This window comes from Cryptomeria japonica, chromosome 10 (assembly GCF_030272615.1).
Source record: "Cryptomeria japonica chromosome 10, Sugi_1.0, whole genome shotgun sequence".
NCBI classification, from domain to species: Eukaryota; Viridiplantae; Streptophyta; class Pinopsida; order Cupressales; family Cupressaceae; genus Cryptomeria; species Cryptomeria japonica.
The window spans coordinates 244940871-245229228 of NC_081414.1; the positions used below are offsets into that span (position 1 = coordinate 244940871).

General features: G+C 36.8%; 2 protein-coding genes across 5 annotated transcripts; one reads left to right on the plus strand and one right to left on the minus strand.

The window, feature by feature from the left end:
- Positions 1 to 7725: 7725 nt before the first annotated feature.
- LOC131066583 (pterocarpan synthase 1) lies at positions 7726 to 8765 on the plus strand. The gene has a single exon (XM_058001387.2). The coding sequence runs from the start codon at positions 7733 to 7735 to the stop codon at positions 8249 to 8251; it is 519 nt and encodes a 172-aa protein (XP_057857370.2). The 5' UTR covers positions 7726 to 7732; the 3' UTR covers positions 8252 to 8765.
- Positions 8766 to 23685: 14920 nt separating this feature from the next.
- LOC131066584 (protein translocase subunit SECA2, chloroplastic) lies at positions 23686 to 219192 on the minus strand. Of its 4 annotated transcripts, none has more exons than XM_058001389.2 (34): positions 218838 to 219191; positions 218562 to 218753; positions 213513 to 213647; positions 213254 to 213323; positions 213108 to 213172; positions 212873 to 212957; positions 212541 to 212576; positions 208363 to 208454; positions 208183 to 208248; positions 207969 to 208033; positions 207789 to 207876; positions 207534 to 207599; positions 207302 to 207417; positions 194539 to 194629; positions 190733 to 190816; positions 190533 to 190625; positions 190304 to 190399; positions 190109 to 190194; positions 184551 to 184629; positions 184301 to 184414; positions 169320 to 169415; positions 169070 to 169133; positions 168641 to 168930; positions 167202 to 167257; positions 147703 to 147820; positions 147466 to 147546; positions 119585 to 119664; positions 77910 to 77964; positions 77729 to 77798; positions 77374 to 77563; positions 77131 to 77254; positions 24935 to 25009; positions 24598 to 24790; positions 23686 to 24301 (listed from the first exon to the last, which is right to left on the minus strand). In XM_058001389.2, the coding sequence occupies exons 1-33, from the start codon at positions 218904 to 218906 to the stop codon at positions 24623 to 24625; spliced, it is 3255 nt and encodes a 1084-aa protein (XP_057857372.1). In that variant the 5' UTR covers positions 218907 to 219191; the 3' UTR covers positions 23686 to 24301; positions 24598 to 24622. The 4 variants fall into 4 exon arrangements, with proteins under 4 accessions (XP_057857372.1, XP_057857371.1, XP_057857374.1 ...); XM_058001388.2 differs by having other exon boundaries at positions 23686 to 24335; XM_058001390.2 differs by lacking the exons at positions 23686 to 24301; positions 24598 to 24790; positions 24935 to 25009 and adding an exon at positions 26882 to 26944 and having other exon boundaries at positions 218838 to 219192.
- Positions 219193 to 288358: the final 69166 nt, after the last annotated feature.

A 288358-nucleotide genomic window follows, 5' to 3' on the forward strand; every position in this document is an offset into this window, starting at 1 on the left:
AAAACATCCATAATCAATTTGCATTACATACATCCATACTAAAAGATATGCATACATATAGAATAAAGCATATAGAACAACATCTCATAATTAATCAACACAAGTACAATGAAATCAAATCAAGAGCTCGTAAATCAGCTGTCCTAAGTCCATTTTCGGGATCGAAATCGAAATCTGATGTCAATTCTCTAATCAAAATTTCATGATGTTGACCACTTAGCGTTTTCATCAGATACTCATTCTCGCTTCAGCTTTGCGCTCAATTTCTCATCAATCAATGCTAAATCTTAATTTTTATTCTACACAACAACTTTGCACTCAATTTCTTATCAATCAACGCCAAATTTTCAAAAATTCCTCTGAATCAATTTGTGCTCAAATAACTTATTATCGCTCAAAATTGCCTATAATCATGTACCCTCGCTATCTTTCGATTTCAATCCCGAGGGGGCATACTCATGACCTTATGACCTCACATCTTCAAAGTTGAGAGACAATTTTCAAATCTTCATAAAAAATCAAGCAAAACTCTTTTTCAACTAAAGAAAATCAATCAAATCTTATTGCTAAGGAGCATCTCACTTTCATCGCTTCACATCAAGTTGAGATCTCTCGATCATCAAAATCGAATCAATTGCTAGGGGAATATCAGTTTCATCGTTCAAATCAAGCTGATATTTGTCTTCATCTGAATCAATCTCTTAACATTACTCAGTTTCATCGCTTTTCATCAAGCTGATTATTCGTTTAAACTCAATCAAAACTTTAAAGAGTATCTTCGATCACAGGCTCAATCTAAGCAAGTGTTCAGTTTCATTGCATCGAATCAAGCTGGACAGTTTATTTTTCGCTCATCGTATCTTGATCCATCAAGTTCAAGATCGATTTTATCTTCGCTCACTGTGTCTAGTTTAATCAAGTTCTAGATCAGTAAGATCCGCTTCTTGATCAATCAAGTTCAAGTTCAATATCTTTGTTCTCTATCGTTCCTAAGTTCAATCAAGTTCGGGATCGGTATCGCTTTAATTAGACTTTTATTCAGCTTCATCGTTTCAAATCAAGTTAAACACCTTGCTCTTTATCTAGTTCGTGATCAATCAAGTTCAGAACTAGTATCTCCTAGACATCAACTATGCTTTGAACCAACGCATTGCTCGCACATTAATTCAAAGAGGGACAAATGTAATACCCTAAAAATGGTCATCTAAACCATGGGCCCCTTATCTCGACAACATCACCAACGTCCTAACCAAAGGCAATTAAATCAATCTTGAGCACATTATTAATTCTTCAATCATCAAATGTCACATGGCAAGTCAATTACTCAATATTAATTAAATATTTATTTAATTAATTGAATCATTTCAAGAATATCATTTTGATCAATTATCCTGTTTAATTTATTAAATATCCTAGCATATTTAATTAATTAATAAATTTGCCATTTAATCATGCAAAAAGAATTAATTTATTACAAAAGAGGAGTTAATTACAAAGCAAGAGTTGAATTGAAAATAAAATAAAAGAATTGAATTGAGAGAGAAATCAAACTTGAGATATTATTTCTTTTTCTAAATTTAGAACTTGAAATTAGAAAAGCAATTAATTGAATTATTCTCTAAAATTGGAACTCAAAGTTTTTCAGAAAAAGAAGTTCAGTTGCATTGAAAAGACTCTTTTCTTGAATAAATCAAAGAATTATCTATTTTTATCACAAATGCATGGAATTAATTTAATATTATTTTCCAATGCAACTTGAACTTCTTATTTAAATGCATTTCAATTAAACTATAATTGGAATCTATCTTGAAGTTAACTGAACATGATTTCTCAATTATTTCAATTAATCCTAAATTGAGCTTTTTCATCATCTCTCTTGTAATTCCCTATAAATTTAGCCTTCATCTCTCATTCAATTCACCCTAGATATTTTTGAGAACACGCTTGGAGATTATTATTACGCTGATTTTTGCTCTGGAGTCATTGAATACATTGTGCTTTTTTGAGATTATTGCATCTTAGTTTAGTTTTTTCCATATTTAGTTTACCCATATTGCTTGAATCCATTATTGCTTGAATTATTCATCCATCTTGCATCCATTTTAGCTTAATATCATGCTCATATAGATTAAATCTTTCGTCTTGGTGTAGTCTAGTCATTGGTATTTCTTATTAAAATATGAGAGCAATCTTATACTCGCATCTTTTAGAAGTAAATTAGTTGATTTGTTATGGTTTATTATTTATTGATTATTGATTTACTAACCATATATGTAATGACTTAATTAAAGTGTTGTGCTTGAAGCTTCAAACCCTTTTGCACACACACATAATGTACCCACATTTGATGTTGCAATCCCACTTTCTCTTGATATTGTTAGAGTTGTCCCTCTGAAACATATTGAAGTCCCTCAATTGGAACTCTATAATGGAAAAGGTGATCCTTTAACACATGTTGAAACATTCCAAATCGTGTGCAGTGACTTTGCTTATGATCAAAGATTGCTTGCCAAATTGTTTACTAGAACACTAGGAGATAAGGCTTTATAATGGTATTTCTCTTTACCTTCCTATTCCATTACTTCTTTTCAACAATTAGCAAATGATTTTATTCAACAATTTCAAAACAACACAGGTCCTAAAATCACTTTTACTGATTTAATGTATTGTAAACAAGGTGTTAAAGAAAAAGTGATTGATTTCATTGGTAGATATAAGCATTTGTGTTCTCAAATTTCTTTTCTAGTGCCTGATAATGATATTCAAAGAATTTTCATTTCTAATTTGCAAAAAGACATTAGGGACAAACTTCTCATTTTTGAATTTACTTTCTTTCCCCAGTTGTGTGCAACACTTCACAATTATCAACTAACTATGAGTCAATTGGAGCAATCTACTCCTATGGATTTGATTGATAAGGGTAAGAATCCTCAACAACCATTTGTGAAGTTCAAACCGAATAAAGGCTTCATCCAATTCAATGACACCATGAACAAAAACAATGTGAATGCTACAACAGGTGTGCCTCCTATTTCTAAATTTTTCAAAAGAGAAAGACAATTTACTCCTTTGAATAAATCTTAGCATAGCATCATGTCTCAGTTGTTACAAAGAAATTTTATCAAACTCCCTTCAATAAAACCAATTGACCCTTCTAAGGTAGCCTCACCTTACTTTGATAATAATTCCTTTTGTCAGTTTCATCGTCAACCTCATCATGATACTAAGAAATGTTATGCATTAAAAAGTAAGATTCAAGACCTAATTGATAATAATACTATATCTATCACAGGTGTGAATGATAAGGGAAACAAATCAGTAACTCCCCCTAATCAAAATCTTAATATTTTCACTAATCCTTTACCCTCTCATACCTCTAACGTGATTGAAATTGAACATACCTCTTTCTCTCCTTCTGATCTCACTACAACAGCTCCAAATTTAGTGAATATGGAAGAGAAAAAAGAAATACCTAAGGATCAATGCATCACATTTAACCCTAGTGAGACCATTAGAGCACCCGATGGCCTGTTATACATAGTTGCGAAAATCCAAGACAAACCTTGTCGTGGTGTCCTTATTGATCCCTCTCGCATGGTTAATGTCATCACTGAATAATATCTTTATACTTTACATTTTCATAAAGCAATCTATGATGATACTAGTGTGGTCGTTAAATTATTTGATGGATTTTATTGTCCTACTATTGGTTCTATCACACTCCCTATTGAGGCTCACACTAAATCTATAGATGTCAACTTTATTATCATTCCTTAATCTGAACAATTATGTGTGAAGTTAGGTTACCCTTGACTATCTTCCATGAAGGCTATTGCCTCTCCAATCCATAAGTGTTTGAAATTTCCCCACAATGGAGAAATCATAACTATTAACCATAGCCTATTTCGACCAACCGAAATAATCCCAGGTGTTCCTAATGATTACTTTTGGCCTCAACAATTTCAATCTCTTCCAACAAGAAGTGATTCTCTCTTTCAATCTTATCATAAATGGAAGAAAGATATGATCTTATCCTTAAGCCAACCTAGAACTCCAACACTTGATATCCCCACTATTCTTGAAGATGAAGTTCTTCCTCTAATGGATAGAACTAATCTTCCTCCTAAGAAAGTTTCCCAACCTATTCCTATGGATGAAACTATGCCTTCTCCTAAGAAGAACAATAATATCCCTCCTAAGGTTAGACCTATACCTCCTCCTCATGATGGACTTGGTCTCCTTCCTACACCGAACATTCCTCCTTTATATGGTGCAGTTCTACCACCTTTCTTTTATAGAGAGAAGAGACTTGCCTCTCCTCTTGTCCAACCTAAACCTTCAACTACCAAAGATGAGAATATTCCTCTTTCAACAAACCTCCTTCAACAAATATTCCTCCTTCTTCTCATCCTTTTGCTAAGACTCAATGGAATCATTGTGTGAGAGATCGCCAATGAAAACGTCGTGCTAGAGCTCGTGAAGTTGTTTCTCAAACTATTCAATCTCCTAAAACACCCACAATTGACATGATTCCCTTTTCTCCTAAGCAAGATCTTGAACCTAAATCTCCAAATCATAAGTTTCAAAAAACATGTGATGGTTTTACTTCTATTCATGTTAGAGCTCCTCTTTCTATAAATCTTGATGAAGAAATAGGTGAAAATTTTATTCATGATGGGAATACAACTCCTAATGCTTCTAATAGTGACTATGAATATGTTGATGTTGACAAACATTTATCTGTAGAATTTTCAAAAGCCTTAATCCTAGCTCCTCGAAACGAACAAAGTGACTTAGCACATGAGCATAGTCCTTGTTTGGATCTTGTGCTAGCTCCATTTGTTGTGCTCAATGTTGCTTCTTTCGTGTGTTTCCTGCCTTCCCGAAATAGTGATCAGCAAGATCAAGAGGTGGATGTCATGCTAGACTAGCTGTATTAGCACCGTAGATCCTCCACCTCTATCTTTTCTCGCTCTTTTGTGTCCATTCTTCTATGCGTATCCCTATTCTTCTATTTGTTGTCCCTAGTGATGTCTACTTGACGACGATGCAAAGCATTGAGATCTATTTTGGTCTCTTTCATGTTGACTCAAAAGACACATGTGTTCCCTTTCTTCCAAGGTGGTTTTCTTTCTTTGGGGAATGAGGACTATTCTATGCATATATATATTATATACATGAGTTATCATATATCATACTAACCCTGAGAAAGCGAAGCCACCTCGTGCTTTGTGTTTTGTGTTCATTATCCTTGGGTTTATTCCTCGATTGGGGGTTAAATCCTTGCGATAATGTGCTCCCTCTTTTTCTCTCTCTTTGGTGTATCCTTCCTTAAAGCAATCGCTCCTAATAAGGCGTGCATGATTGCTTTAACGTGGGGGCATACACTCCGTTCATATTTTCCTTCTTGATACTTTAAGTTACTTAGTGAGCTTGGCCTTGCTTTGTAATTTTTTATATCCTTACTTTTCATGACTCATAGTGAGGGGAACCTTACTACTAGCACTCATGGTTCTCTCCCTCTTGATCTTCCCTTTTACTTAGTCAATCAAAGTTGTAAGATCCTTAGTCCATTGGGGGCTTGGCGTATCTTACCTCCTTGACGTGGTGAAAGTCTTTCAATCTTGATTCCTTCTACTTTACCGGTAGTATTGGCATATGCTTATACTCCCGCTAAAGTCGGGGCTAAATGTAGCGTCATAAAATTGCGACCTTGCAATTTTTTACTGCAATTGGGTCTTTGCATTGGCGGATGAATCCCTAAGCCTGATTAGAGACACGAGACATGCTCAAACATCAGAAACTTTCATTTTCAACCACCCTGCACTGTCTTTTTGTCACTGTCTCTCCTAAATTAGGGTAGGAAAGGGGAGTGGCGCCCCTGTCCCTATCCTATTTTGGGCCTCCCTTGACTTAGCCCTACATTGGGCTTGTCAATTGTGAGCAGGAAAAAGCTTTCCTATGTCGGCCTAAGAAGGAAAATCAGTTAAATACACCTAACTGGAAAGTATATAAGGAGCATTTCCCCTCCTATTTGCACAAGTTGGAAATCGAAGTCCAATAAGGGAAAATTAAGTTCATGAGCAAAGCGACGATAAGTGACAACAAGTTGATCATAAAGCGCATTCAAGCATTGAGCATTCCAAGTCCCCTTTCAAGGCTTGGTGTTGCATTCAAGTCAAGGATTAAACCATTGAAGAGGAGATCTCTACCAACATTCAAGACATTCTATTCTACATATCCTTTCAATCAATTCTATCAACATTTCAATTGCACCCTCTCTTGAGGAGAACTTTACTTCAAACATTTCCTTTCATTTACTTGCAAGTATTTTCAATCACTTGGTTAATTCCAAAACGAGGTTTGACCTAAAGGCAACCCCCCAATCCCAATAATATTTCCTCTCTTTTATGTGTGTAGGTTGGAGGTGCGCAACTGTAATTGCAAGTTTAGACTCCATTTTCAAAGACAAAAAAACCCTTTTCGACGCACGGATTATCAGAGGACCAAGTACACTTTCAACCCGGTCCCAACAAATTTTGCTCAAATTTGAAGGGGAGCTTCATCTTGATATCAAAATGCTAATTCCAAGTGCACAGCTACATCCTGCATCTCTATCTCAAGATATAATCGTTTCTTTGTCATCTTTACACTTAGTCTCAATTCGCCTTATTCAACTTTTCTATTTTAAAAAAGTGTTACTTTACTTTCCAAATTTATTTCAAATTCCCTACAATTCACTTAGCATTTAGTCTCTTTCCATTGAGATTGGATCTAGTGAATTCAACCCCCTCTTTTAAATGTAATGTGTATGAGAATTTGAAGGGAATCCTTTGTGAAACTTTCACTCCTCTTTTGAGGGGAGTAAAGCTTTCCACTTAATCTCCTCTCATCACTTTTCACCGCATTACATTTTGGTTAACCTGACGTCTTACATGCTTTACATTGAAAATTATTGCATATTTTTCATTTACAAGTTTAATTTCCTTACAAAACTTGGTGGTCAATTCATTCAAAAACCTAGTTGTCAAAATTGAACTTGTGTTTTGCAAAAATTGATATTTATTGTCTTAGATCTGAAAATTATTTTCCTTGTCACATTCAATTCTTTCATTGTCTTGTTCAATTTGCAAATCAAATTTACAAAATTAAGTGGTTAATTGTCAAAACCCTAATTTTCAAAAATCAACTTGAATTTGTGCAAAAACTGGATTCACATTTGAGCGTGTTAGTTATTTATTCCTTTTAATTTTCTTCCATGTATATAGTGTGTTTTTTATGGGATTTATCCATCATCACACTAGGGCTTGGTTTATACCATTTATGATAATTTTATTGGAGAATACCTCTACTATCAACCCCACTTCGCCCCGCAATTCTCCTAGGATCATGACTAGAACCCTCATCCTAGCAGCTCCAAGAGGAAATTTGCCTTTAAATATGAAACCCCATCTCCCTCCCATGCCATTTTTTTATGCAATGCTCTTCTTTGTTCTCCAAAGAGGCAAAAACTTACCCTAGTGTGTACTACACCCCTTCTTGTGGTTGACATTGGCCCTAAATAAATATCAAATAGTGGAAAAAAACCTATCAATACCCCTAGTAGCTCAATCCCCTTGCAAGTGGTAAAGGCAAAGCTATGATTAGGCCTCTAGAAACAACCCTATTGCTTCCCCCTGCTCCACTATTGATATATCTAACAACGAGATCACAAAAGAGGATAGAAACTAGAATGTCTTCCTACAAGATTTTTACTTTGTTGCTTTTATTTGTGATGAGCAGCATTGCAAATGGAGTTAGAATTAGGGAGACCAACATGGTTTTCTACGTGCATGGAAAGAACGCCGCAGAAATAGTAGTGGCAGGAGCGAATGGTTCTTCTTCAGAGTTTGGAAAGTTTGGCACCGGAGTGGTGATGGATGTTTTGGTCACTTGGGAACCTCAAAATGACTCCAAAGTGATTGGTAAAGCTAAAGGAATATATTTATTTGCAGATGCAAGCGGAAATCGAGCTTCTAGCCCAATGCTAATTACCATTGTCTTTGAGAATGATAAGAACCAGAGTGACAGCTATAACAGTTTGCAGTTGCAGGGAGTTGACGACCTTTATGGATCCAAACGCGAAGTTTCAGTAGTTGGAGGAACTGGGAAATTTAGATTTGCTCGTGGGTATGCAATCATTACAACAGAAACTGTTGATAATGGTCTACTTCCTGTTCTCAAATTTGACGTCACAATTCGGCCATTATAGGAATCCTGACGGCTTTTAAAACCAGGAATTAGTTTAAAGTTGCAAATATATGTTTAGTTTGTCCACCATTGAACAGATGGGACTTTTAGTCATAGGTCGAAGTTGTTTGTGACAAGTTTATCAGTATTACTATTAATTTGGGTTATTTTATATATTATTAAATATATATATTAGGAATATGAGATATGGAATAAAGTTTCCTTCAAACTCTATTGAAGGTAAGGCATTCATGTCTCGTTTGTAGTATAGTTAGATGACTCCCAAAAGGTATAGGGGTAGTCCCATATTGCTATAAGCCGTCTATAGACCTATATACAGACCACATGACATCGTGGACTATTTTTAAAGACTATTTTTAAAGACTCTTTCTTTTGTTTGTTATTTCAAATTCATAACTTCTTGTGTGAGGAAAATTATTAGGATACTTTTGACATCTGTAAGTGATCTTGTGCCTTCACATTTCAAATATGTGTTGATGGGATTTCATATAAAATGGTAACAATTTATTATATTCTGTATTGTATTGTCATTTTACTTTTACCAATATTACTATTAATCTCGGCTTATTTTATATATTATTAAATATATGTATGCTAGTACTATTAATAATGGCAATAAGTTTGTTTATTTCAGATTTATAGCTTCTCATGTGAGGAAAAATTTGAAGATATCTGATAAAATTAAAAATTGTAATATTAATATAGTTTCTAGATTACTATGACTTTTTAAATAGTTGAGATTGAGAAGGTCAAATGCTAAGTACACACAAATATGCTCATGTTTTTATTAAAATATAACATAGCATCTCATGTTTGCCCCTATTTTTTGTGTTGCATTAAGCATTTTCAAAACCAATTAAATAAGTAGCATCAAATATTGTACTTTACAATTTTATATTGTTATTGGCCAAAAAAAATTATATGTTTTATTCATAATGATTTATAATGCATATGTATTTCACTTATATTTGTATGTTTTATTCAAAGTGATTTATAGTAATGTTGTAGTACTTTATTTGTATATTAAATTTATTAATAAATTTGTATCCAAAATTGTACATTATAAAAGGATTTAACTACATGTAGCATATAAGTGATTGACTATCATATTAATGATCTATTAGATTAGAGATAGCATTAATAAGGTGTCACATTTCACAAGTATTAATTCAATAGAATATTACTTTCTTACATGTTTTAAACATTGGCTTTGTAGATATTCAATCAGATTGATTGACATTGGATATAAAAAATATATCAAATAGACACATTCCTTTACATATCTTTGATAAATAGGATTTAGTTTGATTGATTGACATTGGGTATAAGTTTTTTTGTCACATGGATGTAATGTTTTACATATTGTTAATCTAAATAACATTTAATTTGGTCGATTGAAATTAGATATATTTAGCATCCTAAATATAAGTGTAATTTTGAAAGGACAAAATAAAAAATGAATTTGGGTTAGTAATTCTTATGGTTCTTTATGGATGTGAATTTGGGGGTAGCAATAATTCTAACACCAAATGGTTTTAGATAGAAAGAATTCAAAAATGCATGATCGCATGAAAATTGAAGTTAGAAGTGTCAAGGTCCCCTACAAGATTCTTATAGTTGAAATAGGTGCAATTCTTGCGAAAGCTATCATTATGGGACCATGTATTTTAAAATACCTAATATAATTGAACAAATAAAAAAAATTATAATCCCAATATTGTCTTTATAGATATCTTGAGTGAAGGTGAGAAATAATGGATGAAGATAAATTATAAGGGTGAAAAAATGGAACATTCACTTGAATTATTATCCTAATAATGGTAATAAGATAAAGACTTTTATTGTAGATAAGTTTCACAAGACTATGCAGGAACAAAAAATTGAGAGAAAGAAGAAATATTATCTTGAATAATTTAATCCCACTTCGTATCATTAATGCAAGGCTATTTAGAAGTCAATATCTCTTAGAGGTCAAAGATTCTCATTAGCCAATTCAAGACTAACTTGCACAAACTTTAGTGTGAAACACATAGGTGGAAAAGGCCAAAAAAAATGGGAAGAGAAGTTGTGTGTACAAAGATATGCAATCAAGTAAATAAGCAATTTCACACTTTTTCAAAAATTGTTTAGCAAGGACAAAGTTGAAATGGGAGATTTCATTATCAAAATAATTAGCAAAGATTGGCAATTCACAAAAAAAATATAATACAATGTTAAAAGTCTTCTATTTTTAACTCAAAACAACAATCTAAACTTCTCTTCTAGAAAGGAGTGTTGGTTTCTCCAATTGATTGCCTAAGGATTTCCTATGAAATAGCCAATTTCAATCTTCAAACCCTTGGATCAGTGGCCAACAAATGAGATTTCAATCAAAGGATCAAAAGATCACCTTCTCTTTAGGCTCTACTAAACCTAGGCAGTTGTACCTTGCAATATTCAAAGTTTCAACACATATTTGCCAATATTGCATATATAGTAGATATCGCCCAACAAAAATATACAAAGGAAATGATTAATATTTCACAATGTGACTGCATTTTTGGTTCATCATCATCAACTCAACAATTGGGTGTGAAATTTAAACTAAACCTAATCCTACAATAGAGATCTTTTATCATTGAGATGTTTTTGAAATAAACTTGAAGCAAGGATAGATCATAACCTAATTCCTAGGGAAATAGAGTCAAATAGAAAATGTATGTGTGTCCAGAATTGATTTAAATCTAATTATTTAATTCCAACACTTATGCACTACAAAAATATTGATTTGTTATGCATCCACGATTGTATTGAATGATCACAACATATATCTTCATATTCACTACAATATGATCACAGAGTTTAATTTTCTCCTTGAAAGAAACCCATGGAACACATCACACATTCACACGAAAAGTGCAAGGACAAACCAATACATCCTTAACATACAAGTTCATATGAATATGATGACACAAATTGGAGACAATCCTAAAACGTATTCTCATTTACTTGCTTCAAACATTCCTAATTCTTTATCAAAGGTAGTTGATCTACCTTCATTAAAGACTTCCATCATTCCTGATCAACAAGATTATCAGTGTCTTATTGATTGTGATTCATGTTGGCCTTACATCAGTTCATTATTTGTAAAGTCACACATTTTAGATTTGGATTACACATTTGAGGGTTTATCTCTCCTATTTGATGATAGTTGTGGCACCGGTATTATCACTTCATCTTTGTCTTTGCAACTTGTTCAAAATCAATTTTCATTAGTTCCTTTCTTATCGCCTTCTATTGTGATTGCGTGTGCACCTAACTGGTTTCTAGCATCTTCATCATCCAAGGACTTGGCAACATTGAGTAGATTTCAAACACATCACCATCTTACACTTCTATTCCACTTCCTAATTCCTATCTAGAATGGGAAGCATTCCTACATTTGTACTTGCTTTATCTTCTTCCCAAGGAGAGAAATGTTGTTTGTAGACATTGGATTATGTTTTATCTTTGAGCACTCACTATTTCTGCAGTACATTGTTCATTATGGGGGGGCATGAAGTATCCATATTTTCTTCCTATGGGGGGATATTTAATTGTATATACATGGTGTATTTATTTCTTAGGGGATATGATTGATTCCTCCATCCATGCATCTTGCTTCTTTTCTCTTTTGGAGAGGAGTTTTCTCTCATATGACTTTCTCCTTTGGTTTGTTTGTTAGATATTGCATCTCTTTGCATTACATTTGCATTTGTACATTGGTACCTAACATGGCCTAGTTGTTGGGACCTATCTTACATCTTGCTCATATTGCATAATAATCTTCTCCCTAAGTGACACTTGAGGGGGGGTAAATTAATATTCACTAACATGCTTAAGTTTAATTTAGGCTAATTAATATTTAGGTTGTATTAATATTTGTGTCGAGTGGTTAAATTCTACCTACTTTGTACCTACCTTCGCATCTCATTAGTGTTGTCATCCTTACTCATGCCTTTATAAAAAGAGCTCCTTATACATTTTATTCATCTCAATCTCAAATACATTCATCTAATCAATAAATGCTATTACCTCACTTGTTCACATAGTGCACTATATTTGATCATGTATATTAACAACATATTGTTAAATCTTTTATGATTGGTTGAGCTTTTCCAATGGAGTACCATGAAGAAGTTTAATATAAAACAATTTGAATCTTATGGTCATGATTAAATAATGAAAATAGACTTGTCATAATTGTAATAATTATAGAATCATTTATATAAATTACGAAAAAAATACTAAATGTTTAACTTGACACTAGATAACCATTAAGTTCCTTTTAGTCATTATTTTTTATATTTTATTAATGATGAATGGAGTGCAGTATAACACAGAATTTGTAAGTTATACAAGGAATCCATAGAGTTTCATCATGTCTCCAATAATAGTATGTGTGGATGAATGATATAAGACTTACACCCGACAAGCTAATTTTTCACTCTAACTTGAACTCATTACTCATACCTAGCCAAGGCTCAACAAAGAATAAACAAATTTAGGAAAACATGAAATATAAATAATTTTAATGAAATAGAGATTTTATCATTACACACACACACACACACATATATAAGCAACTTTGATCCAATACACAAGCATACATCAATCACGAGTATAAATGTGAATTTTGACCAAAAGAAACAATTCCATGGCATCAAAATCAAATGGAATACATTGTTAGGGTCATGTAGAGGAACAAGAAGTATGTTAAACCAACAAGGAGATAAATCAACTACGTGGGTCATGATAGCAACATACAAGCTTGGCGAGTTATTTTTTTAGCCCACAACAAAGTAGGACATGCTTGCAAAGTAGCACAATGCAACACTTATACGATTATAACATGTCCCCAATAAGTGAACATGCATTTGAAGGGCCTCCTAATCCATCTCACAAAACATTTTTTGAAATATTAACTCATGATTCCAAATTCCATCCATTTTCACACAAAACTCTTATCTTTTGTCAATATTGTAGTAATAGTTTATCACAAATGTGAAGATGAACTTACAAAACAATATCTTTACTGAATGCTTATAAATATCCTAGAAACAATGTAACTGGTTATGCTTATATTAATCTTCATATGCCACTTCCAATACTAGGGGATAATTCAGCATGGTTTGTTCTTTATCCTAGGACAAAATCCTTTGTAACAAGTAAAACTCTAGAGATGTACTCCTTGTTTTCAATATAATATATATTATTTAACTTATTTCATGCATATAGATAGGTAGATGGATAGATATTCAAGAGATCAATAGGGATTGATAGTACATCCCTTGCAATAAAAACAAAAGTAGAAATAAAGCATTTCATTTCTAACCTTATAATAATTTTGGAATCACAAAAGAAACTAGATTTAATTTCTTCAATATGTGCCAAGTAATTCATTATCGTCAAAAATTTGAGAATGGCTAACATATGATGCATTATTTCATGTACTTGAAATTTCTTCTACAATGTCGCAATACTACAAAATTGTTCAACTTCTTCCTAAATTTCCTTCAATTTTTGTCATCATGCTAGAAAGTGTCACATTTGGCACTCGTTTCAACATGTAGAACTAATTTAACTAGCATTAAAATTGTAATTTTATGAAAACTCCAAGGCTATCTACTAATTGTTTTGCTTATCTAACAATAAATACAATGAAGGAACCACCTTTGCCTGAGGCATTTGTCAAATAACTAATGTCTATTGCATCATAACACCTTAGCCACAAGACTAACAACAGCTAGTAAAAGATGAACTTGGCAACATAGAATTATATGGATTTTCTTAAAATATCCTCATCTCAATGAGCAAGTTAGATTATTGCATATCTATCCATGACTTCAAGCCATAAAACACAAATTTTCCTTGTTTGTTAAGTGCAAAGACTATTGCAATCCACACAAAAATGAAGGTTCTTGCCAACATCTAGAAGAGCCTAAAGTTCTTACAAGTGGTCACTCTCTTTGACTAAAAAATTATCAAAGATCAGAGGAATACATACAGATTAAATACTATTCAAATACAAATTATGTATTTATAAGACATTCCATATATATAGGAAGGTTATTCTACCTCCTATAACCACTCTCCTAAATATGAGAGTTCTTTTAACAACTCACAAACAAACATTCACTATAACATATTATTAAGTTGTTTCTCAACAACTTAATATTAATGTACATAACTCTATGATATTAATCAACTAATAATACTAACTTAAACACCCATGTATTTATGTGGGATCCTTTTTTAAGGTTTACATTGTCATCTGTCGATGCCCTACTGCAGGCTACCGATTTCGTCATGCCTCTCACTCGTTCTCCTGGTGTTGCGGTCGTCCCGCCTGTGGCTCCCACTCGCTCCCCTGTCCCTGCCAATGTCATCCTGCCTCCCACTCGTTCTCCTGGTGTTGCGACCATCCCGCCCGTGGCTCCCGCTTGTTCCCCTGCTGCGATAGGGGGATCTGCAGGGGTTTTGTTCGTGCCAAGGCAGGTGGTCCAGGGGGTTCTGGTTCTTCCGCTTTGGACGCTTGATTGTCGCCTTCTTCACGGGCTCTTTCCTCTTCGAGGGAGGGTGTTGTGTCTGCTCCGCTTCCAGGGTGAACCAATGCTGGGATGAAGAAGAAGTTTGCCCCTATGGCTAAACCTTTTTACGTCTGCAGGTCCATTACCATTTCCCTGGAGGATGATACTAAGGCTGAGATTGATCATGTTGCCTCTGTTTTTGCTGCTCATGGTATTATTCACAAATTTAGGGGTTTTTTGGCCCAATCTCCTTGATCTTCATGTATGGATATCCAAGCACTGGGAGCCCACTCTGTCTACTACAGTTCATATTTTCCCTTTAGCTAAAGGGTTTTTTATAGAAAAATTTGAGAATGAGGTGGACAGAAACTGTATTCTGTGTTATCACTTCTTCAATTGGGATGATCGTTTTATGTTAATGGTTAAGCCTTGGCAAAAATATTTCAATCCCTCTTATGAAACTTTCAACAAGATGCCTATTTGGGTTAGGCTCCCTAACCTTCCTCTTCATCTTTGGGTGGATTCTCTTCTGGAGGAAGTGGGCGAGGCTCTTGGGGACTTTCTGATGTTCGACACTGATTCTTTTAATATTCGTCATTCTACCTATGCTCGCATTTTGGTGGACACTGATGTGTCTTAAGGAATTGCCTGCAGAGACCAAGCTTAAGTCTTCTAAGGACCATTGGATTCAACCTTTGGACTATGAAGGGATTCCCTTCAGATGGAGAAAGTGCTTTAAAACGGGTCATGTGGCTGCTAAATCTGACCTTGGTGTTACAAAGAAACGTTCTCTGTCTTGGTGGAACGATGCTTCAAATCAACATTATGTTGTTGTGAAGAACTCTTCACAGCGAATTTTTTTCCAGGTGGTTGCTTAGGCTAGCTTGGCTGCTACTATGGCTCCTCTGGCGGACGGGGTGGCTTCCTCTAGGGAGGGTGGCTCTAATTCTTCACGGCCTTTGGTGGTTGCTGGGGATTGTGGATCGCAGGCTAGTGCTTCTTCTGAAGAGGTTGTCCTTCCTATTGTTGACAGGGAGGAAGTTGATACTGCTGGCTCTTTGGATGTTGGTTCTTTGGGCTTGGATGACTCTTTCTCGGGTCCTTTGCACCCGACTTCTTGGATGGATTCCATTGGGAAGGTGGAAGAAGGGTGGATTTTGGTGAAAAGGAGAAAATCTAAATCTGCAACTGCTTTTGATGTGACCCTTCATTCCCATAAAGGGAAGAAGTAATGTGTTGTTTGTTCTTTTTTGGTTGAGGGAGCCAGCTAAAACCCTCGTCCCCCCTGGTTCAAGGTGCTTGTATTTGGGATAGTATTTTGCTATCCTTTATCTTGTGTTGGTCAAGGTTGCTAGTGTTTTATGTCTATCTATTTGGGCAGCCTTATCTGTTGGGTTCCAGTCCCTGGTTCTCTTTTGTAAGGGGTTTCGGGTCCCTTAAAACCTGTTTTTTTCCTTAATCAAAAAATTAAACACCCATGTGAACACTACTTCCTAAGGCCTCTCCTTAGTGTGATTATAGAGACAAGGTACATCACATTATTTGGAAACAAAATGTTATCCCTATGCATACTTTTAGGTCTAGATAATACTCTCTAGATTTTGCTGCACATGGTCACCAACATACAAGAATCCATGTTGCTTTCACTTCTCGTGAACTTATAAATGACTCACCATTACTTCCAAGAATTGTAGCAGTCAAAGGATCTCCATAGCTAGTTGCTCTCCTATACAACTACTTAGAACATCCAAGATGTCTCTATTATTATTCTTTCAAACTCAACAAGGGAACATTTACATTGTTCTCAATTGTAGCCATTGTTGTTGATTGTTGCCACAATCTCTACCAACATCGGAAACTCCCACTAGCACTGTTAGCTACCCTTGACATTAGTTCTTTTGGCACAAATAATTGTCACTAATACAATTTTGTGGTCTTGTTGCTACTGACTAACGAGAGGATGCTACTTGTCCTCCAACCTCTTGTGCATCTATCCTCCAATAGGATTGCTACTTAATTAGCAAACTTGGCTTATAGTCCCAGTGTTATAATACTCCCCCACAAGATAGACATCACATGCACGAGATAGTGTGTCCAATTACAATTGAGACTATCTTTTACAATTTTTGACATTTTTGCATCTCGACATACCTAATGACATGTAAAATGGCCCTTATTCTAACCATATTTTGAACAAAGTAATACTTCACTATTATGAAACTATTAAAAAATTATCTACAATAAATAAGTTATCAACAGACACTCAACAACTTCCTTAAGATCATTCACACTATACACTAGTTGCATCTAAGATCAAAGATGTTGAAGTTCAACAACACATTGATGATAAGATTTTTCTCCTTCCATTCTAATAAGTAAAGCCTCAAATTCTCGATATGTTGTCCACAACTTTTCACATTCTAACATATGTAAACCTACTACTATGAGTGTGTTGTGTTATAAACACACACCCCATTGCAAATGAATTTCTCCTTTCTACTTGTTTTGTTTATTAAGAAAGCAACAAGAACAACAATGTTGACCTTTAATACAACAAGCCAAAGGCAGTAAGAAAGACAACAAAACAAGGGAGCAATCCTCAAAAAAACATTATTAGACAAGCTAAAGGGATACTTGTCAAACCAACAAACACCCAAAACTCCACTCAAGGAAGGGGAGAGACACCCAAACTGTGACGAGGGGTTTTGGGGAGGGGAGAAGACTTCTCCTTTCACCTACGACAAACCACAATCCAAGCAATACTATCATTAGGACCATCAGAGGAGATATAAAGCAGCGAGGACCCCTCTAGAACACAATCAAAGGCACCAATAGAGTGTTATTGCAAAACTGCAGCAGACTACTTGGTGCAAAGCACCTAGCTGAAAGTTGTCTTTTCTTGCATTTTAGAGTTTTTGTGTGATTTCAAGTAATTTAATGTTGTAATAAGGTGGAAGAAATCCTATGATGCTTTTTGAAGGCATAGTTTGGTTGTCCACACTTTTGTTGTACTCGGGATCCAAAATTGTCATTATCCTAAAATGTTGTCAAAATGTCAATTTTTGGTTTGTACTAGGTGGATGCCTGGAAACTTGCTAGAATGTTTGGGCAAAAGTTGTCCATGAAGGAAATGGCGTTGGAAGTTCGTTGGAACCAACGTAAAACGGTGTATAAAACCTTCTAAGCATCTCCAATAACAGGTTAATCGACTTTTGGTTTGCATTCAATTCATTTGCCAAGGGCTTCCTATGTTTTTGCTCACGTTTGGACTATATTTGCTTTGATTTTCTACTTTTGTACAGCCTGTATGGTCTTGTACAGTGCTCATAATAGCAGAGGAAGTTAGGAATTTGTTTTACCTTTCCAGCAAGTATGATATGAAGGCTTGAAGTGCCTTGGATCAAAAGTTATCATTGTTTTTGTAAAAGTTGCTCACAAACCCTTGAAACTCGGGGTTTTGATTGTAAAGATGCATTTTACCTGAGCATCCATGAATGGCACAAGTTGCAATCTAGTGGATGGCTTGGGTAGGCCAAAAGGACTTAAACCATTTCCAAACATGTAAATAGTTTTAGAGCAGGTGTTTTATGTTTTTGCAGGCCACAAGGAGGAGAATGGACGAGATGAATAACACACAAGCTTGTAGTTAGTGTGTGGGGGCAACAGAGATTGCTCATTTTCAGTGTCATGGAGAAGTTACACCCCAGCAACCCATAGTGTTTTGGAAAGGTCTATGAGTGTACTAAAAGAATCCATGTTTGTTTGGGTTGGTGATTGTGACTGGTGAAGAGTTTGGAGCACATCTTCCAAAACTACTTCGAAGCCCTAAACCCCTTTAAAATAGCTTTTTTTCAGTAACCCTCATTGTACGGCAAACCCAGATGGGAAACTAAGTAATCTTGTTTAACTTCCAAATGGGTATCTGAATATGTAAAAATATCTGGGCGCTGTTAGGAAAGTTTGGGGAAGAAGACCAAAAAACAGTCCAAGAAAGGCTAGTCAATTAGGCCTAATAGCAACCAGTAGAAGCAAGTTGAAAGCCTAGGGCTTGGGAGGAAGGTGCAGACCTTGTCAATGCATAAAATAACCTTGAACGTACCTGCACAACATAACCACAACCTTTAAACATGCTGTTAGAGTGAACATCCTTGGTGGAAGTCTTTGGAGCCTAGTTGGATCTTTGGGAATACTTGGGATAGAGTTTCTCTTAAAAATTTCATGCAAAACCCCCCACAAGATCTAAAATCCGCTAAAACAAATCCTTGGATAAAATACAAATGCATTCAAGAATCCACATCAAGGTCACATTTTTCTTGGATTTCCACTTCGTAGTCCCTCTTCACCTTCAAATTGTGCTCACTAGTCCTTGAGTGACCTTGGTTTGAGCTTGTAGGTCCCTCTCAAACCTCATTTCGCACCCAATAGTCCTAGAATACCTTCATTTCACGCCCAATAGTCCTAGAATATTGTCATTTTACCCAAAATGCACTTGGGGCACCTTGTATAAGTATGCATCCTGCAAATATGAATGCAATAGGTGAGATACAAGGCAGGCTTAATTGGGAAATAGTAAACTCCCCTCCAAAATTCGCTCAAAAATGCAAAAAAAAACCATCACTGAGGAAGCTAACTTGGGTTGAGGAATAATATTTTCCCCAAAATTCAATTTTTTAATGCAAAAATCTCTAAGGAAGAGGGCGACTTGATATGAAGTGTAGGGAATTTTGAAATTTAAAAAGAAACAATGAATTAAATCTGGTTGACCTCCTTTTGTTGAAGGTTAAGTTTTTACTTCAGCACTTATTTATGCGTCAAAGCAAAACAATCATTTTTACAATAATTCAAAACAATTCCCAACTGAGCAGATGTAAATTCTAACGACAAATTATGCAATTTTTCAGATTGAAAATCAAGATTCAAGGTCGAGCAACTGAGGAAAAAAGGTGTTGTGAACAAAAGCATGTCATTATTGAGAAGTGAATGAGTGATTCACATGCATATCAAACCATTTTTTGCACAATTTTATGCACTTCCAAATCTATAACTTTATTATTTCCATATTAAGGATGATTTGTGTAATGATTTTGAGTGAATTATGGAGGTTATTTGAAGATGAATTTGTTTTGCAACTTTTCCATTTAAGTGTAACTACGATGAAAATTCTTTATAAATACAAACTTGTGAATTTTCACTTTCTTAATCAATTCCTTACACTTCACTAACCTAAGATTTCAATTAAAATTTTGATCCAAGGTTTGGTAGGAATGATTGCAAGCAAGCATATGGAGTCCAAGATTGATAAGGACAAAGAAGAAAATTACTTTATGATGAAAGATTCTACAACCACCTTGGATTTCCCTAGGATATCCAAGATCAAGGGCGGGGACATCACAACTTCAGCAATACAATTACATGAAGGATACAACTATAACACAAAGAAGACAAGATGAACACATTAAGGATGATGAAAGACTCAACAAGATCATTGCGAAGGAAAACAAGGTCAACATGTTCAAGGAAGATAACAAGGAAAGATTGCTTTGCATGATGGAGATCAAGACAAGATGACATCCAAGATATCAAGACATTATGAAGAATCATAAAAATGAAGATGAAGTGCAAAGAGGTGAAGCCTAAGGAAGATAGTTTTAAAAGAGTTCATCAAAGAACTTAGAAGTTCATTCGATGGTGAATGAAGGATGCAACTACAACACAAGGTCGAGATCCACAACCTTCAAGAAGAAAAGAATGATAAAGATGATGCAATTTGTGAATATGAATCATCATAATCAATCAAAGGACTAGATAATGTTGAGTATCAAGAGCTAAAAATGCAAGGAGATGAAAGTTTACAAGATATGAGAGTTGATGTGGCTCCCACTCATCTCCACAATCAAATAACAAATCAATGTGTCCAAATTCATTGAACCTAACTCATTAACAAGTGGACATGTTGATGCATTGGATGAAGTGTCATCATTTACTCCTTGCAAATTATGCCACTAAAGCTATGTTAATTTTCATTGGTCCTTATCCTCAAGAGCTATGTTGATGCTTTGGATGAAGTGTCATCATTTACTCCTTGCAAATTATGCCACTAAAGCTATGTTAATTTTCATTGGTCCTTATCCTCAAGAGGATGTCCATTTAAGGACTTCTAATTTCTTCATTGGTTGATATTAAATATATGAAGTGTTAGTTGTAACTACCTCAATTTAGAGTTTCATTGAATTATCTTGGTCATTGATTCAGAATCAATATGGGCCCTTCATTTGTAATTGAGAAGACTATAAAGGGCTTGGCCTTTCATTTGAAAAGGTTAATAGAGAATAGTTCTTTAATTAGTAGCACTAGGAGGAGGAAGAGGAGATTAGAAATTGTTGCCAAGACTATGTTGAAATCAATACATAATTTTCATTGAAGGTATGGTGGATCTTTATGTGTTGTTTCAACATTTTGCATGGTTTCTACAAATTGCAGTATTTAGTTGAAGTTCATTGTTTTTAATGAAGAAATGTGAGATGTTTGATGAATTCCTTGGTTCATACCATTTGTAATTTATTGATTGCAAATTGTAGTATATAGTTAGTTTGAACATCATTTGGCTATAGTTTGATTGTTGATGTTCATTTGGATTGCATCGACATTAGCTATTTCAGAGAATGTTTACAATATGAAAATCTTTCAATACCTTAGAAGATTGCACTCCTTCTATGTTGTTGTAGGTTGTCTCTATAAGTAGAAAGTAATTCCATAAGCAATTTGTCTAAGCACTATCCATTATCTTCATTGTTCATAGGTTTATATTAGATTTTGTAACCTTATCCCTTTTGTCTCTTATTTTCAAGTTAGTTTAATATTCCTGTTCCAATTAAAAGTGTGAGTCCCTTAGTGCAAACAACAAATCTTATATTTCACTAAGTCTATCCATTGCAAAATGACACTATAAACCTTGGGATTGCCTTAATTGATCACAATGTTTAGCATTTGAGGTTTACTTGTTCAAGAGAGATAGAATACTTGGGATTTTATTCTATGTTGTCGAGTGTCACAAAACACACATCAACAATGTGTTTGTTCAAACAAAGCCATTATCTTGTAATACCTTTCGATGTGCATTGTAACACAAACTCATCATGCTCTTGTATGAAATTTAGATAATTGGACCATAATGGAATGTACATACGGTTACATGCCTAAATAGTTTCCAAACTATTGTTCAAGCAAGCTTCATCCTACCACATTGTAGGACTTGGAGGAAACGAAGAGCTCATTACTTCTCCACATGGCCATATTTTTGTAGAGTTGAGATATATCGAACAAGTCATAGTTGTGAGGGTTTTGTGCCACTATGTGTTGGACAGCCTACAAGTGACCTTCCTATGTGTCTTCATCTTCTAATGTTGATGATGCCTTCATTGTGTCTTTTATCATCCACTCCCACAATACAAGTTCAACACTCACCTTCTTCTAACAAGTGTCTTTTTAAACCAATACTATTTCTCCATACCAATTATAAAATTTTGCCAAGTGAATAAATTATCAATGCAACATCCCCACTATACAACATGCAATCTACCTCCTTAAGATTACTCGTGGTCTAAGAGATGTGAAAACTTCCTATATTCTTTCAACAATTATATATCTAACAAATTTAAATCACTTAGCCATCTACCTTCTTTCGATTGGTATCCATAGTGGTTGAGAAAGAAATCATGTTCGTGATATCAAAAATACCTTTAGGTGCAACTACACTTGCTTCTGGTCTTATAAACCCTCCACTCGTAGGTCTTTACAAATAGTATTCCACATAAGAGTCAAAAGTAAAACTCAACAGATCTGATTATTCTAAATGAGATTATTAAAATTCCAAAAATTTATCCAAATGCATTCCTCTTCGTCCTACTCTAATCTCATATCAGAGATTAGGTGAATCCAGAAATATTAAAGACTACAAATGATATGCTTCACTTCTCTATTTTCATTCAATACAGATTACATATTTATACAACTTTCCATATCATATATTATAGGAAGGTTGTTCTACCTCCTATAACCACTCTTCTAAATATGTGAGTTGTTTACGAACACTCACTATAATAAAGTTGTTTCTCAAACAACTTATTATTAACGTACATAACTCTCTTTTATTAATTATACAACAATGCTAACCTAAATACCCATGTAAACACTAATTCCTTATAAAGACAACGTAATCCCTCCTCTTTACTTACACCATTTGATAGGAAAGAATTATATTGTAACACCAGCGAATTTGCCACAAATCTGGGATGATATGGGAGAAACGACAAGAATCATATACGTGGCTGCTGAGTATGCCTTTTAACTTCCAGCTAGGGCTCAAGCCTTTGGTCAACTAGGATAGCCAATCGTTACAACTCGGGCAACTGCTTAAGCCTCACATTGGATTCCATGAAGGGTAGTTGTAAATAATAGATGTGAATTTAATTAGAGACCCCAGCAATCCTGGATAATTCTCCCACCACCTGAACTATCTAAGGTTACCCTAGACGCATTGTCAAAGTTGAGTTTGACGAGGTTCAAGGGTGGGGAGGTTTCAAATTAACATGATTATGGTTGGCTTGACTGGATTTGTTACTCCATCCCTTTAGCATGGTTAGGCTTAATAAGGGACCATATAGAGGCTACTGATCCGTGGTTAATAATACTAAATAGACTTCTTAATTTTCAGCATGAGATGACACCAACCCTTTTAGAAGCCCTCGACTGTTTTGCACACCCTTTCCCATGGATCTGAAACCGCCTTCACAATTCTTTATGAATGTATTGACTCAGTTTGCTTATTCTAACCCTTTAGCAACATTAGTTTCAATAAGGGGCCATTTAGACAGAGGTTACTCATCCGTGATTAATAGATTCTTATTAAATTTCAACACACAATGACAACTCCCTCTATCGGTGGTCCTCAAATCATTTACAAAACCTTTCCCATGGATGTGAAACCTCCTTAAAGGTTCCTTCTTCTAATTTTTCCAGGCAGATGTTCCACAAGGCTACAAACAGGGCTTCCAGCCAAAGACATGGGATTGGGATTCTCTATGCAAACAGACCAGGATGCCACTGGGTACTCGCTGCTTCCTCAGAATATCCAATGTAAATCTGATTTTTATGGCATCCAATGCCAAATCTTTGGGGAATTGGAACAATGCAGCAGCGTATATTATGTATAAATTATAACTTAGTATTTTTACATTTTGAAGCATCATTTAAATAACAAATATTTTTTAAAACAATTTCAATATTACAACAATTAACATTAAATACATGTTCTATGGCAAACACTATTACAACAGGTAACGTGTCAAAAAATGCTATATAACAATGACAAGCCACAGCTCTGACTGAGAAAATAACCACTGCAGCTAAGACTTCACGCAAATGTTGACGACCTTGACATCTTGCTGGTTGAAGCGTCTTCATGGATTGGATCAAGTTCAAGTCCTAGTTGGACTTTGATTAACCTGCAATTATGACATTGAAGCTGAAGCCAACTCCCTGATATAATCAATTCCAATCAAAGAAGTTAACGACATGTTCAAGATGTTAGACAATACAATTTAGAGAAGCATATTGAGTTATTGCAACTCTCTCATGCACAAGCACAAGCACAATTATGTACACTTTTTCATGTTTTCTCATGAATGCATGAATATTAAGTTGCCAAGAAACTCATAGAACAAGGGAAACGATGGATGCTGATATATGACAAATTACTGTCATTTAGTTAAGCACAAAGCATTGGTCTACACGTACTTACAAGTTTGCAAAACATAGATTATGGATCAATTGGCAAAGGCTAATTCTAGTGAGCCATTAGGTGACAACCAATAACGCAATAGAGAAGTGACCGTCTGGTGACGAGCGGCACCAAGCATTGTAATAAAGAACCGACAACCATCTATCTTGTATTCCTCAAGTGGATTTCTAGATCCAAAGCCTCGTACACTCACCTGAATAAACAAGTAAGAAATGTTAAAGTTTACATAAAAATTTTGTGTCACCCTTACAATATGAAAATCAGCTAGAAATTCCAAGATGAAAACAACTTCAACAATAACATTGTGGTTCAAGATCAGAGGTCATGTTTAGAATACCGCTGTATTAAGACGGTTCATGTTCAGTAGATGATCACGCCAAAATGAATCCAGAGCCTTTAAAGCAATAGCTCTCTGCATCCAAATGTATGAATTAATGTGTATTAGTAGCATGCACATGTATGTAGGAATGTGGAGTTCACATAACCACATCAAACTTTTCATATGCACTTATGTGCAGATTTAGATTCGATGTTGTACATTATTAAGATATTAGCTATAAGAAATTTACACTATACTAGGTATAATAAAACTAATTACAACTAATTTAAAGAAGATATCATGTTCCAAAATGTATACTCAATATAGTGTTAGGACAAGGAAAACATCATCCAGTTTTCCAAATCTTCAGTAAAATTTCAACCACTTAAATGTACTGTTCATTTCACATGGCGATGAGAAATACACTACTTTATCAGGCTTTCATGGCCTCCAGCATTCAATATCTATCTTATTCAGATTTTGGCGCATTTTTGACACCTATAGAAAACGGATGCATATAATAGGGGATATGGGCATGCCTTTCTCTGAATTAGATTCCTTCAACATCAGATGAAAATTGGTCAACTTTGATAAATAATCAGAAAAGTTTCTGCATTTGAAAAGATATTTTCGGTTGAAACTTTGCTTCCAAGGGAAGAAATATTCTCGCAAGAAGAGTTGCAGATCAATGGTTATTTAGTATCCAAAAGAGTTGTTTTGCAAACATCTCTTTCATAGATCCAAAAGCATATTGTCAGGTGTATATGCAGATCAATGGTTATTTAGTATTTGAGAGAGACATGCACAGGATGCAAAAGTTTATCTCCAGCATAAGGCCAAGCAAGACATCATCAAATATTCTGACTCTTCAGTATGTTTTAATGAATTATAAATATTGTTGACTTTCATAGAAACGAGAAACATGATATCAGCAGGATCATCATGACCTCAGATCTTCTGTCTCTTACTGAGGCTTTGCTGTATTTTTGTCATGACCATAGGAAATGCATACAAATTACTTTATGGGGTGATGTTTTTCTTTGAAATCAGTTTTCCTTCAAGATCACAAGAAAATAGGAAAGGGGCAAGATGTGGGAGGATAGAATGAAGGAATGAAATCCACCAAAATGAGAGAGAAATGAGAGAGAGAGAGAGAGAGAGAGAGAGAGAGTGCCATGGTAAAAGGCTTGCAAGGGTGTGCCATTATACTAAGAAACATAGATGCACTACTTGCCAAGTTTTTTTGCCTGGCAAGTATATATGACTTTTACTCGCCGAGTTTTTGGCGAGTTTTTCACAAAAACTCAGCAAGTTTCAATAAAAAACTCGGCAACTCTAAAAAAAAGAGGCCCAAACATGTCAAAAAATTGGCAAAATCTTGAAATCCACCAAAATGCATGGAGAGAGAGAGAGAGAGAGAGTCATGGTAAAAGGTTTGCAAGGATGTGCCAAGGAATAAGAAATAAATACAAATCTTAATTCATGGGATTAGCATATAAAAAGTACCAAAATGCCAATGTACTAGATTAGCAAAATCAGTGTCAAAATTATTGATGCCCAAAAAATTTACATTTATTCTCAATCTCCATGAAATATTTTATAAATTATAATTATCTTTTTAAGGGTAGCTTTCTATTTCCTTCCATTGCCAGAGTTTTTCCTTGGCTATGGAGATATGTGCAAACATTTTTCTACTTAAACTCATTAATCGTAGAGATGTCTGATACATTCTAGGAGGTGCTACTTGCTGGGGTGGTGGGGTGGATCAGTCTTGAACAAATCTTTGAACTCTGTAGCACAATTCAAATTCAAAACCTTAACCTAAATGGCAGCAATGAAAGATAAAGAAATGAACACCAATGCACAAGAGAACACCATATTTACGTGGAAAATCCAAGAAGAGAAAAACCATGGTGAGAGCTATCCCACAATACATATAAACAAGATTACAAATTAGTTGACACTGCTACCTGAATGGACTTGCTGCTGAAGTTCACAACCTCAAGGCAAGATACAAAAGTGGAGGACCTGCTGAAGAGATTCACTTTCTCAGAGCAGTGTACATGAATATATGAAATACAATGAATAAGCCTTCAACATCACAACCTCTAGCAATCTCCTTAGAAAGTAGGTTCTCTTGACATGCTGCCTCAAACAACCATTGAACTATTCAACTCCAAAACATTCACCCATAGATCACATACTTGGACTCAAAGAGTACTCGGCAAGCCCAAATTTTTTGACTCCAAAATTTAAAAAGTACTTAAATTTCTTATAAAAACACTTTTTTTGGCAAAATTCAATTACAGAATGTATCCAATGAGTTTAAAAACTACAAGGAAGTGCTTTCTATTAAATTTGGCAGTTCAATACATAAATATAATTATGATTATGAACAATTTATAAATATAATAAACAAATTTAACTTTCTATTTAATATAATTTAAGAAAAACTATATTTAATTTCTCAATATATAGAATTAATAATAATTAATATATAAAAATATTTTAATTAATATATGAATATATTTGAAGTTAAAACTTCAAAATTTAAAACTACAAAACTAAAAAATTAAAAGTAAACTAGAAAACAATTACTATATGGAAATTATTGTAAAGTTGAAAATAAAAAATAAAAATTAATAATTTTTATTTTTTTTTGATAGGTAATTGGCCGAAGCCTGAATAGCTTTTGACTGGAGCTATGAACCAGTGGGGACACAGTAGGGGCCCCATCCCCATTACATATCTTTGAATTATTATTATTATTATTATGTTTGATTAGATTGACCCCAAGACCTTCCCCATCCTATGGAAGGCCAAGAGTCACAGCTTAGAATTCCACTTTAGATGTCCCTATTGGGAATTGAACTTGGGTCTCCACAATGAGAACCCAATGTTTTAACTAGTTAAGCTCAACCCCATGGACAAAAATTAATAAATATTAACTTTATATATGCAAGAACTTTAAAATTTGAGTTTTTTTTTTTTAATTTTAAAATTTTAAAAATTTATCAACTATACATGAGGAAGTGTTGACGTTTTGTTTAAACACAGAATAAAGTTACCAACGGTCACCTTACTCTCTCTTGATCAAAGTGCGATTGTAGGCTAAGATTGCGGAAAGAATCAAACAATTGACTCCAAGGTTCCTTTATGCAACGAACGTGACATGTTTGATGTGATATACTGGTGTAATCCAAGGGGCTAAACGTACACTCAAAGAAGATTAGACAATTTCGCAATTTCAAGGAATTTAATTCGCGAATTATTTATCGCTCGGAGCTCTTTTTTTAGGATTTTTGGGTTTAAGATATGCAGAAAGTAAATGGGAAGGGTTTAGAAACGCCATTCTAATCTAATTTAAACCTAAGAACAAGGAGACGAGGATTGCTCAAGTGAAACCAAACCACGCTCTGTTTCACCACTAGGAGACAACTACACAGAGGCAGTGCAATCTTCAAAGGCTGTGGGAAATGTTTCCAGAACATCAATGAACACCATCAACAAACTGTAGTGCTCCTCCCCGATTTATCTTTGCTTTTGTGCATCGATAGACCATATTGATATAGCGTAGACTACTTTGTGATGCTTTTGATTAGATATTTATGGATTTACTTATGATTTGGATACTTCATTATTGATGATAGACATATCACATTGCATTTGACATTATGGCTTCATGTAGATGATGATATTCATAGATTATTATGATGATGGATTCTTATTTGATGATCTATATGTACTCATTTTATATGTATGGTTTATGTTTGCCTATGGTGATTTGATAGAATCATAGTATGTACTAACCCTATTTCATGACTATATTGGATATGATGATTATGATAGTGCTTGGTTGTCATGACAGTCTTCTATTGTGTTTGTGAAAGGGACGATGTCATACCACTCATTCATAAGCACGATATAACATTGTGATTCCCCTTCACTTGTTTGTTCATTTCATGATATATGTTATGGTATATGTTGTACGTGCGTTGGTGGTGATAGGTTTGCAGGTACTAGACATCGACTCCACCTGACTTAACAAGTTTGAGCATGTCTTCATCCCAATGGCAAGTTGATCGGAGGTGACATGAAATCTCATTCTACACTCTAGGTTTAAGTTGGTACCCTGTTAGTATTAGTTTTGTGGTTAGAGTCGTCTTGTGGTATTGTGTCACCCTATGTGTGTGGTCTTGAGATATTGCGATTGTGGGTTATTTAATTATTAATTAATTAGTTGGCTTATATAGTTTATAATAATAAAATAAATTAATAGTTAATAATATTTAATATTAATTTAATGTGAGATTATTATTATTGGGATTATTATTTATTAATGATTTCATATTATTATTATTTATTTATTAAGTTGTGGCATTAATATTTATTTGAGCTCCATGGTTTAATTATTTAATTGGGCCTTTATATTTTATCGTGCCTTGGATTATTTAATTAATTGGTTGATTATATTATTATTATTTCTCTTTTACCCCTTGGGTTATTAGATAATTGTTTATCCTACCTACCCTATTTTACTATTGGCTGTGAGTTTGGGGTAAGTTAATTAAATATTATTTTATTATTCTTACCTTGGTTTTTGGAGAGGGTTGGTATGAAATATTATATTTCATAATTATTTTCCATTGGCTGACATACTCTATGGTTTTGGCTTGATTTTCTATATATTGGTTTTCCTGTGTATCTGTCGAGTTAGCCAACACAAGAATCTTTCTGTGAATTGAGGAATTTGGATTGTGTTGCTTGGAGCTTTGTTTGGCTTGGCTAGAGAATTGTTGGATTGCTCTTCATCAATTTTCTTAGACCTCTCCATTTTCAGGTTGGAGGTACTTCTCTTTTGCATTTGATTTTGAAAAGCCTGCCTACATCCTATCTGTGTAAAGATTGTTTGCACCAGTCTGCCATCATACCACCTAGTACGTCTGACATCGTACCACCTAGTGCATCTGCCATCGTATTAGTCAGCCATCATACCACCTAGTACGTCTGCCATTGTACCACCTAGTATGCCTACCATCGTACTAGTATGCCATTGTACCACCTAGTACGTCTACCATCGTATCAATCTACCATCATACCAGCCTACCATCATATCATCTCGTACGTCTACCATCTAATATGTTTGCCGTTGGGTATTTGTCGTCGAGTATTTTGTCATTGGGTTTTCTGAGTTGACTTTTCTCGGGTCAATAACTTCTAGAGGCTATTTTATGTTGGTTTATGTGTTACTGAAGCGGTCCTAGGATCAATTTACTGATTGTAATGGATTATATGTATGTTTTGGTTTCAAGCAAGATGTTGATACCTTGTTGTTACTTCTTGGGCTCATGTTGTATATGTAGTCATTAAGATTCTTGAATGTTTTATGATTCTTGGCTACCTGTGTGAGGCTATGATCAGGCATATGTTATTCATGTCTCTTGATTATCAATGTTGATTTACCTTGGTTATCCGGTTATGATGTATTGAGAGCCCTTGCTTTTGTGTTTGCATGTTGTTACCCTAAGGTCTAGGTGCATGCTAGGGGAAGTGGGCTTCCATATGAGTGACTGGGGTCGTGAGGATTAGATTGTCAAGTTACCCAAGGTCTAGAACGCCAAAATAGCTCATTGGGAGTTTTCCTTGTAATCAATTGATAACATAAATAATTAATCATGGCTGGGTTGGGTAGTAGTTATTCATCTTAATAAGATAACAAATGGATGTGTGGCCTCAACTCATGTCCTTGGGGTGATTATATAGATCCGAGAATGGTTGGGTAGACCTTGGTGATCCAGGAAAGTCGAAGTCCCTTGATATCCTCAAATGTTGAGACGGCTCTGCATGGGTATCACAGATGCCGGAACAAGTTCCTAAGTTCCCATGGTGGCTGCATGCAATGACACTCTTTCCCTACTTGTAGGTCATTGCACCTTGAGTCTTGTTTTGTGAATTGCCTCTAGAGTGTTTAAGTTCATGTATAGAGCTTTGACTTAGTTGTATGATATGATTGTAGTGTTGTTAGGTGGTTTTGGTTGTATCCATTGGTTGTTAGGTGTCAGCCTAGATCTAGAGTGTGTGTGGGATCTTGTGTCATCTCCTAGCACAGGGGGTGGTTCCTTTGGTTTCACATGGTTGGGTGGTTTGATGTCTTCTTCCATTGGGATGTTCTTCAGTGGATGTTCTTGTGCATGGATGTGGATTCTTCTCTCTTCAACTACGGATGGATGCCTGTAGCGGATTGATGTATATGATTCAAAATATGGCATATGTATATGTAGAATTCATGATGTAATTATATTTGTAGTTGAGATCTATGCTCCTTGATGTAAAATGGATAATGTATTCATATGTAATGATAGTTGATGTATTTTGGATATCGATTCAACAATGGCAATAATGTAATTGAATCTATCGATATGCATTTAGTGTTATGTGAATGTCTAGTAATGTGGTAATTAGCATTAGAAATAGAATAATGATGCTAGGATGTTGAATAAGTAATTGGGACTGGGAACATTTGGATTGGTGCTCTTAAAATGAATCTTAGGGGTTTAATGGGATTTGCATTAATAATGGTTGTATTCATGATAGATAGACTAGTGAGGGATCTTACGTATGCAAAAAGAGAAATGTTAGTTAAGTTAGAATGCATTGGATCATGGTAGTAAATATGATGTTATGCTTATATGGATACGATCTTGGTGAGATTGTAAGTAATGACATTGAGGTACCCTAGGGAAAGATTAATTATGGAGTTGTGTATATTTCTGCTTGCATAAAGTGCTTCTTATGTTTATATCTATGATAAAAACATGTACATCTTGTTAATGGATGTTAAATGCATTTGAGTAGTTAGTTAGTTGTACATGTTGGATTAAAAAGATTTTTAAAAAAAGTTATTATCTAGATGCATATTAGATGGATAGTTCTCTAGGGTATTTCACGGGCATTACACGAATGATGTCCACCCGATGATTGAAGTTAAGTTTCCACATATAAAAGGCCAAAACTAACCTTCCAAAGTTAGTAACAGTTAGCTACCAACCAAACGTATGAGCGAGGATTTGCACTATAAACAATCCTATCAAATCTCGTTCATCTAACAACTTGAAAGCAAATCTTATCTAAGTGAAGAGAGCAAGACCATGCAAGTTGCCAAAACAAAACAAGTAATATACCATCAAATTGAACAATGTATTCAGTTACTGCTTCAACATATTATCGCAACAAACTCAAAATCAATCTCTTTTGTCTAGCGCCCATCACTCTTCTTGGGTGCTAAATTGGCCTGGGTGAGGAAATTTTGTGATGTCCCCAACGAAACTAGTTCAGTGTATCACCATGCGCCAGACTAGATCAGGACTGTTATTAAGTTATAGGCAGAAATATCCTTGTACTAGATGGTATGCAGGAGGAAGAATGTTAACTACGATACAGGCGGAGGGTGCAACATTGATCTAGCAATATGTGCAGTTCATAATATTGATGCCATGTTGAAGGAGAACTCTTTTATATATGAAGACAAATCCTTTCAATACCATCATAACCGACTATGCAGAGACCAGTAGGAGCAGCAAATCGACGATTATCTAATCATTAAGCAAGTTCGATCTTGACTAAGACATTTGCAAAGGGGAGTGACTAACCAAAGGATGTATGATGTCAATTAATGATTAAGCAAGTTCCATCTTGACTAAGACATTTACAGTAGTTATGAAAGGACCAGACATGACTCTTCAGGGACTATCTATTCCAAAGGGGCATGACCTTAAGGAAAGGAAGATATTTAAGGGGAACCGATAGCCATTACCAAGGAGGAGGGGAATAATCTTTATTCTTCTTCCTATCGGAGATTTGAAAGACTCTACCACCAATGAAAGGGAAACATATGGCGATAGCCATCGTAATCCGAATTTAATCAAAGATCTATTAATCGAGGTTGTAAGCATCAATATCAGTTACAGTCATCACTCCCGATCAACACTTAAGCCTAGCCTTGGATAATGTTGAGATGACTACATCGGTAATAGAATGCCAAATGGTGGCTACGTGGAACAACAGCCATCAGTGAGAAGTCAACGTAATGAAAATGATCGACAGCTGATGAAGGATTGGCGTTAGTCAGACAACACGCGAAATACAGATTAATATCATCATGATGAACATGGTAAGGCAAATACGATCCAAGAAGCCATCAATCTTATGGCAATGATTAAGTCTAAAACGAGTTTATTCCAAAGGAGTGATATGGAGATCAGAATAATTTAATTAATGAAGAGATGCAATCGTTAATAGTCGCAACCTTTACAAAACGGCACAGGGTGAGTATAAGGGCATTGAAAATCATTTTTGGAAAGGTGGGGAAGGGAGAGCGAGAATATCGTGGAGTTTATATCTTATTTCTATTCAGTTTGGATCACTCTTATTGAGCAAATGCCTTAGGCACATTATCAGGCATATAAGCAAGTCGAATTCACATCTGAGACAACCCCATTCAAGTTGCATGTAGATAAGCTACCCAAAGAAAAGTGAACATATAACCATCAAGCGAAATAGTGATCATCAATCTGCTTGTGTTACCGACTTATCAGACATAGCAGTGGATACTGTTATTGCATGAATAGAAAGCATAAACAGAAATAGCATCAATCTTGGAGTTGCAAGCACATAAATCTGAATCTGAAATAGCAACAGATTGTCATAAATGATATCGCCATATTTTGCATAAGTACATTGTCATATTAGATATAGAACTTGCCATCGGTCCGGCATATCTTGTTGATGATATCAGATATAGCAGAAACAACAAAGTTCATTGCATAGTTCTATCATCTTTATTGGGAGAGCAGTTGAATCAAATCGCAGATTGGGAGATTACATATAGCATATTCTTCAAAGATCAGACTAGAGACAGCTTCTATTCAATCAACCATCTCTCATTAACATTAGTGAAAGACATATTATTCACAGGGCATTGGATATAATAGAAAGAGCAAGTGACATTGAAAGTTCAAATATCTCTATATATTCAGACTATCGATTATATAATCTAATATCTAAATCTGATATTATAATCTTTAGTAAGTTAAGGATTTGAAATAATTGTCTCTTACTAGTCAATAATCTTGAAGGGACATTACAAATTTGGAGTTTGTCGACTTTCCAGGATGCCTTGAATTTGGTGCCCAACCTCTACCTTGGGCACCATTTCACCTTGATGAAGGAATTTGACTCACTTCTCTCCAGACTTAGTCACTTTTGAACGTTTCTAGATTAAAATGCCATTCTGGGGAATTGAAGCGATTTCCATGTGCCACACTTAGAAGATTTTCACGCTGCTTTCCACTTCTAGAATGGATGTCCATACTTAACCATTTTTTTATCCATTCAGCCTGCCTTTTGACTTTTCAAGATTTAGAAATGTTCACTAATACTCAATCTTCAATGTCTGCTTGTGAAAAACCTGTGAAAATAGACTTTCCAAAAATAGAAAGTGTTTCAAAATGTTAGGATTAGTGTAAAACGGAACGCAAGGACACTTACTAAAAATAGTTTGTTCTTTTGGCAAAATTAGACCAATCCGAGAGGCAGATAAATCCCTAAAAATAGGAAGTTTCTACAAATAGAAAGTTGTTCAGAATTCCCTCAAATTTCACGATTAGGTTCCTTGAAGAGTCCTGATTCCAATGCAACGCTCAGTTTTTCCAAAAAGCTAAAGGAAAGACCTCAAATTCAAGTCTGAAGGTCAAAACCCTAAAACAGTCAAAACATGCTCTAGACATAGCCAAAATTGCTCAAACGATCTGCCAACTTGATCAAACTGACCCCCAAACACCTATAAACTGAGAGGACCGACAAGACCGTCGCAAAAAAGACCCAAAAGACTGAGAGGGCCTAAAAAGTAGTTGGTCCCCATTTGGAATAGCGTGATATGTGAGTAGGTCACAACAGGAAGGAAAGTGAGAAAGGGAAACAAGGAAAATGTAGAAGGAAAATAGAAATTTTTAAAAACCTACCTAAATCTCTCAACTTGTTTCGTTTAAAATTTACCTGAATCGGTCAAAATCGTTGTGCATCATGCAAGGGTTTTATTGGAAAAACTGGGTCCAAAGCGTGAGTTTACTAAGTGAAAATCGCGACAGAAATTGCCTTTGCCCCATCTAGGATTTTCGGCGAGTTTTCTGTGATTTTTCAGCTAGTTGCAAAGAATTTTTAGCGAGTCTTTGTCCTAAATGCAGTCGCGAATTAACTCACAAGCTGCTTGTTAAGGCTTCTAAGTGGCAAGTTTTCACAGACTCGGTGACTACTCACCGAGTTTGTGAACTATGCTTTCACCACAATTATACTACCTCAAGCTCGCTTCAACATCAATCTACACATTGCAATTGATTTGATCTTCTATATATACCATCCACAACATCTCAAAACTCCAATTAGGTTGGCTAGAACAATGAACAAAGAATGATCCCACTAAGTTGGCCTTAAAACATCTTTATGGTGAAAGCAATCTTATCTAGTAGATAGAGATGACTTGAAACATCTTAATACATCTTTCAATGCAGCCCCAAACATCACACTCTTGTGCACATCCTCCCAAGTCAGCAACAAGGTAACGTGTAGATTAAAGATGTAGCACATAACCAGTCAACCCAAAAACACATCTTCTAGATGAATTTACTCAATGTGGATCACCACAAGGCATAGTAGGACCCAAATACAACTCGCTGCAATCTCCAATGTTTGCACAAATCCCCAAATGCATAGCACAAGCAAGAGAATAGGCCCCAATAGGCCAAAAGACCACAAATCACCCTAAAAACTAACTCCAAACAATATGTGGCGCCAAAAATATAAACCATTATCATGCGGATCACATAGAGACAATCCATGAACATCCAACTACATTCCCAAATACTTCTTTCACATTGTCAAGCCAAAACAAGCTAGTGCAACCAAACTAATACAAACATAAGGCAACTCCTACTTATTAATTGATGAGCTAAATGGGCTCTATAATGAATGGTTCATAAGGCACAACACTTGCTGAAGGTTTTGAAAATGGGGTTTGCAAGCTAAGAAAGTTTAAACTTGGAGGAAACTTTGTGGTTAAGTGTGCTTGAGTTGGAGTTGTATTGGGATGGGTGGCCTCCCGAGAAAGTCCAATGCTTCACCTCTATGAGCATCACCTAGATGCAATGAGTGCTAAGTGGACTGTTCATTTTCATGAGAGATGGGTTCTTGTGAACCACTACTCATGAAACATGGGTAATTTACAATACAAAGATTTGTACAAGAAGCGCCTATCACATTGGTGCACTTACCTAACATTTGATTGTACATTTATTTGTTGGCCACCTAAGCAATTGTCAATTTAGGAACAACCATTGAACCAGCTATACATATCCAAAAAGAAGTAATCCAATACCTAAGGTAACAATATAAATAGTAATCAACCACATAATTAAGTCAAATACAAAACACGTATTTTATTAACAACTAAGAAAATAATGGTCTACATACTACACTCAATCTTGGAGTCCCTTGATTCAATGACTAGCATACTTGGTGCCACAAAGTTTCAAGAATCCTAAAATTATTAGTTCAAGAAACATGATTAGCTTCTAAAACATAAAATGCCTCACAAATTCATGTTTTAAATGACATTGCCACGCATCGTACCATCATCACCAAGAATCTCAAATTTCTGGAAAACTCATGACAAATAATTTTTTCACATTAAATAAAACCTTATCTAGATATTGGAACTTCCAAGAAACAATCCAACATTGCAGGATAATGCATTGATGTCCCCAAGGTTCTTGAATTGATCACTATTCTCAAAGCTCATTAATTTTCTCATGAATTTGTTTTTTAGGTCTTAAGATTTCAACTTTGTAAAACCATGAATTGCAATGTTTACACTAATGTCATTTGAGGTCCCAAGTCAACACACTTAGCAAAGAGCACATGATTATAGTGTGGAGTGGGGGGGGGAGTAGGTGAATCAATATACTACAATCTTTTACTTTATCGGCTTAACTATCACAATATCACCAATCGCACAATATCAGTCACATTAGATCAAACAAATTATGCAACACAAGTAGAACACATGATTGACATGGAAACCCTTATAGGAGAAAACCACAGCAAAATATTGCTTGTATATATAAATTTTTATTACAATCTTCGTAGGTACAAACCCATGGGAGACGCAAATACCCTCCTATACAACTTGTGAACACCAACCCCCACAACTAAGCACCAACTCAATAAGAGAGACCAATCTCTTCTTATGGTAAGCACCAAACTCTTATGTGCAAATTCACCTTCTTGATCATAGCTTCTTCAATGAATGATAATTATTTGACTAGATCTCTTTCATAAAATTCTGCCCAAATTTCCTTCTAACTTTTGCTCGCAAATCCTCCTTAAATCTGTTCATAAACTTTCATAAACCCATTCACTATTTCCTCAAAAATTTGCTTATGAAATCTTCACACATCTGCTCATAAAGATTTCACAAGTCTAATCATCAAGTCTTCACAAATCCGCATATATTATTGTCATATCCCCCCCTTGATCGTTATATATATATTAATTATTATTAATTATCAACAAATGATTATTTAAAATTTATTTATTTATTAAATATTATTATTTAGTTAATATTTATTACTCATAATATTCTTGAAATATTCAAATAAAAATAAATAAATGAATTAATATTATATTATAAACATCAACTCGTTACTAAGACAACGGTGCTCCATGAAAGAGTGCTATTTGTAAGGAAATCGATGAAGGGTAGAAACATCAATTGATGTTAAGGGGGAAGAATGAAGATCGATCAACTAAGGCAAGTATCGAGTTGAGGGAAAGGATTAGTTACCGGCGATAATATTAAGTTATGAATAGATAAAGAGACACGAATTGGTAACTAATGACAGGTGCCCACAAGTTATTACCAATCGATATTCTAAGGGACATTACATTAAGATGCAGCAATCTTATACATTCTTTAAGAGCAGCGACTTAATATGTCATAAGGGCATAAAATATAATGGGCAGCGATAGTGATTTAAGATAGCGACAAGTGTTCTTGATGTTGCTGATTTCATACCTGATGACTTCCTTATTAACGACGGTGGTTCTACATCAAAGTGGTAGAATAACTATGGTTCAAGAGATGCATTAGGCAGCGATTATATAGTTATTATATGTGTTGGGAGACGTGACTATGACAGATTAATAACAGGAACTTCATTGACATCGATTTGTATTTACACTATGATTTAAAGCATAGTCGACATCCTTAAAGACAAGTCTGATTTAAAGCATAGTTGACTTCCTTGCCCATTGAAAAACGATTGCAAAAATAGAATAAAGAAGTCAGCAATTGAATATGAGATGCAATTTCCAACACTTCATAATCAAGTACAAGCAGTGACCAGTATTAATGAAGAAGACAGCGATCCCTTTGAGAAGAATGATCATGGTTAAGAGAAACGGGTTTATTAGAAATCATAAAATCGTATTCATTAAGAAAAGACAAACAGCGAATCAATTCTGAAGGGATGTGATTGAAAAAGAAGAGCAATTGTATTGAAGAGGTGCAAGTTAATTAAACATCATGTAAACAATGATTTCAATGTAATATGTTTATTATAAAGGTAGCGATCCTTATAAAGGGGAGCACCTACAATTAGTAGATTACTAGTGCAATTAACAAAGGGATGCAATTAACTATTAGAAAGATATGACTCCTTGATGAAACATCTTTTCAGAAAAGGTATGACCGCTTGATGTAAAAATATATATACAGAAATCAGAATTTGGATAGACGGGGTGGAGTAGGAAATAAAAGAATATATTTAAGTGCGTGCAGGTTATGTGGAGAATAAGGAAGATAAAATGCATACACCAAAAGAGTGAGAGAAGATAATGAAGAAGAGAACAGATCTCTTTTGAGCAGATTTGTGATCAGAGTAGTAATAGATTGAAGGAGGAGAATTTACTTGGTAGATTGTATTTGATTTGCTCTGCTCATTGGGGTACTATCGGCCTTGGGTAATGATTGCATATTTCAAGTCTACACCAGGTGTAGCACCAATACATGACGTTGGGCTATATGCTTGGATTTTAGTAGACGATTATATTCAAAACGATTTAGAAGTAGTTATCATTATGGAAGAAGCAATCATCAAGCATTCGATCAGAGAACAATCTGCAGAACTCAGAAAACATATATTAACCAGCAGCACTAATAAATATGTAACAGTGTGGCTCTACATTAGAATACTGAGATAAAATTTCCATTTCCAAGCATTATTCAAATCTTAATTGAAAATTTGGGCAGATTTGGTTAAGTCCCAGTAGGGGGCATTACAATTATACTTTTAGATCTGCAATAATTTGCTCCAACTTTCTGCAATACTCTTCATATCTTCTTTACAAATCTCTTCTTACTCTTTTACATACATTTCTGCTTTACATCTGCTGAATCCTTCTTGCAATTTTGCTTGTAAATCTGCTTCTTAATTGCTCTAGATTGAATGATTTATAATTGTTTTTTCTTACTCTTTTAACTCCACTTTATGTTCTTTTATACCACTCAAAAGAGGCGACTTCATAGAGAGGTGGCATCTCTTCCAAGAAGGGTCCAGCTCATTTAATTCCAGCCCATCCATCATGAGGTCAGACACATTTAATACTATATTTATTTTGCAATTGACAATACCAAAAGAGCGCCAAACATGAGTTGAGCCTAACAGATAATAGAATTTATTTTATTTACAACTTTAATATGGGTGACAATATAATAAAGCAGGTTAGCCTCCTTAACAGCAAATAAATGTAACTTCAAAATTTATCCTTTGTTAAGATAAAATCTGTCCTTGGGTACAAATAGTGGCCTTTGGCCATTGCAAACTCATACAGCTTCCTTCTTGACATCAACATACATGGATGGCAACTAATGGTGACCTCCATGCTTTGAATATGATTTGACAATGAGTTTCTTTGATAGAAATTTCCTTTGATATCAATGACAATAATCTTGGACAGCTAATTCCTTTTTTACATCATTCTTGGAGTGTGAAACTTTTGACATCAATGACAAATAATGTAACATAATTTCTTGACATCAATGACAACTATAATATTTCCAACACTCCGTATAAAAAATTTACAAATAAATATATTGTTATCAAGTGTAATGTTCCCTTCTTAGCTAGTTCTATTTTTAGCAGGGTTGGCCTACCATCAGGGTTCCCGTAAGTCAACACAATGGATAGGTGACCCAACCAGGGTTTGTGGTTCCTTATGGGGGGATTTACGAGCCATTTCAAATGATTAAAGACAGTCTCCTATTTTTTATGAGGGGTCCCTATTTTGAGGAGACTAGGATTTCGCCTGTTATTTTTAGACATCACCAGAAGACCAAGTACACCATCGGTTTTCAGTTGAAGAGGTCAAGTTGATGGTTTCGAAATATAAAATAAAATATTAAAGTATTAACTTTAATATTTTAATTAAATTAAATAAAGTGCTTTATTATAAAGTCAGTCTAATATTTTAATAAAGTAAATGAAAAACAAAAAGGAGACTACCAAGGGGTACGGCAACGTAGTAAGGCTAAGTTGTTTTTACAAAAGAAAAAATAATATTAAATTAAGGGGGCCATGAAGGTGAATGCAGCCTAGAGGAGATATAATCTTTATTTTATTAAATCATGGAAAACCCTAAAAGGTGCGTTAGGGTCTGAGAGTCAATAAAAAGACTTTTGGCCCTCCATTTTGTAATCTTTGGCATCATATTTATGGTGGAGAGTGTTGCTTTTTTGTGTAACTAGGATAGGAAAATAAAAAAGATTTGGATTGCCTTAAGGCATCATCCGAATCCTTATAGGGCTGGGCCCTTCTTCATTAAGGAGGCGTGTTAATAGGGTTGGGCCCTATCTTCATCTAATGTATTTATGTAAAAGGGCACATAGGACTTGGCCCTATCTACGTGCACAAATTAGGATAGGGCTGGGCCCTTTCTCTTCCACACGCCAAGCAAGGTCAAACGTGTGAGATTGTAGCATCTACCTTAGCGCCCAGAATAGGGCTGAACCTAAATAAATCGTGGAGTGAGATATAGGGCCGACCCTATCTTGCACATATAACGTTGGAAAAGTGCAAAGACTTTAGCGCCAAAAAGTGCCTTATTGGGCCGACCCAATAAGGCACCAATCCTCATATATAAAAGCTACATAGAATGCATCTTGATACAATTACTATATATGCGAATCAGATCTGCAATAACAGTGCGAAATATATCTGCTCTCCTTTGGTGTGAAGATACCTGATCTATGGATGCGACTCTGCTCTAATTGATGCGAACTTAAGTCTATTGTTCATGCTAAACAAGGCACGGTTATGCTGATTACAAAAAGGTTATTTGAAGCTGAAGATATCTGCAAATGTATTCAGCCTGAGATAAGTGTTCTAAGACTGCAATTTTATTCATAATGAATAATCAGATCTGAGGATCTGTTGTTGCTGGATTTTTCCTCCAAGAGGGAGGTTTTCCCAGGGTAGACTTGTGTTGTGTGACCTTTCTATTTGTGTGCTTTGATTCTTGTGACTCTGCATTATTATTTCTTGCTCATTATTGTTAATCTGATCACGAAAACTAACAGAGAGTTAGATTTTAGAGATCTGGCATACAGGGTGAGATTTACAAGTTGCAAGGATGAAAACCATTGCAATTCATAAGGCCTGCAGGAGTGGAAGACCTCCCAAGGGACTGAATTATTACGTTCATTCAGAGAAAATTGTAGAAGGAATTCATTTTCAGGTTGCAGCAGTGAAAAGGATAGCGAATCATTGAAGTTTCAAACCAAGGAGCACATCTGAACCATTTGAGATACCATTTATCAGCATTCCAAACACCTACAGCCAGTCATACACCTCTTGTAGCCAAACACAGCATTCCAAGTGGGACGTGAAGATCTTGAGGGCTACAAAGAGGCAGATCAGATCTGGTACCAATCTGAAAAAATAGATCAGACCAAAAAGAATTCATTTGCTGGTAAAAATCAGGCTCAACGTGACAATTTCAGCATGTGACAAACACAATCAGACCTGTACATAATTTGTATGGTATGTAACTGTCAAGATAATCCAAATAAAGTTCAAAAAAAATTGTCCATTTTGCATGTATTTGTTGTACTGTTATTTCCAACATACATTTATTGCTATTTCCATCTAAATTCCAAACCAAGCATAAAAACCAAAAAATCAGAAAACTGACCCGTTCATGGGTTCCCCAGGGTTAATCATTTGAATGTTCCTTTGGATGGGGATATGGTGAAATGGTCAAACCAGAGAAGGGGTGGGTGAAAATAAATTTTGATGGGACGTCAAAAGGTAATCCAGGGATTTCAGGCGCGGGATGTGTGGCTTGTGACGATGAAGGGAAGATCCTCTTTACAGATGCAAGAAGGCTACGAGATGGCACTAATAATGAGGCGGAGGCTTAGGCGGCCTTACTAGCAGCTGAACTGGCAGCAAATATGAAGGTGATGAAGGTACACTTGGAGGGTGACTCCCAAATTGTAGTCCAGGCTTTGATGAAAAGCAATACACCATGCTGGAAATTGAATAAATATGTACACAATATAAGTGAAAAGTTGAAATCTTTCCAAAATTATTGCATCTCACATGTGAAAAGAGGAGGAAATGTCATTGCGGATGGGTTGTCGAATGAAGTGTGTGAGCTCGCGCTAGGGGAAGTGAGGTGGCGTGACTGCAAAAAAGAAATAGTGAGATGGAGTTAAGGCTACTTGCCAACTTGGTACGTCAAAAAATTCAAATTTCATGTCAGACAGCTAGCTTTTCTTTTGAGTAAGGTCGAGTTAATGAGCATTTATTGTGGAATGCTTTCTGAAATGGCGGCAATGGTGGAGTGTTTTGCATTGAATACTAATTTAGGAGTCCCGCGCATTTAATGAGAAGAGTCAATAAGTTGGTGAAGACAGTTTTTGACATATTACATCGGAATTCTCTGCAATTCTTCAGTGAATACCAAAATGGAAGCCAATTTCACTCTGCAGTCTTCCAAGCTAATGCCAGCTTTTCGAGGACCCGTCCCCCTAAAGAAGCTTGAGAAGATGTTTCTTGCAAAAGATCCATTGTTTTTGAAGCCAATTCAATTGGTCTTGGGCGAAGTGATGGCAGTTATCGACCACAGATACAAATGCAGAGCAGATGTTTACTCTCTTATCATGGCTTGGGGACTGGAGCTAGGTTACACCTGTGAGGATGTGAGAAAATTTGAGGAAAATCATTCCACAAGAGTACTTGTTAAATTTGGAGTCCCTGTTGGAATGGGTTGTGCCAGGGTGGGGTTTCAATCTTGTTGAAGGCATCCCACCGGAGAATGGGGAGTTGCGGGTGAGGCACTCGTGAATTCAATTCCTTCGCCGTCGTGAGGAAGCTCGAGTCTGCTTTAAAGAAGACACAAAGCGAGGATGGGAAGGGTTGACAATCTTCATCCAAATTATGGATATTGAAGATGTAATTCGGCAGAGGGTGGGGAGGTGAGATTGGCGAAGGAGATGAGATAAAGGAGGCCGACTGCGAAAAATATCAGCGGGAATTGGCAAGACAGGGTGTAGTGGGTGGTGCAACGGTTGGGAGCGGTGGTGAGATAGAAAGACCAGCTTCACGAGGCTTAGTGGTCGAAGTTGCAGAAGGAAGAACTGGAGATTCACACGCCTCTGTGGGAAGATGAGGACTCCACTGAATCAAGGTACCTCTAGGCACATCTTTTGTTTAGATGTTTAATTTTTAGTTGATGGACTTAAAACTTTATTTTTTGTTAAACGATAAACTCTTCGGCCAGCTTTTAGCATGATGTATTTTGAATTACTGTTTCAGATGATGTGGGGGTGGGGTAGGGTCTGAGCAGTAAACATTTTGGAAAACTATGGTTTTAGACAGTAGGACTGGATGGTGGTTGGGGGTGGTTTGGGAGAGTGGTTTCTTTTTTGGAATTTTGATGCAAATGTAATTTTTAGTTTAAATAAATAAAATATAGCTATTACCGATCAAAAAAAAAAAAACTAAAAAAAACAAATAACCAAACTACCAAAAAAGTCATACCGGGGTGGAGCACTATAGTGGTATTTGTAGACACTTAAAATTGTCCTAGCCTAATTAAATAAATATTTTATTTATCTAATTATTTTATTCTAAGCCTTCTATTAATTAAATTAGATTCTTTATTTATTTAATTAATTCATTAATCCTTTTCTAACCTTTCCCCATTTAAATAAATATTTCTATTTATTTAAACTATCCTTTCCCTAAATTAAATAAATATTTTATTTATTTAATTGGTCTCACTTCTTCTATTAATTAAATAGATCTTTATTTATTTTATTAATTCATTAATCATTAGCTTTTTCCCTCCATGACACTTATCATTCATCTCTTAATTTACCTTTAACCACCTCTCTAATATTTTCCTATTTTCAATACCTACCCTATAATCCTAGCTGACCATGTATCCCTCCACTTCTTAATCTTATTCCTTCATTTCTAGGGTACTCTCCATATAAGAGGATCCTTTCATCCCTAAGATCCCTAATCCTAACCCTAATCACTCAATCAATCAATGCTCGTGAGAATGTGATCAAGCAATCAAGCATCTACACAACCACAATTCGTTCTTTGTTGAGCTCTTGTGCACACAAAATCTGAGAGCAACCATATCAAGCAAGATCAATGGAGATGGGAAACAATGGAAATCAAACCCTACTAAGCATGTGAATGGTATAAATTTTCAATATTTTGCATTTTGCATGTTTTAGGTTCTTCATTGGTGTATGGTGGATTTAATTGTAGAACTTGGGTTTTATGTGATTGTATTTTTGTTTGGTTTTACAATATTTGAATTCATAATTTCACCGTATACAGTATTAGAGCCTAGTTTTCCTCCTGTAAAAAGGGGTTTTGATGTGTGACAATGAGTTTCAAACATGCCATAGGGAAGAACATCACGTCCAATGGCAATCACTTCAGGGATTCTAGGTTTACATAGATTCATCTAGTGATAGTGACAATTTTTTAGGCCAGATGGCAAAAAAGGGCAAACGATGAGCTGGATCTGAAAGTCCAAACACTAGAGCAGAGAAGAAATTTGATAATATGATGGACATGATGTCGCAGTTGTTATCCAAGCTTAATGATAACAGGATTCCGCTTCATTCAACAGAGTCCAGTGAGTTCAATAGGATGAAAGACCAATATGCTATGGAGAGCAAGAGACCCACTTCTATCTCAGCGCCTAGGTCCCTACAGCCAACCTTTGTGCATAGAAAAACTCCACAGTTTCAGAAGCAGGAATCGCCAGTCTCTATGGCTGAGGAGATAAGTTCACATTATACAGAGCATTTGACTATACCACTTGAGATTCGTGAGATGTTAGACTCTAGAACAATTCATGAACTCAAAGAGGCATAGGATAGGTGCACCTAGCAAACAAAGACCAGGATGACTCAGGGTCAGAGAGATTCCCAGTAGATAGTGAGTAAAATAATGTTGGAAAACTTTGATGGTAGTGATAGATGTTCAACACGTGCTTGGGTACAAAAATTAGACAATTACCTCTCCTTGAGACATATGACTGAGGAGGAGGTGATTAGATTTGCCACCTTACACCTTGACAATATGGCTCATGGGTGGTGGTATCACTATCACGGGTTAGTCACTCTAGGGCACAATTTGATCACTACCTATGATGAGTTCACAAATAGACTCATCGAACGGTTTGATAGGAAAGATCTAGATATGTACTTGAAGGAACTTGCCCAACTTAGACAGCATGATTCTTTGGACTCCTACATTTTAGAGTTTCAAAGGCTATCTATGATGGTTCTTGGTATCACAGAGAGGAGACTTCTGATCCTATTTAGTGGGGGATTGATGGAGCCCTTATGCAGATGGATCAAAGCATTTGACCCACCCAACTTGCAGGAGACCATGAGGAAGGCATTAAACATGGAGCTTGCTGCCCAAAAGAAAAAATTTCAGTCCAAGACATTTACCTCCTCCAAAGATAAGTTTAAGCATAAAACTTCAGATCAGCAGAAGCAAGCAGCGCCAAAACTCAATGATGAGACCCTAAATGACATGAAGAGAAGGAAATTATGCTTCAAATGCAAGGGTCCTTGGGAAATGGATCGTAAGTGCCCTATGAAGGGCAGAGCAAATCAGATGGAATATTACTATGAGGATGAAACTACTTCTGAAATTTCAGAACAGCTATCTGACCCTGAGGAAAATGAGGTGGAAAATGTACTTAGAGAGTCAGAAAAGGAACCTAAGGAGGAGGTACCCATGGTGCATCTCTCTAGCATCTAGAAAGAGAGATCTTTTGGGATAAGAGGATTCTTGGGAGGACAGAAAGTGATCACTTTGCTTGTTACAGGTACCACTTACAACTTCATTGATGAGGGGCTTGTGGCTAGGCATGGGCTCAAGACAGAGGAGTTTGAGGGGTTTAGAGTGAGAGTTGCTAATAGCTTCACTCTCACGTGCACTAGAAGGATTCTCAATCTCACCATACAGCTAAATGATTTATGAGTTCTAGGCTGATTATTATGTTGTTGGTTTGGGTGAGATGGATTGAGCATGAAGTGGCTTCATGTGACTGAGGTGTTTACCCTCAACTTGCGGACAATGGAAATGAAGTTTGAGGTAAATGGTAGGAAACATGTGTTGAGGGGGATATCAGATGAGAATCTTTGTGTGCTTTCTTTGAGGAGGATGGAGAGATTGATCAGACATGACCAGGTAGAGTGGGATGCAGAGTGTATTGCGATGCCTACAGCAGAGGAGCAACAGAAGCAGGATTATCCACCAAATATATTCAGGAACTCTTAACTAAACACAGTAAGGTGTTTAGTGTGATACCACCTAGGAGACCACCAGACATGGGCATACAGCACATTATTGAGTTGGAAGAGGTGTTGTTGTGCTCTGCACACACACCCCGTCCTCGACAAGGACCCTCGTTGCCCTTTTGGTTGTTGTCAATTTTCTAAGTTAAAGCTCTCCATCATGGTCTTAGTGAAAGAGTGGAAAGCTTAGGTTGTGCCTGCCCATGTAAGGGCTAGTACTAAGTAAGGAGAAAGATGAAATAAGGAACCAGCAGCATGTAATGTGAATCATGAAATCCAAATGGGAATCGGAATAACAAAATCTATCATAGGCAAGTTTTAAGTAAAACTCAGCAAATTTGAGTCAAAAGTATTCCAAACCTAGACAAGAGCCTTCTATTTGTTGGCCAAAGTTGACTAAGTATGGTTTGCCTCCTTCGAAACTCAGCATTTGCACTAAACGGGGGAATAACTCTTTATTCACAAAAAGTTTCCCAGTCCCGAAGTTTTCACCAAAAATTTCATGGAGGCTTGAAAAGTTAAGTTTTTGGCAAAGCTAGCACCAAATTCGGTGTTGGCAACTAGGATAGGATTAAGCTTATTCCAAAAATCGGTGGTTGCAACCTAAATAAGAATAGCCTTATTCCTAAAACTTTTCCAAACGCCAAGCTAAACAACAAATTTCGTAACGAGTTTGGAAAGTTAGGTTAAAATAAAGCTCTTACGGCAAAAACGTAAACTTCGGTATTTGCAGTGAAAGTGGCAATAAGACTAGTTTCACCTTATTCCAAGAGCTATTTCTAATACCAGATTAAACCCCATGTTTTAAAGAGTCTAGACCTAGAGTAAAGAAAGAGGCACATGGCAGAAGGAAAGATCACACCTGGAAAGGGGGCTACCTGCAAAGAAAGAAGCACAACATGGGGAGCAAGTGAAAATATCAAAATCGTTGAGACAAGCTCATCAAAAGAAAATCGCGCAGGAAAAGGAGAACCTTTGAAGATCAAGCCTAAGAAGGAAGGTCGCACTAGGTTAAAACAAGTCGCACAAGAAAATTAGGAAAGCATCGTGCCAAGTTTGTTCCTACCCTTGTCATTTTGGCAGAGCAATCATAGTCTTGTGTTTGATATTGATGAAAGTCGCTTTGACAAAACCCTAAGCTGAAAACATGGTCATTTTCCCTCCAAATATCCTTTTTGAACATTGCCCAAACTAAAATCAAACCAGGGAATCATAGTGCCATCTTAAAACTCAGTATTTGAGTTAAAGGTAGGATTAATGCTTAATCCAAAAAGTATTATTTGGTCCGAATTTTGCCCCAGGATTCTGCAAAGTTCGGTATTTGCACCATAAAACAGATTAAGCCCTATTCCTAAAAAAGTTTCCTAACATTGAACTTTCCTCCATCACAGTCCAAAATTCAGTACTTGCATTAAAACAAGAGTTTGCCTCAGTCCTCAAAATGCTCCTAATCCCGAACTAGGCACTGAGGGTTATCTTCTGCACAAAATTGTTGATCAGTGTAATGTCCCCACTTTGAAATAGAATTTAATGGTAAATAATAATAATAATAAAATTAAAATTCAAAAGAATAAAAAATATATTAAATTAAATTAAAAATATAAAAGAATATAATTAAATATAATTAGAATTTCATTAAATTAATGAATGGTCAAAAGACATGAAATGAAAAGTTGTGACTCCCTCAAACATGCAAAATAAAAGGGAGAAGAGAACCTCACTTGAGAGGGGATAATTTGTCAATCAGAAGTGCAGATCTGATTTAAATAAGAAGTGCAGTTCTCATCATGAGAGGTTGTGTCCCTTTCAAAGGGCAGATATAATGAAGAGTTGCACTCTTTCAAAGGGTGCTATTGTGAAAGGCTTTGTCTCTTGCCAAAGGGCATGTATGATGAAGAGGTGTGACCCCTCCCTCAAACTGAGAGATATAAAGGAAAGAAATCAAAAAGCAAATAGGGACATCACCATCAATCAGATCAGATCAGAACTGTTATGAAGTTACAGGCTGTCTCCATACTCAAACAAAGGCACGAATGAGATCGAAGGAGGAAAACAAAAAAGAAAGCAGATTTAACTCACAGCAAATCAACTCGAGAGTTCTACTCGAGAAAAGGATCAAGACACTGCTGAAAATCAACCTCCTTCCACAGATAAGGAAGAGAATGTAAACACTAGACTAGTTGCGGTTTTTGAGGCACAAGGAAAAGAGGTTATGGCCACCACCAGTCAATTAGCACCTGCCAAATGGCTGCAACCCAGAATTGAGGAGAAGGCAGTGGCAAGAGAATCATCTTTTAGTCTTGATGGCTTATTTGCAAGAGTAGGACAGCCCAAGACAAAGGAAGAAGCCCAAAACCTACTCACGGATAACTAGAGATGCAAAGCAAAATCTGGTTGTGCACAATGTTGTTCCGCCTTCAAGCAAATTAGTTGAAGAAGTCACCCCCACAGATTACAAGATCTTATCATTAGAAATGGGGAAGGCAGGCAACAAGAGAGCAAGAGGTTGAGGAGTTTCAGGATTCTTCCGATGCAATACTCAGAATGTTGAAGAAAGAAACGGAAGAGAAGTAAACATATAAGGCCCGGGTTGAACAGGCTGAGAGGTATATTGATCACTTGCTCGGGCCATTTCAGCGGGCAGAAGAATCTTATGTCCCTCCTACAGCATTTGCACAAGGCACGACAATTGAATTCGATGAGATGAGAAACTACGCCAAAATAACAAAGGCATGCTTCGAAAAGTTAATTGCAAAAAGGGACAATGTGCTTAAAGAGTTGATGACACTGCAACAGGGAATGGACCAGAATCTCCAGTTGATAGAGAACCTCAGGACCATTATGACATTATCAGCAAATCAATCGGTGTTGCGCTTCCTCTTTTGACTACTTTAGTCAAAACCTTTACAAAGATTCCTATCAACAAGCATATCATAGAACCGCATGAATTCAGCACCATCAAAGAATGGTATCAGGCATTGACATTCAAAAGAAACATTATTGTCACTATTAACAGCGAATGGGAACGATGCGAGGACGCCATAGAATATGTCAAAGAAATTTGTTCCTTACTCCTGGAGAAAATGATTGGCGATAGGAACCCGCAGATGAACATTGATACGTTGAGGATTGTTTGGAATAATCAACTATTGCACAAAAGAGCCCCATTTTTCGAAGGTGATATGGCAACTGCTAGCAGACTATGTGTTGTAATGCGCGCCTATGACACCAATAAAATAGATTGGAACAAGGAGATGATGAAGGTGGATAACAAAATAGAGGCCAATAGATATAGGTTCCCGTTCAATAGTAATCTCGTGCACTTTGACCAAGAACTGAAAACAATCCTGATAAAGTTCCAAGAATTTGTGCCAGCAGTAAGCTGAGACATGGAAAATTTATTTAAAAGATGAAAAGGAATTTTTATTGTAAAAAGGAAATATCTGTTTTGGGCTAAAATAGAGATAAAAATACGAAGCCCAAAGTCAATTATTTCCTCAACTAAAAAGTTTGTCTTTTTGTATCTTGAGCCCTATGCACTTTTGCTTTTTGGTGAGATTAACTGCAGGTAGTATGGTGTAGTCTCTATGGGGATGAATCTAGGCCATTGAATGGATTAAATCCTGGGCATTCATCCAGGACCTAAAATCTATAAAACAGGCAAGCCCTCTTTCATTTTTGTACAAAGTTTTTAGAATTGTTGCAGAAGCTCTATCGAAATCAATACAGAAATTATTGGCAAAGTGATCAATGTGTTGTTTCTTCCAAATGTATGGTTCTCCCTTCTTCAATTTATTTGTTTTCATTAAACATATTAGTATGGAATGATTTATGAATTAGTATTGGATGAAACCCTATTCATACCATTTGGATTTAGATAAATGTTGATTTTTGTGTATGGTTAGTCTAAACTTTTTAGAGCTTTAGTTCAATTGCTGAATGTATGTATTGGATTGCTTGTTGTTTTGAGTTCGATATATATTTTGCTAATCTGAAAATCTGTTTAATCCTTTGAAGATTGCACCACCTGCAGTTAGTTGTGTTATATTGGTAAGGCTGGGTTTGATTTTTCAAGGGTTTTGTCTATTGTTTTGGAAATTGTTTCATTTAGGCTAGATTAGCTCTCTAAACCCTTACCTTTTGTTATTTCTTTTAAAATCGGTTTTGGAAGTAAATCACAAAGCATCATATATATTGAAAATCTGATGCTTAGAAGGCCTTGGATGCAGAAGGTTGTATATAGCAGTCATCCTGAAAATCCATCTAGAAAGCAGGCACATAAGTCCCTTAGTGATTACCAGCAAATCACATTAGCCCTGAGTTATCCTAAGCTTAGTCATGACCTGACATTAGAAACCTTGAGGTTACTTTGTTTCAACAGTTAAAAGGCATACAAGGTTCCCTCACCCAAGAAAGAATAGGATAGACTCTATACATTCTATTATGTGTTGACGAAAGTGTTGAATTTCCCCATCAACAGGTGCCAAACCCGTTATTATCACTCCATATAAGTATCCTAAGCGGCTTAAGGATGAGATAGAGAAAACCATTATGGAACTGCTTGAGATGGGACACATTCAACCGAGTAAGAGTCCTATTGCATCCGTTGTCGTGTTGGTCAAGAAGAAGGATGGGACACTCCATGTGTATTGAATACTACGCCCTAAATAAGAAGACTATTAAGAATTGGTATCACATCCCACGCATTGATGAGCTGATTGACAGGTTACATTGGGCATGCTACTTCTCCAAGATTGATTTGAGATCTGGATATCACCAGATTTGAATGAGTGAGGAGGATGTGGAGAAGACAGATTTCTGGTGTCATTGCAAACACTTTGAGTTTCTGGTTATGCCATTTGGCCTAACTAATGCACCAACTACTTTCTTGTCCTATATGAACAGGTTTTTCCAGCATCAACTGAGGAAGTTTGTCCTCATCTTCTTTGATGATATACTGGTCTTCAGTTATTCTTAGGACGAGCATTTGAGACACCATGAAAAGGTGTTGAGCATACTAGAGAGGGAGTCCTTGTACGCCAAGGAGTCCAAATGTGAGTTTGGCATGACAGAATTGCTTTACTTGGGACACATCATCAGTTCAGGGGGACTTACAGTTAATCCAGACAAGATCCACGCTATTGTAGATTAGCCTCCACCCAAGAACCTTACTCAGCTTTAGGGATTCTTTGGGCTTTGTGGTTTTTACCGACAATTCGTTAAGGGGTTTTCACAGTAAGTTGCACCACTTACTAACTTAACGAAGGGGGCATTCCTTTGGACAAATCAGACATAGCAGTGTTTTGACAGGTTTAAGTAGTTGATAAGTTCATGTCCAGTTCTCACCATCCCGGATTTCACTAGACCATTTGAGCTAGAGTGTGATGCCTCTGGAGAGGGCATCGGTGCAATGTTAATGCAAGATAAGCATCTGATAGCATTTGAGAGCAAGAAATTGAGGGGTGTAGAGCGAAGCTACAGTATATATGATAAGAAGATGGTAGCCATTATGCATGCTTTGGCTAAATTCAAGCAGTATTTACTGGGCAGCAAGTTCATAGTTAAAACAGATCACAACAGCCTGAAGCATTTCCTTAATCAGCGGGACCTCAATGACTGACAACACAAGTGGCTGAATAAGCTAAAGGCTTGCGACTTTGATATTGTTTATGTCAAAAGGAAGAAACATATAGTTGTTGACACGTTATCGAGAAGACCACATTTATGCTCCCTTGGAGAGATTACAGCTGATTGGAGAGAGTAGATTTCAGCTGAGTGTGCCAAGGACCAGTGGGCCTCAAGCATCATTGATGGTACAGTGCATGACGACAGGTACTCCATTGTGAATGAGCTTATCATTTACAAGGGGAGAATTTTCCTAGTACCAGGATCAATGATGAAGAGGAGGATTTAAAGAGCTTTCCATCATGCTCCCACGGCAGAGCACCGAGGGTATTTCAAAACTTACTAGCAAATTAAGGAGTGTTTCAATTGAAAGGGTCTCAAATCCGAGGTCCTTCAATATGTGAGGGAGTGTCCTATTTGTCAATAGAACAAGCAGGATCATTCTTTCCCTGCAGGTCTACTATAGCCCCTACCCATTCCTAATCAGAAGTGGAAGTATATTTCCATGGATTTTATCACGGACTTACCCAAAGCTCGGAGCAGGGACTGTATTTATGTTGTGGTTGATAGGCTCACGAAGTTTGCACGCTTATTTGTGATCACAACCATATTTACAGCAGCAAAAGTTGCTGCTTTGTTTTTCAGAGAGGTATGCAGACTACACGGATTGCCACAGTATAGTTAGCGATCGAGACACCAAGTTTATGAGTCACTTCTGGCAGGATATATTCAGACTTAGTGGGGTAGAGCATACTATGAGTACCAATTACCACTCGTAGACTAATGGGCAGACAGAGATTGTGTCATGTCCACTCCATAGACACTAGACCAAAACAGTGAACCAATGTTATATCCCCATCAAATTCCAATCCACACAATCATTTTAAGATTAGTTCCTATAAGCATTACTTGTTGAGATTGAATAATAGTATGGACAGATCAACTAAGTATGAGAAGACAACCTCAATAGTGTCTAGATCATAATCGACATTAAGGAACATTAATAATTACAGCCGACTTAGAACAATTCAAGCAATTGGATAGTTTGTCAAAATACAAGTGAGTGACCAAGCAACAAGCAAACCAAATAGTGATGTGATTGATGAAATGATCTATTTTAAAGAAAGCTAAAGGCAAGCAATCAAGATAGACAATGTAGCCAGCAGCAAATCAGTTTGTGAAGTTTTAAAACGACGTTGGAGAAAGCATGGTGCGATTAAGAAAAGCATCGATAAAGCAATTAAAGCAAGCTCGATTCATTGGGTAATTAATCAATAAACAAAGCAGTACTTATACTTGTGTTTATTAATAACAAACTAAGACAAAATTCAAGAATGTGTTTGAAAGATAAATTACTGAAGCCAGCGATAATATAGAAGGCAGCGACTATGTTATTCCAAAAGTCAACGACTTATGTAAATAAGCAAAAACAGTTTGAAGGCAACGAATGTCGTTAAAATATAGCGATATATGGATTAATGGCAGCAATTTGAAAGTATCAATTAATGCTAGCAGACTCCCATCGGGGCACTGATCATCATTACGTATAGCAAATGATTAAAAATAAAGCAATAATAATTCAAGATGGAAATAATTCTTATCAACAAATAGCAGTGATCAATAAGAAACAATTAGCATTGAACGAATGATGACTTCAATTTGTTTTATGAAGCGCTTGGATTTGTTAAGTTATATAACAATTAAGTTAATAATAATCAGCAGTAGTCAAAGATACGGGTCACCTAGTGGGAGACGCCACTCTAGAGGGAAGAGACGTCGACTATAGCTCTTCCATCTCAAGAAGAGATTTATAGAGAAATTCAGCAATCAGGAATAAATATAAGAATACCTATGCAGAATATGGGATCACTCAGCAATAAATATAGAAAAAAGGCAGAGTGAATCATCAAGGAATCAGCACTCAATCGGAGAACACAACATCAGTCCTCTTCAGTAAATCACCATCCATTAGATCAGATCAGAACTGTTATTAAGTTACAGGAAGTAACATCCTTGTTCTTGGTGGTGCGCATGGGAATGTGTTTAATCTGTATGCCTAATATATGAAGTCTGATAATGTTCTTATGCAGAATATAATAGTAATATTAATATAAACTGCAATATGTATGGCAGTCATACTTAATATACATTAACCAGACAAATTATATATATATAATGCTTGACCAGACAAATTATAATATTGGAATGTAAATCAGAAAGAACTCTTAAGTTAATACAGTAAGAAGTAATCGGAAGGAATATAGGAGAAGGGACTATTGCCAATAACAGAAAACAATCAGCAATCACCATTAAAGGTTGGCCATCCATTATTATCGATTGCTAAGTCAACATATCTCTTGTATTGCATATGTCATGATTATAGAGGGTTTCCTATCAATATTTGATGATGTCTAATTACATTAGAGGCTGCACAAATAATATGCCAGAAAATATGTATTGTCAGTTTATATCAAAGTCACTGCTGTACTGAAAATTCATTAATTCTTACAGCAGGCATGATACAATCAGTATAAAGTAATTCATTAGAAACTGTGTTTGTTAAGACCATCATGTGTGAGAAGAATGGGAAGTATTCCAGTGGTGACGAGGGGCTCACGTGTGGACATAAGGACCCATGGAGTCAAGGAACTAGTTACTCCTCCCACACCAATCAGACCAAGATGGAGATGTGTGTAAGGGTATAAAAGCTTGAAGGGCAGCAATATGGGGCACCAAGTCTAGCAAGGAGGTTAGAAGCAACCATTCCTTGGGCTTTAGACAACAGACCCAAGCAATCCTTTCATGCATCATATACTCTCTCCCTCTCTGTTGTGACAGCAAAATAGATTATAACTAATTAAGAATGAATATGTTTGTAGGTGTGTGCCTTTCTTGGTTGGTGCAGGTTATCTTAATTCAATCTCCACTCTCCAAATATAAGACTTATATCCAATAGGGGACATTACAAATCGTTAATAAGTGGGTGGAGGGATACCTCAAAAAAATTACATAACAAGGCAGCAGAAGGCATAGGTCAGGTGGCTATGCTAATGTGAGTATTGCTATAATACCACTTACCACATGTCTATTTAGATGTCACCATTCATGGCACGATATGGGTATGAAGCACCCAACTTCTTGGATTTTCTATTTGAAGATAGCAAGGTGCCTAGCACCAAGGACCTTCTTCAGGAGAGTCAAGACATCATGCGATCTCTGAAGTAGAATATTCATAAGGAACAAAACCAGTAGATGCGGTATGCAGATCACAAGGGCGTTGAGCGGTCATTTGAAGTTTGTGACATGGTGTATTTGATGTTGCAGCCTGTAAGCTGGTAAATTAGTAAATAAGACTTTTTGGAAATGTATTAAAAGAAAACAATAGTTTAAGTCATAACTAAGGGATAGTTGTATGACGGTTGATGGCCTAACCAACCGCAAACTCTTTATATGCAGACTTGTAGCACATTTGAAGGGGCCAGATTGTGGAAATTAATATGATAGATCTCTGTGTTGCATATAGTACATTATTGCATACTGTTCTGTGATCAATTCATGTTCCATGCCAGTGTCGTCCTATGCCATGATTGTTGTAATTCAGATCAGTGTTTTGTATGCTTATAATTCAATCCACTTAGGCTACTAACATTTTAGTGCCGTTGCCTAAGTCGAATCCGGAGGTCTCAGGGGGAAGGCTGGCGGGATGGAAGCATAATGGGTCGTTCGTTCGACCAAAGCGTTCTTGTAACAGATAGTGACGTAGAGGATAATACCGAAGTAACCAGGGAGGATTAGTTGACACAAGAACTGATTCACGCGTGGGACGTTTCCGTGGATCGGTACGTACAGCGAGAAGTGGAACTGAGTGCTGTCTCGGCTGGTATGGTACGGGCGGAACTCAATGTTAACCAGGCGGTACATGAACTCCTGGGTAGTCTTCCACAGTTGTTGGCACGTGTACTCCTAGAACTTGAAGAGGAACGAGAAAACGTGCGAAGGGAGCAACATAGACAGCAAGTGTTCCAATAGTACAAAGAAAGGAATCAAAGGGAAGAAGAGAATAGGGACACAACACGGCAGCGCAACCCCCATAGTTCCAATAATTAATGCCAAACATACTCAACAAAGATAGAAGACGACAACCCCGAGAGGAGCAAGAAGGGGACCAAGAAGACATAGTGAGGAGATCCCTGCGCATTCAGGAGCAACTGGAGAGACGCCTGAAACTCTATTGGATAATTGAAGGAGGGATCCCGACACAAGGTCCTGAGCAACATACACAAGAGTGGGATAGGAGTCACAACAGCCCGCAGGCAATAGCAGGTAGTGATAATTGGGAGCAAACGACCGCACCAACCGAGTCCTTCAACAATCCCCAGAGTAACCCTAGGAGTATGAGAAAGATGGCACATATCCCTGAAAAGCAGAAACTTCATAGATTCAATGGAGTAGGATCAAAGGATCCCACCTGTCACGGTAAAACTTGCGTCACCATATGGAAGGCCAATGGCGAGGATGATGAGGACTACTGGCTGAAAGCATTCCCAGCCACCCTCCGTGGAATTGCCATTGACTAGTACACGGACCTGCCCACCACTTCAAAGGATTCCCAGCCACCCTCCGTGGAATTGCCATTGACTATTGGCTGGAAGCATTCCCAACCACCCTCCGTGGAATTGCCATTGACCGGTACACGAACCTGCCCACCACTTCAAAGGATACTTGGAAAAATCTTACTAAGGCATTCCAGGAGGAGTTTCGGTTACTTCAGGACGATGACGATATTGTAGCAGAAATATACAACACCAAACAGGGCAAAAGTGAGACGGTAAGGTTCTACTACCGCGGGCTGAAAGAATTGATTGGAAAAATGGACAATACCCCAGCCGATGGTCTGAAGAAGCAATGGTTCATCGAGGGATTGAATCCATCCCTGCGGAGAAAGATGAAGGTAGTACCTCCATCTACTTTCATGGACGTGTACAATAGAGCCATGGACATTGAAAGCGAGAACAAGACGTCGAAGGGTAAGAAGCGTACAAGTGACGAAGATAGTAGTGATGGAGAAAGCGAGGAGTCTCGAACGATACAAGCACTCTAGAGGGATATGAGGCGGATGATGCGGGAAATGCGGACTCAGAAGGAAGAAAGTAGGGAGGGCATGGAACTCTAGTGCATAGAGTGCAAACTAGAAGGGCACACAAAAACCAATTGCCTGAAGAAAGCCTTCTGCGATATCTGCCAAGTGTTGGGACATTCCATTAAGGAATGCCCCTACAACATGAAGGGAGGGACTGCCCAGGTACTCTACACGGAAGAGCAGGCAACACCACAAACTACACCCCCAAAGAACACAAACTCAGATGCCTCACCAAGTGGCTATAGGAATAGTAGGAGGGGGAGTAACAACAATAGCAATAATAATACCCCGCGCGGTCGCATCCAATATGATACAAAAGGCAGACCAATGATACAATGCCGAAGGTGCAACGAATGGGGCCATTTTGCACGCGACTGTCAGAGTGGTGTTGGACAAGGAGGAGGGCAACTCTGCAAATGGTGTGGGCCAGGCAACCACGAGGATGCATAGTGCCCAAGACAAAAGGGCGTGAAATATGCTAAAGGTAGCTCGGCCAGAACCAGAAGTACTGGCCATTACCCGATCTCATGCAAAGAAACTAACGTACCTTGACCCGGGTACAGAAAAGGAAAGGCCGAAGGAGGCACAGAAGGAAGTAGAATGGGAAATGAGTGAGGAACGATGGAAGATAGTATCCAACAAGCCCACCAACACCATACGAGCCGCCTCTGAAGCAACCATAATGAAGCAGCTGCTACAAACCACCGTGTCGGTCTGAGTAGCGGACTTGTTGCAGACACTGCCACAGCTACAGATAGCCATAACCCAGGTGAATAATCAGATCACATCAGAGGAGACCAAGGAGGAGGAAAAGACGCCAGGCGACAAGGAGGACGTGGAAGAAAGGAACCACTCGAAAGAGGCTGTTGACCCTATGTTGATGACAATAGGTGTGGGCAGAACACCAGCTGTAGTAGAAATGGAAATCATGGGCTACAAACTCACCAATACGATTGTGGATGGAGGATCAGCAGTAAACGTATTACCCGAGGAGACATGGAAGGCCTTGGGGAAACCAACACTATGGCCACCCGCACTCCACCTGGTAGGAGCAGACCAGCATGGAATAAAACCAATCGGCACACTCATGGGACAAAAGGTAACCATTGGAACCCAACAGTTATTTCTAGATTTTATGGTTATATCTTTAGAAAGGAAGGGATATGATGCACTCTTGGGAAGAGGATGGCTCATCATGGCCAAAGCAGATCACAATTGGAAGAAAAACACTCTCACAATCGAAAGTGAAGGAACAAAATATATCATTGATCTACGGAACCACGTAGTGAGTCAAGAAGTGCCTTCAAACTCTGGGTCCGAGAAAGATACACTGAGGGACGATGGTGAGATGGAACCTGACGAAGAGGGAGTACTTTTCTTAGGGAATTGCTCAGAGGACAAGACAAGTTCTATCAATGGGCTATTCCACTGGCAGATGGAGGATTATGAAATCTTCCACCCAGAGTGCAATGTGTTGGAGATCCTTGAGATCGAGGAAGACAATACCCGCCCCAATTTACCGAGTACCAGGAAGGGGAGGCATGGGTAGATGGGGCCTCGGCTCATCAATTTGGAGAAAATGAGGTCGTACAATATGTGGAACCGAAGGTACGACAAACCAACCTTGGGGAAGAAAAGAACCCAAAAGTAATACTAGTGGGGGATGATTGGGACCTGTTGTGACATATTCACACATCTCCCCATTGCAAATGGGGACCCCTACTTTTTTGCTTTATGGGGTTTGTTTCTAGGTCTTTTAGGGTTTTGTCTATTAGCCTTTGCATGTTGAGTGTTGCCAAGGGGATCACTAAGATGGCAGGCTCTGCTTGAGCCAGGGGGAGTCAGCATGTGCTCCAGGTTAGGGTTTCTTTGAAAGTTTCCCTTAGGCCTAGTCTTGCTCTTGTTGCTAATAGTGTCTTGTTTGAGTTTCAGGAGGTCAATGAAGCTTGGTGAGTGAATATCATCTTTGAAGATCTGAGTTAGGTCAAATGGGTGAGTGATGAAGTCTGGAATGTCATCCTGATCTTCAAATGTCCTGAAATTTGGCTATCTGGAATGTCATCCTAATCCTGAAATTTGACTAAGTCTGGAAAATTGAAGAATCCTCCAAAAACTAGATTTTTCATTATAACTCCTAGAGGTCCGAAACCACTCTCAAATATCCTAACAGTATATATGGAATATAACTTAATGTATAAGAAAGAAGAAAGATATAACTTCTTTCTTGTACTTAAATGTTATATTCCATATATGAATCCTGACGGAGAGACCAAATAGTCAAATTCCACTCCTGACCCTTCCAAAGGGTCTAGAGCGAAATTCTCCATAAGACATTCTACTTTGACCCAAACTTAGAACTAACTCATTCCCAGGCATTATTGAGGGCAAAACACTTGTTTGGATGAAGAAATGTGAGAAATGAAGTCAAGATTTGAGACTAAATATGAATTTCGCACCTAACGCTTCCAAAGGGTCCAGAGCGAAATTCTTGAATGACCTTATTTTCTCACTTAGACCTTGAAATAAATGCCACTTTGAGAGCAATTTTACTTGATGATGGTAGGAGGAGGCCTAAGAAGTCATATTCGAGCCAAGAAAGGGAGGAAAAAGGTGAGAAATGAGTCCAAGTAGGAATTTTGCTCCTGACCCTTCCAAAGGGTCCAGAGCGAAATTCACATAACCTTCATTATCTTCCTTGATATGGCCAAGTTTTGGACTTCTAAGGCACGGTTGGAGTGACCTTGAGGTGTTCTAGCCTTTGAAAGAAGGTGAATTGAGGCAATGGAGTGTGAAATCAACCTAATTTATAAATTTCGCTCTTGACCCTTCCAAAGGGTCCAGAGCGAAATTCTTAGAAGACACTTTCCTTCCTGGATTAGACCAAGGTCTTAGTTTCCAAGGCATGTTGTGAAGGTTTTGATATGTTCTTGCCTAAGGAAGTGATTGGAAGTATTGAAAAGTGAGGGTTTTCTCCAAGAATGGAAATTTCGCTCCTGACCCTTCCAAAGGGTCCAGAGCGAAATTCCCCATAAACCTCATTTTCTTCCTTGTTTAGACCAACATTCTAGTTCCTTGGACATATTTGGAAGTGGATTAGCATGTCTTTGCCTTTTGAAGTGATGGGATGTAAAAATGTGAAAGATTTTGTCCTAAAACTAGAATTTTGCTCCTGACCCTTCCAAAGGGTCCAGAGCAAAATTCTTGGAGACTCATATTTTCTTCTTGGAGATGGTCAAATTCTTGAATTTTGTGGCATGGTTGGAAAGACTTTGATATGTTCTTGCCTAGAACAAGAATTTTGCTCCTGACACTTCCAAAGGGGCCAAATCGAAATTCTTGATAAACCTCTTTTGCTTCCATGTTTAGGCCCCAAACCTTGTTCCTTGGGCGAAGAGTGGTGTATTTTTACCTTGCAAAGAAGATTGGAGTTGAAAAGATGAAGAGTCAAGCCTAGAGTTGAAATTTCGCTCCTGACCCTTCCAAAGGGTCCAAAGCGAAATTCCCCAAAACCTCCCTTTTTTCTCAATTTTGTGCCAAGCCAAGTGTGGGTTAGGGTGAATTAGGATTGGAAGTATCCTTAGGTGTGACTTTGACTTGCTAGTGATTATCAAATTTGAAGGAATTGAGCCAAATCATGAATTTCGCTTCTGACCCTTCCAAAGGGTTCAGAGCGAAATTCTTAAAATCACCTGTTTTCCTTTCAAAGCAAGTCAAGTCTTTGGTTTTTATGGCTTGGATGGGTGTGAAGTAGCGTGACCTTGCCTTCGAAGATGAATTGAAGTGAGAGGAATGAGGAAATAAGCTCAAAATAAGAAATTTGCTCCTGACCCTTCCGAAGGGTCCAGAGCGAAATCCCTTAAAACACCCTTTTCCTTTCATTTTTATGCCAAGCTAAGCCTAGACCAAGGTGGGAGAAGTTGGGGGATGCCCCTACGATTGCCCTTGAATGGATTGTTGCCTCCAAAATTGAAGATTTTAGGCTAGGACAAGGATTTCGCTCTTGACCCTTCCAAAGGGCACAAGGCGAAATCCTAAATATGTCCTCTGTCCCTGGCCATGGTTTTTAGCGAAATTCTCCTTTTTAGCCATTTTGAGGTAAAGCAAGTGTTGTTATGTTGAGAGATAGATCCAAAGGTGAGAATCAAGTAAGAACAAAGTGAGAGGAAGCGAGTTGAATGAGGGAAAACAAGCAAAACTTGAATTTCGCTCCTGTCCCTTCCAAAGGGTCCAGAGCGAAATTCTCAAAATGTCATTTTTCCTTAAGTTTTTGCTAGGCCAGGATAGTGATCAAGGTGAATTGGACTTAAAGATGGCCATAGGCATGTGTTTGAGTAGGTTATGAGTCCAAGAGGTAAGGATTTTGAGCTAAAGAATGAATTTCACCCCTGACCCTTCCAAAGGGTCCAGAGCGAAATTCTCAATTTCACCTAACTTGCCCATAACCAAGGTCAAGACATAGATCCCTAGGCTTTGGAGAAAAGAAAACTAAGCATATGCTTGCCTTGGGAGGAATTTTGGAGTAAAGGAGTGATAGAATTGTCCTGGAATGTAAATTTCGCTCCTGACCATTCCAAAGGGTCCAGGGCGAAATCCCTTATAGGTCTTGTCCTTGGCTTGAAATCATTTCTCACCCATTGTGATTTCGCTCAAGAAAGAAGGGAATCAGATACGTATCTGTGTAGACTTCAGATGTTAAAATGCTGCAACTATCAAGGATCCGTTCCCGATACCTTTCACTGATAGTATACTAGAAGAAGTGGCAGGGCACGAAATTTATTCCTTCATTGATGGCTTTTCGGGCTACAACCAGATCAGCATAGTAGAAGAAGACAAGCTGAAAACCACATTTATTGTGGAGGATGGAGTTTACGCGTACAACCAGATGCCATTTGGATTGTGCAACACCCAGGCCACATTCCAGAGGATCATACTGCATATCTTCGACAAGATGGCAACTGGAAATTTTAAACCATTCCTTGATGATTGGTCAGTATACAACAAGAAGAAGGATCATTTGAAAATATTGGGGGAATGCATGGAAAGGTGTCGTCGAGCACGACTTGCCCTCAATCCGAAGAAATGACGAATTCTCGTTCCACAAGGAAGGTTACTTGGCCACATAGTCTGCAAAGCAGGGTTGAAGACTGACCAAGATAAGGTAAGAGTCATCATTGAAATGGAAAGCCCGATGGATGTTACAAGAATAAAATCCTTCCTTGGCCATGTGGGGTACTATCGGTGGTTCATTAAGGGATTTGCTGAGGTCTCTCGTCCGCTGGAAAAACTCACGAGGAAGGGGGAGCCATTTGTATGGCACAGAGAGCAAGAAGAAACCTTCAGGGAACTCAAATCCAAACTTGTAAGTGCACCTATCCTAAAATACCCGAATTGGGACAATAAATTTCATGTGCATGTAGATGCCTCCAACTTTGCCATTGGCACCACTTTGGCACAGGCAGGAGCCACGGGCTTGAATCACCCTATATACTTTGTCAGCCGCCTATTGTCAAAAGCAGAAAGAAACTATAGCACCACAGAATGAGAGGCCTTAGGGATGGTGTACGCAGTGCAGAAATTTCGTCACTACCTCCTAGCCACACCCTTTACCTTCTTCATGGATCACCAAGCACTCATGTACCTGGTTAATAAACCGGTCATCCAAGGGAGAGTAAGTCGATGGCTGATCTTAATTCAGGAATTTACCTTCAACATTGTGGTACGACCAGGAAAAAGCCATGTAATGGTTGACCACCTCTCAAGAATAAAATCAAAACAGGCAGAAGGGGGAGTGAATGAGGATTTTCTAGATGGCCACTTGTTCCAAATAGCAGTCTTGCCATCTTGGTAAGAGAAGCTTGGACAATATCTCTCCACAGCAACGTTCCCAAAGGAGATGCCCCCAAGCGAAAGAAGGAAGCTAGCACTGAAAAGCACGACGTTCCAATTGATTCATGGGCTTTTATACAAAATGGGCCCTAATGGGATACTACGAAGGTGTGTCTTGGAGGAAGAAATTCCCGGGGTTCTTAGGGAATCACATGAAGGACTAGTGGGAGGGAATATGGGCCCAGATGCTACGGCAAGAAAAATATTGCTAGCAGGGTTGTGGTGGCCTACACTCTATACAGATGCACGGGAATGGGTGTCAAGTTGTGACACTTGCCAAAGGGCAGGTAAGACACTCAAACGAGATTTTATGCCTCTTTTTCCATCACAACCTCATGAGTTGTTTGAGAGGTGGGGGCTAGATAGATTTTGTACGGCCACTCAACACAAGCAATGTGCACAGATGTCAATACATAGTCGTAGCTACAGAATACCTTACAAAGTGGGCCGAGGCCAGAGCTCTCCCGAATAACACAACACTCAGTACTGCCAAGTTTCTATATGAACATATCATAACTCGGTTCGGAATACCCATACAAATCAGCAGTGATAGGGGTGTACATTTTGTGAACCAAGTGATATGCACCATGACAGTGGAATTCAGAATTTTTCACATGCTGTCAAGTCCGTACTACCCAAGGGCAAATGGGCAAGCAGAGCCAACAAACAAAGTATTGGTATCTATTCTATACAAGACTTGCGGAGTAGAACAAGGGGACTGGGAGGAAAGGTTAGGTGTTGTGTTGTGGGCCTATCGTACTACTTACAAAGCCACTACTAGGCATACTCCATTTCAACTCATGTATGGGCAGGAGACTATGATGCCAGTAGAGTATACTATACCTAGCTTGAGGATAGCAGTCCATAACCGATTAGGAGACAAGAGTCTAAAGGAGAGACTGGCTGCATTACTTAAAATGGATGAACGTCATACAATGGCACAATGGGCCACGGAAGTAGCACAAAGAAGAAGAAAATGTTGGCATGACAAACATCTATGACGGGTGAAGTTCCCGCCGAGACAGCTAGTACTCAAGTATAACGCTTGGAATGAACTACAGCCTGGGAAGTTTCGAATCAGATGGCTAGGAGCCTATAAAATAAGGGAGGTAGGGACAAATGGAGCTATAAAATTGTCAACCCTGGACGACAATCCTATCAGGGACCCGGTGAATGGATCAAAACTCAAAATCTACAAGGAAAGAAGGCACATTGCTATCAATATGTTGGGGTACGACTTGACAATAGGTCGGAGCAATGAAGACGAAAGTGATCCTAAATTACAAAAGCTAGGTACGTGGGCCCAAAAATTTTCTAGAAATAAGGAAAAAATTAAAAAGAGAATGGAAGTCAAAAAAATACGAATGAAAAGAGAACGGAAAAAGAAAATAGAAAAAATAAAAAGTCTAGTCGAAGCAATATGGCCTAAGTATTTTTCAAAAGAAGGCAATTAGGAGGAAAAAATCAAAAAGGGAAAACTAGAAGACAAAAATCAAAGAAAAAAGGGTTGGACGCATTTTGAAAAGAAAAGTAAAGGCGTGAAGATAGCCCATGAAGGGGACAGGTGTAATTTTATACCCTAGGTACGTTAATCAGATTTATATGTTTGATTATGCCCTAGATTGTAATCAGATTTGTAGTATTTAAATAAGCCAACATTCAGTAAAATCAGAAATAAAAAAACAGGAGACAAACACGCATACCCTGGGAAAACCTCCAAGGAGGAAAAACCCAGCATGAAAGACCCACAAGTCAGATTATATATTCTCCTCTAAATCATAAGTACAATACTTAGCTTGAATCTGATCTTCACATATCAGATCTGTCCCTTTGCATGCTTCAAAGCTGCATCAAAATACACTATGTCCTCTTGGACAATTTCGCACAAGTCTGGATAAGTTCGCACCCTTCCTTGAGAATTCACACCTTGGCAGCAGAGCTCACTCGCTTTTACTTGAGATTGAATTGATACATTTGACTTGTAAAATGTCCTTTATTTATATGCGCTTTTAACCTTTATTTCCAAGTCGGCCTCCTTTAGGTTTTGGCACCAATATTATTATGGTGTGAGTATTTAGGATAGCATGAGAGATAGGGTTGGGCCTAGACTTGGGGTCACGTTACCCTTTAGGGCCCAGACCTAAAAGGGTTCGGATGTTGCCTTAAGGCAATCCGAACCCTATATATCCCTAGTTACAAACAACACTCCCTCTTAACTAGGGAAGAGGAGAATACATAATCTGAACCTTTAGAGTTCCATCTAGCACACAAGCATAGAATGGATCTAGCAAACAAGCATAGAATTACATCTTCCACCTAGCACACAAGCATAGGATGATTCTAGCACACAAGCATAGAAAGTGTAATACACAAGTGGGTCTTTACATAATCACAATCATCCATCTAGCACACAAGCATAGATTGGACATAATTCATTCTTGCACACAAGCAAAGAGTGATTCAAAGTGCTGCAGATAGAGTCACTGAGATTGCAGCTCCCTCTCAATCAGGGTCCCGTTTTCCACAACACCAAGTCTATCTCTGAAGTATTCGAACTTCACTCTGGATAAAGGTTTGGTAAGGATGTCCGCAATCTGTTCATCTATGCTAATGTACTTTAGATGAATGGCACCTCTTTGCGCCATGTCCCGAATGAAATGATAGTGTGTTTCCACATGTTTGGACCGATCATGGAATATAGGATTTACTGACATCTTTATACAGCTTTGATTATCACAATGAATGGTGGTAGGATCACTAACTTGACCAAATAATCCAACAAGGAGCTTACGAAGCCACACTGCTTCTCTGGATGCAACACATGCGGCGATGTACTCAGCTTCTGCAGTGCTTAATGCTACCGAAGATTGCTTTCTACATGCCCAAGAGATCATTGCAGAGCCCAAGTTGAAGCAGATACCTGAAGTACTTTTCCTGTCCTTGACACTTCCTGCCCAATCTGAATCTGAGTAGCCTACCAAGAGGATTGGGGTATTAAGTGAATACTTCAGCCATAACCAATTGTGCCACGCAGGTATCTTAGAATGTGCTTGGCAGCAACCAGGTGAACAAGTTTAGGTAAGCTCATGAACTGACTAAGAGCATTCACAGCATAGTAGATATCTGGCCTAGTATTGACTAGGTACATCAGGGAGCCAATCAACTGCCTGTACTCAAAGGGATCTGCAAAATCAAAGTTAGCTGCAGAAACACTTAACTTCTTTAAGTTAGATTCCATAGGGGTATACATAGGTTTACAATCTAACATTCTAAATCTTTTCAAAATATCAATAGTATATTTTCCTTGACTTAGAAAAATTTCATTAGCTCTTTGCCATACTTCTAACCCTAGGAAGTAATGCATTAGACCTAAGTCCTTTATTTCAAATTCTGAGGCTAATTCCTTTTTACATCTTATGATTAATTTACTTTCACCAGTGAGAAATAAACCATCCACATACAAAACTAAAATAAGCATCTCATCATTATAAACTTTCAAGTAAATGTTAGCATCAGCATCATTCTTGGAAATCCTAAACTTGGTAAGTACTTCTCAATTCTTTCATACCAAGCACGAGGAGCCTGTTTGAGCCCATATAAGTCTTTCTTCAACCTGCAAACATGAGAATCTCTTTTATGGATTACATAACCTTCTGGTTGCTCAATATAGACTTCCTCCTCAACGACACCATTGAGGAAGGTTGTCTTAACGTCCATTTGATGCAGCTCCCAACCTTTGGCTACAGAGATAGCTATTATAGACCTAATAGAAGTATATCTAGCAACAGGGGCAAAAGTTTCTTCATAATCTATTCCTTCTTTTTGAGAAAAACCACATGTTACAAACCTAGCTTTATATTTTTCAATACTACCATCAGCATTATGTTTAATTTTAAACAACGATTTAGAGGAAACAACAGACTTACCTTTGGGTCTGGGTACAATGTCCCAGACATCATTCTTGATGATAGACCCATACTCTTCATCCATGGCTAATTTCCAAGCATAATGGGACATGGCTTCTTCGATATTGTGAGGTTCAGACTCAATGATATTGCACATCACAGAAATGTAGTTGGCGTGATTTTGGAATCTCTTGCTATTTCTAAAGGTTCCTCTGGGAGCAGCAAACCCTTCAGCATCTTGAATCGTGTTTTTAACCCAAAGTGGTCTCTTCTTGCAGACCACAATATCCTGAGGTATATCGGTAGAGTGCATAGGTTCTGATGGGTCATTATGAACTTCCTGATCTGGAAGGTCAGTAAACTCCTCCAGTATCTCAGGGTTAGCATCAACTATTGAATCTTGATTTTCAATCTCCATATCATTATTGTTGGTTAATGAACCTTTAGATCTTTTGAAAGCAATATCTTCTTCAAAAGTTACATCTCTACTTACCTCAACATACCTTTGTCCTGGAATGTAGATCCTGAAGGCTTTGGAAGATTCGTTGTAGACTACTAAGATGCCTTTCTTTCCAGATGGATCCAACTTGGTTCGTTTTTCTTTAGGCGCATGAACATACACAAGGCTTCCGAATATCCTTAGGTGACTGATGTCAGGTTTGATTCCTAAAAAGGCTTCTTCAGGCGTCACATCCTTTAGGGCGCAATGAGGACATCTATTCTAAATATAAACTGCGGTTTTGGATGCTTCCACACATAGAAAAGGTTGCAAGTCTTGATCATGGATCATGGCTCTTGCAGCTTCAACAATGGTTTTGTTCTTTCTTTCAGCAACTCCATTTTGCTGAGGATTGTAGGGAACACAGAACTCCCTCTTAATTCCTACGTTAACACAAAAGTCATAGAAACTACCTAAGGTGTATTCACCTCAATTGTTAGACCTCAAACATTTAATTCGATTTCCTGTAGTATTTTCAACTAAGGCTTTGAATTCTTTAAATCTGTTTAGGACTCCTTCAGACTTTTTAGATTTAAGAAAATAGATCCATGTTTTCCTAGAGAAATCATATATGAAGATAACATAATATAGGAAACCGCTAGGAGATGCTACAGACATAGGACCACATAAAACTGAATGAATAAACTCTAACCTTTCTTTAGCCCTACTATCGTTTTTATGAAAAGGATTCTTTACATTCTTACCCATTGCACAACCTTTACAAGCATCATCATGAGATAAACTGAGTTTAGGCATACCTTTAACCATTTTACCGAGAGTGGGAAGAGCTTGAAAGTGAAGGTGACCCAATCTTCTATGCCATAGCTCGCATGATTCAGGGGTCTCATGGATGAGAGCTTGAATTGGATTAGCTGCAAGCTTATATAAACTATCACATCTATTTCCAATAATACGAGCAGATTTGAAATTAGATTTCTTAGGCCAAGCGAGTAATTTCCCTTCAGAAAATGCTATTTGCAAACCCTTATCTTCTAAGGTAGAAATGGAAATAAGATTTCTTTTAATACCAGGTACAAAGAGAATATCACAGAGTTGCAAGGAAATACCAGAATCTAGATTTAAAGAGGTAGTCCCAGAATTTTTTACCGAGTATCGAGCATCATCACCGATTACTACATGAAGATTGGTGTCTTTTTCAATCAGATCTGAGAGATGCTCACTAAATCCTGAGATGTGTCTGGAGGCACCAATGTCAAGTATCCACGTATTGCTGTCCGTAGGAACATTGCTGGATAGAGCAAAGATAAGAAGGTAATCTTCACTTTGTTCGGCAACTTCATTTAAATTGGCTTCCCTTTCCTTTGGGTCATTCTGACAATCTCTGGCATAGTGACCATACTTATCACATCTGAAGCAACGAATGTGAGAGGAATCTCTTGACTTTTTCCTTGGATCATAGGAGGAGGATCTAAAATCTTTGCTTCTCTTCTCTTTCTTTTAATGACCACCTTTCCTAGATTTAGTTAAGAGAACATGATTATCTTTGAGAGAGTTCTTGAGTTTTCCTCTTACCTCAATTCGAGATTCCTCTTCGATGCAATCAGATTGAAGACGCTCAAAGTTGGGACGATCGGCTCTTCCACCAATGCTACGAATGAATGGCTCCCATTCATCAGGTAGACCATTTAATGCAATCATAAGAAGATCTTTATCTGAGATTTGGCAATCAAGAGTGCTTAGCTTGTCCTTTAGTTCATTGATCTTCATGAAGTAGGCTATGATTGAGTCTTCTTCTTTCATTTTCATGTGAAGAAGTTGTTCTCTTAGAGCAAGGGCCCTGCTGAGATTGTTGACTTCATACATCCCTTCCCAGTGTTTGATCATTTCTCTGGCAGATACAAACTTTGATATGACAGTGACAAGATGATTCTTGACGGACTCAATTATGATCCTTCTAGCCAGGGAATCTTTCTTGAACAGTTTCAGCTCTTCAGCATCTTCTAGAGGAGACAACCTTTCTTCTTCTACAAATTTCAGTAGATCATTCTCTTCAAGGATCAATAGGATACGAACTTTCCAAGCAGCAAAATCAATGGCTCCCTCAAGTCTATCTTCAGCCTTCAAACCTGACATTTTTAATCTGAAAACAAACAACAGCTATATGCAACAATTGATTTGCTAAAATCAGAAGTTAGTGACACCTTAGCTCTGATACCATGTAATTTTATACCCTAGGTACATTAATCAGATTTATATGTTTGATTATGCCCTAGATTATAATCAGATTTGTAGTATTTAAATAAGCCAACATTCAGTAAAATCAGAAATAAAAAAACAGGAGACAAACACGCATACCCTAGGAAAACCTCCAAGGAGGAAAAACCCAGCATAAAAGACCCACAGGTCAGATTATATATTCTCCTCTAAATCATAAGTACAATACTTAGCTTGAATCTGATCTTCACATATCAGATCTATCTCTTTGCATGCTTCAAAACTGCATCAAAATACACTATGTCCTCTTGGACAATTTCGCACAAGTCTGGATAAGTTCGCACCCTTCCTTGAGAATTCGCACCTTAGCAGCAGAGCTCATTCGCTTTTACTTGAGATTGAATTGATGCATTTGACTTGTAAAATGTCCTTTATTTATATGCGCTTTTAACCTTTATTTCCAAGTCCGCCTCCTTTAGGTTTTGGCGCCAATATTATTATGGCGTGAGTATTTAGGATAGCATGAGAGATAGGGCTGGGCCTAGACTTGGGGTCACATTACCCTTTAGGGCCCATACCTAAAAGGGTTCGGATGTTGCCTTAAGGCAATCCAAACCCTATATATCCCTAGTTACAAACAACAAAAGGCGTGCGAGGGGAAGTGTGCGGGGGAGTGAAGGCATTGGAAGGGAGGTGTACGCCGAAATTATAACCGCCACGAAGAGGGACTTCGAACGCGTAAGGGAAGCAAGTCGAAGGGAGTGTAGGGAGGTGTACGCGGTGGAAGGTGGTGTACGCGCAAGGTCCGCAAATAGAAGAAGCCAGGCGGAGGTGCACGTCATGGAGGTGTACGCCCAGGCGGTGTACGCCCAGGCAGAGGTGTACACAATGGAGGTGGTGTACGCGGAAGGAGGCCAGGGAGAGGTGTACGCGGCGAAAGGCATACACAGAGGGGAAACCAAAGGAGGGGGTCGTGTCGAGGCATACAAGGAAGTGGCAGACGGAGGAAGCCCTGCGAAGGTGTATGCAGGAGGAAGCCAGGCGGAGGTGTACGCAGTGGAGAGCATACGCATAGAAGACAAAGAGAGCAGTGTGAAGGTGGAAGCAGTGTACGCAAGGGGAGGCGTGCGTAGAAACAACGCAATTTTGCAAGGAGGGTGGATGGCGAGGCATAACTCCGCAAACAAGGAGAGTGCATACGAATAAGGAAGCGGAGGTGGTAGCAAGCGCAAGGAAAACACAAGCAGAGTGTTCACACAAAAGAAGGTGTGTACGCCTAAAGGAGGGTATGCCAGAGAGTTGAAGGCGGAAGAGCGAGGAGACATGGTGAGAGGCAGCCTTGGAGACCCTAAAAAGGGTAGTTACAAGATAAGTTACAAAGCCGATACTTCCAACAACAAACAAAGAGGTACAACGAAATTGGCCACTCCCAAGACCAGCAAGAAAAGCCAAGAGAAAATGCAAGAACTAGTGACTGTAGAGAACCTGACATTTGAAGGAGTTACTGGAGCCAAATGTAGAAGGTGGTGGGGAAGCAATGAGGACGAGCACCCCCTGAAAATTGCATTACGAAGAGCGGAGGTGGACAAAATCATTTTCATGCCTATCTTCAATCTAAAAGAATTTGAGCCCATATTGCGAGCCATGGTCCATGGATATGAGCAGCACAAGCATACATCAGTGATTGACTATTTGGGATAGACGGTGATCATTTCTTATGCGCCCAAGGAGTTCAAAAAGGTTTTTGTCGTCCCAAGTAATGGGGATTCAGCGAAGAAACCATCTGCCAAAATGCCTACTGAAGAAAAGAAGAGGTTGTTGGAGCACATATGTGGCAATACACTAACAGAAGAACAATGGGGCAGTTTGTGGCAGAACAATAATAGAAGATGCCTGAAAAAGTCATACTTCACTTCACCAGAATGGAGATGCATGATGGACATCCTGAAGAGCAAGCTGACCGCGACAAGCCGAGCATCAGATGTTGCCATATGGATGCTATGCCTTATGTACGGACTAAGCAACGACAAAATATACAACTAGGGTCGGGTTCTATCCAATCGAGTAAAAGAGGCTATGCTCCTGAAGCATAAAACGTTGTATATGCCACACCATATCATTGCCCTCTTCTTGGGAGCATTGAAAACGCAGGTGGCGTCGGAACATAGAGGGGATTTTGTGGCCGCGAATCGGTTGGAGCCCTACAAACCAGCCATGTACCACTAGCTACACCTGAAAACTCTTGCAGTAGTACACATGGAAGCACTCGAGAAGAGGACAAGACAAGAACCATTAGGCACAGCTGGTGCCAAGGCTGCCACAGGTTTCGTCCACGACACACTTGGTGCTAGGATTCCAGGGAGCCTCATGCCAATCCAGACTAGTGGGTTTACGGCGACATAATGCAGGGGCCCACACCCTCCATATAAACACACCAAGGGGTGTGGAAGCGGCGAGAGCCATAGCATTGGTGGTTACACCACTAACTGACCCAGTTAGCAATCCAACCATGGGCGGAGGGGACACAGGAGAAACACATCAGGAAAAGGATATGGAGGATGAAGCAGAAACACGTCAAACACATCCAGGAGACTCACATCCCAGAGAGGAAAAAGATATGGAGGCGGAAGCCAACAGCCTACTGGCTAAGTTCCAAATGGATATAGAGGTGCTACCACCCTCACCATCATTGGGGTTTGGCCAACTGGAGGAGAGCCCGAGGACTGGAGAAACTGGGAAAGGGCACAGCACATCTTCACCAGAAGAGGTTGCCAGAGGGTTTGAAGCGTAACGTTACGCAGCAATTTTTTTCAGAGTTGGAAGTAATGAGGACAGCTACATAGAGGATGATAGATCATTCTCGAGGATCCGATGTGGGTGCTATAGTGAAGGCAGCAGAAGCCCTAATGGCATTTATGATAGAGGGTTGTGAAAGGGAGTTCTCTGAGAAGATGAGAAACCAAGGTTGGCCTGACAAGGAGACTTTGGAGATGATAGCAAACAAGGGGGTGCCACAGATTCTTAGAGGGCATATAAGAGATCAGGAAGTGATGGGGACCCTCACTACCATGGAGCAGACCATTCGTACTACATTTTTACAGCTCTAAGGGGTGACATGGAAAGCTAGCAAAATGGAAGGAGAACACGCCTTATCCCTGCAACGAGAGAGTGAGCTAAAGGAAAGAATCAAAGCTCTGGAACGAGAAGTGGCACAAGAAAGAACCACCCGGCTGGGAAAGGAACAGGAGTTGGTTGCCTCTGAGAAGGACCGAATGGATGCCCTCAGGCTTCTTAAAGCAACTCGGGGAAAACAACTCGCTGCTGAAAGAGATCTGAGGACCATACCAGAGCGTGCCACGTCAGAAACAGGGACGCCCTCTTGTCCCTCTTAGTAGATAGTTTTTGTTTTGTTGTTTTGTGTCGTCTAGAAGACGACAAGTTTTGGGGGGGATGATGTAAGCCAGTTAATTAGTAAATAAGACTTTTTGGAAATGTATTAAAGAAAACAATAGTTTAAGTCATAACTAAGGGTTAGTTGTATGACAGTTGATGGCCTAACCAACCGCAAACTCTTTATATGCAGACTTGTAGCACATTTGAAGGGGCCAGATTGTGGAAATTAATATGATATATCTTTGTGTTGCATATAGCACATTATTGCATATGCCGGTGTCGTACTATGCCATGATTGTTGTAATTCAGATCAGTGTTTTGTATGCTTATAATTCAATCCACTTAGGCTACTAACACAACCCTACCATCAGTCTACCCTCAGGAAGAGTGGAGCAAAGAAACTCAAGCCATGAAATTATTCTCCTTTCAAGATTATTAGACACATTGGAGAGGTGGATTATGAGTCAGAGCTGCCAGCAAACAGCAAGGTGCACAATGTCTTCCATGTATCTCACCTCAAGAAGGTGATTGGGCACAATGTGGTTCCTTCTAAAGCACTACCACTCCTGGATGACAATGGGAAGTTGATTCTCATCCTTGAGGCCATTATTGATACTAGAGAGCAAAGATTGAAGAGGAGGGTCATTAGGGAGTATTTGGTGAAGTGAAAGGATCTGCCATTGGAGGATGATGCATGGGAGAGCGAGCAGATTCTACAGCATCCAGAGTTGAGGTTGCTTGAGCACAAGCAATCTCAGGGAGGGCGGATTGTAATGTTCCCTTCTTAGGTAGTTCTATTTTTAGTAGGGTTGCCCACTTATCAAGATTCCCGTAGGTCAGCACAGTGAATAGAGGAACCAAACAGGGTTTGCAAAGCTTTCCAAAGGGATTTGTGAACCATTTCAAATGTCCAAATACAGACTCCTATTTTTTTAGGAGGGATTCAATTTTCAGTTGCAGCGGTTAGGTGGATGGTTTCAGAATAAAAATAAATTATTAAATTATTAACTTTAATGTTTTAATTAAATAAAATAAAGTGCTTTATTATAAAGTCACTTTATAATATTTTAATAAAGTAACTTAATGAAAAATAAAAAGGGGACAGCCAAGGGGTACGGCCACCTAGTAAGAGCCAAGTTGTTTTAAAAAAGACAATAAATTAAATTAAGGGGGCCATGAAGGTGAACGCAGCCTGGAGAAGATATAATTTTTATTTTATTAAAATAAATAGACTTTTGGGTCTCCATTTGGTAACCTTATTAACATCATTTTTACAGTGGAGAGTTTGATTTCAGAGCTCTGGCACATAGGGTGAAATTTACAGGTTGCAAGGACGAAAACCCTTGAAATTCAAAAGGCCTGCAAGAGTGGAAGACCTCCCAAGGGACTGAATTATTACAATCATTCAGAGAAAATTATGGAACGAATTCATTTTCAGGTTGCAGCAGTGAAAAGTACAGGGAATGATTGAAGTTTCAGACCAAGGAGCACATCTGAACCATTTGAGATACCACTTATCAATATTCAAAACACCTACACCCATTCGTACACCCCCTTTAGCCAAACAGAGCATTCCAAGTGGGATGTGAGGGTTTTGAGGGCTACAAAGAGGCAGATCAGATCTTGTACCAATCTGAAAATATAGATCAGACCAAGAGGAATCCATTTGCTGGTCAAAATCAGGCTCAACTTGGCAATTTCAGCATGTGACAAACACAATCAGACCTGTACCTGATTTGTATGGTATGTAACTATCTAGTTAATCCAAATAAAGTACAAAAACAAATATCAATTTTGCGTGTATTTGCTGTACTGTTATTTCCAGCATACATTTATTGTTATTTCCATTTAAATTGCAAACTAAGCATAAAAACAAAAAAAATCAGAAAACTGAAAAAAACAAAAAAACACAAAAAACCAAACTACCAAAAAAGTCATACCGGGGTGGAGCACTACATCAAGCTTTCAATCTTCTACGATGAATAAAAACATTGCAACATCATCTTACATTATTAGTGTTTCAAAACTCGCCAAGACTTGCCCAAACTTCACAAGTATAAAGGCAACTAGAGTAAATCAATGCCCAAGGACTTGTGACTTGTGACCTAGGACCCAAGTACTCAACAAGACCTATCGTTAAGACTCAACCAAGTCGAGTTTGAAATTGGATAAAACAGAAAAGAATAAAAGATTGAAAACACTCAAACATAAAACTGAAAAAAACAAAAAAACACAAAAAACCAAACTACCAAAAAAGTCATACTGGGGTGGAGCACTACATCAAGCTTTCAATCTTCTACGATGAATAAAAACATTGCAACATCATCTTACATTATAAGTGTTTCAAGACTAAATGCCCAAGGACTTGTGACTTGTGACCTAGGACCCAAGTACTCAACAAGACCTATCGTTAAGACTCAACCAAGTCGAGTTTGAAATTGGATAAAACAGAAAAGAAAAAAAGATTGAAAACACTCAAACATAAAAGTGTAAAAGACAAGTGTTTATTGAAGGGTTTAGAGGACCATTGGTGGTTGGTTAAAAGCAATAAAACTATTATAAATGGCATGCACCACAGAGATTTTTATGGTCTCAATGGCTTTGATTTTGGATTGTTGCCCCTATACATTTGCTCTAGTTTTCAAAAATAAAACATGAAATCATTTTGAGCCATGCTACATGGAAAAGCAACAAATTTTTATTTTTTTCAACTTTTTCCCAATTACATCCCACATAATTAAGTTAAATTTATACTTCTAGTTTGCTGAGTCAATTCCTATCCTAAGTAAGCTCCTATGATTGTAGCAGCATTTGCAGACTTGTCCAAGATACAAGCACATGACTCCACGTATTGCTAGCAATACTGAGTTGAGCAATACAATCTCCTTTCTACCATTCTTCATGACTCCATATTGTGGTTTTTGTTTTTGATGCCATGGATATCATAGTCCATGTATCATAATTCATGAGTTTTGTACACCTTACACATTTTACATCATTTATATATTTAAAAATGTTGTATCCTTCAACTAAAATTCACTTTTGTAATCATGTAATCAAATGTATAATTGTGAATGTGATCAAAGTAGCTTACATTTGATTAGTTTATTGTGTCTTTAAATTTCCTATATAGAAGGCTGCAGGATAAAAGCTTTAAATCCTTGAAAATCTCTATCTTTATTTTTTTTTTTAATTTGCAAAGTCTTAGCCAAGTTTGAGCTCTAAGCCCAAGCTCAAGCCAAAAACAGTTTGCTGAGTCTGAGCCAAGTCTAAAAATTGCAAGACATCTTTAGCTCACATGTTCCTCCTCTAAGCTTTCCCTCAAGCCTATTCTTTGCTTATGGTTGTTAGAGTTGCATCTAACATTAAAGCCAAAGTTAATCATGTCGAATTCTAACCATATGCTCGTTCCAGAATTTTAGACTTATAGAATTTTGGCTTAAGACTTAGATGTTTTAATTGAATTTAACCCATAGGACTAGGATATAATTTAGTTATAGTGTACGCTTGTAAAGCTGTGCATAACATGCGTTTGAGGTATTTAGGACAAAAACATACAAGCACCAGGATTAAAAACATATTTTTTTATATAGTTTAAAAAAAAAGAACGATAACTATGACAATAGTATGTTGTACCTCAACTTCTTGCGCATATGTATTATCATAGCCAGAGTCTCTGACTGCTTCTATGTAAGAAGCAATCAAAAAATCTCCAAAGTATTTACGAAGAAGATTGACATTGTCCTGGTACTTTCCAGACCTGAATTTAAAGAGATCATCCAATGAGACAGTATAAACGAATTGATTGGAAGAAAATCCAAAGTAAATGAAAACAGTATGCAAGAAACCCCATACAAAGATTAAGATCTAAAGACTTACATGACTGATCCATCTGATGTAAGCAGAAGCCAGCGCTTGAAAGAAAAGGCCTTAGCATGGATTCCTTTGAACATATCTGGAGGCACAGGAAGGTTTTGAATCTGGAAGGTATCAAGTTCTTGAATGTGCATTCGGCAAAAGTGCTCTAGAGATACTGCAAATGTTTCTTCAGAAACACCAGCAAACGTATCTGCAAATGGAATAAAACTCTTAACAGAAAGAATTAAAATGTAAACAACCCAATCTCTCAATGCAAGGTGGCAAGCTTGGACGTGGCCTACTAAAGATATTAAAATGATGGATCATGAATGAAACACTATATATAAATTATAGTTTTAGTAGAGTTGAAACTCACCAACAAATGCTCTCTCTGTAATAGCATGAAAGTCATCCAAAAGATTTCGTAAATTCCAGTACCTAGGAGCCTGAATAAATAAAAAAGTTAGATATCTAAAGGTACCAAATTATGTAATCTAGGTTCAAAAACAACAAATTAGAAATGACATGGTTTTCTTCCAGATTAAATATCAACGGACCTTATGTGAATTTACATTTCTGAGAACAATTTCGTCCATAACAGCTTGCATATATCTGTAATTTAGATATTCAGATTAGTGCAGCCTTGCATTTAATGCATTTCATTCTCATCGATTGATAAAAAGAAAGCATATGCAACATTTATTTTATCTTAACTGAAGATTGTGGGAAAAATATTCTTACTGGCTAAAACACAAAGTCAATAACACCACAAGTTCTGAATGAACCAATGAGGAAATTGTATAGGTATTTAATCGCTAGCGTTACTACCAAAATCTACATTCTCAAGGTGGACATCAAATGCGGTTTGATAAGAGGAACAAATACACTCAATAGAAAAGAGTAACTGATAAAGTTGATATATGTTAGAGGTTTCGGGTCCCCTCAAAACCTGTTTGATCCTTAATCAAAAACTGATAAAGTTGATATACAAAAAATTAATACTGTTCGAAAATAGCAGGGGTAAGCTAGATATAAAATATTATGTATCAGTCTCAGATGATGCAGATAGTAGTGAAAGTTATCAGCTCTAACTCCTCGAACCAATATTTATTACTCTAAAGAATCATCTTATGGGATGATACAGAACATTTTTTGCAAATTCAAATACAAGGAAAGCCATAACAGAAAAAAGCAGAGCTTCAGTGCACTATTGGCCAAAAGTCATAGTTGAAAAAGTATTTGCAATGTGATTTAAAACAAATGCGAATGAAACCAAAGATGATTTATTGACAAGGAGAAAAGATTAAAAAAGACATGCTGCATATATCTGGCATGAAGTTAGAAATCAGCAGACCATACACATGATTCGGAGTTTTGATTTTGATGCTAAAGTTCTGTAAATCTACTTCATTATCAGTCCACAAATATAACATACGCTTCCTTTTCACTTATTCTCAGGCATAAATGTTCCACAAGTACACTGTCAAAATTGTCAGTGATGAAAGCACAGCTCACTGTTGAAACAATATCCATCATTCAAAAGTCCAGAAGTGTTAAAGTGGTCTGTAATTATTTTAACACTGATAAGAAAACTAAACTTTAGAGAAGATACCAAAAATTCAGAATAATGAGCAAAACTGCGCATGATGCATACATGTGCCACATATCTATAGTCTACAGATATTGACAACCCAAAACTTACACTATTAGCCAACATGATAGATGAGATTTTTGTTTTATTATGTTTTGTTGATCTTGTCTGCATGTTCTACTTATAAACAAAGGCAATTTTTATAAAGATGAAATGGTAAAATGTTTTTGATTCTATAAGAAGGGAAAAGGGCCCCAATCCCAAAAGTCAGAACAGCATAGAAACGAGACCAAAAGAGGCAAGAAGGGCAGGCAGGCCCAGACCTAACTCAAAAGTGGCTCGCAGGGCAGAGATCACCACTTAAAAACTTTAATGCTAGTAGGTGGCAGACAGGCCATAAAGAAGCTTAAGATAGGCATGCAGGCATGAGAAAATAAAAAGACAGAAAACATCATCCATCGAAGAAACAGAAAAAAAGAACAGCAACACCTGCAAAACAGAACAGCAGCACCTGTGTAGCAAGAAGATCATTTGATTAAGTTCCAGTTCTCCATTAGGGAATCATGCTTTGCTGAGATTGCTAATTGAAGTTTATGACAGTGTGAGGTATTTGCAGATTTATATTCAGTTTGCACTCAATTTACAGAAATGATTTTTCAGATCACCACTATATTAGAATATTGTAATGTTTCTTTAATGGTCATCTTAGTCATCTTAGTCATCTTTAGTTAGTTTCTATTTTCAGATTCAGTTTACGATTGTTTCTTTTAGAAACATTGTCTCTTGTAAAATCTTTATATAGAGCTCTCACTCTATTGTTTAATATCATCGAATATTTGAACATGGTATCAGAGCAGGTCTAAGCCTGTCTCCCTCATGGGAGGGTTTGGGTTTTTTGGGAAGGCTTTTCCGGCTCTCTATTTTGGTACAGATTTGCAAAGGCGGGTTTCTGTGTTCAAACCAGAGATTGGAAAATCGACCAGGACTCGCCAAACTCAGCGAGTCTGAGTACGATTTATGCTCCCCGAGTTTGGCGAGCTTGGACTCGGACTCGTCCGAGTCCAAGGGGCGAACTCGCCAGACTCGCCGAGTTGGCGAGTTTGGCATAAACTTGCCAAACTTGGCGAGTCCCGTGCCTAGGACTCAGTCGGCGGCAAGGCCCAAAGAAGGCCTTAAAAAATGCATATTTTAAATATTTTTTAAAATGAATAATCTCGTCTTTGTTCACTACAACCTCCACTTGAGAATGAAAAAAATTAGGGTTACAACATGTCAACCAATAGAAAAATAACACCTAATGCCTTTACTAAATAATAAGAGTCTGCAAGGGGCGATGCCCCTTGACCCCACCTTGGGGGCACTGCCCCCAAGCCCCCATTGAAAAATATGGGGGGAAACTACGTCGATAGAAGTAGGGAAAATTTAACCTCAGAGTCTGACACTGATTGGATCGACCAGGTAGATATAGAGGCTGAGACTGTAGCCATGGCAGAGGAGTGGAGAGCACGAGCAGAGACAGGAGATTCAGAGGTAGATAGTAACACAAATGTTCCTGATGTTGGTGAGCATGGCATTGTGTCACGAGGAGTGGCTATGGTTGTTGAATCATCCAGGACCTACCTTAGATGCCTTCCCAGGGGGTCGGGGCCGAAGGGTGCAGGCTCCTCTGAGCCATAGGCTTGTAGTTGTATTTACCTATGGTATTTGTATCGAAAATTTGATGATGATCATATGATAACATGGATTTTTTATTCCATGAGTTTTGTAATATTGTATACATTTGACAATATTTATAAATCTATGTTTGTTATTTCCTTCACCTACAATTTGCGTTTATGCTTATGTGATTGATGTATACTTGTGTATGTAATCAAATGAGCCGAGTTTGATGATGTTATTGTGTCTTTAAGGTGTATTCAATAAAGGGTGCATGAAACAAATTTTAAATCTTTAAAAATCTCTAAATTTCTTGAGTTTTTCACTTTCCCGAGTCCAGCCGAGTCTGACTCCGAGTCCTAAGTCTAGGTCATCCTTGCCAAGTCCTTGCCGAGTCCGAGTCCCGTTTCTTTGGTTCAAACCCATGAAGGGTTTTGACCCGTCTTCAGGGCAAAGATCATATAGGATTTTAGAGTACAGAATCGAAGGTTTTCCTATCTGCAGGTTCGCGAGCTTTGTGTGAAGAGTTTGCGATTTTTGTTTTCAAGGGTTTTTCATGGCCACGTGTTTGTCTTTGTTTCTTCTTGGCACCAGCTCACGCGTCTGTGATTTCCATTGTTGTGTTCGCCATCAAGAATTTTTGCTTGTGCCAGACGACGAGAGTTTCCTGCGTTTTTGTGACTGGAAATTGTCTTTTACGACATCTATATATTTTGCGATGGAAAGTTTATTTTCTTTTTGTGTTCATGAGTGTTTGTGTTTTCCCGTGTTCGCGTTTTTCTTGTGGGTTTCAATGTAGGCTTCTCTGTGGCTTCTCCAAAAATCCCTACAAACGGTCGTCCCAGTCTTCTTGCGACAGGAGTTAATTCTCTGCGATGGGAGTTTATCCCTTTCTACCTGCGAACGGTCATCTTGTTCTTGTTTTTTCTTCTACGTGTTTGGTTTTCCCCTAGTTAGATTTTCTGCTGTTCGGGAGGGCTCTCTAATTTGTGGATGGAATTTTTTAATTTTTGTCCCTTAAAAAAAATTAATCAGTGGGTTTATATTTTTTATCCTTAAAAAATATCTGTGGGTTTTATAAATTTTATCCTAAAAAACTTATTCCATTGCGTTTTATAAGTTTTATCCTAAAAAATTATTTTGTTTGGTTTATAATTTTTTACCTTAAAAATTATTTTGTAAGGTTTATAATTTTCTCAATAATTATTGGAAGGGTTTTTCGATTTTTGCCTCAAAAATCATGTTGGGTTTTGCCTGATTTTATCCTCAAAAATCATGGGTAAAGGTGTTATTGTCTTAGGGTTTTACCATTTTTCCCGAAAAAACGATGCTTTGAGAACTTCAGTTTCTGGGTTTAGCAATTTTTTCCTCAAAAATTGTGGCTTCTTGCAGTCTGTTTTGGGCCGTCATGCTCATCTCATCTGCAAAAGTTTGTGGACGATTTGTGTTATCCAGAAGTTCTCAAGATTCTGGGAGGGTCAGTGGCAAGCTCATCTTAGTGATAGGGTCAGTGACAGGCTCATGTCACAGAACGTCTTGAGAAGAAGGGGGCAGCCTTCTTTGTTTTTCTTTGGGTAATTACAACAATGACCATTAAGGGAGGGTATTAGAATATTGTAATGTTTCTTTAACGGTCATCTTAGTTATCTTAGTTGTGTTTAGTTAGTTTCTATTTTCAGCTTCAGTTTATGATTGTTTCAATGTTTATATAGAGCTCTCGCTCTATTGTTTAAACTCATCAAATATTTGAACACATTATACAAGATATCTATTTGGAGTATGTTCATGTTCAAAGTGTAATTGCTTACTTATATGTTTCAAATGTTATAAAAAGAAATCTCAGAGACTGTAATCAGTTGTAACTTGTAATTGTGACATTTTTAGAGTTGGTGATTTAAGAATTTCTAAGTTGCTACTTAGATCATTGAATTGTGATTTTGGAAGAGTTGGTGCTCTTATAAAGAATTTGTTGATTCCTTGGAAGTTAGTGCCCTAAAAAGCTTTGTAAACATTCCAACTATGAGGTTGGATTGGTACAGTAGATCCTAGCAGCGTTTCCAACCGTGGTTTTTCCCATCCTGGGTTTCCATATAACTCTTGTGCATTAGCTTAATTGTGTGGTTGCATCTCTTTCTAAGTTCAGTTTCAATTCCTTTCACTTTTCAAATTGGAGTTTGACAAGTTCCATTAAAAGTTCAAATCAATTAAGGATCAAAAGTTTATATCGACTAATGATTCAACCTCCCACCCTATCAATAGTAGAATTGTGTTCTACACCCAAATCAGAAGAGTACCCTTTTTAATTTTATTCTTTTGCCCACTAGACTGCCTTTTACAATAGTGTAAGTGTTTTGTGAAGAGATCTCAATTAATTTTATCTTAACCAAGCTCTTTTTGGGAGCAGGGTTAGAAATAGGAATAATGGCAATAGTGAACTTACATAAAACCAGCATTCCACGGGGACGCATCCCCCCCCCTTTTTGGGCGCGTCCCCCCATCAGGGACGTCTTGGGGACGAGGGACGGGGACGCGACATCCCCCGCCATCCCGCCACCGCCACCCAATCGCCGCCGGGACGTGGAGACGTATCCTCAGAGACATCTGGGCATCTCCTTGGGAGACGCCCAGACGTCTCCCGCGTCCCCACACCTAAACAAACTAAAAAAGCCACATTTTAAAAAACATGTGCCATTTAGGGGGATTAAGGGGTAACCCTAATTGGACGTGGGCCCCACCCAACCCCCCAAAACAACACAAAAGCATGTTTTTTTTTTTTAGATTTAATTCTCATTTTGGTAAACTGATTTTTTTTTCCAGCAAGCTAAAGAGGAAGAAAAACTTGAAGAAGACTGATTGAAGGGGTGAGAAAAGCTGATTGCAAGTGTGATGGGAGCTAGAAGAAGCAAGAAGAGGAAGAAGAAGATTCTTCTACATTTTTGAGAGATTTTTCAAGCACAAGGTAGGGTTTTTCAACTTTTTCTTGTTTTTTTTGTTTTTTTTTTTTAATATTTTCTGATTTTCATTGTTCTATGTCATTTTTGGATTTTTTTTCCCTATTCATCTCAAGACTCAAAATGAGATTTGATGTTGAATCTTGAGGGCATCAAGATTCAACATCAAATCTCATTTTGAGATGAATAGGAAAAAAATTTAAAAATATATTGTTAAACTAGGCTGATTTTATTTTTATTTTGTGAAATGCAGTGTCAATTTCACAATGAGTTCCCAAGGCATGAGTGAAGATGACATGGAAATCCATTCTCATAGTGAGAATGATTTAAAATATGAACCTGAAAATGAGGGGGGTGACGATGGGGCTGATCCTGAAGCCCAATCTAGCTCTATGGCAAGTGCACCAGCTAGTACAGGTTGCCCTTCAGAGTTGTTGGCACCATATGCTAGGGGTCATTTTGATCCTAAGTCTCCTCTAAAACAGTTTGCTTCACGAATATCAGTACAAGGTACTGCATCACATTCAAGTGGGGGAACAAGGAAGTGGAAGTACAATATTTGTGACACAGAATGGTTCGGTAGCATTAGTAGGGTGAATGCACACTTTCTGCTTTGGAGAGGAAAAGGCGTGAAACATTGTAAGTTTTTGGAGGAAGCCAAAAATATACAGTACAAAATTGAGTTTAACAGGATTTGGGGGGTTCCAGATGACACAAATATTTCAATGCCTACTACTTTGTCTGCTAGGGCAGCACTTCATACTTCTCATGCTTCGCAGACAGGAGGAATGATGTTTGGATCTCCATCCACTTCCACTTCTACTGCCGCCAGGGCTGGGAAACGTAAGTTGTAGACAGCACAAAGCAACCCCATTACTGATATGTTTAATGTGCAGCTGAGAGATGAGATAGATGAATCCATTGGCAAGTTATTCTTTGTCAATGGCATTCCATTTCATGTTACACGGTCTCCTTATTATAGGGAGATGATGGCTATGGTGGCCAAGGGAGGACCATCTTATCTGCCACCAGGGGAGACAAAAATGAGGACCTCGATCTTGGATAAAAGCTATTCCAAGATCAATATTTTGATGGAGAAGATGAAGGCATGTTGGGTGGCATCGGGGTGCAGCATAGTTATGGATGGGTGGACGAACATTAGCCATCATCCACTCATCAACGTCATGGTCACATGTGCAGAGGGCCCATACTTCCTTAGAGCAGTTAATTGTACAGGGCATTGTAAAGATGCTGATTTCCAGTTTCAGGTCCTCAGGGAGGCTATTGAGGAGGTTGGGCCACAAAATGTGGTCCAAGTAGTGACAGATGCAGCCCATGTGTGTAGAGCAGCAGGGAGACTCATTGAGGCAGCCTATAGACACATTTGGTGGACCCCATGTTGTGTGCATGCCATGAACAATGCACTCAAGGACATGGGGAAGATAGACTAGATTAGAGGAGTGGTCACCGATGCGAGAGATGTGCAGATGTTTATCTGCAACCACCACACTTCACATGCACTCTTCAAGACCTTCGCGAAGAAGGAGTTCTTGAAACCAGTTGAGACTAGATATGCATCCTATTTCATTCTCTTGGAGAGAATGATTGAGTTGCAAGAGGCATTGCAACTCATGGTTATGACTAATGAGTGGAATAGGTGGGCTGAGGCCAAGAAAGAGCAAGGGAGAAGGGTGAAGGAGATAGTGAAGAGTGATGTGTTTTGGACTGATGCGAAATACATTGTCTCTATCATTACTCCAATATTCCAGGTGATCAGATATGGGGATGGGGATGCACCTAACCTTGGAGAGGTGTATGAGTGCATTGACTCTATGCTTGACCAGATGAGGGTTGTTGTGCGAGTGAAGTACCCCTCTTTAGCATTCTACAATGAACAAATCCAACCTATCATTCAGCGTAGATGGGACAAGTTGAACACTCCTTTGCATATGGCTGCCTTTGCCTTGAATCCTAAGTGGTACAAGGCTAGACCGGGTAGACTGACACCGATTCAGGATGATGAGGTGAAGGCGGGTTTCTTTAGGTGCATAGAGAAGATGTTTGATTCCAGAGATGCCGGCACAATGCACACTGAGTGGGGAAGATTTGCCACTCTTAGAGGTTATTCAGATGCGGCAAAGATGGATATAGACAACATGGCACAGAAGGACCCACTTTTATGGTGGAATTGTCATGGCCCGAAATCTTTGACCACCACTCTAGCCATCCGTCTGCTATCCCAGATTTCCAGTTCTTCAGCTGCTGAGAGGAACTGGTCTACATATAGCTTCATCCACTCTCTTAAGAGGAACAGACTTACCTCTAAGAGAGCAGAGAAGCTTGTGGCTGTACACAGTGCTTTGCGTCTCATTGACCGCAAGACACTCATGTACAAGGAGAGTCCAACGGCACGATGGGATGTAGAGCCAAAGGAGCCTTCACAGATTGATGAGGATGATCCTACCACTTCAGATGCAGGGCTAGTTGGTGTGAGCTTGAGGGACCTTGATCCTCAGGAGTCCAGCAGTTCCAGTGAGGAGGAGTTCGCAGATGATTAGAGGCCTCCATTAGCTATAGTTTGAGTTTTCAGTTTTGTCATTTTGTATTTCACTCTAGTCTCTTTTGTAATGCTATTGCTACACGTATTTGTATTTGGCTACTCATTGTAATGATGAATCATGTAATCATCTTTATTATTATAGACTTTGCAATGGCATCAGATATTCGTATTTTCGTTTTCCTTTTTCGATATTCATATGATAGAAATGAGAAATCTCCAATTTGACAATTTCATTTGTCAAATTTTATTTACTTTTAGCAATTAGTTACATATCACTAATCTAAGTAATCTTGGTATTTCCTATAGGTTCATTTGAAATCTAATTCTTATACTGTTATACTGTTATACATCTTTTCAAAACTAGTTTTTCAAGTACTATATGTATATGTATAAGTATATGAGCACCACCACCCCACACCCCCCCGCCGCCGTCCCCCCGCCGTCCCCAAATTTAGACCCTTGGTCCCCCCGTCTCGGAGACGCATCCCTGCATCCCCCGGGTCCCCCCGTCCCCGACGCCCGTGGAACATTGCATAAAACCATAATAAGCCCTTGGTGGAGAGGAGGGCAAACCCCATCCTCGATACATTTTAGGAGAGAAGATAGCAAATAATAAGGAAGGTTTATTTTTTTGCCATGCCTAATGTAGTTGAGAATCGAAAAATCGTAACCATGAACTGTTTAAAATCTACCCTCCAAGGTAAAGTATTTCATAAACATGAAGGTTTACCAATCCCCACAGCAACAAGAGATTCTCCTTATTGAACCCATTTTGATACCTCTACATTTTCACCCTCCTCAAATAAGCTTTCAAGAAATCTTTGATATTTTTCATTACTCCTCTTAACCACTTTCAAACCATCACATTGTAAGTCAGTCACCTCAGCAATCAATTGTAGGGTAACCAAAAAATGCACTCCTATATTGACCTCGCCATGCTCCCAAGAGTTGCAGAGTTTTGGAGTTGGTCATTGTACACTTTCATAGCAAGGAATTAAGGGAGTAGGACAAGCACATGTTGGCATGATTGGCATAACTGATGCAGATGATGAATGATGACTAGACCGGTAAAGGACTGTTTGTGATGACATAGTGATGAAGAGATTGAGATTGCATGATTGGATGACTTTGATCAGTTATTTGTGTTGTCACTGTTGGCAACTGATGTTTACTATGTTGTATTTTGTCATCTTAGTCTTTTTGGTCTACTAGAAAGACCTTACCGTTAAAGAAACAGGAAACTAGCAATTAGGACCTTAACCGGTAAACGAGGAAATGTTTTGATTAGAATTGGCGATTGGTGATGATTGAAGTGTTATGGTTTGGAATTTGAGTTTGTATCATTGTAATATGTATATGACCGGAACCGCATCATGTTTTGGTTACCGGAAGTCATGTTTATGATTTCTATTGTATTTTTGCTAGGGTTTAAGAAGGGTTTAAGGACCGGTAAAGAATTCTCTTAACCAGTAATGATTTTTGGTTTAGCGGTGATCTACATCAAGTTCAAATGTTGGAGGTGACATGGCACAACCCGCGTAGATGGATGAATTGCTGTTTTGGCGCATTCGAAGATGGAATTTCTTGGGAAACAGTGAAGCGCTTAGAAGAGTATTCTAAGGGTTTGACTTTGTATCAAATCGAGATGCGGTGATCATTCAACAGTTGTAACTGATTTCTAATTGATTGTAATAATCCTTATGATGATCAATGGTGATCTCTAATGAGTTGTAAAAGATCTATGATGATCTATGTTGCAAGTCTTAGGGTTTTGTAACCAACTAAGTTGAAAAAGTTATTTAGGTCGGTATAGTTGATGTTTGTTGTGACGGTGGTTTTTGAGAAGAGTGTGAAGCTGAACCAGAGTGTGAAGCCGAACCGGGTGACTCCTAACAGGGCATCTTTGTAAGCTCCTAACCAAGCTAGGCTCCTAACAGAGCGCAATCCGAAAGAGTGCAAAATTTTTGTGGGTACCAATTCCCACCGTGGTTTTTCCCTATTTGGGTTTCCACGTGAAAAACATGGTGTTCATATGCTGAATGTTTTTATGTGTTGTTTTGATTTACTTTCAGTTTATGCATGTTGATGAACACTTAATGAGTAGTTTTGTTAAATCAATTTAACAGTTGGTTATCAGTGATTACCGGTAATGGTAAAGAGTTTATTACTGGTTTATGATTGATTTGGTGAAGTTTTATAAGTTCAAGTTTTAAGTTTGAAATTGTTGTTAGTATTGATTCACCCCCCCTCTCAGTAGTAACCGGGGATCCTCTAAGATTAACAGCACAATCAAAAATATACCACAATTCGACATTCAATTGTAACGCTTGACAAGTAATGTGTTCTGAACTTTTCTTGGGACCTCCCATCTTGACATTGTCTTTGCTACCATCACTTCCCATCACCAGAGTAATACATTCTGCCAAAAATAGATAAGCATCTAGAAAGCAAAAACTTCTAAAATAATCCAAATTAAAAATTCTAAACTTGGCAACTCCACCAAAAGCTAACTTAGTCTTTCTAATAATAAAGACTAATGGATAATTCTTCCATATGGCGTTTGTGTGGTATAAGTTAGTCATACCAAACTAATTGTAACACACCCTTTTCTCCCTTTCCCAATAATCATTTCTAAATATCATTTTGGCTATCGTGCTAGTAGTAATAACTAAACACACGTGGAAATTGAATTAAACTAGGAATACCTTTGGCAAGGATACTGAATTAAACTAAAATGAGTAATAAATTCATGTTCCCTATGACACATACAGATCTTCTTATTTCTATCATTACTTTAAGTCGTCACAATCATATTATTAACCTCAATATTGTTACTCATTTAAAATTGATAAATCTCCATGTGCCACGGAACATCCCTCCCACTTGGCATCGCTTCCTTCCAACGACCATAAACTTCAACAACATTTGCAGCTTTGCTTACTAGACATTTTGAAACATACCAACTTTGCATAATTCATTTGAAATCAACCCCTTGATTTTTGGTGGGAGACTAGCATACACCCAAGAGGTGCACTCTAAGCAAGACAACCCTAGATTAGAAACAACATTTGCAACCATATTACCTTCCCCATAAGTGTATTGTATAATGGACTAAAGGAAACTCCTTAACATTATTATGCAATCATCCATCGTATCTCCAATTTGCCAAGGGAAGCCATATCATCTTTGAGAATTTTAATTATTAACTTCGAATCACCCTCAATAACTACTTGATTAAAACCCAACACTTTCAATCTTTTGATACCCCACAAAATAGCAATGGCTTTACCAACATTGTTAGAGCTCCTTCCACAACTTTTAGCAAATCCTTCCACCAAATAACCCTTACTATTTTTTATAACCCCCCAGCAGTAGCACATCTAGGGTTTCCTTTCGAACAATTGTCAAAGTTTGATTTAACCCATCATTCATCCAACAATTTCCATTTAGTACTCTTCATGTTCAAAATTTTGATCCAATTGATTTTGATCAAGTCTTGAGTAATCCCCTATGTTCCACTAACTTTCCCCACGAGGGGATGAGGAACGGGTTTTGGGGACGAGGGTATGGCGTACCTAAGTTTGGAGATAGTGGGGGGACGGCAGTGGAGCAGTGTTGAATTACATATAGTACTTGAAAAATTAGTTGTAAAACTATGTATAATGTATAAGGAGTAAGTAAACACATTGCAATGATTGCACTGAACTTTGAACATTAAGTTATAAGTAGAAAGATTGTGTTGGAGAATGTTAAAGGATCTAACATAGAGACAGTTAAAGCTACACTTACCTCTATCCTCATGAAAAACATCTTTATATGTGTAATGACCACCTGTTGTGGTTTTATGCACATTCAACACAAAATAAAATACCCTGAGATATCCTATCCTCTCTTGATCAAAATCATCTATGTGCTAAATAGCCGAACTGTGTGATCACAAAGACAACTGCAAGGTTCCCAACTACGTACGGATAGTCTCAGTTGGTTCGTTGTGATTTGCTGATAATCTCAAGGAGGACATACATAATTGTTCGAGGAGTAAATCAATCTAATGATTCTATTGATTCCCAACACTCGTAATTTTCTTTTCTTTTTTAGAATGATTTTGCAATAAGTGCTTTTCAATCCTGTTGATTTGTTTTTATGCACATGCAAACACAATAAAATACCCAAAAGAATCTTATCCTCTCTTGAATAAAGTTTCTCAAATGTTGAAGGTTGGCTTAAGGATTACTTATGACAACTCCAAGGTTCACAAATACCGGGTCACAACGTATGGATAAGCTCTGTTGGTCATTGTGATTGTTGTTTCATCAAGGGGCATTTTTAGTTACGAAAGATTTCATGAAGTATTTTGCTGATGATATGCGGTGAAGTTCTTTCCTAACACTACTGAATGTTTGTCAAAAAATAGCAAAAGATAAGGGTTTAGGGAGGTTCTAAGCTATCCTAAGAATGAATGGATGAAGAACGACACAAGTGAAACTCTACTAGTCTTAGCATCGCCATGCAAGAACAACTCCACTAGAACTAGTGCAATCTTCTAAGGATATTTAGAGATTTTCAAATCATTACTAAATATAAACACCATTACTTGAATGCATGTCAATGATTGAACAACAATTGAACTTAAGCAATTTCAAAGGTTCCACTTGACCACACAAGGCGCACTTACAATCAGCAAGAGGCTAGTGGTATGGATAACGAGTCTCACAATACATCAAGTGCAACATTCCATCATTCAATCTAAATACTTAAACTAATATCAAAGATTGACTTGAAAAGATAAAGAACCATGCAATAGGTTTCAAAGATTGAATAGAAACACCATAACTTCAATGTTTTATTAATCCAATGGCCAAACAACAACAATTCTTCAAGTCCTTCTCTTATCACTCTTGACTTCTATATCTAATATCTAATCTCTCTCTTGCTTATTTCTAATCAAATCCCCTATTTCTCTATTAACTATTACAAATGAAATAAGTAGAGTTTATATAATACTCCCAAATACAATGAAGGGCCGAGATCGAATGGAGATTAAGGGCCAAGATTTTGCCACATAAACCCTAATAAGGGTTTGATACAAATGACACCCTATCTTGATGAACATTATCATGGAAACAACCAATGAGAAAATAGCATGTGCTGACACAAAATTTGAGGAAACATCCTCCAATGAGAAAACGAGTTACCAAGTGGGATCATAACAAACTGTCTTCTAGAATCTTGTTTCCTTTCTCACGTTACTTTCTGACATATTCAATGAATCTGGTCACTATACCTTCAATCTTTGTCATCGGGATCTCAGGTAGAGACTTTAGTTGTTCCTTCATGCGCATGACCTCATCAAAAGCTTTGACGATGGCATTCTCCCATTCAAGTTCGTGTTCGTGAGTCTTGTTGGCTAATACCACGAACTAGAGCATATCATTCATCTGTACCTTAGTGATCATTCCATCAGTCCCATGGAAGATAACTCTTATTCTTTCCTCCAACTCTCTAGCTTCTATAATTGTTCCAGGATCAATCTTCCTCTGTAAAACAATTTGTGCCACTTCCACTATCTTATCATGAATTTGGTGCATATCATCTTGAACTTGACTACATCCATTTCGAATCTCCTCAAAAATGATCTTCTTTATGCGAAGTAGGCTGCTCCATTGTAGAAAGCTGGGTGTAGATCCTTCTCTTATCTTCTCTCTTGATAGGACTTCCCTAGGTGTTTTCCTTATTACTTAAAGTACCGGAATGATGACATCTCTAGCATGAGCAAATGCTTTGAACGCTTCTATAAGGACGTGAGTTCTCCCAAGGACCTTTATGACTGTATCGAATGTCTTCATTATGCCCTTCATGAACTTGCTAACTCTAGTATATGTATCCTCTATCCATGTATCCATCAACTATGCCGAATTTCTCATCTTCTCCATATGATCAACTGACTCCGCAGGAAGCAAGGGTGGCGATGTAGCTGTTGGGCTCTGATGTCTCAATGGTTGCTGAAATTGTTGGACATAATTCCTCCATGCACTTATCTCCTTTTCTAATCTTCTATTCTTTTCCATTTCAGCTCTCAACATGTCATTAACTGCTTTCAATGAATCAGTTCCATCACCTATAGCTTGCTCGGAAGTGAGTGGACCTAAATCAATAGTCTCCATATCATACTCATCTGTTGTGATCTCACCTTCATACTTCTCAACCCTTGGAGTAGCTATTTGCAACTTCCTTGATCCCCAAATAATCTCTAATCACCTTGGACATCTTCGTAGCCTCCTTCTCGATTTCTCGAGTTTGGCTTAGAAGACTCGCTATGTCATATGTTGGTTTTTCAGCAACTACTATTACGTCTTGAGCTAGTCTTTCCTTTAACCATTCCAGGATAGAGGATCTGCCTTCTTGAATTTGTGTTTCTTCATGCATTTGCTCATCTCTAGGTGGTGAGGTAGTCAATTGTTGTCCTCTTCTTCTTTTCCTTCGATCTCTTGGGTGTGACGAGTGAGATCTTCCTATTCCTTTGATAATTTCTCCTTTCCTTTATCATTGTGAACTCTGGATTCCGATGATTCATTAGCTCCCTAACTCAATTCTTTTTCTATCCTTCGTTCTTCATGTCTTTCTCTTTAATTCAATTCTTCTTCATGTCTGGAGGAAGGATGACTTGAATTTGATTTATGTTTCTTCCTTGAGGGCTCTTTTTCTCCACGATCTTACTTTCTCTTTGAACCGTTTGAGTGAGATGGTTGAGGTGCACTCCCACGTGCGCTTGCTTCGTCCTCATCATTTGCTCTTTCTTCTGAGTGGAATGTAAGTGCTATATTCTTCTCTTTCAACTTCTAGTGTTGTACATCTATCCATATGCGGGTGTATTCCAAAACTGGTTTCAACAGCTCCTTCAAATTAATAACTTCCATAACTGCCCATTTGAATTTGATCTCTTTGTCTTCCTTCCCGTAGGCTGCTTGGAGATATTTACCGTTGTCTTGAACTTGGTCGGCAACATGAAACAACTTGCATTTCTGATAAAATCGAGAGATAGCCTGGAATACATCTTCTTTACTTCTACATCATCTTGAATGTTCCTCCAATAGTCCTCAAGCTGCCACTTGTGTCCATATTTCTTTCACAGGACTTCTTTTACATTATCATATGGATCGAAGCAATCTCTAGGCGTGAATGGCTTGAGTGAATGGAGTGCCAATTCTTTCTCAGCATCTTCTGTCACATGAATGGAGGGGCATACTTCAATAGAATCTCCAAGTGTGATAGGAAAAGAAACACTGGCTCTATGCTTATGCCTATATGCCTTGACATATGCTATCAATTGTCTCACCACCTCGAGTAACACCACTCTATTCGTTGGGTAGTGCGGCAACATGTAGGGAGGAGGAGGACATCCTTAAACTCTGATATATGTGAATTTCGAGAACTGGATGAACCATGCACCATGTTGTTCTACCAATGTTTGTGCTTCTGGAGAGAGTCTTCGCTACAATCCAACTCGAGAAACACTTTTGTCGCATGAATGGAGGGGCATACTTCAATAGAATCTCCAAGTGTGATAGGAAAAGAAACACTGGATCCATACTTATGCCTATATGCCTTGACATATGCTATCAATTGTCTCACCACCTCGAGTACCACCACTCTATTCATTGGGTAGTGCGGCAACATGTAGGGAGGAGGAGGACATCCTTAAACTCTGATATATGTGAATTTCGGGAACTGGATGAACCATGCACCATGTTGTTCTACCAATGTTTGTGCTTCTGGAGAGAGTCTTCACTACAATCCAACTCGAAACATCCTCGTGATATGCAAAGTGAATTCATCATTCACTAATATATAGTGTTGCTTTGGTGGCTGATTAAGCTATGGATAACACTCATGCAACTTTATCTCTTTGGTTCTCCTTCCAACTACGCCCATGTACATAAGTCCTGGATACTCATAATTTCTTTCAATGGAGTATATGACGTAAGAGCTCATATAAAATGTCCTAGTGCGCATCAGTCTCCTTAACTGTAGATCAATGCAATTGCTGATGAGCCACGCCCAATTGATTGTATTCTTTCCATGAGTAACAGTCTCAATGAAGTAGAACATCCAGTCCTCAAAATATGAAGCCTCAAGTGCACCAACCAATCGATGGAGTAAGGTGATGAAGTCTCTGAATTCGTCATTGAAGTCTATCCTATGTAGTCTATCGGCCCATCTACTTCTACCACCTCTACTCTTCTTCAACCAATACTTGTCAATGATCTTCGCACAAGCATCTGGGTCATCATCATAGGCAGACTTAGCTCCTTCCATGCTTATGTAGACCATGCCTTTAGGCTCAAGTAGATGAAATGTTTCACTGATCGTTGTCTCCAAGAGATATGCGAGCACTGTTCCATCCCTCGCCACAATTCTTCTTGACGTGGAGTCATAATGTTGAGCACATTCCACAATCAGCTCGTAGCATTGCACCGCGGGAGGAAAGCCATCTGCATTTATGATCCCACTTTCAATCATCTTCTTGGTTGTAGCAGTAGGTTCACTTGTGTATGATGGGTGTCGCAACTTCTTGGTGTCGAACTTCCCAAGATTGGTGTCTCCTATTTTGCTCCAATGCGAAGTGATCCTGCTTTCGAATGCACCACTCTTGGAGTCTTCCTTGATGAGTGTCTGGCGAGAAATGGTTTTGTTTGGCCTAGGAGCCGCCATCTTTCACCTATGAGAGATATATAAGTTAGAGTAGTGGTGAAATATTGATGTGACGGAGTCTATTTACTCAGCTATGAAATGAATCTTGCATCTTAATAAATATGAAATCAATTGCTAAATAAGACTGATTTACTCTTCTTGATGAATTATGAGATCTAATTTGCCAATAACAAAATCAATTTCTGACCTTAATCACACCTGTATTTGATTTTATATCAGTCTAAATGCTGTGCTTACTTCTGTTTTAAACTTAAAATATGATCACTGATATGACTGCTGATGTCTAAGTGTTCACTATCTCCTTGAATTCGCCTTAATTCCTTGCTATTAAAGGATGAAATTCGCCCTTCAATCTGCTCAAATTCGCCCTTGTAATTATGAAGTTGCTGCTCCTTTGGGGTGAATTCGCTGTAGAAGATGGTTAATTCGCCTTCTTGCTTTTAAAATTCGCCAATCTGCTCTTGAAGTTTGCTAATTAGAGAGATGAATTTGTTTTGATTGATGTTTAAAATGATTATTTGCTCTTTCTCTTATAGCCGACTAGGGAAAGGTTGTGCCTTTTGCCATATAGGCCGACTCGTTCAATTAAATTAGAACAATAAATTTCATTAAGCTGGCAGACTTATCCTTTTGAATTTCAATTTTGAATTTAGCTTAAAGGGCGCCAAAACAATGTTTAATCATTCTTCTTTAGATTATTAAGAGAATTCACTCATCTCCCTTGAAACATGAAGTTTGCTCATGTAGGTTGAAACATGAAGTTAAGGTTTTGGCAGTGTTCAATAGAAACGTGTTTCCCCCTCCTAGGCCCAAGTCCGCCCGTCCCCAAAACCTGTCCTCGAAACTTTTTCCATTTGTCCCCCCATCCCCGAAGCCCGTCCCCCTGTCCCCAACGGCCGTGGAACACTGGGTTTTGGGGGCTTGGAGAATGAGGTGAATTGAAATCGAATATTGCCTATTTGCACATCACCTTGATTCATTTTCTCCCTTCAAACTTGCAAGGTAAGGCCTCTTGGAAACAACTTCGGCCAAGGGTATTTAAAGTGAATTTTGATTCTTATGAGAGGCAATTGAAGTTTTACCTTTAACCTTGAACTCTTGGAGTGTCACTAACTAGCAACTTCTTTAGACTCTTCAACTGAGCTCTTGATTGACTCACATGACATCTAGACCCTATAAACTTACTCATTTCACCTATGAAAAGGGGAGAGACTAGACTAAGAGGCTAGGACTATAAAAAAAGGGGGGTCCCCATCTTGATGGGGTGATGTGTGAAATGATCACAACAAATCCTACTTCTCCTAAGACTTGGAAGAAAAGGAAAAAACGGGGGAGGGTTTAGGAAGATAATTCTAATCTTAAGCTAATCCTATGAACTTTGGAGACAAAAATTGCAAAAGTGGAAATTAAACCTGTTGAATTTCATTACAATACTAGGATCACAAGAAGATGACCATGCACAGTAATCATAGGGTGTGCTCGATTAACTACGAGCAATGATTCAAATCATTGATGCCCTCCCAACCATAGACGATATAAGGCTATCGTCTCCCCCAAGCACGAAATTATCTCTCTCTCTCACTATATATATATCAAATATGAACAGCAAGATGCTTTTACAATGATCAAGTACAAAGGCCAATGTGAATCACTTCACTCCTTGAAGCTATATGCTTAGATCAATTTACAATGCACAGTTGTGTATGCAGTCCGAACTGCATTAATGTATCCAACCTATGAAGAATGTGTTCGATCAGCCAAGGAAGAATACAATCTGCCAAGTAGTGTATTCGCTCTCCCAAGGAATGATTTCGCTGATGATAATTTAATTCAATCTGAGATATATGGAAGTCAATCTGCTATGGAAGTCGATCTGCTGATGATAAACATGGACTGCATATAGGAAATCTTCCGCACGATTGGAGTATCTTCCAAATTCACCAAATGAAAGAGGTAGCATCTCTCTTATACACGCCACGGTGACCCTTCATGAAGAATCGGCTTCTTCAAGGGCAACGTGATCCTTCATCAAGGGGTGGCGGACAATATCAATGAGGAGACGTGTCTAACCATGGGTGACGGGTGTGTGTCTTAACCGGTGCTTAGTTAAGGACTTAAAACAAAACCGCTTCATAATGTATATTACCCGCTTTCTCTAGAGTATACACGGGTTCATGATTGTCTAAGGCCGATAGGCCAATTAGACAATCATGTTCGCTACATCGGCCAAGGGAAGGATCCGACCATAGCTATAACTTCAACAAAACCAATTCTTGTTTTGCCAAATTCAACAGCTACACAAGAACGGTGCTATCTCCTAAGGAATTCAAACGATTTCCATATCACTTATATTTACCAACATATTGAACAATGAATATAGTGATGGAGGTTAAGTTTTCATTCACTTGTTCAGGCTAACTTTGCAAAATAATTGAAAATCATCCAATTATAAAAAGTATGAACACATCAACTCCACATTAAGCAATTTTATCAATCCTTCATTCAATCTATCAATTTGGAAATTAATCCTATTCTAATGAGAGCCAAGAATCCATGCTAACTTGCAAAAGTGGACAAAGATTCACCAACATATTGAACAATGAATATTGTCTATTACTTAAGAAGTATCACTACAACAATTTCTTTGAAATCTCTCCTTAACAAATGAAAAGAGGAGGGTTTATATAGACATCCCATTACAAAGCACTAGCCCAGATTGATCCAAGATCAACGGCCAAGATTAAAACGTTGAACTCTAATTAAGGCAAGCTACAATAGATATCCAAAACGACCAATAAGAAATAAACATCTATTAAATCCATCTTTCTTCTAGAAGTGGGTGTCCCTTATCCTTTTCTTTGGCAGCAAATTATATGAACCTGGTCACTATGGGGCAGAGCTCTTCCATTGGGACACTTGGCATAATGTTGATATTGTATTCCATCAAGTCCATCTCATTTTCACATGTGGCAAAAGTGGCTATCCAATCTATTTCTAGTTTTCAAAAACCATCCTCAATGGACAGAAATGAGGATTCCTTTGGTAAAATGTTGCTTCTAGATTGGATTCGTAGAAGTGAAGAAGTTGCTTTGAACTTTGGCCTTCAAGTTCTCTACATCCAAGTCCTTGTCTCGAACTATTTCCTGCTCAAGCACATCGAATACTGTGTCAAAGACCTTGTCTTAGACTGCTTTGATTAATATCTTATATTCTCGCACCATCAATCTTCATCTTTTCCAAGATTTCTCCTCTAGCCACCAAGCGTGATACCATGTGCCGAAATCATATATCTCATGAACTTCCTACTCCTTTGTAGCAAGACCTAAGTCCACAATCATTAGCTCGTAATCTTCAAGAGTGATGTCCTCTTTTGTTTTGTCAACTTTTGAAATGGCCACCTGTATTGAACGAGATCCTGTACCATCTTTATGGATTAAGGAATATTTCTTTTCCTTCTTCTTTTCTTGAAGTCTTCGAGGTCCACATGGCCAAGGTTGGTATCTTCAACCTTCTTCCAATTTGTCACAATCTTAAACACCAATTGCAGTCCTTTATTATTGAACTTCATCTCCACCTTCTTGGAAATCCCTCCCTGAGTTGACATCTACCACCTGAAAAGCATGAAAATTTTCTAAGTTAAAATAGGGGGTTTGATGTTTGTTTCTAGCCTGGAGTGCAAAGTTTGATGGAATTTCAAAGGATAATTCTGATTTAAGTTATGAAATTCTAGAAATTGCAATTGTAACTAAAAATCAGACTTAGTGGAATTTTGGAAATTGAAATTAAGTCTGATTGTGAAAATTTTGCCTCCAAATCTGCATAAAAGCGTAAAAAGCAAGATGGTCTTGAGTAATATTTGAAGAATCTGAAGTGAAAGTTCTCTTGCATGTCTGGAAAAATAAAAATGACTGAAAGTTGTCTTGAAGTCGGAAAGAAATTGGAATTCTGAATGAAAATCTGCCTTCAATCCTTAGTAAACCTGCAAATTTTGATGAAATCCCTTAAATTGCTTTAAGGAATCGCCTTCAACTTTGTCTCCAAGTGTAGAAATCGACCTGAAATTCTCCTAGAAGTTGCCTTGTGCCAGAAATTTACTTCAAAATTTTCTTTGAAGTTAAGAAAAAATCGTTTCCTACGCTTCAACTTTCAGCCTTGAGAAGCGATTTATGAGTGAATGAAATGCCAACACTCATGTTCATAGAGAGGTCGAACTCTTGCTTTGTTTTGTTTTTTGCTTTAGTGTTTTATTGGAAACAAATTTGGTCTTGTTTTGAACACCAAATTGAACCTTCTCTTATTGCCAAACTTCATGTCTTGATTTGAATTTTCACATTCATTTACACTTAGCCAATTTTCTTTATCCACCTTGGGCAGACTTGCTTCTTGTTTGAGGGATTTATACTAAGGGTGGACTTGCTACTTGTTCAAGGAATTTCAATGTTGCTAGGTGCAAACTTCATACTAATTTGTGGATTCTTTATGATGCTAGGGGCGGAATTTCGTTGAGATCATGGATTTTCTTCAATGCATAGGGCAGACTTATGTCAATTCAAGGAATCCATGCTAAGGAAGGGTGGACTTGGTGCTTGGACAAGGATTTTCATCATTCCAAGGGTGGACTTGGCTTGGAAACAAGGAATTTCTTCCAAGGATGGAGCGGACTTTGCTTCAACTCAAAGAATTTGGGGTGGACTAACAGAAGATTCTTGGCCCAAACTTCATACTTAGCCAATTTCTTGCGATCTTTCATTAGCATTCCTGACATTATCCTTTGGATTTGAAGGTGGTTCCATATCTGGTTCATTCAAGATGAATTCTCTTGGCTCGACACTTCCTCTAACTTGGTAACTACCTATGATCCCAGGAAAAGCAAAAAAGCAACTTTCTATTTTTAGAAAAAGCTAAACAAAAAAGTAGGTTCCCGGATTGGCCCCAAAATGCCAAAATGAAACTTTTCGAACAAGCAAAAACTGTAGAAAAAGCAACTTTCCTAAACAATAGGAAGTTGTCAAAATTGATCCCGGAAAATTGCGCTTTTACTCCTTTTACCTATCTGAGGACATTCATAGCATTAGAACGTTCTTTTGATCATTCTTTCTCCTTAATGATTTATTGACTCCTCCGAATTTGAAAAACTTGACTCATTTGCGAAGGTGAGAGACCGGAGACAAAACGTAAGAAGCCAAAACACTACCCTAAAAAGCGAAAAGCAAGGGGGTCCCCTTTTGCAATGGGGCGATGTGTGATTATGTCACAACACCACCCTAGATGATCTTTTTATTTATTAACAAGCATAAGAACCATGCAAACTGAAACAATGTTGCTTCTGCTATTTAAGTATTGATAACAATTACAAGCTGATACAAATGCTAGTGCAGGGTAGCACATTGACAAGACACTTCTAGATTGCCCAAATTGCATGAAACTAACACCCAATAGAAACAATAAAGAAAATACCTTGAAAAGATAGCTGAAACGATCACAACAAGTAGGGAGCACACATTTAAATTACTGTATACAACAATGCAGGTCTGGTACAATTAGAAAATGAAGAGCGCATGGTTATACTAAGAGGGGGGGTGAATCAGTATAACAACAATACTTTACCACTTTAAACTTTTTCAACTTCAATCATAAATATATAACTTATCTCAGAAACATAATCATTGCATATCAACATTCATATGTGTTCTAACTAATGTGAACACAAATAGAACACAAGATATATACGTGGAAACCCTTACGGGAGAAAACCATGGCAAATTATTGCTTTTATGTATATTTCCTTTTACAATGCTTTGTAGGCACCAACCCCTACGTTTGTGAGCACCAACTCCCAAATCTGAATTTTGTGAGCACCAACCCAATGGAAGCACCAACTCCCACTTCAGAATTCGTGAGCATCAACCCACTTCACATAAATCTGATTTTCCATCTTCACAATGTTGCTATAACAATGCATGATGGACAATAGCAAACTCTACAAATCTGCATATAAATCTGTCACAATTTCTTTCTCAAATCTGTTATAAGCTGATCCTAAATCTGCCTTACTAATCTTCAATATACTTTTATATCTGCATAAGTTATTACATTAAGAGACAACCCTACTTTTCATTCACCTCCTCATATATTATTCTAACATACCTCTTCACCAAGAGAGGCAACCCTTCACAAATATATTTTCATTTTTATTTCTTCACAACAGTAGTAAATCTGATTTGAATATAACTTGCACACTCACTCACAACACATACTTCACTCCTTTTTACATTTTCATAGTTCACACATCATATTTATCTGAAAGTTCTTTTCTATCTGAATTATATTTTTAGAATTACTCACACGTATTATATCTTCTATATCAAATCGACTCCCTTCTTATATCTTCTATTACTTAAAGATGCGTCCTTTAGAGTAGATACCTCTGGGATGAGACACGTCCTTTTTCATTCAAATTATATTTCACTTCTTCCTAATCGCACTTTTTGGATATTAACAAGATATTCTTTGTTTGTTACCTTGAATAGATCAAGCGTTTTATCCATTCTTTTAGCCATGTATATTTTCAATTATTATGAAATCAAATGCCACTTCTTTAATCAATGTGTTTGCACAGGTCACGTGAATTCGTTTTTTTTAGACGCTGCTAAGAAATGCTTGTCTGATCGTAGCCATATTTGGAATACACATCACTGCATCTGTAGGATTTAGTAATCCCTGTCCATATACTTCTAAACCACTTATTATATTCTCCCATTATCATATGCTGTCATTATTATTAACCACCTTAGACAAGGCTGTATTAGATTGCTGACCAAGTCGCCACCTCGCTGTGCATTACATCGCTGCTTACTCATGATAAATCCATTCATATCCTTTCGTAAGGACATTGCTGCCTTAATAGTGATTTCAATATCCTCGTGTAGTAAATTTTGCATACAACCGCTGCAAACTTTATTCAATTCATATCGTTTATATTTGAAATTATAATCACTGTCTTTAACATTCAATTGGAATCACTGTCTTGCTAAAGTTGGCTAAACATATCGGTTCCTTTATTTATTCTTGAAGTCGCATTTGAAGACGTCAGCCACATTATGAGTAATATGACCAGCATTTTTTCTTAAGTCGGCTATAATATAAGACACTTAATATATTTCTTTTGTACTTGACCGTCGCTGTTTGTTTTTTTAATTAAATCAACTTCATTCGCAAATCACAAATCTGTCTTCAGACAATCGCGCCATGTCTTCAATGATTTTCTGATTTGGAATAACATACACGTCGCTCCTTTGTCTTTGAATCGCTTTTCATATACCAATCATAGTCGCTGTTCTAAATGATGATTGTTATCATATGTACGATGTCTTTCTTCCTCTTAAAGAGTTGATCTAATTATAGTCGCTGAGTTTGGAAATAAGTCACTGCTATCCACAACTTGTTTCGCCGATATATTAGCAGATGTAGCCGCTGCCTTTCATTTAAGGTTATGATCGATTTGCTTTTTACGGCAACCAATATTTATCTTCAAACTGTACATGAAGTCAACAGTGTTCAAGAAACACTTCCAAAACTGGTTATCGCACATATATAATTTTCTTTGTTTGTCACGAGTTCTTGCCAATCGCTGTTATTTAATTTTTGTAAACAAATAATGACTTAATAAAGTCATTGTCTTTTAACATATGAGTTGTTGTTCTCCTTATTTACATGCCACTGCATACGAGAGATGAATCTGTATTTTTGTATCCTCTAAGTAATCGCTGATGTTATGCAAATATCTGATCACCGCCTTCTTAAGCTCATCCATTGCCTTCAATCGCTGCATAACTGTATTGCTGAATAAGTCATATTCAGGTATCTGTAACTTGATGAATTGCTACATACAAATATGTAGTCACTGCTATGTCGACACTCCCTCCAAACATATTCTTATCGCTGACTTGATAATGAATCCAGCCTTTCATGATATCTCTGCAATGAATCGAACCTGCAGTGCTGACTTGTCTGAATCAATATTAATATTCACCGGTTCATTGTCTTGCTTCATAAAAGTCACTTGGTGCGATCATCGCTGTTGTCTTGATACTCTAGTCGCTTTTCTTGACTCAAACATGATTACTAACACTTGTTTTACAAACGCTATCATTAACAAGCTACTCACTGCATTATATAATATGAATTGCTTCTCCTTTATAGACTTTAACTGCTTTGACTTTTATTGTCTTCACCCATATGGCCTAGTGCTTTATAGCCCAATCAGATCAGCTATCTTCATATTGATTTTTCTGTTGATATTCTTCAACATAGTCTTATGCATAGTAAGATATTAACATAATAGATATCATTCACTATCAAACCTATTGCATCAACTTCAATAATACAAGGGCTTTCTCAAGGCATCAATAAAGTTATAACTTATCACTGTATAGCAATATTTCCATGCTTGACATCAAAGACAAACTTATCAATAGCATTGTGTACTTATTTTCTTGACATCAATGACAACCTTTCCAACAGAAAAAAAGTTGTGGGTCTAGAACATCACTAATTTAGGTCCAAAGAACCCCTTAAAGCCTCCTAAAAATCACTCTATGTGACGATGTTCACCCCCAAACAAAGCCAAAAGGCCTCAGATAGACTCAACAATACCAAACAGCCTTAAAAATTTGCAAGTCGGTTAGCAAGTCCCCTCCAAGGTCAAGGGACCTTTGGGAGTCTCAAGGACATCCTAGCATCCCCTTATGGCATTTCCTAACATGAAACATCTCAAAGACATCCCCTATCAGAGGAAACGTCAAGGAAATGGCAAAGGGTGTGTGGTGGTGTGGGGATAGATGGGGCACGTTCCCCTAGAGTTTTCGAGTCTCTAGGACGTCCCCATCTTGGAAACGAGTGGTTTTTCCAAGGGGACATGTTCCCATGGAACACTAGTAATCCTCCCATTTTCTATTTACATTTTCATAGATATTTTGTTCAATACACCTGAAAAGCTTCTTGTTGTTTCGTTTCTGGTCTCTAAAAAGTTTGTTCTTTCTTTCTTTCTACAAACCCTAGGAAACAAAAGGGGGAATTTGCTTCCATAAATCTAAAATTATAAGGTGAGAAAGAGCATTTTTGTTCTAGCTTAAAAACAAAATCCTTCAAAGATCTAGGGAAAACCCAAACAAAATGGAGATTTTGTAAAACTTCAAAGCAAAACCTCTCCTGAGTAAACACGGTGAAAGAAAGGACAATCAATGATCTCCTCAACCTCATTACATAAAGAATGCCTATTTATGAATTGGAAACCTATTTTGGTTAGATTGTCAATACTAAGATCCTACAGTGAACAACAGCCCATCAAAAAAAAATTAATCTTGGGTATAATGTGAATAATCCGAACCTGACTCCAGTCTAGAGGAGTATCATCTTAAGGCTCCATCATAGAGTATGTGGACTTAGTAGTGAACTGCCCTAAAGGATTGCAAGTCCAAATACACTGATCTTGTCTATTAGAAGTGTGAGACATGGACCAGCTCTGATACCATGTGAGATTTTGCCAAGATCAAGAGGCAATGGAAAGCACAAATAAGAGAGACAAAATATATGATAGGAATAAACTATATTCTATCAAGATGCAAAATATGATCAATTGGATCATTACAAGATATAGATTGATTGCCCGTACAAACAATGTAGATGAGCCTGCTTATATAGGCAAGGCTAGGGATATGTGAGCACACAAACATGACATGTGGCTCAATAAGAAACAAGGCTAGGCAGGAAATAGGTGTGGGTAGGTAGGAGAAACAATATAATATTCCACATGAGGTGGAATGTAACAACAAGATCAACACCATAAAAGGTGGAAATTCTCCTACACACACTATCCCAATGTGGCACAACCACCCAAGTGTCTCATACCCAAACTACTATGAAATGCATTTCCTAAGTAAACTTAAGTGTGTGTAATAATATCCAAGATGAATAATTATTTACACCAACACCCCCCCTTAAGTGCAACTTAGGGGAATGCACTAAAGTCTACAATGCAACTAAGCAATGCAAGATGGGTCTCGACTATGAGGCCATGTTAGGTACCCATGTACAAATGCAAATGCATGCAAACCAATGCAATGAATCTCTCACAAAATGGGGAAAAGAGAGAAAAACCCAATGGGAAAAAACCCTCCCCCAAAGGAGAAATTATGAAAGCACACAATGCTCTCAATGATGAATGAGAAGAACAAAATATATCCCCCCCCCCCATAAGAGAGAAGAAGGACCATGAAGCCCCCCCCCTCAATGTTGAATCTCCTGCAAAGATGGTCCGATGATGATGACCAAAATACCTCCCCATAAGGAAGAAAGAGAGCCAATGCTGCACCAATAATGTCAAAGTGTGACAAAACCAGGTACCGAGTCGATGACGATGAATCACTCGTTGCAACAAAATGAAGATCAAGCATGGAGACAACCTGCTGTGAGCATCATTTGGATAGTCAGAAATAGCAGAAATACCGGTACAATCCAAGTCTCACGGGAGCCATACACAAATGTGTACAATCTAAGTCTCAATTGGAGCCATGCACCAAGTCTCACAAGATATTCCTAATCTACGTGTACAAGAGGATTACATCAAATAGTCAACAATGACAAGATACAAAGAGGTGTGGCACTTTATGATAGTGCGATTACAACATTGCTCAAGCAAGAGTATACATCATGATAAAATATTCAAATGTGGAAACATGAAAATGATGCCACCAACAAAGAAGCCCTGTATAATACTGCAGATGAAGATGCCTCCGAATGGAATTTCACCAAGAGATATAAATGAACAACTAACCCCCCATAAAAAGATCATTGTGGCACTTGCAAATAATGGCAAAGTGGACTTCTGATTTCAACTTTACAACTTCTCAAAATGAGATATAAGAGACTTCAACAAATATTGCTAGTGATCTAAACTGAAAAAGAGTCTATATGCGCCCAAATGAAGCCTTCAAAGTTGTAAAAATCGGGATTTCACTATTTTCGAAAAACCTGTATCCGAAATATAGAAAACTCCTGCACCACTATGCAGATCACGAAATTCTACCCCAAAACAAAAAAAATTGCTCGAAAAAAGGAGTCTGGATGAGTGAGATATCGCTATTTGAAAATTGCCTGCAAAATTATTATAATTTTTGGAAAATTTCCGCCACAACTTCAAACTTCAAATGCCTCTAGATTTGACCTTCGAAGTCTGATTTGGATGAAACAAAAAGCAAAACTGACTTTCTTGGACCTCCTACATCCAATGGTGACCTCAGATTTGACCCATCAAGCTTCAATAGTAACCTGCAATAGAAAGCTCCAAAATGCAAACCCCAAAGAGAATCAAATTTCTCTCAATTGGCAAACCAATGACACTCTAATGGCTCTGATACCATGTGAGACATGGACCAGCTCTGATACCATGTGAGATTTTGCCAAGATCAAGAGGCAACGGAAAGCACAAATAAGAGAGCCAAAATATATCATAAGAATAAACTGTATTCTATCAAGATGCAAAATATGATCAACTGGATCATTACAAGATATAGATTGATTGCCCGTACAAACAATGTAGAGGAGCTTGCTTATATAGGCAAGGCTAGGGATATGTGAGCACACAAACATGACATGTGGCTCAATAAGAAACAAGGTTTGGTAGGAAATAGGTGTGGGTAGGTAAGAGAAACAATATAATATCCCACATGAGGCGGAATGTAACAACAAGATAAGATCAACACCATAAAAGGTGGAAATTTTCCTACACACACTATCCCAATGTGGCACAAACACCCAAGTGTCTCATACCCAAACTACTATGAAATGCATTTCCTAAGTAAACTTAAATGTAATAATATCCAAGATGAATAATTATTTACACCAACACCACCCATTAAGTGCAACTTAGGGGAATGCACTAAAGTCTACAATGCAACTAAGCAATGCAAGATGGGTCCCGACTACGAGGCCATGTTAGGTACCCATGTACAAATGCAAATGCATGCAAACCAATGCAATGAAATCTCTCACAAAATGGGGAAAAGAGAGAAAAACCCAATGGGAAAAAACCCTCCCCCAAAGGAGAGATTATGAAAGCACACAATGCTCTCAATGATGAATGAGAAGAACAAAATATATCCCCCCCCCCCATAAGAGAGAAGAAGGACCATGAAGCCCCCCCCCTCAATGTTGAATCTCCTGCAAAGATGGTCCGATGATGATGACCAAAATACCTCCCCATAAGGAAGAAAGAGAGCCAATGCTGCACCAATAATGTCAAAGTGTGACAAAACCAGGTACCGAGTCGATGACGATGAATCACTCGTTGCAACAAAATGAAGATCAAGCATGGAGACAACCTGCTGTGAGCATCATTTGGATAGTCAGAAATAGCAGAAATACCGGTACAATCCAAGTCTCACGGGAGCCATACACAAATGTGTACAATCTAAGTCTCAATTGGAGCCATGCACCAAGTCTCACAAGATATTCCTAATCTACGTGTACAAGAGGATTACATCAAATAGTCAACAATGACAAGATACAAAGAGGTGTGGCACTTTATGATAGTGCGATTACAACATTGCTCAAGCAAGAGTATACATCATGATAAAATATTCAAATGTGGAAACATGAAAATGATGCCACCAACAAAGAAGCCCTGTATAATACTGCAGATGAAGATGCCTCCGAATGGAATTTCACCAAGAGATATAAATGAACAACTAACCCCCCATAAAAAGATCATTGTGGCACTTGCAAATAATGGCAAAGTGGACTTCTGATTTCAACTTTACAACTTCTCAAAATGAGATATAAGAGACTTCAACAAATATTGCTAGTGATCTAAACTGAAAAAGAGTCTATATGCGCCCAAATGAAGCCTTCAAAGTTGTAAAAATCGGGATTTCACTATTTTCGAAAAACCTGTATCCGAAATATAGAAAACTCCTGCACCACTATACAGATCACGAAATTCTACCCCAAAACAAAAAAAATTGCTCGAAAAAAGGAGTCTGGATGAGTGAGATATCGCTATTTGAAAATTGCCTGCAAAATTATTATAATTTTTGGAAAATTTCCGCCACAACTTCAAACTTCAAATGCCTCTAGATTTGACCTTCGAAGTCTGATTTGGATGAAACAAAAAGCAAAACTGACTTTCTTGGACCTCCTACATCCAATGGTGACCTCAGATTTGACCCATCAAGCTTCAATAGTAACCTGCAATAGAAAGCTCCAAAATGCAAACCCCAAAGAGAATCAAATTTCTCTCAATTGGCAAACCAATGACACTCTAATGGCTCTGATACCATGTGAGACATGGACCAGCTCTGATACCATGTGAGATTTTGCCAAGATCAAGAGGCAACGGAAAGCACAAATAAGAGAGCCAAAATATATCATAAGAATAAACTGTATTCTATCAAGATGCAAAATATGATCAACTGGATCATTACAAGATATAGATTGATTGCCCGTACAAACAATGTAGAGGAGCTTGCTTATATAGGCAAGGCTAGGGATATGTGAGCACACAAACATGACATGTGGCTCAATAAGAAACAAGGTTTGGTAGGAAATAGGTGTGGGTAGGTAAGAGAAACAATATAATATCCCACATGAGGCGGAATGTAACAACAAGATAAGATCAACACCATAAAAGGTGGAAATTTTCCTACACACACTATCCCAATGTGGCACAAACACCCAAGTGTCTCATACCCAAACTACTATGAAATGCATTTCCTAAGTAAACTTAAATGTAATAATATCCAAGATGAATAATTATTTACACCAACACCACCCATTAAGTGCAACTTAGGGGAATGCACTAAAGTCTACAATGCAACTAAGCAATGCAAGATGGGTCCCGACTACGAGGCCATGTTAGGTACCCATGTACAAATGCAAATGCATGCAAACCAATGCAATGAAATCTCTCACAAAATGGGGAAAAGAGAGAAAAACCCAATGGGAAAAAACCCTCCCCCAAAGGAGAGATTATGAAAGCACACAATGCTCTCAATGATGAATGAGAAGAACAAAATATATCCCCCCCCCCCATAAGAGAGAAGAAGGACCATGAAGCCCCCCCCCTCAATGTTGAATCTCCTGCAAAGATGGTCCGATGATGATGACCAAAATACCTCCCCATAAGGAAGAAAGAGAGCCAATGCTGCACCAATAATGTCAAAGTGTGACAAAACCAGGTACCGAGTCGATGACGATGAATCACTCGTTGCAACAAAATGAAGATCAAGCATGGAGACAACCTGCTGTGAGCATCATTTGGATAGTCAGAAATAGCAGAAATACCGGTACAATCCAAGTCTCACGGGAGCCATACACAAATGTGTACAATCTAAGTCTCAATTGGAGCCATGCACCAAGTCTCACAAGATATTCCTAATCTACGTGTACAAGAGGATTACATCAAATAGTCAACAATGACAAGATACAAAGAGGTGTGGCACTTTATGATAGTGCGATTACAACATTGCTCAAGCAAGAGTATACATCATGATAAAATATTCAAATGTGGAAACATGAAAATGATGCCACCAACAAAGAAGCCCTGTATAATACTGCAGATGAAGATGCCTCCGAATGGAATTTCACCAAGAGATATAAATGAACAACTAACCCCCCATAAAAAGATCATTGTGGCACTTGCAAATAATGGCAAAGTGGACTTCTGATTTCAACTTTACAACTTCTCAAAATGAGATATAAGAGACTTCAACAAATATTGCTAGTGATCTAAACTGAAAAAGAGTCTATATGCGCCCAAATGAAGCCTTCAAAGTTGTAAAAATCGAGATTTCACGATTTTCGAAAAACCTGTATCCGAAATATAGAAAACTCCTGCACCACTATACAGATCACGAAATTCTACCCCAAAACAAAAAAAATTGCTCGAAAAAAGGAGTCTGGATGAGTGAGATATCGCTATTTGAAAATTGCCTGCAAAATTATTATAATTTTTGGAAAATTTCCGCCACAACTTCAAACTTCAAATGCCTCTAGATTTGACCTTCGAAGTCTGATTTGGATGAAACAAAAAGCAAAACTGACTTTCTTGGACCTCCTACATCCAATGGTGACCTCAGATTTGACCCATCAAGCTTCAATAGTAACCTGCAATAGAAAGCTCCAAAATGCAAACCCCAAAGAGAATCAAATTTCTCTCAATTGGCAAACCAATGACACTCTAATGGCTCTGATACCATGTGAGACATGGACCAGCTCTGATACCATGTGAGATTTTGCCAAGATCAAGAGGCAACGGAAAGCACAAATAAGAGAGCCAAAATATATCATAAGAATAAACTGTATTCTATCAAGATGCAAAATATGATCAACTGGATCATTACAAGATATAGATTGATTGCCCGTACAAACAATGTAGAGGAGCTTGCTTATATAGGAAAGGCTAGGGATCTGTGAGCACACAAACATGACATGTGGCTCAATAAGAAACAAGGTTTGGTAGGAAATAGGTGTGGGTAGGTAAGAGAAACAATATAATATCCCACATGAGGCGGAATGTAACAACAAGATAAGATCAACACCATAAAAGGTGGAAATTTTCCTACACACACTATCCCAATGTGGCACAAACACCCAAGTGTCTCATACCCAAACTACTATGAAATGCATTTCCTAAGTAAACTTAAATGTAATAATATCCAAGATGATTAATTATTTACACCAACACCACCCATTAAGTGCAACTTAGGGGAATGCACTAAAGTCTACAATGCAACTAAGCAATGCAAGATGGGTCCCGACTACGAGGCCATGTTAGGTACCCATGTACAAATGCAAATGCATGCAAACCAATGCAATGAAATCTCTCACAAAATGGGGAAAAGAGAGAAAAACCCAATGGGAAAAAACCCTCCCCCAAAGGAGAGATTATGAAAGCACACAATGCTCTCAATGATGAATGAGAAGAACAAAATATATCCCCCCCCCCCATAAGAGAGAAGAAGGACCATGAAGCCCCCCCCCTCAATGTTGAATCTCCTGCAAAGATGGTCCAATGATGATGACCAAAATACCTCCCCATAAGGAAGAAAGAGAGCCAATGCTGCACCAATAATGTCAAACTGTGACAAAATCAGGTACCGAGTCGATGACGATGAATCACTCGTTGCAACAAAACGAAGATCAGGCATGGAGACAACCTGCTGTGAGCATCATTTGGATAGTCAAAAATAGCAGAAATACCGGTACAATCCAAGTCTCATGGGAGCCATACACAAATGTGTACAATCTAAGTCTCAATTGGAGCCATGCACCAAGTCTCACAAGATATTCCTAATCTACGTGTACAAGAGGATTACATCAAATAGTCAACAATGACAAGATACAAAGAGGTGTGGCACTTTATGATAGTGCGATTACAACATTGCTCAAGCAAGAGTATACATCATGATAAAATATTCAAATGTGGAAACATGAAAATGATGCCACCAACAAAGAAGCCCTGTAGAATACTGCAGATGAAGATGCCTCCGAATGGAATTTCACCAAGAGATATAAATGAACAACTGACCCCCCATAAAAAGATCATTGTGGCACTTGCAAATAATGGCAAAGTGGACTTCTGATTTCAACTTTACAACTTCTCAAAATGAGATATAAGAGACTTCAACAAATATTGCTAGTGATCTAAACTGAAAAAGAGTCTATATGTGCCCAAATGAAGCCTTCAAAGTTGTAAAAATCGAGATTTCACGATTTTCGAAAAACCTGTATTCAAAAAACAGAAAACTCCTGCACCACTATACAGATCACGAAATTCTACCCCAAAACAAAAAAAATTGCTCGAAAAAAGGAATCTAGATGAGTGAGATATCGCTATTTGAAAATTGCCTGCAAAATTATAATTTTTGGAAAATTTCCGCCACAGCTTCAAACTTCAAATGCCTCTAGATTTGGCCTTTGAAGTCTGATTTGGATGAAACAAAAGGCAAAACTGACTTTCTTAGACCTCCTCAATCCAATGGTGACCTCAGATTTGACTCATCAAGCTTCAATAATAACCTGCAATAGAAAGCTCCAAAATGCAAACCCCAAATAGCATCAAATTTCTCTCAATTGGCAAACCAATGACACTCTAATGGCTTTGATAGCATGTGAGACATGGACCAGCTCTGATACCATGTGAGATTTTGCCAAGATCAAGAAGCAATGGAAAGCACAAATAAGAGAGACAAAATATATGATAGGAATAAACTGTATTCTATCAAGATGCAAAATATGATCAACTGGATCATTACAAGATATAGATTGATTGCCCGTACAAACAATGTAGATGAACCTACATATATAGGAAAGGCTAGGGATCTGTGAGCACACAAACATGACATGTGGCTCAATAAGAAACAAGGCTAGGGAGGAAATAGGTGTGGGTAGGTAGGAGAAACAATATAATATTCCACATGAGGTGGAATGTAACAAGAAGATAAGATCAACACCATAAAAGGTGGAAATTCTCCTACACACACTATCCCAATGTGGCACAAACACCCAAGTGTCTCATACCCAAACTACTATGAAATGCATTTCCTAAGTAAACTTAAGTGTAATAATATCCAAGATGATTAATTATTTACACCAACAAGAAGAACAAAACAAACACTCTCTAATTTGCTGCATGAGAAATTGAATATTATCATACCACTTGTGTCATCTTCCTCCCTTTAGAAACCAACCACTAGCAAGCTATCCCCAAAATCTTTCCACCTCAGGTTATCCCCATTCCAATCAATATAGCAATGCAATTGATTCCCATTTAATTTCTGAGCATTTCTGAGCATTAGTGTTGAAGGGGACACAATGAAGGGCCTTCTATCCAAGAATCCTCCTAGAAGGCAATCATTTTTCCATTATGCATTCTCCATTCAACTCCTTGTTTAAGGACATTTCATATTATTAATAAATTGTTCCACATAACTGAACCACGAGGTAACTCACTATAAGATTAAAAAAACAACCTTGGTCACCATTATCCATATACTTGGCTGTAAGAATAGAAACCCAATCCTTAACTCCTTCCAAAAGGTTCCACCCAATTTTGGCAAGAAGAGCCTTACTAAACACCTGGAGTCTCCTGACTCCAAGTCCATCCAGCCTCTTCGACCTAAAATCTTTATCCCAACAGACCAAAGCAATTTTGGAATGATCCTCTACTCCAATCCAAAGGAATTTTCTCTGGATTTGTTCAATCCTATCAATGACAAAGGCTAGAATTTTGAACAAGGAGAGATACTAAACAGAGATATTTTGAAGTGAAGCTTTAAGAAGCTGAAGTTTTCCAGCTTGACTTAAATGTTCATCAACTTAAATTTGACTATAATAAATGATACATCATAAAACATGGATAACCCATTTAATTAAATCAACCTTCCTATTAGATAATCCATTTTGACAAAGAGTTGGCTAAAATTTGTCATAGAAATTGAAGGATAAAGATTCTTATCTCCCATGTCCACATTTTTTTGCTAGCTTTCAATTCAAAAATGAATCATTTTTAACTTTTAATTAAAAATATATATATTTATGATTTATTTTTATTATCACGTCACCTTTCTAAAATATATAAACTGAAATGATAAAGAGATAAACATTCATAGATTTCCCTTTCCAACCAGTAAGCTTTTTTTGAATTCTTTCCACTATACTACTCCAAAGTTGTTTGAAAGTTTTTTGGAAGTCAAAGACAGCAAATAAGTGGCCAAAAGAACAACAGATTGGCACCCAAGAATCCTCATAATTCTCTCACAAAGGTGACAATCCATATTAAAGTACAGCATACTTTTATTACAGTTGATATATTGACCTAAAGCCTTAGCATAATCCCCCTAGATAGAATTCCAATGATTGGCTTCAACAACCAAAGCATCTCTAAAAAGAATACTGTCATCCACAGATTGCTGATGAGAAGAAAGGGGCAAAGAAGAAGCATCTTTTGCACCCTTTAAAATACTAGAATTAAGCTTCCTCTGAAGATTCCTCCATAGGACTTCAACCACAATAATAAACAGGTAGGGAGAAAGAGGATCTCCTTGCCTTGGCCCTCTGCCACAAAAGAAGAAACCCCTAGGAGCACCATTGATAAGAATAGAACACTCGGGTAGTAACAGAAGCTTTAACCAAACTTAGAGTTTGCCTTTAAACCCAAGCTTCTATAGCACAACAAATAGAAAGGGCCAAGAAACCCAATCATAAGCCTTAAAAATGTCCAACTTTAACACCATACCCGACGTTTTATTGTTCTCCATAGAATGGATATATTCGTAAGTAGATAAAACAATAACCAAAAATCACCTTTCTTTAATAAATATCTTTTGGTTGGAGGAAATCAAGTGACGGAGAACAGGTTTGAGTCTATTGACAATAAATTTGAGGAAATCTTACAAACCGTGTTACATATACTTATCAATCTATAATCTTGCATTGACCATAGAATGGATATATTCGTGAGTAGATAAAATAATAATTAAAACTCACCTTTCTTTAATTAATATCTTTTGGTTGGAGGAAATCAAGTGATGGAGAACAGGTTTGAGTCTATTGACAATAAATTTGAGGAAATCTTACAAACCATGTTACATAGACTTATCAGTCTATAACCTTGCATTGAAGAAGCTTCAGCCTTTTGGGAGATTAAAACAATAAAAATGGAATTCAGTTGATTATGTCTGACCAATCTGAAAACGTCCCTAAAAACATTGAGAAGATCCTCAAAAATAATTTTCCAGACATCTTGAAAAAAAGAGGGGCGAAACCCATCAGGTTCAAGGGCTTTGAAAGCACCAAAGCAGAACACTGCATTCCTGACTTCTTCCAAAGATACGACCTTCCCTAATTCCTTTAGGTCGTGATCAGACAACCCATGCGGAATCACATCAATAAGATCCTTAAACCCTGAGAAGTCAGGGTTAAAATCAGCTAGAGTTTTTATGAAAAAAGAAACAGTAGCATTAGCAATATCATCTTCCTCAATAATAATTGTCCTAACAGCCAAAGAAAGGCTCCTTATGGTATTCCTCCTATGCTTCATTGTAGATTGATGGAAAAATTTTATATTTTTGTCTCCTTCCGTAAGCCATTACATCCTTGATTTCTATTTCCAAAAAACCTACACCTTTGAGAGTCTAAGCCATTCAACCCTTAACTCTCTTTCTTTTTCACAGGTTTCCATGTCCACACTTCTTCCAATCTCTCTTGAAACTCTTTGAGATTATTAAGACTCGCTTCTTTATTATGAAAGATATTCCCAAAAAAGATCCAATTCCATCCAGGTCTTTAACAATATTTATTTTTTTAGCAAAACAACACATAGGAGTACCATGGCAAGGGGAACTCCACCAACTTTTAACAAGATCCCCAAACTTAGGGTGAGAAGACCACATAATTTCATACTTGAAGGAAAAGGTCCCTTAGAAACAGCTTCTTCCCACTTGAATAAAATAGCATTATGATCTGACCCAATCCTTTGGAGGCCCATCAAAGAGAGCCTAGGAAGGATATTCCGACCATGTGAAATCAAGAACCCATCAAACTTAACTTGAATGAGATTGTTCCCTTGCTGCCTATTGGACCAAGTGAACAAGTAACCTTGCTAATCAATATCAATAAGACCCATCAAAGAGAGGATGTCTGCAATACCCCCTACTAGGAGTACCTCACTCTGCCATAATTAAACCATGTATCACCACACTTATCATGCCTTCAATCAGACTATTAAAACTAGAGAACAATTAATTATAAATAATACAATCAATAATTATTATATTTAGGCCCCATTTTCAATCCTAACAATATGGAGGGCGGGGATTTACTGTCATAGGGTGCTTGGAAACCAGTCTACAAGTAGGCTCACTCGAGCTTTCAGGACTCTGTCCATAACCCATCTTAGGCTTAAGTATCTTTTGAGGATTTACTCTCCAATGTTTGTGCAATAAACTATGAAATGGTTTTAAGTCCCTGCCTCGATTGTTTGTGTGGACAATTTCTAACTGACCGAATGCTGAAGAGTACCATAGATTTTAAAGTTCAAACTTCTTACCCCTGACTGGAATCTTGAAGCAGAATAATTTAGTGAGTTTTTCTTCATCTCAAGTTAAAGGTAGCTTTGCCTCAAACATAAAACAAGGAACTGAAAGGAAAGAAAAAACACGTGGAATCTGTATGAAAGAGGAAATCAGAATTAAATATTATCAGTATCAGAACAGCCGTGCGATGCCCCCATCTCTTAGAGAAAACATAGTTTTAAAAAGGAACCCAATTGTGAATCTTTAAACCAACCTTAATAAACATTTCAAGTCCACAGGAGCATAGTCCGCCGAGGTTGTCCTAATTCTAGGAGTCTCCTATGGAGACGAATTTGAAAGTAAGATTCAAACCAATACCAACGTTCAAGAGGGGAGAAGAAAAAACACAGTATCGAGGGATATAATCAATAGCAGAATTAGTAGTTATGGTTAGCATTGATCATCAACATTCCATGGTTCGCACATCATCATGACCTGCTAAGGCGTGGAAGATAATGTTTGGATCCATATCTAAATACCATCGATTATTCTTTATAGTCAAACAACTAATCAATGTAAGGCTCAGTCTTCATCGATAGAGAACACACTACAACCATCTTAATTGGCCTAGCATCGCCATACTGAGGATCGAACAAATGGGAGAAGGTCGATAGACAAATATTGAGCTATTAGTACATCTATGAAGGTGGACTGTATCCTCTAACAGAAAGGAATGTGATATATATACAGCAATGTGTTATACTTAGTGACAAGAGTTTATTACAGGAAGAGCAGACACATTGGTGGACAGGACAAAAGGGTCATATTAATAGCAATGCAAAGTGGTTTGTGTTAAACAATTGTCATTGATGTCAAGTGACTATAGACACTTAAGATACAATCAGCAATAAGAAAATTAAGATTGTTTATTATAAACAATGACCAGGTTCAGAATTAATAGACAACGCATCTAATGAAGTTGATCTCCACCAAAAATAATTTATTATGGTAGAATATGGTAGAAACATACAGCCACACAGCCAGCGATCATCATAAGACAGTCAAATACAACGATAATCAATTAAGACAAATTTATCTTATTCACCTAGACTTTTCACAAGAAAGGAAGACAGCGATTTACTAAGGAAGGCTGCCATTTATTAACATTCAAATATATTGCAGTTAATTTTAGAAAATTCAAAAACTTAGATTTGTCTTATTCAAAGGAGAAGTCACTAAACTGTTATAATGAAAAGACAACGTAAGATTATAAAGATAGCTGCCACTAAACTAATCTTTGTTAAAGCCAGCGACTCTTTGTAAAGGTGCGATTTTGATCAGTCTTCAAAAGATGCAATTTATTAGTTGCAAAGAACTTAGTTTGCAAGGAGGTGTGATTTATGAAAAAAGGCAATATGAAGAGATGTGACCAGATTTTGAAGTGTCTATTTGTTGAAGGGGCATGTCCTTTTAGAAAGGAAACACATGTCTTAGAAGATGTATTTAGAGATTGGAAATGAAGGAGAAGGGGGGCTGGTAAATGAAAAGACAATCAAGCATATACACCAGATTTATGAAGAGCTATTAATGAAAAGATAACTTGCAGGTTTAATGAGAAGAGTATAAGGAGTTTATAGCAGATTTACATGAGGAGATTGTAATCATTTTATTGGCAAATCTATGATCACTTTATAACAGATTTAAGAAAGGAATTATTGCAGTTTGGAGAAGAGAGTTATGGTAAATTTGTGAAGATCAATCATATACCCCAATTTAAGCGAATGCATTATTATTGCAGACTTTTGAAAGAGGTTATTATGGTTATTCTGTGTTAGGTTTGTGGAAGACTAGAGAAGATTTGGGGAAGATTTTATTTTACTATTTTTCTAATCTGAAGGGTTGAGTCGAGTAGCAAAAATTCATAACGTGGAGGAATATGTTTCAAGTACACAAATCAAAAAAAGCTATCAAGATAAGTTCCATCTTCCGAACTATTCTTAGAATTTTAAGTTAAATGTTATAATGAAATGTATTCTGTTTTGATAAAATTATACATATTAATATATTTCAACTCTCACTTTTAGTTAGAATTGTTATCTCAGGACTAAATTAAGGTAAATCCTAAATGGGTACATTACAAGTAGACTGGTATGCTGTATCATACTCATGATCAAACACTGGTTTACATTTATGTTATGTTATGTCTGCATTCTATCAAGAATAATGAGCATATATATAATATAATAAAATGTTATAGATTCTGGTATAGATTATATAAAAGAAGTATTGTCAATAAGATTTGCATTTGTTAATAATAATAGATCAGAATTATACTTAATTTCATTTATGTACATATACATTCATAATACATGAAAGACAATTATATTAATGGGCCTAGTCTTTAATCATTCGCTATTGCCCTCAACAGGATAGGTTGGTGTGTGTAGGGAGAGGCGGAGTAAATCCTCACAAGATAGGTAAGCCTCAGATGAGGTATGGACGGAGTCCTGAAACCTTGAGGGAGCCTACTTGTAGATTGGTTTCCAAGAGCCCTACGACTGTAAATCCACGTCCTCCATTAGGGTTAGAAAAGAAGTATGGGGCTTAAATATAATAATTATTGATTGTATTATGAATAATTAATTGTTCTCTAGTTTTAATAATCTGATTGAAGGCATGATAAGTGTGGTGATACATGTTTTAATTATAGCTGACTAGCTTACTACTAGTAGGGGGCATCACAAAGTCAGCAAAATCAATCATACTGACTGAGAATTCATCCAAACCACCTAACTTTTCAGAAGGGAACAGAGGCTGTTGAAGTCTCCACCAAGCATCCATCTATTCATTTTCCTTGCCTTAATCAGAGAAGTCAAAGAACCCCACAGCTGTTTTCTAGCAGCTCTCGGATTAGGAGCATAAATATTATTCAAGTTCCAACTGACAGCCCTTTCAACTTTTAGTATTAATAATAGTCATGATTTGATTCCATATGGAAAGCTGTGTCGAATTGGCATACTTATAATTTTATTAAAAGCTTGAAATGCATTGGGTATACATTTATAATTTAAGGGCATTAATGGTCCTTTCCATGTATACAAAGCTCCGACGATATGTTGAGATAATTATAATTCTATATAGTAAAAAACATTCATTCCATGTATATGTAGTGAATGTTGTAGCAACATTATTATAAGCTTGAAATGCACTGGGTGTACACTTATCATTCAAGAGCATTAATGGTCCTTTCCATGTATACAAAGCTCCAATGATATGTTGAGATAACGTTAATCCTATATAGTAAAAACACATACATTTCATGTATGATGTGGTGAATGTTGTAGCAACGTTTCTGTGGCTGTCATATTTCTTGCACTCGTGTCCTATAGGATTGTCTTAACATTTGTCTACACATATGGTACAGAATTTGCAATCAATGCATAGTCTATCACGCATTTGTTTCAAGAATGTTTGTTCTCAGCAAACATTTAACAGTGTTTCATATTTGGGTTGGAGACATACGTGGGGCTACCACTATCTCAGTGCTTATATCACATCTACAGAAAATATTTACAGAGAACAAACCAGAAGATTCTCCCTCCATACCTTAAAATCATTAGACAATATGTTCGAAACTTTCCAAGTATTTTTGTATATACCATAAATAGACTGGATGGTGAAAAAGACTCACTGATAAATACGTTGACGGCAAATTCCAGTATCATCAAGCAGAAGAGATTGCCTCAAATCATATACATGTTTCCTCTGAACCTGTGGATAAATATGCATGCATCTTTTGAAATAATCTGGCATGTCTACTAAAAATTATTTTACTTAAAAATTTGAAAATAAACTGTCATCCACAAATATGAACTATAAAAGTCAGTTCCTCAATCATTGATATTAAAAACTAACTCTTGTAAAATCGATGCCAAGCAGTTCGCAAATAATGATGGTAAATGCGATTTTTTTTATAACAAAGGTTTGCACTGAACTAAAAGTACATTCTTTTACTTTTAAGTTTTAACATCCTGGGTAGATGAATTTGAAGGTCAACAGTATAAGATTTGTTTTCCACCATTTGAAGAATGTATCCCCATTCAACCAAAACCGTGAAGCTAAAAGTCACTATATAATCATTATCTGATAGTTTGGCATAATCAAAATTTGTATATCATTATCTACCATCTTGGCATTGACCAATTCTAGTCTTTGTATACTCTCACCTCGAACACATCAAGAACTAGTGATCAGAAGTTAGAATTTGAGTTGATTGTAAAAAATTCTAATGGATTTGAGCTAACAGTTAGCCTAGGGACATTACACAATCATTGAAAATATCACATAGACAAGCAATAAATTGTATAGGGCTGCTCTCCCTTGATCTAAAGAATAATTAGTCTGAATTCTCTCTGCAATTCAAAAGTACAATAATCCTATTGAAGTTCAAATGAAACTTAGAAATCCTGTAGCTCTTAAATATTTGTATGACTTAATCTGTTAATTGTATTTAACTTCTTAAGTTCGTTTTTATATGAAATCAGGAAATTGCATTTAGATATTATTAGATTATTGACCACCTAATCCAAGTTTTGCATTTAATTTGCTTTTATAAATTTACTAATCTTGTAATTTACTTGAAGCAGGGTATTGAAGCAAATTTGAAACGTTGGGATTTAAAAACACTACACAATGGTATCCGCATTCATGATATTATGTCTCACTGAAAATCTTAAAAACGTTAATTAGCTAATCTTGTTCATCCTATCAATGAGCTGGAATACATACCACAAATTCTTCTGCTGGTGGGGTTATTCTCATTGGACTTGGAATGGACATATGACTAACATCTAAGAAAAAGCAACTCTTTATATACCAAGAATATTATATGATAGTAGCTCAAGGATTTAAATTTGAGAGATGTGTATTTTGTTTTGTCTGACAAATATAAGTGATATTTAGTAAAGCAAATATGAATCACACAGAAAATTATATGATGGATAGATAGATACAGCAAATATAAAGATTGAGAAAATGTAATGACAACGTAAAAATATAAGGAGGTATCTTTTCAAGAAGTTTGTAAAGGAGTCTAAAATATTAGAGCTAGATTAAATAGGATAGTTGTTTAAATAACAAAATATCATTCAACACTAGAAATATATCATTATTGTAACCAATACATCATAGACTAAAGATGCACAAGCTCATCCTTATATAGCTAAATTGTCGATTCGGGTACAGGTGCGGGTACGATACGGGATACCAAATTGGGTACGCGGATACAAAAAATTCTTTTCCCTTTGGTATGGGTACGGGTACGGGTATGGATATATATGTTCAAACTTCAAAATTATTAAATATAACTATAACTATAAGAAGAGCGATACTCATAAATCTATATCTCATAATATAATATTCAAGTCTCAAAATGTCATTACACAATAAAGATTCAAATTACAATCCATATTCATCTTCATCAGAAGCATCAAGGTCAACATTTGGTTAAACTTCATTTGAAACACAATCCATTGGATTGCCACTCCCACTAACTACGTTTGTGTCAAGTGCAAGAGCTGCCTCATCTATAAAGACTTGGGCAAGCTATGCAACTGTAGCATCTAAATCAGCAAACTTCAAAACCAACTAGGAGAATAAAAAATGGTGAGAATGCAAGTTTTGTGTTGAAAAACTGAGATGAAATGATAAAACGAAGGAAAGGCAGGGCGAAATTAGTTTGAGGGGGAATTTTTTATTTTTAAATGGTTTTTTTTTACTTGTGGGGCCCATTTTTGCATGCTCACGACACTAGAAACACCCGGGTTTCACCAAGAGTTCATCCCAGGCGCCCAGGTTTGAACCCTAGGCGAACCCAAGGCCGAACCCGAACTAAACCCATACCTAGACCCAAACCCACAAATCCGATAACATAGTTATATAGTATAAATCACTAGAAAACCACCATTGTTATGGCTCTTGGTCACTGTCAATATATAATAGCACTTATTTATTATTTGTGCAAGGGCCTCTTCATTGCACTAAGTCATAATCTACATCCTCCTCCAAAATATACCATCCCATAAAAGCCTCCTTTGCATTGTGCTTTTAGTCATTGGTTTATATCTATTCAAAATATCCTTAATCTTGCAATGGACACCATGTCCAAAGCCTTATATGCACTATATGCTCTTAAGAATATATCTTAAGATTTATTATTTACATCATCTAGTTATATGTTTTTCATGATGACCATACATTATCAAAAATTTATCCATACAAGATAAAAAAGCATTACAATGATTTAGACATAATGTTTGTTGTCACACAAATAATGTAATATCCCCGTTAATTTTTTTCACAAAGTTACATTCAAGACAACACTTGTTAATGTTAGGAAATGAAAACCAAATGCTGCTGAAAGTAACCCTCCACTTTCTGATCACCGAGAGCCCAATCTGGGAGCGTGAGAGCATATAGTGTCGAGAGGATCATTAGATGCCAATATCTGAAAATGATTACAATCTTCAGGCGACAAGCCAGCCCCTTCCGCTTATACAGCGGGATATTAAAACAATGCAATCACTTGGCGGTAAACCAGCCAAGGATAATACAAGAAACTAAAGAACAATCACTCTACCGCTTATGCAGCGGGAGGACTAGAAATGAAATTTACTATCAACTCCACCACTTATTCAGTGGGAGGACAACATTACAATCAACTCAACCGCTTATGCAGCGGGAGGACACTACTACAAAATATTCAAAATAGGCGGCTAAGCTAGCCTCTTCCACTTACACAGTGGGACTACGAGTAATAATCCAAAAGATAGTTGTTAGTACTACTAACTAGCTTTACAATGCACATTATGGATTATCAATACATGAAATATCACTATCCCAAAGATAGGCGGCATAGCCATCCTCTTCCACTTATGCAGTGGGACTAAGAAATAACATAACTTTGTTGTTAGTACTACTAACCAGCTTTACAATCATATAGAATGAAGAATCAAGTGCTGATAACAAGTCCAACAACTGCAACAATAATAGATAATCACTCCCAAACCAATTTAGACTACTCACACCAAAAAGCTCTTCTAACACACAACTATGAAATTCTGAAAATCAATAACACGCACAGAAAACACGCAGACCAGCAAGCTACGGACACCCCAAAATGCTCATAACTTCTCCAAATCAACTCCGAATGACTCAAAAATGGAAGCAAATGAAAGCTATGACTAAGGCAATGCAACCAGAGACTCAAACCTGCACCGCGAACACCAAAAACAACCAAGACGCAACCCAAGGCAGCCAAGAGATGGTACGGCCCAGCTGGAAAGTTCAATTTGCTGCCAAAAATCAGAAAAAACACCAAATGAAACGCCAATGTAGAAGAATGATCGCCCTCCAGATACGCTTCCAACAAGCTATTACCCAGAATAATCGATTGCATAGGCAAGGAAATACGATCGAATCTTCGCTTCAGCCACACCAAAAACCAGCAACACTGAAATCCACCCCACATTGAAAATCTGAAAATGCACACTAAAATCGAACCACACATTCAAAAAATCCAATCACAACTAGGAGTGATGTCTCACACTCGAAGTCTGTCAAGAGCCCTAAGAGATATTCACCCTCGAAGATTGTCTGGAATTAATCCGACAGCATAAGGGTGTAAATTGTCTGAGATACCAAATGAGAAGCCCAACACTCTCATTTATAGATTTTGAGGGCTCAAATTCAAATTCACATCCCCTCCAAATGAACACCAAATCCAAATGCGCATTCACTTCACATTATTTTGAAATTACATTTCATTTCTCTTTTCTCCAAATTGACCTTCTCCTAGGAGCAAATATTCTTTATAAAAATGACAATAAAATCATAATGTGGCATCCAAGGTAGATAAGTGAAATATATTATAAAATTAACTTATTTCTCCATAAGGCGTCCATCTTGCCGTATTAATATTTCACTTTATAAAGTATTTTTCTTCAACAATAAATCACCCAATTTATAATTAAGGAAAAGACTTATATATCAATATAACTTAAGCAACCCCTTTTAAATAAATCGTCCAACCTTTGCCTTAAGTTATAATTTAATTTAAAACACCATTTTTCATCAAATACTAAACCTGCCAAAACAAGCTCCAAGGATATGGGGAAACAAGCTGAGAGAATTGCCCTACCAGAAATAGTCACTGAACTAAGCTGAGGAACCCTTGTCAAGAATAGCACCAAAAAATGAGGGAAGACCAACTGCTCAAACTAACCTGCCGGAAATAGCCATCTGAGCAAACCTGTTGACATCCTGCTAAAAATAGAACTCCTAAAAATAGCATACTGCTAAAAATAGTAAGTGCTTCCAAAGTGATTTTAACCACATTTTGAGCAGTCGTCGCACTTACTAAAAATAGTAAGTCTTGTAAAAGTCACCCAATGCAGATGCATGTCTAACCATCCTGAAGCTCTCTAAAAACCCAGAAGGAATCCAGAATCCAAATTGTTAAACTCCGACATATACCCCTGAAAACACCAAAGAATCCTCCTAGAAAATAGGAAACCCTAATTTCTGCCCCTGACTAGCCTACGGGCCTCCGAACTAGGCTAACGGCCAACATAACTAGTCACTTCGGAGAAGGGGACATTACAAATAACTTGAACATGGTGAAAACAAAGATTGATGTCACACGAATTGGTATGTTATTGATAACCTATTTAAACGCTTGACTTGATTTTATTATAAAATAATGTTTGCATGGTCTCCAATATGTTCAACTAAAAAAATATTGTTTGCAAATGTGGTATCATGAAAAACTAAATTCAAATGCTTTTGAAAATCTGATCATATGCTACTTTAGAGAGACTATGAATTGACACATTGCATATCAATCTCAAGTACAATTTACAATCAACATCAAATGAAACTAGTGTTTAAATGATGTTCATAGCAACATATAACACTTCAAAAGGTAGTTGATGAAGGATACAAGACATGATACCATCACTTGCCTGGCCTACTCTACAAATGTTACATATCAAGCAAAACAAGCTCTTCACCCAATTTATGATAGTAAGAGAAAAAAGGCAAGAACAAGGACAAAAATGGCTTCTGACTATGCACATCCTACAAGCAATCCTTTGCATAAACCAATTGCTACACAAAAATCTTTAAAGGAGTTTGTGTGAATACCTTCTTCTATAACATGTGGCCAAAATACAAATGGAAGAACATTAAATTCTTTCTTCACAGCTCATAGTTGACCAAGATCACAAACCCATTTCAAGTGTACAAGATATAGGAAGAATGTCCATGAACAAGCAAACAAAGAAATCACAAATGTTTAGTACTACTCTAGCCTATCATTTCATGTTGTCATATGGTGGATGCTATCATAGTTGTGATTCTTAGGTTCAAAGCCCCATCTTATGAGGCATTGAGGGTTGGTATGCTCAATAACGCACTATAGAATGTTAAGGCTGTTGTTAATGAACATCAATTAGAGTGGACAAAGACTAGATGCATCATAATGTTGGATGGATGGATGGATGGATAGAAGATACCAAATATTCATCAACCTCCTTATCTCTTGTGATACTAACAAGATCATTTTGAAATATGTGGATACATTAGCAGGCTCGAATCTGCATCTGCTTTTGTTAAATATTTTTGATGAGGTAGTCATGGCTACGAAATGGGGTTCAACTTATTAAAAACAATGCTACTATTTGTGTTGTTGTTGTGAGACTCCTAATGGAGAAGTATACCTCTATTTTTAGCTTGTGCATAGCACACTGTAACCCTACAAAACATTGGAAAACATGAACAGGTTAGAAACATATTGCAAAAGGCTTGCATAGTTACCAAGTTTATCTACAATCACACGAGGGTTTTATATGATGTCCTTCTTCACATAAGCAAAAAGCTAATTCAACCAAGGGTGACAAGATTTGGTGCATGCTTACTTGCACTATAGACTCTTTGGGAAAAAAAAAATTTGAAGCAAATGTTTGTTTCAAATGAAAGGATGGATGTCTAGGTTCACAAATCAAAAGAATGGCATAATAGTGGTAGTGTACATTTATGCTACAAATTTTCAGGATGTGACTAAACAAGTTTTAAAATTTCCAAAGCCTCTAGTAAAACTTTTAAGGCTAGTGGATGGGGAGAAATCCCAAATGTGCTATTTGTATAAGGCCATGGATATGACCAAGGAAGTGATGAAGAGTATAATAGAAAATAACATAAACAAGTATATGTTATTGTGAGGCATAATCAATGGGAAATGGGATCAATAGATCCACTCCCCTCTTCATGTTATTGGATACTATCTAAACCTAACGTCATTCTATAACCCTTTATTTAGCAGTGAAGACTTTGAGGTCACCTAAGGCCTATTCATCTGCATGGAGAAAATATTCTCTACTCCAAAAAGGTTACAAGGAATTATGGCAGATTTACCAATGTGCAACCAAACAAGTGGTTTTTTCGCACCATACTTCACCTGCAAGAACCTAGTAGACTATGTAAACTTTGGGCAACCTCTCTATATTGCAGACATGTACATTAAAGGTGTTAACTTTTAGTATATCTTACAAGATATCATCTCAAAAAAATTTGTATTTTTCAATGCAATGGTCAATTCTTTTGGTCAAAAGGCCAAATACCTTAGAGGGGATAGTGAGAAATTTTAAACCAACCATCCATTTCATCTTTTTGCAAGCACACTTGGAAGTTATTCACACATTCATTCCAAGAATGCAACCATCTAACACAACAACAACTGAAAGACTTGGTGTTCATTCACCACAACCTTCGCCAAAAGCTCTAACGAGCACATACTTATACTGATAGAGTGCGGGGGAGTGAATCAGTATAAACTATAAAGTAATATTTTACTTTTTCGATTAAATTAAAACGATACTAGAAATAACACAACATCAACAATTAAGAACATGAAGAACACAAGAATTACGTGGAAACCCTTTTCGGAGAAAACCATGATAAAATATTGCTTAATATAAAATTCTTTTACAAACTTTGTAGGAACCAGCCTACTAGAGACACCAATCGCTGCTTATCTTTGTACCCATCTACCCACTAGAGACGCCAATCCCCACTACTAAGCACCAACCTCTAACACAACAAAACTTTTGACTTCTTGATATTGCTTCTTCAAAGCATGAGAGTCTACTTCACAAAATCTATTATAAATTTGCTATAAATCTGCTCTTAAGTTTGCTGTAGATCTGCTCTAAAGTTTGCTACAAATCTTTGTAATGTCCCCACTTTGAAATATAATTTAATAATAAATAATAATAATAAAATTAAAATAGAAAAGAATTAAAAAAATAAATTAAATTAAAATATAAAACAATATAATTATATATAATTAAAATCTGATTAGAGTTAATGAATGATCAAAAGGCATGAAATGATAAGTTGTGACTCCCCCAAATATGAGGTATAAAAGGTAGAAGAGAACTCATTTGAAGGGGGATAATTAGGGAATGAGAAGTGCAGATCTGATTTAAATAAGGAGTGCAGGTCTGATTTTGCAAGGTTGTGTCCCATTCAAAGGGTAGATATAATGAAGAGTTGCAGTCTTTCAAGGGGTGCTAATGGTGAAAGGGTGTGTCTCTTGCCAAAGGGAATACATGATGAAGAGGTGTGACCTCTCCCTCACATTGAGAAATATAAAGGAAAGGAATCAAAAGCATCCAGAGAGAACACCATAGATCAGATCAGATCAGAACTGCTGTTAAGTTATGACACGTGCCCTCCACAAACCCAGCAGATTATTACACTAAATCGCACTCTTCAATGAAAGAAGGGACTCCTATGCATTTGATCGGATTCTTGAAAGTAATCTAACACTTAGAAAATGCTGGACGACCATTCTTATGTTAAATGCTAGTCAATTACACTTAGAAAAATACCAGTAGGCAGGGAGGAAATAATTAATTAATAATTACATAAGCTAAGATAAAGCAAGTGCCTTGTGAAAGTAAATATTTTGCAAAGGAAGTGATCTTACGCTTTGGTAGCGAATTATATAAATGTCATCATAAGGCAGCAACTTTATTACGGAGAATAGTATTAAGGCAGCAATGATTAAATTTCTAAAGAAAGGCTAAAGCAGCAAACGATATTAATAAAAAATCCATGGTTTCCATAAAAAATCAAAAGGGTCAAGGAATAACAAAGATTAGTCAAACGTGGCCATAACCATTTGTAAAATAAATAAGACATGAGGAGGTGCGAAGGGGTAACAAAGGAAATACCCTAATCCAAGGGCCACAACCTTGGAAGAAGAAACAACCTTCCAAATCTGTTAGAAGGATATACAGAGGCTTTTCCTAGGCAGAAGATGCGATCATCAATCAATCCACGTATCACATTGACAGCTATCATCTCCAAAATGATCGAAGTATTGAATAACATCATCGTCCCAAAGCAGATCGCAAATAAAAGAAGACTCAATAATCCGTATCAAAGAACAAGTATAAACCCAATCAAACATTGAACAAGGCATTCGAATAATAGATTAATTATTAGAATAACCAAATTACATTGAGCTATATTAATCTGTAAACTAAATTTATTGATTAGAGACTAATCAAAGTAGAAAGGTGTGATCTGAAAGGTAATTAATTACTTAATGAGGAGATAAGATTAAAATATGAAAGGTGTGATTTAATATTAAACCAACCTGTCATGAGGAGATATGATGTAAGGGGAAGGAATGACTGTTCCAAACCAAGGGTTACAACCAATCAGCATTACAAGATATTTAAAGGGAATAAAACTGGATCGATTGTGGTATTGGTCTTCTATTTGTAATCTTAGTGGATGGGCTCTCTTGAGCATTATTTGCCAGTGGCATAAGGGGTTGCATGTTAAAAGGATTTGCATCAAGAATAGCACCACCATTGTTGCATGCTTGTACAGTCAAATCAGTAACAGCAATCAACCCTCTTCATTAAAGGACTGAAGAAGCTTATCAGCATAAATCCATTGTTAAATCAGTGAAAGCTATCAAGATAAGTTCTATCTTACAAACTAGTCTTAGTATTTTAGGTTAAATATCTTCAGTTTTCAATTATATTTATTAATAGATTGCAATTCTCACTTTAAGTTGGAATGGTTGCCTCGGGACCAAATTAGGTTAACCCCAAAAGGGGGGACATTACAATCTTCCCTTAAATCTGTTGTAAATCTGCTCTTATGTCTGCTACAAATCTGCTGATGGGAAATATACTTCTGCTTTGAATCAAAAAAATATTTCGTTAATTGCATACTTCTTACACTATGAACTTATCTTGCACATATGCCTTCCAATATACCCCTTTGCCCAAAAGATGTGACTCTCCCAAAGAGGTTTGCCAATGTAAGAGTAAATAATTTATTTTATTTCACCCAAGCAGGGCAATCTTCCATGCAATCTCGGCCAAATAAAAAGCTGGTTGAATTACCCTATGTGAGTATCATAAATTGGGCACTAACAAGATGCAACATGGGTCGGCCCTAATAAGGATAAAATTCTCACTTTACATACGATAAATATTTCCCATTTTTAATTAATTCTTCTTTGCATAAAACTTCTAGATCGATCCACCTTTTATGGTACCTTTGCCATCAATGACAAATTGTCTTGATATTGGATCCCCTTTAACATCTATAATGTCCCCAATTTATAAATACCTAAATTCTGCCCTAAGTCACAATTTTTAATTAAAACAAGACAGGGTTAGAGATACCTTTTACTTCAATGGAGATCCTGCAAACAAGCTAGAGATTGTTTCATGATCATAACTCATTAAAATAGATAACTTCATTTGGGAAGTAACAACACATGTATATATTAAAAGTATAGATCCAATCACACATTGGTTAACAATATTTTGAGAAGGTTCAACCATTGGGAAGCTAAGATATGATGACTCGATAGGGTGCCCTAGAAACCCTCTATCCCAGGCCCAAGGGCGGACCTTGTCCCCCTTGGCCTCATGTGGCCTGTGCCATTCATATGAGGTGGCATACCTGGTGAGGAGTCCTATCACCGTTCCCGCTCAATCTTGCCACTTTTATCCCACTTCTTATGATTGAATATTCTTAAGGCATACATTCACCATGATGGAGATTGTGAGGAGCATTTACCATAGAGTGCCCTGAAAGTTCATCCTTCACAGGCCCAAAGGCAGTACCCTTCATACCCCTTTGGCCTCATGGGACTCCAAGGTCATATACCATGAGGTGGCATGCCTGGAAGGTGACCCCAACATTGTTCCCCTACTACTAAGCTCCTCATCCTCTAACATGGCTGAGAAGCACTCAAATCATAAGAAGATATACACAAGTCTCAGATAAAACAAATTAACTAAAAAATGTCCCTAATCAGATCTATATTCAGAATATATATAAACAATCTTATCAGCAGCATATGATTTGTCATAAATATGCAGGAGTAGGTATATAGTAGCATTATGCTATGTTGAATAATTGTAAGCAGCCATGTATATCAATTAGGAGAATGCAGATATAAACATAGTTACTATATCATGTATGTAAACAAAACCACAACCAGAATATACATGATCACACAACTTAGTGTCACATTCGCAATAGTTATCCAGTATCTATATACCCATGTCTTCCTTGTATGCTAGCACATTCCTCTCTATAACCCCTCCATGGGATTGGTAGGGAGGCGTCTTCTCACTAGAGATGTGACCAGTTAAACCAATGCATCCCTTCAATATCTGACCCCTCCTCTTCATTATCTTGCTTAGGATTAGTTATCCTTGAATGATGCGAGGAAGACTTAGGGAATTTATCTAAGAGGTGCTAATGATTATATGTTGGATGAAATGGAACAATCTATACATGATGTGTTGTCCATTGAGAAGAGAACCACGATATACATGGTACACTATCTATTGTGAAGAGAATCCGTGATATAAATGATGGATTTGTCCACTGTGAAGAGGATCCACAATCTGCCCTTGCTGATGATCCCAATTTGTTAATCCTTGCCTGGTCATGAGTTTCTTATTTGGGGCCATCACAATCCTCCCCTCCCAAATTTGCTTGTCCTCAAGCAACTTTAGATTTAGATGCTCAAATGTGAGACATGTTGTGAATTTTGCTATTCGTGAGGAGTTCCAATTCATAGGCCACTTCTCCTATTTTCCTTAATATTTTATAAGGCCCATAGAATCAGCGCTTAAGTTTTTCTGCTCCACTCACCTTGAGTGATGACTATTTGTATGGTTGCAACCTCAAAAAGACCAAATCTCCGACTTCAAATGTCTGTTTCGTTCTCTTCTTATCCGCATACACCTTTTGTTGATTTAGTGCTTGATGGAGGTTGTCCTTAAGCGCATTCAGATATCCATATTTTGTTGTGTTAAATCCCTAGCTCCTCGCACCCGGCTTTCTAAATGAATTGAGTCCCCAAAGGATGTTGCTGTGTACCCATATAATGCTTGGAAGGGGCTCATTCCTATATACATATGGTGAGTGGTATCATAGCAGTATTCCCCCAATTGAAGAAACTTAATCCATGCATTTTGCTATCCTATCACATAATTTCGTAGATACCCTTCAATCCATTTGTTGACAATTTTGGTTTGGCCATCAGCTTGTGGAAGATGGTGTTGGAAGTCAACTTTGTTCTAGCTAGTTTGAATAGCTCTTGCCAAACTAAACTAAGAAATCGACTGCCTCAGTCACTCATAATGTTTCGAGGTAGTCCATGTAATCTGAAAACTTCCTTAAAGAAGACTTCGCATACTTGGGGGACTCTAAACTCTGTTGAAATGGCCATGAAGTGGGCATACTTGGTTAAGCGATCAACCATGACATAGATGCAATCTTTCCCTTGAACCTTCAGTAGTCCCAAAATGAAATCCATAGATATGCTTTCCCACTTCTGATTAGGTATGGGCAAAGGTTGAAGTGGTCTTGTTGGATGTGTATGTTCCTCTTTGTTTCTTTGGCATACCATACATTCCCTAACATGTTTTATCACATCTCCTTTACGGCCTCTCCACGAGAACCTCTCTCTGATATGTCTCTAAGTCTTGTAATACCCTTGATGCCCAACTGATGGATTGTAATAATAGTTTTTCAAAATTTCCCTCTTCACCCTTGATCCGGAAGTAATGTACATCCAACTCTTATAAAGAATGAGGTTGTCCTTGACTTGGTACCTCCCATCTTGTATCTGTCTTTCTATTAAATCATTTGAAAATGAGCTGTTAGGGGTAAAAACGTATGTTAGTATGAATAATAATTATAAGTGTGTTATGTGTGGTTATGTTTTGTTATTGCCGAGAGGTTCCCGTCGAGTAGTTGGGAGTTGGTGACAATTGGCAACTTGGCCAACCGTCGGGTCTATATATTGTTTGGTTGGAACCTCGGAAGGGGAGATTATGGATGGACAATTTTGGACATTGGAATAAAGATATAACTTTCTGGTCTAATCCTTATCATTTGTCATTTATCTTATGATGTACAATTGTTCCGGTTCATGAATACTTGGTACGTGCAGGGAATACTATGTTATCTAATTATTCACCAACTATACATTTAGGACTAAACATTTTGGCGCTATTGCCTAAACGAATCTGGAGATAACCGTGGCGGCAGGCGGAAGCAATTAATGGGCCGACCATTTAACCAGCAATTAATTGTCGTGGACAGCGACACGCGCGAAGAGAGTACCGCGGAAGAGGAATGAGAGGATCAGTTGACGACAGACTTGGTGGAGTTGTGGGACGTGTTGGTCACGCAGTATGTATGGCGAGAGGCTCAGGAGAGAGCCGTCTCGGAAGGTACGGTACGTGGTGAACTCATCGTCAGCACCCCCGTCTTTGACTGTAATGTCCCTTTCCGCCCAGCTCAATAATATATACCATTGCCAACCTATTTTATTCCCATATGCTAAGGCATATAATAATAAAGGGAATAAATTAATAATTAATAAAGGGTGGTCTTTGAATTTTAAGTTTATAGGATATTCCTAATTAATTATAACTAGGGGACCACTTCATTAATAAGCCAGGTGGCTAAGCTTTTTGGGTGATTTAATTATTATATGCCTAAGTCAAGACTTTAATGAAAAGGGCGACTTACTTATCTTGAGCAGCTAATGAACAATTACATGGACCGTCATAAATGAACAATTTTCAGACTTCTGAAGACTCAAGGACTGCAACTATACTTATGCATTCACACTGAGAATTTACAATGAACGCTACTCGTAAATGAACCTGATAATGATGCCTTGAAGAAGAAAGCAATATCCAATGTCCAAGACCCTCTAATGTGCCAAATCGGTCTTCTTCCAAAATCGCCCTTACTGTTGCAATGTGAAGTCTGAGATCTCAATGAATGGCAGCCAAAAGCACTTCAAACCTCCACCAATAGGATCGCCTTCAATGCTGGGATGTATCGCTACTTTCGATGTAGAGTTTGGAAGACAAATCGACAAGCTAGAGGCAAATACGATGGGCCATGGCAGCCTAGGCTCGGTTCTGATTTTAATTCATAAGGGGCCGATTCCTCACCAATCCTCCTTTAAATTGTCATAAAAAGAATCGTCTAAGTCTCTTATTAAAATCGCTGACCTCCATATGAAACTTCAATGCTTCAATGATGCACAATGAGCAAAATCAGAGGTTAGGAATATGCAGATCAGTCTTGGTAAACAACAATGGCGCTCTTCCTGATTTTGCTCTTTATGTATATGCAACCAGTTTATGCCAATGGCACTTGCTCACTTGAGCGGTCCAATAAGGATGTAAATAAAATAAGAAGTAATCTGCTGCCTCAGAGAGAATGGATTTGATATCCATTATATATTTTGCAATATTGAAGGGATTGCATCTCTTGAAGGTCTAAGGGGCATATCTCTTCCGAATCGCACCTCTTCCTAGCATAAATAGATTGGTTTGTTATACAAATCGCATCCCTTCATGATACCAATTAGTTTATTATGCAAAACACTTTTCATTTGTATAATCGCTGCCCTCCATGATTAATCATTGCTTGTTAGTTCTTGTCTTAATCAATATTCTTTGGTTGTTACTTAGCATTCTATGGGTCAATCCTTACTATGCAGCGATAATTGATCCAAAGCAATCAGATGCTTATAATATCTTCCTTTATCGGATATCTACTTAATGCTTGTCGGTTGCTCATTTATGTTTATCATGTCAATACCAATGATGTTTATTATTATATTAACCAATTCATATATATTAAGCATTATATAGAATCGATTCATATTAATTAACTCATAGAATCGAATCATATAATAGTTGATTCATATACATAATACGATGTATATTAATTAGTGAACTAAGTTGACTCGGTTAGTGTAATATATTCAATATATCTATTTTATGTTTTAATGGTAAAACTTCTTTAATAGTTAATATAATATTAATAATTGAAATATGAACGTTACATTAAAATAAAACAATAATAATAAATAATAATCATAACAAATAATAAATATTAATAATCATATATTAAAGGAAAATCGTGAAGTCTCATAAATGAGACGATTTTCCAATATCATTAAATGTTAATTTATAAATGTTTTAATTATCGTATTTATTTAATCCAATGTCCAAAGAGGGGTTATGACATTGACCTACTCGGAAGTATTCCAAGGTTACTCGCCAGGAATTTGATTGCACTCCAAGACCAAAGGGAGGAAACGGCAAAGGAACTTCGGCGGCAACAAGTTCTCCGACGATACGAGGAACGGAGTTGTAGGGAGGAAGAGGAGAGGGAGACCAGTCAACGTCGTACCTCTGGCACTTGATGCCCCTACGACCGAACAAAGACAGACGTAACACTGCTACCAAAGGAGTAAACGAGGGAACTATACGACGATCTCTCCACATAAAAGAACAGGCCGATAGGAGACGGCGACTAAGAGAGGTTGCCGACTCGAGGAGTCCGGAGAAACACAGCATAAGTCAGAGTGTGAGTCGGAGTCGTAGTCGAGAGAGGCAAAAACCGTGTACGTGGAAGGAGTTGGCCAAGGTCGCCAGGAACCTGCCACTTCCAGACGTAGCGGAGGAAGATCTCGCCGACCAGGCCCCACACTTGACGTCAAGTGAAGAAGACTCCAGAACCGAATCACAAAGCACCCAATCGAAATTTTCCGAACAAGGAGAGGGGGCGGTACGAGACTTGCACGAGGAAATCGCCACTATTTTCGACGCAACATTGTCCGACATTAAAACCTTGTCCTTGTCGGAGGGCATCAAAATAGGAAGATCGGATCCGGAAACCCCGGATCCGGAAACCCCGGGAAGGAGTGACTATAGAAGTGAAGGTGACCAAAGCCCGGTTGGCAAGGGCCCAACTAGACCAGGAGCGTACGGTACCCTCCAGACACATGGTACCTTCCCGGCATATAGCCATTTCCAAGCACAACATAAAACCGCACAGAAAAGAACGATGGCACACACCCCAGAGAAACAAAAAATTCCAAAATTCATGGGCGACCGGTCAGAGGACCCCGTACGGCACTGCAAGACATGCGTCACCATCTGGGAAGCAAATGGGCAAGACGACCGAGACTACTGGGTGAAGGCATTTACGGCCACTCTGCGAGGAATAGCTATTGACTGGTACACAGACCTTGATGCTCAGCATAAAACATCCTGGAGCAATCTGAAGAAGGCCTTCGAGGAAGAATTCAAACTCCTACGAGATGACAACGAGATTGTGGCGGAAATTTACAACACCAAACAAGGAAAAAACGAAAGTGTGCGCGCATATAACAGAAGGCTGAGACAAAATGGTGAACCAGCCAGCAGATGGCCTCAAGAAGCGGTGGTTCGTGGAAGGATTGGTACCATCCCTGAGAAGGACGATGAAAGTAGTCCCACCGCCGTCGTACGATGAAGCATACAACCGCGCCATGGATATTGAAAGTGAAAACAAGACATCACGGGGGAAGCGACGGACCAGTGATGATGACAGCATGGACGAAGACAGTGACGAGGGATCCAAAACCGTGCAAGCACTCCGGAAGGATATGATGAGGATGATGAAGGAGTTAAAAGGTGACAAAGAAAGTGGTAGGGAAGGAAAAGAACTATGGTGTACTGACTGCAAGACTGAAGGACACACTAAAGGAAGTTGTCCCCGTAAAGTTTTCTGTGACATCTGCCAAGTAATGGGACATTCCACTAAGGAATGCCCGTACAACTTGAAAGCACGAAGCACACAAGTGCTCTACGCCCAACCCGACCAAGCCACACCATCGGCAACACCGTCGAAGCCAACAACAAAATATGACGCCTCACCTGGGTACAGAAACAATCAGGGGGGTAACAACAGATCCAATAATAACACACCGAGGAGCAGAATTCAATATGACGGGAAGGGGCGACCCATGATTCAGTGCAGGAAGTGCAACGAATGGGGTCACTTTGCCCAAGAATGCCAAAATGGAGGTGATGTAGGAAGTTTGTTGTGCAGATGGTGCGGTCCAGGAAATCACGAGGTCATAGATTGTCCAAAACAAAATGGGGTGAACATGCTCGATGTGGAGGGATCAAGAGAAAACGTACTGGCAATCACAAGGTTGCAGAACAAGAAAGCCATGTACCCAGACCCTCGCATAGAAAAAGAAAGACTCCAGGAGGCAAGAGCGGATATCGAGCAGGCGATGGCTGGAGAACGGAGGGCCTCGCACCTGTCTGTCGATACACCAGTCCGGTCGGAACCAGAGAAGAATATCATCAAGCAGATGTTACAAACCACAATACTCGTACGAGTGTCGAACCTTCTACAGACCATGCCACAGTTAAGGATGGCTCTGACAAATGTAACCGGGGACACTACCATTGGTCAGGAACACCAAACGATGACAAAGTCTGGTACGGACCCGGTGAAGGGATCCGGTACGGATGCCATGAACCCTATGCTACTAGTGGTGGGCGTTGGACAGAAACCCGCAGTGGTAGAGATGGATATATTGGGACAAAAGCTGACAAACACCATTGTTGATGGTGGGTCCGGAGTCAACGTACTATCGGAGAAAACTTAGCAAAACCTTGGCAAGCCGACTCTATGGCCACCAACCTTCCACCTGGTCAGTGCGGATCAGCACAACATCAAACCCCTTGGCACCCTCATGGCACAAAGGTGGTAATTGGGACGCATCACTTCCTTCTGGATTTTGTAGTCATCCCTCTGGAAAGGAAAGCATACGACGCTCTTCTAGGAAGGGGGTGGTTGATCATGGCCAAAGCTAACCACAACTGGAAAAAGAATACGCTTTCAATCGAGAGTGACGGTCATAAGTATGTAATTTATCTAAGGAACTAGCCCGTTAGCGAAGAGCTCGCGTCATCGGACTCCAACTCAAAAGATTCAAATAGATGGGAGTGGGGTTCTGCAGGGGACAAGGGAGAGAAAGAACCCGACGAGGAAGGAGTGTTGGAACTGGATGAATGTTCCGAGGATGGAACCAGTTCACTGGCGGGACTTTTTCATTGGCAAATGGAGGACTATGAGATCTTCCACCCAGAGTGTCACATGCTTCAAATATGTGAGATAAGAGAATCAAGCGGCGGGATGGAAGAACAATCCTTTCCCCGGAGTGCGGTAGATACCAAGAGGGAATGGCACGGATGGACGACACGCTAACCCACCAATTTGAACGAAATAAACCCATCAAGTACGAGGAAAGGGATGTGAAAAAAATCAATCTAGGCAAGGACGAGGACCCGCAGGTGATACTCGTAGGGGATGACTGAAACCCCGTACTAGGTCACTTGTACGACGTACACCAGTCAAGGAAGTGTTTGAATTATCTGTACAACGTACGGTCGACAAAGAAGGGAGAGTGGCAGTGTTTGAGTTATCTGTACAGCATACGGCCGGCAAAGAGGGGAGATTGGCATAGCCCGTACGGTGTACGATCTGCAAGAGGGGGAATACCGTACGGCGGAACATTGCACCCACAGGAAACTAAGTTATACGATCTTGTACGACTAGCAACAGATAAAGGAGAAAGACCGTACGGTCAGAAAACAGACATATCCTACATGCAGGATCCATACAATCCCCTCCTTCGCGGTGTTTGTACACGCAATGAGCAGTTGTATGAAAAGTTTGAGGGGATCTGTGCAGAGATTTGTGCCATCCATGTGAAACTGAGTGAAGAGTTGGCACAGGTTGAAGAGGCCATACGACTAGGGAGTGGAAGTGCACGAGTTAATCCATACGGTGTAGAGGCAGCAGTCGATCCAATGGTCCGTACCAGTATGGCAAACCAGACAATGGCAGAGGAGGCCGCACTAGGGAAAAAAAGAGGTCGCCGTACAAGTAATTGGTACTAGTACGACATGTTCGGGTACTGGTACGACGAGCACTAATACAGTACCAGCAGATATTGGTACGGTTCCAGTAGGAACTAGTATGTTTCCAGCAAGAACTAGTACGGTACTAGCACGTATTGGTACGCCAGGTGCTAGTACGACAAGTTCAGGTACAGGTACGATGATCACCAGTACCAGGTCGGAAGGACAACTTCTGGCAGAACGAATTTATGTTTTTGTCAAGTTGGAATACAAGACATTATACATGTGTCATCATGCTATTAGCCTATTCCTAGACGCCATACGCGTGCAAGTACCACGAGAAATGTGGGGAACCAGTGAACCTCGCGGACGGGTTGAACCAAATAAACCCACCATGTACTACTACATTCACCTGGACATCCTTGGCGACACAGTGCAACCCACACAGAAGAGGAGGAAACTAGACGCATCTGTAGAAATTGAAGAGGTTAGCAGTGCAGAGGATTCGAAGGTGGAAGAAACAGAAGAATAGGAAAGTGGGGATGAAGGGTTCCACCTATCAAGACACATCGTCGTAGAGGAGGAAGAAGAAACAGAGTCATGGCAGCAGAAAGAAGATGAAGAGGAGGAGCGACAGGGAGGATTGCGGGAGCAATGGAAGAGTACGGGGTTGAAATTTACACCCTCGAAACTAGCCTCGGCACACCTGGTACCTCAGGAGGTGCTTGTAGTAGCTAGCCCAGTGGGAGATGTACGACCAGTAGGGGTGTTGTTCCAGAAGATTGGAGAGGGCGAACTGTCGGCACAGCGACGGGTATCGTTGCCACAGATCAGTTTGGTCGTACTTGCAGCGGGAACATAAACTGGTACGGTGGCAACAGAAACTGGTGCGGTGGCAGCTGGAAACTAGTACGACGGCAACCGAAACCAGTACGACGGCAACAGAAACTGGTATGGCGGCTGCAAAAACTACTACGATGGCAACAGAAACTGGTACGACGACAACGGAAACTAGTACAGCGGCAACAGAAACTGGCACGGTGTCAGCAAAAACTGGTACTGTGGCCGCAGAAACTGGTACGGTGTCGACAAAAACTGGTACGGCGCCAACATGTACTGGTACGATGCCAACAAGAATTGGTACGGTGCCAACATATACGAGTACGCAATGAATTGGTATGGTGCCAACAAGAACTGGTACTGTGCCAGCAGGAACTGGTACGGTACCAACAAAAACTAGTACGGTACCAACAGAAACTAGTACAGGTGACTTGGAGGCAAAAACCGGTACGGTACCAGCAAAAACTGGTACGGGTGACTTGGAGGCATTAACAGTCCAAGTGGCAGAGCTCACCTTACAGCTGGAACAGAAAGATAAAAAGCTACTGGAAGCTGCTCGCATGGTAAAGAAAGCACAGGAACGACAGCTGCTGGCAGAAAAGAACCTCAAACTTCAGGCCGGACAGCAACCTCCTCATGCGGCCACTACAGGAACGCCTCCTCCCTCTTCTCGGTCTTAGCTATGATTTATATAATTCAGTTTCTCTTGTCTGAGTCGTCTGGAAGACGACTACGTTTTTAGGGGGGCTAATGTTAGGTGTAAAAACGTATGTTAGTATGAATAATAATTATAAGTGTGTTATGTGTGGTTATGTTTTGTTGTTGCCGAGAGGTTCCCATCGAGTAGTTGGGAGTTGGTGACGGTTGGCAACTTGGCCAACCATCGGGTCTATATATTGTTTGGTTGGAGCCTCGCAGAGGAGATTATGGATGGACAATTCTGGACATTGGAATAAAGATATAACTTTCTAGTCTAATCATTATCATTTGTCATTTATGTTATCATGTACAATTGTTCTGGTTCATGAATACTTGGTACGTGCAGGGAATACTGTGTTATCTGATTATTCACCAACTATACATTTAGGACTAAACATGAGCCTTTAGCATATTCTATGAGTATAGTTGTTCTCCAATCTGTGGATATTGTTGTAATTGAACCTATGTGGGGTCTTTGTGATAGAGCATCGGCCACTATGTTGTTCTTGCCTTTCATGTATTCAATATTTAAGTCATATGCTTGCAACTTACTCACCCATTTCTGTTGTCTATAATTTAAGTCTGTTTGGTTTAAAAAGAATCTTAGACTATTGTGGTTGGTCTTCACAATTAATCTTCCACAAATTAAATAGTCTAAACTTTGCAAGGGCATGCATAATTGCTAGCATCTCCTCATCGTAAACTACGTATGTTCTTTCTATTTCCTTCAATTTCCTACTCCCAAAGTCTATTGGGTGTTTAGTTTGCATTAGCACTGCCCCAATTCCTTCCCTGAGAGCATCATAATATAACTCAAAGGGTGAGGTGAAGTCGGGTATTGCTAGTACATGGCAGGAACTCGTCACTTCTTTGAGTTTGTCAAAAGCTATTTGTACTTCTTCATTCCAAGTAGATGCTCCCTTTTTAGTTAGATCCCTGAGTGGTGCAGTTAGTTTTGAGAACCCTCTTACAAACTTTCAAAAAATAATTGTAGAGCCCTAAGAACCCTCTAAGGTGTGTTAAAGTCTTGGGTTTTGGCCAGCTTAGAATTGTCTCAATCTTCTCTTCACCCACCTTTACTCCTTGAGAACTAATTTTGTGGCCTAGGTACAAGATTTCTTCCATACCAAATTCACATTTGGACAATTTTGCAAATAATGAAAGTTGCTCCACTATTTTTAGGACTTCATCTACATGTTTTAGGTGTTCCTCCTAGATTTTGCAGAAACCCTAGCAGTTATCATAACGACTAGCCGATAGTGAATAAAAGCAAAAAAAATCATTCAACATCCATTTCAATCATGGCAGTAGGGAGTAGCAGTAAAGGGAAAAAAAACATGACCTCGAGTGCAAAAGAATGCTAGAGTTATAGTTGATACTCTCACATTTGAGAACCTGAGCGACATTGAGTGTTGCACATGGTGGCAAGAGACCCTTGATGATCATGCAATCAAGGATTCACTAAGGAAGGTGGAGATTGACAAGGCAATTAATATGCCTATATTCAACGTAAGGTTTTTTGAGCCAATGTTGAAGGCTATGGTAGTGGGCTATGATCGCCACTCAAACAAGTCTACCATAACCTTATAGGGATGTAAAGTTATCATATCGTTTTGGCCAAATGAGTTCACCAAGGTGTTTGGGATCCCCTTGAAAGGTGTCAAGGTAGCCAAACACTCAAAAGAAAAATAGTATGTTGAAACTGGTGTGTCGAATTGACTTGACACAAAAACAATGGGATAGCGTCTGGAATAGCAGTAGTAGAGGTGTTACAAAGACCTTCATAGTGACAGTCAAATGGAGGTGCCTCATGTATTTGATAAAGATTTGTCTCACAAGAGCCAACAGAGCCTTGAATATTGCCATATGGATGATATATCTAATAAAAAGGAGGGTTTACAACTAGACGGTAGTGTTGACGAACAAGATTCAAGAGTTTTTGAGCCTTAAGCATAGGGCATTTTATATGTCCCACCACGCCATTGGTCTTTTTCTTGAGGCACTCGAAACCCATGTTCCTACAAATAAATGGGGCCACTTCCAGCCCCTCAAAAGGGTGGACCCATCCAAGTCGGCCATGTTTTATTGGGTGCACTTGGACACGCTCACGGTTGGGGATGAGTACACTCAACCTACGAGGAAGAAACAACAGTAGGAGTTGCCAGAAAGTGTCAACGGAGTGTGGAGGGCGAAACCAGCCCAAAGGAGGAGACTGTGGAGGTCTCATCCTTCGAGAGAGAGTGTGTGAAGGACACCTTTAGGATGGCAGCCAATGAAAGTGATGAGGTAGACATGGAGGAAGTGGAGGAGGTGGTAAGGATCGCTGACATAGAGTCTCGGCGAGTGGAGGATGTACAAGAGGAAAACCCATTGCCAACTTTGCCAACGATGTTATCCCCTATGACACACTTACTGGCTCCAAACACATCTCATTGGATTCCTAGGCCACATAAAGTACAAGAAGCTATGCTAATGGCTATTATGGTGAAATAAAAGACAATGTCAGCATCATAGCTACTGCCCGTGTCGTCGTACCTGCCAATTTCGCCAATGCTGCCAATATGGCTGCACTTGCTACAAGTGTTGTCACACCACTTGTAGCACCCAACAATGCTACCATGAGGTCAATTGAAGAGGTGGCAGCCACTATGGGGATTAAAACTAAGGGAATTGACAGTTAGTTGAGTAGATTTGATGTGGTGTCCACTGCACCTCCACTACTATCACCAAGTCTTATGGAGGACATCGGGTTTCAGCCTAGAGAGGTAGGGAAAGCCACAAAACCTGTTAGAGAGCAAGAGAAGGAGCCTAGTAGGGAGGAAGAGACTTAGATGTGGAAGCGGACAAATCCTACCGAGGAGGAGATAGTGGATATTGAGGAGTCGAGAGCACCATGAAGAGCAGAGTGAGCATGCAATTTTATAGTCTAGGACAGCTAGGGAGACGGTGCCTTGGAAGGAAAGGTCAGAAGGGTCGAGTACGAAGGAAACCCAAGAAAGGCACATCAAGGTTTCAAAACCCAACCCTCGAGACACTTTAGGATCGGTACAAAGATATCTTGCAGAGTTGGAGGAGATCTCCTCAGTCACCCGTGAGGTGGCTTAACTGGCACACCAAATGGACATAGATCTAGCACCGTTTGAGGCAGAGATGCACCACTTGAGGCAAAGAGGATCCTAACCTTTATGCAAACCAGTTGTGAGCAGGGATTCTTCAACGATTTTACATCTAGAGGATGGCCAACCACAAAGACTCCGAAAATGTTGGAAGCATGGCAACGAACACAACTGACCTCGGTGGAGGTATAGGGCAGCATACTTTCTACCTTACACACAATATGGAGATTTCCTTCCAGGAGGTGTACCATTGAATGCAGTGGGCAACTCACACCTGGGAGGAGGCTGAGGCAAGGAGAGTGGTTGCACAATAGCAAGCAAAAGCTACTCAGGAGGAGACGGCAATATAAATACACACCTCCTAGGAGCAAATAGCCCAGCAGACACGGCTCACTACCTTGGAGAGGAAGTGGAGGATGGTTGTGGAAGCTACATTGGCAAAAAAAAGGAGGGTCACTTCGCGAAGCAGAGGGTGGCAAACTGAGGGAAATGGACAAACATGTGGCTGGCCTAACTCAGCAGTTGGAATGTAAGGAGCAAGATCTCATGCAAGAAGTGAACCTCATGAAGGGGTTGCGAGAGCAAGAGTTAGTAGCAGAACGTGACCTGCAAGTTCATGCAAAGCAAGTGCAACGCCTTCGATAGTATCTGGCAGCATCTGGAGTCGCATGAATTATGACGTCCTCAAGTGATCCAAGGATGTCCTTTTGTTCTCAAAAGGTTGGTGGTAGTTGCTGCTAATTGGCAGTCTTAACCAACCGCCAAACACTACATATACTTTGATTGTTGTAACGGATACATTCATGATTGCATAGAGATTACACTCTAGTAATAAAAGAACACATCTTTCTGCTATGTTATTGTGTTGGTTACTATTATTTGATATTATTGTATGGCATGTTTCTCTATCTTGTTTACTATGCTTAATCAATTAAGTTCCTCTTGGGAGTAAACAATTTTCCTCTACGTTTGAGAGGAGTAGCTCCCTCATATGATATGATTTAGTTTTCAGGGGTATGCTTTTGACCAAAAAGTAGAAAAGGCAAAACTAACATTTGTGCATAACCATGACACATGCGATTGGAAATTTAGGATGAAGAGAAGGAAGAATATGATGCACAAATCATCCACTTTGAACTCACAAATGATAATCATAGGAACAAACGGTGATTCCTTTCAAATAATATGACACATAAAGACTCACAGATCATGTAATGAACATATTCATAATCTGATATAAAAGGGAAGATATCAAAGAGTAATTGCAAAAACACACAAGTAAATGACAATCAAAAGGAAATACAAATAAGCACAAAGATTCAAAGTATATCCTTCATTTCCTTGATGAAAAACAAAGGTCGCATACTTTGTCCCATTGTACAAAAGATGATGCTTGAAAAAGAAAATATACTGTCATATGTTCCCCTTACCCAAAACTGAATAAAGATCCTCCTTCTGATCAAGTCTCACTCTCACATCACAGTGTGATGGGGATAAAGAAAATTGGACCCCTCTAATGTTCTCTGATTACATATTTAAAGATTTTCCCCAAGAGCCTTTTGAGTTCCGTAACTGCCCTTTTGCTTTTAAAGAGTTAATTACAAAAATAGATTATATGAATTTTCATATTCTTGGGCATGACAAATTTAACTCGATAATGAGTTAAAGTATCATTATAATGAACATTTAAATTATAAGGTAGCCTTTCTTGTGAATTTGATCGGTATATGCAAGTCAAAGCTACTCTCCCAAATGTTCCGATAGGATACCATCTACTTAGCTTCGTTTTACATACATTTTCTTGCAAAGACCTTACATTTCAAAGTTTCGAGCGAAATCATTCCTTCCATCAGCCTTCGAGCATAATCGATTACCAGATTAGTAGCATCCTTAAATCATCACCTGCTACATAACCATTCACTTTATCTGTCTCAATCTGTCTTTTATGACATAATTGGTATTCTCGAATAGCTCTGTTCGCTCTATTTCATATATCTCCATTGATCCCTTCTAGATTTTGTTGACCGATCCCAAAAAGGTGAAATCACCAATATGTTGAGTAAATGTCTGGACATGATCCCTCCATAGCCTTTTACCAGTCCCAACAGAATTATTGGAATGACCATTTTGCAGAGCAATGTGATTCTAACTTAAGTTATGGTTTGATTGCTACCATTTGCATTTGCATGAATTATTTGAAGGCATTCTATGTACATAACACAGCATTAATCCTACGCCTTGCATACATTTTTAGCAAAGCACTTGTGGCTAAAACATCTAACAGAAATCTGCTTCTATTCATGTTTTGATGGATATCAATGCCATATTCCAAAGCTCAATGAATGATTGATAATCAACATTAATAAACTCTAAATTTCAAGACCAGTAGTACTTAAATCCAGTTCATAATCTCCCTCATGACAATTTCTCCTTAGCACGGGCCTAGGAAATGCTTACAAATACAATGGCATCACGGCTTTATGCATATCACTTGCATTTGCTTGAAAGTTTCTAAATCTTTTTCAACAAATCAACTTTGTGCCTACCCTGCAGTCATAGCACCATGGAATACGTGCATCAAAAGTTTTGATGCTTTTCAAAACCATTTTGAATCCCGCTGAAGTTTTAGAAACCATATGACATGTCGCAGCCTCTTTTTCTTTGATATGTGGTTTTGAATAATATGTTGGAGTCTGGCGTGGTTGTGACAACCTTGTCGGGCTCCGACTGAAGTTGCACAAGGAAGCTAAAGCACTGATGGGCTTTTCAAGCTTCTTTTTTGCTTTTCTTCACGCGGGCAAAGAGTTTGTCGGAGATTTTGGTGGTTGTGGAAACCAACTTGAGTGCCGATGTGAGTTATGAATCTTTCAAATAAGTCTGACAATTTAACCTTTTTTTGTTCTTTCTCCTTTGCTTTTGAGTGGCTGGCGAGAAAAAGGGTGGTTGTGACATCACAACCTCGTTGGATTCCGAAGTGGAAGTCATAACTACATGAAATTTTGGAATCGTTTCAATTTTTGATAAGTCAGTATAATTTTTGAGTCCATTAGAAAAAATCATTCGGCGACATGACCACCTTTACATTGGACAAAGAAAATGAAAACCTTATAACTTCATATCTTTCCTTTTGCACAGATTGACATACTGGATTTGGTTTGGTATCACATGGTGTTTGAAATGCATGGTAAAGTTTGAAATTGATTCTGTTAACAACATGGCAATAAGTAACATGTGGCTGAATATTATCTAAATAATCATTGCATGCCTCATAGATGGCAGTGCAATTGACCTTCCTCCTCACAAAAGTTAGCAACATTTTAGAATGCAAATGTCTTGATTATCATTAAGTTGGAAACAACACAGAAATGTATCATGTAAAATAGGCTTTCTTTCTTATTTACAAGGTTATGATATCTTATTGCTTATCTTTTTACATTGTCCTAAGCATAGTTCCAAACTTGGTGAGTTGCTGATTACTCATGAGGTTTTCTGTTCTGTGAGTACTCACATAGTTTACTCGCCAAGTTTTTTGCCAAGATTTTCCACTTGAGTTGTCATGCCAGCAACACATCAAAATCTCAAAAAAAACGTGTTAAATATTCCAAATACTCTTTTTTTTTAGCTTGTCTTTTTCCTTTTAAAAAATTATGAAAGCAGTGTGTGCCATGAAGGTTTGTGCGATCTTCAAAGTCTTCATTTTGCCCCTCAACCCCCTAGGCATGTTGCCCCCATGCCCCTACCAAACTCATTTGATACAATTTGTAGTTGATGTCAGCATAAAATTTGTTTGATTGATTTTTTTATTTTTTTTCTCAAAAATTTAAGTGTCTTTTAAGTTGCCAAATTTTCATTGAGTACGCTCCAAGTCTGAGTCTGCAAACTATGGTGCTAACTACTTAATTGATGGACACCTCACTTGTGCATTGACTCTTTGATTCAAAGATTTTCTTTTTTAACTGAAAAATCTTTTTCACTGTTTACTGTTGCCAAAATCCTAAAAAGCCCTATAATTCTAGAGATCAAAATTTAAATTTTATAAAAGCATGTAGAAATGAAGAAGCAACTTTCCAAACTTTACCTACATACAAGATAGATGCTCTTATTATGTCACATGCATACATAAACAAACAACCAATCATCTAGTTGAGGATGACAAAGCACAAGCCAATAACCAACAAATGGGATGATAATTGAATTTGTTTTACTAAACAAAGTTTGAACATAGTTTGAAAATATAGGAGTTTTCGAAGGCTAATTTTTATAACAGTACTTTGTACAACATTTAAAAAGCATAAATTAGTTCTCTCTTAACCTTCATATTAGCCTTAGCCTAAAAATGGTGCCAGACTGATTTATATTAATTATAGGTCTGGGTAACCACAAGAATACAGAATCTGACAAGAAATCTAACTACATTTTGATGCTTTACAAACTCCAAGTATCTCACTTACAGAACTTTTTACAATCATAGAATGAAATAATGCAACATGACTAAATTCTTATTATATAGTGTTATTTCAAAATCTAAATATCATGATAAATTTTATAAAAATATACAATTCCTTTACCTCTAACACTTCATCAAACTCCACAAGGTTCTTTCGTAACCCAAAATAATATTGCTCTGCACTCTTTTGTAAACCCAAAAGCTGCATTGAAAGTAGAATAGTTAGCTTTGGATTTCATAAAAAGAATTCAAAGACTTGCATGAAAGGTTATATGATAGACATGGATGTATACAAGTTTATCCTGGTTAAAAAAAATAAAATAACTGGCAGGTATCACACAAAGAAAACTTAAATCACCTGATTTTTAATAGTGTCACCTTCAATAGGGATGTTTTCATTCGACGTGACCTTTGATATTAAGTTCACTGCCCATTCTGTGTTGAAATTGAATTTAACAAACATGTCATCTTGTAAACTGCAAAATATAAAAGGCTAAGATTACAAACAAGCAAGACGGCCTTAAACAGATGCAACAATGACCATGGAAAAAGAAAAGATACACTCCTATGGAACAAGTATCAATGAATCTTGTCTCCACTGGTTATGTAAATGGAAAGGGAAACAGCAACAGAATAAGAAATCAGTTGAATGGCTCACGCTCAAAATACAAATGCATATAAAGATGTAAATGGAAGAACAATCCAACAAATCTTTAACATGAAATGTAAATGCACATAAAATTGGAAGAAGATTTTACATTTCAGACTTGTGCAGCAGATTCCATCATTAAACAAAATATTCAAACATAAAGCATTTATTTTAGTGATGTGTTAACATTTTAAGTCGTCTCTTGTGAGACATCACATAACAGAATAGCACACAAGGATAAACCTCTTTTCAAATTAGTAAGGGAAGTGCCCAACAAATTTAACACTCCTCCTAGCATAAGAGAAAATAATTTAAACTTGACCAGTCTTTTTAAGTCAATGAGGTTGAGTGGAAAAACTGAGAGGTTCTCATCTAACTAAATGAAGTGCTTTTAAATGAATGAAGACTTGCAACTAAACAAATTAAACTAAACGAAAAATGCTTACTACCTGGCTCAAAACAGAGACCAATAGATCCACATGCATAAGAATGGAACAAACAAATCTACTACTAATACTGATATCATAGTACAAGATTTTTGAAAGACGGATCACAAAAAGATTAACTACGATGAAATGTAATGTCAATACAAAACTTGAAATTGTCTTCAGCACAATCCACTTTGAAAAAACTTACACGGTAACACATAAAACTTAGACCAAACATGCAAATGGCAATCTTTGCAGTGCCAATATTTGCAGCATAAGGTTAACTTCAACTACCACTAAAAATATCTTGTGCCCAAGGTACATATTTATATGTTACAATGAATATGCTCCTAGGGATTTGAGAATAATAATTAAATATAACAAAAAGAAATAATTCAATGCAACCTCTCCTAAAGCTACAAAAAATTAGAAAAAAAGCAACGTAGAGAAAATCTATTTTAAAACAACTAATTAAAGTGGCCGAAAAATCCCTTATATTAGAAAAAGCCACTATCAAATATAATCATTTCTAAAATTAGCAATTCGCACGAGTATCCTCTAGGATTCAAAAAACATTTTTTTCTCAACAATCTTGACAAATCGTCAAAAGAAATGAATCCCCTAACCTAAGTCATGGGGTTCACCAAATTTCAGCCATGAAGTTTGAAATTCATTGGACATAAAAAACACCCAAAAACTCATTGTAATTCATCCAAAAATTCATACCAAATAGGGCTTAGGTTTTAATGTTAAAATATATTTTAAAAAAGAGCCTATGGATGTAGCATGGTGATTTCTTGAGCTTGCAAGTTCAGAAATTTTGGGAGAGGTCAAGAGTCTATGTTCAAGGGATTGAAAGTTTGACAGTTCAAGATTCAATTTTTTTTAACAGAATTTGACAAGATTATTTTCTTTACATGATACACTTGGGGCATTCCTCAATCTGGAGCCTATGCCTTCTTGTTGGGCACCCCATCTGTAGTGGGGGCCCTACACTTAGCATGGGAAATACTCCACCATACCATCTCGACCCAACTATACAATCTTGACTATCTCTATGGGAGGAGATAGATTTAGCGAGGGATAGGAACAGTTTTTTATTAATCTTTCAAGAATCATAATTTGCCTTGCCAAATTTTATCCCCTCCAATGCCACAATTTAATATTTTATAACATTTAAATTAGATTTTTTATTATAATATATATATATATCATTTAATATATAATTATTTATATATTAATAATAATTTTTTTCTCTTTGTTGAATTTCATCTGAATTTTACTGTTGCCAAACACAAATAGGAACTTGAACATTGTGACATAGCCTTTAATCATCATGAACATACTACCAACTCCATCAGTCCAGCTTGATGACTTGAATTACATGAATTCTAGGGTTTTGAATGGACCAAAGATAGAAGAGAAAATCCTAGAAAAATTTTATCAATCAGCAAATCGAAAAACCATTACTTAGGGTTCAAGAAAGAAAAAACACTAGTTGACTCTTTGAATGAAAATATGATGACCATTGGTACAAAGCCCTCCAAATCTGGAATATGTTCAACACTGCTTTCAATGCTTGTTAGAAAAATGGTCTAAAACCCTAACAACAACCTATGTTACGAACACCGCTTTCAGAAAGTCAACCTAATGATACTTGCATCAGAGTAGAGGTATAGAGAAAATTTCACCACAGAAAAAAGTAGTGTAGCGAGCATAGATGATTGAAATATTGATTTGAGCTATTGTAAATAGCTGGAAACTTGCTGATCTAACATGACAAAAATTGATCAGGAGTTATCTTTATGAATCTTTCAGCGACTTTAATCTGTCCTAGGTTCCTCGAAGTACCATTCCTCTCACTTGAATGTCTGATTGCATGTACATACCTATTTTATTTTTTTATCCTAGCCACTTAGACATGTGCCAATGAACATCAAGCCATCTCTTTTAGCTATCCACTTGCCTAGTTGGAACTTAAAGTAGCCAAACCATTTGAAATGCTCACTAAAAAACACTTAGGTGCAGTTTTTACTTGACATTGCCATCTTATCATGCCATGCAGAACATTGCAATGGCTTAGCTATTGTTGGTAACTGAATTGGTATCTCCTCATTTCAAACCATTTTGGAGAAAAAAAAAATGTGCTCCTGAAGAAAGGTGAGGAAGTCCTTATTGAAAACCCAAAAAATTATTTATACAACACACTATTACATACAGTTTATATATAATTGGTTTTTGCGGGTAGGATATCAAAATACTACAAAACTTGAAAAATAAAATGCTTGGAAAGAGGAGTGCAAATCAAAATAAATAGAATGTTGACATTAATTTAAGTCAAAATGGCAAAAATTAAAAGACTACTTCCGTAGCAACATTTCAGCAATTCCAAAGAATCACATAAAAGAGGCAATTGAAAAATGAAAACCGCACACTAACATAGGAAAAATGCAAAAAACAAAATCATTATTCAGTCTTCAAACAAGAGCTCAAAGATTTTCCTCCTTTGTCCAATATCTGCAAAATGGCTAAAAGATCCTACACAATGTTCAGCTTTTACAATATACAAAGTGATCTTTTGGCTTCCCTTCATGACCATTCGCATTTTTATTTGGAATTTTACAAATATTTGAAAACATTAATGCAATATTTCCTGTGATAAACTTTAGGAAAATTGTCCTACAAATGATATAAATCCTAGCAAATCTTACCCAAAGGGATTAATTTTTGTGGTGAATGCGTGCCTTTTCTAAAGAAAAATAATAATCCATGTGGCAATTCCATGGTGTTAGTTTTTAATGGCTAATTAATATATTATAGATAAGTTCAAAAAAATGAAATAATTTACTTAGTGAATTATAAATATATTCAAAAAACAAAAAGACAGGTGGCAAATTATATATGTTTTTAGCTTTATAGATATTGAATTGTTTGATAAAGCTTACATCATTTCATGAAGGTTGATGACTGGCTTAAGTTCAATTCCAGGTCAAAGTTCTAACACACTTAAATTGGAACCTCCAATTACTAGAATAGACAAGCATCAAAAAGTGAATGGCACTTTGACTTGCGATAACATAGTGATACAACGTGTGTGTGTGTGTGCATGTAGATATATATGTTATTAATTTATTAAACTTCAGCAATTTTAGTGATTGAATGGTAAGTTATGCTCATTCAACATTAGGACCTCGGATAAGATAACTCTTAATAGAAATATAGGCATTTTCATACAATTAGTCTCCCTCATCTGATATATGATCATCAATGGCTTAAGTTCTATTCCGGGTCAAAGTTCTCAAACACCCAAATTAGAACAAACTTCTTGGGTTAGGTTTCCTTAAAAGACAAGTGTTAATGAGTGAAGGGCACTTTGGCTTCCTATGACACAATCACGCACTATTAATATACTAATATAGTGTTGATTTATTACATCAAGAGGCATTCTTGATTCTACAATGGCATAAAAGTGCCTCATGTCCAAAGTGTAAAATATTTTTTACATTAACTTGACAGCCATTTACACATCAAATTGTTATTAAATATTTAATAATAAACATAATATTGATAATAGCATTTAACAAAATAAATGAATCAAAGCAAAAAATAACTTAAGTAAAAAAACTCTTCAAATAAAAATAAACTATATATATATATATGAAAAATATACTACTGTATTAAAATAAAGATAATAATAATTGTTTCAGGAAAAAATGGCTCCCAACAGAATTCTATTCAAGGAAGTGAATTATAGAATAGCAAAGGTGTAGGAGAGATAACCCACAAAAGAAAGAAATCACTTACATTGGAGAGATAGATGGGATTAATGGCCTCATACAAGAAACTGCGAATCAAGAAACAAAGGGAGACCTTGGTTTAACCCTCAGATGAATCAGATATTCCAAAACCAACCAATTCAGTCAGTCTCAAAGAAAAAGGCCAAATTGGATTTCCAAAAGCACAATCCCCTGCCACAAGTACGAACAACATTCCCATCCTCCCTAAAGTCCCTGGAAAATGCATTTTTATTTCTATGAATAGTGAGGTTTTAAAAGGAACGGTGTCTCACTTGAGCACTAAGGCTTTCTTTCTAAAATAGGTGGGGTATTGTTGACGTGTATTTTGTACACAATCAAACACAGAATAAAATACCCAAGGTTACCTTATCCTCTCTTGAGTAAAGCCTCTGATTGCTGAAGATATCGCGAAAAAGGATCAATCAGGATGACTCCAAGGTTCTTCGTTGTAGGATCTCTACGTGTGGATAAGCTCTCTGTGGTATGATGTGATTTGCTGAAACCACAAGGGGACTTACATTTGATGATTAAACGTCTGATCTGCTTTGAATATTGCTGGAACACAGGCTCTTACTAGCTTTGATTTGAAAAAAAGGAAAAAAAAGAGGAGGGTGAGGAAAGGATCTAATTCTAATACTAAGAATGTAGGAGCAATGAATGATCTTTGATGAAATTCTAACTAAGTCTTATTTTGACATCCCAGGACCATCTCCACAAGGTTAGTGCGATCTTCGAAGGAAAGCTTTATGATGTTCAAATCATCACTACAGGGATAGACACCATCAGGTTGATGCATATCAATGAAGAAGCGACAATTGAAGTTAAGCTTAAGCTGAATGATTCCAGTTGACTACACAAGGCAAGTCTGCAATCAACAAACTGCTAGTAGTATGGATATACGAATTCCACCATCAATCAAGCACATTTCTTCCACTCATCTAATAACATGAAATCAAATACGAGAAGCATAGAGACCATGCAAATTGTTGAATCGACCCATAAATTTCACCATTTCTTCAATGAAGTTACAAGTCTTTTACAACAACATCTTGGCGACAATCTTTGCCTTCTCTCTCTACTCTACTCTAATTGCTATTCTATCAACTAGCTAATCACCTTCTAACTACTCTCTATCTGTCTTCTAACTGCTTCCAACTATATTCTAACTGCCTTTACAAAATGAAATGCCAGGGCTTATATAGTGCCCTCAATACAATTTGATGGCTTAGATCAATTCGAGATCAATGGCCAAGATTCAACAATGAAAACCCTAATTAGGGTTTGTTACAACCATTACATAACATTTAATGCTTGACCAATGATAAAATTGTATTGCTTGGACACATGTCCTCTCTAGAAAATTCCACCAATGGATAGCTGGGGTAGGTACATCGGAGTTTGTGCCACCTTCCATGAGTTAGGTACATTGAATCTGGAAATGTTGAGGTGGACCACACTGACTGGAGAAGTGATGACTAGGATGCCACCTCGTCTGACACTTGTAACTTGGTAAATATTCAACTTGATGTTGTTGAGAAGCTAGCTTTAATTAATTCATATGGAACTATCTGCTTCTTCAACGAACCCTTGTTCTAACTTCTTGTGTCCTTGATGCGCAGGATGATTGATGTACCTCGCCTTGGAATACTGGATTGGAGAAGTCGCCCTTGATGACGTTAGTCCAAAGAAGGCCGTCCTTGTCGATGCTAGGCTGGAGGAGGTCGCCCTTGTCCTTGCTTGATCGTCTTTGATGAGAACCTGCCGACTTGTAGATCCTCCGGGCTTTGGAGTCACCATCTTGATACCTACACAACATTTCAAAATTAGTAATATATCTTGAAATCTAAAAATTAAACTTTAAAAGGAAGATTCAAGATTTTAATTAGGAAACTTCATGATAAATCTTGAGTTATCATTTCCTAATTAACTACGCAATTTTAAAAACTTGAAGTTCAAAATTCAAAATTTCAACATTGGGACTAGGATGATCTCGCCATACCTCCACTTGAGAATTAATTCTAAAAAAAAGATGCAAAAATAAGGTGAATTTGCTAGGCAAAATGTAGATCAAGACTCCCTTTAGCAAAATGCGCCTCCTTTAGTCTTCACAAGCATCAACTCCACCACCTTAAGTCTTCAACACTTGAGGAAAATTTGCTCCAAATAGGCCAGCTTTCACACTTCTTCTTTGCCCTCCAAATCGCACTTGAAATAATGAGTGAATGATTTGAATAATGAACAAACACACCCAAATATATAGAGCACTCACCATTTTACCTCCCCATAGGCCGACTTGATAAAATAGGCTCCGAAATAAATAAAATTGAAAAAAAAAAAGAGGCCGACTTGATAAAATATAAAAAAAATGATACCTCAAGCGCTCCATCTTTTTTAATTTTAATTTCACAAAAATTAATTTTAAATGCCTTTATAATAGAAATTCGATTTTTTTTTTTGAGGCTAAAAATTAATTTATTAAATGCCAATTTAATTAATTTTTTTTTTTCAAATATTCCAAAGTTAGCAATTTGGCATCTAATGCGATTTGGAGGATATTAATGCCCAAATATGGTAAAAAATAACGAATGTCAATAACCTCACTCTGGTCCCTTGGAGAGGGACAGGAGCGCTCTTGCATTTTTAAACCTTGTATTCCTTGCTTTCACGTTCAAAACCTCATCCTTGGCGTCCAAAATGGCATTGTTATTTGGAACTTTGAGTTTAATTCACTTGATCTTTAGAAGGAGTGTGCCTTAGCACATTTTCGCCCTGGTCCCTTGGTGAGGGACAGGAGCGATTTTCTACTTTTGTCCTTGATCTTTATCTTTTAAATTGCCAATTCATGTTGTGGGGTAAGCAATGATCCCCATTGTTCATTCTATGCATGCTTAACTCGTTTCCTCAAGGCAAAATAGGCTCTCCCAAGATTTTCGCCCTGGTCCCTTAGAGATGGACAGGAGCGATTATTGTCTTTTGGGTTGATTCCCTCCTTTGTGGTCCACTCAAGTTATATTCAACGGACAAAACACACCTCCCTCATGCCTTTGATGTTCCAATTTGACCAAACAAGGTCAGGAATGACCCAAATAAGCCTTTTCACCCTAGACCCTTGGTGAGGGACAAGAGCGCTTTGCCTTGGTCCCTTGGAGAGGGACAGGAGCGAAATTCGCTCTAGATCCTCAGTGAAGGACAGGGGCGAAATTTGACTTTTTGAACTCTCTATCAGGATAATTTTTATGGAATATAACATTTAAGTATAAGAAAGAAGAAAGATTCTTATACTTTAAGTTATATTCCATATATACTTTCAGGATGTTTGAGAGTGGTTTCAGACCTCCAGGAGTTATATTGCAAAATCTAGTTTTTTGAGGTTTTTCAGTTTCCAGACTTAGTCAAATTTCAGGATCAGGGCATTCCAGACTTAGCCAAATTTCAGGATCAGGACTTTCAGACTTAGCCAAATTTTCAGGATCAGGACTTCACTCCTGCAGGACCTGCTATCCTATTGATCTCCCCGACAGCACTCAAAAATGCAAAAGCCAACTGACAAAACCCTAAAAGACCTCTAAAAAAAAAACCCTAAAAAGCAAAAAAAACAGGGGTCCCCATTTGCAATGGGGCGATGTGTGAAAACGTCACAACAGGTACTAGCCATCCAAGATCAAAATTCAAAACCGATGCTAGAAACAATAGGGAAAGAGATAAGATTGAGTTGATACCAAAGGATTTTTCATGGTGGAATTCCCTAAAAAGGAAAACAAGAAGGAAATATTGGATCGAGAACCATGTTTAATGGGTGGTATAGGTTTTTACTTGAAGAATTGGGAACCCAATTTTAATCCATTAAACATGGAATTATTGTTGCACCTGTTAATTTTGTGGATCAGAATTAAAATTTATCTTCTTTTGTGTATTATCTATCACTGAATTGTTGTATAAATCTGATTGTCTTCTTTTATGTTGCAGGAGAGGAGGAGCATTTTTATTTCAATGTCCATTCTCACACATTTCATTTGGTATATGTAGTGGGCTGGGTACGGTCAAGCGATGCCTTGACCGGCCATGTCTTTTGGACATGGCCGATCAAGACATCACTTGATCGTGCTCCCTCACGATAATAAATGTTTGAATGAGAGACTTCATTTATCTCTCATTCAATCATTTATCTTACCAAGGCTATCATGCATTAACACTCCCTCTTAGCTAGGTAAGATAAATGTAAAAGGTATTGGGAGCAATATTCATAAATCGTATGATGCTTATCTTGGGACCATAGTTTCAAGATGTGAATTGCCTCTGTTAGCGATTCTATTCACAAACTCTTGAGTGGATTGCCTCTGTCGGCGATTCTATCCATAAGCTCTTGTGTGGATTGCCTCAGTCGGCGATTCTATCCACAAGCTCTTGTGTGGATTGCCTCAGTCGGCGATTTTATCCATGAGCTCTCACGTGGATTGCCTTAGTCGGCGATTCTATCCATGAGCTCTTGTGTGGATTGCCTCAGTCGGTGATTCTATCCACAAGCTCTTACGTGGATTGCCTCGGTCGGCGATTCTATCCACAAGCTCTTACGTGGATTGCCTCAGTCGGTGATTCTATCCATGAGCTCTTACGTGGATTGCCTCAGTCGGCGATTCTATCCATGAACTCTTGTGTGGATTGCCTCAGTCGGCAATTCTATCCACAAGCTTTTACGTGGATTGCCTCAGTCAGCGATTCTATCCACAATCTTGAGTTATTGTAAGATCGTCACCTTCCAATAACCTCAAAAATACAAGTGGAAATCATTTGGAAGTCGTCACTTCCTTATGATTTACACAGGGCCCATAAAATAATTATTAGTATTAATAATAATAATCAATATTTACATTTTTTACCTCAGAAGTGCTCAATCTTGATTAGTAAACTCCCTCTCAATCACAAGGTATCTTGAGTTTCTTCTAGAGAACATATTTTTCTGAACATACGTCTGAATTTCTGACTTCAGCAAGGGACGCTTGTAGTTTAAGTTTGAGAGGACAAGTTCTTGCAATGTGGCCATATTCGAGACTTTCAAGGAGATATCAATCTGATCTTAATCGGATCTTCCTTCAGGCGGTTAGGCTTTATAGAAGGAAACCTGGCTCTAATACCATGTTAATTTTGTGGATCAGAATTAAAATTTATCTTCTTCTATGTATTATCTATCACTGAATTGTTGTATAAATCTGATTGTCTTCTTTTATGTTGCAGGAGAGGAGGAGCATTTTTATTTCAATGTCCATTCTCACACATTTCATTTGGTATATGTAGTGGGTTGGGTACAGTCAAGCGATGCCTTGACCGGCCATGTCTTTTGGACATGGCCGATCAAGACATCACTTGATCGTGCCCCCTCACGATAATAAATGTTTGAATGAGAGACTTCATTTATCTCCTACGAAACCCGGGGACGTGTCCCCTACCTGAAAACCCCCGTCCCTGTCCCGAGGACGGCCAGGGGACGTCCCCCGTCCCCAAATTGCCAGAATTTTGAGGGGACGTCCCCGAAACGGGGGGACGGCTTCCCTAGCTGTGGGGGACGTCCGTACGTCCCGAGGATGGCTGGGGACGGATTGGGGACGTCCCAGCCGTCCCGGGGACGGCTAGACGTCCCCCACATCTAGGGCTAGGAAAAAATATTAAAATAAAAAAAGTCGTATTTTCATTTTTTTTTAATGATGTTTTTTGCGTAATTGAGGGAGTGAAATATCTCATGAAGGGTTTTTTGCGTAATTGGTCAAGGGGCAGCGCAAGGGGCGATGCCCCTTGACCCCAACTTGGGGGCACTGCCCCCAAACCCCCGTCGAAAAATATTGGGGGAAACTGCGCTGATGGAAGTAGTGAAAATTTAACCTCCGAGTCTAATTAGGCTCCATTATGTATGTTATTTCTTTAATATCTATTATGATATGCATATTGACAATGTGAATGAATTGAAATTCTGAATTATGAGTGCATATTGAGTATTGAGTCTATTGATAATGTTGTATGTTCGATGTTTGCATTCTAAAATGTTTTCATAGTATCATACACATGCTATATCCATGTTTTCATATGAATATAATGTATAGATGCATGCTTTATCCATGTTTTCATATGAACATTTAGAATTTTCCTATATATTTTAAATTTTCCCTATATTTTATATAGCCGTCCCCTTTGCCGTCCCCTCCCGTCCCCAAATTTGGCAAAAAAATTTGCTGTCCCAGAAACCCGTCCCCCCGTCCCGGAAACTTGGGGTAACGTAGTTTATCTCTCATTCAATCATTTATCTTACCGAGGCTATCATGCATTAATAGCACCTGTGTGGCTAAGATTGTACAATTTACACATGGGCCATCCTTTCTCTCATCAAGGAGAAGCTCAACACATTCATTAAGGCAAATGAAAAAATGAAGCTGAATTTGGGCTATATGTCAAAATATGTGTAATGATCAACCTCAACTCTCCAATCAAAAAGAAAATTGAGATCAGATCAGATTTGGTTGGCAATCTAGTGAAAAAAAGTTGAGATGGAAAATACTCAATTGAAATGTAAAATAGAACCATCTCCCCAAACATTCTTTATAAGAATTCTCTCAAAAAATTAAAGCCAAAGGTGTTGAAGAGGAGAATGAGGAGTTGAATGCTAATAAGGATCTATTAGATGTTGAAAATAGGAACCATTTGAACCCCAAAGAAAAGTCTCTCACAAGGGAATCTAAAACATGGAAATTAAATGAAGTTTTCCATGAAGAATATCCCCCTAGAGAGATGCTTCTAGGGGGCAATTTTACCAATAAAACAACATTTGAAATGGTGCTAGAATTTATTGGTATAGTGTATGTCAACAAAGGTGATCATCTCCCAAATCTAAAAAGACAAGAAGCGGATGCCTTTTTAGAAGAAATGGAAAGTGATTCAAATGGCAAAGAACAAGGTTTAATAAAGAAGGGATAAGTGCCAAATAGATTCAAAGATAAAGAAGGGATAAGTGCCAAAGGATGGAAGCCCAATAGTGTTAAATTGGAAATAGTAGGAAAGGCAAAGGGATAAATGAAGCTTAGATTTGGGATGGGGGGACTCCCTTCCCAAGTTGCCATTGAGTTAATAACCAATATTTTTAGGGGCATCAATGTCCCCCTAACAAAAGGTGTATGCTGAAATGCCAAATAGATTTGAGCAAACCAAATATACAAATTTTGTAAGAAACAAAACTCTCTCTAGAAGAATCAAGAAAACTAATGGAAAAGTGGAATCATTGGCAAGGAATTTTCAACACTACAAGAGGGGCATCCAACGATATAGGTAATTATGGAATTTGTCCAAGGTCTCCGTTGATAAAATGCAATCAAGCATAGATTGGCAAATAAGGAGGGTAAAACACATGTTGCTAAACCTTTGTTTCAATCTAGTTAATGTTTGTAGGTCTATGGTCACAATTCAGAAGGAAGTATGGGATTGAATTACAATAATTGTTGGTAGTAATTTTATAAGAATTCTAGATGCTTCGAAAAATAGGATAGTATTACTAGATGTCCTCAAACTCAAGAAAACTTCTAGGAATTTATTAGTTGTAGCCACCTCCATGACATTGTCCTAAAAATGGACCATTCACTTTGACCAATAGAAGAAAAGAATTTTTAAATATTGTGAAAAGACTCAACCGATTCTTTATTGATGGCAATTGGGTGAAGGTTTTGCTAACATATGAATCCTCAACTATCTCCCTAATAGGTTTACATCACATTCCTCCACAGCTCGGTTTCTCCCCAAATTCTAAACCATTGAGAAACCAAGCATGGCAAGATATATGAAGAGAAGGAAAATTAGCACAAGAGAGTAAACATGAGTAGTTAGGTTGATGGCAAGAGAGGAAGACAATGGGGAAATGTGTTTCAAAATAATTGAAAAATGAAGTTGAAAGTATATCATGCTCAATTGGGAACTTGTAAACATCAATGGCCTTGACTAAGAAGCCAAGCATGGTAAGAGTTCATGAAGAAGTTAAGGAACTAGATAAGGCTGAATTAGAGCAAGTACAAACATCCTTTGGAGGATTCCTCAAAACTGAAGCTAAGATAGGCATACAACAATATGATCAAGAAATCAACAAAAGAAGCTTGGTTAATGGATTTATCACATGGAGATCTACTTTAGGTTCACAAACTAACTCCTCATCAATGAATGTCTGTTGGGAATATTGTTGTCATTGATGTCAAGGCAGTATTGAACATGATCGCTGCCATCATATTGTTGATGTTGAAGAAGGATCAATACAAATGATATCTTTGTTGTGATTTATAAGCATCTTGGCTGACCTCCATGGTGGTTTAATGCTATATTTGTGATGCCCATATTGCTGATCACTCAAGACTTTGGCGCTGACATCCTATGAATGTTAAAAATAAAATTATTATTTTTGAAGGCCTTTTTGGGATGGCCGACCAAGCATGTTGGATTGCTCCTTTTGGGGGAATTAAAAATTGTTTTTTATTGTATTTAAATGGGCCGACCTCCTTAGCACGATCACCCCTCTTGGGGAATAAAACAAATTTATTTATCCTCACATGTGGCTGACCCCTTTTGATGAGTCATGACTCTTAAGTAAAGAATTGCATTTATGTGGTATAAAAGATGTGTGGTGGAAGATGTAGTGTTGATCCCCAAAAATAAAAAATTGAAATGCCTCTTGCCAAATAGAGAATAATCTTGACCAGTTTCAGTCTTTCGTTCCAAGAACATCATACATTGTTTTAATAGGATTTCAGACATGGCCAACTGATTTAAACAGTAGAGAATAATTTGCATTGAACTGAAACCAAACAAGCAACAATAACCTTTGAACTGTGTGCAATGATGGAAAATCTTCAGACCTGTTAAAGTGCACTGGGTCTGAGCAGAAGCTAGCAACAGCAAACAATCTTTCCTTCACGCCAAAATCAGCTTTCAATGACTGATTCAAACTGAGTCGTCTCCAATGACAAGTCGGCTTCCAAAGGATTTTGTCTGTGATCAAATTGATCTCTTTAATAGCTTTCAATCCCAACAGTGCAGCTCCATCAAATTACTCTTCCCAGAAAGGAGGTGAGCAGCAACATGCAAGTCCAAATTCTATTAAATTGCTTCCAAAATGCACAGTAAAAAACAAGGGCGGCAGTCAAAAGGTAGTTCAATATCACTTCGCATGCCAAAATTTCCCTTTTATCTCTGTAGCAGCAACTTATATCATCAAGGGCGACTTTAGAAGAGCTTAAAGCACTTCCAAAACTCAAGAATTCACTTCAAAACACCTACACACGAGCTCTGTAGGGGAAAAACCTGCCAAAGGCAATTTCTGAATAAAAAATAATCTCCAGCAAATAAAACTCGCCCCAAGTCTCTAAACTCATTGCCCCAACAACTAAAGTTCCATGGAAGGATACCCAAAAACAACTCACTCCAAATCTGCTCAAATCGACCAGAAATATGTTTTCTTCAAGATGTAGGACTGCATATGAAGATGAACTATGTAAGGGAAAATTTACAAACTGAGACTTAATGGCTATCACCAACAAAAAGGGGTGTCCATTACTCAGGAAATCAAAGAAAGGGTACCGATGATCTCAATTCTCTACAAATACCCTATTCAATCAAAACTAAGAATCTTGTTCACTCCAACAAGTTGTATGGCCACACATTAAACACCTGCAATCATGCCTTTTCAATTATTCCCAAAACTTTGTAATCCCTTCAACAAGATTAAAGTTACTTGCAAATCAAAACACTAAGAAGATCATCATTTACTCCGGAAAAATTGAATCACACCCTTGAATAAATCTCCAAATTTGAAAGCAACATCATAGCCTCTGTATGAGACTATCAGCAATCACCCAAGAAGGGTCTTTCACCTTTGTGGATTATATTCTCTAGGAAGAATTATGTCTTCCAAGAGTCCCAAGAACAATCCAGCAGAGTTTCTCCAACAATACTGCACACACGCCTACCCAAAACGAGCTCCGAAAACCCTTTTATCCTTCACAAACTTCAATACCCAAATGGGAGAATAAAATATTAATCTTGTAAGTCCTTATGTCTCCCTAAATTTCCACACCTAACACAAACATCGCCACTATACTTTATTAAAATAATTTACTCCATCAAACTTGGGCACACAATCGAAGGTATTTCTTTATTAAATAATTAAATGCTAAAGTGATTTAACAATATAACTTGGCATTTTACTAAAATCGCCACAAATAAAATTGCAGAAACAACAACGAAGCGTCAAATAGCGAAACTAAAGGTGTTGGGGTGTCACTGAAGATGAGGATATATAACCAAGCCCAAAAAGGTGACTTACTATAAATAGACATGGGCTCCAAGAAACGTGAAGCTCAAACCAGGTGACTGAAAACACTTTCGAAAACGTCATTGCAATACACACTGAAGCTCGAGCTCAAAACCCTGAATACTACTTCACTAATGTGAACAATTGTATTTGTGCTACCAAATACAACAACACATCCAATAGAACTCTCTACGAAGGTAGGATAGCTTAACACATAATCCTTGGTCTCCACCAAAATAGAAAATTACGATAGATTTAATGTCTTCACAATCAAACCTCAATCTTGTTTCCCCTGATTAGTGATTCCCAAACAACAATACCTAAGATGCTATAGTGCATATAAGTTATCTACCCAAAACACAACTTTGCAAGTCCTATCATCCCTACTTACCTTGCTAGGAAATAGTTAGAAACTTAGAACTAATAGCCTTTGTGTAGAGCCTATCATGCAAACATTTGCCTTGAAGCACACACTATCATCCCACAAGCATCCTCATTCAAGTTCGAGCCATTTTTACCCTAGGGATGCATTCCCAAAGGACAGCCAAATTTAGGCATTGCTTTCCATACATGCACTCCCCACCTCAAAAATTTCTAAGAATTCTAAATCCCACACAATATATTGTCCTTTGCTTGATTTACTTGTTTACCTTTTTCTCCTGTTTCAAAGAGAGACCTCAATTTAGACAAAAAACATGCACTTGTTTATGATATTGCTATACCTCCCCACACCAATGATTATAAAGAACCAAAAACCTAAGGGATTTTATGGTCCAAAATCTACTGTAATGAAAGAATGAACTACAACGTGCCATTATTGACAAATGGAAACTCCACATAAGAAAAGATCAGACACAAGAACACCACAATATGATTTGTTCCTTTAGGAAACCCAAAGTAGAGAATACTTGACAATTAAGAAAAAGAAAGATTGTAAAATTATAATGAATCATATCATAGAAGCAATAGTCGGGAATAAATCACGAATGATTGTGAATAGTTACAGTGGCCGATTGTTTCCCCAAAAAATCGTGGAAAATTTGGTCAATGATTTTCCACGAATTTTTGGGGTTAAATTGTGCAATTAAATGGCAGAAAATCATGGAAAAAAGGACGAAAACCTAAAATTAGTAGTGCGGAAAATCACAAAAAAAACGGAACCCTAAATTTGGCAGTTAAACCCTATAAAACGGCTGCAAAACAGTGAAAAAATGCTACGAAACTTCTCTAAATCATGTCACATGACATATCGCGTGACATATTCGTAGTATCCTTGTCGCATAAGAAGAAATATCAGCGGAAATAAGAAGGGTTTAAACATAGCAGTCGAAATTTGGCGCGACAGTCAGCCATTCCAAGTATTTAGCAGACTCTTCTACTTTGTCTTATTTTTCAACTTTATTTTCATGTAACTTTTTCTATAATAGGAAAGGCTTCACATTCTTGTTTTCTTGTTATCGAGTTTGCAACTCCAATTTACATAAGCTTTTTCTGATCAAACATAGCAGCATTATTTCTAAAAAAATATTATACATTATTAAAGAAAAAGAATAGTTCATGTTATCAGATTTCATACATGTTATAAATTTTAATTTTAAGATTATTTGCTTGTTTTTAATTTATTATCTTACCCCATATTTTCCATACACTTTTAAAATATTCCTAGGTTAAAATTGTATTACAAATTATAGTACTGTTCAATTTGCTGAATTAATAAATGTCTCATTCCAGTTTTACATATATTAAAATGTGATTAGAATTCCTTACTTTTGTGAGAGAACCTTGTTATTTGAGATGTAAATAAATAGTTAACCGACAAATTTTATAGGATCACCGAGTGTGACCAATCAAAGATGTGTAAGGCAGACCTCATTTTAAAAATTGTACGGAAAGTAAAAGTATACTCTCACGGTATAAAATATCGTATGTTGAGAAGAAAATATAGTTACTCACTTGATTTTGCAATGTAATCAGCGATATGAATATAAACAATGATAATTGATGTGTTGAAGTCTTGATATTATTTGCTTACATTATCTCTATGCTATGTAAACGTCCTAAAATATATTAAAAAAGTAGTTTTTGACTTTTTCTGCAATTTTTTACGTTTTTTCATAAATCCAATTTTTCCCCAGTTTTTTCAAAAAATCTTGTACTTTTGTTTTGCCGATTAATTCCCCAAACGATTAATGCTGCTATGAATCATATGTTAAAGTGGTAAGAGTCACTTATACACAAACTTAAGATGCAAAAAGTCAACTCTCTATAACCTACACCCCAAGACAAATTACCCAAAATTATACCACATATTGGTGATGTTTACTGCTATATCTGATAAATTAAACCCATGAATTAATAATAACGATGACAATGCATACCAAATACAGGATTAAATTATGTCTTTAATTGCACATGAAATTATTACTGAAGAAGACCAGAGATGGTCAGCCATGGATTGAAGTTTATCCAACTAGATAATACTACTTTCCTTGACAATACATATTATATTTGAAGGACTCAATGGTTGCCAAAAGGAACATAACCATCAACCAACTGATGCTTATAACTACCCAAAGTTTACAAACACTTAATATGAACATTTATAGTCTGATAGCCAATATTGTTTAACATAACAATAGACATTGTACACTGAATATAGGTGACTCCCTAAGGATCTTCACAAATGTGGCTTTTACATTTAGGTAAATATTTAGATTCAACTCGAACTGAGCTAGCAAGCATGCAGCTGATCAGATAGAATAATTTGTCTCTCATGCTTATCAAATCAATTGTAGTTTCAACTTTCAACACATACATTGAGTTAACCTTCCTTGTTTTTCCTGTCAATTGGTGTTAGGTTTTAGTTCTCCAAAACCAAATTTCACCAATCTGATTATTTTGTTATTTACGGGCTTTCATTTGATGACAGGGATTCACACTTTCATAAATCCGATAACATGGAATTGAAGGTCAAGAAGGTTCAAAGTCCAAGCAATTGTTGCTCCAAAGAGTTGCACAAGATTTCATATGGTACAATGTCAGAAATGAAAATCATAAGGGTTTTGGAAATTAAAAATCATAGCATTATCTGTCTTATTGCACCTTTCTACAATCTGAAATTCTTAGCCCACTTCCAAGGATTACGAAGAGATAACTGCATGTCTGGCAGAGTTAAGAGGAAGCGTGCAGGAAAGAAATACAAAATCCATTCCCCTATGAGTTGATACAGAATGAGATTAATGACAAGATGATAAGCACATGTGAAAAAGAGATAAAGCCCTCAGACGAGTAAGAAACTACTGTCTGATACCAAGTCCACTCTCATCAAAATGTACAGATAGGAAACAGAGACATCATTGTCACATGCCTGACATTTCAAGGGGTCAAACTTTTCACCCATCAATATGCTATGAGCAACCACAGTTCCAAACTCAATTTCCTGAAAAATCAGATACTCAGACGTATGGATGGTGAGGTTGTTCTTATGAACTGCATTGGCGAAAATCAGAGGTGCCTGGAAAATATGATGCATGTACCCCCTCTCCCTTGCAGACAAGTCATAGTAATAATGGGAGCAGTTTCTATTACCACAGTTAAAATAATCTTTGAATATTATAGATTTATATGAATTTTACTGTATTTCTGGAATTATAAGGAGTGCTTGACAATGTTGTTTGTTTGCTGATTGCCTGTTAATCCCCACTGAGTTTACAGTTTCAGTTTACAGCCACTGAAGTAATTGTACTTGCAAATTATATATAACATGGTTTGCTGGTCAAATGGGTAGATTAAACTCTCTTCCAGCTTGAGGTATTGAACTGTATTTGAAGACCACTATCAGTTAAGGGAAGGAAGCTCCAATCAAAATCCCTTTGTCTATCAGAGAACATAAAAACAAAAAAAAACTGTGACATAAGCTGAATTCAAAATAATATAATATGGTCTTGATCCTTGTAATTTACGTCATCAGATGTTTGGAATAGAATATTATTAATGCACTACAGGTCAGATGATCCCAAAATCAAATAACATCAAATTATTTTTCACAATATGCTCAATGGAAGCAGATCCAGTAACCATTCTTTTAACTTCAAGAGTTGCCAGCTAAGTTAGTCAAAAGATATCCATTACACAGTATTTGATTCCCAACTCAAGTACATGTACATCAAATTTCATGTGTGGATATCTGTGAAAACAGACATAACACACAAGCAAACTAAAATTTTATAAACACCCATGTATAATTTAATATTCTAGTATTTATTACATGACCATATATATAAACTAAAAAATCAAACAAATTTTAACTGAGCTACTAATAAATCAAACCTTATTAGTCTGTTTATGGTATTATTCTCTAGTAGCTCCATGTCTAATTTCAAAATTAGATACCAAAATATATCCATAATTTGATTAATCAAAAAATGAACCAACTTCCCTACAATGATCACAACAAATTGTATGGCCACCAGACAACCTTTAAGTTACTTTATCTTCTATAGTATCGGTATATATTAAATAACTATAGAGCAATTAGCTTTTTATTAGCTGAGTTCTTGTGAAGATAATTTTGACTGAAGAAATAATCTGATTAGACAAAAACATAGTCAAATGTAAATGTTAATTTTGCACTGAAGTTCAAAGATAAAATACCTTATCATGAATCTTGTAGATCCAGGATCCCCTTGCCTTCCTGCTCTTCCACGAAGCTAGGAAAAAAACAACTCATATTAATCATTTTTTTTCCTTTTATTCATGCATAGTGCATCAAATGTCATTTGCTTTTTTAAATCGTTGAAACAAGAAATGGTAAGCCATCTCTACAAAATAAGGATTGCACTACAGATTGGCTAAATTTCAAAAAACCTCAACAACATAGGTATGTGCATGAAAAAGTGTGTGTACATACAAAAGTTGGACACCCATAACCCACCAAATATAACCTCCTACCAGCTTCTCCCGCAGGCGCACGGCATGCACACATGCAGATAAGCAATTTTTGCCAACTAAAGCAGTTTTCTTATATCTTATCGTCATTCAAAGGAAGGATAAATGAAAGTGTACAGCAGAGTATGACAGCAACACAAGCTTCTGTAAAATAAGTCCTGAACACCAAAGATTGAAAGGAAAACTGATTTCATAATGAGGCAGACAGTGTGGACTTCACTTGAGCAACAATACTTTGGTAAATGTCTGAAGATCGTCTAGTTGACTATGAGTGGCCAGTGACAGTTTAGAGAGGGTTTTCAACCTAAAAGGCTACATGAGACCACAAATTCTCATGCATATTTGCCAATGTCTTAGAATCACTCTGAAAAGAATCTTGAATATCTACTAATCTTCATGAGCCTTTGAGTCACAAACAGTTAGTAGCTGCATCATTGGAAACTCTTCGATAATCAGTTTGATTGCAAAATTAAACTTAGTCTTAGAATCACTCTGAAAAGTATCTTGGATATCTACAAGTTTCATGAGCTTTTGACTCACAAACAGTTAGTAGCTGCATCATTGGAAACCCTTTGACAATCAGTTTGATTGCAAAACTAAACTTAGTGTGTGTGGTATAGTCTCTCCCTAGCAATTGATTGTAAATTTTCATGCAGAAACTTGATCATCTTAACATTGTAAGTGCAACCCAAAACCTTCCAACTGTTCCCTGAAGTAGATAAATGAGTTTAACTGGAGCTGAACCTATTAGCAGTTCATGAAATAAGGACAAAATGCAGTGGCAAGGATTCAATTCCCACTTAGACCATGGGGAGTTGAGTTAAGCTTTACCAGACTTCTCCAATGTCTGCAATTTTGTACCTTTTTATTTATCATTAATAAAACAGTTATAATTTTCTATTAAAAAAAATGAAATTGTTGAAGAGAGCAGGTAAAGGCCAAATTCAAAATTGGGATAAAAACCAAAATAGATCTTGTTTGTAGTTAAACCACTATTCAAACACTCCATTTTTTACTGAATTGATTCTTGAAAAAAATTTAAAATAAATAGATTATTTTTAAAACCACCAATCAAATATCTAAGTAATTGCAGATAAAATTATCAAATTAAAAGGAGCAAGAGATCCCTACAACAAATAAGATACCTGGTTGTCAATCCGCCGGGACTCATGTAAAGATGTACCAATGACATGAAGGCCTCCAAGTCTCTTGACCTCTAGGCCTTCCTTAGTGCAATGAACCTTGCAGTCTTTTAAAACAGCAAGATATGCAAGAGCAATCATTGGACCAAGACGAAATGTGCTGCTCTCACCACCGGCAAGGCTTTCAAGTTCATTCACATCCTTACTACGGCTCAATTCCAATGAGGCTGAGATCTTAGATTTTGCTTCGCGATAGCTCCAAATCTCGCCATCTCTTTGGCAAACATGTTTGACTGCAAATTTATGAGGAATAATGCAGTCAATACACACTTTTTCACAATCACGCTATCATAACATTATCTTACACCTAAAACAGCTGCGAGAAAAACAGGGATAGAAAACAAATTAGCATGCATGGTAACCATAGTTTACCAGTTACAACTGTCTTTGCTAGACTTCCTAGTGATGATGGACTTAGCTTTACCTTTGCTAAACCCTATCCACACAATTTATACCATATTAGTCAACACGACAAACATTAAGCATCAAATAGACACATTTTGCTTTCTCCAGCACAAATGTTTCACATAAAAAATATATTCCAACTCAAGGATCCAAAATAGACTAAAAGAAACAAACCCTGTATAGAAAGACATCATTTAGCTGATAACAAAAAACTTGCCAGTTGTGATAGAGGTGCACCATCCATGTCAATATTTGGAGCTTCTTTTGTCATGAAACACATTAAACTGTCTTCAATAATTTCTTCTGCTAGCATCTGAATATGATGATTAAAGTTGTCAGACAACAAATAAATACAGCAAAAGCAACGTGCAGGTTCATTAATCTAGTAGAAAAATTCAATTATTAAAATCTATTTAAGACATTCAAACATAAGGCTTGTGTTAAACTGGTCCTCCCTCCATTCATCCAAGGAAAACATTAAGAAATGGATTCTAATCCAATGTATAGCAAAGTAGATAAATCTTTAATTATAAAATTTAAAAGTTATCATAAACTTGTCTACATTTATCCTATGTTAACGGTTCTTCACAGAAAACCCCACGGATCCAGGTACAATCTGCTCCCAGTTCAGATGTGGGTCTAGTGTGTCAGGGGATACGACTAGGGGCCTGCATTTTCCCTGTATTCCCTGTAGGTGAACAAACCTGGGCAAACCCATGTTGAACACGACTACATTTCAGTGAATGAACAGTGAACCTGACTTCATTTTGACATTTTTATAAATATCTTTTCCTTTTTAAGCTTTTCCCACCAGTAAAACCCTGGCAACTATAAATATCATTACAGCTAAAGCACTGTGGATGCAAAATAATATTAAGAAATCCGTATGAGAGTTAAAAGACAAGTTGGAGAGGAATACTTTAGGGTGGCTGAGCAACATTTAAGCAATAATTTAACAAAACCACTCAAAGTAGAAGGCACGAAGTTGATACTGGAGGGTAATGAATTATAGAAATCTCTTGTGAGCATCATCATAGGGTGAGTTTATGATCAAAGAATTTAACTGAAACCAATGTTGCACCAAGTTTCCTGACACAAGGATGGGGGACCAAGGCCCTATGTTTGGAGGCAGCAGCGGGGGAGCAGCCGAGGGGCGGCACCTCAGACACCTCTGTATTCATCATCCTCCCAACTCCCTCCTCCACCATGTTTGCTTCTTCCTCCATAACAGCTCCAAGAGTTTCAGCCCTGGTCAGGACCTGCTCTGCCTTAACGATTTTCCATGACAGTAACTGGAATACTATCTCACCTTGATCACTTAAGCAAAATTAAACAAGAGGTGCTCAACAACAATGGCATTCCTCCTCTTTTCCCCTTTATCCACCAGAATATCACAATCCCAACTTCCAAGACAAATGGATCATGGCTAGAATCTCAGGATTCAAGCATGAAACAAACACTTCAAACAGAGTCAGTGACATACCTGAAATGAATTCACATTTTTTCTGTTATGAGTACTTGAAAGAAAAGTCAAAAAAGTGAGTGACAACAGGAGACAAGTATTTTTTCCCAAGGGAAGAGGTAAGGCAGGGAATGGTTGTGCTGACATTCCCTGCATAGGAGGCTTTCAACCATAAATTCAATCATCAATAACTAATGTCCATCCAGTATTGATGTGTACAGCTCCACTGTCATGCCATAAGATTGATCATCAAAACAGCAATTGGGAGCTTTTGCACAGCCCAGCTTACTCAAGGCATCCCCTATACTGTGAGGTTTTGTATGCATAATAATTTCTAGGAATTCTTCGAATAGAAAAAAAATAGATAAATATATAAATGATTAGGTTGGGAGAAACATCTAGTGCTGCAAACTGCTTCAAACATACCCAATCATTGTAGCATTGTCACATGTGCTGGGCACGAGATGCTTCATACATACATGATAACTGTCACATGTGCTGCTTATGTAGTAAAACCAGCATTGTCAATACCAGCATTAGCTAAGTGATCCACTGGCTTGTTAGCCTCTGGGTAGTAGTGCTTGATAGTATGATACCAACTGATTGAGAGGTGTGAAATAGATTCCTGAACTCTATTGAAAAACCCTTCCAGTTTCCCCCTAAAGGTTGGCCCTTTCTTCATAGCATTGATAATAATCCAACAATCCCCTTTGAGCTCAAGCGTCTCTACCTTCAGATCATCCTTTCAATGAGGACTATTACTTCAACTTCATTATTATTACCCTTGGATATGAAATTCAAGAAAGTTATTACTAGTACATCTGATCTGTTCCAAGGGAAGTCTCATCATGAATTAATTTCAACTAGCTGGTTCATGCAGAGATCACTTTGCTTCTATTGATTTTGTGTATGGTTGACCTATTCGTGGGTTGTAACTTGTAAGTTTATATAATAGATGAAATTGATTAATTTTATGGATAATCTAGCTAGTTTGTAAATTTTGTTTTCGAGACTAATAAATAAATATTCAGCTTGAAAAAGACTGGTACATTAATTTTCCTTGTCCCATGCCTTACAGCATATATATGAGTCAAATCATTTATTTCTAGTTTACAGGACATTTACTAACGGATTATGATCATTTGGTGGATCTCAGATATTACTAATTGAGAGAAAATATTAATCCAAAAGAGGCACCTTTTGATTTATCCCATCTGCTTCAATTTTCCTTTTTTTTTATTTTTTGGTTCACTTAAATGGATTTGTTATTGAGTCCCTGCCCTAGATTAAACAACTCAAAAGAAACAAAAAATGAAGCACTGTCGTGGAAAAACTCAAAAAATAAATGTTTGTTCAACCAACTAGTGAATTACAACTATCAGTGACTTGCATGTTCAACCCATTGGTGAATTTCTTGCACCTCACCAAATTCTAAATGAAAGGGAATAAAACTAGTGGCCAATGCCTCAACTTGGGTATTTGGAGGAAGGATGCTCTCTGGAAAAAGGATGACCTGCACAAGTGAACTTTATTTTCCCCTCATCTTCTTCCCATGAACCCTCTCCACCATCCTATCTTTCATATTTTCTTCCCTTACTGCCTTGCCCATATTTTCTTTGAAGTTGTTCTTCAAAGAAGCCAGAGTCCTCAGCATTCCTTGATCAGCATTCCTTGATTGCATTGCATATCATCTGGGCTAAAAATGTCTAAATTATTATATGGCGAGTCTTCCTACCACAGACAGGTAAAATGAGTTTACAACAACAGTACATAAATTTCCCTTGTCCCATTCCTTATAGCATACATATGAGACAAATCATTTCAGTTTAGTTCACAGAACATTTACCACCTGATCACAATCATTTGATGGACCTCAGATGCTATTATTTGATATCAATATGAATCCAAATTTGGCACCCCTTTAATTTATCCCACCTGCTTTGGTTTACTTTTTTGGGCTCAATAAATTGGGGTTGTTGTTGGGTAACCCATGCTCGATAAAATAACTAAAAAGAATAAAAAATTATCAATAAAGAGAAACCTCAAAAATGCAAATGCAAGTTTAACCCTGGTGAATTTCTTGGACTGGACAAATCCCACATGAATTGATTAAAAGTTTAAAACCAGTGGCCAACACTTCAATTTAGGTTTTCAGAGGAAGGATGCCCTTTGTGGAAGGGAACCCAATTTTCTCCTCACCTTCTTTCCCCTAACACTCTCCACCATCCTACCATTTATATCCTATCCTCTCTTGATTAAAATCTTCTATGTGCTAAACAGCTGAACTATGTGATCACAAAGACAACTCCAAGGTTCCCAAATGCATACAGCTAGTCTCAATTTGTTCGTTGTCATTTGCTAGTGATCTCAAGGGGGACTTACATAATTGTTCGAGTGAATCAAAGGATTCTGCTGATTGCTGACACTTGTAACTTTCTTCTTTTTTGGAATGATTTTTCAATAAGTTCTATTTAATCCTAATGATTTTTCAATAAGTTCTATTTAATCCTACTTCTACCAAGACTTTGAAAAAAAGGCTAAAGGATGAGGGTTTAGGAAGATAATTCTAACCCTAAGCTAATCCTATGAAATGGGGAGATAGAAGTTGCAAAAGTGGAATTAAAACCAATTCTTGCTTCACAAAATTCAACAACTACATAAGAACGGTGCTATCTTTTAAGGAATGCAAAAATATTTTCATATCACTAATATTCACCAACATTTTGAACAATGAATAAAGCAATATAAGTTAAATTTTCATTTACTAGTTTAGGCTAACTTTGCAAAATAATTAAAAATCATCCAATTATAAAAAGCATGAACACATCATTCCACATTAAACAACTTTATCATATCCTTCATTCAATCTAACAACTTGGAAATAAAATCTATTCTAATGAGAGCCAAGAAACCATGCTAACTTGCAAAAGTGGACAAAGCTTCACCAACAATTGAATAATGAATAATGTCGGATACTTAAGAAGTATCACTACAACAATTTCTCTGAAACCTCTCATGAGTTACAAATAAAATGAGGAGGATTTATATGGACACCCCAATACAAAGCAACAATCCACATCGATCCATGATCAACGGCCAAGATTTTACAATAAAGCCCTAATTAGGGTTTTTACAACAAACTCCTTTTGGCCAATGAGAAATTTACAATATTTTGAATAACCAATAAGAAAATAGGAGCCATTTAATATCTTCCACTTGTTGAGTCTAGTTCATTACACTTGGACATGCCTAACTTGGAACCCTTTGATTGATTGATTGATGACTGGAATGCCACCTCAACTTGCCTTGCAGATTTGATTCCTCGTCATGAAAAAGTGTTGATACCTTAGGCAATATCTCTTGATACTCAATATTTTCAATTACTAATGTGATGAAGGTGCTAGGACATATTCCCAAATTGCATCATCTTTGGATGATCAAGTCTTCTAACTTTGATTATCTCTTCTAAAATTGTCTTTCCCTCTTGATCATTCTTACATTTTACTCTCATATTTGGGAATATTCCTTGCTTTAGTCTTGAATTTTTTAACTTGATGTAGGGATACCTCCATGTTGCACTATTTCTCAAACCAGGATCACTTCTTTGTATTGACTCCTATTCTTGGATTTCCAAAGGAAATTCATGATTATTAGAAAATTTTCTTCATCTTCGTTATGCCTTGAACTTGTCGCTCCTTGGTGTGGAATTTTCTGTGTCCACCATCATTTTGAAGTTTTCTTTATGTCTGAACTAATCCTCATCTTCACTTTGATCTTGTGCTTCTTGAACAATCCTCCATATTGACAAGTTCTTTCTTTTGATTTTAGATTTCCAAAGGAAATCCAAGGTCAATGTAGAGTCTTTCATCCTTGTATGACTTGATCTTCTTGAATGTCTTGATGAAGTGTAAGTCCTTCTTTGTTCCATTCACTGCATTGTGGAATCATCTTTCCAACCGGTTCCTTTAAACTTGAACAACTTGAGATAGTCCTTTCTGTGGTTGAGTCTTTCTAGTTCCTCCTCTCATATTCTTTGGTGCAAACATGGTACCTATACGAAGCTTAAAGTTAATGAATTTAAAAAAAACAATTGAAATGTCAAGGAATCTGATAGATTGATTCCAGAATTCCTTAAGTTCTGATTTTGTTTATGAATTCCAGAAATTTTGATCTTCTAAAATCAGTATTCAAAACTATGAATGCTCAAACCTTGACAAAATCTGGAAAATGGAATTCTAAAACCTGATTTTCTTGTGAATTTCAGATATTATAATCTTCTAAAATCAGAATTTAAAACTATGAATGCTCAACCTTAACAAATCCGGAAACGAAATTCTAAAACCTGATTTTTACCTTTTAAGGAGGTCTGATTACAATTGGAACTTAGAGATATAGATCTTGAAATTAAATTTCAGTCCCAAAATTCAAAGACAAAAGGGAAAAAAATTCTGTGATTTTGAGCTCAAAGCATGATCACCAAGGCTGAATATATGTCTGAAACTTTTTTGCCTGCAAATGAAGAGGACTTTGCCTGGTTGATCAGCCTCTTTTCTTCAAGAATTTGCTGTTGCTGGGCTTGCCTAGAGAAAAATTGAACTTGTGGAATGAATGATTGATGCTCTTCCCTTTAACAGACTTGTGAATCCTTCTAGAAGGAGGGCGACTTGTGCCTTCTATCTCTTGAAAAAAACAAAAAACAATAAGTCTAGCCTCTCACAAGTGACTTGCAAAAAAAAACAATAAAGCCATAAAACTTGTTGATTCCTTCCTTGAGCAACATTGGCGAATAAAAAAATTAATTTCATTTTTTTTTAATAAAATAAATGATTTTCCCCTTTCCAGCGACTTCATGAAGGAATTATTCTTCCACATCTAAAGTGGATTTTCCAAGTGGATTTTCTTTTTTATCTCACAAGGAATTTTCAAGTACTTAGAAACTTTTTGCTTGCCTATACTTGGGAAAATTGGACCTCAAGTGGATTTCTCCTCTTTACCTTGTGGATTTCTTTACTTGGGAAATCCGACCTCCAAGTGGATTTTCCTTTTTATCTCACAAGGAATTTTTAAGTACTTAGAAACTTTTTGCTCGCCTATACTTGGGAAAATTGGAGCTCAATTGGATTTCTCCTCTTTACCTTGTGGATTTCTTTACTTGGGAAATTCGACCTCCAAGTGGATTTTCTCCTTCAAAGTGGATTTTTTCCCTCTTCCAAGTGGATTTTTCACTTCCTTCGACTTGGAAATTCGATTTCTCCTTGGGTAAATTTCATGCCTTCAACAAGAGTTATTACTAAGGAGGTCGGACTTTATAGGATTATCATTTCCTTGCACACAGAAGTAACCTCTGACAACTCCCAAAATAGAAACTGCTAAAAATAGAAAAAACAAAAAAGCAGCTTCCCGGATTGGCCCCAAAATGCCAAAAAATGAAACTTTTTGAAAAAGCAAAAAGCAGGAAAAGCAATTTTCCTAAAAAATAGGAAGTTGTCAGAATTGACCCCAGAAAATTGCATTTTTACTCTTTTGACCTATCTGAGGACATAAGTAGCATCAAAACATTCTTTTGATCATTCTTTCTCCTTGTTAATTTGATGACTCCTTAAAATTCTGAAAAATTTCACTCATTTGTGAATGCGAGAGACCAAAGACAAAACCTAAGACACCAAAACACTAACCTAAAAAGAGAAAAACAAGGGGGGGGGGGGGGGTCCCCATTTGCAATGGGGCAATGTGTGAAAATGTCACAACAATCCCCCACCCTAGATAAAATAACTCAAAAGAATAAAATGAAGCTCAATGATGAGAAACCTCCAAAACAAATATATGTTCAACCAGCTGATGAATTTCAACCATCAATGGCTTGCGCATTCAACCAATTGGTGAATTTCTGGCACTCGACAAATTCCATGCAAAAAGGAATTAAAAATTTGAAACCAGTAACCATCTCCACAATTTGGGTTTTCAATTTTTTTGAGGAAGGATGTCCTTTGTACACAAGAACTCAATTTCGCCCTCACATGAATATTAGAATAGCACAGCCTAAGCTTGATCGAGCTATTTCATTGAGGAGCATTTAGGCAAAATTTCACCACCTAGGTGTATTGGAGATTTATGATGAGTCATAACAAAAGGACTATTCTCTAGGGGGTCATGGGGCAAAATTTCAGACTTGGTCCAGCTGTCATCCTTTCAATCAGCCATCACATACCTTTCGTTGCTTGCACACAAGTAGATTGGCAAGTAATTTCAGTCAAGGAATGGAGTATTTATTAGTTGGAGTTTAGTGGTAAAGAATTTCTGGTCTTCGAAGAAATGTTTTCAATCATTTCAATGCTCACATCACCAATGCATATCATGTTTGCAACCTTTAACTTTGTGAAAACTAGTTGGCCTTTCATTAGGCACTCACAAAGATGTTATATTACAGATTTTGCCTTGAAGATTTCAATTCACCTCTAGTTGATGGTGTGTGCATGCTTGATAAGAAGCTGATTTATTATATTTTTTCCTAGCCGCTAGTTTGTATGTCCTAGTTGGTGACAAGGCATGGATGCTAGGTGTTGGTTGAGTCGTCAATTTTTGAGGAGTTTGACAATATTTAGTAAACTTTGTGATCATTATGCATTAATATCAATTGCCTCTCTTTATATGCAAATCACAAGTTCTATAGAGGAGGTTGTTAAGAATAGATTAACGTAGGATCCGTGGAGTTTAACAAGGTCACCTAAGGAATTGAAGACGTGTTATTTCCTGATCGTGTGCTTAATATCAGTTGTAGGCACAAAAATAAGCATTAAAACTCTTATTTGAACTATTGCTACACTTAATGTGAATGAACTGTGTCTTGAAAAGTAATAAAGTAATATTGTAATATTTAGTGTGTAATTGTCATCTAGTTAGTTTTAGGAAGTTTCCTATCAGTCTTTTGTCATCTAGTTAGTTTTAGGAAGTTTCCTTTCTGTCTTTTGTTCTCAATCATTTCTTTTATAGAAATATTGCTTGTACTCTCTATTTAAGGAGTTCTTGTCTCCTTTGTAATTATTCAATCCAACAATCAATTATCATTTCATGGTATCAGAGTAGAAGTTATCTGATTGACGAATTTTTAATCCGTGGCTTTCATTACTTGGACATTTTTCCAAAAGCTTTTTGAAACGATTTTTTATGAAAAATAGTGGGTTTTTTTTTTACCTACAAATTTTGTGAGGATTCTTTTTTTTCAATTTATTTCAACTAAAAATCAAAGAATCTCTGGGATTTTCTAAATCGCGTTTCTTGTGAAGCTCGAGGGTTAAGGCAATTTTTTTGTGAATCACAGATTTATTCTACAAATAAACTACATGGTTTTTGCAGTTCGTGGTGTCTTTTTTTGAGGGTTTTCATTGTTTTGGCAGCAGACAAAGGTTTTTCTGATCACCCCTGATATGCGAGGGTTTTACGACCTGGTTTTCATGTTTTGTCTCTGCCGCAACTTGTTCTTCTTTGTTCTCACGCAACCTCCTTTTCTGCCGTTTTTCCCACACAACTATTAGTGTCTGCACGTTTTTTTCGAACACGGATTTGCACAAATTTTCCAAAATCGTGGGTCTAGTTTTCCCACCCGACTAGTTTTGCAGGATCATGGTTTTTTCACACAATTGGGGCATCTTTTTTCACACGATGATGGCAGGTCTACAAATTCTGTCGCAGCTAGGGTTTTGGAATGACAGAATTTCTGAATTTTTCCAAGATTTTTCTTAGAAATTGTGGATCTATTTTTCTATTTTTGGGTTTTCTAATTTTTTTCCAAAAAAAACTCATGGTGGATTTTCTGTTTTTTATCCAAAAAAACAATAATGGAGGATTTTGCATGATTTTTCTACTAAAAAACGTGGATTTTTACCTTTGTTTGCACAAAACAAAGGTCTTGGCCAATTTTTTCACAAACTTGTGTGTGATTTCAACATTGCATCTAGGGTTTGATGATTTTTCCACAAAATTGCGGTTTCTTGGAACTTATTTTGGGTCTCACCTAGGGTTTCTAGGGAGAACAGGTGTTTGTCTGCAAAAAACATTGACAATTTTGTACGTGGGTGTTGTTGTTTTTTATGATTTTTCGCAAAATCGTGGTTTTTTCAAAAAAAAAAGGTTTTTTGAGAAACTAATTTTGTTTTTTGCATCTCTGGATAGCGGGAAGGATGGTTTTTGTTTCTTGGTCATATGAAGTTCTGCCAAAAGCGGTTGGCTGATCAGAGGTCCAACCAAGGAGGGTCTCACCAACAGGCTCATGTCGCAAAGCATTCAAAGGAGAAGGGAGCATCCTTCCATGCATTCATGGCCAAATGAACTACAGATTATGTCAAGTCTTTTGTAGGGTAGTTAGTGGAATGACCATTAAGGGAGTGTAATAAAGTAATATTGTAATATTTAGGAAATTTTCTTTCTGTCTTTCATCATCTAGTTAGTTTTAGGAAGTTTCCTTTCTGTCTTTCATTCTCGGTCATTTCCTTTATAGAAACATCGCTTGTACTCTCCATTTAAAGAGTTTTTGTCTCCCTTGTAATTATCCAATCCAACAATCAATTATCATTTTGAAAAGGTTGCAACAAGTATAAAGGAGCTTAACAAAGGTCATGGGAATTGTAGAAGGTCGTGCCAAGCCTAAAAACAGGTTGCACTAGGGTTTGGAGGAATAGGGGTGATCTAAGGAGTGTTGTAGAAGACTCTACACCCAGCATGAGGTCGGCACATGTTTGCTAGATGCCATTATTGTAGGAAAAGACACATTGCTAAAGACTATGAAATGAGCACTAGGGTTTATTGATCACCCTTTGAGTTGAATGTTGCTGAGTGAAATGGTTTGTGGGACATTGGAGGATGCGTCATCATTAAGGGAGTGTTATTTGTCATTTTGAAGAGACTTAAGACCATTTCAGTTCATGTGCTCCATCTTGTTTCACCTTGGTTTGTGCACCACATACTCTAGAGTGTATACGAGGGCGTATGTGTCTCAATGAAGGGCATTTGAAGGACAAGAGCTGAGTCACACTCTTTTGGGGAGCATAATATTAAAGTGGAGATAGCTGCTGCTGTAACAGAATTCGTTTCAGAAATGTGTATTCTATAACTGCTATGCAGTATTTCAGATATATATATAAGAGCTGCTGTGACAGAGTTCAAGAGCTGAATCTACTATTCAAAGAGTTGTTCACTTCTACATCGGCATAATAGACATCCCTTGTATATTTGACAGCACCATGAAGGTTAGAGATTAATTATTCTATGCATCTGTACTTCCGAATTTTCTGGAACAGCAAGTTATATAATTCTCATAACCATTTTCAGCTATATAGGAAGCTGGCAAACTGTTTGATAAACTCCTCTATGTAACCTTAAAACATTGGCATTGTTTTATGATGAAAATATGATTCAAAGTTCAGTTGCAGCTATTATGATTGTTAGCATTCAGAAGTTCTCCTTACTTGGTTTTATGCTAAGTGTTTTACGAATTGTCTGCAAGTTAGAAATCAGAAAATTTGCAGGTTTGGAACAATTTCTATTGAGGGTGGTTATTACATAGTCATAACAAACAACTTTCAAAGTTGTAGAAAAGTGAAGTTGTTGGTTGAAGTGAGAGAGAAACACATATTTTAGACACCATGCATAAACTTTAGTTCACCCAACTTGATAATGCAAGAGTTGGGCAGCCAAATTCAATAGGTAGAACAAGTTTATACGGAGGGTAAAAATTCAAAGGTTTGTATTGATCATCATATATAAGCTTATAAACAAGTTATCTTTATTCTTAATTTTTTATACTATCTACTTTATTTTTCGAGTATGAAATTTCCAAAGCAAAGAAAATAATGTTTTGAGCTGATTATTCTTATTACATTTTTACCAAGTTACCATGTTCTGCAGGGGGATCCCCCGGGTCCTGGTCTTGGCCTGGTTCCCTCTAGGTTCAGACAAGGTCCTACCCACAGCCTGTTGGTTCGGGCATGCAAACCCAGGAAAAACCCAGGCAGAATTTTGGAGAATTTCAAGGAACCTGGGAGGAATTTGGGACTGAAGTCAATTTTTTTAACTTTTTGAAAACGTTATTTTTTGCCAAAAAGGTCTGATATGTTAAATTCAGTTGATGATATGAATTGTACGGAACCCCCTCAGGGAATTCGTGCTTCGAGGTACATCTCCGAAAGTCTCCAATATGCAGCAAAGAGTGAATTACAAGTCTGCAATAAGTTTTTGAACACAACCAGCATTGAATAGACCCTTCAAATGCAGGAATGGGCAGCTATAGACCAATAAGGGATAGGGAGCTTCTCTGTATCAGGAAGGAAAGCAAGTAAGCTCACCCAGCTAATTTCCATATTCATCAACAACACTCTAGAAAGCCTCAACCTGTACCAGCACCTCAAATATTAGCTCCAACATACCAAGACTCATTGAAGGATTAAAAACATTCAGTTTGCTGCACTAAACAATCACCCACGGGTCTGCTTGTGATTTGCTACTGAAACAACATGCCTGGAGCAGTACAGCCCATCAAAACATGGTTTTTCCTTGAGTTTCCCCATGCAAAACCCATCAATGCTCCACCTCCAAATCAAGGCTCCACAAGATGAAGTGAATAACACCCCCAAGAGACAGCAACTAGGGTACCATGTTCACACATCAGTACCCATCAGTTCAGTATACACACCATGGTAATATGATGTTGCATTTTGCTATTTTATTTGACTAATAGCATAGTGGTGTATTTTGAACTTAACAACTGTTGCATATATGTATATAGTTTTTATTTTTATATGTTTTTGTACTAACGAATCCAAAACCCAAAAAAATATTTTGGCCAAACCCACAAACCCAAACCCGACCCTGAACCGGAACCGGCAACTTAGCATTTTTAAGATTGAGTTTTATTTTATTTGTTTTAAACTTCTTAAATTCTATTAGGCTGCTGACATGTAATTCACCTTGCACACAATTATCTTGAGACAACTTGAGAAGGTATAATATGCAATGTGCAAGATCATCATTAGCACCCTTTGGACCATGTGGAGGCAATGAAAAACACAAAGAGTGCCCAACAAGTCAAAGACCTGATCCTAGATAACGATTTGTGGGCTTTTGTGATTTTGATGATTATTGAAACAATGCTGTTACATAACACCATTTTGCAAGTGGCACAAATGATGTAGGTGGTTCTTCTACAAAATCCAAAATTAAACTAACATATAAATGTACAAAATCGTATTTAATACAACATCAAAGATAAGGAATCTATGTAAAATAATATGATTCTGTAGAAAAATCATCTCTATGTATTTCTTGTCAATGTCAAATTGGTATATATTATGCATGAATGCCATTCACATGATAGCTTAAAAAGAGTAGAAAATGAATATAAAGTGTCCATAAAATAATTAAAATTAGAAACATTAAAGTTGTGATATGATCGAGTGCAGGCAAAGTAAAATGAATATATTAAAATGAATATACTACAAATAAATTGTGATAAAATCGTGCAGATCAGAAAGACTAAGGAAGAGGCAGTTAGAGATCTACAAATCCATTCTTAAAATAAACAAGTAGACAGATTCTCAGATCATACAAAAAGCTCACTAAACACTTTGTAATTAGTCAAGAAACTTGTTGTATGATTGAGTGCAGAAAAAATAAAGTGAAAATATAAAAATTCATTATCTACTAATAAAAACAAATAAATTGTACTACCATTCTTAAAATAAACAATTAGAAAGATTCTCAGATTATATAAAAATCTCAGTAAACCCTTTGTAAATTAGTCAAGAAACTTGAGGATGAGTGAGATTCAGCTGTCTAGAGGTCGTGTATAAGGCGAAGAAAGTGATTAGATTTCCAGTACGAGCACATCCAAAAACGGATTTCCTGGAATCCAGAAGCATTGCCTGCTGCATCATAGAACACAATGGCATGTCCACAACAAGTGGTAGAGTGAAAATACCAACATTCCATGGTAACACAGATGAAGATTAAGAAAAACGATGCAAACTCGTTATAGAAATAGGAAACACGTAAGTTATTTGAATGCAGCAGCCTTGTATGGGGATTTTCCACTGCCTCTATGGATAATAAAAGTAAAATGTACAGTGGATTAATTTAAATCTGAATAAATGTGAGGGATGGTACAAATTAAAGAAAATGTTTTATACAAAGTTCAGCAAACATGGAAGAGATCAAGAAGTCTGAAATCTTGAAAAAAAATTATTACGTAAGCCAATGCAAAAACACAAAATGGTAAGAGTCTTGAAGGACAGTGAGGAAGCTAAAACACAAATTGCAAAATAACACACTGCGCATTGGCAGAAAGATGGTTTAACAAACAACTCACAACAAAATGCAAGAAGACATAAAATTTTCCTCCAAAAATTCTTACTGAATGCATATAAACGAGCCATTTAATTTGCAAGTAAAAAGAGTTAATTACCACACCACCAGTCAAGGTGGAGAACATACCATCAATCAGGCCAAAGGCTAAATTTAAACTGTCTACCAGGATAAATAAAAGGCCCTATTAATAAAAGTGTCAACATACTTGTAGTCAAAATTCCATTATACTTATAGTCTATATCTATAGAATTTTGCAGAAAATATTAACACATTAACTCTGTTGTACAAAATAAAGCATGTTCAGAGCAAGAGCAAGTAGAATTGTTAAATAAAAGAGTCAAATAAGAATCAGCATTTTAAGAAGAGATTCCGAAGTAGGCAGACAGAAAGACAAAATAAATTGCAATAGTAGATGTAGTCTTCAAAGACAAAGGAAATGGAGCACAGAGGATGGAGAAAATGAGACTCAATTCATTAGGCAGAAGACAAACTTAAATTCAGGGACCATTATAGCAGAACAGCCGACAAAGTCAAGACTCCAAAGTCCAAGTGTTCCTTATCCTAGTCCCTCTATCAATTTTGTTAATAACCCCCCACTTATTCCTACTCCCACATCAAGATCCCCATATGTAGTGTTTAAACTGCCCCATTAGGCTCCGAGTCAAGTGCCTACCAGTTGTGATGTTGGATGCTACCTTGGACATTTCTATTGAGGTTTTAAATGGAGACACCAGTTGACTGCGCACCTAAAAATTTAACATATACTGTCACAGTATTTCTTATAAAAGTTTTATTGTAAAATGAATTCTCTTAACTGATGATAAAGAGGATGTAGAAACATCAGTAAAACAACCAAAGGTTGCAACCAGAACAATTATGTCTATAGGTAAAAACATTCAGATAGTTCATTGTAACCTCAAACTAATTCCATGATGACCCCTATGATAAGGTCAGATCATAGAATCTAACCATGCTTGGATATTAAATCATTCCGCCATCTATATATTCAGCTATAAACCATTTGAAGAAAGCGCAGAAAATTTTAAAATTTTAACAAGAAGACAAATAGAAGGAGAGAAAAGATTTTCTTTGATTAGTTAATGTACACTAATAATAATATCGAAAAACAAAATCTATGCTTATCAAAGACATCAAATAATAAAGCCATGTGGATGAAGGCTAAAATAGCCAAAACTTATTATCAAAGGGCATATGATGCCACCTAACATTTTGATTTACTTGTTCGAAAAAAATTGAAATTGCTTTGACTCATTTGAAATTCAAATTCCAAAAACACTTTTAGGTAAGGACTTGAAATAAACAGTTTCTGAATTTGAATGCTAGATTGAGTAGTCACATCAAAATGAACTTTAGTTACATACCTCGTGATTTCCCCCAAGGATAATGTCTGTCCCTCTACCAGCCATGTTCGTTGAGATAGTAATAGCTCCCTTCCTACCAGCCTGTGCAACAATTTGAGCCTCCCTGGCTGCATACTATAAATATGAAACTTGTCACATGCCAGAACAAAGATGACTCATCAATGTTATTAATTTGGCATGAATCAAATAGTGAACAAGGTATGAAAATTGAGTTCCTATTTATATGATATGCAAGGGATATTTAGCAAACCTTTGGTCGAGCATTCAAAACGTTATGAGGAATCTCCCACTCCCTAAGAAGCTCAGATAAATATTCAGAATGTTCTACACTGCATCCATTGAGCACAGCGTTCTGGTAGATTAGACTAAACAATCAGTGAAAATTGTAGGAAAATATTGAATATTGATAAGATATTGATTGAAAAAATTGGCTAATAAGATCACTAGATGTGAAAATTATCATAATACTACAAGTCACAATGTTCAAATCCAAATTTAGAATTGAAGAATTTAGAAAATATTAAAAATCATTAATTCAGAAAAGCCAAAACAGCATAACCAGTAAAAAAATACCCAACAGCCTATTTTTTAAGCATTCACAGGACTCGTGTCACAACATAGAGAAACTGCAAGCTGAAATATTCAATTGACGACATTATCATCTACAACAACAGCTCTCACACACTTATCCAACAACATTCATTTGCCAGATTTCTCAAGCACACCTCAAACAATTAACAAACTCCCTCCAACTCATTTGTTGTCATCATCATAAGAAGAAGAGTGCATTCAACCATCTCATTCAAGGCTCTCGACACTCCAATCAACAACTCCAACCGATTAACAAGTTGGTCTCCTCACCACTCAACATGTGTCTTCTTTTTGAGATTTTCTTCTTTGTATATTGTAATTGTTTTATGGCACAAATCACTATAAGTAGTGCGATGCTATGGGCTCACTATGTTGAATAAATATAAACTAATTCCCTCCTATAATTAAACTCTGGATTTCAAGTAATATATGGCCTCTACTTTGCGTTGCTTAACATCTCACCTCAAAGGTCCTTAGACTCAAATTTTTTGTGTTTTGTGACTGCTCGTGGTCCTCCAACACAAATGCCTTGTTAAATTTAATAATAAATGTGTTTCTTTTGTTTCATTACTTATTCATGATTTTAGTTGAGTCCTGGAAGCAACCTCGATTACACAATGCAGTGTCGATGTAGAAAGAATATTGAACTCTAAAAAGAGAACTGAAATGATCTGCTATTTTCAGCTCATTGTTACTTTTATTTTGATTTCTTGAACTCTATCCTACTAACACTTTTCTCTGCCATGATTAATGTAGGTTACTATTAGCACCTAAAAATGGTTGTTAGCACCTTTGCATCAAGAGAGTAGAGTAGCTTAGATTAGACTAACGTGATGACCTTAACAAGGAGCCAACCTACTCTAGAGGCTCCCACAACACTTTGGGATAAACAATTGAGTGCGACGGGTTTCCAAGTAGTTGGGTTCCTTAACCCAAAACAAAATCACAACACACGAGCAATCTGTAGCGGATGCTTATAGGTCTTCGGTTGGTGTCAAGTCTCTCCATACTCCACTCATCTCACTCCCACAAGCATAAGCAAAAAACTTCCCCCTTAGAAAATGTGCCAAAGAGGTCATGATGCTTAAAGCCACCAACAATAAGGTCCCATTGTTTCTTAAAATCTAATGTGTTGTGTATGATTGCTTTTGGATTTAACTGTGTATATTTTCAATCAATGTTTTGGATCGCACTCAATAGTCCATTATCTAGAAGAGGAGAGAGCTAATACATTTTTATTCTTTATCACCAAAGGTGTTGAGTGTGCTTGTTGTTCAATGTCCTCTAGAAGGATTTACTCGTGTTGGTCAAACCTTTCCAAGTGCTCATCTTCATCACAAATACAACATCAAAAAGGCATATTTTAAAAATCCAAGGGCTATGCCATTTAGCTCCCCCATGTCCAAGATTATTCTAACTAGCAAAGGTTAATCTAGATAGATATTGACATACCCTTGCATAATTGAAAACCCATGGGCTCTTGATGAATTTGAAGCTATGATGAATTCTCCTATGGTAGCTCCTACTTTCATCAGGCTTGATTTGTGCCAATATTCACAATGGAGCATAGTGAATATTACCATTACTACAACCATACTAGGGAGATCATGCGTGGGATGAATGCTCAACACAGAAGCTTTTTCAAAAACCCTTATTTCTTCATAAGCTGTCCCTCTTGGAATGTGTTGGCTTTCCCTTGTTTCAAAGAAAGACAGCCATAAATACTCATTTGGCATCATAAGGATGCTTGTCAATCTTGAATTCTTCGAATCGTCCTAAATCCACTATCTAATCATAATGGTCTTAAATCCTAGATAAACAACCATAAATTTACAAATCTAGTGCTTTTCCTTGAGTAACCAAAGTTATTTGCATTTCATCAATAGAGAAACAGATTGGAAGGAGCTTTGTTGGAATTTATTGTCACTGATGTCAAAAGCGTATGAGAGATTCTTTGCAGTATTGTCATTGATGCCAAAGCCATTGTTGCAAATAAAATCATCGATATCAAGAAGGAATTTGTTGGTCCACAAAAGAGGCCAAAGGCCACTAATCAGTCTCTCCATAGCAGAAAGCTTATTAACATTACCATTACCTTATTACTGGCTGACTCCCTTTGTTATATGCAAATTAATATTACCTTATTATTTGTTTTGGGCTGACCACACATTGGCATATGCTCAAAAGCAATCATATAAATATATGTTTTAGATCGCCCAAGAATAATATATATAAGAGGGATGTGAATAATTAAGAAGGAAGCAATTACATTATAATGAAGAGCAGCAACCATGTTTAAAGGGAGCAGTGATTACTGAGTTGAGAAGAAGCAATTAATTTAAAAAGGCAGCAATCTGTTTAAGCAATGATTACATTTCATATGGCAGAGATCTAGTAAGAGATTAAATGAATTGGAATTAATTTACAAAGGCAGTGATCGAAGTTAATCAAAAGGTAATCTCTTTTGAGAGAGATGCCTCTATTCAAAGAGATGCCCCTCTCTCCATAAAGGCACAAGGATATGAAATGGAAAAAGAAATGTGTGTAATGAAAGAGAAGTAGAAGTGAGTCAGATGGGAGTTAGAAAAGCAAGCAATTAAAAAGAATATCATTCACATTCTACAGTAGATTTATGTAGGAGATAAGAGCAGATTTTGGATATTGGAGAGAATACTTGAGCAGATTTAAGAAGGAGAATAGGGTAGATTTATGAAGACTTCGGGAAGACTCTACAGGCAGATTTATGATGACCTTATGGGCAGATGTATGAAGATCTTGTGAGCAGAATTTTGATGGATTTAAAGCAAATTCTGTAGGTGATTTAAGGCAGAAGTATAGCAGACCCTTTAAAGTGATTAATATCAGATTTCAAGAAAGATTCAGAAGATTGGTTAGAGCAGTTTTTGAGCAAGTCAAAGACTTTGTTGTGATTGAAGTTGGTGCCTGTATGGGGAGTTCAGTGCCTCGTATTAAAGAGGTTGGTGTCTCTTACTGAGATGGTGCTCAGATGTGGGGATTGGTGTCTCCAGTGGGTTGGTGCCTACAAACCATTTAAGAGGGGATTCATGTCTCCTGTGGGTTGGTGCCTACGAAGTTTGTAAGAGAAGTACTTATATAAGCAATATTCTGTTATGGTTTTCTCCCGAAAGGGTTTCCACATAAATCTTGTGTTCTTGTGTTACAAAATTGTTAGATCTTGTGTGATTGATATTGTTATGGTTGTTAAGTTTTGAAAAAGCAAAAGTTTGCCTTATACTGATTTACTGCCCTCCCCACCCCCTCCTCTAAGTATAGGCTTGTGTTCATCAAGCTTTTCTATCCATAGATTACAACCATTTTCCTTCTTAATTATAAATTCTACCCTAGAGATGGATCAGTGAGCATTACAATGAAAAGTGGTGCAATTCCTCCTCACAAATTTGACGAGTTTGATTGCATTCAATGAATTTAAAGTTGGGGTTTGGACTCTATGTGATGAGAGTTAGGAGGAGGTCATGGCTTCTCCGAATGGGATAATTCTGTAGCTGTAGCAGTCCCAGCAAGAAGAAAAAACTGATTGATACAAACACAGTGGTATACAAGAAAAAATCAAGGAACAAAGACTAGGAATTATCATTTATCATTTAGGATCTTGTTCACCACAAATCTCATAATGGATATGACATCTCAATATGAAATCATTTTCAAACTATGGCTATAGAAGGCAAATTCTAGTATATGTTCTTCGTAAAGATGGTGGTTATCTAACTCCATTTGAAGTTAATGAGAACAAAAACAAAAACTTGGCAACTTAAAAATTTGCTTAAATTTAATTAGAAATGCATTTTTTTTGCAAAATTCAATGAGGAGATGCATCCAATGAGTCAATAAATGTGTACACAAAAGAAACAAGCTGAGTCTAGATATATTTGATAGATTTAAATGCAAATTGGGTACAAAATGGCATCCTCTTGTGGAATGCTGATGGCTGATAGACTGAAACAAAATGAAATAGCAAATTGTTTTTGTAAAACTAAAAGTAAATACTACATCAAAACATTTTGCATCTTCCTCTTCCCAGCTCTAGTGAAAACTAGGTGAGAGATAGAACTAGAGGGTCTAGTACTAGTAGTCTGATGTGGCTCCTCCACCTCGCCAAAATGAGGTTGAGCATAGCACCCCTCGCGAGGGTCTGAGGGTGAGTGAGAGAAGGGTAGAGAGATAGATCTAGATCTTGGGGAAGAGAGGAGAGAGTGGTAGAGAGAGGGGATAGAGGAAGAGTGATAGGGAGATAGAAAGGTCTAGAATTTGGGGCAGATAAAGTGAGTGAGATAGAGAGAGCTAGAGAATGCTGATAGGAGCCTACTGATTACTGAAATTTTACTAAGTCTGAAAATATAGAAGATCTTCTAAAACCTAGAATTTGCATTATAACTCCTACAGATCTGAAACCACTCTCAAACATCCTGCCAATATATACGTGAAATACAACTTATATTATAAGAAAGGAAAAAGACATAAATGTTATATTTCATGTATATATTCTGATGAAGAGAATGAAACCAACTTGAAAAAAAAAATTAGATGATTTTTTGATGTGTTTGGGCCTCTTTTTTTATGCAGCCGAGATTTTGCCGGATACTCGCCGAGTTTTTGTGTGAAAAACTCGGCAAGTTTTTGTGGTGAGTCAATGGCGAAAGTACTCGCCAAATTTTTGGCGAGTAGTGCATCTATGAATGAGAACAAACCCTAAATTGTGCCAAATAGATTCTTAGGCAACACTTAGAATACTCTATAACTTGAATGACCATTTGAAGGAAAAGAATAAATTAAATATAGTAAAGACGCTTAAGTGTCAAGGGCAATGAATTTGTCCAGGCAATGTGGATTTGAATGATTTTCACATTAAAGACAAACATGTGAGAAGAATACTGTATTTGAAGGCAACTCAATAAATTGTTTTGCCAAAAAAAAAAAGAATTAGAACATAAATATCTTCAATTTTTTGCAAGGTTAAGGGTGCAGGTCCCATTCTTCAACCCCCAAAATACAATGAAATTTTAATATGATATAGAAACACATCTCTAAAGACATTATTAAATTTTTCATAATGATCATATGTATGAAATGAATACCAGGTCACTCTCAATTAAACCTTGAATCTGTATCAAAAAAGTATTCCCCATGAACTAACATTAACTATTGAAGAAGCCGTTACTGTTGAAAGACAAGATTTACCTAGTTGTACCAACCAAAACAGGACGACCCAGACTGTACATGAATTCTACTTCTTCTCTCACTTTCTCCCATTTGCCAGATGCAGTCTGAGAAAAATCCATGGAATTAAAGATATATCAATTAAAATGGATGAAGCTTTTTAACACAACAATCATATATAATTACTTTTAAGTACAAGCTTTGCCAAATACATACAGCAAAAACTTGAAGAGGTAAATCCTTGCGGATATTAGTCAAGTTTGTTGGCACTTCAACAACAGGCATCTGATAAATTTTTAGAAATTCCTTCTCCTGAATAAGTACAGGATCCAAGGTTAATCAATAAAAACAAACACACAATAATTGGAAGTGTTACAAATATCAAAAAAGGAAACACATGCTATCAGGAATTTGTCAGAATCTTAAGACATGTTTAAATGCCTACTTCTGTTTTAGCAGTTCCAGTCATGCCAGATAGCTTGGGATATAGCTTGAACAATGATTGATACGTTATTTGTGCAACAACTGACGTATCTGGCTGACAAAATTAAAGTAAACATGAGTTGCATGTTGACCATGATTCATTTGGGCTTCTTAACAAACAGAAAGGAACTAAATTCAAAAACGAATAACATCCAGACATACATGTATGTCCACTCCTTCTTTAGCTTCTACTGACTGATGAATGCCATCTGCCCATCTCCTTCTCTCTTCAACTCTTCCAGTTAGCTGTGATCAAAACAGCAACAGAGCCAGAATCTCCATTCAAAATGTGAACAGTGAAAGATATCATTGTATTGATTTAGGCAAACACAATGAGGCTTGATCTCTCTCCGTACATATAAATGAATTCAATTGGATTAGAAAGTTTGTGAAAACACAACATTGAATTATGCTTACTGTCATCTGACTGTTTTCTTTTTTGTTCCACTCATAAATATGATTTGCATAGATAACATATCAGACATTTTCTTTATGATAACTGCAAATAAATAAGCAAATAGGGATACTATGGAATTCAGTTTTGTAGGAATAATTAATGATTCAACTACTGTAGGCAGACTCAAGTTAATTTGGAGTTGATATCGAATGTTGCATTCTGGTGAGTCTAGCAATAGTTTTGAGGGTCAGATTCAGACTCATCTAAAAATTTTGACCAATTCTTGGCAATTTTTGGAAAATTCGAAACTCCAATCTATAAAAAATGTTTTCAATGGTTTTTTTTTCATGAAACTGTTTTCCTGTTTTGGTTGTCAGATTTGCTTGAGTCTTCTGACAACCAAGAATCAAGAATTTACTGAGATTTTCAAGTCTTTGATATCAGTGTCAGCCAATTCTGTGAATCAAGGCTGCAGATTTATGGGAAATTTTGACGATTTTTTTTTTTTAAATTGTGGCTTTTTAATACTGAAGATCGTGGGTAACCTGAAAGTTTTGTTTCAGAACACTGCAAATTTGTGGGCTTTTCAATAGACTTTTTTGAAAATCAAGGGTTTCTTTTTTGAAGATTAATAGGTTTGCTGTAGATTGAAATCACGGCCTTGTATGTGCAAATCGTGTGCTTTTATCTGACCAAATCATGCGGGTTTGATTTTTTTCGTGATGCAAAGGGTTTCTGTTTTTTGTGGCCGCAACCTGTTGGTTTTTATCGCACAAAGTCTATTCTTCTGCCACACGGAGGTATTTTCATTCCGCGATTGCTCCCGTCAAAGGTAAAAATTGCGAGGGATTCCAAAAGCTTTTTTTTTTTTGCGATATAGGTTTTTCCAATCATGGCCCTGTATCTGAACGTGATGCCTCTGTTTTTCGCAACACTTCTGATTTGTTCTTCGCACCTAGTTTCACAACATGTCTTCTGTGCAACGTTTTTCTCAGACATTTGTTGCAAACGGTGACAGGAGGTTTTGTTCCTACTCGTGATGGCTCATTCTTTTGTTCCCGCAACTGCGACCACTGTTTACTACACAAGGGCTTTCTGCACTTTTCCGCAAGTGCAACCTAGGGTTTTAAGTTCGAGGTTTCTGAGCCTTGTTTTTTGATCAGTGGTTCTCTGAGTGCTTCTTCTTCCAAACCTAGGATTTGCTGTGTTGCACGATTTTTTTCAAGATAAATTGTGTCTTTCAAGTGCTGTGACAAGGGTTTCGATTTTTTATTGTTGGCTCTGATTTTTGTAATAAAATCAGGGGTTTTAATTTCTAGGCTGATTGCCTCGAAATTTGTGCCAGCTACTCGCTGAAGGTTTTGACTAGTTTTTGACAAAAAAAATAGCATTTTTTGTCGATTTTTATCAACAAAAATCAATTTTTTTTGAGTTGACCTTGTTTTTCGTGTCATTGGAAATCAGGAGGGATGGCGTCATTGACCAACATCATGTTGGAAGGCAATCAGCACTTCAATGGCAACAACTATAATACTTGGTAGCAAAGGATTCTCTCTATTTTTGAGTACCGTTGTGTAGACCAGATTGTTCTAGGCAATACTGCTCGTCCCACAGCAAAGACCAGGACAAGTATGATGAACGTAACTATGAAGCGATTATGTTGCTCAAGTTATTAGTCACTGATAAGATGCTTCCAGAAGTGCCATCAGGCAAGACTCCTAAAGAGATCTGGAGTCGCCTGAAGGATTTGCACAAGCTGTCAAATAAAGGCAGAGCTTTCATCCTTAAGAACATGTTCTCAGTTATGATGGGCGACAAGATCTCTTTGCAGGATCATCTTATGAAGATTAAAGAAAATACAAACATTTGAAGCGTCTATTGAATCACAAGGTCATCAACTCTAAAAAAAATAGGAGTGTGTTGTGTGGCCCACATGTATTGGCAAATATACTATCAGACATGCCATCACCATGTCTGTAGAGGGAGACACTACCATTTGTCCTATAAGCCAATAAAAGGATTTAAAGTGTGACATATGATTATACCCTCTTCCAACTCATATGCAGCCAAAAGGCAACCATCTAAATCGATATTTTGGCACTTAGAATTGGAATTTCTGTTGAACAATAAACTAGAACACCAAGATAGCCTACAATGGAGGTTGATGGACTTGAACAAATTGTTTGAGAGGAGAATAAATGTGGAATGTGTGAAAATTATGTTTATTAATCTTGCCTTTTTCACCCCATAGCATCAATTAATGTTGCCTTGAAACACTATGTCTCCAACCCATATATTATAACGATTCATTGTATGATTCACATGGAATAGCACACACACCAACAGAAGTACCATCACCATGTCTACAAAAAGCAACACAGCGAAAATAAACAAGCACCCTTTGATAACTATGGCTAATGGTGGTGGAAGGGAAGAAATAACAATTATTTTTGCTCCACTCTTGTTTCAAAATCACAACTTTTCCAAAGCAAACAATTGTACCATGTGTATGCAAAACTCTGTGTGTAATAGTTATTGGTATGGTACTAGACCTCTGACTAGAGAGAAATAATGAGCACCTAAGTGGTGTTCCCACCTAGGTCCAATAAAGCTGCTTATTGATGTTGACATACCAATTTTAGCATAAATATTGGATGCTTATTTCTCACTATCCACCATGCCTAAACAAACACTAATTTATAAATACCAAGCAGATTCACATGCATGGATATTCCAAAGGTTGTGTTGTGGTTATGATATAAGTTACCGACTACGCCCTTAAGACCCTCCCACACCCATACCGGGTACATTTTGGTACCGGTTTGCCCGAGAGTATGCATGGGTTCACCCAGAGTACCCAAAGGTGTTGAGCGCCAAAAAGTAACAAAAAAAGGACATTTTTTAACCTTTTATTTTTGCATCCAAAAACCCTTAAAGCGTCATTTCACCCAATACAAAAATCATTTTGCTCTCTTCACTCTCTCTTTTCTCATTTTGGCATTTTGAAGGGCAGCTGATATATATCATATGGCATATGACATATAATTGAAATTCTGAACTATCAATTGGCATTTAATATTTATCTTTATCACTACCATTTTGGCATTTGGCATCTATCAATGAAGTATCATACTATCAAATGTATTTAGTTTTACAATTCTGTATATTTCTTTATATGTATATGTATATGTATATGTATATGTATATGTATATGTATATGTATATGTATATGTATATGTATATGTATGTATACATGCATATATATACCATACTCAAATGTATTGTACCCAAGGAAAAAAAATATTATATATATAGGCATAAACATACTTCTGCAACTAGACACTAGACATCAGATAGCTATCAATTTTCAATTTATGCCTCAATTGCAGCATTGCCTTTTGTTTGACTAATTTTGAAAGCATTTACTAGATTATAGAATTGATTACATGCTTCAAAAACATATAGATGCTTTTGCAAAAGTGTAAACATAGTAAATGAAAAAATGTTTGTCAAGTACATATAGTGCAAACTGAAAAACATCCTTCAGTAAAAAAGTATCTAGTAATAATACCTCATTTATAATTTGCACTTGCCCATCTTTGACTATGTAGTTCACATCCCGTCGATAGAATTCTTTTGCCTTTAAAGCATTTATCACAAACCTGTACTTAGATTACATTAATTAAATATAAGTAACAAAAATATAGAGACAATAATAGATAAAAATGCTTCAAATGTATACAATTTACCTATTCTCAGTGAGCTAAAAACTATATTGAAGAAAAATTACAGATGCTACATTGACTAAAATCACCTACATGCATTTAGAATACATATCCAAATACTGTCATGAACAAATACTAGAAAATGAAATTCTCAATTAAAGGAATAATGAGCTATTTCAAATAATCAAGATTTTTGGCCACAAACTTCTAATGTGTCCCCTTTGCAAGCATGAACAATTGGGATGTGGTAAGAGAATAACTAATAATTAAATTAAATTGTTTAAAGACATTCATACTAAGAAAAACTTATATCTAATTAGATATTCTATTAAAGTTGGACAGTTTATTAAAAAGTAACTTATTTGGAGCCAAAAAGTAGAGTTGAAATTTTTTTTTAAAAATAAGTCACTTTGAGGGGAAAATGAACTTAGTGTTTCAAATCTCAACTTTGAGAGAGAGACTTTCACGTTTTCTACTCTAGGACAAAAACTCTTTGGCCAAGAATGGTTCAAGAATGAAAACCTTCCTAGCCATCTTAGTAAACTCGTCCAAAATTCACCAAAAGTGTGGAAAGATACAAGATTTATGTATTAAAATACTATTGTTATATTTAGTTTATGATGGTCAAATATGTCAATAGGATGGTTTTTAAAAACATTCTTTAATTGTTCAGTTAAGTTTGCTTTAGTTGTTGATCTTATCCATTATGGAAAGATCTTTGTAATATCTTATTTAAGGATACTTTTGCACCTTAGTTTAACGTCCGATATGTTAATCATTCTCTATGTTTATCATTTTATGTTATCAGAGCTTAGGTGTTCTTTCTTAGAGTTTTTGGCAAGCACTTTTGGGTGGCTAATTGGCTTGTCGGCCTTAGCCACAATAATTGCAATAATTCAATGTATAACTTGTTTTTAGGTCTGGCCCTAAATGGGCGTTGTAACTTGTGATTCATGCTGAGCCCTAAATGGGTGATATAATTTATAATATGTAAAATGTAACTTGTTGATGTGATAGGGTTGACCCTATAATATGTAACTTGTAATTATTATGGGTCAAACCCTATTGGGCGCCAGACTTAAAGAATTATATTATTATTGTAAGCTGACCTAGAGTGAATTAGGTGGCTAAGTCACATATATATACAAGTTCATTATCATCCATCACACAGCCAATCAAGCGACCAACTACTTTCAACAAGAGCAGCAAAGAGTATAATCAGCATTCAGCGAACTTCTCTTGAGCAAAGCAAACTTCAGTCAGCAAGAGCAGTTACTTATCTCCTTAATACAGTGAACTATATTCAAAGGTCAACGAACCAAATTCTGGGCAGCGAATCATGTACTTGATCGGCGAATGGTCTACTTGATCTGCGAATGGTCTCCTTGATCAGCAAATTGTCTCTACTCAAGCATATTCAGATAAGTTAATTATGCTGCTGTGTATATCAGGTTGATGCCCTAGTTTCATACATGTTCTGCAGCTCATTTAGCTTCAAGAGTTGAAGCTAATTTGTAAAGACATTTTGTGATTGTTTGTCTAATAAGATCTGAGATTGATTGCTGGGATTTTTCACCTCCAAGAGGGAGGTTTTCCCAGGGCACCATTGTGTTCTATGTGTTCTTGTTTTATTTTCTGTTTGTTGCTTTCAGTCTGATTCAAAATTCAACATGGTATCAGAGCGGGTTTGAAGCGATCTTGATCAGACTGTCTGATAGCAGCGAAGCACTCTTCACCTTCATCAAGCAATTTCCAGCATTGAAGATGGTGACCGGTTTAAAGATTGACGATAGACTTGATGGAGCTTTGAACTTCACCTCATGGAAGGTTAGAGTTCTTTTTGCACTTGAAGAGAATGATCTACTTCAGTTTGTCTAAGGAAAAGATCAGCATGAGCCTGAAGATCAAGAAGAGAAACTCCATTTCAAGAAGAATGTTGTCAAAGCAAAGAAGACCTGATTGATTCTGTGAAGGATCACCTTGTGCCTATCATTTCCACGATGTCTTCAGCCAAAGATATGTCCAAGACATTGGAAGGGATGTATGAGATCAACAACACAAGTAGAGCACTTGCATTAAGGCAGCAAGTTCATCAAGTCAAGATGGCAAAGGGAGAATCAGTCATATCCTTCTTCATGAAGATTGCAGAATTGAGAGATCAGCTTAGCGCCATTGGTTGTGGACAAGGATCTTGTCATGCTAGCGTTGAATGGCCTTCCTCACTCTTGGGAGCCATTTATCCAAGGCATAAGTGGGAGATCCAAATTTCCCAAATTTGATCGCCTTCGTGCTGATTGTATTCAAGAAGAGTCAAGGTTGATATCAAGAGGAATTGAGCATAATCATTATGATGTGGAAAATCAAGTCCTTGCTACACACACTTCTATGGAAAGAGGCAAAAGAAGAAAGAGGGATAAAGACAGAGATCCAGATCTTGTTCCAAAAAAGGACTTATCTCACATTCAATGTTTTAGGTGTGACAAGTATGGCCACATTGCTCAAGAGTGCAAATTTAGGTCTACTCCTCTAGCTTCTTCTGCGGAAGCTGACATAGGGACACCTCAGGAGGAGCCAAGGTCAAATGTCAACTCAGAAGGGTTCTTGTTCTAAAAAGAGGAAATGTCATTTCAGCTTCAGAGGGAGCCTGACATTCCAGCTTCAGAGGGAGCCACATCGTCTTGAAGATTTTGTTAATGCATACTTCTCTGCGAGATAAGTTTGAGGTGCAAGCCCTTGTTAGTGCATTCTTCTCTGCGAGAGAAGTTTGAGGTGCAAGCCCTTGTTAATGCATTCTTCTTTGCGAGAGAAGTTTGAGGTGCAAGCCCTTGTTAGTGCATTCTTCTCTGCAAGAAGTTTGAGGTGAAAGCCCTTGTTCCACCCTCTACGAGTAGGTATGGTGGATCCACCCTCTGCGAGTATATGGTGGATCCACCCTCTGCGAGTAGGTATGGTGGATGTCATGTGAGAGACTCCATGACTTAGCACTTTGTTTATTCACCCTCTAGGACTAGCCATGGTGAATGTCATGATGAGATGACGACATCATGTTGAGGATTCCGTGATGGGCACTTGTGTTCATTTTTTTTTTCTTCATCCTTGGGAGTAGCCATGATGGACCCACCCTCTGGGAGTAGCGATGGTGGATGTCACTATGTGACTCATGTTGAGAAGGACTCCTCCCTCGCTAAGAGGGAATGTTGATGTTATAGCTAGGTCGGATTCCATCTAAGAACGACCTAGCACTTTTGGGTGGCTAATTGGCTTGTCAGCCTTGGCCACAATAATTGCAATAATTCAATGTATAACTTATTTTTAGGTCTGGCCCTAAATGGGCATTGTAACTTGTGATTCATGATGGGCCCTAAATGGGTGATATAATTTATAATATGTAAAATGTAACTTGTTGATGTGATAGGGCTGACCCTATAATATGTAACTTGTAATTATTATGGGTCAGACCCTCTTGGGCGCCAAACTTAAAGAATTATATTATTATTGTAAGCCGACCTAGAGTGAATTAGGTGGCTAAGTCACATATCTATACAAGTTCATTATCATCCATCTAACATCCAATCAAGTGACCAACTACCTTCAGCAAGAGCAACAAAGTGTATAATCAGCATTCAGCGAACTTCACTTGAGCAAAGCAAACTTCAGTCAGCGAGAGCAGTTACTTATCTCCATAGGACAGCGAACTATATTCAAAGGTCAACGAACCAAATTCTGGGCAGTGAATCATGTACTTGATCAGCAAACGGTCTACTTGATCTGTGAATAGTCTCCTTGATCAGCAAATTATCTCTACTCAAGCATATTCAGATAAGTTAATTATGCTGCTATGTATATCAGGTTGATGCCCTAGTTTGATACATGTTCTGCTGCTCATTTAGCTTCAAGAGTTGAAGCTAATTTGTAAAGACATTTTATGATTGTTTGTCTGATAAGGTCTGAGATTGATTGCTGGGTTTTTTCACCTCCAAGAAGGAGGCTTTCCCAGGGTACCGCTGTGCTCTATGTGTTCTTGTTTTATTTTCTGTTTGTTGCTTTCAGTCTGATTCAAAATTCAACACCTTTTACCTGTAAATTTCATGGAAGGTTTTCAAAAGCTTTTGAATGATTTTTTGAATAAAAATCATGGGATTTTTTTTGTGAAAAATCGCATGGGTTTCTATTTGTAAAATCGTGACCTGTTCCTAAGGTAGATTCAAAGGTTTTCTAAAGGATTTCACGCCAGGTTTGAAGGGTTTTTTGTGTAGCAAAAAGTCTCTTTATTTCTGCTTCAAATCGACAAAGGGTTTTGCTGAAAATCACGGCCATTTCTAGTCTTTTCACGCCATGCAAGGGTTTTTATTCAACCACGACAACTTGGTAAAGAACTTCAACAAATTTCTAGACATTTTCGAAGGGTTTTTTTAATTGTTTTTTGGGTCTTGTGTCTACATTTTACCTGTTTTCTGCTTGCAATGAGGCATAACTAGGGCTTTTTTTGCACAACTGCTCTACAAAGGTTTCTCTGCCTGCACGACAGAGTTTTTGAGCCATGTTTGTTTAAAGATTTTTTAATAAAATCATGACCCTCCTACATATGCCTAGGGTTTCAAACATATGTTTTTTCCATTTTGCAAAAAAAATTACCATTTTTTGAATAAAATCGTGGGTTTCAGAATCTTTATTTTTTTGACAATTTTTTAGAATTAAAAATCAAAGGTATTCTTTGTTGTTTGGGTTTTCAAAAAATTTCCAAATATTTTCAATAAAAGCCGCAAGATTTCTTCATTTCCTGTGACTTCAGATAGTGGGAGGGATGGCTTCATTGCCCAACATCATGTTGGAAGGCAGCTAGAGGTTCAATAGCAAAAATTATAACACGTGGAAACAACAGATGCTCACAATCTTCGAGTACAAGTGCCTTGATCAGATTGTCCTTGGTACACAAACTTGTCCAACAGTTGCAAATAAAGACAGACACAAATTCGATGAGCATATTCGTGAAGTTGTTATGTTCATCAAGCTATTTGTCATAGATGAAATGCTTCCAAAGGTTCCCTCAGACAAAACCTCTGCAGAAATTTGGACTCACCTGAAATCTCTAAACGAAACGTCAGATAAAGGCTGGGCCTTATTCCTCGAAAACATGTTCTCAATAATAATAGATGAGAAAATGTCTTTGCAAGATCATTTGATGAGAATCGAAGGCATTCACTATCAGCTAGAGGCCATTGTTCGCAAGATGGAAGAAGATATGGTTGTCATAATGCTGAAAAGCTTACCACGGTCATATGAGCATTTCATAGAAACACTCAACATCACCTCTACCAATGTTGACCTAAAGTTCGATGATTTATGCAACAAACTCTTGCAGTAGGACAAATGAAAGAAGTTTGGTAGCAGTAGTCATTTGGTAAGTGCGGAACAAGCCTTTACAACAAAGGACAAAGGCAAAGGCAAGTCCAATCATCCAAAAGGACAAAGAAAACCTCATGATGCTTCAAAGAATATGAAGACTATCACATGTCATTATTGTGGTAAACTAGGTCATATGAAGAAGCATTGCAGAAAGCAGTTGGCTGATCAAATATCCAACCAGGGACGATCTCAATAGAAGGCCCATACTACAGAGCATTCAAAGCACTATCAGCCTTCTATGTCTTCATGGCCAAACTAACAACAGATTATGCACACTCTTTTGCATGGTATATTGATTCTGGAGCATCTCATCACTTTACAAACGAGAAAGATCGGTTCACTGAGTATACAGCTTGCTCAGATTCAGTAATCTTCGGTGGCAGTGAAGAGTAGAGAGTTGTCAGCAAAAGCAATGTTCAGATAACTTCTGGAGGGAGAAATCTAATTTTTCTCAATGTATACCATGTTCCAAGCATGGAGCTCAATTTGCTCTCGGTGAGTTAGATTATGCGCCATTGTCCCAAGTTGGACGTCATCTTCAATGCACATAAGTGTCATATTGTTGACAAGGAGTCCAAGAAAATCATTGTCGTTCACATCGAAGATCAAAAGTTGTATCGTTTTGATCATAGTTGAAAAACTTGGCAAGGCTCAAAAATGCAACTCGGCAAAAATTTGGCAAAACCTCAGCAAAAAACTCGACAACTTAAAAAATTGCTTAAATTTTATTAGAAACACCTTTCTTTTTTTTTGCAAAATTCAACGAGGAGATGCATCCAATGAGTCAATAAATGAGTACATACAAGAAACAAGCTGAATCTAGTTATATTTGATTGATTTAAAAGCAAATTGGTTACAAAATGGCATCCCCATATGGAATATTGATGGTTGATAGTCCTAGGAGTCTATTGTGGCTCCTTCACGTCACCAAAACGAGGTTGAGGGTAGCACCCCTTGTGGGAGTCTGAGGGTGAGAGAGAGAGAGAGGTAGAGAGATAGGTCTAGATCTTGGGGGTGAGAGGAGTAAGATAGAGAGTGGTAGAGAGAGGGGATAGAGGAAGGTCTAGAATTTAGAGCAAATAAAGTGAGTGAGATAGAGAGAGTGAGATAATGTTGACAGGAGCCTGCAAGAAATTTGACAAAGTCTGAAAATTTATAAGATCTTCTGAAACCTAGAATTTGCATTATAACTCCTAGAGATCTGAAGCTACTCTCAAACATCCTAGATTCCTACCAATATATGCATGAAATATAACTTAAAAGTATAAGAAAGGAAATGTTATATTTCATGTATATATTCTGATGAAGAGAATGAGATTGACTTGAAGATTTTTTATTTTTTTAATGATATTTTGACGCGTCTGAGCCTCTTTTCTTTATGCGGTCAAGTTTTTGCCAAAGACTCACTGAGTTTTTCACAGACACTCGACGAGCTTTCTCTAAGAGTTTTTAGCTAAAAAACTTACCAAATACTCTGCAAGTCTTGAAACTTTGGTCTTGAAGATACTGCAAAGGTTTGGGAACATGCATTGGCTGCAAAGAGTTCATCTTCAATCAGTACTCTTGGCATTCGATCTATCTTATCTCTCTCAGTTGGCTCAAGAGAATATGGTAGAAGGCTTACTTGAAATCCAGCAACAGATACAAGATGTTTAAAAAAAGGCCAAGCAAGGAAGCAGCACAAAACTCCATTTTTGAAAGGACAAGCTTGGAGAGCATTGAGGGTCCTTCAGCTGGTTCATGCAGATGTTTGTGGACCAATGAATACTGCATCAGTCAATGGTGCCAGGTATTTTCTCTTGTTTGTTGATGATTTCAGTAGGAAAATGTGGGTGTTTTTTCTAAAAGCAAAATCAAAAGTGTTTGAAGAATTTTAGAAGTTTAAATCCTTAGTAGAAAAAGAGTTAGGATGTGCAATCATCACGCTTAGATCTAATAATGGGGGTGAGTTCTGTTCAAATGAATTCAATGACCTTTGTTCTAAACACAGTATTATTCGCCAATTTACCATACCCTATACCCCTCAATAGAATGGTGTAGTTGAGAGGAGGAATCGTACTATTACGGAAATGGCCCAGTATATGTTGGAGAATAGAAGTGTTCCAAAGAAGTTTTGGGTTGAGGTAGCTTTCACTGCTATATACTGTTGTTGTGTAGCTAGGTCGGATCCCTTCTAGAGCTGACCTAGTGCACAAAATGCCAAGTGGCCTATCGGCCTTGGCATTTGGATATCTCAGTTGTATGAGTCTAATTTGGGGCAAGCCCTATTTGGGCAAACCACTTATGTGTAACTTGTGATTAAGTTAAATGTAACTTGCAACTAAGGGAGACTCATATGTAACTTGTAATATATAGGTCTGACCCTATCCTTAGCGCCAAAAGTATATGGCTGACTTGAGGTCTATTAGGAGGTATTGATTCATATATATGCAAGGTCATGATTTCATCAATAGATATGAATTCAATAACATGAAGGTCATGTAGTGTGCTCGGGGGTGACGATAAAAGCTTATCGTCTATGGTTGGGAAGGCAACAGATCTGATGTTTGCCTGTGGTTAACGAGCACTACCATAAAATCAACATGGTATCAGAGCGGGTTCCTTCTATAGAGCCTAATCGCTTGAAGCTAGATCCTATGCTTTTGAGGGAGTTCAATCAAAGTAATTTGCAGACTGAGAAATCTAAGTGCAGGCAAAAGTCAATAAACGAGCCTCTCAACTCAGTCGTGAGCATCGGATATGCTCTGCGGCGAGTAACGACCGTTGAGGTGCCAATGATCACCATAGATTTGTCGTTAGTGCTCAATGACAAATTCAGTCCGATGCCTTGGCATTGAAAATCGCCCAGCCTAGTATCGAAATGCTGACAATAAGTGGAGTCGCTATGGACATCTCTGTCCGTTTTAACATTCTATATTTGAATTCTTCATTCGGGGAGAACATGTTGTGGAGGATTCTCTCCAGCGATTGTAACATTTTACTAGCAAATGAAAGTGACGAAGTTCGCTCGCTTCACAGTGCTCGTGGCTAAAGACATCGACAAGGTGGTAGCAAGCATTCTGAGGATTCAACGAAGAGACACGAGTCAGTACGCGTGTTATCGACTACTCAGTATAATGGAAGGTTGAGATCAAGTAGCAACATAGTGGCGAGTTTTGTAATGATCACATTAAGCCGTACACAAATGTGAAATGTGTGCACATGGGGACGAAAGCGAATGGAGGCACCTAACGATCAGTGGAGAAGGCCTCTGTGCAATAATGCCTTGCAACAGCTCTCATATCATCCTAGAAGCTTCGAGAGTCACATGAAGCATTCGTTTCGCTGAAGCCTACATAGGCATCGGACGATATTGCAACTGAAGGTCCAGTTATTCGAGTTCTTACTTATGTCGCTCTTGAAGATCATCTAAAGTTTGTCCTAGGATGGGCACTGCAGCTTAGCATTCTGGCACACCCTGCTACAAGTGGATTTCTATCGCATTTATGTGGTTGGTCCATCACTTTGTTGTGGATGGTATTAAAGGCAATTCTTCAAATGATGCTTAAGCTATGCTCGGAGCAGATATTGTGGACAGATGATGAGTGATGGCGAGGGCCAAAGGCCACGCAGCCATCAAATCATCACTAGGTTCTTCGGTGTGATCAATACAAGTGAATGGAAATTCCATTGCTGAGCAAAATTATAAAAGATAAGTACTCTTTATGTTTGAATAATGCTACATCATTGAAAAGTGAATCATGTATTGACATTTCCCCTGACTATCATTATCTCTCTCTAAAATGCTTCCAGGACGAATCAGAGATTGCATTCAAGGAAGATTGCTTGCATTTCTTCACCGAGGAAGAATCGGCATTCAGAGGAAGTTTGACATATTGTCAAACATAACCTTGGACGAAGAGATTAGAAGGTTGATATCTGCTTTAGAGGGAGCTTGACATTTCAGCTTCGGAGGAAGCATGACATTTCAGCTTCAGATGGAGCTTGACATTTTAGCTTCAGAGGAAGCCTGACATTCCAACTTCAGAGGGAGCCATGTCATCATGAAGATTTGGTTAATGCATTTTCTTCTGTGATGGAGAAATTTGAGGTGAAAGCCCTTGTTAATGAGTTCTTCTCTGTGAGGGAGAAGATCAAGGTGCATTCCCTTGTTAATGAGTTCTTCTCTGTGAGGGAGAAGTTCGAGGTGCAATCCCTTGTTGATGCATTCTTCTCTGGGAAAAGTCTGAGGTTAAAGCCCTTGTTCCACCCTCTGCGAGTAGGTATGGTGGATCCACCCTCTACGAATAGGCATGGTGGAGATGCATTCTTCTTTGGGAGAAGTCTGAGGTTAAAGCCCTCGTTCCACCCTCTGCGAGTAGGCATGGTGGAGATGCATTCTTCTCTGGAAGAAGTCTGAGGTTAGAGCCCTCGTTCCACCCTCTGCGAGTAGGCATGGTGGAGCTACCCTCTATGAGTAGGCATGGTGGTAATGCACCCTTCTCTGGGAGAAGGTTGAGGTGAAAGCCCTCTTCCACCCTTTGCGAGTAGGCATGGTGGTAATGCACTCTTCTCTGGGAGAAGGTTGGGGTGAAAGCCCTCGTCCACCATCTCCGAGTAGGCATGGTGAGCCCACCCTCTGCGAGTAGGTATGGTGGGTATCATGGAAGAAATTCCATGATGTGCTTGTTCACCCTCTGGGAGTAGCTATGGTGAACATATTATTCATGGGAGTAGCCATGGTGGTAGTCACTATGTGACTTATTCAAAAGGAATCCAACCTAGCTAAGAGGGAGTGTTGTTGTGTAGCTAGGTCGGATCCCTTCTAGGGTTGACCTAGTGCACAAAATGCCAAGTGGCATGTCGGCCTTGGCATTTGGATATCTCAGTTGTATGAGTCTAATTTGGGGCAGGCCCTATTTGGGCGAACCACTTATGTGTATGATATTATCATTACAGGCAGTGGGACACATTTTCTTGAGCAAATCAAATGAAATTTGTGTCAAGCTTTTGATAGGCCTTCTTCATTATTGTCTAGGCATAGAGGTTTGGCAGACAAGTGGTATTTTTGTTTCTCAATCTAAATATGCCAGGAGTTTGCTAGACAAGTTCAGAATGACAAATTGCAAAATCTTATCTACACCTATGGAGAAAGGGCTAAAACATTCAACCAAATCAGACTCATAGGTGATCAATGAATCAGCTTTCAGGAAACTATTGAGCATCCTTATCCACTTTACAGCCACTAGACCTGATTTGAGTTATGTTGTGAGTTACATTTCTCATTTCATGACAGCCCCTAAGGCGGAACATTGGGTTGCAGCGAAGCAGGTACTGCAATATGTGAGAGGGGCACTTGACTTCAGCATTTTATATAGCAAAAGCAAACATACTAGGCTAGTTGGGTTCACAGATTCAGATTGGGCATGTTATGTTGATGACAAGAAGTCTACTTTTGGATATATTTTCAGATTTGGTAGCAGTCACATGGACCAATAAGAAGCAGCAGGCAATAGCTCTTTCCTCAACAAAAGTAGGGTATCGGGGAATTCTCAAAGCAACATGTGAAGCAGTCTAGCTTCAGAAAATGTTTTCTGACATGAAAATGTCTCAAGTAGGGCCTTCACCCTCGTTTTGTGACAACAAAGGGGTGCTAAAGCTTGCCAAAAATGTAGTCTTCCACGAGCATACAAAACATGTGGAGCTTCATTGTCATTTTATTTGGCAACTTGTAGAAGATGGATCAATGATGTTGGGTATGTTCCAACTGAGGATCAAACTATAGACATTCTTACCAAGTCCTCGAGTCCAAACAAATTTGTAAAATTTTGGGACAAACTCGGTCTAGTTAGTAGATTGACCATTAAGGGATGTATAAAAATAATATTGTTATATTTAGTTTATAGCAATCAATTATGTCATTAGGATAGTATTTAGAAACATTCTTTTATTCTTCAGATAAGCTCGCTTTTCTTAGTTGTCGATCTTATCCATTATGGAAAGATCTTTGTAATCTCTTATTTAAGGAGACTTTCACTCCTTAGTTTAAAATTGAATATTTTAGTCATTCCCTGTGTTTATCATTTCCAGATTGGTGAATATAGTTCCAATTTTAGGAGAAGTTGGAGATTATGTACAAAATAATTTTCTGTGCAAATATCAATGGATTTATTGAAGTTTTCAGACCTGGCAGCATACGATCAAGCCTCATATCTGCTTGGGGACTAACATTTAGTGGTGTATTTTATTAAGAAATGGCTGTACCAATTTGGTAGCTAGCCGTACAACAGATAGGAGAAGGGCATAAGTTTATTTGAGGGAGGTGATTTATTTTATTAGAGTCTAGTTTATGGGCTGTTCTGAGTTGTACAACCCTGCACACCAGCCACCTATCACCTTAACAGGGCATACACATGAAAGGGGAGTGATTGAAGTTGAATAAGTTACAGCAGTCGTTGGCAAGTCACGCTAAGGAAAAATTATAGGTCTTTTAAGTTCAATTTTAAACCACAATGAGGGTTTTTATATATTTATAACCTGATGAGTGTTTAGGTAAAAAACACAGGGCTGCCCCAAAAAAGTAAGTCATGTGTCTGATGGAACAACCTACTATTTGAGGGCCAGCCATTAGATTTTTTATTTTTACATAAACCCTCCTAGGTGAAAGTACCCGAGTTTTTTTGTACTTTTAAAACATCATGTCAATGTTAAATGGAATGCTCCTTTACTGTATCATGCATCCCAGGAATTGGAACCTAGGGCTCCACTGTGGAAGCTCAAATGCTTTTACCGCTTGAGTCGATAAACCTAAGATTTTGTGAATATATTAACTTAGATAAATTTTGTATTATTCCTTGGGTGCCGTCTCTTAGAAATATTAAAAATTAAATAACCTAAATTTTGAAAAAGCGAATAGCCAGTTCACAAAAATTAACCTAAACAAAAAGTCCCCCATTGCTAACGATATAGACTTTTTATTATATGAATCTTTTTTGTTTCTAAGCTGTGAACTTTTCTTGCAGAATCAGAAAATTAGGTCTCTAATGCTTCAGAGGAGACAAATCTAAATATAAATGCTTCTTTTTCAGTAGATGTAGATTTGAATACTTGCTAGCATCAATTTCATCCATACTCTGCATTCTTCAGTTGTCATAATGTGTAACAGAAAAATAAAAACACTCTTTAGACAAACAAACCAAAACGGTGTGTATAACTAGAGCATACCTTGCCCAAGGATCTCTTTCATCCCATAAGTCATCTGTGTCAAGGGCTAGCTCTGCAGTTGCTATGCCTTCCTCAGTGAGCTCCACTGCGTTCTCCTTGAGCTCCACGTTATAATGCTGAAACAAGCTAACAGTCGATAAGATATTGGTGTTTTCTTACTTTTTAATTTAATTAAAGTGATACAAACACCCATTTTTCCAACTGTGAGACTAAGTTATAAATTGCTACTTACATAATCCCGCACAAGAAGATTGGCTACCTGAGCAGCCACTGGAAACCGTGCAGCATCACTAGGGGCCTGAAGAGTTAAACAGGAAAAATGTACTAAATCTTAAGATGTAGATCTAATATGAATGGCTACAAGCCTACTGGGATCAAACTTCTCAAGCATAATTTCTTACAAATGGCAACATGTACACTTCAACACTTATTGAATAAATGTGTCATACAAACAAGATAAACAGAATACTTTCAGGTCTGGACTTACCTCACCACTTATCAGCAAAGGATTTCTACCATCATCAATCAGGACAGAGTCAACCTCATCAACAATAGCAAAGTTGAATGGCTTTGGCCTGAACAAAGATATACCAAAGAAACTGTTTACCACCTACTCCAAACCCAGTAACATGTCCAGAGTACAATTATTTATTATCACAAGAGTTACCATCTCATAACAAGGTGCTCTTTACTTTGACCAAGGTTGTCACGCAAATAGTCAAACCCAATTTCCTACAGAAAAATGACATTGTTTGTGAAATTGCATGACCATTACAGTTGAGACTAATACTGGAATTGGGAAGCTTGTGAGAATGTCAAAACATGATAATTCAGTTCAGATTATTAAGATAGTTGCCCCAGAGGAAAAACCAGACACCTACTGAATTGCTTGAATATGTGATGTCACAGGTATAGTTCGCCTTCCTTTCTTCAGGGCCCATGCTACTCTAAAGATATATGTTAGTAAATGAATGATATACTGATGCAATACAGCTTTCAAAATGAGGTCTGTCTCAAAAGCACTAGTTAAAATTTGAAGAATAACAATGGAAATAAACAACCTGGATGAGGCCAACAGAAATTCCCAGGAAGCGATGGATGCGTCCCATCCATTCAGCATCACGTTGTGCCAAGTAATCATTCACTGTCACAACTGTGTTATCACATGTTGAACATGTAGCCATTAAAAGCATGCTATCAAACAGAAGTAACACATTCTTCACGTAAAACAAGAAATTTTGGAGATTTTTAGTGGATTTGGTAATTTAAGAGCTTTCCATTCTTGTAAGAGAATTGTGAATAAATCGCTTGGAAAGGCATTCTTTGAAATTAGATTATTCTGTCCAAGGTTTATTTTATGACAAGGGGCAGACCAAAAATCAGTAAAGTTGTTTGTTATAATTGTTAATATTGTTGAGCATATCCTTACTCTTAGATAATGACCATGATCATATTCAAGACTGAGTAGATCCATAAAAGACATGTAAATAATTTGAGGTTATCTAATAAACAGTAACTATCTCATTTTGATATACAAATATTCAATCTGTTTTATGTTTAGAATTTTCAATCTTTGTGGAATTTGGCCCATGTGATTTATAAATAATCCTAAGATGACCTCCACAATTATTCGTTTACATCGACATTTTTCCTCATGTATGTTGATAACAATTACAAGGCAAGGGAACCCACCTAGCACACAAGTACCTCTAAGCATTTTTTTTGTGGGGAAAATCCTGCAAATGTGACTTTTCACACTCTAGCCTCTTTCCCTATTGGCAAAGCTTTTGAAGCTTGTAATATCTTATAGGTCAACCTTGTCTAAAAATTGCAACCAACGTGGGATTAACCCACATACAAAACAATCATGTTTTATGGTCAAGTATTCAAGTCATTTATAGGCATTTTTCATTATGTTTTGTTTGCAGGGTAGATTTTTATCTGTTTTTTTTCAGTAATCTCAAAATGGCCTCCATTAATAGTTCTTACATTCATGTCATTTGCGATATGCTTTACACTTGTTTTAAGTGTTTCTTTTTATGTACAAAAAAATGTTCCACTAACTACATAAACTTTCAAATTAATTCATAGCTCCAAAAGTAGCTTTGTAGAATACTTAAGTTTGCTAAGGGTACATTAAAAAGTCTCCACTTTCCTTCTAAATGTCCTCCATGTCAGAAAAAACCCAAGTGTTTGAAGGATAAAAATCTCTGGAGTACAAGGGGATGCATCCCCTACGAAATCCGGTTGTTCCCATACTTGGGATGTTTTGAGGATGGTAGGAAACAGCCCCAAGGCCATCCCCTCCTTGGCAAAAATTTGAAAACATTTCTGGGACAGCAAAATGAAGGCGATGACAAAGGATGCATCAACATCCACTAGCCATCCCATATAGCCCAGCACTCTTAAAAAGCATAATTTGAATAGAAAAAATTAATAAAACATTGCTAGAGAAGAAATCTTGTAATGACTCTCTGCAGTTTCAGAATTGCTAATGGGTTCCACTGATATTAAATCGATTTGGTCCCTGCTGTAATCATAAACTTGCTGATGGGTCTTACTGAAGTTAATTGATATGGTTCCTGTTTTGAGTATAAACTGTGATTTTACAGTTGTCTGCAGCATTTCAGCATTTTTTGCTTATTTCATTAAGATAAGCATAGAGAGATATACTGTGTTTTACGTGTTATTATTTATGGTAACTGTTAGAAACCTTGACGGCAATTGGGTCTGCACTAAGTTACCAAATTGACTGAAACCTAGACATGTTTCAAATGAGTTCAATTCATTTGTGGATTCAACCAGGGCATAGATATTTCACAGATTTCATTTAGAATCATGCCTGCATGTAACCAGGTGATTCCAGTAGCACTGAGGTGATTCCAAGGCAATTTTGGACCAATTCCGGAACAAATGTTGAAGATATACTTAAAAATTTTAATAAATTTCCATAAAACACAGATATTCATTGCAAAAACACTGTCGCTGAGGTTATTAGCTTTATTTTTAATATACCTTGCAGCCAATGTGCGGGTTGTTTTTCTGCTGCTGTTTCTCCTTCTTGTTGTTGGCAGTTGAGTGAGTCGTGCAGCACACTCATCTTAAAGGCATAATTGAAAAAATTGACATCTTCTTCCGTTTTTTTTACCACCAGCATCAAACAGCTGTGGAGGCCACTTTGGCCAAACAGGAGGCTCAACTAGCTCAGCAAGAGAATAGGCTGGTGGAGTAGACAAAGCAATTAGCCAAGAGATTCACAGCTGGCAGAGCACAGCAGGTAATTGGCTGAGAGAGAGCAGCAGTTTCAGGTCAAGGTGCAAGAATTGGAGCGGACAAAGACTCACCTGATGGAGGCAGCCCTCATGGTCAAGGGGTCGATAGAACGAGAGATTGTGGCTGAGCGTGGTTTCAGGATTTGCACAGAAGAGGTGCAGCACCTTCGCCAATGGCTCTCTGTTGCATCAGCTACATCTATATTGACGTCCTCCACAACCCAGGGATGTCCTCTCACCACCCTCAATAAAATCTTTTTTGTAGTTAGCCCCGTTTTATGTTTGCCATCTGGAAGCCTTTCTTTTTGGAGGGCTGATGTAGTCAGCCAAATAATAAAAGTAAATATGATTGTGTCGGCTGAGAGTTTACTTTCTTATTTTTTGTAAGCCATTTGTTATGCATTGTAATTGGTAGTTCCCAACTGGTTGTTGGTTAGTAGTTACCAACGGTTGGTTACCTTAACCGATGTTGGCCTACTATATATTGTATCTTTGGTTCTTAGTCAGGAAGTCACCACCGACTGGTAGGCTGACATATAAATATTGTAATCACTACATATCATTGAATAATAAAGAATGCGGATGACATATCTTTAGTTTACTGTTGTAAAGGAATAATTGCTCTATACTTTTAATTCTGTTACGTCTGTAACTGGTAGAGTTAGGCAGTAAACACCATTTGAGTTTGAAAAATTGACACTTCAGCAGTATTTTTAATTTTTACTGTGGTTTTGTTCATTATATGATGCTATGTAGTATTCTAAATGAAATTCCTGTTTTGTGGCAGCAAATATGTATATATTTATAATTTTTTATGTTTTTTGTACAAATGAACTTTAAACAAACCCAAACCCCTGAAAAAGAAATTGTCAAATCTAAGTTCAAACCCATACCCAAATCAGCTACATAAATTTTTATTAAAAAAAGGCCACTCCATAAATAATTTAAGAAAAAACAACTAAAGTTGCAGACATTGAATGATGACCAAAGATCGGTGTGCTTTTAGTGTGCATTGCAAAAGACATAAACAAGCATTAAAGAAGGAAAGTGAATGGTTGAATGAAAACAAGCCCCCTGGCAGGATTAATTAAAATAAAATAAAAGGAAAATGTGAAGCATTGGAAAGTAACAAGTTTTCAAGTTTACAGCACTTAGGACATTACAGACAGCTTCTGCAGTTTACAAGAATGTTGATATAGTGAAAAACAAGATGCTTAGCACATTAGAAATGGGCAAATAAATTACTGTTGGTGGTGGCTGATGCAAAGCAACAATAGCACTATTTCAATCCACAACGCCAGGAGACTGTTAGTTGTCTTACCTACATTTTTGGGTTGGGAGGATATGTAGGATGTGTAATGGGCATTTAGGTGCATATAGTATATAGTTGAGCACCAAGTAGACTGACTTTGACTGTACTTCTGAGTATATTAGTTTAACTATCATTCTCAAAAGGCATCAATCACAGGTTGCATCTTAGATGATATCATGATAACATTATATTTGGATGAACTTATTCCAAGCTATGAAATGATCAAAGTTTCAAACCATATGATTCACTTACTATCTATTACTATTATCGGCATCCATAAGTGTTTGATAGTCACTGTTATATTGTTGTCACCTTCCTTCAACTTATAGCTCTAAATAACACAAAGCTGGGATATATGTTGCAACTTGCAAGTAATAGTACTAACCAACAATTTTGATGGGTAACATTAGAGGTTGTAAGTAAATAATACAATAAAGGTGTTCAGTCTACTTGTTTGAAACCTAATTGCTTATTACTTATGACATATCTTCTCAACTATCAAAAAAAAGAATTGTTTGACTCCTTCAAACTTCAGAAAAGGGTTCTGCATTTCTCAGAACCTAAAGAAACATCAAGACAGAAACTGGATTATTGACACTCAGAATAATACAATTGAATCCATCCTCAAATATTAGGCAAGAACAGCTAAACATACCATGAACTCCTCTTCCTGTTAATGAGTTGAGATAAGCTGCAAAGAGCAAAACAATAGCTTTCAACATTACAAGAAAAATGATGACTGGTTCTGGAGATTTGAAACAAATTATTCAATTTTTTTTGTCCCCTCTATTTGACAATGGCAGAAGCTAAAGATCCAACCTGAACCAGTCCATGCTATACTGCAAAGTGTAAAAGTAAAACTATGGCATGTGATATTGAAACTTAATAATTGTCTATGACAATTCATGGTAATTAACAATTCCAAGCCATAGCTTAGTTACTGAATGTACAAGCATTAATTATTAAAGGCTGAAGCATTTTCAATACCTGCTAATGTGGATACCAGAGTTTTGCCTTCCCCTGTCTTCATCTCAGCAATAGCCCCATCGTGAAGAACTGCCCCACCAATAATCTGTACAGATGCACAATTAATCAACTAAACAGATATGGCAGTAGATTCTTGCCTTTTAAAAACTACAATTATTAAAAAAATATTTATAGAATTAATTCATTATTGACCAAAAAGAGAATATGTGACATTAACAGGAAATATTTAGAACACCTGGACATCAAAATGCCTCATTCCAAGTGTCCGTCTTGCAGCTTCACGAACAACAGCAAATGCCTCTTCACAAAAAAGGAGAGCATTGTTTACCCAGAAACAGGTATTCCATAAGCAATCTAAAATTAAATCATAAATCAGCTTACCAGCTTGTATATCATCCAAAGTTTCTCCATCACGAAGTCGACAACGAAATTCTTTTGTTTTAGCTTGCAGCTGTCCCACAATAAGCAAACAAAAACTCACTGGTTTGTTATGGGCAAATTGCAAATGCCTCTAAAACTCAATGCTTTGTTATGGGCAAATCACAAATACCTCTAGCTTGGGTTATATCTATATTCTATAAAAATTAAAAAGATAAGACATATATTACTAAGCTTCTAACAAGAAAGGCCTTAAACTGACCTGTTTATTTGTGAGTCTCTGCATATCAGGTTCTAGAACATTTACAGCACTTACAAGTACATGGTAATCCCGTATAATCCAATAATTTAAACTTGTCATCTTTCTCCAGTTTTTTCTCAAGTAATCCAGATCTTTCTGGCATTTATCAACCACAAAACAGAATTTCACATATTAGACATGGGCAATGGAAAAACTTAAGTAGCATATCTCATGATATTTGAGGCATTAAACTCTCCACTTCCAATCAAAGAGCAATGGTGAATGGGGCATTTAACAACATTTATAAATATATTTTGCATTTAGTCATTACTGTTGGAAATATTATATTACATCTATAGTTAGCAATAAGTATAGTTGATAAATAGATAAATAAATGTTAGTTAAATAACTAAGCCTTACAAGTGTTTTAGAAGGTTAGATGTGTGGGTATTTCACCTAAGGTTAGTTGTGTGGGTGTTTCCCGTAAAGTTAGTTATTAAGTGGCACAAAAAAAAAAGGCTTTATAAGTATTTTTGAAGTTGCCAAGCTTTTGCCAACTCGGAAATTTTTTATTTAACAAGTCTGAGTTTGCAAACTACACTTTAAACAATTTATTGTAAAGAACTTAGAGGCAGACTTTCCAAGCTAGCCATAAAAACCCTTTAACTGTTTGGGCTTGACGAGAAGCATTATCATAGACACCTAAAGATTAACGGGGAGAAAAAAATTTCAACAAGATGTGATGAATTCCATATCTAATGTTCAAATCCACTTAGATGCTATAAAAGCAAAACTCCAAAGTAAACCAAAGCTAATAGAACTAGAAGAAAGAGTAAACCAACAAATAGAGACACGTGAAGAGATTGAAAAAGGAATCAAAAACAAGAAGAATTTGAACAATGGAAAAAGAAAAAGTCAACCCTAGCTATGCCAAGATTAGAAAAGCCCTTATTGACTCCAAAATTAAAGAACTTGAAGGAAGAATTTGTTCTACACCAAACAAACACTTCAAAATCCAACCAATGAAGGACAAAACAAGATGTTAGAACTTGAAGAAAAGCATAACAGACCTGAGCTCAGCATTATCATAGTTAGGATATACGAAACTATGAACAAACATATCTTAACAAATATTACACATCATAATTACCACTTGAATGACTAACTATTTGGAGAGTAGAAAGACTAGGTACAAGCATCAAAAGTAAAAGAATGCTAAATGTTGAATCTTTGGATAAGAAATTAAGCATTTTAAGCAAAGCTTCCGAATTAAAAGTTTTTGGTGTATGAATAAACGACCTTAAACCACAAGATAAATCTAAGTTGAAAAAAAGAGTCGTAAGTATTTAAACAACGAGGGAAAATAAGGAAATAGGCAAAAATAAGAATAGAAAATAAAAAGAAAGAAAAATATCAACTTCCAAGTAATAGATAGAGATTAAGCAAGCTTAGCATCCTTGCATGGAATTGTCAATATTTCCCCTAGAGAACTCTCCTAAACTCTATTAGATAGTCATTTTCATATCACTTGTTAAATCAAGGGAACATGGAGAATCTTGAATCCTTGCCTTGCATGCATTATCTTTTTTATATTAAATATAATAAAAAAAGCATAGAGAAACAGGTGGTATTTGTAGCGACATCAAAAAGATGCTCAAGTCAAAACTCAAAGTATTTGAGAGTGATCCTTCTAATTAATATATGTAGCTTAATATCCTTTCTAAGAATAACATCAACTTCCTTGGTATTTTGCTTCATTGCACCTTCAACTCCACATTTGACACAAATCTAAACCTTGTAAGTGCTCGCCCTTTCATTAACCTTACAAATATGCTGCAATGCTAAAAGGCAAAGGAGACATTGTCATTCTTAGAGACTTCAATGCAAGAATGGTGAGAGTTCAACTCCACCTTTGACGGAAATCTAAATCTTGTAAGTGCTCACCCTTTCGTCGACCTTATGAATACGCCACTAAGCTAAAAGGCAGAGGAGACATTGTCATTCTTAGAGACTTCAATGCAAGAATGGTGAGAGTTCAATCAAGTAATCTGATTCATAGTTTAAATCTCAACCTGTCATGAATGAAAGAAGATTCTAATCCAGCTATTAAATATAAGAAAATTCTAAAACTGAAAGAAACCCATATAACACCAATCTTCTTAGATTGACCTCTTGCCATGATCTAATTATTTGTTATGGGATGTAATCTTAGCCCTACACACCGCATATGAAACATATGCACCAGATTGGTAAAAGCATAGATCAAAAATTTACTTACGAGTTATTTTTTGCAACCAAGTAAATTCCTCATTGACTCACCTAGCCAAATTTTGCTGAGTTTTTGGCAAGTCTTGGAAGGTACTCCCAAGTTTTACCAAGTTAATGAATCAAGTATTTTTTTACTTCTAGTTGCCATATTTCCCTGAGTTCTTGCTGATTTTTCAAGTCCCAGTCAAAATTGGCAATACTTAGTTTTGTCGAGTCTCACGTTTTCAAACTATGGGTAAAACTGTCATTGATTGTGTCATATCCTCTATCCCTTTGTTGAAAAAAACTAGTGCTATTAATATTATTACGTAAAACATGCCCGATTCTAATCACCATTCAATTATTGCAACTTTAAACAAATAAAGTTAAACTATTATGCAACTACCCTATATGCTATTAATAACAAAATTGTCTTTCATAATATACAGATTTCCCAATTTCTCAATGATCTTGACAAGATGTTCAACAACAATTTGGGACAATATGATAGGCAATCTATATGGCAAATTCACTTCCAACTTGTCTAAATGCTTAGACATGTACTCCTGAATGAAAAGCCCATATTAGACGAAAGCATGTTCTATCAAACACTGTATATGACTTGGAATGTAAAATCATAACAGAAGATATAAAAATTGTCTTTGATTAATTCAATAGGGCTCTTTGGGGTGAATACCATAAGACTTGAATAAAAATAATAAACTAGTATAAAATCTAAAGCTAGAAAAAGCTTTTCAATTTATGTAAGCAAAAATCCAAAAGATTTTGTGATCACATCATTCCTAGAAGATCTAAGGAATAAATAAATATGAATATGCAAAACTAGAGCTTCTATCTCAATGATCTTTATGTTTCTCCTCAAGCATCTAAAAATGTCAAAATTACTCAACTCTACAATGAAATATTTTACTAAAAAAATGTAAATTTCGGAATTAAGCACCTCATAAAAGATAAAGCAAAGCTCATTGACAGGTGCCAAGCCATGATCTTAAGTATTGGAAGCCTAATCTTTGTGCCTAACATTAACATCTTTTCAACCAAGACGTCAAAAAAGGCTTCTTAAAAGAATGGTTTGAAAGTTTAGTTAATCCCATTTTCAACTTCAAAAATCAAAATGACTCAGCCAGTTACTATACAATCACTGGTAGCTCTTTTGGAAAAACTGTACGTTTTGACACATGAACAATAACTAGCATTAAGGGCAGGGCAGGGACCTGCCTCAATTGGTGAGAGCTTCATGTGGTAGGCACAAGGTCACGAGGTCCAATCTCCCCCCAGCCCACATGGTAGCAAAGGGTGTGTCACATCACTGTCACCAGTCACATTAAAAAGTTTACCCAACAAGCTACAGTTTATAGGGGGACTACCCGATTCCTGCAGTCTAAAAAAATAATAATAAATTATTTTAATAGCTAGCATTAAGGACAATAATAAGAGGCTAAGGAGCAAGACAGCCTTAGAATTCAACCTATTACCAATCAGCTTGTCACCTCTAGAGTTATGATTGAGGATTCTAGAGACAAAAAGAGGAATGCATGTGTTGATTGGTTAACTTCGACAAAGCTTGTTAAATCGTTCTAAGAGCTAATCTATAGAAAAGATTTGACAAAATCAGTAACCCCCTGGAGCTTATTAAATACAGCATCAAAGTTAAGTAAAAATGCCGCCCTCTTTCCCACCCTTTTTGGCATATATATTTGACAAAAAAATGAATATTGTGTGAAGAGGAAGGAAGCGCTAGCATTACATGGATGAGTTTATAATCATCCATCTACTATATGTTAAGGGCATTCTTGCTCTACAAGCGGCTCAATGTTCTCCAACAATTTTGTTAGAACTAAGAACTCGTCATAGATCACAAACCCATATTCGACAGAAACTCAGCAGACCCAAATTTGACTCAGACTCTATGACTCAGCAAAACTTGACAACATAAACAAGTACTTAAAACATAATTTTTATGCAAAATGTACCAAATGAGTCGGATAAGACATTGAGTAAGTGTTTTCTAATAAATTGTAAGCATTAGTAAATATTTTAACAATACTCGTTTTCTAAAAAAGAAGACAGAACTGGTAGAGTAGGGCGGTACGTGAAAGTCTTGTCCACAATGTAATAGAAGATCCTGGGTTATTTTTTAGGCCACAGCTTAGTCAGCATGCCTTTTGGGAGTATGAGGTCCCCTCTAATCCTCAGGAGGCATCTCATTATGTTTCAAACAAATGACCGATCGCCAGAAGAGAACAGGCCTTACAGATAGAGAGGTAAAGAAAAAGAGTGTTATTCAGGTCCGTAAAACACCTCTCCGTATTGCCCAAATCTTCTACCCGTAAGTTTTAATGTCAATACCACGTTCATATTCAGGAATAAACCTAACGTTGTCAAAATGCCTCTTAGCCATGAGAAGCTCTTTGTTTGTCTTCTATAAAACTAATATGCAGAAGTATTAACTAATAAGATTAGAGCCATGTTCCAACCACAGTAGTACATAACAAATTATGAACAAATTACCCTGTAATATTTGCCATGCAAACTCTAGCTATCATGCTTGATTCATAATTTCCTAAGGTGGTTTAATAATGAGAAGTCCAGATGTCTAGGTTTCTTAAATTGAATCAATTTAAATAAATGTTTGATGCTGGAATGTACAAATTCTTTTCAAGCAATTTTTTGCATTTTTTTTCAATTGCTTTCGACTTATGCCCAACCACCGAATCAGTTACAACTTTTGCATCAAAACCCATTAAAAATTAATAATAATGAACCCCGCCCGCCAACAGAAACCTTGTTAAATATAGATACCTTCCGGAATAAGTCAGTCCCTGCATTCTCATTGGGGTTAGGAAGCTCAATGGAGCGAGTAATGGTGTCTCCGTGGTTTAACACCTTCGGCATTCTCTGTTTTCTTCTCCTCGTCGTACTTTTCACTGCAATACTACCATAGCTTCTTCTCAACCCCCCGTAAATGCCAGGCATTCTCGTTCCAAGGACATCCTGCACAGCACACAGCACACGGCCTCAGCATCAAAACCCTTGAAAAACCCTTCTAAAACCCTCGACTAATGAAGAGATACGCACTGGCTTGGGTGTGGAGTGAAATAGGTGCGGTTGCATGGCCGCCTTCGTCGCCAACGAATTGTTCGCCATGCCAAGCACACTTTCAAACTCTGATTCTCTCTCTTTCCCTTTGCATTAAGCAATTCTGCGTTATGCGATTATGAACAATACAAGGGCTGCATAAGATGGAGTTGGATAAGATATGCTAAACCAGAAAGCTGTTAGAAAAGAGTGTCAGGTCATATGCACAATACACGTAACTTCTCTAGTTCTTACACCCGTGGAAATTTGTGGCATAAAAGCTGTCGGCCGTCCGAGCAGATTAATTCTTATATACATAGACGTTGCGAAGTCAGTCTTCTGGACTGAACGTTAATATGCACCAATGAAAAAAAGTAAAAAAGCAAGACCGTTTCGGAATAATGGATATAATGTTTTTCATTGAGGAAAAAATTATATGTGGATAAATAGATAAATTATATGCAACTTAATTTCTTATATCTATTGTTTTGGCTTCTCGAAAGTAACAAGGCACATTTAGGATTCATTATGCACGCAAGGGTAAGAAAGTACAACTTAAAGATGCCGCAATAACCGTGCACTTAAAACTGCCAATACTTATTTACAAATGGCCCAACAGTCGTGCACAAATGCTCCAATAGTCGTGTACAAATGGGCCAATTATGGAGCAAAAAAGCTAAAAGTGAGTGGCTATTGGTACATGTGAAATCTATTAATGGACTTTTAGTTATCATTTTTTGGGTTTCTTTAAAGTTAGCAATTGGGGGGTTGGGTGAACAAGGAGTGAACGTTAATTGGAACATGGGCGGTAATTGGTGCTCTTCCCCTAACTTGTGGGATTTGATGTGGGAAGATTTGTGAAAACTTTGCTCTCGTTATGAAGGTGTCAATTGGGTTATAGTGGGGATTCCAATGCAATTCTAAACGAAGAGGATAAAGAGGAGAATCCTCCATGATTGTCAAAAAGCTACATTGATTTTAAGATATGGTGTTTTTCTTTCTCTTTGGGGCATTGATCTAAAGGAAAGTTAGTTCAACGAGAATAGTAAGTGAAGGTGAATATTAGGAGCAAATTAGATCATTTCCTATCAACTTAGAGTGGATGTTGGATCCTATTACTCTTAAAGTTAGGGTCGTTCATTTTGTAAGACCTAACCAATAGTCAATTGCTTTAGGAGTTAATAGGGATATTAAATTGAAGGGAACTCTATTTGAAATAGTCTTTTTGGTTTGACAATCTTTAGTTTCATTCATGTCTTGCAAGGTGATGGAATTAAGAGGTTAGAGTTCATAAAAACAAATCATTTCACTATTAAATTTAAGGGTGGTGAAAAGGAAAGTCATAGTTTGGAATAGGAGGGTAGTTGGAGATATCTTCAATAAAAAAGGGAGGTGGAAGACGCATTATATGGAATTGAAGAAGAGAGAGCAAGAGAGGGCCTATCAATAGATATAAAGGAGATAGAAGTAGTGACATAAAATAAATTTAACTCTCTTCTTGTTATCGAGAAAGTTTTTTAGGTCTATAAATATTGGGTCAAGTGGTTAAAAGAGGATGATCACCACACAAAGTTTTTCCATCTTTCAACAAACTTAAGAAGAAAATGCAATAAGTTTGAGAAAATCATCCTTCACTCTAAACAAGAGATAAGTGAAGTAGTGGCAATTAGGGGGGAAAGTTGTAAGATTTTCTAGGATCTATTTCTAAGGATTGAGGTTGTTAATGTATGGGCAAGGACAAATATTCTTAGGTGCATCCTTTCCTCATGTTCTTTAGAGTAGGATAATACTCTACTAACCCCCTTCTAAGTGGATGATATCAAGGTGAAAAACTTTTATACAAGAGTAAAGAAGATCCTTGGCTCGAATAGGTTCTAGGTAGACTTTTTGAAAAGGTATAGAACATTTTGGGATTATATCTTTGGGAGGTGATAGAAGAATGAAGAGATGAGTAATGACAAGAAGTTGGAATTCTATATTTTTGGCTTTATTTCTAAGGTGAGGAAAGTATTTGATGAATTTAGGCCTATCTCCTTATGTAATATAATTTACAAAATTATCACTAAGGCAATTAATTTTAGGTTCAAAAAGGTTCTAAACAACATCATCTCAAACTAGAGTTTTTTTAGAGAAAAGATTAATTCCAAATGGAATCATTCACTCATGAAGCCATAAATTCTAATAGGACAGGTTGTTACCAAATTGTGATTTGAACAAGCCATATGATAAGGTAATATTATGATTTTTTGGTTATGGTTCTCCACAAGTTTGATTTTAGAAATAGTTGGTGCAAATGCATTTATAGTTGTATAGCATGCACCTCTTTTTCAATATTGGTTAATGGCTATTTCTTTGGATTCTTTGTAGTAGAGAGGGATCTTATGTTAGACAGTTCAAATAACCGGAAGCCGACTGAGAGGTGGGAGGGTGAATCAGTTGTCACAGATTATCGGAACCATTAGCAATTAAAACTTGAATATTGTAATGCTTAAACCAAATACCAGAATAGTAGCTAAACCAATTAAGCATAAACAATAATCACAGAATAAATACCATCCACATGACACCAAGATTTATACGTGGAAAACCCAGTAAAGGGAAAAAACCACGGTAGGAAGCCTACCCACAGTCAAATAATACTTCGGTAGTATGTGAATTACAATTGAGGGCTTGCACTTGTAGGAAGGCCAACAGCCTAGAGTGCACTGCTCATCACAAAAGGAGTCTCACTGACTACATAGAAATCCAGACTACAATTCGGAGAACTGTTTGAACTGCAAAGATAGCATCTCCTATGCCCGAGTACAATTCCGATTAAGCTCAATACCAGAGGACTAAATCCTCTTACACAAACCCAATTCGATCTCCAGTGATCGACCAAATCCTCTGCCTGAATAATATTACATTATTCGCATATTACATATCCATTTTCATACCCTGATCTCTACCATATGATCTACAATGAGATCTTAGATCATATATATACAAACCCTCGACCATAAACAATCAGGTCGGCCACCAGACAATAAACCAATTACATAATTACAAAACATGTCGACCTTAGACCAAACAAATAATATCCAACACATAAGACATCCTGGAAACACATCAAGAGGTCCAATCCACACGTTACATTAAACCGGTCCATAACCTAGATTAACCGGGACCCAATATAGGTCCACACGCTAAAGCAATGATCTCCATCCACCAAGTCTCTAACATGATCACCAACAACATCCTGAAACTCCACCAGAAGTTGCACCAACACCACTTATGCATATCATCAAAGATCTTCAACAAAAGCTTTACCAGTGAAACCCTCACCGGAACCAGAAGCCAAGCTTCTAAGCAAACAAGATAGCATCCAATCACCAAGACAAAACCAACTGACTAAATATGAACATGAGTATCATGAATAGGCCAATTCCATAATCTAACTATACCGAAGCCTACCGAGTCATGTCGGATCCAAACCAGCCAAAAACTACTCAACCTACCAAGACCAGAAGGGTACTGGTAAAGCATCCAAACAACTAGTGTTGACATCAATGAGAAAACACCAATGCAACACATAATCAATTCCTCCTAATGGCCAACAATCTCCCCCTTTGGCATTGATGGCAACACTAGATGTGAAAAACATCTAAGTACCAAGAAATACCAAACAAGTCTCCCCCAGTGGAAGACAACCAACAATCTCCTGCTCAAAGATATAGCAATGAAGTTTGGAAACAAAGACCAAACTCCCCCTGTGAATGATATATTTGTAAAGCTCTGAATTGTACAATATCTCTCCCCCTAATGTATACAACTCCTTAAGTTTTTCTTTTTCACATCAATATCTCTCCCCCTTAGACATCAATGCCAGAAATTTGCCACAAATATCAAAGCAAAAACATAAACCACCGAATCACAAAGCTGACTACTCCCCTTGAGCAGTAGCATCCTCACATTAATGTCGGAATGAAAAGTGTCTATGATAATGCATATCAAACCGATGCCAAACCGCATCAATCAAGTCTCTACCAGAGGGGTAGAAACTCCCAATCTGTCTCTGAAATATTCAAATGATTCCTTGGACAAAGGTTTAGTGAAAATATCCGCAATCTGCTCTTTAGTGTTCACATAAACCAATATAACTTCATTTGCTTCCACCTTTTCCTTCAAAAAGTTGTACTTCATAGATATGTGCTTTGTCTTAGAATGAAATATCGGATTCTTTAATATATCAATAGCAGTAGAGTTATCACAGTGAATAACTCCCGGTGCATCACAATCCACCTTTATATCCTTCAACATTTGCTTCATCCATAAAACTTGTGTATAGTTAGTAGCAACACCAACATACTCAGCTTCAATAGTAGATAAAGAAGTACATGATTGTTTCTTATTGATCCATGAAACCAACTTCTTTCCAAGAAAGAAAGCTCCACCAGAAGTACTTTTATGGTCATCAACATCTCCAGCCCAATCAACATCTGTATGCACATAAAGTAAAGTTATCGTCCTTAGGGTACCATAAACCATATTCTGATGTACCTTGTAAGTATCTAAAAATCCTTTTCACCGAACTCTCATGATTTTCTCTAGGATCACTCTGAAATCTTAATACAATACAAACGACATTCATAATGTCAAGCCTAGTCTGAGTCAAATAAAGCAGACCTCCAATCATAGATTTGTATCTTGTAGGATTTACCGGTGCAAAAATATATTTTCTTGTCAATTTCTCACTTGTAACCATAGGAGTACTTACCGGTTTAGAATCTCCCATACCAAATTTCTTCAACAATTCCCTAGCATACTTAGTTTGACAGATGAAAATACATTTATCAGTTTGAGTAATATGCAAACCTAAGAAAATTTCATCTCACCAATCATAGACATCTAAAATTCATTCTCTGTATTGTTGGAAAATTCCTTACACAACTTATCTTCACCTCTAAAAATAATGTCATCAATAAATACTTCAATAATCAGTATATCATCATCAGTGATCTCTAATAAAAATTATTGTCAGCATTACCCTTAGTATAACCAAGCTTCAAAGGATATTTATCCAACCTTGCATACCAAGCTCTAGGTGCTTGTTTCAATCCATATAAATTTTTCCTTAACCTGCAAACCATGTTTATATCATCTAATAGTGAAAAACCATCAGGTTGCTCAATATAAACTTCCTCATCAAGATCCCCATTCAAAAATGCACACTTAACATCCATCTGATAAACCTTGTAGTTTTTATTTAAGCATAGGCAAGAAATAATCTTACAGCTTCAATCCTAGCTACAGGTGCAAAAGTCTCTCCGTAATCAATTCCTTCCTTCTAAGAATATCCTTTACAAACCAATCTAGCCTTATTCCTTATAACTTGACCATCCTCATTCAATTTATTCCTAAAAACCCATTTAGTTCCAATAACATTCTTATTTTTAGGTTGGGGAACCAAAGTCAATGTGTTATTTTTTTCAATCTGATCTAATTCTTCTTCCATAGCTTTCAACTAATATTCATTCTTTACATGCCTCAATTATTGATACCGGTTCAACTTGTGAAATTAAACATACCTCATCAGTTGTCAGTCTTTTTCCTGTCATTACTCCATTGTTCTTATCCCCAATGATCTGATCTTCTGATTGATTCAATCTCACATACCTAGGAGTCCTTTGACTCTCTATTCCTCTTCCCTAATCTTCAGTTACTATAGAATTTTCTGATACTGTCGGAGTAACTGGTTCAACACTTTGTCTCGGTAAAGCTGCTACTAGTTCAGATATAATCATTTCCATTATTGATTCCTTCTCATAAACTCTGATTGACATATATTCAGCTCATCCACTTTGACATTAGAACTCTCCACAATTCTCTACAATCTCTTGTTATAACATCTATATGCCTTGCTTTCATTAGAATAACCAAGAAATATGCCTTCATCACATCTAGGATCAAATTTGTCAATGATATCATCTCTCCTGATATAACATTTACTACCAAAGATTCTGAAATACTTAACTATAGGTGTATTGCCAAACCATAATTCATAAGGTGTCTTACCGGTTTCTCCTTTGATATGTACTCTATTGAATGTATAAACCATTGTGCTCGCTACTTCTCTCTAGTAGATATGAGGTAGACTAGCTTCCATCATCATTGTTCTAGCAGCATCCAAGATAGTTATGTTCTTCCTTTCCACAACTCCATTTTGCTGAGGTGTCCGGGGAGTAGAAAATTGTCTTCTTATACCATGCTTCTCACAAAAGTTATTAAACTCGTTGGATGTGAATTCTCCACTATGATCTGACCTCAAACATTTAATCTTCAATCCTGTCTCAGTTTCCACTTTAGCCTTAAAGATTTTAAACTTTTCAAATGCCTCGGATTTTTCCTTTAGAAAAGTAACCCACATTATTCTAGAATAATCATCAATTATTAGCATGAAATATCTATCACCTTGAAAACTTTTAACTCTAGCAGGGCCACACAAATCAGTATGAATAAGATCAAGAACATTATTAAATTTATCTTGTATACTCCTAAAAGAGGTTTTGGCATGTTCCCCCATTTGACATTCTTTACATACCGGATTATAGGGCTTCATAATCTTAGGTATATCCCTAACTTCCTTAGTTGAACTGATCTTCACAATGCAATCAAAATTCACATGACACAGCCTTTTATGTCATAGCCAACTCTCATCAATGTGTCTAATCAAACATGTCTTCTCACCAGAGTTCAAATGAAATATATTACCTTTTGTATGTGTATCGGCTGCAATCTTCAATCCAGATCTATTAATGATTTTGCATTTTCCATCCTTGAACTGTAATTGAAATCCCTTATCCACCAATTGTCCTACACTCAAAAGATTATGCCTTAAACCTTCAACATAATAAACATTGGCAGTATTGTTCTTGTCATCCAATGATATAGTTCCTTTTCCTTTGATCATACATGCTTTGTCATCTCCAAATCTAACTAGACGACCATCAAATTCTTGCAAAGATAGAAACTTTCGTTTATCTCCAATTATATGATGTGAACAACCATTGTCAATTACCCATTCATCCTTGTCTTCAATTTTAGCAACAAGTGCCTTCTCTTCAGGTACATTCTCTTATAGTGCCAAAATATCTTCCTTGATAGTTAGGAACACCTATTCCTTCCCATTGCTGGAACCACTAGCAGAGTCTTCTATCGATTCATCATCAAAATTGGTAACGCCTTCCTCATCCACTATGTAGCATGATTTGTCTCTATTTTTCCTGTACTTATACTTGTTCTGATATCCAGGGTTAGGCTTAAAATATCTTCTAACTCTTTCTTCAAATCTTGAATTCCTTTTAGGACATCTAGATACAAAAATACCAATCTTGTTATATGCAAAACATTTAAAAGGTGTTTTTCCTTCATACTTACTTCATATCAGTCCTTTAGGTACTCTTCTAGCAAATAGTGCTTCAAGTTGCTCAAAATTTTCATCTTCTCTCTTCATATCTTCTAATTCCTTTGCATACAAAGATTTCCAATCTTGCTTACCGGTTGTTGATGTAGATGCATGAAAAGCAGGTTCAGTCTTCACAGCTCCAAAAGGTCCAAATTCTTCAAGCTCAAAAGCAAATAATTTCCCAACCAAGGTATCTATGTTGATAGATGTACTAGACATTGTTCTCAATTCATTAATAGTAGTATCCTTCATTTTGTAAGCTAGTGGTAGGGCTCTCAAAACTTTAGAAACAATTTAATCTTCACTTAGAGTTCCCCCACAACATTGAATTCTCATAACAATCTCATTTATCCTTTCCATGAATGCAGCAATCCTTTCATCTTCTTCCATCTTCAAGTTTTCATATCTCACTCGGTAACCATCAAGTTTAGCAATCTTCACTGTAGGGTCACCTTCATTAAGAGTCTCCAACTTATCCCATATAGCCTTTCCAGATGATTTTCCAGTTAATCCCATTATTTGCTGATCAGAAAGTGCACACAAGAGGGCTTCTCTTGCTATACAATCATTCTCAAGCTCCTTATCTAGGTTTTTTGGAGGAGGATTGTAAGATGCTGGATTATAAGGTGTGACACCATTCTGTGTGATCTCTCAAATCTCCTTGCCAAGATATCTTAGATGAGTCTCCATCTGAATCTTCCATATTGTGTAATTTGTTCCATCAAGCCTAGGAATATCTCTTTGAAAGATAGCTCCAGATGAATTGGATGAACTTGAACTGTTAGGCGCCATAGAATCTTCCTCAAGTGGTTAAGATTTTTTCAGAGAGGACCAAATCTTTGATACCAATTGTTCGACAGTTCAAATAATCGAAAGACAACTAAGAGGGGGGGGGAGGTGAATCAGTTGTCACAGATTATCGGAACCATTAGCAATTAAAATTTTAATACCAGAATACTTAAACCAAATACCAGAATAGTAGTTAAACCAATTAAGCATAAACAATAATAACAAAATAAATACCATCAACATGACACCAAGATTTATATGTGGAAACCCCGGTAAAGGGAAAAACCACGGTGGGAAGCCTACCCACAATCAGATAATACTTCTGCAGAAAGTATGTGAATTACAATTGCAAGAAGGCCAATAGCCTAGAGCACACTACTCATCACCAAAGGAGCCTTACTGACTACAAATAAATCCAAACTACAATCCAGAGAAGTGTTTGAATTGCAAAGATAACATCCCCTATGCCTGAGTACAGTTCTGGTTAAGCTCAATACCAGAGGACTAAATCCTCTTACATAAACCCAATTCGATCTCTATTGATCGACCAAATCCTTTGCCTGAATGATATTACATTATTCGCATATTACATATCCATTTCCATACCCTGAACTCTACCATATGATCTACAATAAGATCTTACATCATATATATACAAACTCTCAACCATAAACAATCTGGTCGACCACCAGACAATAAACCAATTACATAATTACAAAACATGTCGGACTTAGACCAAACAAATAATATCCAACACATAAGACATCTCAGAAACACATCGAGAGGTCCAATCCACACATTACATTGAACCGGTCCATAACCTAGATTAACTAGGACCCAATATAGGTCCACACGCTAAAGCAATGATCTCCATCTGCCAAGTCTCGAACATGATCACCAACAACATCCTGAAACTCCACCATAAGCTGCACCAACACCACTTATTCATATCATCAAAGATCTTCAATAAAAGCTCTGTCGGTGAAACCCTCACCGGAACTAGAAGCCAAGCTTCTAAGAAAACGGGATAGCATCTGATCACCAGACCAAAACCAACTGACTAAATATGAACATGAGTATCATGAATAATCCAATTCCATAACCAAACTATACCGAAGCCTACTGGATCATGCTGGATCCAAACCAACCAGAAACTACTCAACCTACCAGGACTAGAAGGGTACCGGAAAAGCATCCAAATAGCTAGTGTTGACATCAATGACAAAACATCAATGAAACATATAATCAATTCCTCCAAATGGCCAACATCTTAGGAAAGGAGATCTCCTCTCTCCCCTTTGTATTCTCATCATCACAAAAGATTTGGGAAATTCATTAAAGGTTGAAGCTACCCCAAGAAATCATGAAGGATTGCAAATTGCCTAATGGTTAGGTAATACCTTTTATATGCAATTCATTAATAACACTTTCATATTTAGATAAGCAAGGTTACCAAGGAAGCTATAGCCCTAAAAAAAAAATTGATGAATTTGAAAGAGTGTCAAGGTAGAAGATAAATCCAAACAAATCTAATACTTTATTTCTTGAGAAGTACGATGAAGAATATTTAACCATTTAGGATATCATATGATTTGATTTTGATTTTCTCTCAAGATCTTTAGGTATGCCCCTTCCAGATAGGAAGGCTTCTAGTGTGGAATTGAAATCCCTAGTGGACAACATTAGAAACAAGTTTCCTCTTGGAAACAAAAGTGGCTCTTGTTCGCATGGTAGGATTACACTTACCAAGGCCTTTCTCTTATTCATTTCAATATGTGTTGTGTTTATTTTATATATTCTCGATAAAATGACATGATGTGTAAGAGACCTACTAAAAACTTTCTTGTGTTTTGGTATAGAAAGAAAAATAAATATAGCCTTGTCAAATTGTCAAACGTGTGTGCTAGTAAGAAAGAGGGTGCCTTGAGATTCAAAGAGTGCAAACTCATGAATAGACCTCCTGCAATGACACTCTTTTTAGTAATTACATTTGGAGAAGGATAGACTCTAGAGTCAAGTCCTTAACGTAAATATTTTGAGGTGGCTAATGGAGAACTTGTTTTCTCTCTTTTTGATTCCCAAGGGCTTAGGGGTCTGGAATTTCTTGTGTATGTGTAAGGATTGGATAAATAAAAACTTAAGATAGAGAAATTACAAAGGAGACTAAGCCCTTTATCATTATTTTTGAGGAAGTTGTGGTAACAAGTGTGAAGGACTTAATGGTGAAAGATAGTGCAAAACAATATTGGATCACTCTTACTCCTTATCCAAATTTGCATATATCATGTAGGAATATCGATACCCTTCTAAAAAATGGGCTCATCTCCTTAGATTTTATGAAAGAGAGAATGTTTGTAATAAAGGTAGTTTAGGGAAAGTAATAGTCAAGAAGCATATTAGTTTCTCAATAGCAAATAAGGTGAAGTGGGTCTCTTCCTTGTTAATAGAGCCTAGAGTGCAAATGGATTACCAAAAGTTGATGAATTTATTTGGATTGCAATTGAGGAGAGTTCTCACCTAGGAAGTCATGTATGACATTCTTAATCTGGGCATCAAGGAAGCCATGAGTTTTTTATATTGGATCTAAATCAATTTATTAGGATAAGAAACATATTTGATATTAAAGAGTCATCAATGGAATCAATCCTCCAAGATCGCCTACAAATCCAAAAACATGCCTTCCACAAGAAAACAATAAGAGAAATACAATGTTTGATTATGGGCAAAAATGGATTAGATTGATATTGGACATTCTACATCACAAAATATGAATATGATGTCTTGTTTATAAAATCAAGGTTGATAGGTAAAATTAAAAAAGATCATGACATGCATCTTGATGTTATGACGTGAGACAACTAACTTGATAATTATTAAATGACTTTGGACAATCTTGAAGTAAATGCCAAGAGATAAGATAAGATCTAATTGACAACTAAGGCCTTCTAAAAAGATTCCTAGGACCCAAGTAAACTTAACAAGTGAATAGGATCTAGGAGTGGACTAGATAGCTAAAATACCTTATTTACAACAATTCCCTCCCTTAAGTGCAACTCAAGGAGTAGTAGAAAAATAAAAATAATGCATGATGATGATTATGATAATAGGTCTTGGCTACTAGGCCATGTTAGGCACCCATTTACAATACAATTTATCATGAAAAGATAAAAGAAGAAAAACAAAGTGAGAAAAAACCTATCTTCAAAAGAGAGAAAAAGATACAAACAAACATGAACAAGTAATGGATGCAAAAAACGAGATTCCCCATGGATGAGATCCATCACAAGTATACAATAAATTATCCCTTCATAGTAAGTAAATAAATAGTCTATGTAGCCCCTCCACAATGTATAATATCTTACATAAATGGAAAATTCTTGAAGACAAAACATGACCCAATGTACCTCCAAATGACACTTATCCCTTTGGAAAGAAGGTAGACCAAGTATAAAATGTAGGAATGCTTCCCACTTGAATAGGAATTGATAGGAAGAAGAATCCATATGAATGAAGATTATTTCTCCAAAATTTTCTCATGTATTTCCAAGTCCTTGGTAGATGATGATGCCACGTATCCAATTAGTTACAAGTCTAATCAAAATAGAAGGTGACAAACTAGGATCAAGTGCTAACTAATATTGAACTAGACCTAAAGATGAACATGATGGGATAATAGTTGTGTCATGATTGTGTTATCCCAATTTCAGCCAACATAATTAGGATAGCCCCCACAATTTTCGTCCAAATTGTGGCCCATAAACTCTAAGCTCTTTTTTCAATATGGAGTGATTAACTCATGTTTGGGTCATTTTTAGGAGTTAGTCCATTTTTTAATTATTTTGGTACATTGTCAGATTTTAAACCCAACTTCACACTTAGAAGAATAAAAATGGTGCATATCGGGTTCATGAACCCGAAATGCACATTTAAGTGCGAATCAGGGCTATGAAGTCAATATGCATCTCATTAATGCACACATTTGGGGCATTTATGTTTTAAAGTTTGTTTTATAATAGGAATTTTATCTCTTTGGATCCATTTTATGGGAATTTTTGTTTCATTTTCAATGTGTCTTTCAGATTGGGAGGTGAAGTTCATAAGGTTTTTCATCTTCCCATCTTTCTCATAGTTGTTTTTTTCAAGTATGTTGTTTTCTTCTCATTTTACGTATTTTATCTTTAGTTTCAGTTTTTGATTTTAAGTTTAGGGTCTTTATGTTTAGTTTGGGCCCGTGGCCTCAAGCCTTCCACATTTACTCTCCGCAAAATAATTTTTTCAAAGGTGTAGAATTGGGACCATGGCTCTTAATAACTCTTCCCATTAGTGTGTGGTTTGGGTCCATAGATCCAAACCGTTATTGTTTACCATTATTTTCACTTCCTATGACAAGGTATGGTTTGAGCCAATGAGCCTGAACTACACATTCATCAAATGTTACTAGGTGTAGTTCAGGTTCATTGACTAACCTACACCAGGTTTTTACCTTCGAACTAGTCGATGTGGTTCAGGTCCACGGACCCAAAATACACCTTAGCATTATGTGTTCTCATGTGTAGCTTGAGTCTATGGACCCAACCACATGAGCCAAGTTTCTACCAAGTTTAAACCTAAATGGTGTGGTTTGGGCCATAGACCCGAACTACACCCAATCGTATGTTTTTCCATGTGAAGTTTGAGCCCATGGACCTAAACCACACAAATTGAGTTTTACATCGATTATGAATGTTAAAAGGGTGTAAATCAAGTTCACAAGTCTAATTTACACAATATATACACCCTTTTCAATATATATGTAAATTGGGTTGTGAACTCAATTTGCACTTAACAATATATTTGCTCTAGTTTGTCTAGGGTACAAATTGGGTCTATAGACCCGAATTACATGTGATACTTGTAAATTTTTCTAAGTATAAAGAATATACCATTGTTCAAGATATTTGAGTATTGAATATGTTTTTCTCATGATGATGATTTCATCTAATCCTAGAGGATCTATTTGAATGTTGTTACAATTCAAACTATTTACAAATGCCAAATCCATCTCTAGGAAAGAAGATTGTAGACACATAAAAAATTTCATTAAAATGTCCTATTAATTAATCTCAATTTTTCATACATCATTAGGTGGATCCATTATAATAGTCATTTCTCATTCTCTGTTATGCTATTCATTATATTAATAAATTCATATCCATATCATTATTCCATTAAATCAATAATATACTCATTTTTCATTATTCCATTAATTTTATTTAATAATATAAACCGTTAAATAATACATATTCCATTATTCATCAACTTCATAAATTCCTAATCTTTCTAGCATATCCAATGCATCCTCTATTTATCATATTTCACCTCTATCAATTACATTCTCTTAATACATGTAGGACAAACACTCTTCATTTCTACACCAATCCTTTATCCCACATTTATCCTATGACTTGGATCCACCCTGAGGACAACTATTTAAACCTTGCCCCTTCTCATTTCCAATCATCTAGCAAAATCAATCTATTATTTGCATACTTGCATTTTTTAATCTCTCTCTTGCATTCTAGTTTACATAGTTGATCATTTTCATTCATCATCTCATTGATTCCCACATCTTCATTTAATTTGCATTCATCTTTCAAATATTCATTCATCATGGCTCTTTGTGCAAGTGCTTTCTGAGAGCATTCAAATTCTTAAGCTTGAAGTCTTGGTGATAGGAGTACAATAGAGTTAAGTTTCCTATTGACTACATATTGGCTTAGTTTGTTTTGGCTTTGCATGTTTGTTTGTTTGCAGGTACTCTATTGAGAATGTTGGATTAAATCTTGTTCTTAATTCAATAAGATCTTGGGCATTTTCCTTGTTCATAAAGACAATGAAGTTTAAGAAGCAAGACCCTTATCCAGTCTTTCCATCATCTGCAGTGGTGTCAAACATTACAAACATCAGGGACACTGAAATAGGCCATGTGGATATTGATGAGTTTCTGAGGCAAGTTGAGAATTCTCCACACTACTATTTAATAAAACCTACCATAGTGGTTTTCATTGTTACAAATATGACGTTGACGATTGTCATTAATGGTTGTTATTGATGTCAACATATTGGAGTTGGTGATTCAGAAGATGCGTTCCCAAAACTTTTGGTGCTCTAAAAGATGTGTCCCAATTAATATTTCATTTGCTCATGTTGATGGTAATCAGGATTTCTTTGTTTACTGGATATATTATTGATTGATTGATTGTATTCATGAGTTTCTTGGATCCATTCTTATTTCTATTGTGTTGGGTAGTGTGTTTTGGGTCTAGATTAGGTCCAAAATTTGAGGATGAGTAATGAAATTTGTGTAGCATGTGAGTCATGATTTGGGTCTGGCATTTGTGATGGATGTAACATGTTGTTCTGACTGATGATGAGTGTTATGGTATGGTCTACTTCTCATTCCTTCCCACCACCAAAATGTTTAGACATTGACCTATTTCTTTAATCTCTGTCTCGGCTGACTTAGAAGATTATGTTTCTTATAGACACTATAAATATGTGGATGATATGAATGTATGATGGATGGAAGATATGTGAGACTGAAAAAGAATAATCTGATTGATGATATGTGAAGTGTGTTGTCGCTAAGAAGGCACCGAAAATAGTTCCAATATTGTAGATTGTGTTACAGTGGTGGATTCTCTTTTTCTTTCTTCTTCCTTTGGTAATGAGCCTCTTATGGGCAGTAAGGCCACCTACAATGAGCATTCTAGTAGTGAGCCACCCTTTGTAAATGTCACTTTAATTGGTGTCACCTTAACCAGTGTCGTATATTGAGAACTAACATTCTTTATTGCTTTCTACTTCTTGGGTTTTTCACGTCATATCTAGTGTTCATTGTGTGATATGTTTTGTGTATGTGCTTTCATGTTATATCTGCATTAATTAATTATGTTGGTTATTCCATATGTGTGAAAGAATTAAGGAAAAATTTTAAGTTTTCAACTAATTCACTCCCCCCCTCTCAGTTGCCCGGATATTTAACATTCATTAGGTTGCAGCATTTCCTATGTCTACTCAGAATCCAAAGTTCATACTTGTAGTGGCTAATCATTTTGATTGTGTAAGTCAAAGTGTGAAAGATGCAGATGGTAATAAGGTGATCACGTTGAATGAATATTTTTTTGATTCTTTATTCAAGTGTTCGAGTATAGAGAATTATGTAAACATGGATATAAAATATGTTGACGCCTATTATGAGAAACATTCAAATAAGTGCACGAGGAATATTGATAATAATTGGTTGAAGACTCTTAGGCTTACAATTGATAGATGGCCCAAGACCTTCCCTTGGAATGATTTCAAGAAATAAGTGAATAATTTGATCACTCTTCTTAGGAATAAAACAACTTCCTACTTCCAATACATATTATGAGTGGATGTATTAGTACATTAATATCATCAGACAAAACAACAAGAAGATCTTCCGGGGAAAGCAGATTAGTGGTGCCTTTTGTGAAAAACTCACTAAGGTACCTACCACCTTGAAATTTTACATGACTTCCTATTTGGTGTATGTTGCTACTGCTATGAGGAATTTCATAGATTTATCTACAAATGGAGACAGAAGGCATGTTCCAGTTTGGAAACATTATTCCCAGTTAACTCTTAAGGAAAGTTTACATCATTTCAAAAGAGTTAATGATGCTTTATTTGGCTATTATATGTGCATGTTTGATAAGGGTCTGGAAAAGAATAGGATATCTGATGAAGCTTTGGAGGTTGTCAATGAGTATGGATGTATGTTCTCATAGTTTCCTACCTCCACTTATTTAAGAATAGGATTATATTATGATCAAAATTTCATGCTCCCAATATATCCATCTGACAAGATTGTTCTGATAGAGTTGGCACGACAAATGATAGTTGTAGTCACATAAATCTGTCCACTTAATTAAATGAATACTTAGTATTTATTTGATTATTTAACCATCAATTAATAATTAATTAAATTAATATTTAATTAATTCATCTTAACCCTCTTCTCCTATTAATTAAATAAATTATTCAATTTATTTGATTTAATTCACTTAACCAAATTCATACCATTAATTAAATAAATAAATCATATTTGTTTAATTAAATCTTCTCTCACATTTAAATAAATTAATATTTATTTAAATCCCCCAAAATCCCACCTCTCACATTTAAATAAATAAATCATTTATTTAAATCACCTTTATCCTCCACCCACTTGTATTTTCCTACAAAAGCAAGTTGCACAATTATTTTAAATAAATAATTTATTTAAATCACCTTTATCCTCCACCCACTTGTATTTTCCTACAAAAGCAAGTTGCACAACTATTTTAAATAAATTATTTATTTAAAATCCTATTTATCCTCACCCACTTGAAACCTTTAATGGTTTCCCTTAAAGTATTCAAACTTGATGGCTTCCTTCTATAGTCTTCTTAAAACTTTAATGGTTTTCCTTAAAGTCTTCAAGCCTTTAATGGTTCCCCTCAAAGTCTTCAAGCATTTTAATGCTTTATCTTCCTTTTTCTCATTTAAATAAATTAATATTTATTTGAATATTTATCCAAATACAACTTGCACACATTTATTGAAATAAATGAATTTTTATTTTTAATAAAATCCTATTTTCCCTCACCCACCAAATCCACTTGCAAAATCTAATCCCCTTCTAGATTCTTCTAACCCCTTCCTAATTAACTTAATCCATCCCCTAATTATTGTCACATTCCTAAGCAAAATGGAGTCACTTCTCAAAGCCTAAAAGTCTTTGATAACCATTAAAGGCTTTCAACCTTCAACCACTAAATGTCTCAAAGTCTTGGATAACCTTTGAAAACTTCCAACCTTCAACCACTAAATGGCTCAAAGTCTTTGATAACCATTGAAGGCTTTCAACCTTCAACCACTTAATCCCCAAAGTCTCCAATAACCATTAATGGTTACCTCAAACCCTCTCACATGGTTAAAACATTTGTTTTGACTCAACCTCTACCCAACCCAAGGGTCTCATCAAGCCTTTAATGCTTTGACCATGATTATCTCTTAATCATTTGCACAAAGGTTTATCCTTGCTTTAACTCCTAATCCAGTGGGTAATCCTAATTTAGGCTTGACCCTTACCTTCTAGATAACCATGAGGTCTCCTCAGGCATTTAATGCCTCCAACCTCTTCTCTCAACCCAATCTTATGTTGACACTCGTCACCATTTCATTGGTGCAAATTGTGCACATGGATCCCCAACTTTCAAGCTTGACCCTTGATTAAACCTTTCAATCCTGGCCATCCATTGCTCCATTTTTCCTATAAATAGAGCCCATTTCTTCATAATCCAGATCCTGAAAACTTGTATGCATTTAGGCTATAGACATTTTTAGAGAGCATTTAGCATAGCATAACTAAAATCTTGTCTTTTTGGTAAAATCAATCATTTTAGCATCAATAGCATAGTATTTAGCTTTTCATTTCATATTTGAAGCTTAATATTAAATCTCAATCCTCCATAAGCATCCATAGTGCAAAAAGCTGCTGAGAGCTACACTCATTTGGGACTTGGAGAGGAGAGGAACAAAGGAGGAGCAACTATGAGCATCTTGATTAGCTATTTTATTCTATGTTTATATGCTTTCTATTTCATGCTTAATATCTCTCTTGATATGCCTGTTTAGGATAATCTTTTGTTGCTAACACTAATGTTTGTTTCTTGTGCTCTTGTGTGTGTTGCCATCAAACAGATTTTCTAATCCTTTTTGCAGAGCATCAATAGTAGTACATTAGAAACAATCAATCTCACACAAAGCAAGTTTGAAATTTTCATTGTCTATTAGAAGGTACTCTATCAGTTCAATTTTCAAGGCAAGAGATGAGGAGGGTGACAATGAAACAATTCAAATCTAGGAGTGACTTTGACTATAGGGGTATGGAGAATAAACTGAAAAAGAGCTATAATCATGTTCACAACATTGAGGATATCTAGGCATATTTCAGGACTAAAGAAGATGTCAAGAAACTTGATTATTGTCACCTCACCAAAGATCAAATAATAAATCTCAACTTGGTAGATTGTTCCCGATGATTTGGTTGATGATGGTAATGTCCTAGATCCTGTGTATGAAAGTAGGAAGATTGCTAACGCTCCTCTTCCTCTTATCGAGTGGTCCCAAAAGGAGGTGGTTTCCATAAGAAATAGATTTCAAAGGATTTTTGCAAACACAAAGAGTAGGAAATATCCTATTGCTTCGCCCAAAGATCCCATATACAAGTTCACTATAGGAACGAGTAAAGGGAAAGGGAAAGAAATATCTTCTACTTCAAGTGTTCATCAAGTGAAAGAACATGAACTAGAAGAAGAAGGGGAGCATGATGAGCCTATTGATGTAGATCAATTAGAAGATGAACAACAACATCATTAAGAACAAAAAGAAGAATAATTTGATGAAGAGAGTCTACCAGAGATTCCAAAGGCCATTGAACCTGAAGACATAAAGGAGTATGTTTCTCAAGTACCAATCCTTCTTTTAGTTGCTACATCTTCACAAGTTTCTATTTCTAAATCCACACCATTTGGGTCTACTATTTTGTATGTATTAGATACTCCTAGTGTGACTATTCCTATTGTCCCTTTTTCTGCTACTAATGATGCTATCTTGGACACTCCTCGAGATAACATTGAAAATGTGTTTTCCACTTTTCTAATTTTTTTTGAAGTGTCAACATCCATGTTTGAGGAATTTGCCAAATTTATATCAGATGTGGGGCCCTTACCCAATGTGTCAACTATAGAGAACCCATCCTTTATTATGTCTTTTGCTCCTCCTATTGTAACCATTGTTGTTCAAGGTCAAGAAACTACTTCTTGAGCATTGGTTATAGGTACCGAAGATGAATCCATCCTACCACCTTGGTTGCTTTCTAACACTCCCAAGAGGAAGAAGCAAGTTATTTCTCCTGATGACTTTGATTTTGGTCAACTAGTGTCTGTCAAACCAAAGACCGCTAAGAAAGCTGAAATTGTCTCCAAGGGTTAAGGTGGATAATGCTAATAACAAATATGTTGAAATGGTTGAGCCTCCTCCTGGTAAAAATATAAATGAAGTCCAAGCAGAGGACTACATAATTAAAAGGATTGAACTTGGGAAACAAACTCATGAAGATATAGTGGAAGATGCTTAATCAACTTTTGATACTCTTGCGGCAAGATATAATGAATAAAAGGCCAAGAAAGATAAGCTTAAGCCACAAGTGGAACAACTCATCACCGTGTTAGTTAAGATAATAAAATCTTCAGAAGTAATCAAGCCAATGACTTCATTAGTTGACGATAAAGTTTAAAAATAATATAAGTGAGTTAACTCATGAGGTAGAGCAATGGGAGAATGGATGGACATGATGCTCAGTCAAGGAACACACCTTTTGAGTTCTACTTCCAAATTGATTAACAATATGTAAAGTGTTAAATATGAATTAGATGTGACATTGAATGTCTTCTTACTGGAAACGACTACACATGAAAAGAATTTTGATTCCTGGTCAAAACTCAAAGATTTTTCTTTAGATGTTTTTCTTGATAATGATGTGATTCCTTCTAGGAAAATGTATGTTCAATACAAGGAGTTGCTAAAGCATCATATGGAAGTTCTAGAGAAATTAATTGAAGATCTAGAGGAAGCAAAAGGGCTAGGTGAGAAGACAGTAAAAATAATTACTGATAATATTTTTGAACTTCCCTATGATTTACTTGATCAATATCACAAGTTACTACCCCTAGATCCAACCATACAAGAATTCAGTTTACTTGTTCTGACTAAAGTGGAGAGAGAAGATTTCACTCTTTCATCAATTGACAAATTGATAGAAATCCAAGTTATCTTGGATAGTCTATGATCAATCTTGAAGAAGTCCAAGGAAAATTACTCCAACTTGGTAGACTCAATCACATGAGCTCAAGTTATCTCAGGCCATGTTGATGAACTGGAGGATTCGAAAGTACAAGCCATTCTCCAGAAGTTTGAAGATTTCTTCAAGAAAACTAGAGACAATGATGTGCATGATGAGGCTCTAGATACTTAATAATTTTTATGCATCTCTAGTTTAGTGGCATTTTGTATTTCCAACTAACAATTTAGGTGTCTTTTTGTATATGCAGTTTTGCATATACAGTTGCACAAGTCCTAAGTCAAATCGAACTCTACTTTTGACTTAGTCATAATTATTTTGATTTTTCCTAGTTTCTCTCTCAGCCCCTCCTCTATAAATATGAGGGTGCTCTTCGTAAATCTTATCTTTTAGGATTGCAACAAAACTCTGTCAAATTGTGTAGCATTTTGAGATTTTGATCTAATTTTGTGAAACAATTTCAAGTGAACAAAGGAGCAGTTGTGCCTTCAAAATTTGTGTTGAAACACTATTTCATGTGAATGTAGTGTTCTTATGTCAGTATAATCATTTGACATTTGATTTTACTTGAAGCATAGTGTTAATGTTGTGAGCTATTTTCAAAGGGGATTGAATTTGATAACTGAAAGTCTTTGAGTTACAATATCAAGTTTATAATTTAGGATCAAAGTCAATAAATATAAGGAAGATTTGGGTAAGTCTTTGAGCTTCAAATATTTCTTCTCTTGCATGTTCTAGATAGTATTATATTTGAAAGTCTTTGAGCTTCAATATATTATCATCTTTTGTCATTAAAATATTAACAAGGAATTGTTATAGCTTTGTGTTACACAAGTTCCTTAGTTGAAATCATTGCACTGGTACTACATGAGATTACTCTTTTGTGTGACCTCGTGGTATCGGTTATTATCATCCTTTTTTACCTTCCTTAGTTGTAAGTATTGCGAGAAATACCTATTTTGAAATAAGAGAATAGGAAGAACATTAATCCCAAAACAAGAAGAGTTAATGATTGTAGCACCCAAATTGTAATTTTATTTTAAAGTTCTTAGTCAAGAGTAGATAGGTAATAGGTGATAAGAAGGAAACCTCCCCTTTGTGGGGAGAGATTTAATCTCAAACACTATGGTTGAAACCATAATTTTGTGAACTTCCCTAGTTTACAAATTTTTCACCCAACAAATTTTCATCAAAGAGGAGAGATAACCCCTCAAATTTCTCCTCCAAATCTAAATTGTCAGAGGTGGGATATGATGTAGTGTGGGGACTTCTTGGTTGGGATGATGAAGTGTAGGGTTTAGGGAAACCTAAAAGTTTAAAGCTCTAGCTTAAGAACTACAATCAAGCTTGAGAATGTGGGGGGGGGGGGGTGGGGTTTCTCTTTTGAACATCGCTAAAAATTTGATTGAGAAGTATTGGATTATCTTTCTATTTTTTTTTGTTAAAACAAGACAATAAAAACTTTTTAAGATAAACCCTCACACAAAGTTAAGAATAAAATAAAACCTGAAGGATTGGAATCCCCTAGCAAATATCTCTCAAGTTCACAAATAAAGAGTGTTTTCTTCTATTGAGTTGGATACCGATAGTAAAAAGGAATATAATGATGGGCATTCAATGGTTTTTAAAAAATATTTAGTGTCAAGAACACCAATGTTTCAAAAATGTTCATATCTAGAAGATCTACCAAGGAGGTGGAGCCAATCAGAGTAATCCTGATTTTAAGATAAAAGCTCCAATACTATGAAAAAAAATCAATAAAGATGTCTCATCACCAGTCTAGATCCATAAGGCATAATCAATAAACCACCTATGGAAGGAAAGATTAGAAAATGTGACCATATTCAAAAGTTGTATTTCAAGGTGACACAAAAAAAGAAAAATGTCAACAACAACAAAATTACTATCTATTGTAGTGCCACAAATTTGCTTATAGAATTTGGCATCAAACTCTAAATAATGTTCTCAAAGGGAAAGTTTATCAAGGCTCATGATCATGCTAATAAGACGGCGATCTAGATTCTAATAAACAAAACACTTTGTTACCATATCACAAATGTCAAGAAGGCCATTAATGGAATGGATACTTGTATAGAGGGATTCCACGTCAAAAGTAAAAAAAAATACAATTTTATGGGAAATTTTTATCACTAAGTTCATATAGAAGCGTAAAAGAATCTGGAAGGTGGAATTTTTGCTTCAAGAGGATAGGAAATAGGAGAAAATGAAGAAGCTTTGGAGTAGGTTCTAGCATATGCCAAAAATAACTATGAATGGGTCTACCCACAATTACTAACTTATGAAGCTTAGGAAGTAGGTAGAACACATAGGTCATAGAAGTATAGGTAGAATGTTGCTTCAAAAATTTGGAAGTAGGATTTATAAAAAAAAAACTTTTTAATTAGAAAATTATGTCTACTCCAAATCCTATTCCAAGGGACAAAATCTACAGAAACATACACAAAATAATTAGAGAGTTACGTTAATCCTTCATTCCTATACCAAGTAGAGTCCAAAACTACAAGCTCAGTATTTTTATTAGTGGGTTTGATAATTACATAACAATCCCTATTTAAATCATTTAGTCCTTTAAGAAGTCTAAGAGGAATCATAGGTTGATGAGAAAAAAATAGCAAAAAGAAATCTGATTCTTAAGAATGAGTTCTCATTTCTTGATGATCTTATTGAGTTGAAATTTATACTCATTAGGATTCTAGAAGGTGTTTTTTTTGGCAAACTTGATGAGGAAAATATAGACTAGCAAAAGGAGAAATGTTAGGAAGAGTCACATTGACCAAGATCTTCTGAGGGGCCAAAAAAGGTATGAAGGTGAAGATGTATGGCAAAATATCTTAACTGAGAATGTATGTCCCCAATAGACATGGGAGGAGGGTGGGGGATAAATTTTATCATATGACCTAGGAGCTTATGTTCTTTATAAGAACGACTTTGAGAGGATTCATTGACCTCAAATGGAATCTTTCTAGTGATAAATAAGTAGCCATGAATGTGTAGTCTAAAATAGGACCCGAAAGGTTTAGGTAGAAATGGGGGCGATAGGAGTGGGTTTATTTGTTCAAACATCCCTGACTCGTCCCTAACCTCTGCCACCACCTCTACCTCTCATAACACATTGTCCTTTATTGTTGTGAAAGCTTACATTTTTGGCTTTGAATGAGGTAGAAGGTCCAACAAGTTAGACAATCTTCTTCCTCATATAGGAAGAAAAATTTGACTCTGAGGGCAACAAACTAGAGGTAACCAAGATAGTATTATTCTTAGATACCCCCTTCTCAATTTTTGGACAGGAAGGGGAAGAAGTTTGTGTAGGAGGACTTGTCTTCTTCAAATTTGCATTAGCCTTCTTTTTCTTATGATTCTTCTTCTTTTTCTTAAGAGGATTACAAACTGAATCACTCAATTGAGATTTGAATTTGTTTAGTTCTTTCAAAATTCCCCCAATCTTCAAAATTACCTTCTCTTTGACTAAATTAGCTACTATTTGATCAACCATAATTTGGTCAACATCGACCATAACATCAACCTTAGGCTGCTATCTAACGAACTCTACATGATATTTTGTGCCCTTCTTAAGGGTATGATCGATCATATATTGATTATAGAGAGTATAAAAATCTTTATTGGCCTCAAAGTGCCAAGAATGAATGGGAACGATAAATTATTTGAGAAGAGGAAGAGTCTTGAGGGCAATATAGATACTATTAAGGGTCAAATCAAAATTCTCCATAATTGCAAACATCAAAAGGTTGTTGGGCACTTTCATTCTTATCAACTGGAGCCATTGAAGGAGATGATTCAAATTGACTCACTTGAAGCTGATAGTTATGAAGTACAGTGCACAACTACGTATATGAAGTAATCTCAAAAAAGAGAAGCTTATCCCTAATGTCTTTTTGCAAATTAGAAATCAAAATTCTTTAAACATCTTGATCAGGCATAGGATAAGAAATTTGAGAATACAAATGCTTATATCTACCAATAAAATCAGTCACTTTTTCTTTAATACCTTGCTTACAATGCATTAAATCATTCAAAGTAATCTTAGGACCAAATATTATTGTGAAATTGTTGAATAAAAGAGTTAGGCGATTGTTTAAATGATATGATTGAATAAGGAGGTAAAGAACAATACCATTGCAAAGCTTTATCTCTAAATGTTCTAGTAAACAATTTAGCCAAAAGTCTTTGATCATAAGCAAAATCACTACACAAAGTTTGAAATATTTTCATATGACTCATAGGATCACCTTTTCCATTTTAAAGCTCTAATTGAGGGACTTCCACATGTTTAGGGGGGACAATATGAACAATATCATTAGATAATGGGCTCGCTACATCAAATGTGGGCACATAATACTTTGATTGGTTCATGGAAGCTATTTGTTATTGCAAGGATGACACAGTTTGAGCTAGTCTATTAATGGTTGCTTTAGTGGATGGGTTGAAATTAGACATGTTGGATTGGGATGGAGGAGTAAGATTGTTAAATGACGGACGTGGTTGAGAATAAGGAGGTGGGGCACTATGATCGGTAGGTATTGGAGATGATTTGGTGACAAATGGAAGAGTCATGGAAAGCGTTTTAATTAATGTTGCCCCCTTGACTAACATGTGTAGGAATAACATGTTGTGTGGAAGTGGCCATGATGTTGGATGTAAAAGTAGGCACACTAGTCATAGGAATATAATAATTAACTTGACTAGGAGGTTGAGTGTAACCAAGGACTTTAGCACAACCTTCCAAAGGCGCAATATTAGTGTCAACAATATGAGCAAGGCCACACAATAAATCAACACCGATTTTATCACTTTGAACTATTCTTTTTAATTCTTCAATCAATGGAATAGCCTCACTTTTTGGGTATTGTTGACTCATCCATTGTTGAAGATTTTCAAATTCATTGTCAATCTTCTCCAATTGGTCAACGGAAACCCTAGTTAGTGATTCACCCTCTTCATGAGAATTATGTAAAGAATGAGGATAAATAATATCAATTATTAGAATAGAAGAACCACCAACATTCTCATGAAACAAGTTATCCAAATTAGGCTCCATACCCTTAGTAATTAAACCTTGGGAAACCTTAATTCTACAACTCTTCCCACAAGAATATTATAGGTAGGACTAATAGTAGTAAAACTCATGCACAAAGGATGAAAACTTAAACTCGAATTTAAAAATTATGATTAAGCAATACAAAAATTTGTGAAAATGATTAATTAAACAATTAATTAAGTAATTTGATTTGTGAATTTGAAAGATAAATGTATCTAGATCAAAGCATAACATAAAAAAATTAGATCTGAAGATTAAATTAAAAATTTATGCAAACCACATTGTAAACTTTAGAATTATAAATTAGGGATTTTGTGAATTCAACGACTAAATTTATGTAATTCAATTTGAAAATGGGATCTAGGAGGGGAAATTTAAATTTTGAATTGAAGAATAATCAAATTTGAAATTGTAAACCTAAATTAGACAACCCACAAGCTTAATTTTAGAATTAAAAATTAGGGTTTTGTGAAATTAACCTCTAAATTCTTAAAATTCAATAAAAAATTAAAATTGCACATGTAAAATTTGAATTTGAAATTGCATATACACTTTGATCTAAAAACATAAATCAAAATTGCAGGTGTAAGGAGTTGGGTTCACAAAAAATGTAATGCTAAAAAATTAGGGTTTCCACCACTAGAAGGATGAAAACTTCTAACGTTTGCTTGGAGACGAACACATTACGGAAAGATAGGAATTTGATGGATCTAAACCTAAGAGGTCTAAATGCTTATTAGATTCCAGGGGTGTTTGAAATGTACCCCCTTTTTCCCTTGTATTGAATTGATTTATTGAATTTGCTAAAATTAGGGTAAATATGCTGGGAATTGATGTAAAAATGCATAAACAATGAGCTATAGCCATTTGATTGAGCCACTAACTTGGATTTGAGGATTATAAGAGGATTTAAATATGTTCCCAAAAGGAGCTCCTAATTTGTCAAGATCGGTGTGACAATCACTCTAGTCCTTCAAACTTTTCATACTCCAATGGGGGATCAATTCGTCTCTACAAATAAAGCTTATCCTAAAGATCACAACTTCGTACTTGTTCCTGCACACACTAGGGAAGGGAAATAGGTTAGGAATAAGGGTTTGCCTTTGGTCAAACCTTTGTTTTGGAATTAACCATGAAATAGAAATGAAATTTGATTGAATTGCAGTAAAGAAAATGTTCTCCTTTTGAGGGAGATACTAAATAATGACTGAAACACAAATAATATACCTCCTTCTGAAGTTTTGTTTGTCTCCACACAAAATTAGGATTTCATGAAGTCTTCAATAACATTAAACATGAATGTCAACTCCAATGCTTGAATCTTGACTCCATCTTTGCTCTAATGCTTGAAGGAAGACAAATTGCTTTCTTGCTTGAAATTGAATGCTTGATTGCTTGATGTCAAATTCAATTTCATGTGTGTGGACCCGAATGTATATCAAAATGAGAGTGGTAGACCTCCTTTTATACTTGCCCATTGAAAAATAAACTAATTTTCCAACATGGGCCGACATAAAGATGGATTTCCTGCTAAAAAATTATGACTGTTAAGGGGCAAAATTTGGGTCCCAATTGGGAGGACTAGGGAACCATGCCCTAGTCCTGCTTAATTAGGCACCAAAATAAAGGGGCAGGATGATGTGAATAGTGAAACTATTTATAAGTTTGCATAACAAGAGCATAATTAGGTCCTATTCAGGGCTCCGAGCATGAATGCTAAGGTGAGGGCCCAAATGCGCTTAAAATTATAAGGGAGTACAATTTAGGATGCTACAACAGGTAATAAACGAAAGTTCATTGGTTTTGAAAAGTATGATGGTGGATCTATAATTTTTTAGGTGGGGAAATTACACCTATTTTTGGTAAAGGTACTATTTTCAGTAATGGTAAGAAAAAGATTAGTGATGTTTATCATGTTAAAGGTTTGAGATATAATATTTTTAGTGAGTTATATGTGTGTAAGGGTTATAAGATCATATTTCATGGGTCTAAATGTGAAATCAAAAAAGGAAGTTTCAAGAGATTACTTGTAGAAGGTATAAGAACTAATGGCAATGTCTACTATGTGAATGATAACCAAAGAAACAATTGCATGTTGGCACAAAGTAGTGAATGTTGGTTCTGGCACAAAAGGATGGGACATATCAAATTGACAATGTCGTGAAGATCATTTCTAATCATGTTGTGAGAAATTTTTTGAACTTGTTGATATTGTGTGCAAGGAATGCCAACTGGGAAAACAAACAAAGAGAAGATTCAAGAACAAAGAGTATTCAACATCAAAACCTTTGTATCTGGTTCATACAGGTTTAAATGTGGACCTACAAGGATAAGATGACTAAATGGTGAAATGTATTTTATGTTTCTTGTTGATGATTATTTTGGAATGACGTGGGTTACTTTCTTGAAAGAAAAATGTAAAGCATTAGAAAAGTTTAAAGTACTAAAGTCTATAGTTGAGAATCAAGTAGATGCTATGGTCAAATGTTTATGGTCTAATAGAGGAGGAGAGTTTACATCAAATGAATTTGATAGATTCTATGAACATGGTATTAGAAGACATTTTTCTATTCCTATGACCCCTCAGTAGAATGAAGTTGTTGAAAAAAAGAATAAGACTATTGTTGAAATGGCTAGAACTATATTGAAGGATGCTAACATGCCTAATGTGTATCGGAGAGGGGCGATCCCATAATAGTGGGTTACACTTTTTTTCATGAACAAAAATTTTTGGATGCCAATTTTTTTTAAAGCCCTTCAAACGAAAGGAAACCTTTTCTCAAAAAAAAAATTCATGTTCACTCAAACAACCCCTTTCGAACAAACACCTCAACATGGAGGGGTTTGTTCGAAGGCCTTGTTGGCCAGATTTTTTTTTTTTTTTGGGGGGGGGAGGGGGGGGGGTTCAAATAAAGGTATTTAGGGCTGCCTTTTTTGCACTTCTCTGCAACTTTCTACAATTTTTTGCAATTTTTTAGCCTTTAAAGCTCTTGTTGAAGACTCAAATGGAACAATCTTGACAACCAAAAATGCAGGATGGTAGTCCTCGTAGCAAGCTTTCTAATGACTATAATTTTATTATATATTGAGTTTATTATGAATCTATTTATTTAATTTTACAAAACATAGGATTTTCAACGAACATCAACTTCTTTGTTCAACGCATATGAAAAAATACTAAACTAATTCAAAAAAATTCTGAACAATATCTATGCCCTTGGTATTGATGTACTCTTTTCCAACAAAAGAAAAATTGAATTTTGATACATACGTAACAAGTTATGAGTTCAAACATATACCTATGTCTAAATTATAATTTGTTCAACTTCAAAACTTAATAAAATAAAAAATATTCAACTTATCTTTATGAAACTAATTGCATGCCTATTTTCCATTAAAAACTAGTTATTGAAGGAGATGGAAAAATGAATACACATTGATTCAGATATTTTTGAAAAAAAAACATTTAGAATCTATAAACAAAGTGTTACAGATCACTAGTATACATCATCTTTAAATTCCCAACAGTTTAGCAGTAATAAATGTCAGAAAATGAAGGTTTTTTTCAAAATGTTCATTTTCGTGTCAAAGTTGGCGAAAAAGTGTAACCCACTATGAAGTTGTGCATACTATTATTTAAATTCTTAACAAGGTAAAAATAAGAGTGAATCACACTGTTGGCAAGAAAAATTGCATTGTTGTTCATATGTTGTCATTGATGGCAACTGGAGTCAGATATTCAATCCACAGTTCGTAATTCATTCATACCAGAAGACTGATTAAGGTCCGGTGAGATAGAATAGTATATCTGACAGTGTACAACAATTTGGTTGGTGGTTCATTTGTGTTGCGTGTTTGGTGTTGTGGATCTTAGAGAAGTATGTGGATGTGTAATATATCTAATTCTAGGTTTATGGCCTTTGATGTTTAGTTTTGAGTGAGTTGGCAGATTTGGTATATAGGTTTTTGGTTAGAACAATGTTCATCAACGGTAACGTGTGTATATTCATTGTGTGGATATTGCAGAGTAATTTTGGTGATTATTTGTGTGTTCGAGGATATTGAGTCGACATGTGGGAAGTGTGTGGTCGATTTGTTTTGGTCTGTGTATGCATTGGAGGTAGTATTGAGCTGACTTGGTGTACACATTTCATTTTGTGTGTTATGCATTTTTGGGTCGACATGAAGGTGACCTAAATTGATGTTGCAGATATATAAGAGCAGTTGATATGATCATTTGGGATATTTTTGGCTGTGTAAAAAGTGTGTATGAGCAAATGTATGCAGTTTCACATGCGCCAATGAGAGATTTGTGCTCTAGTATATAACAGAACAACAAAATAGAGCAGTATACCAAAGCAGAGTAAGATAGAGTTTTTGTGCTTAACTGGAACTATTTTTGGCATTTGTAGATGTTATTTATTAGTTCAGACATTCTAATTATTATTTGTAATCATTTGTAAGGTAGTGCACCTTCCGGGGTTGTATCTCTTATTGTAATTTGAGCAGTGAGCTCTAGCCAGTGTGTCTGAATACATGTGCATTCCTCTCATGTAATATTTCTATATAGCTGCAAAGTATATTGATATTGTGGGTCTCAATCCCACTGTGGTTTTTCCCTTAACCGAGTTTCCATGTAAAAATCTTGGTGTTATGGTGTTGTGGTTAATTACTTTATGTGTTTGCATCTTTCTTTTGTTCAGTTACATTAAGTGGTTAAATAATCAAATTAAGAAGGTTAAAAATTGCAGAACATTGATTCACCCCTCACCTTCTCAGTGGTCCTTGATTCAAACAATTGGTATCAGAGCCTAGTTCCTAAGAAGAAGCCTAACAACTCGGGGAAGATCTAGGAAAATGAATCAAGGGATTCTAGTAATATTCAACAACAACTTATTGTGGCACTTGAGGATCTTGATCAAGCTCATGTTGAGGTCCGACAAGTGAAAGCAAACCTTAGATATGTCAAAAACTTCTTGAATCATTAAAATATCAGTTGAATAAGTCAAGGGAAAAGAGAAAGGAACTTGTTGATAAGCTAAAGGAGAAAGAGATCCAAAGCATTGATTATCAAGCTTTCAAGGAGAAGACAAAGGAATGTGAGAAGCCTGCTAGAGAGAATGCAGTTCAGAAGAATGAGATGGAAGCCATTGTGATGAGGTTGACAAAGGAGATTGAAGCAAGAAATAAGAATGAAGAGAGCCTTAATCAGTCCCTGAAATATAGATCTGATGAATGTTGGAGACTCAATTGTAAAAATGATTAGCTGAAGCTTGAACTACTACAATCCAAGAACAATGAACAAGAGCTTGAGAGACAAATTATCATCCTTAGAGATGATCTTGCAACTGCAAATGAGTACAAGTATAAATTCAAGATTAGCTTTGCTAAGATTGGTGAGATGCTTGAAATCCATAAGAATGATAATGACACAAGTGGTCTTGGATTTGAGAAAGGTGAAAACTCAGGATCTGGTCAAGGCAATACCACATCAGAAGAACAATTTAAGAAGGCCTCTGGTAAGGTAATCTAATGCTCAAAAGTTCAATGTTAACTATTTTGTTTGCAATAAATTTGGTCATATGGCTAGTCAATGCAGAAATAGGATGAATAATAATGGTCCATCTTTCTTCGATCAATGTTTCAAATGCAATAAGTATGGTCATAAGGCAAATGTATGTAAAAGTGTGATGAATAAATTTCTAAATAAAAGAAATGTCAGATGCTATGTATGTGGTAGGTTTGGACTATTGGCCATATGATGGAATTGATTATGTGTTGCATTGATGTTTTGTCATTGATGTCAACACTAGCTGTTATGGTTGTTTACTGGCTTCCGGTAGAAGAATTGGATTGGGAAGACTATTATTTGATTATCACCGGTATGATCTGGATGATGGAATAAGTTTGTATGGATGGTTCATATGCTTCTGAAGTATGTTTTAGTCAGTTGGTATTGACTTGATGATCGGATGCTATCTCATGTTCTAGTAAGCTTGCTTTATTGGTCAGGTAAGGGTTTCACCAACAGAGCTTTATTGAAGATCTTTGATGTAATGCATAAGTGGTGTTGGTACAACTTCTAGAAGGGATTCAGGATGCTGATGGTGGTTGTGTTTGTGTCTCGACTGATTGGTATCATTCTTTGGCATGTGTGGATCTAATTTATGTTCGATGTTATCTAGGTTATGGACCGGTTTTCATGTAACGTGTTGGTGGATCCTCATATGCATTTCCGAGATGTTTTATTGATTAGATTATGTTTGTTTGGCCTTATGCTAACATGCTTTATGATTTTATTTCAGGATTATGTAATGGATCTATTGTATTATCATTTGGGTGAACGACCTAATTGGTTAGGTCTCGGGTTGGTATAAATATATGTAAGATCTCATTGTAGATCATGGAAAGGAGCGAATAATGTAATAATCATTTGTGCAGATGATTTGGTCGATCATAGGTGATCAAGTTGGGTTTATGTAAGAGGTTTTAGACCTCCAATATTGAGCTTAACCAGAACTGTAATCTGGCATGTTTGATGCTATCACCGATAGTTCTTCTCTCTAGATTGTTGTCCAAATATTTTGAGGTGGTTGACATCTCTGTAGTCAGTGAGACTCCATTGTGATGAGAAGTGCACTCTAGGCAGTGTGCCTTCTTGCAGGTGCAGACCCTTATTGTAATCATATACTTGTTGCAGAAGTATCATCTGACTATGGGTAGCGTTTCCCATCGTGGTTTTTCCCTTTCTGGGTTTTCCACGTACAAATCATAGTGGTATATGTTATGGTTGCATGGTATTGATTCTCTAGTTTTCAATTATTCTTTAATGCTTAATCAGTTATTCTGGTATAAGGTTTTAAGTGCTTTAATTCACATAATTTGTAAACAACTAATTCACCCCGCCTCCCCTCTCAGTGGTTCACTAGTTATCCTCAAAATTGGTATCAGAGCCTAGTCCTCTTTTTGCATAAACTTAACCGCTTGAGGAAGATCCTATGGCAACTAATAGTTCAACTACTATTTTCTGCAAGGACAACCCTAGGCTTGATGGAACAAACTATGGAGTATGGAAGGTTCAGATGGAAACCTATTTAAGATGCATTAGAAAGGAAATTTGGGAAATAAGTCAGAATGGTTACACTCCTCATAATTCGGCATCTAGCATTCCTGCAATGACAAACATGGATAAGAACATTGAGAATGACTGCAGAGCTAGAGAATCCCTCTTAAGCGCCTTATCAGATCAACAAATCATGGGACTATCAGATAAATCATTGGCAAAAGCTATATGGGACAAGTTGGAGACTCTAAATGAAGGTGATCATACTGTTAAAATTGCAAAAAATGAATGTTACTGGGTAAGATATGAAAGCTTGAATATGGAGGAAGATGAAAGAATTTCTGCATTCATGGAAAGGGTAAATGAAATTGTATTGGGAATTTAGTGTTATGGTGGATCTCTGAGTGAGGAAGAGATTGTTTCAAAAGTGTTAAGGGTTTTTCCACTGATATATAAGATGAAGTTAACTATAATTAATGAGCTAAGAACCATGCCTAATTCTTCTGTCAATAGAGATACTCTTGTTGGGAAGATATCTGCTTTTGAGCTTGAAGAATTTGGTCCTCCTAGAGCTGCAAAGATCGATACTGCATTTAAAGCATCTACATCATCAACCGACAAGAAAGATTGGAAAGTTTTGTATGCAAATGAATTGGAAGAGATTAGGAAAGAAGATGAAGAGCTTGAGAAAATTGAAGAACTATTTGCTAGAAGGATACCTAGAGGTTCGACAGGAAGTAAGTATGAAGGAAAATATCCTTTCAAATGTTTTGCATGTAATAAGATAGGTCATTTTGCATCTAGATGTCCTGAAAGGAATTCAAAATTGGAAGAAAGAGCAAGAAGATCTTTTAAGCCTAACCTTGAATATCAGTTCAAGCATAAGTACAGGAGAAACAAAAACAAATCATGCTACTATGCTGATGAGAAAGGAGTAACTGATGACTCAGAAGAAGAACCGACAGGAGATTCAGCTAATGGATCCGACAATGGAAAAGACTAGGTATTTTATGCTATGAAGGAAGATGATCCAGAACCAGTTATCATAAATGAGGAAAAGGCCCTTGCAACAAAATTTGAAGACAAAGATGAATGGGTAATAGATAATGGATGTTCTCATCATATGACAAGTAACAAAGGAAAGTTTCTAACCCTGCAAGAATTTGATGGTGGTCAAGTCAGATTCGGTAATAACAAGACATGCATGATCAAAGGAAGAGAAACCATTTCATTGGATGGTAAGCATAACACTGATAATGTCTATTCTATTGAAGGTCTGAAGCATAATCTTTTGAGTGCAGGATAGTTGGGAGACAGAGGATTTCAATTACAATTCAAGGATGGAAAGTAAAAAATCATTAGCAAATATGGATTGGAGATTGCAGCTGGTACACAGACAAAAGGTAACATCTTTCATTTGAACTCTAGTGAAAAGACATGTTTGATTGCACATATTGATGAAAGTTGGCTATGATGGTATGATGAAAGAATAAGTATCCAGTAGATTACTAAGAAGGGGGGGGGGGGGGGGTGAATCAGTAAATAGAAAAACTGATACAAACTTTCCCAAACTCAAACTCAATCACACAAAGTAAACTTATCAAATTAAATACCATTGTCAAGATCAATACTCATAAGAATACCGATTGACTGTTACAACAACTTAACAATAAACAACATCAAACTTGTAAACATCCAAATGTTTTATCATATGCCAACATACTTCATTTCTCAATGCTTCCAGTTATCATGCCTTATAAGAAATAGTTAAGTAGTTAATCAAATCAACCATAAGATCATAACCACAAAAACATTCACCACATGACACAAACATTTATACGTGGAAAACCCAAATAGGTAAAAACCACGGTGAGATGGGACTCACAAGATAATATCTGAACTCTTCCAAAGTTCGCCCTGTTAGGAGCCAAGTCTGTTAAAGCTTTTACAAAAGTCCTGTTAAGAAATGATCCTGTTAGGAATCATCGGGTTAAGGGATTGACTACAAATGCCTTGTTAGAATAAAATACCCTGTAAGGAGTAACCTCAATAGAGGATTTGAGAATCCAATCTAATGGACCACCTTGTTAGAGGATTTAATAAGTAACCAAGCTTGTTAGAGCTTACCCAATTAAGGGATTTCAATTATGCTATAATTGTTAGAGAACAACAAGAGTTTTCTTGATCTGTCTGAATAGCACTACACTTGCTTGATCAGATCCATTTAAGCTTCTATCTACCTTTGCTCAAACTGCAGACTCATTCTCCAGTTTGGCAACCACACACTCAACTAATTTTAGCCAACTCTTGCCAACAATAAACAAAACAACTTCATCAACCTTAAATACAAATCAATTAGGTCAGTAGCACAACAAAAACCTAACCCTCTCATCGAGATTACAAACAAGTTGGTACAAGTATGATCGTTGGATTTCATAGCAATCTCTACACATCAATCAAGAAAACCTCAACCGCTCCTTGAATACCGCTTCATCGAGCTCAGTAACTCATCACGCGCTTTGCATTAGATGCAATACACTTTGCTTATTCCCTAGGCAAACAAAGAAATGTGCCAAAACAATTTGAACTTGTCTTCATACAATGACCATATGTATCACCATCATTACTGCTCAACGTCATATCATAAACCAACATAACCAATTCAACAACCTTGATTGGTTAGGGTTTAACAATAACAACTGATAGGGTTTACCAGTTACATAACATAGATAGGGTTTAACCTTTTACATTGGTTACTGGTTCAACTCACAAACTTACATACGTGTTTACATTATCCTTCACAAAGTTCTTCCTACCGGTTACAAGACAATATCATCAATAGGAACAATATCAACAATATGATTACCAGTTCAATTGACATCAATGACAACATAACATATCATTAATGAAATCTTCATGTAAATTCCAACAGGCTATGACATAAGAGGTTGTGTCATGTTAATTTTGATTGCATTGTAAAGATCAGTTCAACTAAGGCAGTTAGAGATTTACCTGAGATTGTGAAGCCTCACAATCCGATATGTAAGGAATTTCAAATGGGTAAGTAAATCAAAACTTCTTTTAAGAGCATACCAGATAAATCTAATGATATTCTTGATTTGATTCATACTGACCTATGTGGTCTTGCTAATACAAGAAGCTTTCAAGGAGAGGTATTTCATGTTAATCATTGATGACTATTCTAGAATGATGTAGGTTGCTTTTTTAAGGGAGAAATTTGAAGCCTTTGAGAAATTCAAGATCTTTAAAGATATGGTTGAGATAGAGACAAGAATGAAAATCAAGTGCCTGAGATCATATCAAGGTGGTGAATTCACATCCAGTGAATTCAATAGTTATTGTGAGAAAAATGGCATTAGGAGATAGTTATCTGCACCCCAGACACCTCAGTAGAATGACATTGTGGAAAGAAAGAACAAAATCATTTTGGATGCAGCCAGAAGCATGATGATGGAAGCTAATTTGCCTTATATCTATTGGAGAGAAGTAGTAAGTACAATGATTTATACATTCAACAGAGTTCATATCAAAGGAGATACTGATAAGACACCTTATGAATTATGGTTTGGTCATTCTCCTACTCTTAAGTATTTTAGAATCTTTGGGAGTAAGTGTTATATCAAAAGAGATGATTCCATTGGAAAGTTTGACCCTAGATGTGATGAAGGAATATTTCTTGGTTATTCAACTAAAAGAAAAACATATAGATGTTATAACAAAAGATTGGAGAGAATTGTGGAGAGCGCTAATGTGAAAGTGGATGAGCAGTACAAAGACCAAGCTAAATCTTATGACAGTGAACCGACAGTGGAAATGATCATAACTGATCCACTAGTGCCTGTATCGGAATAGATTACTGAACAAGTTACCCCAATATCATCAGAAAACTCAACTATAACTGAAAGTAGCACAGAGAACCTGAAAATTAGAAAACACCAAGGTATGTAAGGATAAATCATTCTGAAAATTAGATCATTGGAAACAAAAACAAGGGAGTTATGACAAGGAGAAGATTGGAAAATCAAGAGGTATGTTTCATTTCTCAGATTGAACCGACATTAGTAATTGAAGCTTGTAAAGATGAATGTTGGATGAAAACTATGTAAGATGAATTCGATAAGATAAAAAAGAACAATACTTGGACTTTGGTTCCCCGACCTAAAAATAAGAATATTATTGGAACTAAATGGGTTTTTAGAAACAAATTGAATGATGATGGACAAGTTGTAAGAAATAAGGCTCATTGGTCTGCAAAGGATATTCTTAGAAGGAAGGAATTGATTATGGTGAAACTTTTGCACCGGTAGCTAGAATTGAAGTTGTTAGACTATTTCTTGCTTATGTAGTCTATAAGAACTACAAGGTCTATCAAATGGATGTTAAGTGTGCATTTATGAATGGATAACTTGAAGAGGAAGTCTTTACTGAGCAACCTGATGGATTTTTACTGATAGATGACAGAAATATGGTTTGCAGATTAAGGAAAGCTCTATATGTTTTAAAATAGGCTCCTAGAGCTTGGTATGCAAGGTTGGATAAGTATCTTTTGAAGCTTGATTTTATAAAAAGTAATACTGATAGTAACCTATATTATAAGATCACTAATAATGATATTATGATTATTGAAGTATTTGTTGATGATATCATTTTTGGAGGTGAAGAAAAATTATGCATGGAATTTTCTGATAATATGCAGAGTGAATTTGAAATGTCTATGACTGGAGAAATAAGATGTTTTCTAGGTTTGCAGATTACTCAGACTGACAACAGAATCTTTATCTGTCAAACTAAGTATCTAAGTGAATTGTTGAAAATGGAAAATTCTAAAATTGTTAGTACTCCTATGGTTACAAGTGAAAAATTGTCAATTAAGGATGTATCCCCTTCAGTAAATTCTACAAGATATAAATCCATGATTGGTGGTTTGCTATATTTAACTCAGACTAGACTGGATATAATGAATGCAGTCAGTATTGTATCAAGATTTCAAAGTAATCCAAGAGAAAATCATGAAAGTGCAATAAAAAGGATATTCCGGTATTTGCAAGGAACAACTGAATATGGTTTATGGTACCCTAAAGATTATGACTTTACTTTATGTGCATATACAGATGCAGATTGGGCAAGTGATGTTGATGACCGAAAGAGCACATCCGGTGGAGCATTCTTCCTTGGGAAGAAGTTGATTTCATGGATCAACAAGAAGCAGTCATATATTTCTTTATCTACAACTAAAGTTGAATATGTTGCAGCTGCAACCAATTGTACTCAAGTTCTATGGATGAAGCAGATGTTGAAGGATATACAAGTGAGTTGTAGTGATCTGATAGTTATTCATTGTGATAACTCTGCAACTATTGACATATCCAAGAATCCGATATTTCACTCCAAGACTAAGCACATATCCATCAAGTATAACTTTTTGAAGGAAAAGGTGGAAGCAAAAGAAGTCAGATTGGTTTATGTGAACACTAAAAAACAAATAGCAGACATCTTCACTAAACCTTTGTCTTAGGAATCATTTGAGTATTTGAGAGACAGATTGGGGGTTTCTACCCCTCCGGTAGAGACTTAAATGATGCAGATGTGCATCAGTCTGGTATGCATTATCAGAGTTATCTTTTGCTCCGGATTGATGAAATAATGCTACTACTCAGGAGAAGGAGTCAGCCTTGAGATTTAGAGTTTTTTTAAAAAAAATTTGTTTGATTCTTTGGCATTGTTGTCAAAGGGGGAGGAATATATGTGAAAATCCATTGCTATTTATTTTTCAGACTCATTGCACTCCTTAGGGGGAGTTTGGTGGTATTTGGTCAATTGTTTCAGATTTGGTTCAGAGCTTCATTGCTATATCATTCTATGGGGGATTGTTGGTGGTCTTCTATTGGGGGAGACTTGTTTGGCACTTCTTAACACTTGGATTTTTTTCACATCTAGTGTTGCCATCAATAAAAAGGGGGAGATTGTTGGCCATATTATGGAATTGATTATATGTTGCATTGATGTTTTGTCATTGATGTCAACACTAGCTGTTATGGTTGTTTACCGGCTTTCGGTAGAAGGATTGGATTGGGAAGACTATCAGTTGATTGTCACTAGTATGATCTGGACGATGAAATAAGTTTGTATGGATGGTTCATATGCTTCTAAAGTATTTTTTAGTTAGTTGGTATTGACTTGATGATCAGATGCTATCTCCTGTTCTAGTAAGCCCGCTTTATTGGTCCGGTAAGGGTTTCACCGATAGAGCTTTATGGAAGATCTTTGATGTAATGCATAAGTGGTGTTGGCACAACTTCTAGAAGGGATTTAGGATGTTGATGGTGATTGTGTTCATTCCTCAACTGATTGGTGTCATTTCTTTGGTGTGTGTGGATCTAATTTAGGTTTGGTGCTATCTAGGTTATGCACTGTATTTCATGTAACATGTTGGTGGATCCTCATATGCATTTCTGGGAAGTTTTATTGATTGGATGATGTTTTTTTGGCCTTAGGCCGACATGCTTTATGATTTTATTTTAGGATTATGTCATGGATCTATTGTATTATCATTTGGGTGGCCGACCTAATTGGTTAGGTCCCGGGTTGGTGTAAATATATATAAGATCTCATTGTAGATCATGACAAGGAGCGAATAATGTAATAATCATTTATGCAGAGGATTTGGTCGATCATAGGTGATCGAGTTGGGTTTATGTAAGAGGTTTTAGACCTCTAGTATTGAGCTTAACTGTAACTGTAATCTGGCATGTTTGATGCTATCACCAATAGTTCTTCTCTCCAGATTGTTGTCCAAATATTTTGAGGTGGTTGACATCTCTGTAGTTAGTGAGACTCCATTGTGATGAGCAGTGCGCTCTAGGTAGTGTGCCTTCCTGCATGTGCAGGCCCCTATTGTAATCATATACTTGTTGTAGAAGTATCATCTGACTATGGGTAGGGTTTCCCACCCTGGTTTTTCCCTTTCTAGGTTTTCCATGTATAAATCATGATGTTATATGTTATGGTTGCATGGTATTGATTCGCTGGTTTTTAATTATGCTGTAATGTTTAATTAGTTATTTCAGTATAAGGTTTTAAGTGCTTTAATTCACATAATTTGTTAACAACTGATTCACCCCCCTCCCCCTCTCAGTTGTTCACCAATTATCCTAACATGGACATGTTGCTAATCAATGCATATCAAGAGGAAATCATATGAACTTTAGGCCAATGCAAGGAAATGTTGTTTGTTATGCTTGCAACAAATCTGATCACATTGCAAAGTACTGCAGAAATAGAAATGTGAATAGGAGAAGCCCGGAAGATAAGAACAAGAATGTGAAGGTAGATGTGAAGGGAAAAGAAAAAATTGAAGAAATTAGAGAACAAATGAAGAAGACATGGGTTAAAAAGAGTGATTCTGAACTAGGAAGTGAGTCCGCACCTAATTTCGGTGCTAGAACTACATTCGGTAACTGAGTCAAGGCATCTGGACTTGGGGGAGTTATCATGCAAATCTTAAAAACCCCCTGTATGAGATCTATGTCTGATTCTAGTAGGTTGCAGAGGTGTATGTGATGATCACAATTTTTTTTGACAGATTTCCAAAAGTATTCGAGTAGATTTGAAGGTCCGCATAAGATTTTTGTGGAATGTAGAGTATCCGAAAGTATTAGGGCAAAGTGCATTTATTACAATGAAAATTTAGGTATGCAAAAGATAAAAAGCTATTTCACCACTTCATTTCTCACTTTGCATTTGAAGAGAAGAAGTTTGGATAGTTTTGCAAGGAAGGCTTTCAGTGACTGAAGCGTGAAAGAAGATCTCTTAGATGATTTGGCAAGAAACCCTAACCCAATGATCAAGGTATTTATCAGTAGAACTTTTTTCAAGTTTGAAATTTGTGATTTCAGAAATGGCTGCATCTAGTACTACTACCCCACTTGTTGTTGATATCACTGAGCATTCATGCCCAAATTTCAAGCATCATCCATTTATCTCTATGGAAGATGATCCGAAGAGTGCATTTTCGCTAGTTCCACCTGGAGTTTTTCACATTGAAGATATTAGGGTTTACACACACTATCCCATTAAGGAATTGGGAAGCACACACATGTTGAATATGTAGAACAATTAGATGTCTGATAAGACTTCAATGCTAAAACCAGAATTTCAAGGGTTAGAAGACATGGGTTTTGCGCGGTTTGTTAGATTTCTGATGTTCTATGAACCCGAATGGAACTGGTACATATTGAGCAGAATGAATGATGAATTTATGTAGTTGAACAAGCCCCACAAGATCATGAAGACTGTTATTCAAGTCGTGACAGGTCTATGTGCATCTAGAGAGCTGCCATTTGTAAAGGCTGCAAATAATGATATTATGACAAATGCAACCAGATCAAAATTTGACAAATGGATGATGACTATCAATGATATCCTATAGCATGCCATCACATTTTCCTCTATGGTAATTGGATATAAGATCTATTACTCTAGTAGGGAGAATTTTGTCTATAGTACTACAATATATGCCTCTTATGAAATGATGAGGGAAAACAAGAAATATGATCTTTGTGAATTTCTCTAGAGTGAGCTTATGAATAATTTGAAGAAGATCAAAGAGAACAAGAAACATCCTTTCAAGTATGGAACTTTGCTTCTATGTTTGTTTTTCTACTTTATGAATGAGATTTTGGGTGTTGGACAAGTGCAGTGGGCATTTGATAGACCGGTAGGTGTGCAAAACTAGAAATACTTATACAACTTCGGTGACTCCAAAGTCTAGAATGCAAACCTCTAGGATTACGTAAAGAATTTCCAATAGGAAATGCATGAGAGGGAAAGAATTCTTGTCCATAGTGGAAAAATATCAAGGCACAATCTATTTTATGGTGGATACAGATCAATGCTTAATGGAAGTTGTGGAACCCCGGATGGTATAGATTATGCCTATGGGATATGAGGTGGTCGAAGAACAAATATTGGATATTTATGCACAACATATTCTGAGAAAACTAGTTGATCCTAAGGAGGAAAGATTTGGGACTTATGCAGAAAATAGTTTAAAGCTACATCGACAATTCAAGAGACTAGTGATATAGAAGAAAGTTCGGAAATAAGTTGAGGCTCTTGTAGAGAGCATGGGAATAACTAAGGAAGTAGTTTGGGAAGGAGAAGAATATCCTTTGTGAGTAATAAACTGTTAAGGTGGAGAAGAAGGCTAAATCAGAAGCATCTACACCTAAGCCAAGGTAATCAAGAAGTGTTGCTCCCTCCTTCAGTTCACACAAATCTTCAAGCAAGCCTGCAAGCAAACCAAAACCTTCAGTCAAGCCATCCGATGGTGATGAAAAGAAAAGAAAGTTAGTCAGATTTGTGATTGTAGATGATGGGGAAATTGAATCTGACTAAGAAGTCGAGGAGGTTAAAGCCAAAGCTGCTAAGGCCACCAAGATCACTAAGGAGAAATCATGTGGTGGAGTAAAATTTGGTAAGAAAACCAAATGATTCAAAATTGATGATGTCATTAAGCAAGGTAAATTTACTTTTGACCTTCCTATGACATTTGATCAGATTGTGAATGAGGTTGTGAAAAACGGTAACTTGAAGCCATTATCAGAATGGTATGAATTTTTTTATGAGAATGGCAAAATAACTTTAGAAGAAGCAACTATAGAGTATTTGAATTTATATAGTAAAGCTCTAATTGAACTAATGCCAGTCATACCCAAGAGCTTGTATGAAATTTTGGATGCTAGAAGACAAACTACAAATAAAGAAGATGAGAGATTGAAAGAATACGTATTAGTTAATTTATGCTCTATGATTTCTAAAGAGGAGATTGCAAGAATACTTAAGTTAGATAAGCATGAGTTCAGGAGTAAGACCAGAGTGAATAAAATAATGATTGGAAAAGTTGATGAAGTTATTAAAAAAACAATTTTTTTTTTGAGAAAAGTGTTACTTGAAAATTAGTATGAAGTTAATCCGGAAAAAGGACAAGATGATACTCATCCAGAAGCACACAACATGCCATCTCAGGAAACTGAGCAGACAAAAAATGATACTTTTGTTCCAGAAGTACTAATTGATGATCATGATAAATTAAATGTGTTGAAAAATGTTAGAGTTGAGGATGTTGTTGACAAGGGTGAAGTGGAAGTAGACAAAGCAGATAAGGTTGAGAATCCTCTGGTAGACACCACAGAGAATCTTGCACAGAAAGTGTAGGTTGAGGTAAAGTAGGAAACCATTTCAGGAGGAAGAGACATTGTAGAGGCAATAAAGGGAAAGCAAGTCATAGATGATCCAGAGTTTATCCAAGGCTTGATTAATCTCGCCTCTCTATCCCCCATTCAAAAGTCTCAGTTAGCATCGGGTGATCCCACAATACTGGGTTACACTTTTTGGTACATCCTATACATTTTTTAGAAAATATAATGATTTAAGCTTTAATAGGTCCCATTTGAAGTTATTTATTAAGGAGAGTTAGATTAAAGGCTATTAGATCAAAATTTATTGGATAGAACCTCTCTACTTCCAAATCATACTTGCAATGGAGTCTCCTTTGCACTTATCAAAATGTTGATAAAAACTCACTTTTACATTAGCTTCTAGGGGTCAAATGAATTCATTTAGAAGTTTTATTTTTTTGAGTATTTATTCCTTATTATAAGCTTTCCAAATAGTATAATTTTTAATATATTTAATTTCATTAATATATTTATGTTTTATTTCTTATGAATGTAGGTTTTTCATCAAACATTAAGGATTGTGTTTCACACATGTGGAAATATTGAAAAATAGATTTTTTTTTTTGTAAAAAATATATTTTCTCTAGGTATTGATATCCTCAATTCAACACAAAAATAAGAAGTTAATTCAAATGCATACAAAAAAAGTTATGCATTATGGAATACACCTCTATCCAAATTAATATTACTCTGTCTTCAAAAATTAACTAAAAAAATATATATGTATCAAAAAATTATGTAAAAATATCCATTCGCTAGATATTGGTGTGATAATTCTATATTAAAAAAATTAAAATTCCCTTCTTTCTATAAAAAATGCTATGCATTACCAAATAAATGTCACTTCTGAAAAATGTTGATTACTGTAAATACCGAGTTATTAAAAGTTACATAACAATATGGACAATTAATTTTTAGTTATTTTAAAAAATATATATTTAAAATTGTTATAAAAATCTCACAAATTAGTAGTTTACTTCATCTTCAAATGCTTAAAGGTTTAGCCGCTATAGGTTTTGGAAAGTAAAAATTTGCTGCAAAATGCTGATTTCAAGTTTGGCCAAAAAGTGTAACCCAGTATTATGGGATCACCCCATCATTTGCTCGAGAAAAGGCCAGTGAGGATCTTTTGAAGTCACACACTAAGGACAATATGTTTCTAACCCAGACATCTGGTATTTTGGAGAAATTAATGCCTTCATTTCAGAAGGATACTTTAGACACACCATCTAGGTAGTTGAAGAGTCTAATCAACTCTGTGGATAGTCACTTTGAATCTTTTGAGAAATCTGCTGAGGAGAAAGTGTGGAATGAGTTTAATACTAAGAGGCTTTGAACTTTGAAAAATATGATTGCAAAAGACAGAGTCACATTAGATGCCTATGTAAAGAGCATGAAGGATGCATTATCCGAAGGTGGCAATATGTACAAATCATGCCTATCTTTGAAAAGGTTCACTGAAGACATTGAGAAGAAATCTAAGGAGGATGAGGATGAGTTATCATCTCGCATATCTCAATCGGTTGATCCTCTGTCAGTTTCTTTAAGCTACCATGAAGATCAAGTGATATCATTACATGAGAAAATCATAAGCTTGAGTCACAATAAGAAGAGATTAATTGGAAGAGTTGGAGAACTTAGAAGTTGCATTACTCCTAAGTTAGATATTATGCTCAGTTCTCTCAAAGATAATCAAGATTCTATGGTTAATAGTGATCCGGAAGAGATAAAAATCATAGAGGTGCAAGCCTACCTTTTTTAATGGCCTTATGATCGTGTTTGAGAGTCTGAAGAAGGGTTGGGAGAGCCACTTGGGTACATTGTAGAATTATTATGCAGACATCTTCAAATTTTTGTGAGTATGTAAGTGTTATGCCTTGCATAACACACCCAAATTTTCACTTCTCAAGCTAGGGGCCCTCCTTTGCCTTGATTTGTTTGTGTCCTATTTTCTTATCATTTGCATTTCAGGACCTCAGGTTCTGGAGATCCCGAAGTGCGTTTTGTTCCTTTTGTCTCTTTTGCTTTGTTTGACTTTGGAGTTTTGGGATTCTGAAACCCCAAAGTCTTCATTGTTTTCCGCTTTGGAACTTCAAAACTTTGGAATCCAGGAATCTCGAAGTGTTCCTTCGTTAGCTTCTCCTTGATTTTGGAACTCTAGAACTTTAGAGTCCCGAAGTCCTGTGTTTGCTTCTTGGAGCCCCGGGATGCTAGAATTCTGGAATCCTGGGTTCTCTCTTCATTTTGTTTGTTACTTCTCCAGAGTTCCGAGGTCGGTCTCTTTTTGACCTCTGGAAATTTTGGATCCCAAAACCCCAGGGCGTGCCTGGGTTTCCTTGTTTGTCGGTTTCTCTATGGTGTGCTTTGTGTCCCTTCTTTCTCCCTTGTCTGGGTGAGTTCTCCTCTTCTCAAACTTGTGTTTGTGTTTCTTTGCTTTTTTATCTTTTCATTTTGAGTATTTTCATGCTTGGTAGCTTAGGGTTTTGGCTTCAATAAGTTAAATTTTCTTCGACAATGAGGGTTTTCCAATCTTCCAGCATTCCAGGATTTTGGGTCTTCGAGATACCGGACCCTTGGCTTTTCCCTCACTATGGAACCCTAAGATTCCAAAGAAGATGTTATCCTATGACCACCCAACTTCAGAGCTCCAGGTTCCCAGAGTCTCGAAGTTGGTCCCTATATGCCTTTTTCCCAACTTCGGAACCCTGAGATTCCGGGATCCTGAAGTTCTTTGCAGACTATCTATTCCAAGACTCCGGAACCTTGAGATTTCAAAGTCATCCTATAAGTCTCTTTGGTCATTTCAGGATCCTGGGATCTTAAAGTACTAGGTTTCCTGCCAAACTCATCTTGAAGCTCTGAAACTTCGAGGTGAATTCCTTTGTTGAGTTTCAAGCTTCGGGACCCAAGAGCTCTGGAATCCTGAAATCATGTGTAAGGGTTTCTTTTGACCTCGGAACCCCAGGAGTCTTGAGTTCATTGTTTTTAAGTGAATCTCCTAAGGCATTGATTATGCATGTTCCCCTATGCAGATTGAAGAATTATTATGAAAACATCAGCCACCTCAAGGAAGAAAGCTACTAACAAGATCAAGCTCAAGAAGAATCCCATCACCCACTTTAGTAGGTTGTTACATTGATAACTACTGTAGCAACAAGGAGAACAAGCAACAAACTGGTAATTGACATGCAAGTGCACACTCAGGAAAGTGCCACTTGGGGTATCACTATAGTTCACCAACAACACTTCATTACACTTGTCATGCACCTTTCTCCCCTTCAAAGAACACTGCACATGTGGAGGTTACAAAGTTGCAACACCTGGAAGATAACAGACTATTGACACAGGTGTAGTAGTAGTTAAGTGGAGTTCAAAAAGCATCGATTTGCATGCCAACTGCAACTCCCGCCATTTTGTAACTGGGTTGTAGGCATACTTTATTCCTAGAAAATAGGAGACATGGGACTATAAATGTAATGAATCAGGCTATTTCAAGGGTCTGAAAATTCAAGATTGGAGGCCATAGTTAGAATTAGAAGTATCTTAGGAGATGGAAATTTTCTGGAACTTGGCTGAAGGTCATTCTAGATCTTTTTCAATGCATTTTCATGTTAACGTAGCTAGAAGCAAGCTGATGTAAGAAAAATCAGACATTCATTGTGACAAATCTACTAAATAATTGTCCTCATTCGTAGCTGAATATATGAACTTTAATTTGATTTCCTGTTTACTTCAGTTGTTTTGTTTCATGTGATGAATGTTTAATACTCTTTTGTCTTATTCAACTCCCTGAATCTAGAGAGAGTTGCATTTGCATTGCTTCAACTTGTGCATGTATATGGTGATTGATGTTAATGTCAATATGGTTTAGTCTTTCTTCTAATTGAATCTAGCTTCGTTGATATGTTAAATTGATGATTTGCATGTTGGTGTATGAATGTTCCACTTTTCCTCCAGATTTAGTTGATATTGTCAGATGGAATGAATGTTGAATGTTTATCATATTCTTGCATCCCTTTCCTCTTTTGTTATGTCTTTCTTTTTGGTTAATTTAGTTTTAGTTTAGTTTTCTAACTCATGTAGAAAAAACACAAAGTTTCAAATCAACATGACCCTTAATAGGTACAACTACGTCAACCACCGAGTTACCCAACACCATCGTGACCCAACTATAGAGACCTTGGAGTTATCAATCTTTCAAGATTGATTTCTTTTTAGGAGAGGCGGTGTGTGAATTCATGTTCTACCTCTCAGTTGGTGAGTATGTCAAAACACCTGTCAATAGAAGTGGTGCTAGAAGGAGGACCAGGTAACATTTTTTTGAAATATTTGCTTAAGTTAGAGTGAGCTAAGTCTTGAGAAATCTTGGCTCTGATGGGTAGTCCTCAGTGCATACCCGGGGTTGCTCATTCAATCCCTCATCATATGTACAATAGACTTCAGATGTTCCGTCCTGAAAATAGACAAAGTGATTCAAGCCACATAAGTGCTTTCAATAATTATGTAGAACGTCTTCAAAATGTGTCACAAGATATCATTTGTAGCTTGTTTGAAGGTACTTTTCAAGGTTTGACATCACACTGGCATGAAAATATTCCTCTTGGTTTAATTTTCTTTTGTTGGGAGTTGGAGTTTTTTGTTCTTGTGTCAATATGATCTAGTAATGAGCACACGAGATGTTTTACTTCAGTTTGTAAGTGTTAGAAGAAATTTTGTTGAAAATATTTCTCAATTTAATCACAAATTTCTTTTAATGTATTAGCGATTTCAATCTACACGTAGGATCATCAACACTTATTGTTTGAAAGAACACTATCTTTGGGGTATTGGTCCCACATTTGCAGACAAAGTGAGAAGTTTGGGTGAGGTAAATGATGTTAATCAGGCAATTAGGATAGCCTTGATGCTATCACAATCTATATTTGATGCACCAAACGACCGTCATGGTGAATTCAATGACTGAGTGATTGAGAATTGTTGATACACATGGGATTCTGACACAATATACACCATGCCTGTCCAACAACAATCACATGAGAATTTTAGTGTTTTAAATCTGCTAACATATATTCAACCAACTCAATGAATAAACATAATCATCACCAATGAATGCCAATTCCAAATTTGAACGACAATGTTTCATCTTCTTTTAAGAATCTAATTGTTTTAACTTCCTTTCTTGATCATGATTCAAGAAGTAGAGCGACAGATTATAATGAAATTACAACTATAAGAACAAGTGTACAACCATGTCAACCCAAATGACTAAATCAAAATGAAGATAAGACAACTGCAAACATTGGTTATGAGAGGGAAATCAAGTTTGGAAGTGATACTTTTGAGAGAGATTTTGAAAGAGTTGAAGTTGCCACAATGCTGCCCCAATATTTCCATAATGAAGAATCAACAAGTGGAGAGTTTCAAATGCATTGTGAAGAAGAATTTCATGATGGTCAATCGCATAATGAAAGTGTGCAAAATTTCAATTTATGGTTGGATACTACACCTCCACTTAAATATTTGAATGGAAGGTTTAGAGAGTTGGGTGTCTCTAAGTCTTTGGTGGATATTGCATTGGTAGATGGATGTAGAATACACTGCACAAATAAGAATTATGAGATTAATTGTTGTGTTTTCCTTGAGAGAATAGATAAATATTTGAAACACATGATTGAATTTGAGGATGTATTCACTCCTTCGGAAGATCATTGGGACCTCGAGTTGAGAAATGAGTTGAGAGAACAACTCTTACTAATTAACATTCAAGAGGATTCACAACCATTCACTCAAGAAGGCAATTTACTTGATGGAATGCAATATGATAGAGAACTTACAACAAGTACAGATGAAGCTGGTAGGTTGGTGTTTATGCCTTCCTCTATCAATGAACATGAGGGAGATGTTGACTTGAATTCACTATGTAATAACAATGCTGATTTGTGTTTGGGTTCATTAAACAAAGGAGTTGAGTTGATGATTAATCTTGATGTGATTGGAGTAAGGAATGCCAGTCCCACTAGTTTTGAAGGCAACAACGCTGATCTATGTATTGATTTTGTAAGTAATGGGCGTGATCTTGGAAAATATTATGAAATTGAAAAGGCTAATGATGACTACACTTGTGTTGATAAAGGTAATAAGTTCACAATCAACTATGTAGATGGTGATAACACAAGTTTCTTACTTGAATTCGAAGGCCATGATGATTCAAGTAAGTGGAATTACAATGATGAGAAGGAGGACAACATATTCCTTGATGAGGTTGTAGATGATCTCTTCTTGCATTCCGATGATGAGTTGGTGAATCAAGATTTCAACACAAACAAAGACATGGATCTAAATTGGGAATTACTTGGTGAATTCCTAAACTAGATTTACGTCAATCATGAGAACAAACTAGATAATGCAATGAAAGTTGATGAAATTGATTTATTGTACGAAACTAGCCATTTGTTGCAGAAAAATGATGATGATGAGGTCAAAGATGATGAAGGTCAAGTTGATCAAGAACATACTTCCAAAGGATGGTCTGAAGTTCAACTGCTTGAACTTACCTAGAGGCACTGGTAAATACAGAGGTAAATTACCTTTAAAATGTTTTGTGTGCAACAAGATTGGCCACATTGCTGCTAACTGTCCTAATGGTGAAAATGAACACAAGAGAGATAAATTCAAGAAGTATAAGGGTAAAGGCAAGATAGATTGTCTTATTACTATTGATAGTGGTATCACTGATGAAGAATTCGATGGTGATGCTAGTGAAGATATTGTGTTTGTAGCTATTAAAGAAGAGATATCAGACCAGAAAGACCAGAAGGCACTAGTGTCGAGGATGGATAACTCCGATGATTAGATCATTGATAGTGGTTGTTCACATTATACGACCGGTGATTGGAGCAAATTTCTTTCCTTGAAGGAATTCGATGACGTTGTTGTTATATTTGGCAACGAATCACCCTGCATGGTTAAAGGTAAAGGAGTTATTTCTCTTAATGAGAAGAGCAATGTAGATGATGTCTAATGGGTTGAAGGTCTAAAGCACAATATTTTGAGTGTGGCACAACTCAATGACAAAGGATACCCACTGGATTTTAAAAATAGTATGTGCAAAATATTTGACAACAAAGGTGAATTGATTGAAACCAGGAAGTAAACTACAGGTAACCTGTTTCACCTTAATTCTAAAGTTAGCAACTATTTTATTGCAAAAATAGATGATAGCTAGCTTTGGCATAACAAATTTTGTCATATAAACTTTGATAACATTGTTAAAGTGAGTAAGTCCAAGACATGGAGAAGTTTGCCTCAGTTAGACAAACCAATTAATTCTCTTTGCAAAGAATGTCAGTTAGGAAAGATGACTTCTTCAACTTTCAAGAGCAAACCTTTTTCAGCAGTGCACTTGTTAGATTTGGTTCATACAGATCTTTGTGGACCACTAAGAACAAAAAGCATTCAAGGTGACATATATTTTATGATCCTCACTGATGATTGCTCAAGGATGATGTGGGTCACATTCTTGAAAGATAAGATTGAAGCTTTTGGTAAGTTCAAGGCATTCAAGGCCTTAGCTGATAAAGAGAGCGTTAAGAAGATAAAATGTCTGAGGATAGATCAAGACGGTGAATTTTCTTCTGAGGAATTCACTAGGTATTGTGAAGAGAATGGTATCAAACGACAACTTTCTGCACCAAGGCCACCACAACAAAATCATATCGCAGAAAGGAACAATCGATCAGTTGTTGAAGCTGCTAGGACAATGTTGATACAAGGAGGTGTAGCGAAAACCTTTTGGAGAGAATTTGTCAGCACAACTGTCTACACAATGAACCGGGTTCTGGTAAAGAGAGGTAAGGAAAAGACTCCTTATGAATATTGGTATGGAAGATCACCCGATGTTAGCTATTTTAAGATATTTGGAAGCAAATGTTTTATTAAGAGAGGTGATTACATTACCAAATTTGAGGCTAAAAGTGATGAAGGTATATTTCTTGGCTATTCCACCAAGAGTAATTCCTACAAATGTTTTAACAACCGGACACAAAGAATTGTTGAGAGTGTTGAAGTTCGAGTGGATGAATTTCCTGAAGTCTCAGAAGGAACCAGTTTAGAGAAAAAGGATGAAGATCCTTGCATTTTGTTTTTGGAACCAGAAACTGTAAAATCTGAAACTGACAAAGCGAATTCTGATGCACTTGTTCAATTGGAACAAATAAATTCATAAGAAGATGATGATAATGAAGAAGCTGAACCTGTAGATAATGATCATGTTATTCCTAGATATTTGAGACTAAATCACAATCCTGATCAGGTTATTGGGGATAAGGATGTTGGATTACTAACCAAAAGAAGAATTAGAGAGAATTCGTGCATGATCTCCACCATTGAACCAATAATTGACAAGGAAGCATTTGGTGATGATCATTGGGTTAAAGTTATGGAGGAGGAATTGGATCAAATTGAGAAGAACAACACTTGGACCCTAGTACCTTGACTGGTAATAAGAATGTTATAGGTACTAAAGGGATATACAAGAATACGTTGAATGAAGATGGTGTTGTAGTTCACAACAAGGCAAGATTGGTTTGCAAGGGTTATGCACAAGAAAAAGGAGAAGATTATGGCAAAACTTTTGTACCAGTAGCAAGAATGGAAGGTGCCAGAACTTTACTTGCGTTTACAGCCCATAAGAAGTTCAAGGTATACCGGATGGATGTTAAGTCTACATTTTTTAATGGGGTATTGGAAGAAGAAGTATACATAGAGAAGCCAGATGGTTATGCTTTGACTGATGAGAAAGACTGTTGGCATTTGCCTGAAGATTGCATTAATGATATGTTATGTTGTCATTGATGTCAACTGAACTGGTAATGATATTACTGATATTGTTGTTATTATTGATATTGTATTGTAACCGGTAGGAAGAGCTTTGTGAAGGATATTGTAAATCGGTATGTAAGTTTGTGAGTTGAACCAGTAACCGTTGTAAAAGGTTAAACCCTTCTATGTTATGTAACCGGTACACCCTACCACTTGTTTTTGCTAAACCCTAATTGATTAAGGTTATTGGCTATGTTGAGTGATAATGATGGTGACACATAAGGTCATTGTATGAAGACAAGTTCAAATTTTTTTGGGGGAGTTTGTTTGTTTGTCTAGTTAATGAGCAAAGCGTATTCCATCTAATGCAAAGCGTGTGATGAGTTACTGAACTCGATGAAGCAGTAATCAAGGAGCGGTTGAGGTTTTCTTGATTGATGTGTAGAGATTGCTATGAAATCCAACGGTCATGCTTGTACTGACTTGTTTGTACTCTCGATGAGAGGATTAGATTTTCATTGTGCTACTGACCTAATTGATTTGTATTTAAGGTTGATGAGGTTGTTTTCTTTCGGTGTTGGCAAGAGTTGGCTGAAATCAGCTGAGTGTGTGGTTGCCAAACCAGAGAACGAGTTTGCAGTATGAGTAAAGGCATATAAGAATCTTAAATGGATATGATCAAGCAAATGTAGTGCTATTCAAATAGATCAAGCAAACTCCTATTGTTTTCTAACAATTACAACATAATTGAAATCCCCTAACCGGGTAAGCTCTAACAAGCTTGGTTACTTATTAAATCCTCTAACAAGGTGGTCCATTAGATTGGATTCTCAAATCCTCTACTGGGGTTACTGCTTACAGGGTATTTTCTTCTAACAAGGCATTTGTAGTCAATCCCTTAACTGGGTGATTCCTAACAGGATCAATTCTTAACAAGATTTTTTTAAAAGCTTTAACAGGCTTGGCTCCTAACAGGGCAAACTTTTTAGAGTTCAAATATTTTCTTGTGAGTCCCATCTCACCATGGTTTTTACCTATTTGGGTTTTCCACGTATAAATACTTATGTCATGTGGTGAATATTTTTGTGGTTATGATCTTATGGTTGATTTGATTAACTACTTAACTGTTTTTGATAAGGCTTGATAACTAGAAGCATTGATGAATGAAGTATGTTGACATATGATAAAGCATTTGGATTTTTACAAGTTAAATGTTGTTTTATGTTAAGTTGTTGTAACAGTTAACCGGTATTCTTATGAGTATTTATCTTGATAGTGGTATTTCATTGATAAGTTTACTTTGAGTGATTGAGTTTGAGTTTGGGAAGTTTGTATCATTTTTTCTATTTACTGATTCACCCACCCTCTCAATAATCTATCAGATACTTATTCTTTCATCATACCATCAAACGGTATCAAAGCATCTTAGGTCCTCTAAGGTCTAAGCCTAACAACTTGGGGAAAAGATCCGTGAGATCATGATGATGAAGGAAGGTCTGAAGTTCAACAAAGAAAACTATAGGATATGAAGCGACAAAATGAAGATTTACATCAAGATTCTGGGAAGTTAGTATTTGGATCATGTAGATACTAAGTATATTGCACCTACTCAAACTCTGACTGATGATTAGAAGAAAGAACAACAAGAAAATCATCAAGCATTGGAAGCTATTATCAGTTCCCTGTTTGATGCTGAATATGTAGATGTTCATGGTCTTGAAACTACATATGAAGTATGGAAAAACTTGGAGAGATTTCTAGTGGTGATGAACATGTTAAGATTGCTAAAGAGGAGAGTCTAAGAGGACAGTTTGATGACATGAGGATGTCTGAATATCCAACAGTATGGTCAAAGGATAAAAGAGATAGTCGGTGAAATTAAGAGTGCAGGAGGGAAAGTGAAAGATGCCACAGTAATCAGTAAGGTACTGAGAACCCTTCTACTGGTCTATGCTATTCGAGTTGTAGCTATTCATGAGCTGAAGTCCATTGACAAAACTAAAGTAACTCTTGACTCCATCATTGGCAAGCTTACTGCTTTTGAATTGAATGATTATCATGGTAGTGTACAAAAATCTGAGTCTGCATTTAGATCTTCTGTTTCTAACCCATCTATGAGAAAAAGTAGAGATACTAGTCATGGTTATAAATTTAGATCCAACATAGATGCTGATGATGAAGACAGTTTAGTAGACCTTGAAGCATTGTTGGCAAAGCAGTTGCCTACAGGCATTGGTAAATATAGAGGTAAATTACCTGTAAAATGTTTTGCATGCAATAAGATTGGTCATATAGCAACTAACTGTCCTAATGGTGAAAATGAACACAAGAGAGAAAAATTCAATAAGTATAAGGGAAAAGGCAAGAGAGATTGTCTTATTGCTATTGATAGTGGTATCACTGATGAAGAATCTGATGATAATGCTAGTGAAGATATTGTGTTTGTAGCTATTAAGGAAGAGATATCAGACCAGAAGGCATTAGTATCCAGGATGGATAAATATGATGATTGGATCATTGATAGTGGTTGTTCACATCATATGACTGGTGATTGGAGAAAATTTCTTTCCTTGAAAGGATTTGATGGCGGTGTTGTTAGATTTGACAATGACTCACACTGCATGGTTAAAGGTAAGGGAGTTATTTCTCTTAATGGGAACAATAGTGCAGATGATGTCTACTGGGTTGAAGGTCCAAAAGCACAATCTTTTAAGTGTGGCACAACTCAATGACAAAGGATACCCACTAGAGTTTAAAAATGGTATGTGCAAAATCTTTGACAACAAAGGTGAATTGATTGCAACTGGGAAACAAACTAAAGGTAACCTGTTTCATCTTAATTCTAAATTTAGGAACTATTTTATTGCACAAATAGATGATAGCTGGCTTTGGCATAAGAGATTTTATCATATAAACTTTGATAACATTGTTAAAGTGAGTAAGTCCAAGACAATGAGAGGTTTGCCTCAGTTAGACAAACCGGTTAATGATCTTTGCAAAGAATGTCAGTTAGGAAAGATGACTTCTTCAAATTTCAAAATCAAATCCTTTTCAGCAGAGCACTTGTTAGATTTGGTTCATACAGTTCTTTGTGGACCAATAAGAACAAAAAGTATTCAAGGTGACAAATATTTCATGATTCTCACTGATGATTGCTCAAGGATGATGTGGGTTACATTCTTGAAAGATAAGAATGAAGCTTTTGGTAAGTTCAAGGAATTCGGGGCCTTAGCTGAGAAAGAGAGCGGAAAGAAGATAAAATGTCTGAGGACAGATCAAGGCGGTGAATTTACTTCTGAGGAATTCACTAGGTACTGTGAAGAGAATGGTATCAAATGACAGCTTTTTGCACCAAGGACACCACAATAGAATGGTATCGCAAAAAGGTGTTAATAACTGGTCAGTTGTTGAAGTTGCTAGGACAATGTTGATACAAGGAGGTGTAGCAAAAACCTTTTGGAGAGAAGCTGTTAGCACAACTATCTACACAATGAACTGGGTTCTGGTAAAGAAAGGTAAGGAAAAGACTCCTTATGAATATTGGTATGGAAGATCACCTGATGTTAGTTATTTTAAGATATTTGGAAGCAAATGTTTTATTAAGAGAGGTGATTACATTAGCAAATTTGAGGCTAAGAGTGATGAAGGCATATTTCTTGGCTATTGCACCAAGAGCAAGGCCTACAAATGTTTTAACAACCGGATACAAAGAATTGTTGAGAGTGTTGATGTTTGAGTGGATGAATTTCCTAAAGTCTCAAAAGGAACCAGTTCAGAGAAAAAGGATGAAGATCCTTGCATTTTGATTTTGGAACTAGAAACTGTGAACTCTGAAACTGGCAAAGAAAATTCTGACGCACTAGTCTAACCGGAACAGATAAATTCAGAAGAAGATGATGACACTGAAAAAGCTGAATGTAAGATAATGATCATGTTATTCCTAGATATGTGAGATTGAATCACAATCCTGAGCAGATTAATGGAGATAAAGATGCTAGAGTACTAACCAGAAGAAGAATAAGAGAGAATTCTTGCATGATCTCCACCATTGAACTTAGAACTGCTAAGGAGGCATTTGGTGATGATCATTGGGTTAAAGCTATGGAGGAGGAATTGGATCAAATTGAGAAGAACAACACTTGGACCCTAGTACCTCGATCGATAAATAAGAATGTTATAGGTACTAAATGGGTATACAGGAACAAGTTGAATGAAGATGGTGTTATAGTTCACAACAAGGCAAGATTAGTCTGCAAGGGTTATGCGCAAGAAGAAGGAGAAGATTATGGCAAAATTTTTGCACCAGTAGCAAGATTGGAAGGTGTCAGAACTTTACTTGCATTTGCAGCTCATAAGAAGTTCAAGGTATATCAGATGGATGTTAAGTCTATATTTTTTAATGTAATATTGGAAGAAGAGGTATACATAGAGTAGCCAGATGGTTATGCTTTGACTGATGAGAAAGACATGGTATGAAGATTGCATAAGGCTTTATATGGATTAAAGCAGGCACCCATAGCATGGTATGAAAGGCTTCATACACATCTAATGAAGATAGGATTTCTGAGAACTAGTGATGATAGTAACATATATCTCAAGTTTGAAGGAGATGAAATACTGGTCAATGAAGTATTTATTGATGATATCATATTTGGAGGTAATGATGTCATGAGCAACACTTTTGCAGATGAAATGAAAAATGAGTTTGAAATGTAGTAGGGGAAATAAAAAATTTCATAGGCTTGCAGATACATCAAATGAAGAATGGTATTTTCATTACACAGTCTAAGTATGTCAAAGAGGTTTTGAAGACATTTGGCATGAGTGACTGTAAAACAGTTGGGACACCAATGGTTATATGTTATAAGTTGTCTAAGGAAGATGAATCTAAGTTTGTTGATGAGAAGGAATACAGGTCAATGATTGACAAATTGCACTATGTTGTTCACAACAGACTAGACATAGCCCATGCCGTTGACATAGTTGCTAATTCCAAAAGAATCTTAAGGAAACACACCTAATAGCAACCAAGAGAATCTTTAGATACCTAAAAGGTAATGTTGACTATGGATTATGGTATCCATATGGAGGAAACTTTTATTTGAAGGCATACACCGATGCTGATTCGGCAGTAAATGTTGATGGCTAGAAAAGCACAATCGGTGGAGCATTTTTTTCTTGAAGGAAGACTTGTTTCATGGAGTAGTAAAAAGCAGAGTTGTACTTCACAATATAATGTTGAAGCTGAGTATGTTGAAACTTATATGAATTGCACACAGGCTATTTGGATGAGGTACATTTTGGAAGGTTTTAAGATGAAGATTTCAGAACTTATAAAGATTTTATGTGATAATACAAGTGCCATAAATATTTCCAAGAATCCTATTTTTGTTGGTATTATGGATGTGTTGCATTGATTTTGTCATTAATGTCAACACTTGTCAATACTTATCCTTGTGGAGATCTTTGGTTATGTTCATCGACATGTTCAATGACTTATGCATAGTCACTGGTATCTGGTTCACCAACATGTTATATTATTTACTAGCACTAGGGATGATCTATTATCATTTGGAGATTACTTGGTTTTGTCGAAAACATTGTTTAGACACTTGGTTTTGGTGATTTGATTATTGGTACAATCGAGTTTGCATATTTGTTGTTACTGGCAAATAGGTCTAGGTTATGGACTGACAAGCATTATCTATTCCAGATCAGCACGACACGTTATGGAGATGATTTGTTATTGTTGTAAATGCATTGAGTCGACATCATGCATCACATATTGATTCTTTTGTAATTGATTTTATTGTAATATCTTAGTTAGCCAACCTACACATTTGGTCTTAGGTTTTAGTATATATGTAAGATCTCATTTGTGAGATTATGTAGCAGAGGAGTGTGAAAAAGGATTGTAATAAGGTATATGCGAATATAAGCAGAGCTATACATGCAGACATCATTTGAAGATTCAAGGAAGGTATGAGGAAGACAATTAGAGCTTAATTAGTATTGAATCCAACATATGAAGATCCAATTGTAGTCAGTGTGACTCCCATTTTGTCATTGAGTAGTGAGCTCTAGGCAATTGGCCTTTCTGCATGTGCAAACCCCATTTGTACACACATACTATCTGCACTAGTATCATCTGATTGTGGGTAAGGTTTCCCACCATGGTTTTTCCCCTTACAAGGTTTCCACGTACAAATAACTATGTTATGTATGTTATTTGTCTTTCTGTTTGATGCATTAAACTTTACCGATACTGTTATTAACTGCTAAACTATCTACCGACATTAAAGTTTGGTTTATCGGTATTATGTATTAAGTTTGGTTAAGTTTGTTTTGGGTTTGAAATTAATAGACAACTAATTCACCCCCCTCTTAGTTGTCTCTGAGACCTAACAATTGGTATCAGAGCCTAGTACTCTTTTTTCAGAAGTTTGACAACTTGAGGAGATCCTATGTCTACTAACTATTTCAGGAAGAACAGTCCGAAGCTTGATGGAACTAACTATGGTATATGGAAGATCAGAATGGAGACACATCTTAATTGCATTGGAAAGGACATATGGGATGTTACAAAGAATGGCTATGTTGCTCCTACTCAAGGTCAACCTAATCCACCAACCTTGGCTAAAGATGAAGAAAATGATTACTTTTGAGCGCATTGTCATATCAACAAATCATGGGATTATCAGACCGATCTACTGCTAAAGCTAATTGGGATAAATTGGAGACATTGAATGAAGGTGATACCACTATCAAAATTGTAAAACTGGAATGCTTCCGGGTAAGGTATAAAAATCTGAAAATGGAAGAAGATGAAAAGATTTTTGCTTTTATGGAAAGAGTTAATGAAATTGTTTTGGGTATACAATGTTGTGGAGGATCCTTAAGTGAAGATGAAATTGTTTCTAAATTCTTAAAGATATTTTCCACTATCATACAAGATGAAAGTAACTGCTATTAATGAATTGAGAACAATTCCTAATGCATCAGTATCTAGAGATACTTTGGTTGGAAAAATTTCAGCTTTTGAATTTGAAAAATTTGGTCCTATTGCTACAATTAAGACAGATTTGGCTTTCAAAGCTTCATCATCTGTAGCATCATCATCATCATCTGAAAAATCTGATTAGAAAGCACTCTATGCTAGAGAACTTGGAGAAATCAGAAGAGAGAATGAAGAACTTGAAGAGCTTGAAGCACTATTTGCAAGGAAAATGCCTAAAGGTCTAGTTGGAAGTAAGTATGAAGGTAAAGCACCATTTAAATGTTTTAACTGCAATAAAGTTGGTCATATGGCATCTAGGTGTCCTAATCGACATGTAAGATTGAAAGAAGAAGCTAAAAAATCATATAAGCCTAACCCTGAATATCAGAGGTACATATTTAAGAAGAATAGAGACAAATCATGTTACTCTACTGATGAAGGAGTTACTGATGATTCTGATGAGGAACCGGCAAACATTGGATGGGGTTTTGTTGCAATAATAGAAGATCAACCAACACCTACTATTCAACTGGTAGAGCAGGGCCTGGCAGCTAAAATTGAAGAAAAGGATGAATGGATCATTGATTTCGGATGTTCACATCATATGACTGGTGATAAGAGTAAATTCTTAACCTTTCAGGGAATACAATGGAGGTCTAGTAAGATTTGGAGATGAAAAAACTTGTTTGATCAGAGGAAAAAGACACTATATTTTTTGATGGTAAGCACAATACTGATAATGTTTACTATGTTGAAGGTTTGAAGCATAATCTTTTGAGTGTTGGTCAATTAGTTGAAAAAGGATTTCAATTACAATTCAAGAATGGTAAATGCAAAATCATGAACAAAACTGGCTTGAAAATTGCAACCAATAATCAGACTAGAGGTAATATCTTTCATTTGAATAACAATGAGAAGACATGCTTGATTGCACATATTGATGAAAGTTGGTTATGACATAAGAGACTGTGTCATGTAAATTTTGATTGCATTGTGAAAATCAGTACAACTAAGGCAGTAAGGGATTTACATAAGATTGTTAAACCTCACAATCGGATATGTAAGGAATGTCAATTTGGAAAGCAAGTTAGAGCAACTTTTAAGAGTATTCTGAAAAAATCCAATAATGTTCTTGACTTAATTCATACTGATTTATGTGGTCCAAGAAGAACTAGAAGCTTACAAGGAGATAGATATTTTATGCTAATCATTGATGATTATTCTAGAATGTGTTGGGTTACTTTTCTCAGGGAGAAATCAAAAGCTTTTGGGAAATTTAAACTATTCAAGGTCATGGTAGAGAATTAAACCAGTAAGAAAATCAAATGTTTGAGATCAGATCAAAGAGGTGAATTCACATATTAGGAATTTTATACATTTTGTGAAGTGAATGGAATGAGAAGACAATTATCAACACCTTAGACACCCTAGAAAAATGGAGTTGTATAAAGAAATAACATAAATATTTTGGATGCAGCTAGAAGCATGATATCAGAAGCAAACCTACCTCATGTGCATTGGAGAGAAGCAGTCAATATAGTTGTTTATATATTCAACAGAGTTCACATCAAAGGTGAAATTGGTAAGACCCCTCATGAACTATGGTTTGGTAATACTCCTACTCTTAAATATTTCAGAATATTTGGAAGCAAATGTTATATTAGGAGAAATGATTATATTGGAAAACTTGATCTTAGAAGTGATGAAGGAATATTTCTTGGTTATTCATCTAAGAGCAAGGCATATAGATGTTTTAATAAGAGATTGCAGAAAATCATTGAAAGTGCAAATAAGAAGATTGATGAACAATTTAGAAGGTCTATAGACTCTGAACCGACAGTTGAGATAATCACAAATGAACCTACTATGAGTACACCGGTACAAAATGTTGATCCAGTCACACCAACATCATCTGAGAATTCCACAGTGACTGAAGAACAACAACAAGTGAATACACCCAGGTATGTAAGATTGAATCACTCTGAAAGTCAGATAATTGAGAATAAGTATCAAGGAGTTATGACTAGAGGAAGACTGGCAAATGAAGAGGTATGCCTAATTTCACAAATTGAACCTACAAATATTAATGAGGCATGTGAAGATAAACATTGGATTAAAGCCATGGAAGATGAATTGGAACAAATTGAAAAGAATAACACATGGACATTGGTTCCCCAACCTAAAAACAAAAATGTTATTATAACGAAATGGGTATTCAGAAATAAACTTAATGAAGATGGTAAGGTAGTCAGAAACAAAGCAAGATTAATGTGTAAGGGGTATTCACAGAAAGAAGGAATTGATTACAATGAAACCTTTGCACCGGTAGCTAGAATTGAGGCAGTCAAATTATTCTTAGCTTTTGCAGCACACAAGAACTATAAAGTATATCAAATGAATGTTAAATGCGCATTCCTGAATGGTGATCTTGAAGAGGGAGTTTACATTGAACAACGTGATGGATTTTCTTTGACAGATAACAAAGATATGGTTTGTATGCTAAGGAAAACTTTATATGGATTGAAGCAAGCTCCTAGAGCTTGGTATGCTAGACTGGAAAAATATCTTTTGAATCTTGGCTACACTAAAGGTAATGCTGACAACAACTTATATTACAAAGTGACTAATAATGACATCTTGGTTATTGAAGTTTTTGTTGATGATATCATTTTTGGAGGATAAGATGGATTGTGTAAAGAATTTTCTAATAAGATGCAGGAAGAATTTGAAATGTCTATGATTGGGGAAATAAAATTCTTTTTAGGATTGCAGATTTCACAGACTGATAAAGGAATATTCATAAATCAATCAAAGTACTTGAAGGGATTACTTAAGAAATTTGGCATAGAAAACTACAAACCGGTAAGTACACCTATGACTACAACTGATAAACTATCATCGAAGGATGAATCAACACCTGTTAATCCAACAAGATACATGTCTATGATAGGAGGTTTACTGTATTTGACACAAGCAAGACCTGATATTATGAATGCAATATGTATTGTTTCAAGATTTCAAAGTAATCCTAAGGAAAATCATGAATCAACAGTAAAAAGGATTTTTTGGTACCTACAAGGCACAACAAATCTTGGCTTATGGTATCCTAAAGATGAAAATTTTGATTTATGTGCATACATAGATGCAAATTGGGTAGGAGATGTAGATGATAGAAAAAGCACCACCGGCCGAGCATTTTTTCTTGGCAGTAGACTAATTTCATAGTTGAGCAAGAAGCAGAGTTGCACATCTTTATCAACAATAGAATCAGAATATGTTGCAGCAACAACTAATTGTACCCAGGTATTATGGATTAAGCAAATGTTGAAGGACATAAAGGTAAAATGCAAAGAACCTATAATCATTTACTGTGATAATATGGCAGCAATTGATATATCAAAGAATCCGGTATTTCACTCTAAAACTAAACATGTTTCTATCAAATTCAATTTTCTGAAAGAGAATGCTGAAGCAAAAGAAGTGAAATTGGTTTATGTGAATACTAAAGAGCAAATTGCAGATATCTTTACTAAGCCTTTGCCTAAGGAAACTTTTGAATAACTAAGAGAACAACTTGGAGTTATACCCTCACCGGTAGAAACTTAGACAATTGGAGCATGGCATCAGACTGATAGAATTAACAGAGAAATCTTTTTTCCAACTTTGATGAAGGAGAGCTACTTCTCAAGGAGAGTAGATTGAATAAATTTGGTTATAACAATTGGTATTTGTAACAAGTTCGATGAACTGATTGTATTTGGTTTTGTATTGCTTTGACATTTGATGTCAAAGGGGGAGAGATATCTATGGAAAAAACCATTATCTTTTGGGGAGAGATTATCATTGGGGGAGAGATTGTTACTCTTTGTATCTGTATTTTGATGATCTCTTTGGGAGATTGTTGGTTTTTGGTTTTTGGCATTTCTGCTTTGGCACTTAGATGGTTTTTCTATCTTGTGTTGCCATCAATGCCAAAGGGGGAGATTGTTGGTATTATAGATGTGTTGCATTGGTTTTGACATTGATGTCAACACTTATCCTTGTGGAGATCTTTGGTTATGTTCACCGACATGTTCAGTGACTTATGCACAGTCACCGGTATCTGGTTCACCGGCAGGTTATATTGTTCACTGACACTATGGATGATCTGTTATCATCTGGAGATTACTTGGTTATGTCGAAGACATTGTTTGAACACTTGGTTTTGGTGATTTGATTATTGGTACAATCGATTTTGCATATTTGTTGTTACCGACAAATAGGTCTAGGTTATAGACCGGAAAGCATTATCTATTCCAGATCAGCACAACACATTATGGAGATGATTTATTATTGTTGTAAATGCATTGAGCTGACATCATGCATCGCATATGCATTTTTAATTGATTTTATTGTAATATCATTGTGAGCCAATCTACACATTTGGTCTTAGGTTTTGGTATATGTGTAAGATCTCATTTGTGAGATTATGTAGCAGAGGAGTGTGAAAAAGGATTGTGTGAGATTTTGCCAAGATCAAGGGAACAATGAAAAGTATTAAAATAGAGATAAAAGAATGACAAGAACAAACTGTATTCTCATCAATATGAAAATGATCAACTGGATTCACCAATACAATGAATATAGGCCTTCTTATAGAGGCAAGGCCATATGGATGTACGAGCACACAATCATGACATGTGGCTCAATGAGAAACAAGGGTAGGTAAGAAATACTAGGGGTAGGTAGGAGAAATAATATAATATTCCACAAGAGGTGGATGACCCACCGAATGTGGAGTGTAACAACAAAACAAGACCACAAAAGGTGGAATTTCTCCTACAAGCTCTATCCCTATGTGCACACTTCCCTAAGCGTCTCAAATCTAAACTACGAAGAGATGCATTATCCTAAGTTAACTTAAGTAAAGTGTAATAATATCCATAATGAATATTTATTTACACCAACACCCCCCCTTAAGTGCAACTTAGGGGAATGAAGACTGAAATCAACAATGCAAGATGGGTCCCGACTACTAGGCCATGATAGGTACCCATGTACAATATGCAAATGGAAGAAAAATTATGCAATGCAATCTCTCACAAACGGAGAAAGGGAGAGAACCCAGTGGGAAAAAACTCCCCCCTAAAAGAGAGATGAATGTACAAAAGACTCTCAAAGAAGATGGACAAAACCTCAAAGAGGAAAAAGTCCCCCCCATAAGAGAGGAATGAAAAGTCAGTTGACCCCCCCTAATGACACATCCCGCACCCCTAAGAGAGCTCTCAACTGCTAGAACTTAATCTTAGTGAAAGGTTTGGTGAATATGTCAACAACCTGCTCTGCTGTAGGACAATACTGCAAATCAATGACCTGCTCCTGAATCAGCTCTCGGATATAGTGCATATGGATCTCGATGTGTTTGGTCCGCTGGTGCTGGATTGGGTTCTTCGAGATTGGAATAACACTCTAATTATCGCAATGTAGAACTGTCGGTCATGGAGTGGTGAACCCAAACTCTGTGAGAATCTGTTGGAGCCAAATGGTCTCAGTCGCTGCATTAACAATGCCTCGATACTCAGCCTCAGTCGAAGAGAGAGCAATAGCATGTTGCTTCTTGCTCTGCCAACAAATGGGGCCTGAACCAAGGTGAAAACTATAACCGGAAGTAGACTTACGATCATCAAGATCGCAAGCCCAATCGGAGTCTGTGTAACCAACTAGGCGAAGCCCTATGCCTACTGCATAGTGAATCCCATAGTGATGTGTACCCTGGATGTAATGAAGGATGCGTTTGGTAGCTTTCCAATGAAGCTCATGTGGTTACTGCATGAAGCGGGAAACCATGCCAAGTGCAAATGAAATATCAGGGCATGTATGGGTCAAGTAGATGAGACTACCCACAAGCTGACGATACAAAGTGGCATCAACTAGTGGAGAAGAACACTGAGCCTCAAGCTTGACTCCTGAAAGAAAGGGAGTCGGGGCAGGCTTACAATCAGTCATATGAAAGTGTGCAAGTAGATCAAGAGCATACTTGGGCTACGATAATGTAATCCTGAAAGGTGACTATGAAATCTCTATCCTGAGAAAGTAGTGTAAAAGACCCAAGTCAGTCATAGAAAATATGTCATGCAAAGAAGATTTGACCCTGCTAATGATGGATGGGGTACTCCCTGTAATGATCAAATCATCAACATAGAGCACAAGTATCAAGTGAGAGTCATCCTGTTGCAAAATGTAGACATTCGGATCGGAATGACACCTAGTGAACCCTGCGGAGAGAAGAAAGGAATCCATCTTGGCATACCAAGCCTTGGGGGCCTGCTTAAGGCCATAGAGAGATTTCCTTAGTCTCCAAACCAAAGAAGTATCCTGGATGAAACCCTGTGGCTGCTCCATATAAATCTCCTCATCAAGATCACCATGAAGAAAAGCACTCTTCACATCCATCTGATGTACAACCCAACCATGAGCTGCAGGAATAGCAAGTGTCAAGCGAATGGAGTTCATCTTGGCTACAGGCGCAAAGGTCTCAGTATAGTCAACACCTGCAACCTGAGAGAAACCTTTCGCAACAAGCCGAGCCTTATACTTATCCACACTACCATCCGCTGCAAACTCGGTCCGATAGATCCACTTACATCGAACCATCTTTCTCCCCTTAAGGAGATGGACTAAATCCCATGTGTTGTTCCTCATCAAGGAACTATACTCTTCCTCCATAGCTTGGTCCCACTCAGGAACCCCTGATGCTTCCTGAAATGTTTATGGATCGGAAGCGGTAGCAATGAATGCATGTGGAAGATTTTGATGTTGTGGTCGAGTTCTCCGTGTATCAGAAGGATCCCCAACAAGAGAACCCGTGGACTCAAGTGTCTGTCAAGCCCAACAAGGTCTAGGTGGAGGTGGAGAATGAGGCTCCTCAACTACAAGTGGACCCTGTGGAGGTGTAACCCTGTGAGTCAGAGTTGAAGAAGTTTCATCATCTGAATCACTAGCACCACTATACACAATGGAGGAAGGTGGAGGAGGTAGAGAGGCTAAGCTAGGAGAGCTTTCCTCAAAGTGAACACTCCTCTCAATGAACACCTCATGTGTCTCAGGATCCATCAATCTATATGCCTTAACACCCTCAGGATATCCAACAAATATGCAAGGTTGACTCTGAGGTTCCAATGCCTTGCATTTCTGCGGAGGTATGCGAGCCCATGCTGGACACCCAAAGACTCTAAAATGTCTCACAATTGGTTTCCTACTAGCCCAAGCCTCAAAAGGAGTAATACCTTGCAAAGCTTTGTGAGGAACCCAATTTTGGATGTGTGTGGCACAACTGATAGCCTCAGCCCAAAAAGCGGGATCAAGAGAATGTGCATGAATCATACAGCTAGCCATTTCTTTGAGAGTTCTATTCTTGCATTCTGCAACTCCGTTCTGCTGTGGAGTGTATGCTACAGAATGCTGAAGATCAATCCCCTCAAATGTACAAAAATCCTCAAGTCTTTTGTTCACATATTCCCTTCCATTATCTGTACGAAGAATCTTGACCACTTTCCTGGATTGCTTCTCCACATGAGTCTTGAAGTCTTGAAATCTATCAAATACTTCACTCTTATGAATAAGAAAGTAGACCCAAGTGAAGCAGGAGTAGTCATCAATGAAGGTGAGGACATAGTGGGCCTTACTAAATGAAGGTGTTGGAAATGGACCCACTACATCGCTGTGAACAAGTTGAAGAACTTCCAAAGCTCTCCAAGCTTTCCCTTTATCAAACTTTTCCTCGGGATGCATTCCCATGGAACAACCTGAACATACACCCTCTGAAAAACTGATTTGAGGTAGACCTATGACCATGTCTTTAGTGCTGAGCTGCTGAAGATAGCGGTAGTTGAGGTGACCAAATCGCTCATTCCATAGCTTACTTTCTGAATTTGAATGAGTAAGCAAGGCCCTAGAAGGTGAACTTGGCACAAAGTGGGAGAATGAATAAAGCCTTGAGTTGTCATTGACTTGTCCCACTGCTACCAAGGCATCATCATCAAGTTCCTTTACCACAACTAAATTTGGTGTAAACTCAACCTTTTTCCCATTCCCATAGTGAGTGATTTGGTAGATAGAGAGAAGGTTGGTAGACAAGTTAGGAACATAGAGAACATTCTCAAATGTTCCATCATCCATGTCAATTGAACCTTTCCCTTCAACCTCTACTTGTGTATCATCACCTATGTAAATGTGAGGTACCTTAGATGGCTCCGATGAAGAAAACTGCTCCTTTGTAGAACCCATGTGATATGAGGCACCTGAGTCAAGTATCCACTGCTGTGAAAAACCTGTAGTAGCCACAAATGCTTGCCCTTTTCCCTTAGATTGTGAGGAAGAGGAAGGAGTTGAATCCTTCTTTGTGTAGGCAGATGGCAAGTTGATGTTGTTTTTCTTGAGAAGATTTGTCAACTCATCAACTTGCTTGGTGTGGCATCGATGCTCATCATGACCATACTTCTTGTAATATGCACAAGTTGGCTTATCCTTCTTAGGTGGTGTCCCCATCTTGGAAGAGGATGAAAAATCGCCTTGTGATGGAGAGGATGATTGTCCTTTTTCCTATTGTGGCTTAGACTTGGGGTGCTTCTTCTTCTTGTTGGAATCTTTGCCTTGACTTCCTTGATTTCCTTGATTAGCCACCGAAGCCTGAGACTTTGAAGACTTGAGAAGCCCCATGTTCAACAACTTAGATTGTTCCAATATCAACATTTCTATGAAAGCATCAAATGAAGGCATAACATAGGAACTCCCCACTATCAAACGATGAGTTTGGAAGCTAGACACAAATGCTGCATATTCTAGTGCAAGCTTGTCCAACAAGTTGAATATCAACTAAGCATCCTTTTTGTCAATTCCACAATCCTTAAGCTTTGCTCTTAGCTCATTTGCTTTGGTGACATAATCTTGGATTGTATCAAAACTCTTGGGATCCAAGTTGGTGAGCTCATTGTCAATCTTATAACCTCTGATTTCATCAACTTGACCATACAATTTCTGAAACATATCCCAAGCATTTTTGATTGTAGTACACTTTTCAATATGAAAGATGAGGTCATCTGATACATACTTGTGCAAAGTTCTACGAGCCATGAAATTCTTAGTGAGCCATTCTAACTGAGCATTAGGATCAGCCTTAGGATCAGGTGGTGGTGCTATTGTTCCATCTATGTAATGCATGAGACCTTTTTCCATTAATTTGCTCCATACTTTAATTTTCCATGATGCATAATTATGTGGAGTTAAAGGTGGAAATTTATGAGGACTCATTGCAACAAAAATGAAAGAGCACAAGGAAAGAGAGGCACAATCACACAAGACACCCCCCAAATTCACTCAATCAAAGAACCCCCCCAAAAGTGATGATTTGACACTTTATACTTAGTGCATGTACAATGTGCCACTTGCAAATAATGGCAAAGTGGACTTCTGATTTAAATTTTACAACTACCTCAATAAGGCCAAAAGAGACTCAAAGTAATAATGCAAGAGATCTAAACTAAGATCCAAGCAATTTACAAGTACCAAATAGGCCAAATAAGACCAATATATGAAAGTAAAATTTCTACTTAAAATATCTAAAATATGATCATAGATTATGAAAGTAGATGAAAAAACATGCACTTTCAAAAAAAACAGCACCTGAAAAGGAGGTCGTATGAGCTCAAACGAGGCCTTTGAAGTTGCAGAATTGAGGATTGGACAGGTACAGCTGAGAGAATCTGAAAATTCCAAAAAAATTGTACACCAAAACTAGAAAATAACCACACCACTGCAAAGAGCATGAAAAATTAGACCAAATAAAAAAAAAATGCACCCAAAAAGGAGCAAAATTGAGCAAGTTATGGGCCTCCAAAGTTGACCCAAAAATCCAAACTGCTCAACGGAGAGGGGTCTATAAATTTCCAAAAAGAAATGCTGACTGGGTGCTGACTATGCGGGTAGAAGGTATGGATCCCAAAAATAATTTTCAATTTTTTTTTTTGAAAAAAATCCGAAAATTCCGTACCGTACCGCCCGAATTGGGTAGAAAATTTCCTCCACACCCAAAAATTGATTTTCGCCAAAATAGGTCAAATTTATACTTGATTTTTATGGAAATAGCCTCCGAGATGCAATGGTGAGGTCAAAAACACTCCAAGATGCCTCCAAAAAGTGCAGTTCCTCAGATCCGAAAATAGAAGCCTTCCACAATGTCTCCAAAAACCAATCAATGAAGCCCCAATGGCTTTGATACCATGTGAGATTTTGCCAAGATCAAGGGCACAATGAAAAATATTAAAATAGAGATAAAAGAATGACAAGAACAAACTATATTCTCATCAATATGAAAATGATCAACTGGATTCACCAATACAATGAATATAGGCCTTCTTATATAGGCAAGGCCATATGGATGTATGAGCACACAATCATGACATGTGGCTCAATGAGAAACAAGGGTAGGTAAGAAATACTAGGGGTAGGTAGGAGAAATAATATAATATTCCACAAGAGGTGGATGACCCATCGAATGTGGAGTGTAACAACAAAACAAGACCACAAAAGGTGGAATTTCTCGTACAAGCTCTATCCCTATGTGCACACTTCCCTAAGTGTCTCAAATCCAAACTACGAAGAGATGCATTATCCTAAGTTAACTTAAGTAAAGTGTAATAATATCCATAATGAATATTTATTTACACCGACAGATTGTAATAAGGTAAATGCGAATATAAGAAGAGCTATACATGCATACATCATTTGAAGATTCAAGGAAGGTATGAGGAAGACAATCAAAGCTTAACCGATATTGAATCCAACATATGAAGATGCTATTTTGAGCAGTACATTATCATTGGATTTAACCATCCAATTGTAGTCAGTGTGACTCCCATTTTGTAATTGAGCAGTGAGCTCTAGGCAGTTGGCTTTTTGCATTTGCATACCCCATTTGTACACACATACTATCTGTAGCAGTATCATTTGATTGTGGGTAAGGTTTCCCATCGTGGTTTTTCCCCTTACAAGGTTTCCATGTACAAATAACTGTGTTATGTGTCGTGTATGTTATTTGTCTTTCTATTTCATGCATTAAACTTTATCGGTCTGTTATTAACTGCTAAATTGTCTATCGACATTAAAATTTTGGTTTACCGGTATT

Bases quoted from the DNA above. Each gene is read 5' to 3' on its own strand.
- LOC131066583 (XM_058001387.2), top strand. From the start codon at position 7,733: ATGTCTTCCTACAAGATTTTTACTTTGTTGCTTTTATTTGTGATGAGC.
- LOC131066584 (XM_058001389.2), bottom strand. From the start codon at position 218,906: ATGGCGAACAATTCGTTGGCGACGAAGGCGGCCATGCAACCGCACCTA. The intron at 207,877-207,968 runs GTAACTCTTGTG...ATCTTTGTTCAG, and splicing joins GAGCACCTTGTTATGAGATG to GCCAAAGCCATTCAACTTTG. The intron at 194,630-207,301 runs GTATGCTCTAGT...ATCTAAGTACAG, and splicing joins GAAAGAGATCCTTGGGCAAG to GTTTGTGATAAATGCTTTAA.